We start from the raw sequence: 288,358 nt of genomic DNA on the forward strand, positions 1-288,358 counted from the left end.
TTAAGTTGTGTGTAATAATGTGAAATGACACAGGGAAAAAGTACTGAACACATGAAGAAATGGAGGCACAAAAAGGCATGGAAAGCCAAGACAACTGCTGAAAACTTACAGTAATTAAAAAGCAATCCAGCCCCCTGTCAGTGGAAATTAATAACAGCTGGTTCAGTCCCAAATGATGGCCTACAAAAAGGTCTCATTGCCAAGGTGTCACACAAGACACATCTCATGATGGTTAAGAGCAAAGAGCTGTCTCAAGACCTTCGCAACCTAATTGTTGCAAAACATAATGATGACATTGGTTATAGGCGCCATTCTAAGCTTCTGAATGGTCCAGTGAGCACTTTTGGGGCCATAATACGGAAGTGGAAAGACAATAATTTCACCATAAACTTGTCTCGACCAGTGCTCCTCGCAAGATTTCTGATAGAGGAGTGAAAAGAATAATCAGAAGAGTTGTCCAAAAGAGAGCAGATGCGTTATTGAGAGTGCACTAACCAGCTGTATCACCGTTTAGTATAGAAACTTCTCAGCATCTGACAGGAAAGCCCTGCAGTAGGTAGTGAAGATGGCACAGCATATCACTGATGCCAACCTTCCCGCCATCAAACACCTTTATGTCAGCCAGACACCCTGCAGCATATTCTGATCGGACAAATGCAATGGTTCTCAACCATGTTTATTCCATGAACCCCCTCCTTCTCCAAATCAACACCCTAAGATGCTTGACATTTCCTTTTATGCTGTACTTTTTAGGAAAGTATTTGTTTTACAACCTTTTTTATATATATATATATAAAAACATTTCTTTGCTAGTGTTATTTCTCTTTGATAGCATGCTATTACTTTTTTTTTTAAATGAAATTTAATTTAAAATCAATTTAAAGCTTCAGAATTCTTTTTTTGAAAACATACTATGCAAATTAAAGCTGTATTTTATAGCTTTAAACTTTTTAAAAAACTGACTTTGCTCAAATATATCAATATTTAAAGGCTGACTTTTGTACAGTGGACGCTAGTTGCTGGAAAATCAGAGTTAGTCTGCAGATTTCACAGAAAATACTTAGGATGGGAAGTTGGGAACTATAAGTCCATCCAGTCGGAGGATTTAAATAGTTTTTTTTTTTTTGACAATTTTAGATAGATATAGTCAGATGTGTCCTAACAAAAAGTGCACCTTAACTCCTTGCAGAATATGCATTAAGTTAATTGAATTGGATGATCGATATGAGTCCCTCTATTGTCCTCAGTGTGAAAGATGGCTTTCAAAATCATACAGCCACTGTTGAAAAGGGTTCAAATATACAGAAGATGCTAGAAAAGCAAAGAATGTGAGGAACCTTTTTCAGGACAAACAAGGGACTCATGAACAACCATCAAAACTGTCATTAATTATCCAGGTAATAGTACACAGAATTAAAGGGATAGTTCACTTTGAAATAAAATTTTGGTATGTTTTAGCTTACCTCAAGGGCATCCAAGATGTAGGTGTCTTTGTTTCCGCAGTAGTTTCAATTTTGATATTTTTAGGTCAAACCGTTCTTGTCTGTCAGTCATATAATGCAGGTCAATAGTCACTGTCTCAAAACACAAGCACAGAGTCCAAATGAAAACAATTCCCCATCGTCCAAATTAAACAATTCCCCATCATAAGTACACATTGATGGCCTAAGACACGAAACGAGCGGTTTATGTGAGAAAACGAACAGTATTTATATCGTTTTTACCTCTAATAACAAAGCCACGTCCAAATGATCTGAAGGCGCGGGCGCTTCCTATTGTGTGACGTATGCGCAGACTGTTGCATAGAAGTATACAATAGAAGCCGCCTTGGCTACGCCAGTTCAAGGAACGAGGCGAAATCTAGTGTGTATATATCTATGCAACTGTCTGCGCACACGTCACACAATAGGAAGCGCCCGCGCCTTCAGATCACTTGGACGTGCCTTTGTTATTAGAGGTAAAAACGATATAAATACTGTTCGTTTTCTCACATAAACCGCTCGTTTCGTGTCCTAGGCATAGGTCCTAGGCCATCAATGTTTACTTATGATGGGGAATTGTTTAATTTGGACGATGGGGAATTGTTTTAATTTGGACTCTGTGCTTGTGTTTTGAGACAGTGACTATCGACCTGCATTATATGACTGACAGACAAGAACGGTTTGACCTAAAAATATCCAAATTGAAACTACTGCGGAAACAAAGACACCTACATCTTGGATGCCCTTGAGGTAAGCTAAAACATATCAAAATTTTATTTCAAAGTGAACTATCCCTTTAAGATTCAAGATTCAATAAATTCAGTTAATATTTTGTCTTGTGGATTTCATTTAAATATCTGTTATGTAAAAGTGCTTATTCAGGACAGTATGCAATTTTTTATGATCCCTCTATTAAAAATATACATATATTATTAGCATCTTGCATATTCTGCAAGGGGTATGTAAACTTATGAGCAGAACTGTAGAAAAGAGCAATGTAAACAATCTAGATCAATCTCTGCTTACAGCTAGGAAAGACATTTAGCAGGGTGAATAAATTATGATGAATTTTCCCTGTTAAATTCTTTCGAAAGTCTGCTTACCTCTCTTTCTGTCGGTGCCTGAAAAAAGAAGTAAAAAACAGAAACATCACGAAGGAAGGAGGCTACTCCGAGGTGAAAAATAAATGTGCCCTTATAACTATAGGCACGCCTCCAGTTTTTTATCTTGCTTTACTCTCTGTTTCCTGAAGGGGGCACTGTGTGACCTGTATGTACTTCACATCCTTCAATCTTTCAGTGACTAACAATTAGTTCACATCATTAATAAGACAAATCTCACAGTGTATCGTTATTTCCTTTCACAAACTGGAATATGGTATTAAAAATATCCTGGGGACATGTTTTGGCTGGTCAGCAGTTGTAATTTGTCAGGATGTCATTTTCCAGAGTGATCAGTCTTGAATAAAGCAAATGTGTCAGCATGTGTAACTCAGCAAATGCTAATGGTTTGCTTTCTCAAGATACATAATGCTGCATTCCAGAAAACTTGGAATTTCTCCACCTTCTAATTGAAAATAACTACTGTAATCATGCTTAAGGTTGGACCATCAGTTAGCTTGTGCAGATTGATCAACCCCAATTTTCATGAGACACAGCATTTGGCATTATTTCCAATTAGGCGGTAACTAACATGACCTTCAGTAGTTATTTTAGTTAACACTTTATCTCGATAATCCACTTTAGACGTTGCAAAGTTACTTATTTTTTTCTCCCTCGGTAGAAATTGCATTTTTTAAAATCATGTTTTTATCCCTCGGTAGAAACTGTACTAACAATGGCTTTCCTGGTCCACCCAATCGGCTATCCAGTCCGGGTCCCCCATAGCCTGGGGCTTGGGACAAAAGGTCCACTTATCCCCCATTTTCAGCGGCCCTGGCACTTTATAACACAATATAATAAAATGATAAATAATTTTTTTTTCCTGCCATCATGACAGAGCCTACGTCATGCATTTTCTAAATGACAGGACTTGCTACCTATTTTTCAACCCATGTTTATTAAACATTATGGTGGCAATACATCCTTAAAGGTATTTCCTGCTGACAAACCCCTCTTAAAATGTTTTGCTGATTTCCCAGTCTGGTATGTTAGCTGGGTTTTGGTCTCTCTCTGTTGGTCAGGGCTGCTGGGAGACCATCTTAAACCAGCTATAAGACCAGCAAACCAGTTTAAGCTGGTTCAAGCTGTTTCAGCAGGGAAGACTTGTGTTGTTGTGTAGTCATTTCGTCAGAAAAGCTTTTATAACTTATTAAGACACATTCTGACACGCAAACGTTTATTATTCAATAAACATGCGCTGATATAGATGCTACAGATGATGTGAAACGATATATTTTAACTATTTTTTCCTGACTAAATCCGTCACAGTTTTGATGTCGGCGCTCGCTCGCGCGCTCCTGTCTGTCACTGCCGCTGCAGCATTAATAATCCTCCTCTACACACTCCATCACACACACACACCGACATAAACTGACCAGAGCTCCAAATAATATTACAGACTGCGTGTCCAAAGGGCACAGCTGCAGGCACAGCAAAACATTTGCAGGAATGATACTGGACAACTGCCAGACACCAAAATCTTGGTGCATAGCCTGCACATGGAGAAAAACCGACGCTAATAGGTGGTCTGCCCCGAGGAGCCTTCAGCAAACAGCCAGATGGACGAGGACACACCGCGCTGTTTACACTGAAACGCGTTAAACGCAGAACAACAGACGAACGGAATTGTTTCCCCGCATCTGTGTCTTAATCCGACGCATCTGAAGTGAGGCAGAGAGAGAGATGACGCTGTGGTTCATGATGCATCGGAGCACCGTCATACCTACTTTTCTTTAATGAAGCGATTTAGTCTTTATTTACTGTACATTCGCTGTGTCCTGCAGTAAATCTGAAGCCTTTACGAGTAGGATGAAAGCGTCGGTATTTGTCGTGGTCATGTCCTCGGTTTTATTTAATCCCAGTTTTGCCTTCAGCTCGCATTTCGACCCAGGTGAGTGAAAACACATTCTGACACGCAAACGTTTATTATTCAGTAAATGCGCTGATATACTGTAGATGCTACCGATGATGTGAAACAATATAGACTTTTTTTATTTGTCTTGAGGAATTTGCCACATACATGTTTGACCATGCTTACCATGGTAAAACATACATAATATAGGCCTATATCTATCTATCTATCTATATCTATATATATATATATATATATATATATATATATATATATATATATATATATATATATATATATATATATATACTCATTATTTATTTATTTATTGTGTTTATATGAATGCGCTTCATATTTTTGTTCTTGCTCCAATGAATACTTTTTATCTGTTTTCTAATTAATAATATAATTGTGATGCAGATTAAATGTATTACAACATTTGTTATTGTGAATAATGCATTTATCAAAAGACAACCTGCACGTGCACATGCATGCATTCTGCACTACAGGGAGAGAGTGTGTTTTGCACATTTGCAGTCGGACAGAGCTGACTTGGCATTCGTCAGCCAGAACTGTTGTGTTCCTCTTCTTGTGTGTCCTGTGTTCCCAAGGCAGTTCCGTTGCATAACGTCTGTGCTTGACATATCTGAGCACGGCTGTTTACTTCCTCGAGAAGTCAGCAGCCTGTGGTGTCTCAGACACTGTGAGGGTTTGTGGTTGAAGGCCGACCTGTGACACTGAGATTCACGTGCACCCCCCCCCCCTTTTTTTGTGATGTCTGCTTCAACATAATGAGGAATCAAGCAGCTTAAAGCTCGCTCTGCATGCATGCCCGGTGAGAGAGACCCAGCCGAGCAGAACGCAGTGGGGCAACTTGGCTGAATGTCTGCAGTCGGATCACACCGTTCATTGAATGCGACGTATACAGCATGTGATGCACCTGCGGGTGTGCTGAGACCATAGAAAAAGCAGAGCCGTGTGAATTAGGGTGACATAGGTGAGGAGAGAGATAAACGAAGCCAAAAGTGTCCCTGGCCCAAGTGACGTGCAGCATACTAATGAATCTGGGGTGCAGAGGGAGTCAGCTTGCTTCTATATCGCTCTCGGTTTTCACTGTCTGCGATATGCATTTTGCATGCAGATCAGAGTTTGAATGGCTCTCTGATTGGGATGCTGTAACAAACTATTATGCAACATTGTAATTAGATTGGGCGATATGAGGGCCACGGACGGACACTCCCAATCACGGCCGAGGAATTAAAAAGTCTGAAAAGATGCCTTGACCGGCGCACAGTCCTGTGCTTGATTCAATTGCACTTTTTGCATTCCTGTTTTCCGAGGGAACTTCCACTAACCGTGACAGAATTACCTGAATCTCTCTTGAGTGTTTAATGAAAGTAAATCAGAACTAAGTGAGGATATGAGTTTCCATATATGATGTTTTATTAAAGGGATGGTTCGGAGTAAAATCAACCTAGGGTCCTTTGCACCATGCAAAGGGATCCAAACACCCCCCCGGAAGTCTTTTTTCCCTTGGTTGAACATTATTAAAGGAGAACTCCGGTCAATTTTAACATTGAGCTCATTTTTTTGTACATTTGGAGTGCTGTCAATACAGAGAACAACGACAAAAATCGGTGTTGCCTACACCGAGTTATTCTATTTTTAAAATTTGCACCCTGTTGACTTCAATGGGGCAAGTACTAAACCTGCTTTTAGGCTCTTAACATCCTTGATGTGTCATTACAAGTGCACAGAAAATGCGAGTGATTCCTTCTGAGTGAACACGAGTGAATCTGACTGCAGTAGATGTGAAAGATATGTATAAAAATGATGTTATTTAAGCCGAGTTCACGCGCGTGATCATAGGTAACTAAACCTATGCGCGTGAACTCGGCAATCGACTACTTTGGACTTCAACCGAAAACAGGATGTAAACACAGGTATTTGCGCTGGCTTAAATAACATAATTTTTATACATATCTTTCACATCTACTGCAGTCAGATCCACTCGTGATCACTCAGAAGGAATCACTCACATTTTCTGTGCACTTGTAATGACACATCAAGGATGTTAAGAGCCTAAAAGCAGGTTTAGTACTTGCCCCATTGAAGTCAACAGGGTGCAAATTTTAAAAATAGAATAACTCGGTGTAGGCAACACCGATTTTTGTCGTTGTTCTCTGTATTGACAGCACTCCAAATGTACAAAAAAATTAGCTCAATGTTAAAATTGACCGGAGTTCTCCTTTAAAGTTAGAGCTTATTTAGAGAAATCAGCCGGATGGCTTAGTGCAGGCGCTAATGGATCCTATGATGTATCTTGTAAACTACCCCACTAATAATGCCCAGAATGGTACCAAACTTATATGGTAGTACAAATAGATTCTGTACTCATAAAACGAGGCATTGGAAAGTTTGTAAGTACATCAGGAGTTTATTTAAATAACACTTGCCTGACGGCTCATGTTACCGCTAATCCGGTCGTCGAGGTCACTTCAGTGATTTGGGAAAAGCCTGTAAAAGTCCTGGCAGAAAGCGATGCATAAGGATGTAGTGTAACGACGCCCAGTTCCAGGAATGCACTAATATTTTGTTGGTATACCAGTTTGCAACAATTATTAATTAACACTAAGTTGTTAACACTTAGGAAAAAATAATAATTCGTCGTTACACTACATCCTTATGCATCGCTTTCTGGGGGGTTTGGCTCGAGGTCATGGTGCAAAGGACCTAGGTTGATTTTACTCCGAACCATCCCTTTAACAAAGTTTGGGTGAAGCACTTTCAGATAATAAACCGATTATCATGGGAGGAGCTCATCCAGTCAAATTAATTAGCATCAGTAGGTATATACAGCAGATTTACCGCTCTTATATGAGTTTTCCAGCAACCCTCCACCACCCCATCTCCTCACTTACCTATCCTATCCCAACCTGGGATGGGGGGGATGGGGGGTTGTACTCTGGGTCGGGCCAAATTCCGAGCTGGGAGCCCTCCCCTCGGACAGCACGCCAAATACGCATATCCTTTACTCTATTTAAGTATTTGTAAGTGTGAACTCGTGAATTGATTTACAACAGGTTTGAGATGATAGCAGTGCTGGAAGGCCATTGGCCAAAGGCTGGAATACATCTCACGAATTTTGGCCAGATTTTGCTCCCCCGATTTACAGTCTGGATGAGACGACATCAGTTGCTGAAAGTCAGAGCCAGTCTGCAGATTTGAGTTGACAGATTTCACAGAACATCATATTCATGCTGGGCACGGACTATCACAAACGTCAGACTATGATTCCATCCTGTCGGAGCATTTAAAACATGTTCGATGTTTTGAGCCCATTTTAAAACACATTCCCCCGGTTCCACAGACAAGGCTTAAAGGGTTAGTTCCCCCAAAAATGAAAATTCAGTCAGTAATTACTCACCCTCATGTTGTTCCAACCCCGTAAGACTTTCGTTCATCTTCGGAACACAAATGAAGATATTTTTGATGAAATCTGAGAGCTGGCTCACCCCTTCATAGGCTGCTAGGTAATCGATATCTGCCAGCCCAGAAAAGTTAGTAAAGACATTGTTAAAATAGTCCAAGTGACTACAGTGGCTCTACCTTAAGTTTATCAAGCAACTTTTTGTGCGCAAAAACAAACAAAAATAACGATGTTATTCAACTATTAATTTTCTTCTGTGTGGGCCTCTGAGTGAGTTCACGTAGTGTAACAGCGCAGCGCTTCTGGGTTGTACGTCAGAACGTAGGCTCACTACGTAGGCATCACAAACATCACACACATGACCAGCGTCGGCCAATAGTGAGTCTACGTTCTGACACACAATCCAGAAGCGCTGCGCTGTTAAACTATGTCAACAGCTTAGAAGAATGACATGGAAGAGAAGAGATGGTTGAATAAAGTAGTTATTTTATTTGTTTTCGCGCACAAAAAGTATTCTCGTCGCTTGATAAACTTATGGTTGAGCCACTGTGGTCATTTTGACTATTTTAACAATGTCTTTACTAACTTTCCTGGGCTGGCAGATATCAATTACCTAGCAGCCTATGAAGGAGTGAGCCAGCTCTCAGATTTCATCAAAAATATCTTAATTTGTGTTCCGAAGATGAACGAAAGTCTTACGGGGCTGGAACAACATGAGGGTGAGTAATCACTGACAGAATTTAACCCTTAAGCTAGTTTCAGACTAAAATTCATGTTTGAGCTGTTTTAACTGAAAGCATCTTGCACTGACAGTGACAGATCTTAAAATATGTCTCAAGATGCACCAGTAATGTTTCTTTCTAAGGCACGTTTATAAAAGCTACTTAAATGCCCTATTTGAACGAAGGCCTAATTCTGGCTTAATCTAAGCCCTATCTGTGAAACCAGGCCTTATTGTTTTCATTTGTTAGGCAACGAGGCATATGTTTCTGCGTGAGTTTGTTGTGCTCAGAATGACTTTATGCAATGGGATCCACAGTCGTGTTTGATGCCCTATTTTTCCGTGTTACCTTTTACAAAGTTGTCAACTGTATGATGCCTAGCATTTTAAAATCTGCTCATATTTTGAAAGTCGTGTAGTATATTCCAGCCTTAAGGCTGTAAAGATTCCCATTTGCTTTATGAGGGCATATTTAGGGTGACTTAAGGCTGGCTGGGTGATGTACATGCTTTAACAGGCTGGAGTCAGCAGCAATCTGTTACTCTGACTGGCCAAGTAATGGGATTGAGAATCAATGTTTCAGTGGCAGTGGATGGTGTGGCTTGCGATGCGATAGGAGACCAATCAGTCTCCCACTCTCAGGATCTTGGACATATGCAAGGACATGGCAAAGTCATCCGGATTATAATGGTACAGGGCAATTTGCTTCATCACATTACAGAAGTTTGAAAGTCAAGTGCTGTTTTTAAGGTTAGGACTGTATTAGTATAATGTATGGGGTTGGGAATCGGATAAGAACTGGTTCCATCTTTTAAAAAATATCATAACATGTCAGAGCCATAGCTGTGTTGGAAGGAGCTCTGCCATATGGTGCGGTTGCACTCTGGACGACCCGATATATAAATCAGTACACAATGAAAATCACCGCGTTTCCATTACCCTTCAAATTGCGCAAATTGAAATTGCGAATTGAAAATACGCCTATGGAAACACGTCAATTTCGCAAAAACTCCCATTTATCGCAAAAAGGTTTTTACGCTCGCATGAGGTGGTTTTTCTGGCAATTCGAAAAAGAAATATTTCGCAAAACTGCAATGGAAACAGTTTTTGCGCATTTACAGGTCACCTGACTTAGAAGGCGCGGTATGTTTGGACAGAATACGAGACGGAGTTCTTTATTGAATTCATAAAAGACAAAAGACTGACAAAAATACTGGATTCTAAACCTCAAAGAAATGCCACAATCAAGACCTCGGAGCAGAAATGAGTGAGAAAAACCCAGAAACACCTCATATGTGCCACTCACAGACACATTAGTGTCTTTCCTTGCCATTAATGCTTGGATAACACGCCAGTTTCCTCCATTAATAATAATAATGTCTAGTGCGGTACGTGGCTGTGATATATCGTCCGTTGCATGATTTTTGGAATGACTTATCGCGAGAGGAAAAAAATTACGTTTCAAGGCCCTTTCACACCGGATGCGTAACGAAAAAGCGAATAGTTCGTGTGCGAATAGTTCGCGTCAAAACTCATCACATGAGCCGCGTAAACACGGTCTCTATCTCTATCTTTGACGATTAGCTTTCTATCCCAAATGTAGTTTAGCCTGCTAGCCAATGATCAAAAAATAAAACCATCGCGCGAATTATTCGTGCGTAAAAATCGCGTCCAGTGTGAAAGGGCCTTTAGTCACATAACATTGCTTCATGGAAACGCCGTCATTTCGCAATAGTTTTTTATCGATATTTAGAAAAAATTGCAAAAGTTTTGCGCGAATTTTTAATGGAAACGCGGCTGATTGTGCTTTGCTGTACAGCTTTTTTACTTCGTTGCCTAGTGAAGTCCAATTTACAACAGTTGGAGCGATTTTTCTCCGAACCTTACGTCATTACCTTTCACCATTAACGTACTAAAGCTTGTGAGACTTAGACATACACAACCGTTCAAAAGTTTGGAGTCAGTAGGTTTTATTTGAAAGAAATTTAGATTTTTATTCAGGATGGATGCATTAAATTGACCAAAAGTGACAGTAAATACACGTATAACGTTACAAATATATCATTGGGTTCCATGAATGATATGAAGCAGCACTACTCTTTTTCAACATTGATAATAATATGAAATGTTTCTTGAGCATCAAATCATCATATCAGAATGATTTCTGAAGGATCATGTGACACTGAAGACTGAAGTAATGATGCTGAAAATTCAACTGACATCATAGTTACATTACATACATCAATTACATTTTAAAATATATTCAAATAGAAAACAGTTCTTTTAAATAGGCTCTATGCACGAACGCTGCTGACATATTTCCGGTAGGATCTCAGCCGGCGTCTTTACTTCCGCATAGCGCGTTCTATAGGACAATTCACTTTAATAAAATTCATTTTCTCAGAAACGGAGACAACGATTTTAGAAACTGATTCGCTAGTCGGATTTCGCGTGATATGAGAGAATACTCACCCTCAAAGTTGTCGATGTAGCTCGAAATGTTTAATTTAAAGAACTTCTCTTTCTTACTCATATTTGTGACAGTTAACTGCCTCACAATATTGTTTACATCATTCACGTTAACCGCTGGAAGTTCTTGTAAACAGAGAGTGTAATTTGCCATTATCTCCACCTAATGCAAAAACGGCTTCTGACGCAGCACCGGAATGACCGGATGTAACTGGGCGGGCTGAGACAAAACGCGGAAGCGATCGTGCATAGAGCCTATTGTAATAAGTTTTCTCAATATTGCTGTTTTTACTGTATTTTTGATCAAATAAATTTAGCCTTGGTGAGCATAAGCGACGTTCAAAAAAGTCTTACTGAGCCCAAACTTTTGAATGGTAGTGTAAAATCAGTTTAATTACAGGTTATTCATTCTAGAATTAGTTGAAGATAGTCACAACTGAGTTTGTTAAAATAAATAGTGTTTATCCAACAAAAAACAACGAAATCACTTTAACATAGAACCAGAATTGTTATTTGGAATCTGAACCAGAATCTTTACACTCCTCTCACAATTCCATCCCTATGTTTAGGGTTTATGGAAGGAACCACATCAAAGCATTCAAAGTTGGTCTGTTAGGGCAAGACTTCTTGCTTTTGTCAGAATTTGTAGCCGTGCTGCATTCTGATGGTTATTTACCATGCTGGGTTCTCAAAGCCAGGCTCTATTCATGCATCCTATAAAGCCACATGCACCGCAGATGTGGTCGGCCTGGAACTGTCTGTGAACCGGGCTTTACTGCTCCACGTTCACAACAACAGAATCCTCAGACACTGTTAGAAGGACGATTGCTCAGTACTTCAAAGCCTGCCTGTGGTTGTGACTGTTTACTCCAGTTGACTGTAAGTTTAAGAGGATTTTGTTTTATCCCAGACTCTCTCCGATTCAAATTGCTCAGGTTTTTCTGTTTTAGATGAAAAACACATAAAGACCTGAATGGCTATAAGTGGTTGTGCTGGGAAAATGTAACTCGTGAAGTACAAGATGAAGGTCGTTAGACAGAAATATGTAGTATGTGATAAATAGCAGTAAGATTCAAAATAAATGATTCCGGCATGTAATGCAGTTCATTGGTCTAACTGTAGGCAGTTTGTGGTTAATATAGTGTAAATATGCTGACTTATATGCAAACAATGACTTGAACCGTGGCTCATTCAATGAGAATTATTTTTTTTTTAAGATGAATGCTGGAAATAAATGCTGCTGATTTCTTCTATATATTTCGTTCTCTTTTGTCTGATGAAATTTAGGTTTGAGTGTTCTCTGCTGTAACATGCCACTTTTGTACAGATCGATACTGTGTTGATAGACCTATTAATGGCGTGAGTTTACATCTTCTGTTGTTCTGATAAAAAAAAATACATGCGCAGGTCTTCACTAACATGGCGGCAGAAGGTGTTTGGATTGTGCACCTGAGCACAGAATCAGCACCATGGACAGGGTCACGTCTACATGCAAGATTTAGAATCCCAAAGCTAGATTTTCGGCCTTTTTCAGAACCATAAATAAAATCAATAGATTTACAACCAGTACCTGAAGTAAGTAAGCTATTTCCTTCCACAATTTAACAAATATCCCACAATTTACTAACCCTCAAGTTATATATGACTTTCTTCTTTCAGCCAAACACAATCAGAGTTATATTAAAAATATCCTGGATCTTCCAAGCTTTATAATGGGAGTGAATGGTACCTAGGATTTTAAAGCCCAAAAAAGCGCATCCATCCATCACCAGCTAGGATATTTTTGAATATAACTCTGATTGTGTTTGCCTGAAAAAAGAAAGTCATATACACCTAGGATGGCTTGAGAGTGAGTAAATTAATAATTTTCATTTAGAAATGAAGATTCTGTCATCATTCGCTCACCCTCAATATCGTTCCAAACCTGAATGACTCGTTCCTCTTCTAAACTCAAATGATGACATTATTAATGTTCTCTTATGTTTTTTTGTTCATCCATTGAAAATCTCAGTAATCTACATTTTCAGGTGATCCATATGAGTCGAGCAGTTTAATCCAAGTCAAAATAGCTTTATTTGATGCTATTAAGTTTTAATTTACTATTAATGATCAAATAAAAATAATTTCAATAAAATAAAAATAATTATTTTGTTTTCCATTAATAATTTTGATGTTACAGTTTTATTGGATATTTAATTGAACATGCTAATTTACTTTATATCACATTTGTCATCTAATACTCTATTAAATTAATCTTTAAAATCACCTTTAAATGTAATATTTAGCATATCTAAATAAATATACATCAACATGTTGTGATACTTAAATCCACCAAAAGCAATTAAAATGGTTGATTTTAGTTTTACTTGTAATCTGTGGTAACCCTTTTTACTATATAACAGCATACTATAGAATATTAATATCAGATATTAATCAGTTATCAGACAGAGTTATACTATCAGTGCATATGTCTCGTTTCTTAAGACTAGACATGCATGATATATTTCATATAATTACTTTAACCTTGTCTGTCTGTATAAGGCTTTTGTACATATTGCTGCGTCTCGTTTACGAAACACATATAGTCGGATTCACTCGACTGCCTCTGACAGATGAGTTCATGCAGAATTTAATACAGCACCTCGTCCTGACCTCGTCTGGTTGAGTGCTGCGTGCAATGTGAGGCGGTCTGGAAAAAGACTGCAGTGTGTTGATGTCTTTGAGAGAATGTGGGAAGATTCAGAACAAGATCAAATGAAACACCTACAGAACGATCAGGTACACTGTAGGTGTGCAATCTAATAACAGTCGAGGGTAGTAAAGGAACATTTGTTGAAGTACTTTGGAAGAAACTGAATCAGTACACACTACAAAACACTCGTCAACCTTTCGAGTTTCTCCACAACAAACGTCATCATCATAATTCTTTTAGTATGCACACTTTTTACTCACCATGAAACCAAAAAGGACAATTCTTGTGCCCTCATAATGTTTAATCAGAATAACTTCCCCTCCCTCTTTCAGCGACATCTCTTCTCTTTTCTCATGATGTGTTTACTGGCATGAAGGCGGGATCAACCTGTCACTCACATGAGATCGACCAATAGCAAACCACAACCATCCAATCAATTCCCCATGGACAAAATCAAGTCCCGGCCTACATTTGTTCTTGTTCGAGAAGCCGTTTCACTCAGATATACGCCACAATAGGGAAGAAAAGACTATCACAACTTCTGTTTTATGCCGACTTTAAGACCCATTGCAGGTATAGACTAAACTATAGATACATTTCTTACTAGTTTAACCAGTTATCATGTACGTACGATGAGCAACAGCCAATGATACTGCAAAGGAGCACAAGTGGGAAGTGGGAGACAAAAAAAATCTGAGAGTTAATAATGAGTAAAATGAGTAAAATGCACATCAACATGCATGGCAACCGTGTTGTTATTGTTAACTAAAATTAAAACTATTAAAAATAATTTTGGCAATTGAAATTAAGCTAAAATAAAATAAAATATAAATATTAAATGAATTTTTTTTAAGTAGAAGTACTAAAATGACTCAAACTAAAACGGAAATAAATGTAAGCTTATTAGAAATATGAGAAAATAATAAAAATGACTAATGCACATAACAAACTTACTTAAACTTAACTTTAAATGAAAACTGAAGATATAAAAATGAAAGCTAATTCAAAATATGAATAGATACTAAATAATATTCAAATTTTAGAGTCTTTAAATGTGCTTCAGTTGTGCACTGAGCATATGAGCATGTTGTTGTGCAAGAGAAAAGAACAGTCATTAGTCAAAATTAGGAAATACACAGGAAAGCGTGTGAACAGGCAGATGCATGAGCGAGATCTTGAGGCCATGCAAGAGGAAGAGACATTATGTTCTTGTTCAATGTTAGATATCATATCTGTGGCAAGGATTTCCCTTGTTTTTTTGTATTTTCGGCTTCTAGAAGAAAATTATTAGTGTGTATTTTGTCATTTGTGATGGCATATGTCTTAAGCATATTTCACAAAGTGTGTGTGTGTGTGTGCTTTTGTATTAGTTGTATAAGGGGTGGGGTGGTGTTGTCTTTGGATGTTGTTTTCTTATCTGTGTCACACATTGTTCCTGGGAAGGAATGGTTGCAAAAAAAACAAACAAAAAAAACATTGCCTGCCTCCTTCCTGAATATTGAGTACACACACACACACACACACACACACACACACACACACACACACACACACACACACACACACACACACACACACACACACACACACACACACACACACACACACACACACACACACACACACACACACACACACACACACACAAACAAACACTAAACAGCACTGCAGAGGTACCCTGCACTAAAAATAAATGACTTTGAGTAATTAATTATGAATTATCTAAGGATGAATACAACCCAACAAACCTGGGGATCTGGTCAAAGGGTCTGTTCCTAAACCTAGGGCCTCATTTATAAAATGTTGCGTAGAAACCGTCCTACATCCTTTTTCAATTGTGCAAACACGAAGGTACGCATAAAAAAAGTGCGAATACGCTTCTCTTCCAGATGTGAAATTTATAAATCGCAAATGATCTTGAAATTGTGTGCAGCTGAATGGTTTCCTACTTGTAAACTCCACCTAATTAATGCCATTAGCATATAAAAGAACACCAGTCCACGTCCTAATGCTTTACCTGAAAATGGCGAATGGCAAGAATTGCTTAGATTTCCAAATACCTGCAGTTCTCCGACTCTCTGCCACAAATACGTTGGCATGGATATACGCACACACCTCTAAGATCAAACCTGTGTCACGTTTTATAAATGAGGCCCCTAGTGAGCTGGAACAAAAGAATCATAGATGTGCTTCTGACGGAAAGTCAGTTTCAAGCGGTAAGCAAAATAACCATTCTGTCTACCTATTATCAAATTCTAAGGCAGCATGGCAAGTATCATTCATGGAGAAGGCAAAAGTTGATGAAAATCATATTATTAATTAAAATGTTAATTATATATTATTAATTAAATTAAAGCTGCAGTCCGTAACTTTTTTGGGTTACAAATTGTCCAAAATACATTTTTGAGCAAGTACATAACAGTGTTCAAAACTATCTGCTTGCCTTAGCTCGATTCAAAACGGTAAGCTTGTAATAATGTTTTTAATTCCAGTGGTACTGGTGGATTTCCGCGGGAAATTCGAGCATGTCTTTGCGTCATTACTTCTCATCTGCACACATAAAAGAAGGTGTCCCGGCTAGTAGGCTATGTTGCGTGTGAGGATGTTGGAGGTGGAGATTTATAGCCTTTTCTCACAGCACTTGATATAATTAAACTTATCAATTTGATGGCGGCTCCAGAAAGGTTCAAACGACAATCACCAATGACAACTGGAGATTCACCCGTTGTAAAATGCTAAAGACTTCGGAGTGGCTACAGAAAAAAAGAGACTCCAACCGGGCCAATGCGAAAACAAGGATAATATCGGAAGGGCATTAAATGTAGTCACGCAATGCTGATGTTGTTAACATTAACAATTTGAGAACAAAGAATAATTTGCACGGATTGATGTGAAATGATAAGCGATTGTTAGATTTAATCATTTGTACTGCAATGCTTTTTTTCCCTTAGTTGGTCGGAACAAAAGTGGATGTTACTTGTTCAGACGACATTTTCCGGTGAAAATTCTAATGTTGGTCATACTTCCAAAAAGTAGAATCTGTGATTGCGAATGACAGTATCCACACTGGCGCGGTGACGGACAGCCGCACATTCTCCTCAAAACATTGGATTCATCCGCGCTGTGCCGTGCCGAGGCACAACCCACGTAAAGTTGATAATTCCGCGAATAACTGCAATTGCAGATTTCGAACAGAGATGGCGACAAAGAGGAAAAAGTATGGACTGCGGCTTTAATTAAAATAATATTTTTGTTCTATGCAGTTTATGCTAATTAGTGTATTGCCGAACACTGTACTGTATATATGCCAAAACAGTGCACTTGTATTACTTTGAATGAGAGAAAGTGCAACACGCAATATGTTGGAGTAAGTACCACCTTATAAGTAAAAGAAGCTCGGGTTCCCATTAAAACAATCAGTGTCTAAAGATACAAGTCTCCGGACTGCATAAGCACATCCAGCCTGAAATATAACCATTTTCAAGGCTAATTAAATGTAAAAAAAAACAAGATTTATGAGATGGTTCATGTCAGAGTTTGCTGCTGGTTTGAAATAATATGTTATTTACATGTGAATTTGCCAGGCAGCTTTTGAGATTTCGATATTTTAGTAGAAAGAAGCTGGTCTTGCATTTCTGAAATAGCTGAAGGCGATTCAAATATGGCCGCCAAGTGATTTGACTTTCCTTGAAAAGGGACTTTGGTATCGCGCTGTTCGCTTAGCAAAAATGCTAATACCAAACTGTATTGAAGTAATGTGAACAGCGCTTTTCAGAATACACGTTGTTTTAAAGCAGCTTTACAGAAAATCTTGATGTTAATGTTTATAATATCTTAATGTCTTTATGTTTTTAGCAGATGGGTGATAATATAGTTCACATTATGCATGCTGTTTGTATGATGTCACAGGTTCCATTTCCAATTATGATGTCACAGGTTCCAAGACAGCAGCCGATGTAGACGCTAAATAGCAAGGAAGCCTACTAGATTTTGGAACAGATTTGGAATTAATTGTGTCTTTGCCTTTTATATATAATTTCAGTGAATGTTTGCCTCATTTCCATCTAGTAGATGTAAGCAGCTCCAGAAATAAATCTTCTGAGACGGGACATTAATTATTGCTCGCACCCCATCACCCATCAAGCCTTGCTGATTACTGTGGTTAGGAAAACCATTGGTTGCCTCTGTGCCGAACTAGTGGTTCGGCGTTTTACACGCCATGAATGAAGCCGCTTGCTGTTTACCCTCCAACCTCATTCAACCTTCACAAAGAAACATTCCTTCAACGTATCACCATGTGGTTCAATGTCTTCGTTCTCTCAGCCGCTTCAACACCTAATAGCAATTTGGCAATATGGTTCTCTCTCTCTCTCTCTCTCGCTGGGTTTTGTCATCTCACTCACTCAGTGGTTGACAGAAGGCAGCTGTCAGCATCAATTCTTCTCGGGGGCAGTGAACAGACCACAGCACTTTCCCACTGATTCAGCATTGACTGTTTAATGAAAAGAATGTTTTTGTTTGTGTGTATTTCTGAATAGGCGATGATAAGGCCCTCCTGCAATCTGTATACTTTTTCATATGTTCTGTGCAAATATGGTAAAACGTGTTTAATGGATACTACACTGAATGCATAACTGAATGCATTACCGACACTGCATAATACAAATAGCACTGCTCAAGGAGACGTATTTTACAATTGATTCTAATAGAGATTAGCACACACAAATATATATTCAAATTAAGTTTATGGATAGTTTTTTTCAGATTGAAATATAATAAAATATATTCTTAATCAAACTCTTGCTTTGTCTACCATCCTGCACGTTTTTTCTTTTTTTTAAAGATATACGACTTTAATATTAAAATTCTGGCAGTTACCAAATAGCCGATAACTATTCTATTGGTAAGGCTAAAACTGATAAATGGACAATATTTAAATTCTTGTAATTAATAAAAAATAACACAAAAAGTTAAATCATTCTACTAAATAAACATTCTGCTTCTGACAGCGTCCTGTCTGTCCACAGATTTTAAATGGTGATAAACTAAAAAAAGAAATTAATTATAATAATCATATTCTAAAGATAACATTTGAGTGTTATTAAATTATTAGTGTTTTTAAAGATGTCTAACTTGAATGAGTTTTAGATGATGTCAAAGGGGAAAAATGGGGGAAATAAGCATGAACAATTGAATATCCATCGACCGCTAAATGTCCAATATCTGACCGAAAACATCTCTAATATCAGCCTATAACTAATATGTTACATATTATGCAAGAAAACATGCTATAGCATGTTGCCAAAAGGAAGGACAGTATATTAGGAGGCACAATAGGTCAATGATACAAAAATGGCAAAACACCATTCAAAAGGTACTATAATATACCATTTAGATAATAATATGTACTTTTAAGGTGCTTAAATGTACACTTTAGTGGTATGTAAGGTACAAAGGTGTTCCTTTTTAAGGGTACTGCCCCGGTTACAGCTTTTCCCCTTCTTATATTGTATGCTAACTACCTGGTTGAGCAGCTTTTTGTATTGTGAGCATGGTTATGATGCCTATGTAGACAGATCACTAAGTTTTATAACAGAGGCAGTCTTTTCCTTATTGATGTTCCTTGAAGTCCAAGAAGGCCAAACTGGGGCAAATGTGAATCACTGCCCCCATCCCACCCCATATTAGACCCAATATTCTTCCCTAAATGTCACTTGTCGTGCTTTCCTGTTGTCTCAGAGTCTGATGCACTCTGCTCTATATCAGTGTGTAAAGGTCAATACTGTCGTGGAGCTGAACGAGTACCTCCATTAACGTTCCAGTGCTCATTGTTCATCCTCTGATTCCTACTGATTCGGGCTTATCCACTGAAGCAAATGGAGCTGGGTCTTGTTTTTTTAAAGAGAGGGGAAAAATGTGTTGTCCGTCCAAATGACCCCAAGCAACACTGCCTGCCCTGCTGAAAAGTCCAGCATAGACCTGCATGAATTCCATGTTGTTCCAGGCTGGTTTATGCTCGGATAGAGCTGGTGTACAAGTATAATCTTGCTGTTCTCTAGCAAATCTGCGCTGGTCCACTAGCAACCAGCATCCCATATAGTTCCCAGCATGCAAAACATCCCTTATGCTGGTGACCAGCAATGCTGGATTTTTCAGCAGGGAGTTGAATAATGTTCCCTTTCTAGAACAGTGCTGTTATTATCAACTAAAACTGTTGAAAAAGGTTTTTAATAATTAATATAGAGCTGAAATAAAATAAAATATATAAATATTAGATGAAAATATTTTAATATTTTAACTTAAAAAAAAAAAGATTTTAAGAAAAAATTGTAATGTTGCCCTGGCAGTTATATAAATAAAAAAGTTAAAGAAGTGCTAAAATGGCTAAAACTGAAATAAAAATAAATGTAATCTAAATCTAATAAACATTTACAAAAGCAAATTACCAATTACTAAAACCTAAAGAAAACAGAAAATGTACATAAATACTATAACAGTATATAAACAATACTAAAATAAAACTTATTTTAGTATCTTTTAGTATCTTCTATTTTCCATTTTTATGTTTTACAAATTTTGTTGCGTGTTTTTGTCATTTTTAATAGTTTTTTTTAAAAATATGTCTATATAGTTTTTAATAATTTTATTTAAGTTTGAATTATTTATAGTTTATATATAGTTTTTAATAATATTTTGAATCCGTTTTTATTTTTATATTTTCCATTTTACTAATTTAGTTTTTACCAATTTTATTTAAGTTTGAATTATTTAGGTAAACAAAATTAAAACAAAAAAAAATGTTGCTTTAACTTAACCCCGGAAAGCATCCCTCCCTTACAGGAGGTTTTATTGCAGTAGTGTCAAGATTGGCACATCACCAACCCTGCAAATCTGTCGACACCCGGTCACAGAGGTGAAAGGCATTGTGGGTCTGTGTGCTCGCGTGCTTTTAAAGTGTTCAAACACGAGGGAAAGAACAGCTCAGCTGGAAAGCTGTGCTGAGGCATGAGAAGGAAGAGTGCGTATACATGAGAAAAACGGCTAGAGAGAGAGAGATGGAGGCTAAAAATAGGGACACAGGTGGCCCCCCTCCCCTCTGTTCTTCCTTCCTATTAGGCATCAGCGAGATTGGGGTCCGGCGTTGTTAAAATACGCTCTCTCTCGCAGACAGTGTCCACTCCTTGTAGAGGACGAGGCGATGACTTATTGATGCCACAACAATGTTGTGCCACACTACTTCATAAAGCCCAGCTCTCGTCCTGAAGGGCTCCTGGCTGATGAGTTTTGGAATTAATGTCCATGTCTGAAGGTCTGTGGGGAGTCATATGTCTTTTGGACAACACCTGCTTCTGAATTTCAAGGACTACCGGGGGTGTTTTTGGTAGGTTTTATTAAACATTCATCTGCAGAGAGTGAGAGTGTATTAAAGCAATACAAAAGAGTTGTTTGAATAGTTGCGACAATGATGATGAAATAAAGTTCTTTAAACTGTTGTACTTAAATGAATTAAGTCCTAGTAGGACATTTTATAAAGTAAAACATTATGTGTCATAATAAGAAAAATCACAATGCTTTCGTATGCTGTGCTGAATACTGCACTTTTCAGTCCTGACCTTGAGGGCTCTCCTCCATCAGCTTTCTTATTCACACCGCACACATTCACATTTACCCATTACATTCTCTATACCACTGCTTCACCAGCTAACCTCCTGTGTCATAATGTTTTGGAAAATGGACCCCAGTCTACTCTCCCTTCCTGTTTTGGATGTGCTGTTTCGTTCTCTGTGAGCTAAAATAACTTGCTGCTTCATTCCTGGTTTAAATAAGCCAACTTGACTTGCTCATATCCTTCTTTTGCATCACATTTGACTCAACTTCCATGCCTAACACCCTACAACTTTTAATTATTTTGTCTTTCTAAGATAAAATAGTGCTTTTTAATGAGGTCTGGCGCATGCCTATAGGCGAGCCATGTAACCGCCTAGGGCGGCAGCATAGTCAGGGTCCAAGAAAGAGAGAGAATTCTCTACACATTAACAATATCAACACATAATCACCCCATTAGTTATTCTAAATCTAAATGAAGTTTTCCTTCATACATAGTAGTGCCACTCCTGCCCCGTCCCCACTCCACTCCACCCCACCCCACCCAACTCTTAGAGCAGCATACATGCAATCTGTTATCCGGACATGAATATAAAAGATGACGATTTTTTTCTGCTGGTGATTACTAATTTTTAAAGCTTTATACGCTCTTCTGAAAAGAAGGCTTATGTATGTGTGTGTGAGAGAAAATGGGGGAGAAGTTATGTAGCTCACCTTATTGTGATTTTCAGTGAAGCGTTGTATCGATGCTTGAGTCGTTCTATCAAAATCACATTACCAGTGACATCCGAAGCTTCGTTTCACACACACCCACTTACTCTTCGTACTCTGATTCAAAGGTTTAAAAATGTGCGACACAGGGCGCGCCCTTGTGGGTTGTTAAGGAGTACTGCGTTGCATTGAACTGTTTATTGTATTGCAAGAGTTATGAGAATGAATTGTATTGTGAGAGTTTAGGAGTTTATTGTATTGCAAGAGTTTAGGAGAGTTTATTGTATTGCGAGAGTTTAGGAGTTTATTGTATTGTGAGAGTTTAGGAGTTTATTGTATTGTGAGAGTTTAGGAGTTGTATTGGTGCGAGTTGCTACAATCATGTAAAAGTGTGTGTGTGTGTGTGTCTTGGTGTGCATGCACCTACATTTATTCAATTCCTTTATTCATGAGTTTTATTTGCTTACAAACAGAAAAAGTGTCCACATCCAGAAAACAAAATGTTATCTTTATTGTTTTGCGTTACTTGGAGTATGAAATGGAACAGATTGTTTTCATGTATTTAATATATTGCTTCATTCATTCATTCATTCATTCATTCATTCATTCAATTTTGCTTCTAAGATTAATGCGTTGGTCGGTTGTGAAACATTTTGCTACACATCGCTTTCCCCTACTTTCATCAGCAGAGGTCCTCGTCGAGCTCTGATTTGAAAAGCTTAGAGTAATGAACCTTTTTCTGATACAATTGTGTTGAGAACTTCACTGATTCAGAAAGCTTCACTTCGCAATCACTACTGCTTGCACACGTCACTTCACCGCTACTAGAACTACCACCAATTTGCTGATTTCCGTGTGTCTCTAATTGAAAGTGAACTAGACACTTGTGCTTTCCGCATACCGTGTTGTTACTGCTGCCGGCCCAATTTATCAGCGACCTGCCATGAATTTTCCCAAATCTTCCGATTTTTTTAGTGCAATTTTATGAATAAACGAATCCCCTAATCTTTCACATGCATCTCAAAGATCGTGTTCAATTGTGAGTGTGAAGTAAGCGCGCAGTAGAACGGCAGTTGAGCTTGTGCCGGCCCCGATTGTAATAGTAACGTCTTGGTTACTGTTGTAGAGGGAATGAATGGAGGTAATGAGACATGGTGTCGAATGACTGACACTAGGGGTCATACTTGGGAGCACCTCTGATTCTTTGAGAAAAGGGCAATGAGAATGGGAAAGCATGCCACTCCCCCGGACATACGGGTATAAAAGGGGGCCGGCGTGCATCACTCATTCAGGTTTGTACTGAGGAACCGAGACATTGTCCCAACCATTTCAGCGGGCAGTTCAGCGTTGTGGTAGGAGTGACACCATGTCTCGTTCCCTCCATCAGGAAATCGTAGGTTACAACAGGAACCGAGACGTTCCCTATCTGTCAGTCACTCAGACTGGTGCTGATTTACTGAAACTACTGAAGGTCCTCAAGGGAAAACACCACAGCAGCTAAACCGTGTTACGAGGTTTTGGTGGTGCAGATGTCGGCAAGCCCCAGCGTGCCGGATAACAAGCGCACTACTGAATGCCCCACATAAGCCATGTAGTCCCTCGTACCACGCAGGGACAGAGAGGGTAGTACTTACTTACTATGGGAAAAGGACGCTTCAGCCGGTCTTTTGACCTCTTCTTCCTTTTAAAAAAGCAAACAAACTCACAGCTTTCCAGAATTAGCGCTAACGGAGACCACATCGTGCCTTAAGGGTGGTTAATATGTGGAGAATACTTCACATGAACTTACCAACCAGGATGTAACACACGTGGAAAGAGATCCCTGCGGTAGATCCTACCTGAAGTAGGAGGAAGTACTACACAACATTTACTGTTAGGGACACCATATTGTGGACAATACATCAAATAGGATTACCTTTAGGGAATCACTACATATGGAGCAACTAGCCCAAGTATACAGGCTGACCTGAAAGGGCATGCACCAGGAGTACTGGGCCTGGCGTCAGAATTCGACTCCCGCAGGGTGGTGAGGGAAAATTCACATCCAGGGTTTGCCGGTCCAGGGAACTCACATGGACAAAAAAGTGCACGTTATCACCTCTGGGAGGGGAAAGGCGCTGTGTGTAAGTGCTACACCCGGCCCATTGTCTTACCTGTTCGTACACAATAGCACACGAGACAAAACTGGCTCAACCTGGAGATTATAAAATCTCGCTATGGTATTGGGTGTCGCCCAACCTGCTGCTCTATAGATGACTGTTAGAGAGGCAACGTTTGCTAGAGCCCAGGGGCACTCCTAAGGGGCATGGCACACCTTGGGGTTGGTATGCCAAGGCAATGGCATCCACAATCCAATGAGTCATCCTCTGTTTGGAGACCCTTCTACTATCTGCCAAAACAAACAAAGAGCTGCTCAGAGCTTCTGAAGCTCTGCATGTGGTCCAAGTAAACACACAGGGTGAGTACTGGACACATCAACGAAAAGGCTGGGTCTGCTTCATCCCGAGGTTCTCACCACTTGGTTCCTAAAAGGGGTAGAGGGAACTTTGGATCTTACATATGTGGCCTTGGGGTAATCCAAAACTAACTTAGAGATATCAGAATATGTTATTACATCCATACTGAGATATTTGGATGTGGCTACCTATTATATTTTATAGTAATTGGTATATAATGTACCTTAAACCTTTCTAGAGTAACCCTCCATCTGGGATGACAGATTAGGTGTAACGCAGCCACACTGCACCACTGTGAGTGTCCTGTGCAGTTGGAGGACGTTCACACAGCACAGGTTAACAGCAGCAACAGCACCTGAGGCTCTCTGCAGTCACTCTGTTATTAGCAGCACATCTTAGCATTGCCTGTCATCAGAACACAGCAGTGGCTACCACAGACTCCACATGTGTTAGTGTACTACATGTGGAAGCCCTGCTTCCTGCTTATCTACTGTTCGCTTTTATATTTTATCTCCTAATTGTAACTTCAGCAAATCAGCACAGTGCTAAATCGACGTAGCTTGGCATCAACGTTAAAACTAGAAGCTTTGTGACTGGACCATGTACTGTAAACCATGAACTCACTATAGAGGCAGCGACGTGTAAGCTCTGACATTGGGTTTGTTAGGACAGCTGAAGATATAGGGCCTCTTCTCTCTATATCAATCAGTTATTTCCCTCGTTTTCTCCTACTGTCCCTTTTCAATTGCAGAGAGTGCTGAAACTGCAACTTTGTGTATCCATCTCAAGTGTCCCATCTCAGACCTGATTGTGTTTAAACAGCTTTGTAATAAAGAGAATCTGGGTGCTCATAAAATTAGGCCACATACACACTACAGCTAAATACTGTTGCACTCTTAGTTAATGCTTACAAGTGCATTTTCCAACTTGAATTCACTCCCAAGGATTTACTTTGAAACAATTTTTAATCAGAAATTGCTAGCAAATTTCACAGACAATGACAATAAACATTAAATTCAATTCTGAAGTAATAATGTAAAACATACTTCAATAAACTTTGTTTTATTTACAATTTTGAATAAAAAAACATCTTTACAGTGTATTTACTAGGGCTGTCAGTTGATTAATTTTTCTGAGCGCATACATTTTTTATGTGCGTTTTTAGAATCTATGCCCATTTTGGCATTTCCATCCTTTTTTTTTCTCCATCCAACCCTACCAATGCTGTAATGACAGTTAGTTGAGATGTAGTTGCAAAGTTACTTATAGTCAGTAAAATGTCTAAATTGGACCATCGAAATAAAGTGTCAGCAGAAAATAAGCAGACAGTCTACTAATACTGTAATGAGAGTTAGTTGAAATGTAGGTGCAAAGTTACTTAATTAGTAGAATGTCTAAAATGGACGATCAAAATAAAGTTTTGGGTTCAGTGGCAAGACCTACTAAAGAGGATAAATTGGTATGAAAATAGAGTTTGGAGGAAACCCTATCGAGTGAAATCCTCCATGAGTAGAGTGAGTCACAGTGAACAGGATGTCTCGTGTCCCCAGTGACTGCTCTATCTACTCACTCAGTCTGAGAGATTTCTGTTACAAGTCTGTTAAAGTCTGTTACACCAAAACTTTGCTTCAGTAAGTTCATAAAGACATCAGAAAGTAATCCATATGAATCAAGCAGTTTAACCCAAGTCTTTTGAAGAGACTTGATTGCTTTATATAATACACAGATTTCATTTGTGCTTTTATTTACATATAAACATTGATCAATGCACATGTAGCACATTAAATATGGCAAATGGAAGCATAATTGACCCTTCGCAGGGAGCTTGATTGACAGGTGATCTGACCAATCATACTTCGCCATCTGCCATTTTGTCCGACAAAGCAGTCAGGAGAGTTAGTAGATTAACATGGGAGGATTTGAACTTGAAAAATGGAGTTATGAAAAACAACATTCTTTCTTATGTTTGTTCATGTTTATTTGAGGCTATAAATTAACTAGAAGGAAGAGATGATCGGTTCAGCTTTAACTGATGCTCTACTACAGCGATCTGTCACGACACATTAAAGAGCCACAAAACGGTATTTATTGTTTAAATTTCTTTTAAAAAATGACCAAATTTGAAAGGTGAGACTTTGGTTAATATGTTTAATATCAAACGTAACCGAAAAGTAACCTGGTCTGTCCTGTCTGTCAGCGTGTTGTCAGTCTCCTCTCTGCTCCGCGATGTATTTTTCACTGCGTGAGAACATGGTGTGGCGTGAAAACGGCGTAGCTTGTCGGACATAGCGACAGTAACTAAGGGGGGCGGGTCTTTGTGAACGGTCAATTGACATGCAAAAGCCAATGTGGCTTGTTCTCGCATGTCACCCAAGCATGGTTGAGCTTTCATTTAGCATTTTTGATGTGCGTTGATCAGTGTTTATGTGAATAAAAGCCTAAACTTTAACTTTTTGAAGCGTCAAAGTTATGCGTCAAACTAATGGACTTCCAGTGGAGGGACAGAAATCTCTTAGGTTTCATTAAAAATATGTTCACTTGTGTTTAGAGCTAACTCTTTAACATACTGCCTTTCGATCCAAATAAACCTATAAGTTAAATCAGGTAGAAAAACTCTTTTTAACATTTTGAACTTTCTTTAGTGTGTAATGCTGCCAAGAGCTGTCGTTCCAACCACATAACTTTGCGATGCTGTCAACTATGCAGATGACGACGGAATTGGCGACCATAGTTTGCTATCGATGCTTTCGGGAAACCCACCCCAGAACGTTACTGACAGACTGGGAAGAGAGGTGCTGCAACAATGTAAAATATGTGAAAAATAATTCGTTTTTTTTTTTTTACATTCAAGCATGAAATCCTATTCTAGTAGCGCCCAAAAACAAAGTCAAGACTTTGCAAAAGGGCATAATATGTCCTCTTTAAATGTCAGCACCTAATTAACATTCATTAAGACAGCTTTTTTGGTGACAACTGCATCTATGCATGCAGACACTTTGCATACTGCAGAAGAACTATGATAGTATGCAATTCCGAACACCTGTTCTGTGTGCTCTTATTTCAGAAAAGCAGGAGAAAGCTGTTTCACTGTTAAATTCAGTAGCTCGCGTCCTGCTCTCATCATCATCTCAGCTCTGATCTCCTGTGTACACTTACACCCCAGGGAGTGTGTTTAGGAGACTGTGTGAGAATGCTTGGGTGTGAGGGGGAAACCTGATGAAAGAAGCAGAGGAAAATAGAAGGAGCAGCTGTTAATGCATCAGCAGAAATGCGTCATCATTATGAAAGGTGGGGGCTGAGGAGAGATTTGACAAAAAGCGAAGTGCAATACATGACGGGTCAGGCAACCAGCCTGTTACCATGGAGACGCAGGAGTGGGCGGTAGAAATGCTTTTGCACGTTGCTGACCGTGTCTCTGCATGTGGTGTTGTGTATACACACATGCTCCGGTCACTGGTCACTGCCTCCTGTTCCAAAACCCACTGAGATATAGACAGCTTTATTAGGAAGCCATAGTTGTTACACCCTTTTTGTTCAAAGACAGCTGCCTATGTAGGTATTATACGGCAGGGCAGCTCTTATGTTTTGGTGCAGAGCCCATCAGAGTTTTGTTTTCTTATATTTGTGTGTCTTTATACCATCCTATGTCTATTCCTGTTTCAAGACATTGACCTTTCAACCCACATGAGCAGTGACAGACGTCATATGTGGAACATGGTGTCCACAGCGACATGTGTCAGCATATCAGCAAAACAAGCCACTTCCTCCATTTCAGGACACATTGCCATTGTGGTGAAGAGTTTTGCAGATCTGAATGTTCATGCACTTTTCAACTGAGAGATAGAGAGACAGCACATGCTTAACATGTGTCTTTATGTGTGTCTTTGTCCCTTGCTGACAGCAGGATTACAGTGAAAGTCAGATTAAATCTCAGTGGTCCAAAATGTGACTCCAGCCCCTGCAGTGTCCTTATAATGACAGAGTGTGAAAAGGCCTAAATGCTGTTGGCCTGAGTCCCATCGCTTCTGCTTCATTAGCATACAGCCAATCAAACTGGACAGCTGGGAGGCATGTTTAAATGGCAACAAATTTACCTCAAGCGGACATTTCATATATCAATATCTGGCGGCATTTTACAAGTCTCTTCTTTTCAGAAAATCTGGTAGGACTAGTGTGTACAGTGTAATTATTATGCATAAGCCAATTTGATTTTAGTCGTTTCTATGTCTCTGGATTTTTAAATGCATGAATTGATCTGCATCTTTACAATAAAGATTTCATTTAATTTAGATCTTTTTGTCACATTAAGCTATTGCTACAGAAGTGAGTCCTAAAGTCCAGAAACGAGTTTGCATTTCTGGTTCCATTGTCCTGAAGTCAGTATTTTCTGTGGGTTAAATGCCTGAAATAAGGTCTGCAGTTTATGTAACTGGTCATACTTGACCCACTCTGAGTGCGATTCGAACCGTGTCAGTCGCTAGAGCGCCTCTTGTGGCCAGGAGAGTCAGATTTTCTCGCACAGCTCTTACTGGCCTATGTCCGTTACGTTCACTCCCATCCGGGTCATGGCACCAAATGTAACCGGTCCTACTCAAACCGCTCTGAGTCAGGTTTACACGCACAGCTCTTACTGGCCTACATTTGTTACATTAACACAAGGTTATTTGTCATGTTTTATTCTGGAGTGCCCCACTCGTAATTTTTTTTTTCTGTTGTGATCTCATGCGTCTTGAAAAGGCGATTGCTTACAAGTGGCTAAATGGGACTATTGGGGAAATTAAACCAAAAAGACATCAGACCAAAAAGGTAACCTATTCTACTCACTAGTCTGCTTTCAGAGCCTCATTGTGTTTATACTCAAACTTTTAAAAAGTATTCTAACTCAAAATTTGCAAACTGTTCTACATTTTAAAGATTAATCAATTTGTTTGAAGCTTAATGGTGGTTACGCTGAAGTCGTGCGAGCATGGTGTAGTTCGTTTATAGTCTACTTATAGCTTTTTACTTCTGGATATTGTATTTGGGCAATCAAAAGTTGTTAATTTGTTAAAATTAACGTATTGAATAAAACGTGTAAGTATCATAAGCTAGGCTATTGTTTGTCACAGACCAGATTTTCTGCAATAATCCAAAAGCTAATTGAATTAAGCCGATTGGCCTTTTGTTAATGGAACCAGGATGAAGCTAACTTACAGGTTGGCCTAAAAAATACATTACCACTGCACTCAGACTTGAAATATTGGGCACAAGTTGCATTGACTAAGTTTTATGGTGCTTTTTTTTTTCAATTTTGGAGCTTGGCAGTGTGAATTGCCATCTGTTTTGGTGTAGGATGAATGAACAGCACAGGCAGTCTGCAATATATATATCTTTTCTCAATTTACGTTTATAGCCAATCAAACTGCAGAGCTTATTTGCATACCCTCAGCTTTTTATTTGACAGCCATTTCGCTGTCTCTCACTTCATTAAATGATAAAACTGTGCTACTTGCTTTTAATTATGAATAACAAGTGTCATCTCATATCTAGGTTTTTTAAACCTTATACTGCATCATCATGCAGATTGTGTCTCAGTGATTCACCGCAACAAAAAAAGCAGATTTGGCTTCCATTAGCGCTGGTTTCATCATGTTCCTTCATGGACAGGTGATCTGTTCAAATGTGATACACACCAAATCAAATTTCTGACAGCAGCTGCATGCTGCTTCACATGCTGTTATGAAACATTTAGATAACCCGTGTTATTGACTTATCAGCTGTTAATAGCCCCCCAATAGTCTCTCCCGTCATAAAGACAGTGAAAATACAATTTTGTCTGTAATGGTTGTCTGGGTTTTTTTTTTCTGGTGTTTTAATGTATTTTAGTTATTTGGCAAATTTTCTGATTTTGACTAAAGGTTACAAAGATAAACACGTTGGTAACACTTTACAATTATTAATTTGTTAACGTTAGTTAACTACAAATGAGCTAGAAAAGTAAACAAACTCAGAACAATACTTCTTTAGCATTTATTAATCTTAGTTAATGTTAATCTCATCATTTACTAATACATTTTTAAGATAAAAAAGTTGTATCTGATTACATTAGTTAATGCACGTTATGAACATTTGTATTAAATTAACATTAAGAAATGTTAATAAATGCAGTGAAAACATATTGTTCATTGTTAGTTAATGTTGGTTAATGCATTATCTAATGTTAACAAATGGGCCTTAATGTAAAGTTTTACCATCATTTTTTTCTTCTGTGGATTAATTTGCACGGGTTAATTGTTAACCACAAGGCTAGAAATGTGCATATAGGGCCAATTTTGATTTCATGCGAACTGTAAAGATAAAGTCAGTAACTATATTTTACAGTGTCCTTGTTACATGTAAATTGTAGTTACTGTAGTATTAACTATAAATGATTCATAATTACATGCAACTAACCCTAAACCAAACCCTAATCTTAACATTAAACAATACATGTAGTTAATTATTATTACTCAGTACTTAAATGTATAATTCAACTGTAACATGGACACCTTGTAACCAAAGTTTTAAACCATAAATGGGAAGAAATGGATCTGATTATTGACAGATGGGAGGACTGCTTGGGAAAATACATCTTTGGTTTGGATCCACTTATGCACTAGAGGCACATAAATAATACATTTCACCTTTAAACATTGTCAGTGAGCCTTCATGCACTGAAGTCTGTGGTTTGGAGTTTGACACCGAGTGTGTGTTTGTGCACCCCAGGTGGCTCCCCGCTGAGTGAGCTGTCATGGCCATCCTCTCTGGCGGTGGTGGCTGTCTCCTTCTCTGGCCTCTTCACGTTTGTCTTCCTCATGCTCGCCTGCCTCTGCTGCAAGAAAGGGGACATCAGCTTCAAGGTGAGATCTCAGTTCTCATTAGTCATTTCATCCATCATAACAGCCCCCCAAATTAAAGGAAGATGAGAAATTAATGTCTTCTCCGGCACCTCATCCTAATGTTTTATAGGCACGTCATTCAGTCTTTTTTTACAGCAACCTATTATCATTTTTGTTTGATGTCACCTTGTTTCTTCCCAGAATTACATCATGTCATTCTGCCTGTTAGGGCTGATTTGTCTTTCTAGTCATGTACTGTACCTACAAAGCCTCACAAAGAAAATGTCAATCTTGCGGCGCTTTCCAGTGCAAAACCAAAAATTCTTTTTTTATTTCATTTAGAAGATTATAGATATATACACTAGATGTCGCCTTGTCTACGGCAGTTCATTGGAACGAATGTCTTTAATGCGAAATCTAGTGTATATACATCTATGCACCAGTCTGCGCACACGTCACACACCAGGATGCGCGCGCGCCCTCAGATCACTTGGACGTGGCTGTGTTACAAGAGGTAAAAACGATATAAATACTGTTCGTTTTCTCACACAAACCGCTCGTTTCGTGTCTTAGGCCATCAATGTGTACTTACGATGGGGAATTGTTTAATTTGGACGATGGGGAATTGTTTTAATTTGGACTCTGTGCATGCTCTTTGAGACAGTGACCGTATACCTGCATTATATGACTGTCAGACAAGAACGGTTTGACCTAAAAATATAAAAATTGAAACTACTGCGGAAAAAAAGACACCTACATCTTGGATGCCCTTGAGGTAAGCTAAAACATACCAAAATTTTATTTCAAAGTGAACTATCCCTTTAAAGCCTCCACTTAATTCTGACCATCATAGTTTTAGCTACTTCTGTATTGTGCATCCTGAATTGTGCATTTCTGAAATAAACTATGAATCAAAAGCATCATGGTACAAATAGTGTGTTTGGTAGATGTTTGGTAGAGTATATCCAGTATAAAGATACCAATCTAAAAAGTTGTGATATGCTGTCATACATTATGCATTACAATATATCTGAGTATTGTGATATTGGCTTAGCTTTTTCAAGTGGAGTCACCCATATGCATTGCATTCATTTCAGGTGGGATGCTGCGTTATAAGACAGCTGCCCGTTTAAGCAGCGGGGCAGCTCACTAAGTTTAGGAACAGAACCATAGCATTTCTTTGTGAAGTATGGCACATCGAACCCAGCATGGCTCTGATACATGGGGTGATTTTGAACCTAACAGAAATAGGTTTTGCTCAAGAACAAAAATTTGAGGGAGCATGGATGTTTGACAGAGATATGAACAGACAGACTGAGGGATAAGTTGTTATTAGATTTGGTTTTGGTACACACAGTTGAGGATTAATGTATCAGAATAAACAGGCTGTTTATGTCCTCATGAAAGCAAGAGTGGGAGAATGGCACATCATAAGACCCATCGCAGCACACAGCTACAGTCTGTTAATATGCTGCCCATAAAGCCCGGCGTCTGTACTGTCTGGTTTTAATAGGATCGTCTGCTTTTAGTGACTCTGTGAGTGGGTGGATGGTTTGTCCATGTCTGTCCCACACTGGGCTGTCTGTGGCAGACTGTGAACGTGGTTCAAGTCCAGGGATCACAATGGCACAGATAATTACCATGGCATTTGGTTGTCAGTGCAAATCGCAGGGATGCCACCCTGTGGAGAGTCTGTCCATGTTCGTATGGGTGTTCAAACAGAAAACAAGCTGACCTCTATAGAAAGCAACAGAAAACATGGACCAAGGTGGGATTAATTCTAGCAAATCAGAGATGTACATTGTTGTGTGTGAATTTCTAGCTTTACCACCTCTTTCTAGCTCATTAAACCAGCACTTAAGCCTCTAATTGTGTTATTAGTACATTGTAAATTTCTAAATAAAATTGTTATTGTGATATTAGTGCAATTGTCATATCACGCAGACTGCGATTTAATGAAATAAGTATGTGTGCTCCAGAGTGGCACTGCTCATCTAGATGTGCAATAAACAAACAAATTGAAAACAAAGGACTGGGAGACACAGAACATGATGAATCCTGAGGCCCATGGAGAGGAGGCATGACTGGAGACTGAGGCAGATTGGGGAGCAAGGGCAGAGCAAGTGGCCAGGGCGGAGCAGATGGAGATGAAGACCACCAAGGCTGAGCTAAAACAGAGAGCACAGAGAGGTTAAAAAACGGCCCTTCGTGGCCATTACAGGAAGCTTGGAGGGCTTCCATTCATAGATGGCCTCCATGACCATGTCAATGCAGACAGAGAGTTCAGGAACGACCTCCGTGGTCGTGTCAGGACAGACATAAGCTTCAATGATGATCTCCGTGGCCGTGTCAGGGCAAACAGAGGGTTCAAAGGTGGGTTCCTTGGCCATAACAGGGCAGGCACAGGGTTCAGGAGCAGTTGGCGCCACCTCGAGAGGATCAGTAGTGGTTGACGGTGCCTTGGGAGAAGCTGGAGAAGTGTGTGTAACCCAAATACACAAGATGGCAGCTGCCATGACAGGAACCGCAGCCGATAGTGGGAGGACCTCCGGGACCACCGGACCAGGGACAACCGGACTCTGGACCACTGGACATAGAAGTACTGGGACCACCCACTCTGGACCACTGGACTTGAATGCGCTGAGACCACCGGACTTGGATGCACTGAGACCCTCAGACTTGGAAGTGCTGAAAGCACCAGACTTGGAAGCACTGGATGGGGAGTAAGGCACAGAGTCCCCCACCCCTCACCCGCCAAAAAAGTGTTTAGGGGAAGGGTCCTCCTCTACCTCCACCACAGTGAAGGGGGATCCACTTAACTGGAGGGTGTAACCCAGGAATTCAACCAGCGACCCTTGAGGATCATCACAGAGAAGTATAGATTGGAAATGATTATTGAGTCTGTAGTAATAAAAGTCAGTGCATAAGTCTGTGAAATCCGTAAAATGTGCAATGGCCAAAAAGTCTCTGGTGTGGTCCTCAAGGGAATGGTTGCCTTGATGGCGCCAATTAAACGGATTGCTGGATCCATTTGTAGGTTAATCGTTACGTTACGAGGGAGGATGAAGATGACAGGAGAGGCGAGAATCCAAATGAAAATGTGGGATTCAAATGAAAACAAAGGACTGGGAGACACAGGACACGAAGAATCCAGAGAATAAGGGAGATCCAACACAACCAACAATACCAAAACAGGCCAAAACAATGACTGACAAAGAACAAGAGAAACACAAGGGCTATATCTATGTGAAACAATGGGAAACAATGGGGAACACAAAACAGGAACAAGGAACAAATCAAGGTGAAAACTACAACTAACATGAGACAGGAAGTGAAACAAAATTCCAAAGACAAAAAAAAAAGATCATGACACCTAATTGTGACGTATATTCGGCTTCACGAACAAGAAAAAAAAAATAAAGGACTTGATTTTGTCCATGGAGAATTGATTGGATGGTTGTGGTTTGCTATCTTACAGTGTGTGAGTGACAGGTTGTCCCGCCCTTGTGCCAGTAAACACGTCATCAAGAGGGAGGGCAAGTTATTTTGCATGTAAAAAATAAATAAAAAGATGTGCACAGATAAATGATTTATAATAAATACTGCAGTATTCCATACAAAATAAGACTTGTCAATTTTCATGGTGACATCAATATTAATATTGTATTCTTTTTCCAGGTTTTTCAATTATTTTTCATTTGGCACTCCTCAAAAACAATCAAAAAACACCCCACTCATTCTAGGATGATTCATTATTTCATCATCCTGATTCATTATGCTCACCTCGTGAACATTCCTGTATTTCTTCATATTGCAATATCTATCGGTTAGATTATTTTCTTTATCTATCAGCGCCATCAAGTATTCTCAGCCCTTTCAGTCGACAATGCACAGCTGTGGGAAGAAATAACATCAAAGACCAAGATCTGAGGTCAAGCTTCTTTAAAGTTTATTGTTCAGGTGTCAGCTTATATTTATTTGCAGACAATGGTAAAGGTGGTTTACCTCTTATCTTATTATCTCCTTTTCTCATCATGACATACTTGACGTTTGTCGACCCCACACCTAAAAAAACGCTACTTGCCCCAGCGGTAAAATACTGGTCGCAAAACTATTGCAGTTTTTTCCAATATTGTGCAGACCTAATGTGATATATAGTAAAACTTCAAATAACTGTATAGCAAAAAACGTATAAATACTTAATACAAATATAATACAAATATAAATGCATCATTAATTTTGACAATATGACAATGACAATAGGCCTAATTTTAGTCCCCTGTTGTTTACCATATTTTAAATTCAATAACTGAATTGACATTTAAAAGGCATCTCAATTCTGAATGGTGCACAACCACTGTACCCTGGTAGAACCGTAGTATGTTTCTGTAAGGGAACGCATGCCGAATAAATCTCTCAAATAATGCCCAGTAACATTGCCAAGGAGTGGGTGGCATTTGCAGTACATGTGGGACCAGACCACATCTTTTCATCCTGATTTCACATGTGTCTCTGTAACAGGCAGCCATGTTGGTATTAAATGTGACTAAAGCCTCTTTAGGGATTGTGTGTGTGTTTATATTGTGAACGAGAAGCGCGCACTGCTGATGGAGTGAGACAGCTGCTCTTCCTGAATGGACAACAGCCCTCGCTCCCCGGAGCTACAACTATTGCTGGAGTCTAATTGAAATGAGTTGGCTGCTTCACACTGGCGTACTTTTCATCAAGATGTTTGAGGTTCTGTTGGGAAGAAAATGATTGTGTGGCTGCAGTCCACGAGGGTCTGACATCCTGTGCCAATAGCAAACTGGCACTGAAAAACATGCTGCATGCTTTCTCGTGGACACTTGCCGTCTACTGTCCACGTATGTCAATAGACATTTGTCATAGTACATTTGACTGTTTAGCTTTGACAGTTAGTCTCTGCTGGTAGATGCCATAACCACGCCATTATGCGGGTAAACAGTATGTTTTATGTCACTATGCAGAAAAACAAAAAAGCTTACAGGAAAAAACATACATTGACTACAACATAATCAGCTATTAATATTTTGTTGGTTCTCTCTTTTTTTTGCATGTTCATAATTTCTTTGCATGACAGCCTGACCAAAACTGACTCCAATCACAACTACGCAATATGCTTACAAAATCTCACAAACGTTTTATAATATTTGAATAAAGGGTGAATATGTAAATTTCCCTAGGCCGGAAACATCACTTTTGGACACTGCTGTACAGTATACATACAGAAGTCAGAGTGAATGAACAGAGTCAGAATCGTTATTTGAAATAGAAATCTTTTGTAACATTATAAGTGTCTTGAAATCTTAAAAGGATGTGGTAGAGAGGAGCAGGCCAACATTTTCCAGCCTCGTCTTATTCTCTTCATCCATCATGCACATGAAACGCATGGAAGCAGTTGCTCACTCCAAATTAAAGTTTTTATCGACTGCCGGTGAATAAAGATAAACTGCTCCCTCCTCTTCAAATATGTCCTGTTAGCACTTTAGTAATGCACACTTAATGAATGAATAACAGATTGAAGTATGAAATATTTAGATGGACTGTGTGAATTAAGAAAATTACTTTGCACCCTCAAGTGGTTTGAAATGATATTGCATCAATTTGCCTCACAGCCATTCACTGTCGATGATAAACACCCTGTAAAGATTTCAGTAAAGATTTGCTATTGAGAGCTTGTTTTACATTGGAAGTGGCAAAAGAAGATTACATTTTATAATACAAATAGAAACTACACACAGCTAGTTTTTAACCTCTCTGTCTGAGTACCAGAATTAAATAAACTAGCTGTCTCATACAATACTGTATGTACACAATCAAAGCCACTTTTAATGCAGGAAAAATGCGATCTTCCCATCGCATGCCTGAAAAATAGAGAAATTGCTGTTTTTCCTTCCTCAGCAAATCTGATTTTAGTCAGAGAACAATTGTAACATTACAAACTGAAAGATTGCACTTCTTAAAATAGGAGAGGCACTACGGCATAAGATAAGAGTGTGCTGTCCATTGTAATCAGACATACAATGAATATGAGGATATGCAAGCACGGAGAAATATTCCTTTAAGTTAGGGACAAAAGTCACAATTGAAGAACTGTCTCCCTTTCGGTTCATGAGTATAGGAATTTAAATTGAAATGGAATTTCAATTGAATTGACAGAAAAAGAATTTCATGAATTACAATTAATAGAAGTTCATTACAGTCACGCAGCAGATGCTCACAACTGCTCCTTTCTGTCGACAGCAAAACTTATGGAAAGAGGCTTACTGAATATAATATAAAGACACTTAAGGGACACTTTGGTCTTAATATTGGAACTGCCACAAATTTCATCATACATCATACAATACAATGTTTTTTTTTTTTTTTTTGTAATTTAAACAAAAAAGACTAAAAAAAGCTACAGTAAAAATACAAAGTTCTGTCTTGAAACTCTAGATAGAGCAGGCTCATAGATCCTCAACTCAATCTGCTTGCAATCACATCATTTTCTATAGGGCACAGCTGATTGGTTCCTGCTGTATCAGTAGCCAATGAGCTCGCTGCTTAACCTTTAAATACATGGTCAGTATTTTCTGTAGCAGTGCAGCATGCTTTCAGAAACCCTCCACCTTCCCCAGCTCCACCTGTATAGATCTGCTATGGGTAATTCCTGCACGCTATTGTACAGCAACAGCATGTCTTACTTGCTCACAGCAGTGTGTCGTGTATGTATTGGCAGGAGCAAGTTCCTGTACTTGTTCTGCAGCAGCAGAAATAACCAACAGCAAGAGCAATAACAGCAAATAAAAAACAAATGGTTTAAAATTTTATTATATGTAATTTTACTGTAAAATACTACATCTACTACATTCTACATATTATGATACAAAATAGTAAGAGGACATTCCCAGAAACTTTAATTTAGTGCTTTAATGTGAAATATTTACATACAGCTGACAAAAAAAATACTGTATTAAATATAATGAAATATTTCAAATTAAATAAAAATTCCTGCAGACAGCATTTCGAATACTGAAATATTACTTACTTTAAATTCAAATTATACCATGGTCTGTCTGAATACTCGATTCTGATTGGCTGAAAGTTCTAAGCAGTTCTGTATTAATGCGCGGTTTTCGTTGAAACACACACACATACGTCACTATACATATAATTTTACATCCTGTTTACTACCCAAATCTAAATCTTGAATTCACATTGGTTATAGCACAGATTCAATACTAAAATTCAATTCCCCGACACAGATGCTCAACAATAGTCAGACTGTGTGAGAATGAGCCAATATGTGTAGCTGTGGGAGCTGAATACCCTTAGGTTATTGGGTTCAAGCAAATGATTGCTCAATTTTCGAAATGTGGCAACCAGAAGTTCACAACACAAGAAATAACACATGAGAGACTTCCATCATCTGCCATCATACTGTGACAAAAGAGACCATTAAAATTCCATATTAATTTCCCAGTATGCGTAAAGTAATAGTGCTGAAGTAATACCGTCACTCTAAATTTCCTGCTTGTGTCTGAATTGTGTCATTGATTCTCTGTGCTTTTGTTCCCTGCAGGAGTTTGAAAATACAGAGGGGGAGGAGGGCCAAGCTAACCTTTCCACTTTAGCCTCCCCCAGCTCTCAGAATGACCCCGAGGTTTATATCCTGCCTCTCACGGAGGTCTCACTACCTGTGTCCAAACAGCCCGGCAAGTCATGTAAGAATTGTATCGTTTTGTTCATTATTTACTTACCCAACAGAAACTTTCTCCAACATGTGTTTTTTCATGGAACCAGTGCTGGTCATGTGATTCAACATGTGGCCAACCATGAGAAGGCTGCCCAAGTTGACATGTTTTAATGGAAAACATGATTTAAAGTAGACTTACTGACTAAAGGCAATATACTAAGTCTGTTTTAGTTCGAAAAAGTTCAAAGAAGTTTGAAATCGCTAAGCAGTGATATAATGTTAGCAAACATCCCAACGCCACCTTGCTGAGAGCTGCATTAGTTGAATATGTAAATATGTGCTGCGCTCTTTCCTCTTAATAACAAAATAAACACAACAAAAATGACGGCGGTGAGAAAACTTCAGCAAAGCATCTGATCATAGAGACGTGGATATGTTTGCATGTGCCCTGCAATTCGGCACTCCAGTCAAATTTTTATACCCCTTTATACAATATACTGCTTTAAAGCAAGCAGCTTTGCTGCGTTAAACATTAAACAAGTAATAAAAACTCAGTGAGTGTTTTAGCGCAATTTTCTGACGTCATGGGATCACAACACTAAGAGATAGTAAATCTTTTCCTGTTTTTTTTTTGTGCGTTCCCGAGATTAGACCTTCCTTAACATAATGCCGAAAACCCTAAGTCTCTAGGTGGTCTGGTTGAGGAGGAGATAGAAGTGCAAGATTGGTGCGCACAGACAGAACAGAAATCATGAGTTAACAATCGCAATTTGTCCGGTGGAAAATTGCGCTAAAAAACAGCGCATTGACGCTTTCAATTAGAATTTCAACTTTAATTTGTAGTAAAAAAAAAAAAAAAAAAAAAGCAGCTCTCCAGTGTGTTCATGCTTTTACTCGTGTATGACTGCGACGGACTGAACATAAGAAATGAACCATAGACGACTTTCACGTCAAAGAAGGCGGAGCCTCAGAGCCACACCCACCTATTACGTAATCGCCAAGGACCAATGGTAGTTTAAAGGTGTGTACCAGCCGGAGTGAAGTTTTCTGGAAAGCTGTTTTAATCTCTTTAAACGAACTTTGTTTTGGCCTGATTTTGTCCGAAATGGTTCATTCTTCGATTTCGTTTGAAGTATATCAGGGCCTTAATGGACACTGTGTGTTAACAGAAGTGTTTATAGCTCATCATTGTCAACAATGTGCATTCACTCATTGCAGGCTTGGTTGCGTTTCTCATTAACAAACAATACTGGAAGTGAAGTGCCACACTACGCTGATATTTGTCCCTCACATTCCTAATAGCCTTGTGACAGGAAGAGTAAAGAACAGGACCTCTCTCTGTGCCCATTGTGAACGGATGGTTCCGGAAAAAGAGCAATGGCCTTGTTTATGTTCTCACAGTGCAGAGAGGGGTGGAGAGCGAACCGTCTCTGGAAGCAGAACACACATCTGTCAGTTGCATAATGCGCCGTGAGATTGGCCCAGAGGACTCCTGGCATGATGGATGCATGTGAACTGGACTACAGAAAGGAAAAGAAGTTATTAATGCATGGAGCACTTGAGAGTACAGATGGAAATGAAGCTGTTTTTACCAACAATATTTCAACAGATATGAAACAGATGTGTCCTAAACCCAGATTGAATAAAACCTTTTTCTCTCTTTAGAAGAGATAAATTGATTCATATTTGGGGCTTTTAAAAAATAAAAAAAAATAAAATGAATACTTTTATTCATTTAGGGCGCATTCAATTAATCAAAATTGACAGTAAAGACATTTATAATGTTACGAAAGATTTCAATATTAAATAAATGATTTTCTTTAGAACTTTCAAAGAATAAAAAAAAGTATCACTCAAAAATATTAAGCAGCACAACTGTTGTCAACATTGATAATAATCAGAAATGTTTATTGAGCGCACATTAGAATGATTTCTGAAGGATCATGTGACACTGAAGTTTGGAGTAATGATGCTGAAAATTCAGCTTTGATCACAGGAATAAATTACATTTTAATTTTAAAATGTAAAACTTCTTAAAATTTAATTTTTGGTAAAAAAAAAAAAAAAAGCAGCCTTGGTGAAGGCATTCAACAACATTTTTTTTTGGCATATTCGTCTTTTTTGTAGTCTTAACACCCAAAAATCTAAAAAAACAAAATGTGATTGAAAAACAACCCAGACAGTAATATAGTGTCAGATCAGATCCGGCCGTGTGGAATCCACATGTACCAGATGCAGGCCGGATCTGGGCCGACACTATGTTGCTGTCTGGGAAACCTGATTCAAACCACATACATTTTTTGCAGTCTCAATCTGAACACCTACTGTAGATGAGTAGTTTTTCATAATTTGGGACATAACGTCTATGCAACATAATTGAAAGTGCCCAATATTGTCTGTGTCATTTTTACTAACTCTATAGTCATATGCCATGTGACATTTACTAAGTAGAGAATAAGTCAACAAGTCCATCCTATCTTTCCAAACCAATGATGCACTGCTACTGATGTAGATACACCAGACGCTGATACATGTACACTGTTGAACAAACTGATCTGATTTAATTACTTGCAAAATAACAGCACTGACTGATGATTGATTGGTTGAACAGCCAATCCTAAACATCAGATTTGAAAAACAAGCCTTAGTGGGATATTTACCATCTGAAATGCCACCTAAAACCTTAGCAATTGCATAGTAACACCCTGGCCACCGCTCACAATGGCTTGGCATAATGGCAGTGAGTTTTGCACAGGCAAACAACAATCACATTTTCTTAAGGAATGATAGAAATCTACTGAGTTTATTACATATCATTTTGCATCAAGTCAAACCCAATAGCTCAATGGCTGACTGTCGTGGGTGAATCCGTGCGAGTCAGGTTTTCTCCCTATGACTCAGACACTGTCTGCGTAGAGCTTCAGAGGAGGGTGGGGGAGACAGCGGGATGCTGGAATGAAAGCAGGGATTGGACAAAAGAGTTTTAGGAGTCAGCCAATAGCCTCTGGACTGTTCGTCGCCCGTGGTTACGGCCATGTGATTGGTCCAGGTGTTGCAGAGCGAGAGGGTAGCACTGAGTCCCTCGTGATATTGAGAAGGGCTCGGTCATGGTTGGACCGCTCCCTTTCCATCCTCCCACTCTTCCTCCTCTTCATCCTCAATCATTTTGTATGAATGCAAAGAGCCGGAAATGAACACATGACTGAATGCAATGAAGTAAAACCCCCACAATTGAATGTCCTTGGTGTTTTTTCACTCCTAAACTACATTTCCAGGTTTTCACTGACTGTGACATAAGCTTCAATCTGAAAGAGGTTGAGCATGGAGAATCAGAGAAAAGGGGTCTCACGGTTATGTCCATAAACAGCAAATTTATCCGAAGTAGCATATAGAACATTTGAGGCAGGGTTTCTCAACTCTGGCCCTGTTGTTTAGGTTTGGAGCTAAACTCTGCAGGACAGTGGACCCTTGAGGGACGGTTGAGAAACCCTGGTTTAAGGGAAACATTTATATCACTTATTTCTCCTGGGAACTGAACCCAACATTCTCTACCAATTGTTGAGCGAGTATGGAACAAACATAGTAACTGTATATGTCACAATATAGTTAAAGTCGGCATGAAATGGAAATTTTGACTTTTCTTTCCCATACAAGTTCAGCTTCTCAAACATTAAAACGTGAGACTTAATTTTGTTAATTGGGAATTGATTGGATCACTCGATTGTTGACATTTGCTAATAGTTGCAATTTTCACGTTAATCATTCAGAATGAACTGAAACATTCCACGAAAATATAAGTATCGTCAAATCAGATTTCATTGCGACTTTAAATTTTCTGGAATTTCAACAAAATTGTTTGTGGTAATGACTATTTTGGGGGAATTTTGTAAATTATAAACTGTTTATTAAAGCTACATCATTTGATTAGATCATTTTCTCTTTTTATTTGGAACTTAGAGAAAATATATTTATTAATAAATTACTGACAAAAACAGCTTGACTTTATATACAATATCACTTTAGTTAAAGGTAGAATAGTCAATGTTTTTCATGTTTTAAACACTTTTCACATCCCGATATAAATCAATATAAGAAGTGGTCTAAATATTAAAACATGTACATATATCTTCTGTGGAAGTCTCAGGACCAAATTTTTTTCCGTCCAATCATTGCAATCGGCCCGAAAGCATTGATAGGATGTCCTACCTGCCTGTCAACATACTGTATGTATTTGCATACCTCCTACGCCATCAGTGCAAAAATGAGGCTATGAAGAGTTGAACACAGACCGTCACCAAGCGTCGCAAACCAAAACGAGATTATGCTGCGTTCACGCCATGCCGTAATTACCGTAATAAAGAGATTGCAACCCGTGACGTTCTAGTCGGAGCACGTCCTCGGAATTGTGTTTTAATGGAAAAACTATGGGTGGGTGGGATCTCATGCTTTCAAAACTAGCTTGTTATTGCTAGCCTCTCCCAAATTGCGTACCCTACCTTTAAAAACTAAACAGCAAAATTAATATCGTACACAAATTCAAAGGTGTTAAAATAGCTTATAGACCACCCATGTTGATGCGGAAAGTCGAGACATTGCTCAATGCCCATGAACAACTAAAACCTGCTTACCGTTGTGCCAAACAACACTCCTTAATAAGTTCATCCTCATCATATTAGACATGTCCTATCTGTATTTTCACATCACTCCATATTTCTTTGTCTCTCTTTCAAAAGATGTAAATAATGTACGCCATCCTTTGCAATACATATCCTAAACGGTGTAGTAAAATCTGTAATGGCTGACACATTTCTAACTTTGCATGGTATATACTGTCATTCAGCTCTATTTATCTACCATGCTGGTTCTATACCAGAATCAACACTGTTATAAATAAATCGACAAATTTGATGTAGGAATATTTTCTCTTCCATATTGAAAGTTCACGCAAAAATCATCTCAGCACCTTTGAAATCCCCTCATTCAGTTAAGTTTGCAATTTTACTCGTTCTGAAATCTTTTGTTGACATATTAAGTAGAATTTCTCTTCCAGCCCATGTGCAATCATAGGCCAGCCTGGGTCTTCTTGTGCAATTGTGCGGCGTTTTAATGCATTTTTAACATGGCCCAGGGCTGCTGTGGGAATGCCAGGAGTGGGACTGGAATGCACAACTCACAGATTCCACAGAAATCATATAAAAGGCCAGTTCAAGTCTGCTGAAGAAAAGAGAGATAGTTGTGTGTCAGGAATGGGAGGTGGAGGGGGGTCATTTCTGTGACAATCCTGGCTCTGAGCAGCAGAGAATGGGCCTTGTGTCTGGACTGGTACTGGGGTACCAGGCGCTGCTGCTCTGCGGACAAAAGCCACAATGTAACTGTGGCGGGGAGTGTGAGGGGCTGGAATGAGAAGCTTCTGGAACGTTGCAGAGGAGGAGAACAGTTTAGTGCATTAATACAGGGATGGGTCTGTGAGACGCACACTGTGAGACCTGCTTGTAGCACAGGAGGAGGTGTGTGGGGGGGCTCGTGTTAATGACAGAGGTCTTTCTGCTGCTCACAGTGCTTTATTTGTTTACAATTGCCCCTATAGTCTTGCTGAGATAGACAGAGGGAAGGAGGGAAGGGAAGGGCAGAGGAGCGAGGGTCATTATGTGCTCATGGCATTGCTTGCGTGAGCAGATGCATTTGGCATGTGCGGAGCTACGCGGCAGACATACGTCCAGCTCCTGGTGGGGCTGAGGGACACTTGGCACTTTAAACACTGATCTCAGCTAGAGTCGCTAGTTTTACCACAGCTTCAAGTTGAGTTGGCTCCAGCTGAGAGTTCCAGCCGGGTGCATTATGGGAATGATGCGGAACGCCATATCTCAGAGCGAGAAGACGAGCGCTGTCTCTGGGAACGAAGAAAGACAGCGCTGCTTTCTCAGCTGTCCGAGGGCTTGGAGGGTTAAACCCCTGGAGCTTGGACGGAGGCATGGAGAACCAGAGAAGAACGGCAACTCCATTTCACAGCATCGTCAAACCTTCATCCTACGGTTTCCTGCCAGACAAAGAGAGCTGCTCTTCGTCGCTGTATCTAATCTGCCGAATTATCATGGTTCAAGGTATTTGGAACCAGAGTGTCTGAAGTTTTGCGTCGACTTTCAAAGAATTTGATCCATTTTGCATCTAGATGTGTTAATTAGAAGAGGTAGTTTAAGCAGATAACCATGGTTCTTGTGGTTGTGCCTCCCTGGATATTGGTCACTGTTTGGCCATTGTTTGGGAACATTCAAACCGCTCATTGTGTCTATTTTTTATGTCTCTACCATCTCTGAATGCATGTTTTCTCTCTGTTTCCCTCAGTTCAGCTCCTGAAATCTACAGACCTCGGACGCCACAGCCTCCTCTACATAAAAGAAATGGGACATGGCTGGTTTGGCAAGGTAAGACCTTTTGTAACCCAAGCCATACCATCAGGTGGCCTTCAGAAATCAGCAGCATGGAGTTGATATTAACCATAGTACAGTGCAATGTGGTCCTGATCTCATTATGAGCTACCGTTAAACGAACAGTTTGAGATAAATAGCGCACAAGTGTAGACTCTGTGTAAATCTGTGCTGCCAGTTTCACAGGTGGCAGGTGTGAGCCATTTTCTCAGTGTTAATGTGTGGTTTGGGCTGGCTTTCAGGTTTTGTTGGGGGAGGTGAATGCTGGACTTAGCACCACACAGGTGGTGGTTAAGGAGCTGAAGGCCAGTGCCAGTGTACAGGAGCAGATGCAGTTCCTGGAAGAGGTCCAACCTTACCGGTACTTACCGTTCCTCTCATCTGTCTTACCTCATCTTATTTTACTTACCCCCTCATCCTATGTTAGCGCATGCTATATGCTAAAATATATGCTATGTCTATGCCATTTTTGTCATTACATCTCTCTTGGAGGCACAAAATGCAACAACATTAACGATAGCTCTTATTTGAAACGTATAATTAAACAGTTTCTTGTATGAGCAGTGTTTTGATGTTGGAATGTGTGGATCTTACAGGGTGCTTCAGCATCCAGCCCTCCTGCAGTGTCTATCCCAGTGTTCAGAAGTCACACCCTACCTGCTGGTTATGGAGCACTGTCCCCGGGTAAGCCACAGAATACCAGGCACTTCCCTCACTGTACTCAGAACACACTCCCGAGTTGGTCTGCCTACCCTTCAGAATATATACCAGCAGTCAGCAGCCTTGTGAGATGACGTGGCATATTATATCAATTATAATATGATTTATTGAAGTAGCATCCCCTTTATTTACTAAGTATTGTTTTGAAAACAAGAAACTGCAAAAAAGCAACTGCACTGGTTTTGTGAGTGTGAGTTGACCCTTTGGTAAGCCAAACCTTCAAAATGTTACAGACCAATCTTAGCTTAGCAACTCTTGCCATATAATCAGACTTTTGTTCTTTTTTCTCATAAAAGTCTATGGAGAGTCTGTGTGTTTGGATTTAAATCTCACATTTTGGATTTTTAAATTTTTAAATTCATACCGGTAATAATGCAAGAGAAATAAAGTAAAACTTTGCTGTCTGGTCACTTATAATAGTAAAACAAGGAACCCAGGGAGGGTGCATGCATTATTTTATGTACCATTTACCAAATCTTTATGTAAATCTTGATACGTTAATGCTGTGTATTAAACCCTCATTCCCAAATGAACGTGCTGCATCTGTAATCTTTATAGCTTTCCTAAAATGTAATTTATGTATTGATCCATACTATGTAGTTATACTATAGGTAATAGTAAATAAAGAGTTTACTGTACCATAACATTCAGTTCCGATCACCATCAAATGAGGCTTTTTTCTTTTTACTTGGCTATGCTGGGTGTTTGTCTTGTTACCAATTTCACAGTCTTAGTTTTAATATTTTTTACGCCATCATTCAACAATTTAAGAAAAACAGCATTGATTTGTTTCATTCCAACACAGAAAATAATAATAATCTTTCTGTTTTTACCACTTAATGAGCATTTTACTGAAAAACATGCAGTGATTTTTCTGTAAAGCTGGCCTGAGCATCCAAGGGGGACGGAGCTTAGTATAGGGATTATTAAACAGCTTAATGCTCCCTCTCCTGGTCATATTCAAAATTGTGCATTTGCAGTGTTACAAACTGACACAGTAATGGTGCCAGAATTACAGTTAAAGGTAGTAAGATAACACACTGTAGCTGTATGATATGTATGATAACACACATTAGCATCCATGTGTTGTTCATACGAATGATGTTTACTTTATACAGGGTGATGTTAAAGGATACCTACGAAGCTGTCGGGCCACAGACTCAGTGACCCCTGACCCTTTGATCCTTCAGCGGATGGCATGCGAGATTGCTTCTGGTCTTCTGTACCTTCACAAACACAATTACATTCACAGGTCAGGATCCACTAGCCTTTGGCCTTTTCCCCGCATATTAATTATTTGAGTTATTTTTCACCACGCCGCTCACTGGACGTCCAGCTCTGGTGTCTCCTGGCAACAATATCCTGGTGCTGCCTGAGTACATGTCACAGACTCCAGCATCAGTGATTTTGTTGCTGGGGGAAAACCCCTTACTCAACAAACACCATCAATTATTTGTAAGTTACCCATGAAGAAAATGTGAGATGACACTGCAGACTTCCTTTGTTACTCTGTCATGAAAGTTTGCTAATGACAAGAACTATAAATGATGCAAACATTGCTCCACTCTGTCCTTTTTGCAGTGACCTGGCCCTTAGAAACTGCCTGTTGACCTCCGAGATGGCAGTGAAAATTGGAGACTATGGCCTCAGCCACAGTAAGTACAAGGTGAGTCTGTGAAGGCTATAAGGATTGCAGTCATGCTGATCCTATTATTTTGACATTGTCTCAGCATTTCCTCATATTCAATATCAATGCATCCTTTCCCCCTGTTAGGATGACTATTATGTAACAGCAGATCAAATATGGGTTCCTCTACGCTGGATTGCCCCAGAACTTATTGATGAGGTCCACGGCAATCTCTTAGTCGTGGACCAAACCAAGGATAGCAATGTCTGGTGAGAAATGATTCAGAGAAGAACACTATTACAGAGGTTCTCAATCTTGAGGTCACAGGAGATTACATGACATGTTCACTGAAATGTAACCTGGATGCAAAGGTGAACTCAGCATAACAATCAGGATGCCGCAAATGGCGAATGCAGAACTAGCTCTTATTTGGATACTTATTTTGTGGTAATATTTCGCTTACATAAGCATGTTTTTAATGATAATACTGGACTGTATTACAAACAAGCTCAGCCCCTCTCAAACAGGTAAAATTCCTCACATAATTTGCAGCCTGTGACATCCTGAAGCACATTTCTTAATTCTGTGCGGGTTCTCTAGAAGTTTGGAATAAAAAAGGTGTAGTTGACCAATAAAGGTAGAAAACCTCTGCCCTGTGACGTGTGTAAAATTTAAGATCTAGAATTTAAGAAATATTATTTACTTTAAACTAATTTTCTTACTGTCTAACGGACTCTGACTAACAGAAAGCTGTTTGTTTTTTGACCCTGCAGGTCACTAGGTGTGACAATATGGGAGTTGTTTGAACTGGGGAACCAGCCTTACAGGCACTATTCTGATAGGCAGGTTTTAACATATGCTGTAAAGGAACAACAGCTCAAACTGCCAAAGCCCCTGCTGAAAGTGCCTCTGTGTGAACGCTGGTGAGTCGTCTCAAGTCACAAGTCCTTGATATGAACCGCCCATCCCCTTGCATCTGCCAACCATGACTCCCCATCGCCGCATTCAAACCAATAAATGTTCCCCTCCAGAGACACACCCATAAAATCACTTTTCTTTTAAATACATCTAAAGCAATGAATATTTTCCAACCACTAGCGCTTCCGCCAGTCGTTGCCATTTTCTCTGGCAAGACCAACAAATCAATAATGCTCAAATCCACTGTGGTGAATCATACATTTATCCAGTCCTGGAAGCACAGTCATTCATTTTACCCTCACACACTCCAATCATTGTCCATTTAATCAATAGCAGTCATGCATACAACTATACCACTCCATCCCCTATGGGATATTAAACAATGAATGACCATACTTTAAGACTGTAAGGCTACTATTACACTAAACTGTCCATATTTCAAATCATCACTTAATGGTTTTCTGGCTATTGTCCATACTGTACTAGCATCCATTTTTAAGTATCCATAAAACAAGATAATAGATAATCAAAACTGTGTTACTCATAAATCATTAGATGCCAAGAAAAGAAGCAAAATGTTGATGTCTGTGTTTTTAAGGTTTTTGAACTTAAATATAAAATTAAATATAGTTTTTGCAGGCAATTTGGTCTAACCAATCTATTCTAATCCTTTACAATCAATCAATTATTTTTCTGATAGATATTAGTTCAGGGTCTAAAATATTTGCTTTTCTGTCACGTGTGTGAGCAGGTATGAGGTAATGCAGTTCTGTTGGCTGCAGCCTGAGCAGAGACCTGTCGTGGAGGAAATCCATCTACTGCTAAGTTATCTGTGTGCTAAGGGTGCCACTGAGGCTGAGGAGGACTTTGAGCAGCGCTGGAACTCCCTCAGGCCAAGTCTGGGCTCCAACAGTTCTCACAGGACACCTGTACCTGAAGTAGCTTCTTCTACTTCCTCTTCATTCCCTCTACTTGAACACTTCTCTATGGCAGACAGCTTCCAGTCTGAGAATGGGGACGACATATTGACAGTAACTGAGACCAGCCATGGGCTCAACTTTGAATATAAATGGGAGCAGGCACAAGCTGAGCAGCCGTACTGCTCCTCTTCAGCTAGTGGACCATTGGGAAAAAATAATCCCCATTACCAGGATGTTTATTACCCTCATAGCAACACCACAGGTCGCTGTAAGGGCGAGAGCCTCCCTCTCGGGGTCTCTCCATCCTACTATGAGTCAGACCATCCAGGGGTGGTTCCAGTGCTGAGTGCACACAGCCCCTCAGTAAGTAGTGAGTACTATATCCGCATTGAGGAACCAGTTGAGTGCAACATCAACTTAGAAGACACCAATCTTGATATCAGCCCAAGAGTTGAAGACAGCAACAGCAGCTTGTCTTCAACGGACAGGAGGAGCCCCATTGGGTCTCTACCAAACACCTACTGGTCAGCAGCTAAAGAACCAATCAGCAATGATTATGATTCAGATAGTAGCCTAAACATGGAGCCACTCCAAAGAAGAGTTCCAAACTCGGTAGAGACTGACCAGTCAGAAACCCATTTTTCTTCTAATGACAGGCACAATTTACAGTGTGAACAGTCACCTCAAGCAGGGCCAGATGTTCATTTGATAAAAGAGTATGGTTCAGACTCTAATCAGCAAAGAGGGTCGGGAAGTCTCTGCCATAGACTTGAGGCAGTACAGGAAAGCCCACTTGGCATTTCAGTCTCTGTTAGTAGTCCCAGCTTGGCATATTGTGATCCATACCTTGAATCTAACCAGAGAACCGCAGAAAGAAGTACGGCCAATGAGGCCTATTATGACATGATGGGCCCCGTTCAAAAGAATGTTCCCAGACCCCACTACATGAGTATTGATATTGATGCTGGTGATGGCCTTCTTTTGGGCATGGGCAGTGCCAGTCCAGAAGATGATGATGATGATCTGTTTTCTCAGAACATGTTGACTAACTGGAACTCCAACCACTCAGCAAACAACAACAGTTTAAGCGATCGTACGCGAGCTGTGGGCTTTCGAGATGCATATCTCGATTTACGTCATCCAACACCCTCTTCTCATGTCGGGAATTTTAAATCAAGAGAATTGGAAACAAGCAACAGTTGTACATATAATTACATCGATTCTCTCAAAGTCCACTCATATATGGAAGCCACAGATAGTACACCCACCACTAGCAACCCTCACAATGACTCAGAGGGTGGTGAGTACCTACATGTATGCCCTGAAGGTACTCAGGATGTTGAATCATCTTCCAAATGTCATTCTGTCACAGAAAGTCAGCATATTCATACACGGCAGAAGAACATTGCTCATAAACATATTAAAAACAACACATCAGAATTACTTTTAGGAGATTACAGCAGAATGAATCCATCAACTCTTCCAACGGATATTGTAGCGACTAAAGACAACATATTAAGGATATCACCTGCACAAAAAATTCAACTTGGGACAGATGGTTCTGCTGGAGTGTGTGTAAAAATGGTGTCATGCCCCAAGGATCTGTCTAAGGGTGTCTCAGAGTGTAACCTTTTGACAGACAGCAGGATGGTGCCCAACAACTCCAGTATCAGTCTGGTGGAAATTAATGACTGCAGTTATGACTGCACTGACATCCCTTCTGGAGTTCTTACAGATTATCCCTTGGACTATGCAGAGGTGGGCAATATTGAATTGACTCATAGACCGTTACAGAGGGAGACTGGCTCCAGACACTGTGAGGACACGATAAATCTTGCCTCTAGCAGCAGTCCATGTGAGGCCTTCAGTCCTGATAGTTATCACACACCCATTCAGCCGAAATCCCTCGACAGTGGCTATGACACAGAGAACAATGAATCCCCAGAGTTTATCTTGAAAGACCTTGAAGGGAATCCAGCACTTAGCACCAGTGTAGAATCAGATGAGTGTGACATGGTGCTCCAGATGGACCTAGATGATGATGTCGATGTAATGCTCCTGCATCCACCCAGCAGTCATCTACCACTGATCAGCCTTGGTGAGAGGAATCAGTACAGAGACTCTGCTTATTTTTCTGACTATGACATGGAGAATGACAAGAGCCCCAGTGTAGGGGGAAGCAACTTTTTCAATCGTCAAGATGAGGATGATGTCTTTAGACTCGAAGCAGAAAAGACAGTTGGGAAAGAAGGACATTGCATGGAGAGTGAGAGGGGAAATAACATCTCTGTGCTAAAGAACAACAATTCAGCCCTTCATGCTAAACAATTGTGTCTTAAGACAAATCCAAATCTGTGTTCATCACCTACATTGGTTCCAATGATTTCCATGCTTTCTCCCTTTCCTCCAGAGATGGGGGGATGCTTGACCAAGGAGTCAACTCCAGATGATGGTATTGGGCTGGAATCTGATCATTCTGGAGAGGAACCAAACTCTGACTGCTATTCTTCCACAGTGTCGGAAGGTTCCTCCTCGACACAGGAGGCCTCGGGTGTGGAGGAGCCGTCTAACGGAGATTTTTCCTCAGCAGAGTCACTAGGTGCAGACTGTATCATAGTAGATTTCAGTGGGGAGATAATCCAAGCAGAAGACCAAGAGGACTGTAACAAAGTGGACAATCCAGAACTTCCAAGGGAAGGACACAATGAGGAAAAGGAAGATGAGGATTCAGTGGAAGAAGGTGGCATAGGTCAAGCTTTTTCAAGATCAAAGCGTGATGATTCCTTGCAGAACATTCTTCCAGCCTTGCCAGAAGACCTTGATGTCTCAGCTCCACTGGGAAATGGAGAGGAGGCAGATGAGGAGGATTCTGAGGATAGTGATGAGTCTGATGAAGAACTTCGTAGCTACAACATACAGGAGCAGAGTGATGAGAGTGATGAGGAGTTCCCCGTGGTGCCTGTCATTGTGAGCGACCGTAGCAGTGCACGGCATCTACGCAGCCTCCTCAAAATGCCTTCCATACTTACACAGTCCTTCTGCGATGAACTGGAGAGCAAGAAAAAAGCGGTGTCATTCTTTGATGACGTCACTGTGTTTCTGTTTGACCAGGTTCGTAGAATTATTTCTTGTAGTTTTGAGGTAGAGCATTAAGTAGCATGTTACTTTCTTTTCTGTTCAGAAAAATAGACTGATTTGTGCAATGCTAATCTGACTCAAAGTTTGTGTCTTGCTGTGTATTGATGCAGGAGAGCCCCACTGGTGAGCTTGGAGACTACAGTTTTCCTGTGGAGGTGGAACCTAATGGCCAAGCTTCAGAGGTAGACCAACCACAACCCCATGATAGGGTCACTGCCCCAGAGGATTCACTAGGAAGGAATTTCCCAGAAGAAAGTGGGTGTTCAATAACAATTCTTCTACATTGATTAGATTTTTGCATTACCTCTCATTCAGTAAAATTTCACAAGCCTCTCACCCTAAAAAGGTGGTGAATGTGAGTGGCAAGATGATTTTCCATTGATGCCAAGCCCTTCAACATCAGAACCTGGCTCTGAAGAAATCACTACTCCACCCAACTCTCCCGTCAAGTCTCCAGATGAAAAACCAGTACCACAGTTTTCCCGATTTAGCGTCTCTCGTTTCTCCATTACGCAGGTGTCTGACTCTGACACAGACTCCATGGGAGGTCAGTTTAGCTCTGCACTTCTTCACATAAACACATTCTTGAAATCATTAAGGAATTTAAGGGCTGTGCTAGATACATTTGAGTTTTAAATTTTTGCTTTATTCATGGTTGACACTGGAAGTTAACTAGCTCTCTCCTTTCGTCACACAGGTAACAGTGAGAATGGAGCCCAGGAGTAAAGGGGTCATTAACACTCTTAATTGAAGAGGTGGTTAGAACCTGAATGGTTTGATTTGGTCTGATCAGACTGTGGGTTCTCATGTATCGCTATCTTTTTGTTGTTTTAAACGTGCTGGATGAAAGGGTCCTGTCAACCTGATATGCTGTTTGGACACAGTGCCTCATATTGTAGTGGATTAGCCAGCCCCTTCCAAGTGTTTCTAGGCAGACGATGGTTGAGTGACAGTCTGTTGAGGATAACAGTTATAAGAACAGGAAAAGAGATCTGTATAACAGAACATATTTATTATCTATGTATTAAAACATGATGTATGAAGATTATAACTTATTTGCACAATTCAGTATCAGTATCATGCTGAAAGCATAACTTCTTTTTTTTACACATAACTTGTAGGAAACAATACAGATATAAGGCTGCTCTCATTTGCTTGTCATGCCCCATATTGTCAATAAGTGATTTAGAGTATGAAATATCTGTCATAGTGCTTTACATGTTTCAGGTTGACCCAATGAGCCACATTAAAATAGGGTGCAGGATGAGACCACCGAAAAACGATATAAACTGAGCCCCCTACAACAAGCTGCTCAAAAGTGATATTTTCTATATATGACCACTTTAGCTCAGGGGTGTTAAGGGTAAGGAACAAAAGTATTAACTGTATTAACCATCATGCTTAAAAGTCTTCATACTGTCTGCTGTTTTGCTTTCATACAAAAACTACCTGCACTTTAATTATTTGAACCAAGACATCTTTTATACATCTCTTTCATTATAATCAAGTACATCTAAATCAAGATCTTATTAAAGTGCAGTTCAATTATTAAAAGGCTAGTTCTTCTCTGGTTAGATCTTTAGTTCCCTAGACTTCAATATCCAAAATATTTTACAGACTACAGTAATACATTACAGTACTGCTCTAAAAATGACAGTATTGCTGGTGAGCAGGTGATAAACCAGCGATTTTCTTCAACTAGAGGTAGCTTGCATATAGGACAGCTTGCATATGGGTCATTCCTGTTATCCAGCCATTTGAAAACTATTTTAAAAATATGTTTGCTTTTATAATGGGTTCAGACTTTCAGAAATATCAGGCACTCAAACCCTTTAAAACAAATCTCATGTGCTACGTTCTGAGTTCAGTCTGATTTAAATCTTTCAAAAAGATACGTTGAAATCTTTGGCATATCACAGTCGATCACAAGACCCATCATTTGCATCAAACTTTTCATAATGCCTCATGACTGCAATCTTTGAAAGCTTAAATGAGTGCACGATTTCACAGTTATGGTAATAATTATCAGACGATGTAAATTTCAGTCTGTTCTTCACATAAAACTATTGTATGACTTCCGAGGAATTAAATAGGCTACATTTATGGGGCTTTTACCATTTTTTAAGCTGTAGCTCAGACATTCAATTGTGAGAAAAATTAAATAAAAAATGTAATGAGTGAATGACAATTTTTTTTTTAAGTTTTCAATTTTAAAGGGTTAGTTCACCCAAAAACATCACTAAAAAAAAAAAAATTCTGTCATTAATTACTCACCCTCATATCGTTCCAAACACGTAAGACCCTCGTTCATCATCAGAACACAGATATTTTTGATGAAATCCAAGAGCTTTCTGTCCCTCCATAGACTGCAATGTAATTGCCACTTTCAAGGCCCAGAAAGGTAGTAAAGACATTGTTAAAATAGTCCATGTGACAACAGTGGTTCAACCTTAATGTTATGACCCTGCTTTTTGTGTGCTATGAAAACAAAAATAACGACTTCATTCAACAATTTCTTCTCATCTGTGTCAATCTCTGATATTGTCTTACGGGTTGGGAACGACATGAGTTAAAGGGTTAGTTCACCCAAAAATGAAAATTATGTCATTAATGACTCACCCTCATGTCGTTCCAAGCCTGTAAGACCTTCGTTCATCTTCGGAACACAGTTTGAGATATTTTAGATTTAGTCCGAGAGCTTTCTGTTCCTCCATTGAAAGTCAATGGACGGCATACTGTTCACGTCCAGAAAGGCAATACAGACATCATCAAAGTAGTCCATGTGACATCAGTGGCTCGATCTTAAGTTTATCAAGCGTTGAGAATACTTTTTGTGCGCAAAAAGTAAACAAAAATAACGACTTTATTCCACTATTCATTTCCTTCTCTCTGGGTCTCGAGCTATTTCACGTAGTGTAACTGCGTAGCGCGTCTGTGTTGTACGTCACACATAGGCTCACTATTGGCCGACGCTGGTCATGTGTGATGCATGTGACGTACAACACAGACGCGCTACGCAAAAACACTACGTGAACTCACTCGAGGCCCAGAGAGAAGGGAATGAATAGTGGAATAAAGTCGTTATTTTTGTTTACTTTTTGCGCACAAAAAGTATTCTCGTCGCTTGATAAACTTAAGATCGAGCCACTGATGTCACATGGACTACTTTGATGATGTCTGTATTGCCTTTCTGGACATGGACAGTATGCCGTCCATTGACTTTCAATGGAGGAACAGAAAGCTCTCGGACTAAATCTAAAATATCTCAAACTGTGTTCCGAAAATGAACGAAGGTCTTACGGGCTTGGAACGACATGAGGGTGAGTCATTAATGACATAATTTTCATTTTTGGGTGAACTAACCCTTTAACTAACCGTTTAACTAGTTTTGAGTTTAATCTTTCACCCAGTATGGCAAGAATGAAAATGCACGGCTTAAGAGGAATGACCCTGATGACGATTCGTTTATTGGTGCTTGTCAGGATGAGAACTTTATGAAGTCTGTCACAGCAATCAGTCTTGGGCATGAATAACATTTGCTTCGAATTCAAGAGCTACAGGAACTGATTTCAGGATTGAGCGAAAAACCAATGGGTTATCGAAGTCACAGCTGTGATACTTAAAGACACTTTACCAAGTCAAAGGAAAAGTGACCATCTCGTCTGCGAACAAAATCTGTTACAAACAATAATGGCAGCTCCTGCAGATCTGATCCTCCGTCTGTGATGAAGCCTCATCTCAGAAGTGTTCTTTTTGTTAAGTCCAATAACAGATAGATGTTCAAAAATATACTACAAAACAATTCAGATGGTCCAGACGGCATGTGGACCTCATGTGTTTCTACAAGTTCTCTCAATATAATTGTCCCTATATGATCTGAGGTGTTACACCGAGAAAAGTTATGATATCTGTTTAAATGTAACGTACAGCTGTACCTGTCATGCTCTGCCTTGATTCACTGGAGCCCATACACATTTGTGCCAATGCTGTAAGTCACAATCACTGCAATGTACCCTCGCTTTCTCGCTGTTTGCCTTTTAAGAGTTTTATACTGTGCTGAACCTTGCGGCAGTAGGTACTTTTTGTCATCCAGAGCATCAGTGCTTCATTTGGGTGTTTATGGTTGCCAAAGAGAGGTTAAATGAAAGTGAACTGAGTGTTGAATGTAGCGTTGAGGGGAGAAGTCTGTTGTTACTGCCTCATAGCTGTCAAACCGTATGTCCTCACGACTCATGCCTACTGTACTATTCTAAAAATAAACCAAACTATAGTTTCTCCTTGTGCCTGTGAGTTATTAAAGATTCTTCATACATATGCATGAGCTCGATTCAAATACAGTGGGCTCAAAAGGTCCGAATATATAAATTGTTCATGTATCCCTCTTTTGCTTTAACGCCAGCATCGCTTGAACTCCACAAGTGATGGTCATGTTTTCCAGCATGATTTGAGATGATCCAAAGAGCAGCTTGAGCTTCGGTCAAAGAAAAGAAATTGTAGATCTCCGTCATTATTATCTGAAAGTGTGGTAGAGATGAGTTTACATTTGCTTTTTTATTTCAGAAAAGACAAGAATGTGCACATACATTAGCAGTTCTCCATAAATAGGAATAAACAGAAAAGCCAAAACAAAAACAAAACATTATAAAATGGGTTTTTAAAGCTGATCAGACAAAATCTCTCCGCCGAAGAATCACATAACGTTCCCACCTTCCTCAAACAATCCAGAGGAGACGCCCTATTATAAAACATGCAATTCATATCAGTATCTAATCTACCTGATTTCATATTTTTCCTGTAACAAATCAAATGTTGTATATACACAATGGCTTTTGTGACTGGTCTAGTTCTTTTTAGTCCCTCATCAGAAACGAACCAAAAGCTATATTTACAGAACCTGCAATTGAATATTTTCACTATTATGCAGCGAGTCTATTTTTTGATATTTAATAAGCAGTATTGCTCAGAATGTGAAAAAGCAAAAGCAACAGGTGAACACAAATGAACCCCCTTAAATCTATAACAGTCATTGAAATTTCTAAGAAACAAAAAAAGAAAAAGCAAATAATAGTACAAAACTCAAATGGAACAACAAAATATCACATAAAAGCAAATCCCTTTTACTTACACCAGTGGAGTTACAGATATTCAGAACCGCATTAAGCACAAAACAGCAGGAAAAGGCACAGTTCCTGTGTCGGGGCTGCTTGCGTTGAGAAATTGCACTATATATTGCATCTAATACACTGTACAGATCTCTGCGTAGACAGAGAATTCACAGAGGCATCACTAAAACATTAGCAAAGCATGGTGGTCTGTTTAATATTAATATCAAGAAGAGGCTTCATCAGCTTTCTGAAATGAGTGTTAGAGGCATGTGCCACAAAAACGTTTAGAACTGACAGAAAAAGAAAGGCTTCCCTATAGAACTGCATTTATAGAAATAATATCTACCAACTGCTCACTTTTTTTTTTCTTACATTTTCACATTCATTCAAGTAAAAGATCTCATATTTAAACAGTCAGGCATAAAAGAAAAAAAAAAAAGAAGCACATTCAGTTTGTTAACATGAAGAGAACCCTTTAGAAAAGCTTTTGAAATACGTGAATTGGTGGTTACAAATACCGATAATTATGTACTGTAGCTACAGAGTTAAGATCATTACTCTAATCCTTTCAGGACGCAACAAGCTCTCTCTCTCCTCCGTGCCCTGTGGGTAAATGAATGAGCTCTGCCTCCACATGCTGTTGCAATGACACAGACTGAACAGAAGAGGGCGGTATGGCGCACAGGCCACTGCACGGCCCCTCTAGTAGTAGAGAGGAGCGGATCGGTCGTCCATGATGCTTGGCCTGAAGTAGAGCTCCAGGGAACGGTCACTAGATAGAGAGGGGGTGGAGAACAAACACGGTCAGTACGCCCGCAACACGGCCCGTGCTAGTGACCCACTGAACTCTACGACACCAAAACATCTTAAAGTCTACAGCACTTTGATTTGGGAAACAGAAGAAAAAGGACTGCTGAAAAGCATACGGTGATTCATTTGACATATACTTATGAACAGGCATCTGAAGGGTGTTTGGAGCAGGCATGCAAATGGAACAAGACATAGTTACTTCTGATAGAGGCATGCAAGAGTTAGATTCAGGGTTACCTCCAGCGCCAACACCATTTCCTGGCAACCTATGACCTCTCTGGCTGGTACGAACTACAGCTCACACACACACACAAAATAAAAAAGCCAAGGACCAACCAGAGAGGCAGGTGGCGGCATGAGACGAAACAGTTGTGAAGCCCTACTGCCTGTTTAAGCCGAACAGCGAATGGGAGTCGAAAAACAAACCAAAAAACAAACGAATAAAAAGAAAGATTGGCATGATTGGTTTGGCTTAGCAGCGATGGAGGCAGGTGACTTACGGAGGTCCTGCAACACTCAGAACCGGGACAATTCAGGACCAAAACTGGAAGGTAAAGAGAGTCCAGGGGTTTGTACCTGAGATCTCAGCTCAGACCGAGGCTATGCATGGCTACATTTCCACCGCATTCACATGACTGTTAGTGTTGCGTACGATGGCCGTACTGTAGGTTACTGAGCGTTTAGACTGGTCATGGATGACGTCACAATCTTATGTTCGAAGATGAGTGCGTAACGCACCTCTAGAAATGACATGGGTTCAAAATATAGTGCAAAATGAAAGCAGTTTGCATAGGAGGTCCGATTAGTAAAGAGATGTGTATGGAAAAAACAAAGAACTCTTGAAGAGCACATTTAAATATATCAAATCCCTTCGGTTCTTGAAACTAAAAGGCATGCTTAGAAAACTGACACATACATCTCAAATAGGTCAGATTTTAGAAGAAAAAAAGGCGAGCAGGCAAGCACAGCCACAGAAGTACACGGACAGGTCACATATTCATACGGACACAACATCATGATGCACAAACACACAAACATTACGCTAGATTAGAAAACTGTGTGCTCTTCAGGTTCGTGAAATGTTGGATCACAGTCGGTCTCAAAGGACGGCAACGTAACCTCATCTGGATTTTATTTGTGGACGACCTTGTCTTGTCGGTATGTGGGTGCAAAGCCAAGAAATTGAATACTAAATTCAGGGTGCAAGATTAGCTTAGATTAATGGATTAGATTGTCACTTTTTTTATATTTATGTATTTTTTTTCCCAAATAATATATGAATATATAACACCATAAAATAGAAATAAATATCACAATAAAGGTCTTTTCTGCTTTTTTGTTCAATGCAGAAAATTGTAAATTCAGGACGACAAATTCAAAATCATCAAAAGCTCATTCGAACAAATGTTTTATTAATATATAGATATTTATTTATTCTTTTCGTAAAAAGTCACCATACATTCAAGGTCAATGTTCACTATTTTCCTCCTCAGCATGCATATTGTGATTGTTACACTGATTTCTTGTGCATTTTTCCTAGTTTGTATATTTTCCAAGAAAAAAAGAAAGAAAGAAAAGAAACAAAAGAACATCAACACAGCGAGGACTACACCACAGCTCCAGAGGATCTGTCAGTCAGCATCCTAAAACTGCACGGAAACATACTACAACGGGAATGTTTTAAAGACATGGGCTGTTGGCACTTCAATATGGGCTCAGAATAGGCTCAAATTAATATATATTCATCAAAATGTGATGCATAAATGCGTAACCCAATTGATATTCATAAAATAAAAGTTCACAAAGGCCCTTTCACATGACTTCAGCAATGTACTGAAATCTAACTCTCATTTGATTGGCTGAAGCGGAGGTAAAAATAAACCATTGCGATGACCATTTTACCAAAAACAGTTCATTTTGGTCATTTTGGCAAACCTTTCAAAAAAAAAAAAAAAAGTCTGAAAAACATCCCTCCACTAATCCATCAATTCGTAAGGATCTAATTGAATATTTAAGAATTGTATTTTGTGAATTGGGTCACACATTTGTGAATCATACTGTCAAAATATTCATTATACTACTATTCTGATCCCATACTTTAAGGTGTCTGAGGCAGGATAATGGGGTATTTTTTGGGGGGTAAAGGCTTCTGCTCAGAGCACTTTTCTTTCATGCATGTAGGGTGAGCGGACGCGTGCCGGTCCGGGCTATCGGCACAGTCCCACCCGAGTATTTTGAAGCTCATGCGACCTTCACTCTAGTTTCGTAGGTCCACTCTCATTTGGCACTTGTTTAATGAGGGAAAAATTTCGATTTTCCTTCCAATCATTCCAATTTCGTAGGTAAATCGGAGGAAAATCTAAGCTGCTGTTTGTTGCGGCACAAAGCGACACAGTCTCTGGACCAGAGGAGCACCAGGTAATACATGAGGGATTCACAAAACGCAAATGCTCTTCAAAAACACACACAGAGAGAGTACACTCTGCACAACTAAACCACAAAGAAGAAGAAGGAAAAAAAACAAAAACATTCCTCATTATGCATGAGGCTCCCATCACATCTGCTTAGAAAAAACACTCAGCAAGAGCTTCGCAATGAGGAGAGCTGCTCCAAAAGACTAAATTGGCTTTTGGCACTTTTTACATGAGGATGTCATTTTAGAAAACAACCACATAGCAAAACTTGTGCACATGCATGAAAGACGGGAAGTGGTAAGCAGTCTCTTTGGAGTCCACAGCGATGTCATAGCGGCGTCACTACAGGCGAATCAGAGTCCGTAAAGCAGCGAGACGAGCAGTTGGACTGCGTTCCGGTCGTTCTTCTCAGAGTTCCCCCCCGACCCACCACACGCGACCACCACTATCGCCCCGGCAAGACGCAGGGAGGAAGAGAGGACAGAAAGGAGGGATGAGACTGGCCCCTTCCATTGGAGGAGGAGTGTGTGGAGGCAGAGCTTAAGAGGGGGAGGGGCTAAGGGAAGTAGGGGCGTGGCCCCTGTGCTATCCGGATCTGTGTCTGATAGTCTGTCTGTGTTCACACTGTCGAAATCAATTTGCCATCGGAACTGTGGAACAAAGAGAGAAGGAAGCTTGCCAGGTCGGACACATTCAGAGAGAAATGAAGAAAAGACAAGACAGCCACAAATGGGTGGGAGTGAAGGCTGTAGGGGGCTTATTCCTCAACCTTAACATGTCTAACATCAAACTAAACAGCCAACTTCAGTTATGAAATGTGCCATGGGACATTTGACAAAGAGATTAAACTGGTAAAAGGTCAGGTCAAGTTTCATCTCAAAGAAATCTTTCTGTTGCCAGCTTAAACAACAATCTTTTGACTCGGTAGTCAAATCTTGTTTACAGTAATGCACTTACATGTTACATTAATGAGGCAGGGCATTGCGCTGGAAAACCTTTTCAAAGGAAGGCTAAAAAACTTAGTTATTCACTCTTATATTAGGCTATTGTAACTCCCTTTATTTTGGTCTTCACTTTCTCGACTTCAGATGGTCCTGGACTGTTGACTTCGGGCAAACAAATATGACCATAGTACACCAATCCTAGTCTCTCTTTATTGGCTCCCTGTTTATTTTAGGATCCAGTTTAAGATAGAGTTGTTTGTTTTTTAATGACCAGGCCCAATCGTACATGTTACAACAACAGCAACAAAAAAACTAGTAAACCTAGTGACTTCTGCTACCTGAAAGGGCTGTTATATAGACAAATATGCCAACAGGAGTAATATTGATAATGTTTAGCCAGAAGCTTATCCACTTGAAACTAGAGTTGTCAAAAAGTACAGACTTCAGTACCAAGTTCGAACTGAAATTTAAAAAATGTGACGATACCAGCATTTCCCTCTAGCATTTTGAGTGCTGTTGAACGGATTTCTTAAACACCTCTGATTGGCCATTGTGTTGATGCGCTCAACATACATGTCTCTGATTGGCCATTGTGTTGAAGCGCTCAACATGTATGTCTCTGATTGGCTACAATGAACAACAATTACATATTTGAAGCTCTTCACAAGCACTTTCATAGATACACATGGAAGCGTTTGAAAGCAGGCGTCTTATATCCCTGATTTAGCATCCACTGATAGACGCCGCTTTCAAACGCTATCGTGTGTATCTGTGCAAGTGTTTGATGAAGAGTCAAGTCAAGTCACCCTCATTTATATAGCGCTTTTAACAACATGAATTGTTCCAAAGCAGCTTTACAGTAATAATAGGAAATTACAGTAACAGAGATTGTTTTGGCTTTACAGCAGCTCTAGAATAAAATGAATGTCCAGCTAAAGTTAGTTTTGATTGATTGATTCACTTCTGTAGCGAAGATCATTAGTTATTAACTTAGGGGCCGCTTACACGACACCGTTCAAACAGAAAACCCAAACAGAAAACCCATTTTTTTTTTCACAAATCAACCCAAGAGTGTCAAAGACAACATGTTTTTGAAGCGTTGATCATTGTAGACAATCAAGAGGCATATGTTGAGCGCGTCAACACAATGGCCACAATGGTTTAAGAATCCGTTCAACAGCGCTCAAAATGCTAGAGGGAAATGCTGGTGTCATCACATTTTTAAATCTCAGAACCAATTTGGCATCGAATTCTGTACTTTTGACAACTCTACTTGACGTGAATACAAGCTTCACATTTCTACTTTTAAACCCTTCTGAATGAACTTGTTTCAATTGTAAGTGCATTATTGTACAGTTTTGACTTGCTTTTATAAACTGCGGGATGATATGAAACTATTATCTGCAGTCAATAGAGTCAATAGAAGTCTGTTTTTAATTGTCAACTCAACTAGAGGCTCCTAGAAACCATGACTTCAAGGCACACATACTGTGAGCAGCTCTGATCCTGACCTTAATGGATCACACACACAATGAGTTTACAATGAGGTCAACAACGATGCATTTCACAATCCAACAGCTCGTTCACTCCACTCACGAAAACAGACACACAACCTTCTCTTGTCAAACCATTTACAATTCTCAGATAATACAGGGTTGGTCTCCCAACAAATATCAGCACTACATTGCACATTTAGCATAAGCAAGCAAGAGCTAAGAAAGGGATAATTTACAGATATTAACTACTATTTACTAACAAAGGTATAATTAGCAGTACAGTTTTGGCATTTTTGGGATCAATTCACAAGACTCTTTATTAAGTGTTGTCATTTCTGTCCATTAAGAGCCGATCTTACCTTGGGGCAAACTGACTGTCATAATCCTCTAGCGCTGGCTGGAATTCGTAAAAACAACATTTCAGTGCGGCTTAGCTTATTTCCAGCTTAGAAGGAAAATATCCAAGCGTGCATCAACACAGTGTATTAAAGGGACAGTTACACATAAAAATACTAATCCTGTCATCACTTACTCGCTCTCATTTCACTCCAAAAGGAAGGATACACACATTTTTCAGAATGTTTCAATTGTATTTCCTACAGTGAAAGCAGAATGTGTCCAGGGATTGTCAAGCTTAAAAATAGACAAAGAGCACCATAAAAGTAAGAGCATACAATAATTTTGCGTATTGTTATTCACTGAACACCTTCTGCTTTGCTTTTGGTCTCAAATGTAATTTAACAAACCCAAACCAAGCTTATTGGAGAAACGTACCAGTTGCGACATTTCTACAAAATGATATGTTGCTTCTTGCATGTTTCACGCAACTTTCAAAGTGAAATGTCCAGTGTGTGGCACAACAAGTGTGTTTGAGTGGCTCTAAAAGGTTAATCGCATTTGAAAATAACACGCCACCTACACTAAACCTAACCGATAATGTTAACAAAGGAAAATGTGAGATAAAAATAGTGTTCTTTGGTCATGAAACGTGTTTTACAGGACTCGCGTTTCGCATCCAAAATGCAATGCTGAGCTACAGAGCAAGTTTACTACATCCGAAAAGCCAAACATATGAGGCTGGTTATGTGACGCAAACATCAAAATGTGGTTTAGTTTACAATTCATGCACTAGGGTAAAAGCGTTTTGAGGTCATATCATTGTGCCGTGCAAGGAACGGCCCCAAAATAAGTGTTATTAAGTGATAATCTGCCCCTGTAATCAAAATTTGTGTGATAAGAAATAAAAGTTGTTGGTGTTTTACAACAACTAGCGTTTATTTCAGCTGTGAACTGCAGTGAATTGTATGTACAGGTACGTTTTTGGAAAAAATCTAGATAGGCTCACTGGCAAAACGTGCCTCTATGTTGAAAATTTCAGTGTCAAACTTGTCGAACCAGATGTGACGTGCCAAATCTGAACATGCAGAAAAGTGAATGAGATTTGACAGATTTGTACTAAAGTGCTAGCCTGGCTAACGTCAGACCTCTTTCTCATTGAGATGTGGTCTGGGAACCATATGTTAATTTTCTTGTATTTGAGGCGTGGTTTACGAATGCCCAGAGCCGTTTAATGGGTGCTACGAATGTCTATCAAATGCGCCTGTACTTAGCTCATAGCCAATCGTTTCAATTATACCAGATGACGTATGTAGAGCGACAGAAATTCGACGAGGTAGAATACGAAATAAACTTGCGTTCTAAACTACTTAGAACACTATCTAAGGCCGCATCGAAAGGTAACTTCGCGTCTGATGCCATGTTGGATCCATAGATATAAACAAACTGCTTCGGTGTGTCGCATAGACGTCGTCATCGTCTTGCTGCTCCCTCCCCGTTCTGTGATTGGTTCCCTTTTTGAGGGGAAAGTTTGGTCCATGGTGTCCAGGCTGCCTAGCAGCGTGAATAAAATCGCGCTGCGCTCAAGGCGGCGTGGGGAAACCCAGGCTACTAAAGTGCACAAATCATATGATTTACTTCCATCGCATTTTTTGCCCCTAATCAAAATGCTTTCGGTGTACAGAAAAGTAAAGCTCTTCAAAACAGCTTTTGTGTTCCGCAGAAGAGAGAAAGTCTTGTGTTTGAAACGACATGAGCATGAGCAAATGATGACAGGAATTTAATTTTGTGATGAACTATCTTTTTAATATGCAAATCATGCACGTTAAGAGAGACCCACACCATTAGTAAGCTTTACAGAACAGATTAAAGAAGAGCTGACATAAAGATTACACTTTGAGCAGAGTTTAAAGAGAATTACAGAGAAATTTCCAAGAAAGGAGACTTCAGTGAGAGATTCCTGTCTAATACGTATGTGTGTGAGTGTGTACCTGTGCGAAGCCTGCCATGCTGTAGGGACGTGGTCGAGTCTGTGTTAGGCTCTGTGCCAACAGTCGGGCAGTCAGACCATAGTCAGGCATGGGCAAAGACATGTCCTCTCGCTCCAGCAGGTTTCCTGTGCTGCTGCTCTTCCCATGGTGAAGACTACAGGATGAAGGTCAGTCAATCAATCATCTTTACACCTGCCATTAACATGTGTTTGTGTTTCGTATCCAGAGAGTTTTTTTACTGGATTGCATTTACACCTTTATTCAAATGCATCTCCAGTAGCTTATCATCGCAAAATGCAAATCGCCAGTTGCACACACTAATACTCAAAAGTTGGGGATTTGTAAAAAAATAATAATAATAAAAAAATAAAAATAAAATAATAATAATAATAATAATAATATATATATATATATATATATATATATATTTTTTTTTTTATTAGTTAAAAATAAAATATTATATTATAATATATAATATATAAAATATCATTAAACTGATTCAGTTGTTTATAATATAAAAAATATATACTTCAAACAAATGCTGTTAAAGAAATTCAAAACAATTCTAAAAAATATGAAGCAAAAATAATTATGTAATGTTTTCTTAAGCAGCAATGATTTCTGATGGATAATGTGACACTGAAGACTGGAGTAATGATGCTGAAAATTCAGCTTTGTTTTCACAGGAAGAAAATAAATTTTATAATATACACAAATAGAAAACAGTACTTTTAAATTGTAATATTTCACAATATTACAGTTTCTTTTACTGATTTAAGATACAAAATAAATGCAGCAAAAGACTTCTTTCAGAAACATAAAAAATGTAATTACCGACAACAAACTTTTGAGGTGCGAGTTTTTGTAAATCATTTAGATATTTTAGTTATTTAAAGGGTTAGTTCACCCAAAAATGAAAATTCTGTCAGTAATTACTCACCCTCATGTTGTTCCAACCATGTAAGTCTTTCGTTCATCTTCGGAACACAAATTAAGATATTTTTGATGAAATCTGACAGAATTCTGACTCTTCCATAGGCTTCCAGTGTGACCGAAACTCACCGGCCCAGAATAGTTATTAAAAACATCGTTAAAATAGTCCAAGTGACTCCAGTGGCTCAATCTTAAGTATATCAAGCGACGAGAATACTTTTTGTGCGCAAAAACAAACAAAAATACCGACTTTATTCCACTATTCAATTCCTTCTCTCTGGGCCTCGTAGTGTTTTTGCGTAGCGCGTCTGTGTTACACGTCACAATTGGCCGAAGAAGGTCATGTGTGTGATGCGTGATGACGTGCAAAAAAGATTTTTTCAGAAATTTAAAGTGTTTCCTTTCTTTATAAACTCCTCAGTAAAGGATGATAATAGTGATTAGAAGTGAAGAAACTGGAAGAAAAGGTTTTAAAGCGATTTAAATGAGCCAAACAGGATTCCAACCACATTCCAGTGAAATCATTAATAATCAGATATTGTTGATTAAATCAGGCGATTTAATCAAAGCGCAAGAGAACAATATCTGTGTTTCAAATCGCCAGAGAAGAAAAAGAAAAGCCCAAACCTGCATCCCACTGCTCAGTCAGTTAGTGACATACAGTATGAGATTATTTGCTGTGTAACCTCGTATTCCTTACGTAACTGATAACTTCCAAATGCGTTTTCAGTGAACAGATTATGACGTGATATCTGTGCTGCATTTACACCTGGCTTTTAAAGGGATAGTTCACTTTGAAATAAAATGTTGGTATGTTTTAGCTTACCTCAAGGGCATCCAAGATGTAGGTGTCTTTTTTTCCACAGTAGTTTCAATTTTGATATTTTTAGGTCAAACCGTTCTTGTCTGTCAGTCATTTAATGCAGGTCTATGGTCACTGTCTCAAAGAGCATGTACAGAGTCCAAATTAGAACAATTCCCCATCGTCCAAATTAAACAATTCCCCATCATAAGTACACAGTGATGGACTAAGACACGAAACGAGCGGTTTGTGTGAGAAAACGAACAGTATTTATATCGTTGTTACCTCTTGAACACAACCACGTCCAAGTGATCTGAGGGCGCGGGCGGGTATAGACCTATGGTATAGATATATACACTAGATGTCGCCTTGGCTACGGTTTCGTTCCAATGAACTGCAGTAGCCAAGGTGACATCTAGTGTATATATCTATACCCGCCCGCGAACTATCCCTTTAATGTGGTCAAGTGCTATCTGATCATGATCCGATCACCGAAAACGTACAGTATGTTAATGCCAAATGTAAAGAGAGAAACTTACTTGACTTTTAACTTCTCGCCGTCACTCTCAGGCAGCACTCGAGTGTAGGAAAAAGGGAACCAGCCACGCCTGAGAGAAAAGAGCTTTTCTTTAGAAACTTTACGTCCATGACAGTGGATCAAACAAAACGTAAAGAAAAAGCATTAGTGGGATATCTTTAACATCTCAACTTACTTAGAAAAATAATCTCCAAAACAAAAACAAAAGAGATTAAACAGAGATTTATTCATCTCAGATTATTCTCCTGAGAAAAAGACTCTAGTAATCAAATGTATCACGATCTATTGGCATTTTATCTCTTAAGTCATTATTTACTGCAAAATATGGAGTGAGAGAATGTAGAGAAACATATCTAATGCCACTTTGCAGTCGCCTTCTGGGCACTTTGAGATATTGTTGAGATCTCTTTTGGGGCCAGAAACCCTAGCGACGGTCCCAACGTCATCTGCAGAGCTTCATGGGATGTGAGCTTCATTTAAGACTTTTCATGTTTCTATTCAGCTCTGTTGCTAATATAATGTTGCTAATTGAGCGCTTACATCTTGTTTTTCTCATTCTCCCCATAGTGCCAGCCGTCCCGAGCCTCTGGCACCAGCAGGGTGATGATGTCGCCTTCAGTGAAGCTGAGCAGGGTGCTGTTGTCACCAGCGGCGTGGGAGAAAATGGCCTGTACGCGAGCGCGTCCGTTCTTCTCCAGTCCAGCCGCCATAGAACTTGACCTAGGCAGAGTTCGTGTCTCTCCTACAGAGCGAACCAACTATTAATAATAATTCCTTCCATAACTTCTTTTATGGAGCTTTTCTCAAAATCAAAAGGACTTTATTTGCCCAAAAGGTTGTGTGGAAGGGCTGGTTTCTCTTACCCACAGTGGTCTTGTTTTTAGCGGGCTGAGGCCTGCGGACAGGCAGAGTGTTGGAGTAGACGTCGCTGACCTGTCTCTGGGGCTGGCTCTGCGGTTGAGACTGATTCGGTGGGGAGGGCGGTCTTCCCTGAGAGACCCCTCCCTCGTTCCAGTAGTCGTCTCCATGGACGCCCGTCGTCCCGTTCACCAGAGACATGCCATCAGGACCCATTAGCCGCTGCAAGCATCAAGATCACCAAGTAAGCGATGCCAGACACTAATGGTCGACCGAAATATCGCCTATGCCGATTTCATTATTGGCTTAGGCCAATAAGACTTTTGGTAACACTTTATTTCGATAGTCCACTTTAGACATTCTACTAACTATAAGTAACTTTGCAACTACATGTCAACTAACTGTCATTAGAGTATTAGTAGACTGTCTGCTTAAAGCTCCAATATGTAGGAATTTTGTAATAAAATTTCCAAAAATAACTTGCACAGGGTGATATATTTCCTCCAGTTGTGTACTTACAATATCTCACAAGTCTCCAAAGATTTTTTATTTCAGAGAAATTCCGATTTTAAATAACTGGCCGTCCCGGAAAAGAAATGTCGCGCCTCAGTGACGCAATCCTTTTTCCGGTGTGGACCATGTGATAGGATATTCCACCACACCGGATTTTTTTTTTTTTTTTTACAACAACTTTATTGAGGTTTTTTTCTTATCACAATAAACAATAAAGACGTCTGACAAAGAATAAAAAAAAGAATAAAATAAAAAATATGACCCACCACACTGGAATATCGCATGGTCAAATGCGGAAGTGGTGGTTAAAGCGTTATAGCCATAGACTGTATGGTTATAGCTGTTATGGATCACGATTACTCTTTGGCGAGTATTGAAGTGCCAACAAAAATATGGAAAGCGTCCATATTCTGATACACGCAGACTGTGACAAACGAAGGAATAAAACCTGGATAAATATCGGCAGGCGTTTTCGAGATGGAGAGAGCTGCGCGTCAATCTTGGACTTGACAGAGACTCTCTCGCGAGTGTATTGAGACAGGTAAGACATGCAACTGTCAATAATAGCACTTATAAACAAAGTTATCTTGCTCTTTGTACTTTGGTAAGGCTTTTTATCACGTGTGGTGACCGAGATTATGGCAGTACAATTAAATACAATCGGATATGATGTTAAAAAAATATATTTAGTCATTACTTGCAAATGTTCGTTCAAATTTACTTTTAGATATTGGTTTGAACACGTTAAACAACACGGCATTAACCATAAAAACGTAAAACTGCACAACATTAACCAAACAAATCATTTGACAAATAGCTGTATGTTGTAACGGGATAATATAGCATAACATTTCACGTTCCTTGCAGTTCATTAATTATGATGACATAAAATAATACGATCAGACATACAGGTAATACAAAAACGAATAAATTACCTCATCCGTGATCATGATTCATTAATTCCATGTAGATATATCGCTAGATGGTGAAAACGCATTAAAAACGACATCTCCCATCATCACCTCCTTCATAGCGTCATCAAGCTTCGCCTTTGTTATTGTTGGAAACTGCGCCCTCTTGTGGTCAAATACCAAAGTCACATACTGGAGCTTTAATATCTGCTGACACTTTATTTTGATTCTATTGATTCACATTCTACTGACTATTAGCAAAGCAACTACAAGTCAACTTATTCTACTAACCCGAACCCTAACACCTAACAGTCTACTACAGTCTACTAATATGCAAATGAGAGTTAGTTGACATGTAGTTGCAAAGTTACTTATAGTTAGTAGAATGTCTGAAGAGGACTATCGAAATAAAGTGGAACCAGTCTTTTACTTTTATTTTGACAGCGCTGTGAATGCCAGCGTCAGAGCGTCTTATTATTAGTTTACTGTCTCTGTTTAACAGTCCAATACATTATTACAGAGGTCTTCAACCCTGCTCGAGTTTAACAACCATGGGTTGCAGGTTAGAATTGAACTTTATAGGACACTGGGGTTGTGTCCGAAATTGCCCCCCATACCCTTAAATAGTGTACTATTTGAGAGGACAGCCATTTGTAGTGGTGTCTGAAACCATAGTGGATATTATCGAGTGCACTCATTCAATCCCACAATGCACCGCAAATAACGAGTGAACAACCGGTGTACGCTCAATGGATAGAGAATACTTATAATGCACTGTGAGAGTAGCGCGCCGAATGAATTCCCTTGTCTGACCAGAAGATGGCGCCTGCAGCTGAATCATCCATCCATTCATTTCCAATATGTCTACAGCATATCATACAGGTATAAATTAAATATAAATTTTAATTAAACTTTATACATGCTAGTTTCCAATCTTTTCATCTTACTACTGGAGCTGCCAGTTTGCTAAATTTCAAATCATTATTAAACGGCAAGCACAAACTATGCAAAAGCGGCAGCCCTTCCAGTGAATTCACTCACTCGTTTTCATTCACTCCTTTTAAATGGACTACATTAGTGGAGTAATGTAGGGAATAGTTAATTAGGGTATGAGGGGGCGATTTCAAACACAGTCTGGGTCTCCAGGAGCAGGGTTGAAGATCTCTGCATTATTACATTACATTATAAGACAGAACTGTTAAACAAAGATAGTAAATAGTATAGGAACAAGTATACCGTGTGCAATTGTAGACTGCATAAAATCATGTGTAGTCAGTTAAATAGTGTGATATCGGCATCGACCATCAAAAAAATAGCAATATCGGTCGGCCACTTCCAGATACACACACAAAAAGCTGGGTTTTAAACCAGCAGACAAGGCCACAGACTTCTAAACAAGCTCTGATATACGAGCATCACTCAAGCAGCAGCACAAATAGAGCGTTAGTGCATTATGGGGTGTAGAGGCACAATTAACATTGTGTGAGCGTTCTGCTCTAGCGAGGGGCCACTCGACTAAAGCACAGCCTGCAGACATGAGTTTTAAAGAGGTCGAATCATCCTACGCTCAGCTAATGCTGCAGTATGCAAATTAACATTTACTTTTCACATCAGGATACGCGAGGCTTGAAATGCTATTTTGTGTATTTTGACCAACAATCAATCCTTTATGTTGTGAAACAGATGGCAAATATTCTTTACTAACCCCCTGTTGGCCCATGAAGGCAGCTAGTTCGGGGGGCACGGGCAGCGGTTGAGCTCCAGGAATGGGATCTGAGATGAGCAGGTTGCCCTTGGAGGAGTGCAGAGGGCTGGAGATGAGGGTGCTTGATCCAGAGCTCATCTGCTGGGCGAGCAACATGGCCCTGTCGGGCAGCTTGTTGGGGTCTGCACAAGCCTGTTGCCACACCGGGATCTTCTGGGTTAACAAGTCCTTACCCTACAAACAAGCACCACGGGAAAGATAGGGATTGTTTAGAATGGCACTGGCAAAGTTGGTGTAATAAAATGAAGTCTGAATGAGTGAGTGAGTGAGTGAGTGAGTGTGTGTGTGAGAGAGAGAGAGAGAGAGAGAGAGAGAGAGAGAGAGAGAGAGAGAGAGAGATGCCAGATGTCCTCTGTTGGCTTTACACCACTACACTTGCTGCTCATGTAAAAAAAAGAAGAAAGAAAAAAGAATTGCCATGGTAACGGTAACTGTAGTTTCTGCCAAAACACCAGAGTTACTACAGTTATTGTTACTACTTCAGATTCGTGACTAGATTTTTACACTTTCAGAGGAAAATGCAAGTGGCTGCCTAGACATTTCAATTATGGTCGTGGAGGTGTTCTGAGTGGTTCTCAGGTTGTTGCTAGGGTATTCTAAATGGTTTATTGTGTGTTGCTAAGGTGGTCAGAATGGTCTTTGGTGTATTGCTAGGGTGCTCTAAGTGGTTGATAAAGTGTTTTGGGTGTTGGGTGCTCTGATTGTTTTTTAGTGTGTTGCTAATGTGCTCTGCATTTTTTTTATGTGTTCTGAGTGTTCTTTAGTGTGTTGCTAGGGTGTTCGGAGTTATTTCTATTGTGTTGCTAGGTTTCTAGGGTGTTATAAGTGGTTTATATTGTTTTGCAAATGTGTTCTGAGTGTTCTTTGATGTATTTCGATGATGTTCTGGGTGGTTTTTAAGGTGTTCTAAAGAGTTATTTGGGTTGCTGGGGTGTTCAGAGTTATAGTTTTGAGTGTGTTGCCAGTGTTCTGAGTGTTTTTAATGTGTTGCGGATGATTCCTAGGGTTTTCTGTGTTGTTTTTATTATGCTGCTATGATGGTCTGGGTGGTCTTTAGGGTTCTCTTAGAGGTTGTTTGTGTGTTGTTAGGTTATTCTGAGGGATTTCTATGGTGTTTTGACTGGTTTTTGTATGCTGCTAACGCGTTCTGGGCCATTTTAGGGTGTTCCGAGTGGTTTTTTGAGAGTTGTTAGGTTGTTCTGATTTATTTTTGGTGTTTCGCTAGGATGTTCTGGGTCATTTTACAATGTTCTGAGTGGTTGTTTAAGTGTTGTTAGGTTGTTCTGATTGATTTCTAGGGTGTTCTGACTGGTTTTTGGTGTTTTGCTAGGATGTTCTGGCTTATTTTAGGCTGTTCCGAGTGGTTGTTTGAGTGTTATTAGGTTGTTCTGATTTATTTCTAGGGTGTTCTGACTGGTTTTTGGTGTTTTGCTAGGATATTCTGGGCCATTTTACAGTGTTTAAAGTGGTTGTTTGAGTGTTGTTAGGTTGTTCTGATTGATTTCTAGGGTGTTCTGACTGGTTTTTGGTGTTTTGCTAGGAAGTTCTGGCTTATTTTAGGCTGTTCCGAGTGGTTGTTTGAGTGTTATTAGGTTGTTCTGATTTATTTCTTGGGTGTTCTGACTGGTATTTGGTGTTTTGCTAGGATATTCTGGGGCATTTTACAGTGTTTAAAGTGGTTGTTTGAGTGTTATTAGGTTGTTCTGATTTATTTTTAGGGTGTTCTGACTGGTTTTTGGTGTTTTGCTAGAATATTCTTGGCTATTTTACAGCGTTTAAAGTGGTTGTTTGAGTGTTATTAGGTTGTTCTGATTTATTTCTAGGGTGTTCTGACTGGTTTTTGGTGTTTTGCTAGGATATTCTTGGCTATTTTACAGCGTTTAAAGTGGTTGTTTGAGTGTTGTTAGGTTGTTCTGATTTATTTTTAGGGTGTTCTGACTGGTTTTTGGTGTTTTGCTAGAATATTCTTGGCTATTTTACAGCGTTTAAAGTGGTTGTTTGAGTGTTGTTAGGTTGTTCTGATTGATTTCTAGGGTGTTCTGACTGGTTTTTGGTGTTTTGCTAGGATGTTCTGGCTTATTTTAGGCTGTTCCGAGTGGTTGTTTGAGTGTTGTTAGGTTGTTCTGATTTATTTTTAGGGTGTTCTGACTGGTATTTGGTGTTTTGCTAAGATATTCTGGGTCATTTTAGGGTGTTCCGAGTGGTCGTTTGAGAGTTGTTAGGCTGTTCTGATTTATTTTTAGTGTTGTTAGGTTGTTCAGACTGATTGTTGGTGTGTTTCTAGGATGTTCTGGGTCATTTCAGAGTGCTCAGAGTGGTTGTTTGTGTGTAATGTTGATCTGAGTGATTGCTAGGGTGTTCTGACTGGCAGTTTAGTGTGTTGCTGGGATGTCCTCAGTGTTTGCTAAGGTGTTTTTAGTGTTTTAGTCTATTGCTAGGATGTTCAGGGTGGGTGCTAGGGTGTTCTGAGTTATGTGGCAAAGTTCAACTTAGGGTTAAGAGGTTTGAAAAAGCCCTAACCCTAAGGGCATCGACCGTTTTTGACCCTGAGCTTTTTGCACAATCCTTTTAACATATAATTCACCTCACGTCATTGTCCTAGCAGTTGCCTGTTGTTGATTCTGAGCAACTGCTAATGGGTCTCTCACATCTCGGACCACTTACAGTACAGCTCACTGCAGTGTGGGTGAGGGGCCTTCGTCTCCGTCCTACCGCCCACTCCTGGTGACTCACGCACACAACACACTCACGGCTCCCGACTCTACCACACTCGCTCTCTCTCTTTCTCTCTCTTCAGCGCGCCCTTTCTGAACTCTTCCCACACACGCCTCCGTACTGATTAGCTACTGGACAGGATGTTCTTGAAAACTAAAGGCTTTTCTCCGCCCCTCCCTACAGCTTCAACAACGTTCCCAGAAGACAGCACCACACGTCTAGTCCATGATCAGGGTTTATGGTTTAGTCAGAGCAAGTTATACAATAGTATATTACACAAAATAGCCACGTGCAAGCATCTCTTCAGCACACACAAGTATACAGATGTAAAAAGGAGCATTTAAGTAGATTGCATATGAGGTGGGACCACCTGCAGATCTAAATAACTGCTCTACATGCAGTCTGGAGTTACAATGATGACGTTTTGCCGTGGGGAAGTGGCTCCGTTATTACAGATAACTGATATGTCCAGAAATGGCGTGCAATACTTCACAGGCATCTTTGGAACACAGACAATTGCAGGGGAGAATAAATCTCATCTTTGCAATAAGCCCAAACAAACTGTGCCCAATGGAGACGGTAGTGAGGGGTGATCTTTGGGGATTGCCATGGCAACTGCTGCTGTCTTCAGCCATATTACAGGAGAGACTGTGAAAGTGCATCGGTGGTGATGCTGTCTATCTTGTACAGCAAAGGAAAAATCATCTGGGTCTCACCTTGCCGTGGTAGGCACTGCTGTTCTTGGCCACGGCGCACTGACGGTCCACCAGGAAACAGTATCTCCTACGTTCCTCTGAAAGTGCTGTTTTGTAGCCCTCTGCAATGAAGGATTCCAGCTCACTCTGTTTACTGCTGATGGTCTCAACAAACTGCGGAAGATAAAAAAAAAACAATTCGTTTCTATGGTGAACATACAAAAAGCTTGCATTTACATTCTTAAAGGTTCTTGAATGTCCTTTTGACCTTCCTAAAGAACCATTATTTGCTGTGTTATGTTCTTAAGATGGCTTAATGGTTCTTTGGAGTCTCTTCTGCTCACCAAGGCTGCATTTATTAGATCCAAAATCCAGCAAAAACAGTAATATTGTGAAATATTTGTACAATTTAAAATAACTGTTTTCTACATTAATATATTTTAAATGTAATTTATTCCTGTTATGACATCGCTGAAAATTAGTTAAAAAGGTGAGTAAATGATGAACTATCCCTTTAAAAATGTTCTCGCTTGGCATCAGGCTGTGAAACTCGTTTTTGGTACGGATTAAAAACTCGAGAATGAAGATAATTTCGCAAATAATTGGTAACAGGAGAGTGCAGGTTCTCCATTATGCCTTACAAAAACTATTGCGACAGTTCCGTGGTACTGAATGATTATCATATTCATGTATAATGGCACTACAAATTTGGTGCTTTTTAGTGCTGTTTTGTCAGTGACTGTGCTCTAGATTAAAACGAGCAGAAGTGCTGTGAATATATGAATACTAAAATGATCTCGTCTATACCCGCTCTCTGCTGATTGGTCCATAATCACCTTGCCATCTCCCTCTCTCACATCCCCAGTGGGAACTCTCAGCTCCCGGAAATGTCAGAACCATTACAGAACTCATTATCTCAACACATCCAGGTGTTTTAGTGCCCTATTCCAATTTACCCACAACAGGACGAGGGGGACTCCCCATCACTCACTGGTATCATCATGTACTCAGTTATAGTGGCCTGAATGAAACAAGTGATGAGAAAAGCATAATAATGAGAAAAGTACTTCAGACACCATCAAGAATCAATGACGGGAACTACTTCCAATGAAAAAAACGGACTTATAGAGAGAGTGAACGCTGATGAACAAGTCAGACTCAGAAATCTAATGGAGCAGAAAATCTCCTACGGTCACACAGCGAAAGCTCGACTGCGTTCAGATGAAGATTGGGATGTAAAATTAATGGGTTGTAAAACCAGCAGCAGGAAAGAGTTTTATAGAGAGATTTGATGGTCTTCCATCTACTCTGTATCCAGTGGACTGAATTGTCTGAAAGAAGAGCTTGTTGAAGAGAGTATTTACTAGATTGAGTATCTGCAAGATAAAACAACCTTTGTTCACGACACTGCCACAAAATGCAAGGAGTGAGTACATGCAGTGTGAAGCTATTACCACAGGTTGGCGCTAGTTTTACACTGATGGCTACTAGCTTACATGTGTTGAGGAACAACAGAAGATTGCATTAAAGACAAAATAAGTGTAAGTTTTGTGGCTTTTAGTCATTGTGTGTCATCTATATGCTAATGTAATCCGAAAAGTAACTCTTAACAGATATATGCAGGGTTTTTCCTGCCTCAAAACAAGGCGGAGGTGGTACCATCCTGATGATGTGCACACATGCACTTCAACTGGCCACAGCAAACATTCTGAAAAATAGGAGGCTGAAATGTTTTGCCTCTGGTTGTGCAGTGTAGATGAAAACAAAGGCTTTAATGCAATGTTTAACGACCTTATGTTATGTTTATGTTCAACTACACTGCAAAAGGGACCCCTTTAGCTGTTAAACAGCTGCATTATGGGTTTTCTAATAATTAGATGGTTTAAGAAAATGACAATTATCAAGATAAATTGGAATATTCTACTAAAAGCTAACCTGTTGAACATCAAAGTAATTAAATACAACATAACAGCTAAAAAGGGCCATTTTGCAATGCAGTTGAACATAAACATAACATAAGGTCATGAAACATTGTTTTAAAGCCATTTTGTCATCTACACAGTGCAATTTCAGCCTCCTATTTTTCATTTTATAAAACTTTTTAACCACAAATGCTCATCTTGCACTAGCTCTGCGATGCGCCACACATTACATAATCACATTGAAAGGTCACGTGTGTTACGGTTCAAAAATGTAGGGTAGGGCGAAAAACTCCAAACAACATTGTTGTTTTACCTTTTATTTTTTTGTAAATGGCAATTGACTTAGTCTTTGCGCGTTCACTTTGTAATCCTCTAGGTCGGTACTTCCGCCTACGTCACTTGTAACCTTTCAACATGATTACGTAATGCGTGGTTAAAAAAAGTACATATACATTTCATATATATATATATATATATATATATATATATATATATATATTTTTTTTTTTTTTATAGAAAATGACAGATCGTTTGGCTATATAAGACCCTTATTCCTCGGCTGGGATCGTGTAAAGCCCTTTGAAACTGCAATTACACCTGTTAAAGTCCACTATATGGAGAAAAATTATTTTCGACTGAAGAAAGACATGAACATCTTGGATGACGTGGGGGTGAGTAAATTATCGGGATATTTTAATTCTGAAGTGAACTAATCCTTTAATTCTCTATGCAGGAAAAACCCTGGATGAATGTATTTAAATAGTACTGTCTTTCTTTTCCAGAAAAATGGGACTACAAGTATTTAAATGGTTAGTTCACCCAAAAATGAACATTCGGTCATAATTTACTCACCCTCATGTCATTCCAAAACCGTAAGACTTTTGTTAATCTTCAAAACACAAATTAACAATTTAAAAAAGAAAGTGATTTGAAAGTCTACGCTATTACTGTACCACTTTGACGCTCCAAAAAGTTCATAAAGAGATACTAAATCCATATGAATTGAGCAGTTTGGTCCACATTTTCTTAAGAGACTCTATTGCTCTATATGATGAACAGATTGCCATTTATTCACATAAAAATATTCATCAACTCACACATTAGTTATGGTAAACGGAAGCTCAAGCATGCTTGCTTGATGTGTGTGAACCAATGAGACTCATTCTCATGAGTTACACAGCAACCAATGAGGTCTGTTCTTACGCATCAAGCAAGTATGGTTGATCTGTTTATGTTCGCTGATCAATATTTATATGTGAATGTGCCTACCGTGTGTTGAAGTTTTTCATGTGTGGTTTCACAGCGACGGAGATATGAGCTGTGTGTCACCTGAAGGTTTTAGATCCACTGTTCTCCACCAGAGCTGTTCCCTTCAGTTTTGTGTTTTATGCGTGACTCAAATGCTCCGCTCTCCACTCAGATGTAAAAGCTGCTGTCAGTTAATGAAGATTTGACGGATGAACTCGTGGCTCGATTGGACTCTTGTCATATCAAAAGTAATAACACTTTTCTATTTTATGGACGTCGCCTTCTTTGATATTCCTTTGGTCACTGTCGCTATGGTTACTGGTAATAGAATTCGGGCTTGACTCCCATTGCACGTTCATAAAGACTGTGTTCAAATTTCAAGACGCTATTGCAAGTTGCTGTTTGAATAGGATATTTCAAGAGTCACACCTGTAACTAAGTAAATGCTGTTGTCAATCAACTGACAGTGTGAATGTAGACTTAATGAAGGAGGGCCAATGAAAGATTTGGCTGACCTAAAACTTCAAAAAATAGCTTGAGATAAACCCCAGCAGGAGATTACCCCTGTTGAAGACCCATAGTCTTTAGCCTTGAAAAACAGAACTCTGCATTACTGATGAATGGAATAAAACTTGTTCAAAACCCCTTTATACTTGCATAATGTTACATATTTTCAAGCAAAATGATATTTGCTGACAAAAAATAATTCATTAAAAAGGATAAAGGATACATTTTTTAACTTTAAAGGAAGATTCCTGCCTTGTAGAATAATACATCAAACAGACATGTGGACTTGTTTTACAGCCTTCAGAATAACATACAGATACAACTCTACTATGAGTCATAGAGTACTGCAGTGTGAAAGAGATACGGTGAGGTACGACAGCACAGGAGGTGAAATGAGGAAAAGCACAACGGAAATATAGAACATGGGGAATGAGTGTTTGATGAAAAGATGCATTAGAGGTCATGACAGCAGGCGGCCGCGTGGACAGGCGTGACGCGGGTGACAGGCGTGCTGATGGCGTGATGGATGGAGAAGGCAGGACCCTTCGTTTCATATATGGAAGCTGTCAGACCTACTCAATCAGCCGCTATGAAAGATGTTACACAGGTCATGTGACTTTAGCACAAACGCTCTAGTTAATGGTGGAGAAAGTGGAGAGAATTGCTGCACGGTATACTGGTGACACAGTAAGATTTCAGTACCCGTGCCTTGATTATTTATTATCATACTGAATACTCAAATAATATTAATCCAAAAGTATGATACACTACCAATCAAAAGTTTTGGGTCGGTAAAACTTTTACTTAAAGTTGAACATTTCTCAGCGTCCAGGCTGCAGTTCCAACAACATGTTACTTTAATTTGGAGAACAAGAAAAACTCACTAAAAACAGCCATGTTTTACTCTGGGACATGCTGAACCAGTCCAGCTCAACTTTTATTTTGACACAAGGTACATTTCACTAACAAGTGAAACTGAAGACATGTACCGCAGGGAAATTCCAGACACAGTTATTGTTCTGCTCGTGTTAGTGTCAACAATATCACAGATTCCTCTGCACAAAGCAACAGCTATTCCAATGAACTTCTCATCTAAAATGAATACCTTTACAAAACCACACTAAATTAAACTTGAGGTTCTATGGGGTGTGGACTGATGGGGCAGTGAACCCGAGGTCAGTCCTAGAGCTCCTCCTGTCCGATTTTAGGGAAAAATCAGGTCCATCGGAGACGTCCAATGGAATTCTTAGGCGTGCCGAATAAACACCACAGACACAATGTAAGAGTAAAACTAGATGCAAAATAAGATACACCAGTGTTTTGCCAGATGAGAAGTTTATTCTATGAATCATCTTTTAACTACTTTAATTACTTTTACTCTAATTAATTTTATAACTGTATCATTTATCTCTTTTAATTCCTTTTATAACGGTTTTAATTTCCTTTGCTTTTATTTTGTGCTTATTTTCTATGCAAAGCACTTTGAATTACCATAGTGTGGTATTTTAATTCCTTTCTATGTAAAACATTTTGAATAACTATTTTTATTAATATTTTGTGATTATTTGTATTCCTTTCTATGTAAAGCACTTTAAATTGCCATAGTGTATGAAATGTGTTATATAAATAAACTTGCCTTGCCTAAAGCAGTACTTTCATGTTAAAAGATTAATTATTCAGTGTCATGATGTGTATCAAATTATCATGGTATTTTTACAGAATGTTTTTGAAAGGGCATAGTTTCCTCTCACCATAGTTACAGTTATTGTTTTTGAAAACTTGGTATTTTATCCAAGATCCTGCAGTATCTAATTGAACAGGAAAAGAATGAAACCTCCAAAAGTGTTTGCCAAGATGACATTTCCAAAAAAAAAATCCAGTACTGCTTGCACAACGTGGCATAAAATATACTGACATTATGACATTATCTTATACACCAACTAACTTCAGGGATGTGAGAGTTTTTTATTATTTATTGTCAATAATATACTTCAAATCAGCAAATGCATCATAAATTTAGCTTCTTTTGTTCAAATCACAAAAACAAAACAAAAAAACAAAACAAAAAAACAGTATTTTCCAAACTGGTCCAGCTTATATGCATGTTATCTTGAGTAACAAACAGGTAATGCATATCAAAAAGACAATTAGATTTTAACTCAAATCATACTGTTTCATATTTGATATGCAAAATTCCAAGGCCTTTAAATGATCAGCTTTGTTGAAAAACTGATAGATAGTTTCTGAACTCAGGCAAATGGAGGGTCGAGGCGCAGCTGATGGCGAAACCAGAGGGACGACTGAGCAAGGTGGAGCCATAGGGACAGAGGGTTTGGAGTCCTCCTCGGCCCGTTCGCGATTGTGTTCCGGGGGGATTCACCCTCGTTGTGGCACCGTTTGCGCCGCCCTAAGGATGGCCCTGATTTGGACATTGTCACGAACATGTCTTGTTCTGTTCTGCTTAGTTTTGTTTTCATTGTCACCATAACTCAGAATGTTGTCCGATCAACGGGTCCTGGTTCAGAGGTAGTCGAGGACGCATTGTGATCGGATCTTAAAGTCCAACTGAAATCAAAATTGACCCTATTTACTTTGTTAGCGCATATTACTAGTCTTGTGGTGAAAAATTAATCCATGTAAGTTAATACACAGAAAAAAATTGTTTGCCGTCGTAATCTTTAAACAAAGTCTGAAAAGTTACTTCCGGTCTGGAATGGCGTTCCTTCTCTGATGATGTAGGTTTGACGGCTTGGGTTGGGAAACGCTTAACCACTCCCCTCAAACCGTTAGTGTGTTATGAGCAGAGATGGAGGAGCGCTAGAGTAAAACCCTGCCCTCTGTTCAATATTCCTTTTCACTGGGAAATACGTCACAACACTGGAGAAAAGTCGTTTGCAACTTCCTGTTCACGCGGACTTTAATGCAATGTAAACGCAATCCAGCCGTCTCTGCATTCACAGGTCGACGTCTCACAAAGCCCCTTCCACTGTCATTATTCCCCCTCCTCTCTCTCGAACTGTCAGGGCGGTGTAGATCGCAAATATAATGGAGAGTTTGCTTTCGCACCCGAAAGTTGCAGAACCATTCATTCTCTGTAAAGACTAGCATTTTTCCCACCACAGCTGGAACCGATCTCGGATCCATGTTTCTTAATACTATTTGCATCCTCCTCATTTTGCGAGATTTGTAAAGTCTACTGTGACTGAAAATGGTTTTTAAAAGAAAACACACCACTTCAGGTCGACTTTGCACCAAATCCATCCATTGCACAGGAAAAAGAGATCCGATTGGTTACCCTGATACAGGAGCCACTTGATATTGACCAGTGTGTCCTGAGTGACTGATGGTGATCGCATGTTAATGCCAAGTGGAAACGCAGCCAAGAATGACAGTGGTGAGAAAACGGCAGTTAAGAAAGCATCTGATCATAGCGACGTGGTCGTGTTTGAAAAAGCTCTGCAATTCCACACTCAAGTCATGTCACGTTTATTTATATAGCGTTTTCTACAATACACTGCTTAAAAGTAAGCAGTATTTTCAGTAATAAACACACACAAATAAAGTGTCAGTCTTTCTCTATTAGAATTACAACTTCAATTTCAATTATAAAGTTGCTCTTCAGTGTGTTCATGTATTTACTCTCGGATGTCTGACCTCGACGAACTGAACAGAAGAAATGAACCGGAGAATTTACCCATGTTCAAGAAGGCGGAGCCTCAGAGCCACACCCACCTATTACATCATCACCACAGACCAATGGTAGTTCGAAGGTATTTACCAGCCCGTTTTAAACTCCTGAAACAAACTTTGTTTTGCTCAGATTTTTTTTTAAATGACGTCACACCAGTTTGATCTTCGAATTTCCTCGATGTATATCGAAGCCTTAAAAACAGTAGAAGCTGGGGCCCAGTAGGGGGCCACAGTGAACTACCTGGTGGGCCCTAACAGTGTGTGTCTTAAAATTATTTAAATGTAGAAATTTAAAACTCTAAAAACAGATGTATAACATTAAACTGAGAAGTAGTACCAGAGATACATATCAATATTAGGGGGCCGTTGTCTTGGGCCTTTGGAGCCAAAATCATTATGCAGCAATTTCATGTAGCGTTTTCATTTTTTTTTTGTCAATTTTGTGAGAGGTGACACACGTAATTAAACTGACCCGTGCTGTTTGCTGCAAATATTCAGCTAAATATTTCCTCATTATAGGATTGAGTCATTTTCATAAATTACCCAGCATTTGCAGCTTTAGAAAAGTGTTTTTTGGACCCTGGCTGTGTGCTGGATGGGAGGTTGGAATCCCTCTACTGTATGTCTAAATCAACACTCACGTGCTGTACACTAGCCTACAAAGCCCTCTAACTTAAACGCTTCCTGCTGGGTGTCCCGCTGCGTCAGCCTGATATAGCCGCAGCTCCACTCGTTCCTCTGACATCAGCAGTCCTTCATCCAGTGGCACAGCAGCTTCCTCTCCAGCCTAGCAAAGCAACAATCCCTGGCTCTCTCAAGATGACTCTCACAGAGTCATGTGGGCTAACCACACGTGCAAGTGTTCTTCTGTAGATACGCTAATTACTTTCCCTGAACTCGCCGAGGAGCCCACACCATTCAGAAGCATGACATGTCTGTTAACGTGATATTACAGCGGGCGCCGAAGACCTCCGCCGAATCTCACATCCCTCCCGCTGTAACTCAGACCACTCTACCGAACTGAATAATTAGCTAATTAGCATCTTCAGAGGGACTTCAGCGACTAATTATTTCAGCAGCAACAGGACGAGGAAAAAAAGAAAAGAAAAAAGAAGAGAGGACGGAGGTACAACAGAGTTGAGAGCGAGAAAACCCGAGTGCATAAACAGTTGTTTGAACACGCTCAGACAGAGCAGTCAATTCATGACGGTTCATGGAGCTTTTCCAATGAATCACAATCCGTGAACCTCCAAACCGCCATCACTCTCTAAGCGATAGCGCCGTGATTTACTGTAATACAGATGAAGTATCTGCATTTATGTGTGTGCGCACTCAGACTTTGCTTTATACGCCCCTGGGGCTCTCGACTAAATCAGTTGACTTTTCCTGCTCTCGCTCAAGGCCACATTTACATGAAAAGAAAGAGTCTGAGGTAGAAAATGAGAGTTGCTCTTTTCTTTGGACTGAAGCAGGTTTTCAGAATCGATCTTTTAGAAGCTCAGAAAGATAAAATAACTCATAATATATCATCTAAATGCGTAATTATACAGCTTTTGATCTGATTAGCAGTGTTCATTGTCGTTGTTAAAGGAACACGCCGACTTTTTGGGACTTTAGCTTATTCACCGTATCCCCCAGAGTTAGATAAGTCCATACATACCCTTCTCATCTCCGTGCGTGCCGTTGTGGTGAACAAATGAGTCCTATTGAAGAGATGAGTCCGAGCTTAGGACCCCATTAGTATGCCAGTAGTATGCCTGATCTTAATCTGTTCTTGCGATAACTTGTAGCTAACGTGAGCTGTCTAAACTGTTAGTAATATACACAAATAAACATTTTATGGTTCTTTTAATTTAAAAAAAAGTGTACTTGTAACATATTGCGCTGATTATTACGATAAAAAATAACTTGCTGTGAATACGGTAAGGCAGTATCAGGGCAGTATAAACTGCTAGCACGATCATCGGATAACGTTAGCTGTATGCTATGCTACTATCTAAGCTAACTAAAAAAACACACTAACAACGAGAAATGTTTAATTTCACAATCTATAGCTTCGGTTAAATACTAGTATATGAAACGTATAAGTTAAAATACATTAATGACTCGTTATAACGTAATACAAATGTCTTCTATAATAAAGTGATTTTGTATGATTTGTAGCCAGGCACTAAAGCGATTACCCATAAAACGTGCTTTGAACCAATCGGATTGCTTGGGTCCTAAGCTCGGACTCATCTCTTCAGTAGGACTCATTTGTTCACCACACCGTAACTCTGTCTGACGCACCCACCGCTAGCCTAGCTTAGCACAAAGACTGGAGGTAAACGGCTCCAGCTAGCATACTGTTCCCAATAAGTGACAAAATAACGCCAACATTTTCCTATTTACATGTTGAGATATGTATAGTCACAGCGTGTACAAATAACAAGGTCACATGAGACGCAGCCATCTTCTAACCGTATACATACTGGGAACTATATTCTCAGAAGGCGAAGCACTGCTACTTGGGCGGAGGGATTTACTCCAACTCTGAGTGAACTCTGCTCCTCACCATGGGGCTTCTCAGGTGCTGCGAGCAAATCACTCGTTATTCATTATTGGGAACAGTATGCTAGCTGGAGCCGTTTACCTCCAGTGTTTGTGCTAAGCTAGGCTAGCGGTGGGTGCGTCAGACAGAGTTACGGCACGCATGGAGATGAGAAGGGTATGTATGGACTTATCTAACTCTGGAGGATTCGGTGAATAAGCTAAAGTCCCAAAAAGTCGGTGTGTTCCTTTAAATTCAGAGACACACACGTGACCAAACATTATATATTTAATGTGGCATGTGACTGTGTTGCTTGTCAACTGTGAGGCCCGAAACTCTGCGCAAACTGGTAATATTAATACATCAAACGACTAACTGAACATCTTTGACAGTTGTCATTTTATTAAAGCAATAAGCTGTAGTGTGTAACAGTGATTTTACCAAGGGTGAAAGGTGGTCTTAAACATGGCAATAATAACTTTATTATGCCACAGATCTGATTGGATGAGACTGATTGGATTTACTTTGTTTTAAAGTAAAGTAAATAAAGTAAAATAGCTGTGACATTAGTAGAATTCTACACTTCTGTTTTAAAGTATGAGGTCGGTAAGGTTTTTTAATGCTCACCATTTATTTGATAAAAAATACAGTAAAAAAAAACAGTAATATAGTGAAATATTATTACAATTTAAAATAACTTTTCTATTTGACTATTTTAAAATGTTATTTATTACTGTGATGGTAAAGCTGAATTTTCAGCATTACTTCTGTCTTCAGTGTCACATGCAGGGTTGCCAGGTCTGTGCAACAAAAGGAGCCCGATGGCCAATGAAAAATAGCAGAAAACTGACAAACACACGGCAACAATTTAAAAGTAGCGCAATTTCACAGGAAAACCACGGACTTGGCAACACTGGTCACATGATCCTTCAGAAATCATTCTAATATGCTCATTTGATGCTCAAGAAACATTTCTTAGTATCAATGTTAAACAGTTGTGCTCCCTGATATTTTGTGGAAACATTTTTTCTAGATTCTGTGATGAATACATTATAAATGAAAAAAAAAAGCATTTATTTGAAAAGGTAATCTTTTGTTTTTAAGTCTTTACTGTCAATTTCGCTCAATTAAATGCATTCTTGCTGAATAAGTAGCCTATTAATTTCTTGCAAAAAACATTTTTGAATGGTATGGTGTACATTATTGTGCTTGGCAAGTATACGAATATTGTTGCCACCATTACAGCAATACCTCTTGTTTATTGTAGCTTTAACATTAGCTTACAAAATCACGAAACTGAAAATGTTTGCGTCTCTCTGAGGCGAGTGAAGCTCCACCCGGCCTGAGCTCAATATCTGCAGAGCTTCTGGCAGCAGACAGACACATTTACTGTATAAACTCCCAGCAGCACTGCATCTCAGACAGCAGTCACTGACAGATACAGTACCTGCTCACACACGCTCACAGCCAGAGGCCAGTTCATCTGACCGCACACACACAAGCAATATTCACTTCTGCTAATACAACCTTCACCTATTATGAAGACTTTTGTATACTATTTTTTTAAAAAGACCACCCATAACAAAGGTGATAAAAAAAAATAAAATACTAATACTAATAATAATAATAATGATTATTCAATATTTATGTAAAGCATTTTGACTCACCATTGTGTATGGATTGTGCTATACAAATAATTTTTCCTTCCCATATTTTGCAATAAATTAAATTAAATGGAACACTGAAATAGAAAACAAACTGAAAATTAAAACTTTAGTTGTCATATAAAAATAACAATAAAATGTATATTATATTGTATATTATTATTATTGTTGTTGTTGTTATCATCATATAATAATATAATAATAATAATAATAATAATAATAATACATTATTAATAATAATAATAAAAATAATAATAATAACAATAATATAATACAAATAATAATAAATATGATCTAATAATCATAAATATTATCTAATAAAGAAAACAATCTTATAATAATAATAATAATAATAATAATAATGATAGGGTAATAATAATAATAATTATAATTATCATATATTATTATTAACATAATAATAATAATAATAATCTAAATACAATAATAATAAAATAATAATTTGTTTTATAATAATCTAAACAATAATCATAATACTAGCTAATAATTATTGATGTTATCTTATAATCTAGACAATGATAATCTAAATATACTACTACTACTGATAATAATAATAATATAATTATTATTTTTATCATATAATAACAATAACAATATAATTAGTATCAATAATTATCTCACACACACACACACACACACACACACACACACACACACACACACACACACACACACACACACACACACACACAATTAATCTAAACACAATAATAATAATAATAATAATAATAATACTTATTATAATTATTAATTAACAATAATAATAATTACTGTTATTGTTATCAGATAATAATAATCCAAACAATCTTAATACAAATAAAAACTTCAAAGCTAAAACCAGAGGTGCACAGCTCCATGTTGAGGAAGTGTGAGCTGATCAGGGATATTTCATGACTCAGTAGTGGGGTCAGGAGGGCGGCTCTTCCACACCCGGCAGAGCACGTAAGCTTTCCCAGAGCACATGCACTTGGCTTATTGATCTGTGCTGGGTCTCCACCGCCCCGCTGTCGTAGTGTAAGACTCCTCTCAGCAGGCTAGCATTCACACCGAAATTAATCCGGTAGGTTGGGGCCTGGTCCACTCGCATGCTTTACACAGGCAAGAAAGTTAGTAAAAAACAGCCATGATGTGTGTGTGCGTGTGTGTTCGGCACAACCTCTTAGCTGATACGCCGCAGCGCTGTTTGTATACACACCTACGGCTTTCGCCCACCCATTGTGTTCTCACTGCCTCAAGAGGCTCACAGCACTTCTTACATTCAGACGCTGGTGAAAATCATCTCAGCATTAGCATGATGTAGGTGGCCTTGCTGAACCAGAGCCTATCCATACACCTCCGTCCCTTTCAAAGGCCTGGGACGGAGCCCACAGCGACACGCTAGCTCTGTTCGCGACCCGCAGCGGTGTGGGGGCTCACCTGCAACTCCTTCTCGCCGTACTTGGAGGGGTTTTTGCTGCCCTGGCTCTTCCTCCGCAGTTTCTTCAGCTCACCCTGGCATTTCTCCAGACTCTCTCCTTTGCTTTTGTGCTCCATCTGGTACTTCTTAAGAGCCGCCTTCAGGAGAAAAAACACAAGGAACACCGTCGGTAAATGCAGAAATCATCAGACTGTAGCTAGTCAATTAAGAAAGACATGGGAGTCAAAAGCCATGTTCCAAAACAGTCGCTATCTGCCGTCTACATTAGCAGCTGCTCTCCTCAAGGCAAATCTTTAAACTCTAAATCTGTAAACGGCCTACATAAGCAGGACCTTTCTTAGTGGTCACTTGTGTGCAGAAGTGTTTCCCAACCTGGGGGTCGGTAAAGATTTACGAGGGGTCGCCAACCTCAATCTTGATTGAGGGTTAGGAATGAAACGGTAACCAGCTTGACGATAAACCACGATGTAATTTTCATTAAAACCATATTTGATTGCCAGCATTTGAAAAACTCACAGTAAATACTGATACAGCATTCAGCGTAGGTTTCGTTTTGTTTGGAAAAAACGGCGGAAATAAGCGAGAGGATTTTTGCTGTTCCATAAGCGCCACCTACTGACAGAGTGTCGATTTACATTTTTGCAAATTTTAACAGGTTAATGGAAAATAAGCTAATGTGCATTCTTAAAAAAACAACAACAAATATAACAATGACAATAATAAATTATTTTTATTACTATTATCATTATTCATTATTATAATTATTATTATTGCTGTTGTTATTGTATAAACATTAGATCACAATTAATTCTGATATCATAATAACTGTCCGATTCAGTTGTGAGTTAACAAGTCTGTAGACTGAACCACTAAAAAATATTTTGTGATATTTTGATAAAATAATTATAATAATACTTATTATTATTATTATTATTATATATAAGTTAAGATGTTAGGTAATAATGATGATAATAATAATAATAATCTAATATCTTAACTTTGATATAATAATAATAATAATAATAATAATAATAATAATAATAATAATAATAATAAGTCACAACGCTGTGTTGTAAACACACATGAACACGTAGATGAAGGGAAACAGGCATTCTTAATAAATCCACAGGTATATCCACAAACAGAGAACAGCAATCCAACACAACTAAACCATTGACAAGACCTCACAGCAATTCACAGCAATGGACAGAAACAGAGGAACTTAAGTACACTGGCGAACAAGGATAATTAATGACACACACCTGAACTGAATGATAAATCAAATTAAAAGTCCCCCTGTGGTGAAAATCAAGTTTTTAAATGTTGTTTATATGTCTATGTGGTGTTTTTAATATGCGTTTAGACAAACCATGTGCAAATTCATAAGCATATGCTGAGCATTTTCTCCTTAAAACTGCAGTGAAAAAAAGACAGTCTCTAAAACACGTTTTGAAATCGCCCGTTCTCTGCGTCACAAACATGTTGTAACCAATCACGTCAATTTGGGTGGGCTTTAGCATATCATTGATCATCATCATCTGAGATGGCGAATGGGAACATGGTTTGTGTAACATTAGCAACACTGTTTGATAAAGTCAACCAAAAGGCTAATTACCGTTAGTACATGGCTTGGTTGAATTCTAAGGTACTGTAGAATGCGGTCTGTTATTTCTTGATAACAGACCGCTGCTAAGGATAACACACCGTTGCCATGAAAAACAGAGCGTTGCTATGGACGCAGGATTCTAACCGTAGAGACGGAACGGACTATTTTCTTTAGAGGAAGCAATACAATCGTTTTAAATCAATAAACTCCTATTTAAATCAATATTTTGTGTCAAATTATTGATTTATTTGGTAGGTAGCCATGTAATAAGCGGGATAATGTAGAGCGAGGCGGTTGTTATAGCGAATACAACCCCGACGCGAAGCGGTAACAACCGCCTCGCTCCACATTATCCCTTACTTATTACACGGCTCTGTGGAATACTTGATTCTGATTGGTCAATCGTGCCATCCAGCAGTATGTTATTCCTTGATAACAGATAACACAGGCTCATCCGGGTTACTGAAGTCAGCAGCGTTATACGCTTTGTAGGACGGGTTTCTTCATGGAAGTTTTGCATTTGGTGAGCTGATAAAAGATTAAAACTCAGTCAAATCAATATTTTGTGTACTTATTTAATTTATGTGATCCAGTATCGTGTAGAATATGGCCTAAATTTCAGTGAAGGCAGCAACAGTTCTGCCAGCAACTGCTGGGAACAGCCTTCAAGTCAGGATCCCATGATGCCTTGAAAAGCCAGACAACTCACTAGTGTCTGGAACAGAGCTGAAGGTCTGGGGTTTCAGGGCAGTGCATTCTGATGTCTGCAGAAGGAAGAAGTGAAGGCCTTCACTCCCAACCGCACAACAGGGCTCACGGCCAAATTCTGGAGGCTGATACACTTGGATGGGAACATTTCTAGATATACGAATCTTCGCACATCCTACACAAGTTATGTCGAGAGAATGATCTCTAGACTACACATCTATAAATAGTTTGGCAGCTCAACCAGATTCTTGCACAGCAGGAATGTATCTACAAAGACAACGTTACATGCGAGTGATCGCTCTATCTTCAGCGAGAGAAAGGAAGATTCTGCTTTGCCAGCCATGATCCCCTTTTCTCACCACATGAATGATTCACAAAGCACAACAGGAATAAATATAAATCAAGTCTAATGTGTTATGGATCATGATTTCTCATGGAATACAAGAGATGGAGCTTGTGGCTGGTTAACTTCAATTAAAGGGTTAGTTCACCCCAAAAATGAAAATTATCATGTAATTTACTCACCCTCAAGCCATCATAGATTTATGAGACTTTCTTCTTTCAGCCAAACACAGTTGGTATTAAAAATATCCTGGCTCTTCCTAGCTTTATGATGGGAGTGAATAGTACCTTGTTTTTTGAAGCCCAAAGAAGCGCATCCATCCATCATAAAAGTAATCCATAGGGAGTTTAATAAAGGCCTTCTAAAGCGAAGCAATGGGTTTTTGTAAGAAAAATATCCATATTTATAACTTTAGAAACTATAATCACTGGCTTCCGGTAACGGTTGTATGCAAGTCTAGTTCCGGCGGAAGAGTGACCTTTGACCTGACGCATGACGTAGGATATAGGAGTAACGTAATCTTAGGTGAGTCGACGCCTCTCGCGGTTCAAACTAATAGGGCTGGGCAACAAACTCAAGCTCTTCCGACATTTCTCTGTAAAAATTCTCGTTTTAGACTTCTAAATCGTACTGGTGTTTTGTTTTGCTCTTTGCTTCTGCGTTTGTCAATGTGTCATACGTCGGGTCAGAGGTCACTCTTCCGCCGGAACTAGACTCGCGTACGGAAGCCAGTGATTCTAGTTTATAAAGTTACAATTATGGATATTTTTCTGTCAAAAACGCATTGCTTGGCTTCAGAAGGCCTTTATGAACCCCCTGGGGCCGTATGGATTACTTTTATGATGGATGGATGCGCTTTGTTGGGCTTCAAAATCTCGGTTACTATTCACTCCCATTATAAAGTTTGGAAGAGCCATGATATTTTCAAATATAACTCAGATTGTGTTTGGCTGAAAGAAGAAACACCTAGGAAGGATTGAGGGTGAGTAAATTATGGGATACTTTTTTTATTTTTGGGTGAACTAAGCATTTAATTACGGAAGCCCTGAAACGCAACATATAAAAATAAATAAATCCGAAATGAAAATAAAGTCGAAATGTTTCGAGAATAAAGTCGAAAAGTTTCGAGAATAAAGTCGAAAAGTTTCGAGAATAAAGTCGAAAAGTTTCGAGAATAAAGTCGAAATGTTTCGAGAATAAAGTCGAATGTTTCGAGAATAAAGTCGAAATGTTTCGAGAATACATTCTTCTGTAGAAGTTGCGTGTGTGTGCATTCATAACAGCGCGCGTCCACTGGTGCATAGGCCGTGTTTCCAATTCAGAATTTTGTGTGTGTGTGTGTGTCTGTGTAAAGAAATGCACTTGTGAAGACGAACTGCCTCGGACATGGATCTACACAAAATAGTAGCTTTTTACTTTTATTTGGGCTTTCAACAAAAAGAAAATTCGACAGGTGCCAATCTACCAACATGCATTATCATGCCGTTGCCTATAGACGAGCACAGACTCCGCCGGAGTAGGTTCACAATCTGGTCGAAACTTTATGTGGCAGTGTTTTTGACGTGTTTTCGTGCTCGTCTATAATAGGGCAACACTATCTGGGTCGAGAACACTTAACAGTAACCGCACTGATTCCCTCTTCACCGTTCTGGATACATTTTAAGTGCATCATTCTGTATCCAATCATTTGGCCGGATCCCGTGATTTCCTCAAATATAATAACCACTGGTGGTGGTTGAGGAGAGATTCCCTGAAATGATTGTAAAGCGCTTTTAAGTGTAGGCCTACAGTAAACGTATGAAAGCACTATATAAATGCCTCATTCATGCATTCATTCATTAAGCTGGATATCTTGATCCAGTCTGAAAAGTGTTTTCGCCTGTAGGCTAAAGTCTATTTCTGCACAATATATTTTATAATGTCCTATAGCCTAATGCCATGTTGGTAGACCTGTAGATTTTCCTTTTGTTGAAAGGCAAGATAAAAGTAAAGCTATTATTTTGTGTAGATCCAGTTTACACACACACACACACACACACACACACACACACACACACACACACACACACACACACACACACACACACACGCACGCACGCACACGCATGAATGCCTGTGCGGCAATGTGAAATAACGGCAAGCACACACGCAACTTCTACAGGAGACTGTATTCTGGTAATGTTTCGACTTTAATCTCGAAATGTTTCGACTTTAATCTCGAAATGTTTCGACTTTAATCTCGAAATGTTTCGACTTTAATCTCGAAATGTTTCGACTTTAATCTCGAAATGTTTCGACTTTAATCTCGAAATGTTTCGACTTTAATCTCGAAATGTTTCGACTTTAATCTCGAAATGTTTCGACTTTAATCTCGAAATGTTTCGACTTTAATCTCGAAATGTTTCGACTTTAATCTCGAAATGTTTCGACTTTAATCTCGAAATGTTTCGACTTTAATCTCGAAATGTTTCGACTTTAATCTCGAAATGTTTCGACTTTAATCTCGAAATGTTTCGACTTTAATCTCGAAATGTTTCGACTTTAATCTCGAAATGTTTCGACTTTAATCTCGAAATGTTTCGACTTTAATCTCGAAATGTTTCGACTTTAATCTCGAAATGTTTCGACTTTAATCTCGAAATGTTTCGACTTTAATCTCGAAATGTTTCGACTTTAATCTCGAAATGTTTTTTTGTTGCGGTTCAGGGCTTCCGTATTTAATAGCATTCATCTTTGATTTGTTGTGGGCAGAACAGAACATGCATTTGGAACCTTTGAAACATATTTATACGTTATGTCACAATAAATCTTTATAAAACTGTGTTCTTACAGCAGCACCACAAAATGAATATCATAATAATCTTACAGACCTAAATAGACTCCGAAGCAGAAACTCAACATGTTTGCACAGAATGTGCGGACTGAGGAAAAAGAAAAAAAATTGTTTGGTTTCCATGGGAAACGACTGCAGACCGCTCTCTCCAGAACTAAGACAAGACAGCAAGGCATTAATTTTATCTGAATACAAAGTGAAGACAAGTCACGCCCAATCCCAGTCGCCCAACCCCCCCAATGAACTGCTCTACACAGCTCCTCTCCAACCCACTCACGGCCTAAAGATATCTCTCTCAGCACTGCTCCAAACATACTTTAATCTCCCGCAAATTGTGTACTTTCATTTGTTGAAAATAGTGGAAACAGGAATGACGGGAAAACAGGGCCGTTGCTAAAAAAGAAAGCAAGACCAATGTCTGAAGATGTAGATCTTCAAGATCTTTGGGTATGTTTGGAATGGCATACCACATACTAAGAAAGTAGCCTAGTTAACAGTATATGTATATATATATATATATATATATATATATATATATATATATATATATATATATATATATATATATATATATATATATATATATATATATATATATATATATATATATATATATATATATATACTTTGTAGTCAACACATTTTCTACACATTCATCAGAATTTTAAATACCAGTATTAGTAAATATCAGTATTTTCTTTGCAATAAGTGTAATTAGTAGTTAGATGGTATTTATATTTATAAATAGTGGCAGATACTATTTGCACCTCACTGTTGTTGTACATTAAAAGGTATGCAATAATAACAGTGTAAATGATTATGTTTATTAAAATTATCAAATTGATGCTGGCTTATTGGGACAATAAAGCCGTCCCTACACCTACCCCTAACTCTAACCGATAAACACTTGATTATTAAACACACGTTAGACAATTTATTTCCACTTTTCGAATATATTCTTCATTTTTATTGAAAGTAAATGCATTTCTGATCTGATATGTGATGGGAAAAGGAAGTAGAGTGAGTTCAGCAAAAGGCGGATTCGAACTTGGGTCAATTTGCATCAAAACTTTTGCCATGCATCTTACCCCTGCACTATTGCTACTGTTGGCAATCCAGCGTCCACTGTAATTTTGTCTGGCCCACCAGACGTCAGTGGGCGGAGTTAGTGTAAATAGCCTCTGTCAACAAGGCGGACTGTTTGCACATAGTGTAAATAGACACTCCGTAAATATAAACTGTTTGCAAATTACCTTCTACATTTGCCAAAATGTGGAGTATATCATCAAAACAGCAAAAACAGTGTCATCCAGATTTTTTACATATTTTTGGCTCAATGTTTCATTAGACTGCCAAGAGGCAAGGCAAAATATGACTCAAAAATGCTAAATTACCCTATTTAACTACCATTCAAAAGTTTGGCATCAGTAAGATAAAAAAAAAAAAAAAAAATTAATACTTAAGTATTAATTACAGTTTTTTTTTGTTTACATGCATGATAAGCATAAGAGACTTCTATTAAAAACATTAAAAAAAATCTCACCAACCCGAACTGAGGAAAACGTTGAATTGTAGTACTGTATATGTCTGAAATGGTAACTGGATGCCATGTGTGGCATTAAAAATCCAACATACTGAAGCATCCCACTAGGTTTACACCTTTAAAGTCAACCTAAAACGCCATTTTCAATCCATTTTACTTCCATAATCTAATGCATTTCCAACTGAAACAAACAACAACCTTAGATTGGTTTAATTAATCAGAAACTAAATGTATTGTGAAAAGTGTGTGTGTGCAGAGTGTGTGTGTTGATTGTGCCAATCAGTGCCCAACAGAGGAATGTGTATTACTAAAGTAGATGAGAAGCACTTCTGTTCAGAGTGTTAGTGAGCTCAATGTGCGTCTTGTCAGCCTGTAAGGAGTGGGATGAGGTGCGGACTCACAGTCAGGTATCTCGCGTCCAACTCCACCTTCTTCTCCAGCTCCGACAGCAGCTCGTTGTGGAAGCATTTCAACTGTAAAAAAAGAGCAGAAAAATTGAGTGAAGTTCGTTAAATTGACTTTTTATTAATTATGTCATTTATTATTTATTAATATAAAAGTATAGAATTTATTATATAATTGTATTATTTGTGCAGATTATACTATGATATGTGGGTTCAGATACACCATCGACCGCATTTTTAGAATAATGTTGATGAGCACAGAAACGAATTATTCATCAATTTTGTTTTTAAAAGAAAAAGAAAAAAACTTTAAAGTTACACTTTATTTTAAGGTGTCCTTGTTACAGGGCAATTATACATTTCAGCACCAAGTAATATTACTATACATGTAGTTCACACAATACCATTTTCAGCTAAAAACAGAAAACGTTTTGTGTTTTGGCCGTTCGTTTACACGACAACGGTGTTTTGGGGGCCTGAAAACGCGAACGTTTTTAAAAAGGGTTTCAAAGTGAAAGTTTATGAAAACGATATCGTTATCGTCTCAGTGTAAACTACAAAAACATGAATCTGTGAAAACGGTGAAATCATGCGAATGTGTATTACGTGTTCACTCTATAGGTGCCTAGTGTTTCTTTACAAAGTGACATCGCCAACTACTGGCCTGGAAAAATTATACAGCTTTTTTATTGGTTTTCAAGGATCTGTGTGAACAGGATTGTTTTACAACATTGTCATCTGTACGTGAAAAATGCGAAAGGAAAACCTTTTCCATTTTTAGTACATCACTGCCGTGTAAACATACCCTTTATGCATCATTTACTGTTATTAATACAGTAATTACATGTAACACAAGTCACCTTAAAACAAAGTGTTACAGTAAAAACTGCAACTGAAGTAAAGGTAGAAACATTGAGTTTTGATTAAGCGGTTACATTAACATGCAAACTTGTAAATCCTCCTTTTGATGCAATTCCTATGGGTGGAGTCTGCTTTACAGCTCAAGTTAGCTGTTTAAACTTGTATTGAACCTGCAAACATGTCAAAAACTGTTGGAATGTAATCTATGCTAAATAATCCTTTAATAAAGAGGAGAAATGGACTGTGTGTGAGAAGGGTACACACCATTTCCTCTAACTGCACTTGAATCTGCCGGTGGACCTCTGCCATCTGGAAAAGCACGTCCCCTGCAGAGAAGAGGGACAGACGTCCGTTAAGAGAGAGGACAACAGGAAACGGACTCATAATCATGTGATTCAAGTGAGAAAAAAAAATGTAGTAAGGTTAAAGAGACTGATCGAGTTAGGGTGGAGTAGGCAAGAAAGAAAGATAGAGTTATAGAGGGAGAGAAGCCAGATAAGTCCCAACGTGCATTATAACCATGCCATCGCACTGAACACACACCACAGACGGGCAAACATGGGGACAATGACACGGTCAAAAGACATTAAACACTGAGACAGAGACATGAACAACGGGATGAAAGGGTGGAGAACAAACAAAGACACTCGGATGAGCAAAAATACAAAGCATTTCAAAACAGGGTTTGAACATTTCAATATATACTGTAGGAAAGGAATATTTCACCGCAAAATAAAAATTCTGTCATTATTTACTCACCATATGCTGTTATTTTTTCTGTGGAAAGCTATCATATGACTTCAGAAGACTATAGCGCTTTTAATGGTGGTTTTTGGGGGAAATTTGACAGGCATGGTCACTTTGAACTACTGTTTTATGGAAAAGATTCTTTTGTGTGAGTGTATGTGTGTGTGTTCCGCAGAGAAAAATAACAGCATATAGGTTTGGTTGGGAATGACATGAATGTCAGTAAATACTGACAGGATTTACATTTGAGTGAAGTGTCCCTTTAAACAAAACCAAAGAACTCAGTTTAATTTGTCTTTTAAAAAAAAAATTTTTTTTTTTTAAAGTGCTTCTCCTTCAGGATGACTGTCAGAATATTGTGAAACTTATTGCAGAAGAGTAAAGAAAACAGGAAGAAAAAAAAAAAGAAACAAAGAGAGGCCATGCAGCTGGTGGAAGTTGTTTTAATATACCTACATGCTGCTGCTTCTGAATATGCAATGCATTGTGAAGAAAGGAACAGACAGTGAGCAGAGCACAGAGAAGACCTTTGAAAAAAACACACAGCAATGGAAGACAACAGCGAGCCGGCCTGACCTCCGCCCATCTCGGCACGCCAGCCTAAAGTTAGGTGGTACAGAACGTCTCTAAGCATGGTGCAAAGCGGATTTAGTGTTTGCGCATGCTTGAACACTTTGGACTGAGTGTAACAACACGCATCGGATCTCCGGTCGCTTGTTTACAACACATACACATGATTGAAGAGCTCTCGCTGAAGAGTACAAGCATTGGGCTCAGAAAAGCAGCCTGTTGTTTGCTCCTGGAGAGATTAATGATGACCAGTTTGTCCTAAAATTAAAGTAGGTCATCATTCATTCATCTTCATCATGTCCCAAACCTGTTTTCCTTCCATGGAAAACAAAAGGAGATGTTTAGCCGAATGTTTATGCTGCTCTTTTCCATACAACAAAAGCAGAAAGTGGTCAGGGCTGTCAAGCTCTAAAAAGCGGGAACGTACTACTGGTTGAACAATATGGATTTTTTTGATGGCTGATACCACTATCTTTGAGAGCTGGGAGGCTGATGGTCGATGTGAAGCCGACGTGTTGCACTGCGTGAGGCAAATGGTGGTCACACCAGATAATGACTGGTTTTCGGACCCCCCGCAATACAGTAAAACTGCACATTTTAGAGTGGCCTTTTATTGTGGCCAGCCTAAGGCACACCTGTGCAATAATCCTGCTAACTAATCAGCATCTTGATATGACACATCTGTGAGGTGGATGGATTATCTCAGCAAAGGAGAAGTGCTCACTTACACAGATTTAGACAGATTTGTGAACAATATTTGAGAGAAACATCAAACTATTTAAAGTTAGAAAATAAGACGTTTCGATTAAATTTAGGTAGCACTTTATTTGACAGTCCTGTTCCCCATGTACATACTTGCTATAGTAACTACAATAACTGAGTAATAACTACATGCTAACCCTGAACCTACTCCTAAACCTATCCTTTACCCATGTAGTTATCTTATATCACCCAGTACTTTCTACTGTAAGTTCACAGTAAGTAGGGGAGCGCGGGGCACAACCTAACGCGGGGTTAGTTGTAACACGCTTGTTTTAAATACTTCCGCACATGCTTGGATGACGGAACTTTGTTTATTTACTAGTTGCCATATCAACACTATATAGAAAAAAAAAAACGCCAAAATTATTTTATTTTTTTGGAAGATATCCATAGACATTTATTTAACCATAGCAAAAGTAAATTTCTTACTTAAGTTAATTTTTCATCTCTATTTTTTGTGTTTAGTTAAAATAAGACAAATCTGATATTATTTTAATCTCCAAGATGTTATTTAACAGTTGAGATAGTTCTTTAATGCTTCGCTAACTAGCAGAAGACACTAGCCGGGTTTAAATCCCAGTTGTGCAGGCGGGGCATGTTGTCACACTGCGTTACAATGTGCCCCTGTTAGAAATATGCTATTATATACTATACTTTTATTAATTTTATTAAGAAAACGTGAGAAAAAGGTGAATAAAGACTGAGAGTCAATGTCCAGAAATTACTAATTATTTATTTGTTTTGAACTATGTTGTATAGCTGTGTTTTCATGTGTTCGTAGTCAAAACTCAAAAATGAGTTTATATTTAATTATTAAAAATTGCCATTATTTTATATGAAAAAGTTTTTTAATTGTATTTTATTTAGAAAATATTTTAGTTTGTTTTGTATATTTTTTTTATTAGATCAGATAACATTTTAAGCTGCCATATGTCATGTTACAATGTACCCCACACATGTTACAATGTACCCCACCTATGGGGCATGTTGTCACATTTCACTTCCATTCTTTCGGGGTATATCAAGAAAAAAGTATATACTGTATTAATAAAACAAAAACACATAATTGTACTAGACATGTGGGAAATTAATGTGGGAAAAAATAAATACTCTGAACCATAAGTAGATTTACACAAACTGAGAAAGTCAAAAAGCGTTAGGTTGTGCCCCGCTCTCCCCTACATGTAAGTGCACCTAGTGTAAAATAAAGTGCAACTGAAATGTATGTATTTTACTCAACATTTACTAAATTAAAAATAATTTGGAAATTAATCAATATGAAAAAAATAAACATGCAAAACAAATAAAGAAACTGTTAAAAACCAGACTAAATGGGAAGTAAACACTGTAACCAATAGTAACCTCAGTAAGTCTGTGCGCACTGGGAATCATATTTTCCTAAATAAAAGACCAGTAATGCTAAATTTACATACAATACACAGTGAATATGAAATGAATATGGCACATTAAAAGTGGCCAACTGGATATAGTGCAGCACAGGTTGAAATCAAGGATATAAAGTTGCTATTAGACAGAACTGTTGCTATTAGACAAAGACATTAAACGAATGAAGACAGAGAATGGAGGCTCCCGAATGGGCGCTGTCAAAATAAAAGTCCTGGTACTGTCATAATAAAAGTCTAACACTTATCGGGGTAAACAGAAACACTTTTTATCCAATGCTAAAAAAAAAAAAAAAAAAAAACTAAATATCAACCTTTGACAACTAGTAATTAAGGCACATCCTAATTTTGCCGAGTTAGACGCGTTACTGGATCAACATATTTTGTTGATAATGGAACAACATTCCTGTCCGAAAATTTTAGTCCTATCCCTACCCTTAAACCTAACCCTACACCTAACTTCCTACATTCAGAGGGAAATTATAGGTGAATGTAGAAGCACCTAACCCTGGCTGTAAGCCTAAACTTTTAAACTTGACATGTTAAACTTCCAGGAACATGTTTGGTAAAACTATTACTTGGTAAACTACTACTTAAGTAACACAAAATTGTTCTTTCCTTCATTTATTAATTTTCATTCCATTTCTCGAATGTAAGAAAATGCTAAATAAATCACACACTTCCATTCTCATCATAAGAAGCTTATTGGAAACATTACTTTAACAGTGATGATAAATCAGAGAACAATCAAATCACAAGAGTGAAACCAGTAACTATGTGGGCGGTTGATGTGTGATGCTTTTTATCTGTCCTGGGCATAAATGCTGTTAATAAAATGGTGGGTAACATTTTACAATATTCCTTCATTAACATTAGGCATCTACTTACAATGATCAGTTTTACAGCATTATTAATGTAGGTGAATGTACTAATGTGAATTTATAAAACTTAATATTAAAAATGAACTAGTATAAAAAATTAATAAATGTTGTGAAATTATTGTTTCTCTTAGTTCATGTGAATTATATTTCACGTTAAAGGCACAGTATGTAAGTTTCACCGCTAGAGGTCGCTTATTCAAAACAATGACAAAGATGAGACAGTGATGGAGTGTGGAATCATGGGAGCTGCCGTGTTCACCTCTACGACAGTTTTCTTTATGGGTTTAACTGAACCCACAGCAAACAATAATTGTGCTCCATCACAATTTAATATTATTTTGGTTTATAATAGTTGTTTAAACTGTTGGCATGCATTTTTTTATACATGAATTTATATATAAACCTTCCCAAACATGGGACGTGGTGATGTTTATTTTATTTTATTTATTTATTTAGTTATTTTTTACTTTTTGATCCCAAGACTCAACTAATCTCTGCAATTCACCATCTGTGATCATTGGAGAGTCACTGAAACTGTCCTCCTCACCGTACATTAAGACAATATAGACACACGTCTTCGTCCTGGCAAATTTGTAACATCTTTAGTTGATTGGAACTTCTTAATTATTGCCTTGATGGTGGAAATGGGGATTTTCAATTATTTAGCTATTTTCTTACAGCCACTTTCTATTTTGTGAAGCTCAACAATTTTTTGCTGCACATTAGAACTATATTCTTTGGTTTTACTCATTGTGATGGATGATTAAGGACATTTGGCCTTTATGTTTTCTCATATTTAAACTCCTGTGAAACAAGAAGTCATAACTAGACAACTTCATGTCCCTAGTCACCCTGGTGTGCTAAAAATTTCAATATTAATGGGAATATACTTCAGAGAGATTTTACTCATTAAAAATTCTAGGGGTGCCATTAATTTTATTGGCCATTATTTTGGCCATATTATTTTATTGAAAGATCAAAAGGATAAACAATGCAGAATTATTTTAACAGCCATATTTGATCGTATTTACAAGGGGTGATTCTGACCACAACTGTATTTACCTTTTATCTTAAAAATATATTTAATTAAAGAAAATGTTATTACTTAATATTATATCAAGGCTAGTCATTATGTTTGTTTATGTATGTATGTATGTAAGTATGTATGTATGCATGCGTGCATGTGTGTATATGTATGTATATATATATATTATGTGTGGGTGTGGGTGTATATATATGCTTTATCAACCCTTACATTTTTCATGAGATTATGTCAAATCAATTCATGACATGTAAAACAACAACAACTTTAATTCACCAAAATCCATATCCAAGTGAGTGGACAGTATGTATGAACTGCATTTTAAAAATATTTTTGAATAAATTAATAGATACTATGAAAAAAATAAAAATCAGTCCAACACTGACTGAGACTCCAAAATGTTGCTATGGTTACCAGCACATCAAGCATGCCATGTTCGGGAGTGACTCATGTATTTCATACTCACTTAACAATGATTTAGAGGATTAAATCCTGCATTTAAATGTGACTCCCAAAACAAACTCAACAGTGTGCATGTGGCCACAAAGACACACCCGAACCTTCCTTCCCGATACGTTACAGGAAAAGCTTCTTCCTCAATCCACTTTTAGATAATTTATTCAAACAGATGAAAAATCTGATTTGTTTTGGCTCGAGTCAAACTCAACTTGATTCGAGGCAGTTACCGAATTAATACAAGTAAAAAATATTGAAATTGATACCAGACCAAGATGTGCAGTGACATTTTACAGCAAAAACACACACTAACAGCCTTTCAGAAAACTTGACTCGGCTTTGATGTGTCTGAGAGGAGCTCTTTGCATGCAGGTACTCTAAGCTCTTTTAAAAACGGACGTGTGACATCCGCATTCCTTCTGCTTTATGCATGACTGACACACGGCAACAAGCGGTCACGGTCACTGCAGAGAGCTCGACATGGAAAACCTCCACACACACATACACACACACACACACACACACACACACACACACACACACACACACACACACACACACACACACACACACACACACACACACACACACACACACACACACACACACACACACGTTTCTCCCTCACAACCCACAACCAGCGGAGAACAATAGACACCCGTCAGTTATTCAGCAGGTTCTCTTGGGGGAAATCTGGTGGTTGCATTACATGACATTGATTTTGCAGAAAAAAACAGCCATCAAATTAAAAAATAAATAAATACATCATAAAATAAAACAGTGAAGCAGGTTTGCGAAAACATTTTAATATAAAATAAAGTCATATTAATAAAATTATTAATAATAACATTTATTATGATTACCGTATTAATATCAATATATTTCTACTACTACTACTACTACTAATAATAATAATAAATAATAAATACACATACAATATTTATGATGCTGATTATTATGATGGTGATCATGATTTTTATTATAATTATCATTAGTATCAATATTAAGAGAAATAAAAATAATATATATTAGAAAATGGTAATAAAATATGACAAGAACTCAGAGTTATCATATCAGTTGATATTTCACTGGTTCTGGCAATCCTTCTGTTAGACTGTCTCACAAATGAGTTAGGTTGAATGGCTGTTAAATGTAAGTACACAATAAGATAATACCAGTTTAGGTCAACCAATTACCAGCAATGCTTAATTTTGTTCAGTCTGTGGTGTAAAAATGTCGGATTAGCAATTAAAGCAAAAACACTTAAGCAAAACATGGTCAGGTCAAAGTGTCTGAATAATTTTTGCTCCCAAATTTTTATACATTTTGCTGGTAGTCCACTGTATAAAGGATTTTTGGGTATAATATGTTACAGTTTACTTTATTTTGCTATCCTCACTTACATTAATGACCTATAGATATAAAAAAAATTATATCTGGTATATATACAGTATATATATATATATATATATATATATATATATATATATATATATATATATATATATATATATATATATATATATATATATATAATGTGTGCACTGTATATACACATTACTATCAATAATAAAAATACTTAATAATTTAGGTGATTTTAAAACTATATATTATTATTATTATTATTATTATTATTATAATTATTATTATCATTACCATCATCATTAAGAATTCAAATTCTATGATAATAATACTAATAATTATTATTTTATTAATAGTAATATTTATTATTATTACAATTACTGATTTTGCCATTTTTTATGATTTTGCCAAAAGTAGTGAAATAAAACAGTAAAATGTATTTTTTTATTTATTTTATTTTTTATAATAATAGTTTTTATTAGGACAGCTTATAAAATAAGACATTTAAAACTCTCCTTCTCTGTCGCAACTAGCAGAGAACAACAGATACTTGTCAGTCAGTAGAGCAGGTTGTCTTGGGAAAGTCTGCACCTGTAGTCTTGCATGTCTCTACTCGGAGAGAAAAATGTGTGTGTGTGAGAAAAAACACAACATTTGGATTGAGTCCATCTAGCCAAATAAGTCGCCGCAAACTTCCTGTCCCCGCCTCACCTCACCGGCTCTATGCAAACATTCATGTGAGAACATCTGAAGCGCAGGAGTGTCATCATCATTTATGAAACTAACGCAGGTAGCGGAGAGACGCGGCAGCCGCAGACAAACCCGACAGGCCGGACCAGTTTGGGAACAGGAGAACAAGTGAATCACTGACAATGGTCAAGTGTGGATCGCTGCAGGGTGTCATGGAAACAGTCGAAACGTTGAGGCTTCCAGCCAAACCCAGATTCTGAAGAACAAAATGGAGGACTTTGTTTATCAGCTTAACATAGAGATGCGTAGCCTCCTTTGTCTTTTTGTATAGAAAGCAGATTACATCACTCCCCATGGTGCAGCTTCTGACAAAACACATGTATCCCATGGTGCACTGATGCATCTAGTACATCAAGTAGTACTTAGTTGTGTCATACAGTATTGTGCATGCATGCAGTGACTTTAATCACTGGAAGCTGTCAGGTGGCTGTATTGTTGTTGGTGAAGTGGGCGCTCGTACTCAAATGTTATTGGTGCGCTGCGTTACAATGGAAAATATGATCACAAATGAGATGCATTGTCAATTAAAATAAGACTTTGTATTATTTTGACAAGTTTTCTTGCTGTTAAAAGTGTACATTATGCAAGTGTTTGTATATCATTTGCAGCAGTGCATTATACATCATGTACAAGATGAACGATTATCAACGTACGAATTAAACTCACAGAATGGCGACAATTCATGCTTTTCCACACGTTTTCCCAATTCATAGACAAAGACAAATCACATAGAACAGAAAAAAATAGCTGCTGGTATTCTGCAATACGATATATTGCGGAAATGAACATGCTTGATAGTTATCGTGGACACCTCAAAATACAGTAAATAATTCTAGATACTTTATATTATAAATTATTGTTCTTTTCCATCAACTGGTTGGGAAAAAGCAGGAATACAGTATGTAGTATACAGTATTTAAATGTTTTCAAACAACCAATCAGATTTTTGTATTAGCTACTATTGTGTGTATCAAACAACATCAAATATTTAAAGATGACATTTTCAAACATTTGTTTACACCAATACATTTTTCCATTTGAATCTGAACTAAAACATGCCATCCCAGAAAAGATATCTAAATATTGGTTGAAAATGTTCTGATTCTTGATAATTGTTCTTTATAGTTTTTGCACTTTCATTTGTTGGAATCATTTGTTTGCTTCATACAATTTTACTGTGTATTGTTTTATTGTATTTAAATTATCAAGGTTATCTTTGTTATTTGAAAAAAAAAGTTATTAAGCTCATTAATAAGAGGACAGCACTGAAGTTTAATTGTCTTAGCTTGTGCTTGTAATGTAATTCAATACCATGATAAAGTTTCAGTAATTATCGTGATATGAAAATGTTATACTGTCATGGTAACATTAAGTCCTCCAGTTTTCCTTCACTTCACCAAGGTACCTGACAGAAAACAGATCATGTGTAATTAAATGTATTCATTTCTATTGGTAGTTGCCACATGGTATTGCTGCTGATTTGTTTAAGTGCCCCTATTGTGGGTTTTTTTTTTTCGGATATTACCTGTCTATTATAGCTGTTTGTGCATGTAAAATGTGATCACTTCCTGCTCGAACCTACATACATTTAAAAAAATATTTCATAATGGTATGGTCTTTATTGGCTGCTCATGAACAACGTTGACTTGGTCCTTCAAACAGAGTAGTTGTAGCTGAGGCCTGTAGGGGTTTGGTTTGTGTCGTTTACATGTCGAGAAGACGCTGTGTTTTTTTTTTGCTGCGAAAGCAAATCCACTTTCCTTCACTTCAAAAGGACGAGGACTCATGCTGGAATTAATACGGTAAAACCAACAGCATCATTACTGTTCATATTACCGTACAGTATACAGGCGTTGAGGAAGCTTTGGTGCTGAAATTCAGATATGGTAATGACGTTTCATTTCCGACACGCGTTGTAAGCTGTAGACCAATCACAACAAACTGGTCTATCTGACCAATCAGAGCAGAGCAGACCAATCACGACAGACTGAGCAACAGACCAATCAGAGCAGAGTAGACCAATCATGACAAACTGGGCAACAGACCAATCAGAGCAGAGTAGACCAATCACGACAGACTGAGCCATCTGACCAATCAGAGCAGAGTAGACCAATCACGACAGACTGAGCAACAGACCAATCAGAGCAGAGTAGACCAATCATGAGAAACTGGGCAACAGACCAATCAGAGCAGAGTAGACCAATCACGACAGACTGAGCCATCTGACCAATCAGAGCAGAGCAGACCAATCACGACAGACTGAGCAACAGACCAATCAGAGCAGAGTAGACCAATCACGACAGACTGGGTCATCTGACCAATCAGAGCAGAGTAGACCAATCACGACAGACTGGGTCATCTGACCAATCAGAGCAGACCAGACCAATCACAACAGACTGGGTCATCTGACCAATCAGAGCAGAGTAGACCAATCACAACAAACTGGGTCATCTGACCATTCAGAGCAGAGTAGACCAATCACAACAAACTGGGTCATCTGACCAATCAAAGCAGAGTAGGCTCTTGGAAAGGAGGGGTTTAGAGAGACTGAATCCTTCATCGAACCGTTTAGACACTGTGAGAAAAGGGTTGATGCTATAATGTATGAGACATTAAAGTGTTTTTCAATTTTGGATGCATGTAAACCTATTGTAGGAGACCTCAAAAAACAAAATTAGAAACATTTAAAATAGCATAGGGGCACTTTAAACATTTCTCAACCATTTTTTCACTAAACAATTGCCAATTCTTTGTTTCTGCAAACCGCAGCATGTGTGAATGTCCGGCATCTTGCATCTGCAGTAATGATGCATAATCATTGCTGAGCCCACATTGCTGCAATTTGCACACTAAACTGACAAGTATGAACAAAATATAGAGAAAAAGCATTGTAAATCATCTTATCAGCACAATCTTTTTGCGATGCAGAGTTTTATGAAGCTGAACACAAACACCACATTATTTTCTGCACACAGCTGCAGTTCTTTCATGCAGCATGAGCCTGTTGTTGCGGTTACACTGCTGCTAAGCTCACAATCAGGGGTGTCCAAATCCTGCTCCTGAAGGCCCACCATCCTGCAGAGTTCAGCTCCAGTCCTAATTAAACACACCTGAACCAGCTCCAGGTCTCCAGGATCCCGGGAAACTTCCAGGCTGGTGTGTTGGAGACAAACTCTGCAGGAAGGCGGACCTGCAGGAGCAGGATTGAAGATGTGTGAAACAGACCATCAACAACTGTAGTGAGCATGGGGAAGTCTGATTCATTTGAACTTAACTGTTTGTTTGGGTGATTCATTTTGATTAACTAATTAAAAAAATGATTCACAGAATCAGAGTCATCATTACTATTGCCAAAATATATATTTAGCAACAAAATGGCATTTTCCCTGCAGTTATACAAGTCAGAGAGCTATTCATTTGCTTTGTATAAATGTATATAAATTTGAAGCAGTGATTTTATTTGATCTGTACTAGATAAATAATTAATTTATAAAAATGTTTTTTTTTTGTTTGAAAAAATCATGTGATCTGATAGATTTATCATTATTTGCTTGTCTAGTTTCAAATGTACTTAGCTAGTAGACCTCTGATTGGCCACTGTGTTGACACGCTCAACATGTATGTCTCTTATTGGCTACTGTGTTGACACGCTCAACATATATGTCTCTGATTGGCCACTGTGTTGATGCGCTCAACATATGTCTCTGATTGGCCACTGTGTTGACACGCTCAACATATGTGTCTCTGATTGGCCATTGTGTTGACGCGCTCAACATATATGTCTCTGATTGGACATTGTGTTGTGCTCAACATATGTCTCTTATTGGCCACTGTGTTGATGCGCTCAACATATGTCTCTGATTGGCCACTGTGTTGACGCGCTCAACATATATGTCTCTGATTGGCTATTGTGTTGATGTGCTCAACATATGTCTCTGATTGGCCATTGTGTTGACACGCTCAACATATGTCTCTGATTGGCCATTGTGTTGAAGCGCTCAACATATATGTCTCTGATTGGCCATTGTGTTGATGCGCTCAACATATATGTCTCTGATTGGCCATTGTGTTGAAGCGCTCAACATATATGTCTCTGATTGGCCATTGTGTTGATGCGCTCAACATATATGTCTCTGATTGGCCATTGTGTTGATGTGCTCAACATATATGTCTCTGATTGGCCATTGTGTTTAAGCGCTCAACAACAAATATGTTTGTGATTGGCTACAATGATCACCAATGACATCTTTGACGCTCTTCACAGAGCGCTTACAGAGATACACATGGGAGCGTTTAAAATATCCCTAATATTGGATCCGCTGATAGACGCCGCTTTCAGATGCTACCGTGTGTATCTGTGCAAGTGCTCGATGAAGAGTGTCAAAGACAACATTTTTTTGAAGTGTTGATCATTGTTGCTCACAGACATATATGTTAAACGCATCAACACAACGGCCAATCAGAGGTGTTGAAGAATCCGTTCAACAGCGCTCAAAATGCTAGAGGAAAATGCTGGTATCGACAATTTTTTTTAAATTTCAATACCGAAGTCGGTACTTTTGACAACTCTAGTTAGTAGTAAAACAACTTATAGCGTAACAATGAAATGCTACAGCACTAAAGCAACGGCCTTTAAAATGCGCTTTGTGGCAATGTGTTCCTGTCAAGACACATCTGAGGTCATCTGAATCAATGTGCTCTACACCGAACATGTCACAACAAGGCAGGAAAAGGTTTCTTGAAAGAACAGATTGATTTGGAGAATGAGTGTATAGCTAGATAAAGTCACTGGATTTCTTTGCCGTAGTTCAGGAATATTTCCAGCAGGTGTATATTCTTCTGCCTAATGGAACCTCATATTAGCCCTATCATAGTCGTTCCACCTCCCATCAGCTGAGGAGCACAGCCTGTGCCGAGAGGATCCCTCACACTTGCCCTTCACTGCCAAATCTGCCAAAAACTGCAGTTTGGGAGTGTAAGCAGCGCCCCTGTCAGCTCTAATGGCTACATTCACATACTGTGTTGTCTGTCAGGATTACAGACTCTCTCATCTCCACCACGTTCTTTTCCCTCTTTTTCCTCATCCTCAAATTCTGTAGCTTCTTATGGTGAACAAAACTGAAAACACACAGATGCTCACTCATACAAACCCCTGAAAAACCACAGGAATTGTATGTGCAGTTATTTCTTTATTTTTGTTAATGTTGGGAACATTTTGTATGTAATGGTACTTTAACTATGGTACTGAATGATTATTGTATTTATATACCATGGCACTCCACAGTAAAAAAAAGATTTGGTCCCACTTTATATTAAGTGTCTTTAAATACTATGTAATAACATTCAAATTATTAGTAAATTAATAGCAATAAGTACATTGTACCTAATAAAGATTTTCTGTTAATGCAACTACTGTACATAGTTAAAGACATAATATAAAGTGGGACCAAAGATGTCTTAATGTAAAGTAAACTGATCTTCCATAAATCCCAATGTATTTATTCTTATATAATTCTATATTTGCTGGAAATACCAAAAAAAACATACAGAAGATTTAGAAATGCTGTAGTATTTGTTTCTAAAGTTTTTTTTCTACCTTCAGATTTGGGCTTTTACTCTCGTCTATACAGTAAATTAATGCTGGCTAGTTTGCTGGCTTCAGCTAAACTGTCTTGGAGAATTCAGTGATTTGTGTCTTTGAACAGAGCTGAAACTGTCCTGAGGTGAAGAAGCCATGACAGTGGAGGGATTTTATTGGGTCAATAGGGCAGGATCTCTGGCCTGACATGGCCTGTCTCCAGCTATTTATATGATTAAACTGCTCTTTTCTTTGAGCAGTATAGTTTTGCTAAGGGTTATGCAAGCGCACACACACACACCCCTCCTTGAACAAGAAAAAATGTAGGGCGGGACTTGATTTTGTCCATGGGGAATTGATTAGACGGTTGTGGTTTGCTATTGGTGGATCTCATGTGAGTGACCTAATGTGAGTGACAGGTTGATCCCGCCCTCACGCCAGTAAACACGTCATCAGAGAAGAGAAGACGCTGCAAAAGGAAGGATAAGTTATTTTGACTTTTACACAAAAATACCAAGGTATTACAATGTTTTGGGACATGGAGCCATTCTAATCAAATAGAAAAGTTATTTTAGATTGTAATAATATTTGACAAGATGAGGTTTTACTGCATTTTCTATCAAATAAATTCATTATTTTGTGTATATAATTAAGCCTCTTGAGTTTCAGCCACTACTGATGTGTATCCTTGAACTCTTATTTCTAAAAGCAGGAAAAAAAAAAAAATGTTTTTCATGACATGACCTCTAAGAGAAGTGAGGGGTCTGAAGACAAAAAGATCATGATAGTTAAAAAAAGCAGCAAGCAAGATAAAGAAAGGATATATTATAATAACAGCAATTGAGAGGAAGCCATCTCTGTAATAAAGCACTACAGGATGAAAAGCAGAAAGCCTCTAATTTCATGGGGCTGCAGAAGCTTATTAACTATTCCAGCTCTGAACTCTATAAAAGCCATGCCAGACGCAACATACATACACAAGGCTTTCATGGATCAAGACACTCGGCACATATATGCCAAGACAGCAAATCAAGGGCAAGGTGAGGGAGTGTGTGGGCCCTCGTTCTCCCAGCATGCAGTGCAGCTCTCAGAAATAGAGCAGGAGAAAGTAGGGCTCCTGGGACCGAGGCACAGGGCTAATAAAAGAGCTCCGCTGCTCTCATTCTGACAGGCCCAGGTGAACGAGCGAGAGAGAGAGAGAGAGAGAGAGAGAGAGAGAGAGAGAGAGAGAGAGAGAGAGAGAGAGAGAGGTTGACATAAGTTATCATAGGACTCTGTCTATATTCCATTAAAAGGAGTGACTGCACAAAACACTTACCCTCCTAAACAAATAACACAACTACTAGGCTTACTATTATTTACTAGCGCCATTAGCCTGTTTTCTGCCTGATGCATGACATATGAACATCAAAAAGATGAATTACAAATAATAATAAGTGCTTAATCGCTTTTTCAATGCTTTGACCCACTGGCATTACAGTGAATGGGAGAAATTTGTAATGAAAAATATGGCGGCTCTAATAAAATAAGTCCCGCCTTCTTAATACACAGTCCGTAAAAAGACTCCAAACAAATCTGACCAATCGGAGCAGAGAAGACCAATGACAACAGACTGGGTCATCAGACCAATCAGAGCAGAGAAGACCAATGACAACAGACTGGGTCATCAGACCAATCAGAGCAGAGAAGACCAATGACAACAGACTGGGTCATCTGACCAATCAGAGCAGAGTAGACCAATCACAACAGACTGGGTCATCTGACCAATCAGAGCAGAGTAGACCAATCACAACAGACTGGGTCATCTGACCAATCAGAGCAGAGTAGACCAATCACAACAGACTGGGTCATCTGACCAATCAGAGCAGAGAAGACCAATGACAACAGGCTGGGTCATCTGACCAATCAGAGCAGAGTAGACCAATGACAACAGACTGGGTCATCTGACCAATCAGAGCAGAGTAGACCGGGACTGAACAAACACAAATGGTACACTTTGACTGCCTTTGGCCCATCGGACACCTAGCCAATCAGAACTTTAACTGCCGGAATTATTATTCAAGAGTTGTATGATAACATTCATGTCAAATCTATATGAATCTGAACATAAATCCCTCTGTAAAACCCTTTATGATATAAGATATAAAGAAAACGTTGGTGAATGTAAGTCTTACTGAAGTAGAGATTTATGGCTCAGTGGAGGAGAAAAAAACTCACTGTGAGATAAAGGCCTTTAAAGATATGCATTGTAATTTAAATCTACAGACGCAAATAGATAAAGCGTAATAAAATAAACACTTAACTGTGTATTTTTGGATGTTTTTCTTCCCACTAGTCTAAAAGTAGTAGTTCTGGAGGCAAAATAGCCCATCTCAAAATTGACCAGTGCATGAAAAACAGCAATTTGCCTGTTATGTATTGCCTTAAATATGTTGTAGAAATGTGAGTCTAGCAAACAGTTTTAGTTCAATATTCCCTCATTCAATTAGATAGGAGCTGTACTTGCATTACTCAAAACAATTCTCAAACTGAGGTAAATCACAGGCCACCTTTGCGGATCTCTGAGGATCAAAATGTGTCACTGGGTTCTTTCTGCATCAACATCTCTGAACTAATTCACTGGCCACTCAACCTAAACCACTGAGGGAAGTGCTGCAGACCAGACAGGAAATTAAAACGGCATATCACCACATCATTTGCCGCTCAGAGGGGCGTAAATGCTGATGAGTCCTAATTATGTAACAGTTTTTCCCCCATTATAGACATGGCCGCAGAAACAATCTGAAAAATGAATCTCAGCAGCCTCTTTTCACAATTACAACGATCACAGTCCCTTTAAAGCAAGTCAGTTCACTAGACCAGCCATCTTGGCACCGTGATGCCCATGGGAGCTATTTTCTATCAAAGTAATATCGCACTTCAAATCATCAATAAAAACTGATGAAATGGTATAATGCATTTAGCTTCTTTAACTGAAATTATGTCTAAAAGCTTTGGCAGCAATAAGACGAGACAGTGCCAAATATGAATGAGGCTTTTTTAATGCAAGGTGGGACTTTCATTCTGTCTCTGATAGTACATTGTTTTAAAAGTCTAGTTGCCATAGAAACACTCATATGAAAAACCATTTAACTTTACACAAATGTCAGTCATTCTGCTTAAAAGTTATGCTTTTAAAAAGTTTGAACAGCATTGTTAAAGACGACTTCTCTTAGTCATGTCTCCTCTCCTCAGGAAGTTTCTTTCTGTCAGGCATAAATATTAATTCCGGAAATTAATGTTCTGGGGCCGGTTGCATAAACATTATGTTAAGACAGTGTATTAAGTTCTAGTATGACCCAGTAGCAGTTACTCAGGGGCAGTCAGTCATTTTCGGTATCAAATTAGGCTAATCTACATTTTTATGTAACCGACTTAAAAAAAAAAGCTATGAACAGTCATAATTTGATGTCTATCTTGTAAGACTAGTCTTAGAGTTAAATGCAACCGGGCTCTGGATTGGCTAAAAGGCAGCCGTGGGTAGAGAAGTGCTACAGTACGTGAGGGGCTTTCGCATCAAAGAAACCCTCTCAAAGTTCCTAGAACTACCCGGAAGTACCCGGATTTTGCCGTGTTCGCACCGCAGGAATTAGGAATGATTTAAAGTTCTAGGAACTCTTTTTGGAGGAACTAATTTAGCTTCTACTTCAGAGTAGGGTCTAAACCAGCACTATAGGAACTACCAGTGACGTTAGTGTACGCTGATTGGCCGAACGCACGCGAAACGCCAGCACCCGCCATTTAAAAAAAAAGCTGTGTAAAAACAGATTATAGCCTATATATTTACTCCAGAAAAGAACTCTACAAATATAGAAAACAGTGATAAATGGGCCTTTTAACTTTTACGTTGAGGAGAAAATCCAACGCAACTTTGAGGGGACCAAGCGAAACATGATTATGTATTCCTGCTCCGCTAGCAACACTGGACATCAACCACACGGCATATGCGAATACCTTTTCATATACTGTCTATTTATGTATAACAGTTCTATCTAATAACGTATTAGACAGGACTGTTGTAAACTAATGTGTGCTCAGGCTCAGGCTAAATAAAGGTCCGCCACGGTGTCAAAATAAAAGTCACAACATCAAGTGCGGCTTATGTCACTCCAGATTTCCTACTGGCGGAGCGAATGCAACCAGGAAAATGTTCCTAAGAGAACCATTAGTTCTCGGGGAATCACACTGGTGGCTAGTTCCTAGAACTAAGTTCCTAGAACTACTCGCTGTGAAAGCCCCTTAAAAGTTAAAAGACTAAAGTGTACTGTTTGTGTTTGTTCAGTCCAATGCTGAAGCAACAGGTTGGTAAATGCTTCTTGTTGGTCTTAATGTGCCCCTATTATGCTATTTTAAAGGTTCCTAATTTTTGTTTTGGAGGTCTCCTGCAAAAGGTTTACATGCATCCAAAGGCCAAAAAACTCTTTCATTTGCTTATAATATACATTGCAACATCACCTCTTTTATCACAGTGTCTGAAAATTCGATAAAGGATTCGGTCTCTCTAAACCCCTCCTTTTTCCAAGAGCCTACTCTGCTCTGATTGGTCAAATGGCCCAGTCTGTTCTGATTGGTCTACCACTTACAACACGTATCAGAAACCAAATGTCCATTTGCATATCTGAAATTCAGCTCCGAATCTTCCTCAGCACTTGATACACAGTGATATGAACAGTAAGGATGGCATTGGTTTTACGATAAATCTTCAAGTCCTTGTCCTTTGGAAGTTCATGCAAAGTTGATTTGCTTTCGCAGCACAAAAAACAGCATATTCTAGACATGTTGACAACATGAACCAAACTCTTCCAGGCCTCAGCTACAGCAATGTTCAAGGGCGGGTGAAAGTAGACGTCATTAGCGGACCATAGGCTGACATTATGCAAATGTGTTACATTGTTGAGTATGTATGTAACAGGAAGTGAGACCGGAATTGCTGACGACTCATTTCAGGCAGTTCAGAATTAGTTATTTCAATAACTCTATTTGTCATGCACTTTGCAGACTGTTTACATTCACAAACAGCTATATAACACAACATGAAAGGCAATATCCGAAAAAGCATAATAGGGGAACTTCAAAGTCAACGTTTTACGTATGCGACCTCAAAGCCAGCTTGGGATGTATTTGGTCTCTGGCCTACTAATTTAAATAATCTTTTGTTTCTAAATCATACTAAAATAGAAGATATTGGGACCTATTTTAACGATCTGAAACGCAAGTGTCAAAGCGCAAAGCGCAAGTAACTTTGTGGGCGGGTCTTGGCGCTGTTACTATTTTCCCAGGAGGATAAATGACACTTGCGCCAGGCACAAATCTAAAAGGGGTTGGTCTGAAGTAGCTTCATTATTCATAGGTGTGGTTTGGGCGTAACGTGAAATAAACCAATCAGAGCGTCATCTCACATTCCCTTTAAGAGCAGACGCGCTTGTTCGAAAGCGGATTCCTATTATAACGGTGGATTTGCCAGGCGCACGCCAGGAGCGATCCACAGCCAAGGAGACCGACGCTCTCGTCAGGGACGTTGGGGATGGAGAAACCCACCCAAATTAACTTCGGTTAAAAAGGCGTATGATGATTTGGGTAAATGTGTAAGCTAGATGTATACTTTTATAATAAATTGTCCGTCCGTCCGTCCGTCCGTCCGTCCATCCAAATAATGTATGATTTGCAAAAATGAAAACTGCTGCTTCTGTGTAGATGAGAGAATCAAAGGGCACGTTGTGCACACGCTACATTGATTATGGCCAAGCATGCGCCCTTAAAATAGCATTATGAATAACATGCGCAACGCACCACTGACTTTAAACAATTTTTTCCTGGTTAGTGGCGCAATTGTTTTCTAAACCTGCAAAATAGCATGAAGGAACGTTTGCGCCGGAACACGCCTCCTCTTTGCACTGAACCGCCCTGGGAGCGCAAGTTCATTCCCTAGTTTAGCGACGTGCTTCTGCGGAGGGAAAAGCGCGCTTTGCGCGGCTGCAAAATAGGAATGATACATGCGTCGGTGTACAAAGTCAATTGCGCTGGGTGCAAGATAGGGCCCTTCATGTTAAATGATCTCACTATTCTTAAACGGATTTGACATAAAATGGATTTCTGTTGAATATAAAGTAGGATCCAGAGTTTGTCCTTAGGTGTACAGCTGGTTTTATGTAAACATCTGGAGATGTATAGCTGTGAAGCTTCCAGTATGAATGACCTCAAGCTATTGTGGCACACCATCAGGCTCTTGTCTAGACATTGTAAATAGGCATGAATGATAATTATTTAATTTATCACATTAAATGGAAGCCTAACATCAAAACAACATTAATATCTGAATAGAAGAGAGAGGCGAATTTCACCAAGCTTTGTTCTCATGGTAACTGTTTCACAAGCAACTTAACTAAAGCAGTGAAGGATGCTGCTTGATTTTAGACACATTTTTCCCTGTTTGCTAGACTTATTCAATAAACAACAGTACAGTCCACGGCGAAAATCAATAACAAAACCCAATTAAAGACACATTAAACTCATTTCTAGGAATGTTCTGGGTTCAATAAGCTTTGTCAACAACAGCGTGTCAGATCAAATTATTTTAACTCATCCCTTAGTTTTTACTGTAAGACAAATAGTAGAATAAGACTGTAAATAATGGAATTTTAATAGAAATTAACATTTAAATTTCCTCAACAAGGAAACCTTAAAGAAATCAAAAGTAGCATTGAAGGCATTTGTAATGATATTAAAAAAATCTGTTTCAAATAAGTGCCTTCATTCTGGCTGCTGAAAATTCAGCGTTGCCATCACAGAAACAAATTACATTTTGAAAAAATAGAAAACTAGAAATGTATCCGCTTAAAGTAGTTACACCTCAAAAAATATGATTTAAACAACTTCAACAGTTCAAATCACAAGTTCAAATAATAAGCGCTTTTTATTTGAATAATTCATGTAAACGTGTTAAAGGGGTCATGACTTACATTATTTTATAATGTTTCCTGGGGTGCACTTATAATGCAAGTATGATTTTTATAATCGAAAATGGTCCAAAGCTTTAATTTAGAAATAAAAGGCATTTTTTCCTACCCTCATTTTAGCCTCTGATTTGAATGCTCTGTTTGAAGGGGCGTGTCTGCTGTGACTTCAGTGTAAACGCCCACTGCTGTGATTGGCGGACATCTTTGGATATGAAATGGCTAGTATTACATGTGGAACTCTGCTGAAAACTTACCACATTTTTAATATTACAGTTCTCAAGGTTAACTAATCGTTATACGTGTTGATTACAGCATTATATTTGGATAGGCTGAGTGCATGAATGCAGTGATCTCATCATTGTAACTATTTCTGCACACTAACAAATGCTTTCATCATAACTAACAGTGCAAATACGGTGCAAATAAGAGATTTGTTGATTACAACGGGAGTTTTGTCGAGAGTCCAGAACTCAGTCACTAATAAACTCACGCTGTTTGATTGACAGCTCCAGCGATTGTAACGGGAGCGTTCTATGATCACTTTCTATATATCATTTTCACAGTAAAATAACAGATTATTTTTTATCCTACTAAGAGAGACAATGTGAAGTTGACTGTTTAGTCACTGGATTGATTTACTGACACATAAACAACAATAAAAGGTTTTGAGACAAATAACTGACTGTACATGAATCATTACATATCAGAACTCACTGGTGATTTTGGTTAGACGTGTACACATAATCAGTACTCATCAAACGATCTGTAACAAAGCAATGGCGACACAGTAAAAACTTTTTTACTCATATAATTGTGTTGCACCATTCCTGTCGGGTCCAATATAGAAGGCAAAGTATTGTTTTTTCATTTCAGGCTCTCTGCAAATCCAATGCAGCGACTGTGTTTTTCCACAACCTGGCACTGCACAACATTTTGTACTCTTCAAAGGCATGCTCACGTAGGTTATTTACCTATTACTTAGTCATGCATGAATACAGTGGGCGGAGCTACAGTGGTAACTTCTCCAGCAGAGGCATCTTTCACCTATATATAATGTCATACATGGGTACGAGATACCAAAACAGTGGTGAGAAAACACGACGTAACCTTGGTAAGCGTGCAGATTGTGAGCATGCCGTGTTGTGATGTGTCGTCTACGAGCAGCCCAACCACTGTCTGCTTGTGTAAGGCAGAGAGTAGAAAATAGTGATGTAATGAAGGCAGTAAAACACTGAGAAAGAGATGTGGTGGGAGGATATGAGTGGGAGGTGGTGACAGGGGCATCATTATCCTAAACAAACCAGTGAGCGTGGGAGTGTATGCGAGAGGGGGAGGAATAGTGTGTGTGTGTACACTCTCCCTCACGCCTCACTTTCAGATGAGAATGAGCGTTCTCCACTGCAAGCACTTTGTGCATCCAAGGACGCCATATACGAAGGCACGATATTTGTCCAGGCACAACTATGAGTGCGTGACTATGTTTATGCAAGTGTGTGTGTGTGTGTGTGTGTGTGTGTGTGTATATGTATATGTAGTGAGAGAATCTGTGGCGTTTAATGCGAGAAATGCAAGAAAAACAGCAAGGAATGAAGCGAGAGAGAGCGTGTGTAGGCGGAAACCATTTACAGTCTGTCTCAACGCGAACCCCCATGGCTCTCATGAAGGAAGACAGACACACAGCACTGCAAATTGCCCACAAGAATTTAGTGTTCCACCTCACGGCGCAGGACATCTCCTAACCAAAACAGAGATGGAGCGGTCTTCCATTTCAGCTGAGAGTAAAAAAAACCCTGTCATTATCTCCGCGGGTCGGCGGTCGCAGCGGTGCTGGAGTGTATCTGTGCTCGTAATGGCCAGTTTATCATTTCATAGAGAGTGGGGAGAAGTACCACGTGATGCTCTGTCTGACTGAGCTAAACTCTGTGGTACGTGTGTTTGAGTTGGGCCTGTTCTCACGAGTAGATGTGTTGACACGGGAGAGGATATAACCTTGAGCGATCCCTCTGGGAAAGGCATGGCAGGAAAGCTCAAATGAGGTTTGTGTGTGGACCCAAAAAAAAAAAGGATAATTCCCACTCTAAATGAGCAGGATGAGCTGCGTTTGAAGCCGAAGACAATGCTGATAAACACACATCTGTGACATTTGACCAATAGAGGAACTAAATGTCACAGATTGACCTCTTGGCTAAATATAAAGAATATAAACATCAAAGGTTTGCGGTAGGGATGTCAAAAGTACACAAAAAGAAATAATAGCAGTGTTCCTGCAGAATCGGTAGTAAGACTACTGTACCATCTCAGCTGGGTATCTGCCTAACACACATACCGCTGTCTAATGAGTCATTAATAAACAAACAATAAATATTAAACAACTCACTGCTTTTGGCTGGGTAACTTTGGTTAATAAACTACTATTCTCAAACAAATCAAACACATACACAAAGTTAAGCCTAAAGCAAAACAAAAGAAACAACTAATTTAAAGTTCACTTTAATGAAAGACCTGCATCTCAGTCAAACTCAGACACCAACAAAACCATATTATTAGTTTTATATCTAACAATCATACAGTGACAAACATGCCAATTAAGTATTTTTATATTTAATCTAATTAGGCTACTTGGAATTTTCTCAATTATTTTCTTGAATATTTAATACTGCCCTTACATGAATAATTACTTGACAACTTGAACAAAATTTACTTTAATATTTGAAGGCTACATTAAGGCCATTATTTTAATGACTTAACTTGATTATTTTTAAGATTTTATCAGTTAATTTAGAATTATAATTAAATTCCTTAATTTGATATTATACTTGTTTTCAATAGCTTATTCTTTTTTGCTGTGATATAATTAATAGGTACAGCGGATTGTGAAATTATGTTTAAGTTTTAGAGTTAAGTGGTGTAGACAGTATAATCATTTTATTTTTATTTTATATTTTTTATTTTACTAATTGTGATTTATAAATCATTAAAAACTAGTGTTGTGTTTATTGTATGAAATTCAGATATGGTAATGGCCATTTTATTTCTGACACATGCTGTAAGCAGTAGACAATTCATGACAGACTGAGCAACATATCTGACCAATCAGAGCAAAGTAGACCAATCACAACAGACTGAGCAACAGATCTGACCAATCAGAGCAGAGTAGAATCACAACAGACTGAGCAACAGATCTGACCAATCAGAGCAGAGTAGACCAATCACAACAGACTGAGCCATCTGACCAATCAGAGCAGAGTAAACCAATCACAACAGACTGAGCCATCTGATCTGACCAATCAGAGCAGAGTAGACCAATCACAACAGACTGAGCCATCTGACCAATCAGAGCAGAGTAGACCAATCACAACAGACTGAGCCATCTGACCAATCAGAGCAAAGTAGACCAATCACAACAGACTGGGTCATCTGACCATTCAGAACAGAGGTATTGATACTTTGCAGTCATGTGATATCTGGCGAGCAACAAACGCGGTTAGTGCATCCAATCGCACAACAACTATCTGGCATGTCGTGTACACCTCAAAACACCAACTGTTGTATATTAAAACTGGCAACGTCCTGGCAAGATCCTTGATTAGTTTACTGGTTTTCGTTGCTAGAGAATGACATTCTTGCCCGCCAGCCAGTACAACTGACGTCACGTGCAAAGTATCAATATAATTTTTTTTATAATCTTAAACAGTGTCTTATAATGTTTGAATGAGATACCATGTTAATTCATTATGACTTTATTATAATAGTTATAAAAATCTATTATAAAACGTATACTTTGTTTTTCAGGTTTCATTTTATTTTCAGGTTAAGTTTAACTAACTTTGTTTTGTGCTTTTTTATTTTTTCAGTTTTACAGTAATTTTAGTACTTATTAACTTATTTTATTTCAGTTGCCAAGGCAAAATTTCTAATTTTCAGTAAATTTTTTATCTAATGTTTAATTATATTTAATTTCAGCTGAAAACAACAACAACAACAACAAAATATTTAATAATTCAAGTTAACAATAACAACACTTAAGAACAGGTTCTAGACCATGACATCACATCCTGTTGCCCATATTTGTTGCCCAAAGTTGTTTTCGTGCTCGACGCCTAGTGTGTCCGTAGCTTAACATTGCTCCTGGATGTAGACCTTCCAGCAGAGTTCAGCTGCTACTCTAATCACACACCTGAAACGGCTAATCAAGGTCTTTGGATTCACTTGAAAATTATAGTCAGGTGTGTTAGCAGACTGAGAGCAGCTACATGCATAATGCAGGTGTTTTGGTTCTTGAGTAATGAATGCACACACACACAAGCACACACTCGTCACTTAATCAGAGCAGAATGACTCATTGTGACACTGCTGAGGAACAACGGCAAAGCCTCTTACAAACCACACCTGCCCATTATCTACAGTCCATCTAACGGCATTAGAGAATGATAATGCAAAACAGTCAACAACCTTTTTAGTTGTGTAACATACAGCTTAAAAGACTTCTCACAACAGACTGGGCCATCTGACCAATTAGAGCAAAGTAGACCAATCACAACAGACTGGGCCATCTGACCAATCAGAGCAAAGTAGACCAATCACAACAGACTGGGCCATCTGACCAATCAGAGCAAAGTAGACCAATCACAACAGACTTGGCCATCTGACCAATCAGAGCAAAGTAGACCAATCACAACAGACTGGGCCATCTGACCAATCAGAGCAGAGTAGACCAATCACAACAGACTGGGCCATCTGACCAATCAGAGCAGAGTAGACCAATCACAACAGACTGGGCCATCTGACCAATCAGAGCAAAGTAGACCAGTCACAACAGACTGGGCCATCTGACCAATCAGAGCAAAGTAGACCAATCACAACAGACTTGGCCATCTGACCAATCAGAGCAGAGTAGACCAATCACAACAGACTGGGCCATCTGACCAATCAGAGCAGAGTAGACCAATCTCAACAGACTGGGCCATCTGACCAATCAGAGCAAAGTAGACCAATCACAACAGACTGGGCCATCTGACCAATCAGAGCAGAGTACACCAATCACAACAGACTGGGCCATCTGACCAATCAGAGCAGAGTAGACCAATCACAACAGACTGGGCCATCTGACCAATCAGAGCAAAGTAGACCAATCACAACAGACTGGACCATCTGACCAATCAGAGCAGAGTAGACCAATCACAACAGACTGGGCCATCTGACCAATCAGAGCAAAGTAGACCAATCACAACAGACTGGACCATCTGACCAATCAGAGCAGAGTAGACCAATCTCAACAGACTGGACCATCTGACCAATCAGAGCAGAGTAGACCAATCTCAACAGACTGGACCATCTGACCAATCAGAGCAGAGTAGACCACTGTCATCAAGAAAAAAAAAGAGAAAAAAATATAATCATCATAATCATAATCTTTCAAAGTGTAATACTTTTTGACTGAGATACCATGTTAATGCATTGTTACATGAACAACAGTATTTAATTATAGTATCTTTGCAGTAACTATAGTTACCAGGTCAACTATTTTGTAAGGTTTATTATTACTCACTAGCATAATCAAATATACAATTTCAACTAAATGACAGAAAGTATAAATTCAAAATTGTGGGGAAAAATATTGTATTAACACAGCCCTAGTAATAAATATGGAATTTTGCTGAAAATATATGGTTACCAAAGTGCATTTTTGGACAGGAGTGTCTTTCGCCCATAACAGATGATTTGTTGTGTGTTTATGAAGAGTAATTCGAGAGGCCTTCATTGTGTTGTATGTCCAGCGGGTCTGTCACTGAGGCTGGGACTCTGTGTGATTCACTCTCAGTGAGAGCGAGAGAGTGGGATTCAAGTGCCAATGCCTTTTGCGAGTTCAAATGAGAGATGAACTGCACAGTTGATTGCATTATATATGAAGTGGGAGTTTACTCTGCCTCAGTCCAGGAAACTCCCTGTGGAAATAACGTAGATGCTGCTTTCATGTCCTGAGGAACATGACCCAATGCGATGGATATGAGCCAAAAAAATTCAAACTCTGCATTCACATCTCAAACAGCATTTGAAAAGGACAGTTTATGCAAATATTTTGTAATGCGGCATATAATCAAAGGGATAGTTCACCAAAAATTGTTTTTTAACTCTGTTCTCATTTGCTCTGTTGTTCCAAAACTGTATGACTTTTGTTCATCTTAGACACACAAATTAAGATATTTTCAATAAAGTCTGAGAGATTTATATCCCTTAAAAATGCTCAATTCATATGGATTTCTTTTAGGATCTATTTGAACTTACTGAAGCAAAGTTTTGGTGGAATAGACTTTCAAAAGGAGGGACAGGAATCTCTCAGGTCTTCATTTGTTTTTCAAAAATGAAAACAATGACATGAGGGTGAGTAAATGATGACAGAATTTTTTTATTTTTGTGTGAATATCACAAAATATCACAAAAGCTTGCTGTTAAATTCTGTGAATCACAGCCTAGCTGCTGCTATTCAGACCAACAGCATGAGTGTGTTACTGGTTATGTACAAGAAATTATTATTGAGTAACTTTACTGTACATTTCATACAATAATGGCAGTTTGTTTTTGCACCCCCACCAAAAGCAGTACCAAACAAAAGTCAAACTGGAATCACAAGCGCATCTCCGATCAGCACAGTAGTGGTGTTTTTTCCTGAATGAATCAATGGGTTTGAACTAAATCGATTGATTGCATGATTCAGTGACTCACTAATAAAGACAGCCACTTGTTTAGTTCATGAATGAATCAGTGTGTCTGAATGAATCGAATTATTCAATAAGCATGCTTTCCTACTATATAGGAGACAAAAACAGTATGTCAAAGAGTTTTATGTCCAGATCACAGTATTCATAAAACAGTACCCAGATGACTAACTACTTCCGGTATTCTGAAACGCACATATGATCGACACTTTACTATCCCATGATGCAGCGGGAGAGGATTTGAGAATGGCCGCGTAGTGACGCAACTGACAGTGGAAGGGTACATGACAATGAAAAAATGATGAATGTAGCATTTCAGGATTACATTCATATTATACAGAACATACTTTTTTTATCTGTATAATATAAATATGAATATTTGCAAATGATGTACTTATTCAGAAGTGGAGACTATGTGATTTCGGATACAGTGTGAATTAGAGAGTTTAAACAAATCAGTTGATTGAATGATTCAATGACTCACTCGTAAAGACAGTCATTTGTTTAGTTCATGAATGGATCAGTGTGTCTGAATGAATTGGTTGAGCGAATGATTCAATGACTCATAAATAAAAGACACTCACTTGTTAAGTTCCTGAATGAATCAGACTGTTTGATTGAATCATTCGAGCAAATTATTCAATGACTCATTCTTAAAGACACTTGCTTGGTTCCTAAATTAATTAGTGTGTTTGATTGAATCATTCGAGTCAATGATTCAATGACTCATTCATAAAGACAATGAAACTCACTCACAGAGATTCTGGAGAGTGCATTCGATGGACACTTTACTATCCCATGAGGCCACAGGCAAGCGACACAGCTGACACAGACATACACAGACAGGTCTGTAACTCTTGGACGGGTGCGGGCGGTCAGACAAAAGCCCGGCCGCTCCTGACATCCTTTGACAACAGTGTATCCGTGCTTGAACTTGAAGTGAACAAAACTTTCTGCAGTTGTGGCATTCACACTGCTCCCAGTTCCCTGCCCTGAGCAACCTGGCAAGATATGTTCGTTACATCCCGACCACGAGTGCACTTTCAGAGAGAACATTCAGCCTTTGTGCTTGGATTTTGGAGGAGAGATGTAAGCTACTGAAACCATTGCCAGTCAGCGACATTCTGTTCTTGCATGAATGTTTAAAAAAAGATTTCATTTTGTAGTATAGCTAGCGAGCCAACAGTTTTCATTTATTCGTATTTTTGGCTTTACATTTTGAGTGACAGATGTCATATTTAATACAGCCTATTTTTCTCTGTGACACTTTTTTGTGTGTATTCACTATATCATGATAAGACAAAAACAACATACAATTCTTGTATGTAGGCAACATTTTATATTATGCCCTCTCTCTCTTTAGGGGAAATTTAAATTTGATATTAGTGGGATTAAGCGGGATCGGTCGGGTCGCGAAGAAAATCATTGTAAGTAGATAGCGGGCAAGAGTGGAGCGGAATAGAACCAAGTGGGAACGGGATGAATAAAACAGTCCCGTGCAGACCTCTACCATCAACCATCAAAATAAAGTGTTAGCAGTAAAGCAGACAGTCTACTAATAATCGAATAAGAGTTAGTCGACATGTAGTTGCAAAGTTACTTATATTAAGTAGAATGTCTAAAGTGGGCCATCAGCGTTACAGAACAAACATTTTCACATTTGTTCCTCATCAATTGTACCTACTCAATCAGTAAGTAACTTCAAACACAGCATCTCGCTTAGCTCTTGAATTGATCAGTGATTTGAACGAATGGATTGATTGAATGAATCAATGACATGCAGAATTGTCTGGTTTAGCAATGTACTGTAACATGCAGAAAGACTCCCACCTGACCGTCTCTCTGAAAAACCCAAAGTATCCAAAATAAAAGTCAACTACAGCCTAAATTCACTCAGGGCTCCTGATACTGAGGTAGAACGTGGTTTAGTCCATGCTCAAAAGGACTAGAAGTTCAATAGACATTGGAGATGGTATCAAGAATACAAACAAGATTATGCTGCCATACCTCTAGCTGATCCCCATCAGCAACAAGCATCTTGAGGGTCACATATACACCCACTCTCACATCCCTGGCAGAACAAAGAACCGACCAACAATTCTGACAGCCTCCCTGTAGCAGAAAGTGAAATGCTATTTCAAGAAGTTATAGCCCTCGAACTAGATCCGCTTTTTAAACTGATCATAAATGATGCATCGGCAAGTTTCCCTGCAGCACGGCAGATGAATTCCCATCCAATGCTGTCAGCCCTTTGACTTCATTTTCCAAGCAAACTCAAGAAATTGAGCATGGGAAACAAGGAATAATTTACGCCAGTACATAAACCATGTCTGAAATGCGTCATATTTAAAAAGGTACGATATAAAAGCTTCTCGTAGGTACAAATTCTGACAGTTGGGCCTAATGAAAGCAACATCGGCACTTTGCTGAGCATGTGGTTCCATTAGTGCGTGTTTTGTGGTGTCATGTCGGATCAGGCCACACAGTTTGCCTGTTCCCTTGAGGCAAAACAAGACGCCGAGACTCACCCAGGTCTTTAGATCCTTGACTTTCACTGGCCAGCTCTCCCATTCTCACCAGAGCATCAAAATAGCCCTTCGCTGCAAATGTCACACCTGCAAAAGATGGAGGCAAAAAGAAAAATATGTCAAACATTCTCATCTCTCATTACAACAGTATATTCAGTGATCAAAGTGCCCATGACGAGGATGGGAACGGCTATCAGCTGTGCAAGTTGGTGTCAGTCCAGCTGGGTAATGAGTGGGAAAAAAAGCTATAGAAGTGGATGAGTCTGTCACACAACAGGAAACACAATCATTTGTACAGGAAACACATTTAGAATGAGTAAAGATAGCCCTCCTGTGACTATGGAAATTTACCCCTTTTTTTTACCGGACCAGCCCAGCTGTCTCCCCCCCCCACACACACACACACAGTTTCCCAATCCCATGCCTCATTACGGTTTTAAAATGTCAACTTCGGTGAAAAGAGAATAAACAGAATATCATTATTTCCACAACTCTCTCTGGATCCCCACATGTGCGGAAGAGAGAGCGAGAGGATATGGGCGTTTGATTGTGAGTGAGAGTGTGATTTTACAGCTTAGTCTAATAAGAAGTTTCATGGTGGTCTAGCCTAGGCTTGGCTTATGCTGGTTTGGTGTTGGTCTAACTGGTGGGACTACATACAGCTAGGCTATTCACTTGTAAAACCTGAATGTTACTGTGATCTTTTCAGAGATTTCATAAACACTTTTGCTTCAAGCAAGTATCAGTGAAATATAAGTACAATTTTAAATAACTATTTTCTATTGTAATACATTTTAAAATTTAATGTATTCCTGTGACGGCAAAACAGAATTTGCAGCAACATTACTCCAGTCTTCAGTGTCACATGATCCTTCAGAAATCATTGTAATATGATAAGTTGATGCTCAAGAAACATTTCTGAATATTAATGTTGAAAACAGTTAAGCTTCTTAAAACAGTGTGGAAGTTCAGGACTCATTGATGAAATGTTTGAAGAACAGTCGTTATTTGAAATAGAAATATTTTCTATCATGTCATTTTTGATTAATTTAATATATCTTTGCCAAATAAAAGTATAAATTTCTTTCTGTCAAAAAAACAAACAAACAAAAAACTACTGACAACAAATTGTGGGGCCGCTCACTATGTTTGTTGGACATTAAAACTAAATGGAATAAAATGGAATAACTGTACAGCACATAAAAATAGAAATGGGAAATCTGCTTAAAGGTGCACTATGTAAGAATTTTGCAGAAAAAAATATCCAAAAACCACTAGGCCAATGTTATATATTTTGTTTAGTTGATTAGTTACAATATCCCAAATGTTTCCAACTATTTGTAAATCGTGAGAAAATTTTGTTTTTAACCAAGGAACCGGGACGTGTGAGCAGGTGTGAGGGAGTTGCCAGTCAATGGCGTCATATCCGCGTTACCCTCGGTTTCCGCAGACGTGGACAATTGGGTTACGCCTAGCGGTACACTCACGCTGTTGTTGTTTTGTTCAAACATTTTAGACCATGGCAAGCAGACTTTGAGACAAAAAGAGGACTAAAACGAGGATCAATATCATTTCGAGCTCCACGTCCGCGACTAACTTCGACTTGACAGACACGCCAATGTTGCATGTACTTTATTAGACAGGTGAGCAAATGTACATAAAACTAATCAATGTTATATAGTTCAACAAGATGAAATGTTAGAATATGATGTGTATGTTATTCTAATGCTGATCTAACTTACTGCTAGTCTCATACAGCCAACAAACTAACACATAGAATAACATTCAACACACTCAAATGCAGTTTAGTGTGATACTGTAACTGTTAGACCAAGTGAAACAGCGCTGCGTTACCTCACAAGTTTAAATCGTCTAATAAACTGACCTGTGTGAGTGGTAATTCAGCACTTTTTGTGTAGTTCGGTAGAATTAATTGTCCTTATCCCTTTATATCCGCGGGACTCACGTGTGGCGCTGATATCTGTCTCTCATTAGCAATCGCGATCTGCTTCATACCACAGTCATGTTAAAAACATCAATGTATTCACTCATCCATAAACATTATTAGATCCATCAGCTTGACGACAAGATCCATAATTCCTTAATGCTTATGCGTCATCAACTTACGCTTTTGTTATTGTAAGGGGTTAGCAACCCCTAGCGGCGAAAAAAATTACATATTGTAGCTTTAATGTAGTAAATGAAAAAGGTGCTCACAATGTAGACAGCTATGGAAATCATAATGAAGCAATTCAGTTTTCGTAATGTGTCCGGTATAGAAAGTGTGTCATTCTCCATTGAGGAGTAGGAACTGAGTGAAAGAGCGTGAGATTTGGGACAGCCAAACAGCATATGCTGTTGTTTTCCGGAGGATTGGCGGGACTCATTATTGTGTAGAGCAGTGAAGAGGTAGAGGTTTGGCCCACTCATACAGGGCTCATCTCCTGCCTCATAGATGTTTCATGGAATCAGCAGCTCGGACTCGTTTCATGACTGTCACTCTTGGGCTATGACCACAGGACTGAGGAGTTACAAAGCCACTGCCACTAACTATAACTGCACAGCAAGATCTGGCAGCCAAGATGCAGCTCTTCCCCCCCAAAACGTCCAAGAGCAGTTCAGTAATAATGCCTCAACATCTCCCTCAGAGAGAGAGAGAGAGTAAAAAAAAAAAAAAAACACTGCTACCAGTCAGCTATTCTTTATGGAATTCATTCAGAAATCAATTGGGACCCACTGAATCCATTGAGAGCCTGTAGAAAATCACCCTGAGCTTCTGGCACGGGCAGAAAGGCCACAAAAATCGGTTGAGCAAACAGTTCATCAAGCTGACCAGCTGTGGCTCTGATTAAGTAAGGCAAAGCAGACTGTTGCACTAGGTTTGTGACTACAATATGTGGCTACTGTTCAGGACTTATTTACAGGGAAATTATGCAGAAATGTGCCTGACAGATGGGACCATCAACTCTGGGCACTCCCACTGTACCATTTCATTTTCTCCACTGTCTCTGTTCTTTTTTTCTTTCTTCTTATAGTCTTCTAGGTTGGATATTTTTTGCTGATATACAGGGTGATTCAACTGTCGAATGCAGAAAAAGTTAACATTACATAAAATGCTTAATGAAGTGAACTCTTAGGTCATTTAGAATGATCAACCTAAATGGGATGGTTCAGACAAAAATTCTGTCATTTACTCACCCTTATGTCATTCCAAACCCGTGTTCAATTCTTGCTTCTGAAGAACATTTTGAAGAATGTTGGTAACTAAATAGTTTCAGTTCCCATTGACTTCCATTGATTTTTTTTTTGTCAAATGGAGGTCAATGGGAATCATAAGTGTTTTGGTTACCAACATTCTTCAAAATATCTTTTAGTTTCACAGAAGAAAGAAAGTGAAACAAGTTTGGAACGATGTGAGGATGAGTTAATGATGACAGTTTTAATTTTTGGGTGAACTATCCCTTAAAATATTAAACAGAAACAACTTACTTGGTCAAGTTTGGTACTGCTGATTTTCACACTTCACACTGTCCAATTCTCACAATTAACTGACTATCAACTATGACTTTTGCCTCAAACTCCTAATTACTGCTTATTAGGTAAGTAAGGCAGTTGTTAAGTTTAGGTATTGGGTAGGATTTAGGGATGTATAATATGGTCATGTAGAATAAGCCATTAATATGTGCTTTAAAAGTACTAATAAACAGCCAATATCCTAGTAATAGTTATGTTAATAAGCAAATAGTTAATAGTGAGAATTGAACCCTGAACTAAAGTGTCACCAAAACTCCATATAGGAAATGGTCCATTTATGAAAAAAAAAACAAAAAAAAAAAACAAACCACCGCTGTATCATTTTCATTAAGTTTACTTCCATTAATGGTTCCTGAACGTCAATGTAGAACAGTATTTACTCAAATTTCATGCGCCTCTGTTGAATCAACAGAGCCACAGCCAATTATGTTCTAGGTTGTTTGCAGACCAAACTGAGAGAGATACTGAAACAATATATATAATAATAATTCATTCAAAGACAATAAATAGACAATTGCACAATCGTATTATTTCTTTGTCCTAAATAATTGCAAGCAACACAAACATACAGCACGACCAGTCTAGTCTAATTCACAACCAAATCAATTCTGAATGAATTCCATTAAAGCTGACAGAAAATAGCTGATGTTTTTCCAATTATTCCCCGTCTACGCTCAATACTCTCTTTCAGATGACTCTTATGGTTCATTGCTTCATAAAAATGGTATTTTAAATAAAAATAATATACTTGAATAAACAATTTCACAAAAATCTCGTCTCACAGCATGAAGTTCCCCTGGCCATCAGTCCACGGCGTTTCCTTAACCCTACGGCCACAGACACTGGGATACGCTCTAGCATCCTACATAGGACAAGTGGTTTGGAGGATGAAAGGATAGTTTGCTTTCTCAAAACTTGCTAATGGGTCATTAAGTGAAATTGGAATCCTTACAATTCCCATCCATACATGCAAGTCTCCCGCTTTGAAATTCTCCCTTTTACTGAGAAAGAACCTTGTCATAACACACTCCCCCACCGCACTCATTCTTCTTTCTGTGCCTGAGGCTCTAAAACAAATCAGCAAGAACAATACCAGTCAGAAATAATAAATGGGGGTAGAGAGCTTTGCTGACTTTGTGTCTGAGTGATTTCATTTCCTAAAACACGGGGTAGAGTGGTAAAGACATGGCTTGAGAGCAAAAGAGGATTACGATTTATTCTGGTCGGCTTAGTGTGGACTAGGACCTCCCACTAGAGCCCAGTTTCCCTCACTACGGGGTAGTCAATTATGGAATAAATCTATTTTTCAACTCGGTTTCTTCTCTTTATGTCCTTTCATCCATGTATTTACGGCAAAAACCCAGGCTCTTCTCTACCCAACTGCTGCATTATTTGCTCTAGAACTTCTTGCTACTAGTGGATAGATGTCTGAAGCATATGGACCCTTGTGTACCCCCTTTCTGAGGATAAGACTCTTTCACCCACCTCAGCCAATCTGTCTTTAATGCTCAAGAGTTTAAAGGGCAGTCTGTCTCACAGATTTTACATAAATCCCCCCAGTGGGTTGGGTGCTGGGATTTACTGGTAGCCCAGGTTTCCTTTGTGACTCTTTAAAGGCCAATTCACACTTCAGGATATAGTTATAGAGTGAGTTTAGTTGCTTCACCCAGTGAGCAATAACTATACTAATACCAGTACTGACACCAGTGTCTTCTTATTTATTCATGCTATACATTGCATATTATGATGATTGAAACTGCACTCCAAATAGTTGAGGCAACTTAAATTTAATTGTGTCATGCTAACCAGCAATGGTGCATGTTAGAATGCTGTCTGGCTTGTATGACACAGGAACTTAAATTTATTAAGTTGGCTCAGCAAAAAAAAACAAAATAAATTTGCTTCACTTGTTGCACCGACCTAAACTAATTGTATTAGAAAAAGTTTTCCTTAAGTTAATTTAATAATTTTTTTCAGCATTAAAAAAAAAGTCCCTTGTTTTCTTAAAAAAAAAAGAAAAAAAGAAGCAAAAATCAAGGTTACAGTGAGAGCACTTACAACGGGAGTGACATTTTTGGAGGATTTAAAAGCAGAAAAATTAAGCTAATAATTTTATAAAACCACTGACATTAATAATTTTGTAAAATGTGTGTATTATATGAGCTGTAAAACTCTTAAATCATTTTACAGTCATTTTAGGGTATATGATATTGCGTTGTCATGGCAACAAAGATGGAACTTTAAACAGAAAAGGTGATTTTAAGTGAATTTTTCACAACCATGTTATGTTACACTCACATTATTTACATTTTGTGGCTATACTTTAGAACAGGGAGAATTTTAAAGTTTATAGATTGGCCCCATTTCTTTCCACATGTCCTGATTTTGCCAAGTTAGACGCGTTCCTGAGGCAACATATTTTGATGATTCTGGAACAACATTCCTGTCCGAAAATTTTGTCCAAACCATATCCCAACCCTGAAACCTAACACGATCCATAACTTCTCCCTAAAATCAGAGGGAAATGATTGTGAATAACACTGATGAAGAAGCACCTAACCCTGGTTATAAGCCTAAACTTGACATCAACTGTAAATTTGCCCGTCAAATCTGATTGGTTGATTGAAATGTTGTTCCAGGATCAACCAAGATGTTGAACCATTGCACTTGGTGAAATAATGTTCTGCATTCACTTCCATTGTATTTGCCTCAATGTAACCCAGATTTCTACATTTATTAAGGAAAAGAAGGGAGATGCCAAATTTTCTTTTTCCAAAGCCGGTGCTGTCGATTGAGCTTCCGCTAAATCTGGGATTTTCCTTTACGGTGTATTCCTACACATCACTATAAATGTTTTACAGCCACTGTACACCCAAGGCTGCCGGAGCAAGATTACATTTGCCAATGTGAATGAAGACGTCAATGGGCAATTGTCTGGCTTTCATCAGTCACCTACTGCACAAAGCCTTCAAAGTCGTCTGATTGTTCCTCGGTCTAATGGCCAAATATCAAATCATCAGTGAGGCAGGACACATTATCTCCTCTCTGAAAGCCCTCATCAGCTGAGCGTTTGTGTTTGGCCCATCTGAGCTCAGGAGGTGTCTCGGGCTGTGTGAGAGTTGATAAGCCTGTGTGGCCATCTGAATGACAGGATGACAAACATTGTCATCATCTTCAAATGAAGTGGCATTAAAGGCGGATGGGAAGGCGTGGAGGGTTTGGACAGCTGACTGAAACGGGTGACGTTTGGAGATGTGATGTGGGCGTTACTTACTGGAGAGAGCCTTCTCGTAGTTCTTCCCCATGGCGATGAAATTCCGCAAACAGGGATTGTATTGTTCCATGATGCCCTGCAAGAGATGGAAAGCTGTGTTAAAGGGGTGTTAAACTTTAGTTAGTGTGTAATGTTAAACAACATCTGCAAAATTACAAGGCTCAAAGTTCAAAGCAATGGAAGATATTTGCTTTTAAAGAAATCACTTTTTAAGGACTACAACAAACGGCTGGTAGGGACAACACGACATTCCTCCCGGGTTAGTGACATCACAAAGCCTAAAATTTACGCAAGCAGTGTTGAGAAGAGGAAGAGTTGTTGCAGTAGAGCACATTTGTGAGTCTGCTCAAGCTGTCACATCCGTCTTTTCACATTTATTGCAATACAGTACTCAACACAAATGCAATATCATGTCACGCTGTAGGCATCTTACAACAGTTCCCACACAATTTATAGATTATCATGACAGAATATACTAATTGAAGATAGTTAACTCCACATCAGCAACATAAATTAATCAACTAACCATTCAGAAATGGCTTGTTGCAATCAACATGTTGTCACTTCTTCTTGAGTCTCTCCAACATTGTCCGACTCCAGTTTAAACATAAAAGGCAGAACAGTTTCTGACACTTTAGTGCTTGTCTGCGTAATTGGAGCTGCTAACACACACACACAAGCTCTTGAAGCTCCGCCCTCTGTGCAGGGAGCAGCAGCTCATTTGCATTTAAAGGAACACACACATGAAACACAGTCTTACCATAATGGCTATGTTTATGCAACTGGCCCCAGAATTGCAACACGCTAAGTGTTCACGTGTTATCACTAAGGATGCATCAACATTACAAAGCTGATAAACCGATGTCACCTTATAGCAAAAAAGCCAATATTAAACATTTGGTCAAAGCAGCACCAGGAAATTCCATTACACACAAATGAAGATCTCCTGCAAGGAGACAGCATTTTCGAAGCCTGTACCAAACTGTAATGGGCACGTAGCATCTATGATGAGAAAAACTAGGTATGTCTGAGCATTCTGTCCTTTTAAGGGTCACATGATCTCACATCTCGTTTAGATGTCTTTGGTCCATGTTTTTTTTATATTTTTTTGGCCGATTCAGCATGTTGAATCGGCGTTGGGCTGTCGCTGAGAGGGAGAACTCTGATTGGCTGTTTATCTTAGCGAAAGAGTCAGTGCACGAGAATAAAAGCGACAGTGACGAAAGCGAGCAGAGAAGCCAAGATGGAGCATTCAAATGCATGCATTTTTTCATAATAACATGAGCCAACTGGAACGAAGAAAGTGATCAGCGTGATTGATATTCAAAATGGTAAGCAAGCGCTTTGTTGAAGGTTTGTATATCTGCAGGCCTAGTTTCGTTTTCCCTTTTTGAATGACAAAAAATAGACTTGATACCTGCTGAAATAGACAGATATTTACTTACATGCAGGCGCAGTATGCACGTGCTAGTTGACAGTCGCCTTTAGTCCTTTTGGTGTGTTCAACCGTGTTTCTTGGCCGAGGCGCAGCAAAGTCAGCTTTTGTCGCCGCTAGTTCTTTGACGTCGACTTGGTGTGTCCCGGGCTTTAGCTTGTTTACTGAATGCTTGGCTCATTTGATTATGCTGTCAGCTACCTATACTGTAAGTGTGTAGCATTGTCTAGCTCCATTCAGCCCCCCTGCTGAAAAGACTTGATTAGACCTGAATTTCCATGCTGGTTTAGGCTGATTAGTACCTTCTAGTTTAGCTGACTGACCAAAAAACATCTAAACACAGCTTATGATGGTGCCTCATCTTTTCAGCAGGGGCTGTGCATCTGTCCACACACAAACATACCAAGGACGCTTCCATTTTCCCTTATGCAAAACTGTCCACAGCATCATCCCTCATTCACACCAGCCATCATTCCATGTTGTGTTAAACAGAGTGTGATTATTCTTGTGGGAGGGAAGCAGACACTCATTCGGGGGTGAGCAAAGAGCTTTGACATTTTGTTCAGGGCTTTGAGGCTATTAAAGAGGATGCGAGAAAGTAAAAGAGATGGAAAGGAAGCATATGCTAGGAGTTAATGAACATATTTTGCTTTGAAGTGCCAGTGTGCGAGTTAGGCTTGTTAAATTGCCAGGAAGTTTATACAGTGCGTTTTAAGGAAGAGCTGGGATGTCTAGTGTTTCTGAGAGGGCAGGGCACATATGCAGCCAGGGCAAATTGTCTCGAAGCTCCGGTCCTAGTGCAACCAAAATAAACACTTTACCGCCTCATCATGCTGTAATCCTTCAGTGAGGCTCACTCGAGTGGGCATCTGTCATAGCACCCTGAGCACCATCCACTTCCCCTTCAGGGCTTCCTCCAATTAGAGCAGCCACAGTCTGCCAGGGCCTTAGGGTTAACAAAGTCCTGAAGCTGACAGCACAACAACACCGAACCCTGCTTCGTTCTCTAAAATTCACTACGAATAACTATATCCAATACAGCAGCCTGTAACACCTCACAGGAACCTTATGACCATTCCTACTAAAAAACTGTCCAAATCTAGCCAGTATTTCACAGTTAACATCACTATTGGTCAGTGTTTGACCCTCAATCTCAATCCCTGTCCTGGCACATTATCACAACATACAACTATATATATGCCCTTAACATGCAGAGTACAAGTTTGCTTGTATCATTAGCATCTAGCTAATGTGACCATGACCATAAAATCCATTACTAATTAACATTTAAGGTTCATGAATTTAAAAATGGCTGTGGCAACTTTGACAATGCGTTCCTCACCATTTTCTTCAACTGAAAAAAAAAAGTCAGCAGAGCAGCCACAAACTCCGACTCATCTATAATGCAAGGGTTCGTGGGAAATATGAGCCCCAAAAGAGTCACTGGCTGCGTTCAAAAATCACATTCTCTCTGAGTACGTTTTTGAATACTTCGCAACTGTTCAGAAAGTGTGTAATAGTATGACTGTGTGTAGTATGAATGCAATCCGGCTGTACAACATTGGTCAGTGCTGTCATTGTCATGTGACATATAGCGTAGTTGTGTCGCTTCACTGCCATTCATAAATCCTCTCCCGCGGCCGTGGGATAGTAAAGTGTCCATTGGATGCAAACTTCAGAAATCTTGGCAGTAGTAGTCGGTCATCCGGTTACTTTTCGCCTACTGTTTTCGAATACTATGAATTTCACACAAAAATCTCTTTCAAGGAAAATTGCAACGCCTCCAGGCAGCTATGTCAGGCATGCAAGTTTCCTATCTATTTAAATGAGGAAATGGCAAAATTCAAAAACTGCTTGCCAAACTCACATTTAAAAACCAGCGACAAATCTCATAAAACTAATTTCTTACACTCAAATAGCAGTAAAACAATGTATATTTCAGGTTGGTCCAGCAATGTGCATGTGCAGTCCTAAGCACAAGTCTAACATAAGCATCTAACAGTAGCTGCAGTGATGCGATGGCTTTAACAACGGCTGATTGGCTCTTATTTAGAGGACGGGACTTATTCTGCCATATTGTGTGTACTACAAACTCTGACACAGGTTGCGCCCTAGGTGATCCAAGTTAAATTCTTGGCTCGTGGTCCTGTCTACCATCTTGATCCCATCCCCCCCTCTCTCCCACTTCACTTCCTGACTAATCTAACTACCTTCCTACTCTCCTAATTAAATGAAGGGGAAAGATCAAAGCAAATCTTTAAATACAACTTCCTGTTTACAAATTTAACACTCAATAAGGTAGACGACATTAAGTAGCTAAGCATTAGGTGATTTATTAGGAACCCACTGGCACCCAACCAAGTGGTCACAAAATAAGTAGTAGCTAATTGGCCAAATATAAAAAAGACCTCCAAATCCACTGGTCCAACCCAGTATCAAGCATCTTTAACAGTTTTAGGCAGGGTAGATGGTGTTCAATCAGTCAACACACATCACATAGAGAAGCCAAATACAGGCAGGAGCATGTCAACAGATGGAGAAATACCAGGTCAAAACGCACTCGGATGCCTGGAATGGAAGACATATTTGGACGGACTCTATAACAAGATGATTTAGGTCAGGTATTAATAGGCACCAAACTACTCAAAGACTAGTCTGACAAATGTTTCAGTCAATATTTCATTGAACCTTCAAAAATATCAATGTGTCCTACAATAAATGAAGTCTGGGAGCAAAATGAGCTCTGAATCTTCGATTGAGCGACAATAAGACCTGTTCCCCAGGCTTCAGTGGCTTGACGTCACAGGTCACCTTCCTGCTCCTGACACACTCTCTGGGCAGCTCTGAAAGTGGGTCTGCACCTGACGGAGAGTAGGCGGCAGTGCCTCAGCAAAATCAGTCACCTCAGGAGCTCCATTAGATCGAAAGAAAGAAAGAGTGAAGGAAAAATACATATTCATTAAAAAAAAAATTGCAAGAGTTTTTTTTTGGGGGCTTCTTGCGTCTTAATGCCAGTTAGCAAGCTTTGGCACAACAGCAAGACAAGGTATGAAATGTTCTGGAAGAAGATGATAAGTGGAGAGTACACTGTGACACTGAGGAGTACAGTTCTCTTCTCTAAAGGATGAAAGACCTCTCTCCATTTCAAGGGATTTTTTTTTTTATCTTTACCTACCCTCTGACTCTTTCCCGTACCTTCCCTATTCCCTTGGTGACTACTTTATAACGCCCTGCCAGCATTCCTCATTAAAAAGACATGTCTACATCCTCATAACATGTGAGGGCAAGAAAAATAAAAATAGAGAGATAAGGTACAATGAAGAGAGGTAGAGAAGAGAAGAGCCTGGCGCTAGATGTGGGTGGTTTACATAATGAATAGGTGAGACCCGGTCTGCGCTCATATGGCACTCCTGCAATCAAGAGCAAAATTGGGCGACGCTGACGTTGGAATGATAGAACAGTATTGAAGTAGGCTCTGTTCCAAAACTTAGCAAGCTGCCTACCTAGATGGCATTTTAAGACACCACGTACATGCTCCTGATATCAAGGCTTTCCCTAAACATAGGCAGAAATCTTCTACTGGATTCAAAGATACCTAGTTTTGGCCAAAATAGGAAGCACTGCATGTACATTTTGCAGAGAAGGCAATCCAAGAATGTACTGTAGCTTCATTTACATGCACCCAAATAATCAGTTTATAATCGAATTAATGGCTCAATTGGACAGAAAAAACAGAAAACATCTAAATCGATCTTAAAGAAACTTCAATTCATATGCATATGTTTATTGACATCTCACCTCTTATGAACTGGTCAGTGGAGGAGACAAATATTTGGACAAATATGCCAGCTTTTTTTATTAAATATATAATCAAGGCAAACATGACAATTATACTTGCAGTAACTCTGGTGACATTGCGGACAGTGACTTTCTCCGGTTCTCTCCTAGCGACTGCTCATGTAATGCAGATGTAAACGAATATGTGAATCAGAATGCAACATTTAGGTATCATGTAAACAGAACTTTCAGAATCTGAAATCAGATTGGATTCATTCTGATTGAGGAGAAATAGTGCATGTGTTGAGCTCAGTGAAAAATATCCAAGTTTAAAAATATACTTACAGCACAAGTCATTATAACTGAAAAGTTTAAATAAATAAATAAATAAATAAATAAATAAATAAATAAATAAATATATATATATATATATATCTGATTTAAATGGATCTGTTTTGCCCACTTTGTGTGTGTAATGTATGTTTATGTGTATTGGAGTACATGAGCTTAGCAACATGCTAACGTTAAATTCTATTCGAATCAGTAGTGTTCTCTTTATGTGATTTAAGTACCGCATTGTGCTTCAGCAACTTATAAGGTGCCTTTTCAGTTAAAATGCTGCCTATGAAGACATCTGTCTATGTAAGCAGTAGACAGCAAGACAGCTCACTAGGAATAAAGCTGTAGTCAGCACTCCAGTACCTACAAAAATGAGGCCGTTTAACTGTCACAAAAACACCACTCAGCACTGAAAAAATAAGGTTTTCTACAAATGCTAGTGTCACTTCAGCTAGGTGTAATTAGCTTTGGGTAATGCTAACACCTTGAACTTGTGAATCACAAGTGAGGTCAGAGGGACTGGGCGGGGCTTAGGTGGTTTCTTTTCTAAATGCTGTCAGTGTTGCTAATTTTATCATCCCAGTCCTCGTGTGCTACATCTGCCAGCCTAATTGCAAGAGCTAATTGGAATATGAGGCCAGCATACACTTTGTCTGAGATCTTGGTTATTCCTGACTCTCTGTAAGGGGGACGCGTGTGCAACACCTTCACTTTAGTGACAAGGCAGTAAAGTGACAGTAAAAACTGTGACAGAGAATACCACATAAATCTGGCCAGATAAAACAGCTAAAGTAGGCAATCGAAGTCAGATTTTGAGCTTTACTTTGTGTAGGCTATTACAATGTTCATGGGTTCAACGAAGCACGTAAACAAACTGAGATATTACACCACAATGCTAACAGTGCAACCACTTCTTTAAAAAATGAGGGCAGCACATTAAATAAATAATCATTATTACAGTATTTAGCTGCAACACAAGCTCATTGGAAACAAGTGCCTTTTCCTACATTTTTGCAAAACTCCAAAAATGTACCTATTCATACAATTCATCAAAGTTTTGAGCTCATCTGAAATAAACTCTAGAGATGGTAAAACACCAACCATTTCTATTCCTTTTTACACAAATCATGATTAGAAGGGCAGATTATTGACTAATAAAGACGGACAATATACAATTATCAGCATAATAAAGCGCTGCCAGATTTACGTTAATCTGTTTCAGGGAATATTAAACATACTTTTAGCACCACTTACTGGACATTTCACATCGAAAGTGTCACGAAATGTGAAAGAAGCAACGTAACATTTAGCAGGAATTACGCCACAGGCACATTTTTCCTGTGAACCTGGGTTGTTCAGTTTAAGTTTAGGTTGAGTCAAAATATCTACTGTAGCCTACTTGGCTGTTTGAGCTGCCTTTGAGCCTCATATTTCTGAGGTGTGTCATTTAAAGAATTGTGGCAGAAGGATGGTAGCCTATGTGTCAATTAAATTTTGATTGTACACATGTTGTGTACAATTGAAGAATAGCAATAAAGCTTTCCAGAAAATGTCACTGATTTATAAATAATCTTTCTTTGGCTGCGTATAATCAAAAACATTGATAAAACATCAATTACTGTGAAGTACCATCATTTTGTTGAATTATTGACAAAAAAGCTTCCTTTTATTGTCAATGAGTGGGAAAAATAAAAGATATAAAAGGTGCACCCAGTACATCCATTTATTTCCAAATAAAACCACATCATGTACTACTTCCAGGTTAAAACCTACAACCTTTTTGATTTCTGACTGAGGCAACCATTGTCAATGCCACCCAGCATTTATGGTGCACTGAGGAACCCAATGTTAACTTTAATAACTGACATTAACACTGACAAGCCAGAAATAAAGGAAATAAAGTGTTAGCAATAAAGGCAAAGGGAAAATGTTACTTAAACACACTCCAAGAGGCATTTAGGTGGAAACAAGTCTTGGAGGAGAGATAAGACATCATTGCAGATGTGAATTATTTTCTTCTTGGGGCCCTGATCACACTGTCTGGGTGTATTTTACGGTTATGACCAGCTGATCATACATTATCCCTTACATAAATCTAATTCTTTTGAAGCAAAACAAGCTATTGCTATCAAAAAGTTATTGAAAACAGATTGAAGATGAATTTGGGTTCACTAAAGGGTCTGATCACAAAGGAATAATTATTGCCTTTCATCTGTAATATTAGAAAATTGTACATAAAAAAAAAAAAACTCACTTCATTAAGGATATTTTTCCAACATAAAATATAGAGTCAGAAAGTTTCCCTTTGAATGCGTTTCTGCTTTTTTTTGAGGCTTAATAAATGATTGACACTACAAATGTTCAGAACCCAACAACAGCTGGCCTTGCGCTTGACAACATGCTGGCAGTGCTAATCTAATGCGGCAGAGGTCTGTGCATGGGCTCTCGGCAGACGGAGCACATGGTGTGTGCAATCAGAGAGGAATGTGCGGAGTACAGCGACTGTATCAGTAAAATGACTAGCGTACTGTTCCAATCCCCCCCATACCCCCCCCCCCCCCATCAGACCCCTGTCTTAATCACATCAAGGGGCTGAAAAAAGCAGGATCATCCTCACCCTCTCTCTCTCTATCTGTGTTTTGGCTGTATGCAGGCTTACAAATCTCAATATGCAATACAAATCTAGTCTCAGTTTCGATCCCTAATTCAGGCTCAACGACACGTACTCCTAAAAACAAGCATGCCAATGTGGGTGTTACTTCACATTGTGTTTACAACCAAGTTTTGACACTGCACATCAAGCGGTGACCAAACAAAAGATTAAAATTGTTTACAGTACAAAAATTACTTAAAACAAGCATTTGTTCATATTACCATGAACTGCACAGCCCCAATATGCTAGATGATTAAAACCTCCACAAAATCACTTGCAAATGCAGTCTTCTTACATATTTCCCATTGAAACCCAAGATCACTGGAAAACTGTGGCCACAATTCCGTTTCATGACACTTTCAAAGTGAAATGTCCAACGAGTGGCACTAAAAGTACTTTTAGTTTTATGAACACGTAAAGAGATGAACACGTATCTGGTAACGATTTATTACATTGGTTGTATCGGCACTGTTTGAAAATGAAATGTCTGGTGAGTGGCGTTAAAAGTTTAAACCCAATCCTAAACCAAACATGAGATGAACGCTTTTGCTGAAGCAACCATGCCATTTTAGCTTGCTTCTACAAGTCTTTTTTATCGTTACACGTGTTCTACGGGACTCGTACCAGAGTGAAGAAAAGCCAAATATTTGGAACTGGTTATGTGGTAAAACATCAGAATGTATTAGTTTACAATTCAAGCACTGTGGTAAAAGTGTTTTGTAATCATAACATAGTATTGTGCAAGAAGTTGAATACAGGTAGAGGCATGTTTTTCCAATAAGCCTATGCTGTCCAATTGATACAAGTAGTTTGGGAGGGGCATTTCGAAGACTTCTGCAGGTAGTGCGAGCGAGCGAGAGAGCGAGAGCGAGAGAGAGAGAGAGAGAGCATTTGACTGCAGCAAAAAATCTCTGAAAATGTAGTCAACAATATTTCTGATGTCATAAATATCTCCTAAAAAAATGTTCAGGTTGTAAGAAGACACTAGGATACAAATAGCCTTAAAGCTACACATATGGACTAAAACTCACAAAAGTAACCAAAAATGACAATTTTATAAATCCATAAACAACAGCAAGAAGTGTTCAATACTAGTTCCTTGTGCTAAAATACTGTCCCAGAACAGATCTGTGACCCATGTTTTGGTCACGACCCACCAACTGAGAACTTTGATCATGCAAAGACATTTATCTGTAAGTTACCATTTAAAAAGAGTCCATGGAGAGTTAAAAATTATACATCAGCCCTTTTAATGAGTAAAGAAGACACCAAACGAGAGTGCATGCAAAGCACTAATATCTCATCACTGGTTAAAGAACAACCACAGAAAATCCATGCAAACTCTTGCAAACTTGCTGTCTTGTGCTCAAACAAGGCCTGAACTTTATGGAAACCACTGTCATGCTAAAACCATTGAGTGGTTAAAGGGTCCTTAACGATCCACCCATTATGTGTAGGAATTCCCAGAATGCATGCACTTCACTGGCCTGACCGCACCACAGAGCTTCTGGAGTAAGCCTTGTTGTTCAGACGCACATGAAATGACAAGAAACCTTCATGCTGCATTACATTCAATGCACAACAAACGTCCTCGACTCTCTGAGCAAATGGAAATAAACACAGGAAAGTCTGGCTGTATCAAACCATGGCTGCCTTTTGCCATGGGTAAGAGCTGTGAGACACGATGCAAAGCATGTGATTATAAAAAAAACAAAACAAAAAAAAACCCTAGTTGGTCAGGTGTTTTCAATCTCATCTAAAATGAGCAGTAACTTGCAATAATGTAATCAGATTACTTTTTGATGTTACAAGTAAAGTAACGCCTTTACATACATTACATTATCAGATTACTTTTTTGATGTTACGAGTAAAGCAATGCATTACAAGTAACATGCATTACATTATCAGATTACTTTTTTGATGTTACGAGTAAAGTAACACATTACAAGTAACATGCATTACGTAATCAGATTACTTTTTTGATGTTACGTGTAAAGCAATGCAGTACAAGTAACATGCACTTCATTATCAGATTACTTTTTTGATGTTACGAGTAAAGCAATGCATTACAAGTAACATGCATTACATGATCAGATTACTTTTTTGATGTTACGAGTAAAGCAATGCATTACAAGTACAGTAACATGCATTACATTATCAGATTACTTTTTTGATGTTACGAGTAAAGTAACACATTACAAGTAACATGCATTACGTAATCAGATTACTTTTTTGATGTTACGTGTAAAGCAATGCACTACAAGTAACATGCATTTCATTATCAGATTACTTTTTTGATGTTACGAGTAAAGTAACATGCATTACGTAATCAGATTACTTTTTTGATGTAACGAGTAATGCATTACAAATTCAGATTACTTTTTGACGTAACTGCAAATTACATTCTAAAAACACAAATACATAGTATTTACAGCCCAAAAAATACTGCAGATGAAGTATTTAAGAACAACAGTCACAGTAACAGTATGAATTGTATCTGAAATATAGCTAGTGATGCATGATGTCCACTTTAATGGACAGATGATTAATCAGAATTTCCTCCCAATTTAAAATCAATACTTGGAAAATTAGAAAAATTATACGACGCCTAGATGTTACAACATCTCTGCAAGAGTCTCCTAGGATAGAAGGAATGGATGGATATTCCGGAACAACTTGGCATTTTTCAATGCCTGTCGGCCATCTTGGTTTGGGGAAAAAAAACTCCAATTAAAACGCTTTGCCACTTGGTGGCAGTTTATAGGATGATCAACTAGTGTCCACTGTAGTGGTTGGGTAGCAAACTAGTGTGAAATGTGTTTTCAAGGTAATTCATTGTCTAAACAAAGTCCTAAAAGTGTCCCTAAATGAAGAAACACCCAAAAGAAACACCAAAGTTTCAAAACTAGAAGATGTTTAAGATTGCAGAGCAACATAGCAAATTGCATTAACACTGAATGTGTGGTCACAGGTGTGTGTTTATCGCCACTGAACGGTTAGTTCCAGTCCCTTAATCTGATTGGTCCGGTAGCGCTCCAATAGTGATGATATTTAGTCCACTGAGACTTTTTGCTTAATTACAACAACTTTAAATCAGAATTAAGTCGGAACAAGATGAACAAATCCTTTATGACTAACACAGTCAATGTGACATTATGCAAGAAGAGAAAGCAAGCCTGTTGCAGCAGCTTGGGCGATCAATACAATTTAATAGGCTGAGACAACTGTGTATCTAGATTTAATTAGCCTAATTAAATGAAGCAGAGACACAGGCATCCGAGTTGGACAGATGCGTCTTTGCTTCAGAACGTAGGTGATGTTAGTAGACAGCGCTTTCAATGCATAACCCCCTGACCCTGTTACAACACTTCATATTCCCGCAGCTCACTGATGGTTTCCATGGAAACATCTGAGAGTGTCTCTTCCTCTACAGATTACACGCTGATTGATTTATTTTTGAGAACTTAATTAGGAGCTCAGGACTCAGTGTCCCCTGATCATTAAACTACTCCATTCAATACGGCACGTACCTACTGCAAAACAAAACTGGTAGGGTCTTCAAAATCATTCGAATTTTAGCGATTCCAATTCTGATTCTGCTTATCTATTCCGATTCTTATTGAGTCCCACTTTCGATTCCAATATGGTAAAAAAAAAATGAAGTCAAACATTTAGATATCTAACATATTTATTCTGTCTTTTTGCAAAACAATTTTTTGCTGTTGAATACCATGAACAAAAATCAGCGGCCTAAAGGACAACCAACTAATGAACTAGACTAATATACATTTTCAAACATTATTAAAGACAAGTATAGTCAGTAATACATTAAGAACAAATACGCAAATTAACAATTAGCACAAATAAATACAACTGAACAAATCTCAGAAATTGAAATCAAATGTAAAATATATTTTTTTAATACTTTTTATAAATAAAATATAGATTAGACATCGAGAGATATATATATATATATATATATATATATATATATATATATATATATATATATATATATATATATATATATATATATATATATATATATATATATATATAATATATAATATAGACATCCTTATTAAAATCCTTAACATTAATGACACAGATGGGAGCAGGGATATTAGGCTGCTGTCACTTTAAGACCTCATGCACTGATCCAATATACTGTTACACATCCATTATCTTTCTCAACTGTTTACGTTCACTTAAGACATACCGGACTGTGTTTACAAGGATATTTTGACATAAAACACCATGAATAAATTGATCAAAGGTGACAGAAAAGACATTTATAATGCTACAAACTATATCAAATATATGCTGTTCTTTTGAACCTTCCATTCAATGTTTTCAACACTGATAATAAGAAATGTTTCTTGAGCATCAAATCATCATATTAGAATGATTTCTGAAGGATAATGAGACACTGAAGACTGGAGTAATGATGCTGAAAATTCAGTTTTGACATGTGATTGAGGCATTTAACGTGACCATTTAACAAAAATAAAAAGTTGAAATCACAGTTAAAATAAGAAAAATCAACCCACAGGTTATGAAAGAGCCCACAGTTGAAGAAAGTCCAAAACATGTTAAAAAGTTAAAATGATATTTGGAAAGGTCAGAATGACTTAGTGTCGAATATCTATCAAAACTGAGAAGAGAGTGATATCTCAGGAGTGGCCTTTGAAAGAGCAGATGAATGTGGGAGCAAGAATCAGATGTGGGTGAGAGAAAGAGAGCTTCTTGATCCTTGTGGAAATGCTCTGTAATTGCCGTGTGGAGATGTGGGCCTGTAATTATTCAGGAGGAGGTGCGGGCGGCAGGTCACGGAGTCGGCCGAAAGGAACCTCCTCTGCTTTTGATTCCAGCACTAATTTACCAGCACTTGCTTAGATGCACGTAGGCATAAGGAATGGGATTACGCACAGAGTAAGGCTACGTTTAATTCTAACTCCTTTATTGCTGGGCCATTATAGAGCGAGTGGCCTTCAAATGACTCTTTTCCTAAAGGAACACGGTTTCATTATGTCTGAGTTACAGGGGTCAGTCCTGCTGTGACAAATGGGGCAAAACTGTATTACTGTATAACTGTATCTCTCTGAAGAGGTCAACTTTAACCTTGAGAAATATTATCCATGTTGAAAACAGTAGCTGCTTCATATTTTTGTGGAATCTTATCATCTAGAAAGAATCTTTAACGTTTTAAATGTCTTTACTGTCACTTTTGAGCAATTTAATGCATCCTCGCTGAATAAAAAGTATTAATTTCTTAAAAAAAAAAAAAAATTCACTGACCCCGAACTTTTGAATGGTAGTGCATTTTAAAATTGACATATTTTATTGTCCCTTGTCCCAGATCCTGTGTTTCAATCTTACAACATGAAAATCCACAAAAAATTCTTTATTTGTGAATTTTCAAAACTGATCTAAACAAAAAGTGGCGTGCACCGAAACCATTTCAATATTAATTAAATATAATTTTGTTTTACAAAGTCGTTCTCACTGCAACTATGGAAGCTTGTTTCCGCCCAGAATAAAAAAGGTAATTGCGATTTTTAGCGCAATTTTCCACTGGACAAATTGCGATTGTTAACTCATGATTTCTGTTCTGTGCGTCTGTGCGCACCAATCTTGCACTTCTATCTACTCCTCCACCAGACCACCTAGAGACTTCGGGTTTTCGGCATTATGTTAAGGAAGGTCTAATCTCGGGAACGCACAAAAAAAATCCAGGAAAAGATTTACTATCTCTTAGTGTTGTGATCCCATGAGGTGAGAAAATTGCGCTAAAACACTCTTTTTATTACTTGTTTTTTATCTCACAATTCTGACTTTTATCTAAGAATTGCGTGATATAAAGTCGTAATTGCGAGGAATAAACTCTCAATTCTAACTTTTTTCTCAGAATTGCATGTTTATATCTCGCAATTCTGACTTTAAAACACGCAATTGCTGGTATAAAGTCAGAATTGCGAGGAAAAAAAGTTTATATCTCGCAATTGTGAGTTTATTTCTCGCAATTCTGACTTTATAACACGCAATTGTGAGATAAAAAGTCGCAATTATCTTTTAAAATGTTTTATTCTGTGGCAGAAACGAGCAACCAACAATTTTGCCACTAGTGCAATTTTATCAAAGTTAGGCTATACGTATATACCTGGTTGCACTTGCCATTGAAACAAAAAGTGTCAAATGAAGAGAGAAACAGTGTGAAGAAAAACAAAAGGAAGGTAAATATGAATTGTGCTTATTCCAATCAAGCTGCAAGTTTATCATATTAAAATAAATTATCATTAGCAAGATTGAGCCAGAGATTTTATTCCAAAAAGTGATTTGAGAAATGGTGGAAATGACATTTAGTGAAAAAAAGAAGAAAGGAAAAGACAAAGTTTATTTGTGATGATGTATACGCCCTGTTCGACATGAATAGTAGACAAATTAAATAACCTATAGTTTGGTAAGTGCCTAATTTCTAAAAAAAAAACAATCCAAAGGGCCAAAATTTACAGTAGAAACACTAATTTCTTCAATTAATAATGGATATGCCAAACCAAGCTTCCATTCCACATGCATGAAGCTTTCGCCTTAGTTAACCTCATCAGGTTTAATGTGTTGATTCACTATGCAAAAAATCCCAAAGCGCGTTCATGCTAATGTTAAATAAGGTGTGTATTCCGTGAGCGCAGTGCAACATTACTTGTGAGCTCTGAGTATTAGAGATAGAGAGCTCTTTGAAGAGAGAGCTCAGACAATAAGATGTGGCAACGGCTCAGAGCCATCCACCCCCGGACCGAGAGGAGAGAGTGGGTGTGCGGAGTGAATCCATCTCTTATAAAACCCATTCCTTTTCAAATGACTGTCGGGAAACCTATGATAAATGCAATCTCCTGGGGCCCAGGGACTTCTGACACAGCGACAAAAAGCTACATCTTTGTCGAGATCAAAAAGGCGACCGGGGAAAGTTGTTTTACACTTGTCATTAAATACATTGCGAGTGATCAAAGGGTCGAGAGATCCATTAACTTGTCAGCGGAAAAACTGCCAACGCATCGATTGTTTATTTGTCAAAGGGCCGTGGGAATTTCATAGGATTGAGTACAAACTCCCAGTCCTTAAAAGCCTCGGAAGGAGCAAACAGCTGCCATAGTTTACACTACAAGAGTACATCTCTGTTTACTTACCAATTACAAGGAAAAAAAATCTCACTCGCTCGCTCGCTCTCTCTCTCTCTTGGATGTTTATATTCGGTTTATAAAAGGATACAAATAAAATGTTGTTCCAAACCCATTATCTGTTATTTTTCCATGAAACACAAAGATAACTTTGAAGAATCTTTAAGCAGCTCTTTTTTCATACAACAATTTATAGTGACCACATCTGTTAAGCACCAAAAAATGTTAATAATAAAAATTATATATATATATATATATATATTACTGTTTTTTTTTTTTTTTAACTGCAGGCTTGATGAGCATAAGAGACTTCTTTCAAAAACATAAAAAATAGTAATGTTTCCAAACTTTTGACTGGTACTGGTACTGGTACTGGTACTGGTACTGTATATATATATATATATATATATATATATACATATACATATACATACATATACATATACATATACATATACATATACATATACATATACATACACACACACACACACACACACACACACACACACACACACACACACACACACACACACACACACACACACACACACACACACACACACACACACACACACACACACACACACACACACACACACACACACACACACACACACACACACACACACACACACACACACACACACACACACACACACACACACACACACACACACACACACACACACACACACACACACACACACACACACACACACACACACACACACACACACACACACACACACACACACACACACACACACACACACACACACACACACACACACACACACACACACACACACACACACACACACACACACACACACACACACACACACACACACACACACACACACACACACACACACACACACACACACACACACACACACACACACACACACACACACACACACACACACACACACACACACACACACACACACACACACACACACACACACACACACACATACATACATACATACATACATACATACATACATACATACATACATACATACATACATACATACATATATATATATATATATATATATATATATATGTATATGTATATATATATATATATATATATATATATATATATATATATAAATATATATATAAATATATAAAATATTATATTATATTATATATATATATATATATATATATACAGTACCAGTCAAAAGTTTGGAAACATTACTATTTTTAATGTTTTTGAAAGAAGTCTCTTATGCTCATCAAGCATAAGAGACACATAAATTAAGAAAAAAGCCAAAATATTAAAATGTCAATTATTTGTCAAATGTCAACAAAGTAATCCACTATGTTGTCAAGGGGATCAAAATGACAATTTTCACCTGAGATTTGGAGCCAAATTACAGGGGGGTAAAATTGATTTCAGAAAGATGACAGCATAATTATTTTATTTTTACACAGAGACTGGTAGGTCTATTAGTAAAATATGTTTACTTTAGCAATCTTTGTTGTATTTATGTGCCAATGGTGACAGTTCAAAAATGGGAAAAAGCACTTATTGTGTTTTTTTGCCTGAAGTTTGTATGTCTGTAACTCAAGAAGTATTAAAGACAACCTTAATATCCTTTTAGATTTTGGCTGTTAAACCTTTCTTTTGGTATCTTTTTAAAGCCCCTATAGGGTTAAATCCTAGATTTGCATGCCTGTAACTCTAAAAGTATTAAAGATATCTTACTTTCCTTCTAGATTTTCTTTTGGGATCTTAATTGTTAAGGTCCTACAGGTATATGGGTTCAATCCCAGAGATATTGGGATATCAATGCAGTAACATTACAACACTGCGCATTTGAACACTAGCTTCAGAAGCTCTTAAAATGAACAAAATCCCTTCCAATTATCCCTGCACTGATTCAAATAAAAATTCTAATAAATACACTTTTGAGAGCAAGTTAATGTAGGCTACCTCAACTTGACCATTTCTGTGTGTCAGATGGGAATGTTCTATGCAATTGTTTTGACAGGGGGAAACAAGATATTATTTATTCTTAAGACATTCCCATTTAAATACAATAAGTATCAGCTGTGTGCAAAGTGAACCACATTTGGTTTTCGACCATTTCAAGTGGGTAACATTTAACAAATTGAACATGGAGCTGCATTGAGATCGAACTATATAGGGCCTTGAAAATGAAGATAAAAAAAAAAAAGTTTGTTAAGAACCAGAATCTAAAATGGTATTGAGAAATCTTTAATACTTTGAGTTACATGCAAGTGTTTTTCCCCATTTTTGAACTGTCACCATTGGCATATAATGCAACAAAGATTGCTAAAGTAAACAGGTATACCCAATAGACCAACCAATCTCTGTGTAAAAATTAAAGGTCCCGTATTATGCCCCTTTTCACAAGATGTAAAATGAGTCTCTGATGTCCCCAGAGTGTGTATGAGAAGTTTCGGCTCAAAATACCCAACAGATCATTTTTTACAGCATGTTTAAATTGCCATTTTTGGGGGCTCAGAAAAACGAGCTGTTTTAGTGTGTGCTCTTTGAATGCAAATGAGCTGCTGCTGGACGACCCAGGGGGTGGAGCTTCATGAGCTCTCGCTCAGTCTCTCAGGACAATTTCATCTCACGGAATGATGATAATATCAGAAACTCTCAGTAACGGTGTTCATTTCGAGTCGGACAATAATGCCTACAGAGTCAGAGTGCTGTATAGAGAAGAAACAGGTATAGTTTAGTAGTTTAATTACGGTTATTATAACGTATTTGTCATCTGCTTGTATGTATGCATTATTTATTAATAGCCTACAAGTCTGCTGTCTGAATGATGATCAAACATATGCTACTGATGAGTTTAATAAAGTTTATTGTACATCGTGAAGCATCAGTTTTACTTCAGAAAATCACGTAAGAGCTGAGTAAACACAGTAAGTTATAAGAAGTGCGCAAGTACATACACAAATTTTAGGGAAGTTGAGGAAGCATTCCTGTGGGCGGAGGTTAGTCAAAAAAACGGTTCTAGTGACGTCATTAAAGCAGGAAGTAGAGGGATGTAGTCAGTGGTGTAGTGCAGGGTATACGCAGGTATACGGCGTATACCCACTTCTTGTTCAGTCGGCATTGCGTATACCCACTTCTAAATCCCCTCTGATGTGCGTGTGAAAACACCCAGTCAGGGTCGTACCCACCATTGAGGTCCCCGAGGTCCGGACCTCAGTAATTGTTTTTAGTTTAGCCTATATAATGAAAGTTGTGAAAAAATTGCCTAATATTAACTCTATTTTGGTGCTGCAATGATTTGCCCATCGCGACGTTAACCGACCTTCTCATCTGAGCTGCTTCAGCACTCAAACACCCGCTCGTCAATGTCAAAATTTATGCGGGATTTATGTTCACTCACAGAAGCGCGAGCCGAGCGCGAATCCCAACGCGACGCTTCACGCTTGAGTTAACGATAATACAAGTAGCTAAACTGAACAGCTGTTTTTCGATCGAAGTTTTAAATGACCGACAGAAATAAACAGTTTGATTAAAGACAGTGGAAACTATAAGCTCAATTTAACAACACAAGCACCATATTAAATATATTGCCATTATTATTATAAATACAATGTATAAATGTATTTGTATAACGTTACCTCGAATGTATTTGAATATTTCCCCAGTATAAGCACTTAGACTTTTCACTGTTTGTATCACTCCGCTTGTCTGTGTTTGCGCAACTTGCATCATTAAGCCAGAATGTGGCACAAGTGACTGTCTTTATGAATGAGCAATTGAACCATTGATTAAATGAACATATTAGTCCAAAAACATTGATTAATTTAGGAAAGAAAAAGTAGCTGAAACTGATCTTTGATACTCATATAAATTGCTCATATGCCTCTGGTCTGGACACAGAAGGATTGCATTGGCGTTTGTTTGAAATGTAACATCTATGCAAAATAATCCTTGAACCATTTCTTATTTAAGGCCATTCCCGTTTCGAATATGTGATTGTGTACTGTCAACAATAAGCATAAACATTCTGCATTTCCATTTTGTAGTGTGGATCATTCATTGCGACATTTAAACTGATTCTCATGTTTAAAAATATCTGATAAAATACTTCATGCTACTGCCCACTGACATGCTTTTAAAGCTACTGTTGTCCATTTATTTTGGCCTTCAAAACACCTTAAAATGCACATGTCGAGATCAGGAAAATCTATATTTTCTCAAGGGGGCATGCCCCCGAACCCCCCTAGCAAAATAATTTTTGGGACCTCGGTTTTTATAAAACCCTGCATATGGCCCTGCGCCCATAAAGACAGTGATGCAGTGATCCCTTGAATGGTCGTCCAATTTTCATATGTGGATGGACTAAGGAATAGTTACTCAAAATACATAATTATTTAGTATTAATAAATAATTAAAAGCCAGTATTAATTACAAAAACTGCACCTCTTCTGTGGCTAATATTAATTTTATAATGATCCTTTTTCTGTGAAGTCAAGCAGCAAAAGTTAAGTGATAATGTGTATACTATACTGGCCCATTTTGGGGTGAACTTATATGCAAGACTATCTTACATCACTGTTTATAACACAGAGCGTTCATCCTTTCCTTTCCTGGGGCGCTTAAAAAAAATTGAGGCATAAATTAAGAGTATACCCACTTCTCCAGGCACCACTACATAACTGGATGTAGTCCAAACGGGCCGTTTGATGTAGGCGACTTCTGTTAAATAAAATATCTCGCTTGGCATTGAACTTTGAGCTTTATAATTTTACAGATATTATTTATGCTCTAACAGCAACATTACACACTAACTTAAGTTTGAAACATGGGATCACGAAGAACGGGACCTTTAAAATAAAATGTTGCCATCTTTCTGAAATCATTTTACCCCCCTGTAATTTGGCACCAAATCTCAGGTGAAAATTGTCATTTTGACCCCCTCGACAAAATTGTGGATGTAAACTCGCAATTGTGTGAGAAAAAAAAAGTTAGACCATATTCTCTATTGTTTCACAGAAGAAATGAAAACAGCATTGGTACAGTTTTGGAGAGTAAATAATGAGAAAATTGTGAAAATCATTGAAACAGCCCATCATTTTCTAAATGTATCCACCTTTTTCCTACACCCCATGATGCTTTGCTCGATTATAGGAGTAACTTCCGTTAAACTAAACAATCAGCGAAAGGTTCGCTCTATGAACGCAATAAGCATTTTGGATGCAACGAGATGACATTATTCTACTCACCCTTCAACCATCGAACATTAAAAGGAAACTTAAGTGTAAAAGCACTAACAAATCACTACAACAGACAATGAATACCCCAAAAGACTGATTATTTTCACAGCAATAATACAGACATTTTAAATATCACTGTAGTAATATATGTTTGTATTATGTAAAACGTTGCCTTAATTAAAAATGTTCAATAATTGGAACATTTAGTAGTAATATTGAGTAAATAATATTTCAGTGATTTCCGTCATTTTGACAGACAATAAATAACTTTGGAAACATTCCAGTAAACCCTGCTAATAGAGATTAGAAGTGAAAAGGGAGACAATTACATTTTAAAGCATTCGTGCAAAAAAATGTAAATAAATAAAAACACCTGGAAAGAGACGTGAGGTTTGAAAACAAGAGATTCTTAGTGCATTCCAGTGAATTATTCATGTGAAATATCGTAAATTAAATCGGGAGAACAGACCACAAAATGCGCAGTATATGTTGTCTTTTTTTTCTTTTTTTTTTACAGCGGAATACAACGAGGAAAAAAATGAAAATAACCAGGAGGAAAAGAATGCAGTGAATGAAAAGAGCTCTTGCCACAGGCATTCTTCTTATATCATGTCACATTAAAATACCAAGAGTTACGTTACTGTCCTGACGTCTGCAAATAGAACATGAGGGACATTTCACAGCTCATTTAGTCAAACTGACAGATAAGGATTATTTGTAGCACAACCTTATGATTTGCAATGATTTGTTTCAGTCTTTTTTAAGTGGAACTTCCCCAAACCGGAAATGCCTCCAATAATAGTAAGCTTGGTAGGAAGAATATGGATAGGCGAAAGGCGAAAGTGGACGTTTTGAAAAATGTTAACGCTGCTCTTTCCCTTATAATGAAAGCATGGAGTGACAGGATTCAAAAAATAAATAAATAATACAAGCTAACAAAATCTTTCCAAATTCAAACCTGGCACATCCCAATCAATTAGCGCTGCACGATTAATCGCAATTTCCATGTAATCGCACTTTGGCTTAGCCTAGAAATCTAGACGCACCCTAGTGGCAGCAAAATTTATTTTGCAGCCAGTGTGGTCTAGCAACTCTCCGTTGACTTTCGAGCTGGAAAAACCAAACTCAGGTCAGGCCAATCACATCGTGTATAGAGTAGGCGGGGCAGGCTTAACATAATGACAACAGAGTTGCGGCGGTTCCTTGCTACTTGCTGGCGAACAGCGGTCTTTCGAATCGGCTTTGGCCCACTTAAGTCATTTTTAAAAAAAGGAAGATGTGTTCGGAGTTTTGCCGACTGGATACGGCAAAAGTTTAATATACCAACTAGCCTTCTTCGTTGCTCTGATTGGTTGTAGCACTATCCTATTGCGTGCAGAGGGATTTTGAGAGACAGCCGTTTATCCCGCCCCTCGGATTGAGCCGTGCCAATGGTGAGTTGCCAGACCTAACATCTTGATGTAGGTCTGGCTTGCCAGGCTAACTTTGGCTGTGATTGTTTTTTATGCGCAGCTTGTCGATGTACAGCTCTGAAAACGCTGCTCCATCTGAAAGCACTGTGAGTTTGAGTCACATATAACGTGCATTTGAAAAAGCAACATGCGTCAAACATCTTTCCAAACATGAGAAGCATTTATGAACCTCTTGTCCAACAACAGACAACATTTAATAACATGCTTTTACTCCAAACTCACTTCATAACGACAGTTGAGCATCCTTTTGTGAGATGATGTGGCTTCTTACACAGAATAAGGCAGTCATGTGTTTATTAGTCATGTTTAATCAATCAAAGCATTTCAATCTTCTGTTTATTCAGCTACAGCGATAGAGATTTCCTGGAATGATGTGCATTATCGTACTGAGCGTTTTGATGGAGCAGCATTTACTACCGATCAGCCGCACTGCACTGATAAACTGCGCATAAAATACTCATAGCCTTTGCCAAATTGCATGCGGTTTCATTGCGATTAATTGTGCAGCCCTACAATCAATCACAAAACACACAAGAACCAATAGAACTAACGTTTCACATCATATAATGATCTTGGTGCAAAAAGAGCTGCACGATTCTGGATAAATCACGATTTTTTGGCTCTAAACAAATCACGATTAAAATCTGATCAAACAACTAAACAAAATAACACGTAATTTACTAGAGGTTCTGACAAATGATAATAGCTGCAGTCTACTTAATGTTTAATGAATCTGAATTAATTATTTAAAAAATAGGGTTGAATGATTCAATGACTCACTCATAAATACTAGATTGTTTCATTACTGGATGAATCTTTTTACGAGTCTCTTGAATGAATGATTCAGTGACAAATACATTTGTTAACAGTCACTTGTCGCCACCTACTGGTGTGACGACATAATCGATACAATCGATATTTGAAGCGCCATGTTACTTTCAAAAGGAGATTTTTTCAATTTTGGTCGCTACCGTAGACATCAGCGTTTATCTTATCCCAGTTTTTTGATCATTTGAATTACTTTAAGACAGAAATAATGATAAACTGAAGCGGTTTCATACTTATACATGACAACTGCTCTCTCTGGATCGGATTGCAGATTTGAATGTTCCGATGTGATTTTGTCAAAGGTTTAATAGGAATGAGATCACTTGTGTTTCGAGATCGTGATCTTTTAACGATTAATCGTTGCCGCTCTACAGTTTAAGTGCCAGGTTTGAATACACAATTTTATACACAAGTTGTCAACCATTTAATGTAGCCTAAATAATGTACTGTACCTTAAAAATGGTTGTATAGATTACTTTTGATACATTTCTGGTGCTTTTTTGTCTTTTTGTGTTGTAAAGAGGGAAGAAATTCAAAAGGGATTTTAAATGACATAATGATGACAGAATTTTCATTTTAGGCGAACTGTCCCTTTAAGAACTAGGCGAAATGAAAACTATAACAGCTCCTCTATTAGCACATTAGCCCCACAACAAGAGCTTTTTATGGATTATTGATGAATATAACCAAATACATGCTCTCAATGTCTGTTTCTATCTGCAGTCTGTGTCTCTCACTGAATGACATGACGGAAACATTTTGTAGCACGTTGTTGCTAAGAAACTACCTTTCCAGATTTGCTACATGAAAAATACATCCTCTCAATCTCTCAAAAAACATAATTATATAAAGTTTGCTCCTGGTGATCTCTGATGAAATGAGTCCCCGAACAAATGAAATTGTACGCCTGTTGGGTATGATAATGCTTTCATCAAACAGATTTATGGGAAAGTAATATGCATATTGTAACTGAAACCTTTGCTTGTTTTTTTTTTGTTCTCCAATATCAGGCATGGCACGTAGGATAAAAAAAAAAATAGGTTTAAAATTTAGTTTAGTTTCCCCTGCAATTGAGTGAACATGGTAACCTCTAAGTTGACTATTGGGGAGAGGAGTTAGAGACACTCCCATCACATTGTTTCACCTGTAAACTTGATGAGACATGCCCTTTCCCATCACATGTCTCTGATCAACAGAGCTGGAGGGGTTTCCAATAAAACACTACACCAATTCAAAGTAAGGTATCATACTTTAGCCTGCACAAATCTGTGCACAAAAATCTCTCGATTTCAACAATTAATTTATTACACAATACTGCATAACACAATTTATAATAAAAATCAAGTATATATAGACAGATAGAGATCAAGTCAAGTCATCTTCATTTATACAGCGCTTTTAACAATGCGATAGAAGAGAAGGTGTGTGGCTAAAGTTAGCAAAATAGCAGTTAGCAAAACAATTCCTGCAGCTTCAATGCCACAGACATACTATATTCAACAGGCACTTTAATCCAAGAGGATTTTTAGTAAGTCCCAGGAATCAAAACCATAACTTTGAGCTACATATTTAAAGGTAACTCCCGTGCCAAGTCCTTTTGTACTGAGGTTTGTTACCACCACAGAGACGCAAGAACACACGCAAGTACAATATCACCGCATGCTAACAATGCTTTAAAATTTGCATTAGCACACAGTAGGAGTCTGGCCTCAAACTGCACATAAGTGGCTTGACCTCACCTCACCCACACACAGGTGAGTGGACAGCAGTTATGTCACCCTCCAGCTGGCAAAGGTCTTGTCAGCCCTGCCGCTGGTACTCGCCTGGAGGCTGATGGGATTAGAGAGATCTGACCGAGTGTGGCACTGTCTGGATGACTGAGCCCTGGTGCTGAGAGTCTGACGCCAGGAGGATGAGTGATTGAGGGCCGGCTGTGACTCACAGGTGAGGCCTGTTTTTAAATCCATGGCAACTCCAGCAGGATCACAGCGATTGCTCACAGGTAGGGAGTGTTCTGTGTGCACAGTTGAGTAACAACAGAACACACACACACACACACACACACACACACACACACACGCACCCTGGTACACCCATGTGTTGAGTCACAAAAGAAATTTAAGGGAAAAGTCTGATTTATAAGATATAAACTCACAATTGTGCGAAAATCAGTCAGATGCGGGGGAAAAAACCTGGCAATTACCTTTTACCTTTTTTTTTTTAATTCCATGGCGGAAACAAAAAAACTGAATTAAGAGATGTAATCAATTCTAAGAAAAAAAAAACCTGAATTGTGAGATGTAAACTCAGAATTACGAGGAAAAAAGTCAGAATTGCGAGGTTTAAACTCAGAATTCCAAGATTTAAACTCAGAATTCCAAGGTTTAAACTCAGAATTCCAAGGAAAAAGTCAGAATTGCGAGGTTTAAACTCAGAATTCCAAGGTTTAAACTCAGAATTCCAAGGTTTAAACTCAGAATTCCAAGGAAAAAGTCAGAATTGCGAGGTTTAAACTCAGAATTCCAAGGAAAAAGTCAGAATTGTGGTTTAAACTCAGAATTCTGAGAAAAAAAGTCAGAATGGCAAGATTTAAAAAAAGTCAAAATTGTCAAAATTGTGAGTTTATAACTTCCAATTTAGAGATACTGACAAATTTGAGGATAAAAAAGTCGGAATTATAAGATATAAACTCGTAATTGTGAAAAATAAAAATCTAAATGACTTTTTTTTTTACTTTTTTTTTTTTTTTTTTTTATATACCCAGGCAGAATCAAGCTTCCGTCTTTCCTGTGATTTCAGCAGATGTTAACATCCCACCACTTCCACTGATGTTTACCCCTCTTATCTGTCCCACCCTCTCTCTCTACTCACTCACACACATACATACACACTCATCAATAATACACTCCTTTTGAACTCAATCCATGTTCTTTAGCTGGCCGATTTAACAAGCTATCTGAATAGGGGGTGGATTTGGATGAACGATCCAGCTGAGCACCACCACTGAAAGACGCCAACACAGAACTGGCTGGCACACAGCGATTCCCAGTTAAACCACAGACTACGCAAACGCAGATCACCATAGTGGTCTAATGCAAAGCCCTCCCGTGAGGTGTAACCCACTTTAGGTTTATGAAATGTAAATCTATACAGACTGACATAGTAAACCAGAATTGAAATATCTGTCAGACAGATGAAAATATTATGTGAATCGTGCTGTAAGCTAGTCTTCATAGTTAGGTTTCCATTGCTTTAAGAGTAACACCCCAGATACATCCGCTTGGCCTTGATCAACCAGAATAGTTTCTTTGTCCTCATTTTAGGTGTTGGACTTCAGGTGGCCTATTTAACAGGCTTAAGTATCTGATGAGAGCTGTAATCCTACTGGTGTGGCAAGTATTAACTTTTTTTTAAAGTTACAAACCTAAAACTGCCAAACAAACCTTTTGGGAATCTATGGAAACATTGACGAGACACACATTGACTGAACCTGTTGCAACACACACCAGCACGTCCCCCTCCCTGAAACACATATGCTGGAATGCCTGACAGAACACATGCCAATAAACATAACCAATACAGGTTTTCTGGGGGAAAATGAAAATGCGTGAGAGGAGACCGAAAGACTGATTAATCTACATTACATTATCAACTATGACCACTTAGCAAACACAGCTTAAATGTAACTGCATAAATTATAAAAAAAATTATCATTAAACTAAATGTAAATATTATGTTTTTTTTATGGTAATTGTTTTTAATGTGTTATTTGCATATCAGTTACCAGACATTTAAAACAAAATTATAGGCCTATGTATATTGTATTAGTCGTAAAAAGTTATTGTCGTTTAGATAGATCGATAGATAGATAGATATGTAGGTGTGTTAGAGAGAGAGAGATAGATAGATAGATAGATAGATAGATAGATAGATAGATAGATAGATAGATAGATAGATAGATAGATAGATAGGTGGGTGTGTAGGTGTGTTAGAGAGAGAGAGAGAGAGAGAGAGAGAGAGAGAGAGAGAGAGAGAGAGAGAGAGAGAGAGAGAGAGAGGTGGCAGATAAGTAAAGAACAATGCAAAATGACTTCTGTTCTCACGGTGAGCTTCATTTAAATGACACTAGCAACACGAACAAGAAACTTGATCTCTCATCAAGTTCATTAATGATGGCAAATCTAACCATAAACCCACTCAAGACAACAATCTTATGCACTACAACGAACAACGACGATAACTCATATTTAAAGCATCCACTTTCGTTACACATGTATTCGCCTATTAGATCATCACCACCTGTGATCGATAAGTTGTTCCAACAGTTGGATCATTGCACTTTACCTTATAGACATTTTCCGTAATGCGGTGAACCTCGTCGGTGCGAGACATGGTGAAATCTTCAGTTAAAACCATAAACGGTGTTTTGCTGAACGTGATGTGTTATCCGAACAGTGTGTCTGTGTGATGAGGGTCAGCTGCGGATCTCTGCTCCGATCCACGGGAGTCTGATCTCAGCTCAACACTACCGTGCGGAGGCAACAGAGAGAGGGAGGGGCTTACAGAAGTAGCCACGCCCCCATACTAGAAAACGCGCACTGGGGGAGTGGCTACGCTCACCTGCGCCTTCCCTGGCCCGGATGTGATTCCTCTCTAGAGCTCCCTGGACATTGATCTTTATTGTTTAACATGATTTCATTGTTTTATGTGTCAGGTTTGGCTATGAACACTTCGAATATGAGAAACTGCAGAAAACTGTGTAAAGTTTAGTAGGCTACTTCATCTGATTGTTTTTCCAAGTTTTCAATGGAAAACTTTACCAGTGAATATCCATGACTCTTCCACTTGTTTGTGATCACTGGAAAGTAGTTTTCAATAGATTGGCATAATATATATATATATATATATATATATATATATATACACACACACACACACACACACACACACACACACACACTTTCAACACACATTATCAGTGGCATGGAATTCAATTTTAAAGCTGATATACATAAAATAACACGCACAGGTTCATATAATACTTCCATACATGAAGAGAAGGTTTACATTACAAACACAAACTAAGCCATCGGAAGAGGATTGTCAGTTTGAATCTGTCAGCAGAGATTTATTTCCTCTCAATTAGTGATATTAAGAGCCCCCTGGTGGTCATGTGATGCTAACACACCTCCAAGTGGCACAACCACGAAATCAATCTAGTTTACATTGTAGAATACACAGATTTTATCCCACGCTCTTAAAGGGTTTGCATACATGAAAATGCTTTAAAAAAATCACATTATTTAAACCAAATCTGTAAATGTGCTTTTATGGAAAAATATTGAAATTTGCTGCTGAAAAGTTCTCATAGTTCAGGATTAAATCAAATGTGAACATACTAAAACATATTAAAACTAACAGCCGTTTTAATAAAAGAACATATAGAAACTCACTGTAAACTATGTCATTTACCCAAAGCAACTTGATTTGTGCTTCTGTTCTTGTCAACAACTGTTCTACAGGGAGTCCACGTCTTTGACCAATGATTAGAATCGCTTGTGAATAAATTTTAATTCTCATGATTCACCATAAACTGGCCTTTTCATGACATTCATGACTTTTTCCAAGTCTGGAAATCCCCAAAAAAGTAAAATCCCCCTGACATTCCCTGAAGTTTCCCATATGGGTAATGTTTCTGCCTATTGCGTGCCTATTAAATAATCCCACGAAAGCCTTCTCTTCTCTCAGTTATATCCCCCTAGTTCTTCTTCTCATTAAGACCAAGGCGAAGAGCCAGGTTGTAAGATCAAACATTACGCTGCCAGCATCTCTCGCTCCGGCTTGATTCGTCCCTCTTTTCTCTCTGCAAAGACACAGAGCACAAAGAGAGTGACAGAAAGCCAAATAAAAAAGCCATGTCATTCTTTCACACACTGCTGTGTTTGACAGTACTAAAACAACACCTGTCTTTCCCGTGGGCACCGCTGGCAATGGATCTGACGGTAATTCTGGGAGGGTTATGTCTTCTCCCTGGCCGGGAGAGAGAGAGAGAGAGAGAGAGAGAGGCGTTGGATCAGGACCAGCGAGCGATGATGAAGACGGACGACAGGTAAAGATGCCCATACCTGAGTGATGGCCTCCAGCTCGGCTAACACAGCATCCTCATCCTCCAGCGTCAAACAACCCGCCAGCAGTTCGTCAATTTGCTGTTAGGAAAGAAGTTTCGAGAAGCAGTTAGACATTCGAAGCAATAAAAACCAGGGAAGAGCAGTGTGCCCAATGTCCGAGGCTATAACAGCAGGAAGGGTGATAACGAGAAGCGAATTCAATATTTTATTCTGAATATAATCGTTTTGTAATCAATACGCGCACAGTGGAGCAAAAAAAAAAAAAAAAAAATCATATTTTAAACTCTTTTAAAACCATCTGTTCCGGTCTACTGTCATACGAGCGTTCATGAGATGGACGTTGTGTCACGTGATGTTGTAAAGTTGGCGTGAGAAGTGGCGATTCTTTGAACTTTCATATATTGCTTCTCATGCAAACTGAACTTGTGATCTAAGACAGTAGGTCGGAAGTGTAATATAGAGTTAAAAGAGTTTAAAATATTACTATTTCTCTTAGACAACACCTATCTTTTTGCTTCAGAAGACGCTGCGGTTGTGTGGATTACGTCACCATCGCGGCAAGACACGCTTAAAAATAGCTAAATTAGCTTTTTTTGTAATAAATAAATTGGTGATTTGGTGGTTTTTAGTGGTTGTACATTACGACTCGAGAGTTTGGGGCCGGTAAAGGTTTTTGAAGGTTTTAGGTTTTTGAAAGAAGTCTCACAAAAGACTGCATTAATTTGAAACAGTAATATTGTGTGCGGTCTTTCTTTAATATAAATGTCACTTGGTTTATTTGATTGTGTAATGTAATGCAATGCAATGAGTGTCACAGATTTTGAAGTGTTTAAAGTCTATTTAGCGTTGCTCTGAATGTGACGGTTATAACCTTCTGATACTCAATGGCCTCCTGCGTCTCCTCCAGTATTCTCTCCACCTCCTCAATTGACATGACCTGAGAAGATAAAAGATCAATCCGTGGCAAAAAAATGACTTCAGTCAAATGCTCATAATAGACCAGTAAATGACTTCTGAAATATTCATAACATTATTGACCGTTCGCTAACCTCCACCCCCATTTGGTAACGGTTGCTCACTGAGACAAGCATTGAAAAACACCCCACAGAATATTGCAGTTTTCAGTAAAATGTGCTCATAAAGCAGTGAAAATTCTTATTTAAGCTGGAATTGTGTGAACAGAATTGTTTTTGATGTACCTACAACACATGATGTGTGTGTAACCTTGCTCTCACCTCTACTGCAATTTGAATCAATCAATACATAAAGCCTCGCTCAAAAGTTTGGGGTCAGTTTTTTGCATAATGCCAGCCTACGTTCTTCATTGACTGCCTGCGAACAATGTCTGCTTTGCCCCTCAAACACTGTAGTTGTAGCTGAGGCCTGGAAGAGTTTGGTTCGTGTTGTCAACGTGTCGAGAAGACGCTGATTTCGGCGCTGCAAATCCATTTTGATGCACTTCTAATGGATGAGGACTCAAACTGATACGGTAAAACCAACGCCATTGTTGAAAGAAACAAACAAAAGAGATACAAAAAGAACAAATAACAAATGAAAGAGTTTTTTTGACATTGGGATACATATAAACCTATTGCAGGAGACCTCCAAAACAAACATTAGGAACCTTTAAAATAGCATAATGGGATTCTTACCAAATCTTACCAACCCCAAACTTTTCAACGTTATTATAATATATTATTAGACAATATTAATTTACTTTGTAGCAAATATACTGTTGGTGTTCTTACTCATGTTCTACATTTGGGAATCAAACACACAAATCCTCCAAAGACTTGTATTAGAAAACAGCAAAAGCTTGTCTGATAATACAATGGGCGGCAACAAATGCTAAGTTAGTCACGCTTTAAATGTGGGATTTAGCGAAAAAGGCCTTTTTTTGTTTCCTGTTGTTGATTTCGAGGGACTCTGGAGATTCATGTTACTATAGTCCAGGACAAAACAAAGACAGGTAAGCTCTGCTGTAATCTAAGAGTGTTAGGTTTAAGCCTTTAATCCCAGAACAATGAGCAACAGTTGCCAAAACATGCTGTTACGAACTACACAACACCAAACCAGACCAATGAACCCCCTTAGCTCCTAATAACAGCATTTAACATGACTGATAAATGATTACTAAGCAGCTGCGGGTGCGTTTACTTGTTATAATACAGCAAATATGACAACAATTCTTAATGGAATTTATTATAAATGCTTTATCATTTTTTAAAATCAGAATAACTTCTCCTCCCTCTTGCAGCGACATCTCTTCTCTTCTCTGATGATGTGTTTACTGACATGAGGGCGGGGCAACCTGTCACTCACATGAGATCCACCTATAGCAAACCACAACCATCCAATCAATTCTCGATGGACAGAATCAAACCCCGCCCTACATTTTTTCTTGTTCAATAAGCCGTTTCACTCGGATTTACGCCACAATAGAGAAAAAAAGACTATCGCAACTTCCATTTCATGCTGACTTTTAACTAGTTTCAGTCTATATAGAGACTTACCTCATGAATTTGCTTAAGACAGTCATTCCCAGCTTTTAAACCCTCGATGACCTTTACTTCAATCTGAGCAAATTCAATATCTTGAACCTGAATGAGGCATATTCAGAATGTAATTCATTATCTTATATCTCTTAAAGGGATATTTCACCGCTGGAAAGATGAATGTGTATTTAAATTGGGTCATTTATGTAGTAGAAATGTGAAATTAGTTTAGAAGTTGGTGCCTTCTAGACTGAGAAAAGCCAGAAAATGTATTTTTGGCTCATGTGGATGAAAGACAACAACTCCCAGAATGCACTTGCTTCGCTGCCCTACGAGGCCACTCCCAAGCCACGCCTACCGGTTACAGAGGGCAGTATCAGAAGAAGTGATACAACTAGGCGACTAGTCGACTCGAAACTGAAAAGACGGCCTTTTATCGTGAGATCATGCTTGAAAACATGCACAACGAGCTCCTACTACTGGCTGAAGTCTCTCGCCTCTGGACAAAAAAGCCTCCGATGACGCAAAATGGCGACTTTTGCGTAATCTGAGTTTTTTTTGCAGACACACAATACAGAAATCTCTCGTCTCAGGGGGACATGACGGAGGGAAGCACGGTCATTCGAAAATACTACCGGGTTTCTACTGATACAAAGCTTCATGCTAATCAGTGAAGTATCCCTTTAATTACTTGATTAAAGATTTAATTTAAATTAAATCAAAGGATTTAATACTTAAATATGAATAATTTCATGTAATCCCACCATGCGCTCCAGGTTGGCTATCTGGATCTCAGTCTTGTCCAGCAGGCGATCTTGGTAGCGCTTCTTTTTGAGCAGCAGAAGAGCTCGCCTGTGAAATGCATGAGTCACAAGTGTTAGTGAATCTGTTCAACCAAAACCACTCTGGCCATGTGGCAGCACGTCAGCACGATAAAGGCACCGCGCAATGCATGATGGGTGACTTTGGGTGATCGGATATCATGAACGGTTACATAATCTGAAATGTCTTACTCTTTTTTGCCATCCTTCAGGAGCAGTTTGGCCAGATGTCTCTCTTTCTCCAGCCGTAACGTGATTTTCTTCTGATATTGTTTCAGTTTATCTCTCTGCTGTTTCAGCTGCTGTGATCCGGTGACAGGACGTGATGTAGAAACATGACAGTTCACTTACAGAAGCACTTCTTATTCATGAAGGTGCCAGTTTCTCGACTTAGATGAATAAACAGACATGGATCTGCGTGCAGCAGTGAGCACTCAAACACTGTTCCTGTGTGTTCTGCAGACTCCACTCAAACAGACACTGTCCAAACACAATATTCTAAGACTCGCATATATTTCTAGTATTGCTTCTGTAATTTTGACAATGCTGCCTGTTTTCTAACTTGTCTTATTTATTAGAAACTGTGATTATTTGATATTGAATAAACAATAGTTATCGAGGAGGGAAAATAAATGTTGAATTTATGCATTTTTAGCACTTTAAATATTATATAAAACATTTAATACATAAAAAATAACATTAATAATTGAATTACTTTATTTTATTAATTTAAAAACGTAAGTCAGCCCCATTAATTAGCTAATATTGTAAGTTTATATTTACATTTTAGTGTGGAATAGAATAGCCTATAAATTCTACAGTAAATCTAAATGATATATTATTCTATTAAACGTTATTCTGTTTTCTATGCATTATTCTATAGTTCTGTTCTATTTTGCTTAATACAATTCTGTTGCATTTTATTCTAAAACATCGTGTTCTATAATCGATTCAATTCCATTTCATTCTATTCTATTCAATAAAAGATGTTCTACTATATTCTATAATAAACTGTTCTGTCCTATAATATATTGTACACTGTTCTATTCTATAACAAACTCTATTCACGAACATTGTTATGTTCTATAACATACTGCTGTTTTACTCTATTCCATAATCGATGCAGATCTGTTCTGCTCTATTCTGTTCTACACCTGTTCTGTTGTATTCTATAGCATACAGCTCTGTTCACCTGTATTCTACACTTTTTGCATACATTATGTTCTATAATTGATACTATTCCATTTTATTCTATTCATAAAAGATGTTCTACTCTATTTTATAACAAACTCTATTCTCGAATATTGTTATGTTCTAAAACAGACCGTGTTCTGTTTTACTCTATTCTACAATCGATGCAGATCTGTTCTGCTCTATTCTATCTGTTCTACACCTGTATTCTATTATATACAGCTCTGTTCACCTGTATTCTACACTTTTTGCATACATTATGTTCTATAATTGATACTATTCCATTTCATTCTATTCATAAAAGATGTTCTACTCTATTTTATAACAAACTCTATTCTCGAATATTGTATGTTCTAAAACAGACCGTGTTCTGTTTTACTCTATTCTACAATCGGTGCAGATCTGTTCTGCTCTATTCTATCTGTTCTACACCTGTATTCTATTTTATACTGCTCTGTTCACCTGTATTCTACACTTGTTGCATTTCATTCTAATGCATTATGTTCTATAATTGATACTATTCCATTTCATTCTATTAAATAAAATGTGTTCTACTCTATTCTATAAAAAACTTTATTCTCGAATATTGTTTATGTTCTATAACACAACGTGTTCTGTTTTACTCTATTCTACAATCGATGCAGATCTGTTCTGCTCTATTCTATCTGTTCTACACCTGTATTCTATTATATACAGCTCTGTTCACCTGCATTCTACACTTGTTGCATTTTATTCTAATACATTATGTTCTATAATTGATACTATTCCATTTCATTCTATTAAATAAAATGTGTTCTTCTCTATTCTACAACAAACTCTTTTCTCAAACGTTGTTCTATAACAGACAATGTTCTATTTTACTCTATTCTACTATTGATGCAGATCTGTTCTGCTCTATTTTATCTGTTCTACACCTGTATTATATTATATACAGCTCTGTTAACCTGTATTCTACACTTGTTGCATTTCATTCTAATACATTATGTTCTATAATTGATACTATTCCATTTCATTCTATTAAATAAAATGTGTTCTTCTCTATTCTATAACAAACTCTATTCTTAAACATTGTTATGTTCTATAACAGACCGTGTTCTATTTTACTCTATTCTACTATAGATGCTGATCCGTTCTGCTCTATTCTATCTGTTCTACACCTGTATTCTATTATATACAGCTCTGTTCACCTGTATTCTACACTTGTTGCATTTTATTCTAATACATTATGTTCTATAATTGATACTATTCCATTTAATTATATTAAATAAAATGTGTTCTCTATTCTATAACAAACTCTATTCTCAAACATTATGTTCTATAACAGACCGTGTTCTATTTTGCTCTATTCTACAATCAGTGCAGATCTGTTCTGCACCTGTATTCTATTATATACTGCTCTGTTAACCTGTATTCAACACTTGTTGCATTTTATTCTAATACATAATGTTCTACAATTGATACTATTCCATTTCATTCTATTCAATAAAAGTTGTTGTTCTACTCTATTCTTTAATAGAAATGTTTGGTTGTAGTACTTTATTTTATAATAAACTGTTCTGTTCTATATACTAGACTCTTTTTTATTCAATAATCAACGCAGATTGTGCTCTATTCTACAGACTCTGTTCTGTTGTGTTCTATATAACAAACTGTAATACACTCGTTTCTATTCTATTCGCCATACACACATCTATTCTGTGTTCTGTAAAGTAGGACAGCTGATCTAATCCTTTCTTTCTCAGTTCGTGAACTCATTTCAGACGCACTACAGTATAGTATGTTTACACGTGTATGCAACGACACAAACCCAACACAAGTGCGCGTGTGTGTGAGAGTGTGATGATGCTGATCGACTTATTGATTGATCTTACCAATATCGCCCTGTCCTGCTCTGTCACTCGACTGGGGCGTCCCTGTCTGCCGAAAACATTTCCCATCGCGAATAAACCACCACATCCCAGCCTCTCTTCTAATATTACATCTCATCTGAAGTGCTAGCTGCTCTTTACTTCAAAACACATGGGAAAGATGTGTTCCGGTGTGTCAAGCGTTTTTTATTCAGCTGTTTCAAATGGCTCTTTAAGCGCGTGTGTTGTGGTTATGGAGGCCCTCAGCTGCGCCATCTAGCGCCTATGATGGGACAATATGGCGCCCCCTTTCTTTCGCTTTGTACAGGTGTATGAAGGACATTCATTTATTTATTCATTCATTTTATATATTAGGGTAACATGGGGTAAGCTGCCACCTAGGGCAAAATTATAATGTTTTCTCCTGACCATAGTTGGCACAAAATCTCATCTCAGCACTTTTGATGAATGGCCACGCTATTTTTAATTTTATCATTTCATCTGAAGATCAACATTTGTGAGATTTAGTCAGAAGAAACGGTTTTGAGGTTAATTTATCTAATTTTGTGCCTCTGGAAAATAGTGATCTATGACATTGCATTATGTTAAATATCAAAGTTTTTTTCTTCTTCTTTTTTTGTGTGCATGTCTGTTTGTTAATGAGGGATTTGTGGACACATCAATGTTTTATGACATATCTTCAATTAAAATATGGGCAATTCAATTCAATTCAATCTATCTATATTATTTATTTTTCAGCTCTACAAAAAAATATTTGGTTGACAGAACAATATTTCCTTCATACCAAACCATATTTTCACACAGCAAGCACTGAACATGAAGCATGAATTAAGAATAATAAAACATGACTTTTAATTTAAAAAAAAATATTTATTGAATTAAATGACACAAAAATGCATTACATAAACAATTAAAAACAGCACTTTAGAAATGTAGACAAATAAAGACAATATAGTGGTAGAATTCAACATTTATCATCTAATCTAATTGTATTCTTTTTCATTCATTGGGATCATAAACAGCTGTCTGTATGAACAGCAGTATGTTGAACATTTAAACAAAATAAAAATAAAATAAAAACTTTAATAAAGACATTTCTTTAGAAATGGCCATATCTACAGTACATCCGTAGAAACACTAAAATGCTTAACCTAGAAAAATAGGCTTCGTCAGCTTTGTCTGATATGAGTACAGAAGCATACGAACAACATCAAGAAGCTTGAACCAAACAAACAATAGTCTGTCAGCGATTTACATATCCAAATTGTTCATCCCCATATCTACTGTTGCAGAAAATGACTCATATTTATCTTTGTTGTGTGCTGTGAGCCTCGTGAATTTTGTCTGGAATGAATAGCAGACCCATTTGACTACTAGAATACAGACATTCACGAGGCGAAATCACATGATCACAACACAGAAGTATATTTAACGAGAGGCACCAAACAAACACCTTGTTCCATGCAAAATATATTCAAGACTATTTCGTCTGTCAGATCGCAGAAAGCCATCCAATTGATCATTTCTCTCAGGCTACATCATTAACCAGTGCTGAGAAATATTCATTTAAGGCTCATTATGGAGCTCAAGGCCTTTGTGTGGTAAAATGCAATCGCTTTTTTCCTTTCTTTTTAAGTGAAGTGATTAATTTGAGCTATTAATCGCTATTTGCACAACCTAAGCTGAAGTATTATTATTCAAAGACATTTGAAGGGATAGTTCACCCAAACATCTCACCAAACCTGTGGATTTACTCACAAAAGAAGATATTTTAAAGAATGTCAGGAACCAGACATTTGACGGCGCACACTGACTTCCATAGTTTTTTTTTTTTCATACTATGGGTCTCATAAACTGTCTGGTTACCAACATTCTTCAAAATATCTTCTTTTGTGCTCAACAGAAGACAGAAACTAATACAGGTTTGGAACAACTTGAGGGTGAGTAAGTATGACTAAATTTTCATTTTTGGGTGAACTATCCCTTTAAGATCTTTTTCTGATCCAGTCCATTATTGTCACAGAAAACCATTTATCAATGATCTGACGAGCCCCTGAGGAGAATAAGCGAATATTTACACGTGATCAGAGCTCACCCATAAACCTCTGAGGTATCATTTGCCTTTCTACATGAGAAGAGTACTTTAAAGGTCTGGATGGCATTCAGTTCTCTTTGAGAACTCCCTTTAATGCGCATTAAATATTTGTGCTTTACCATCCACGTGCCCTTTGAGATTATTCGAAGACGTCGAGTGATTTTAATCTTCATCTCACGCCGCCAGAGACTCCTTTGGGAAGAGGACCCCAGAAAACCTACACCTGAAAGTCTGTCCCGAAGTGTCTGATTTGGGCATCAGTCATGGACAGGTAAGTGGTCCTCATGCTGGGTGAATACTGCAGTTGATAAAGAAAGAGGAAGATAAACACTGTATTCGATTGACTTTGGATAATGGCATGTGTGAAAGCCACAGGCAAAAGACCCTCAAGCCTTGTTCACGCACACATACAGTGATCTGGAGTGAGAAACTTTGAGGCAAAATGAGCTAAAGCAAACTTGTGTGATGCGGAGTGGGCGTGTCCAGTGGCTTAATGCAAATGAACAGTGCAGTGACCAATAAAAGTGAAGACTAGCTGTGTTTGAAATCGCCCCCTATACCCTCATTCACTATTCCCTACATTACACCACTAATATAATTCACTTGAAGGAGTGAATGAAAACAAGAGAGTTGAAACTAAAGTCATGAAAACTAATGTTTAAACCTTAATTAAACAATTTAATAGTCAATAAAAAAGGAATTTATACCTGTATGATATTACACTGGAGCAGCAGTTTGTAAAATAAAAGGAAGATTCAGCTGCAGGCGCCATCTTCTAGCGAGACGCGGGAATTCATTCAGCGTGCGACCCTCACAGTGCATTATGGGTATTCTCTATCCGTTGAGGGTACATCAGTTGTACACTCATTATTGCGGTGCATTGTGGGATTGAATGAGCGCATTTGATAACGTCCACTATGGTTTCGGACACCACTGAAAATGGCTGTCCCCTCTACTAGTGCACTATTTAAGGGTATGGGGGGGGGCGAATTCGGACGCAGCCTTTGACTGATCTGTTTCCCGCCCGATAGTGTAGATGATGGTGCATTCAAGTCATGTTGGAAAGATTGTATTTAGAAGTTAAGTGCACACTCTACAATTATAAACGATTTATTTTATAATTGTAGAGTGAAATCACTGATACAACCTTTAACACAAAAGTAATTCCTGGAAATCTCCAGAAATAAAATCACTGTATGTGTGAACGAGCCTTCAGGTGACGTATTAGTGCAGGAAGAGAGCTGAGCGGGAAAACATACTGATGAATATCTGGGCAAAAAAAGCAAAAGACAACAACCTGCTCAGTGCTCTTAAGTTTTATAGGGACGTACATAATGCTAATGGATTGGGTGAAGATATCGTCTGATGAAGGAAATGAGGACAAAGGCATGTTGAAAGAAGGCAGAAGCACGGTAGGGAGGAGGGCAGTGGGCTCACTTACTGTTTCTAAATGTCTGGGGATATAACTTCAAATGTGATAAAAGACAGGAAAAGAACTCAATTAGCTGTAAAATATCTCTGTGTGAATACAGCGTCTTGACAGTTAAAAATGAAGCAGGGAATCGGTTCATTAGACAGAAGACTGTCCTGTGATGAGTTTTACGCCTTCTGCGATGCATCAACCAACACGACTCAGAAGACAATCCTCTCAATTACACCCGTGTTCACTTATGATTCATCTTAGACCTCACAATCTGCACGAGCCTGATAGAAATAATGGCTTCGGATTAAATCAAAGCAGGGCTGTTTTTAATTTTTAATTGAACTAATAGTAATTTCTTATGATTCCCCTTTCTATCTGCATGGATCCTCCACTAAAAAAGGAAACATTAGGGGGCAGTAATGCTCCATATCTGCCTTAAAGCTTCAGTTCTCATGGTCTAGTGCACCACAATCACACAAAGCTACATGAGTACCAGAACATTACCATTTCATTCATGCTAAAATATCTGCTATAATTAAGAATTATTGTGAATATACACTACCGTTCAAAGGTTTTAATGTTTCTGATAGAAGTATCTTATGCTCATTCAGACTGAATTTATTTGATCAAAAAAACTGTAATATTGTAAAATATGTTTACAATCTTAAATGCCAGTACTCCAGTCTTCAGTGTCACATGATCCTTCAGAAATCATTCTAATATGATAATTTGGTCATGGGGTCTTGTGGGGCCATCTGAAGCTGTCTAAATATGGATTTTGGACTGTCAAAAATTTGATCCCATGTCACTTGCATTAGATCCTAGAATGTCTTCCTCAAAAACATTCATTTCTCTTCGGCTGAAGAAAGAAAGTCATATACATCTAGGATGGCCTGGGGGTGAGTAAATAATCAGGAAATGTTTGTATTTTGACAGGAATAAACTATTACTTTAATGGACCCTTGCTTGATTAATGAATAACTGACTTAAAAAAAAAGAAAAAAAAAAAAGACCCAAAATATATTTCCATGATCTGCGGGAAAAAGTGGAATTGTGGAAAACACGGAATAGCGCAATTGGAATAGTGCTTAACATCAATCACAACCTAAAGATATGATACACATCATGATGCATCACAATATTAAAAACTTTGCTTTATTTTTGTCCTTTAGGGACAGATAGACAGGGAATATATGGAGAAATTACTATTAGTTGTTAATGCTAAATTATTAATGAAAATGAATTAAAAACAGCCCTGCTTTGATTTAATTTGAAGCCAGAATTTCTATCAGGCTCGTGCAGATTGTGAGGTCCCTACCTCATAGAGTTAAGAATTACCAGTTAATAATAGTATTTTCTGCAAGAAAAATCCTTTAAAAAAATCAATAGTTGGTGAAATTCCTCGAACATACAAGGACTGAGTAAAATTTAGTCAGTAAGATTAAAAAAATCAAAATACCGATGGTGGTGGTGAACCGCTCCCAATCAATGGGACGTTTTCATAGCGAGGATTTCGTTCGAACAGCATGGACTGGTTCCTGCAGGAGAAGAGGAAAGATAAGTGGGTCAAGTATGAGAGAAAACAACAGCTCTCTCTCTCTTTCTCACACACACACACACTCACATGTACTCTGGTGTGCTGGATGTGGCCTGCAGCGGAGGTTGAAGGCTGGTCTGGCTGCCCATGCTGCTGCTGTAACTGCAGAAACTGTGAACTTGAGCTCGGCCGGGGTTATACGCACTGATGCGCCTCGAAGGGTTAAAGGGGTCCTCCTCGTCCATATCATCATAATCCCTGTCCCTGAGGAACAAGCAAAGCACCTGTCAGCGACATCTATTGATGCCATGCACCGCAGTGACACAACAGGAACGGTACCTGATGGCGATGAGGGTCCAGGCTCGTGGGACGGCACACAGCAGGGCACAGAAGGCACAGGCTGCCAGCAGAGAGAACAGGCACAGGTACAGGAGCCCTTCCACACCGTCATAGCAGACGCCCAGAAGAGCCTCCAGATAGTCCTGCACAACCACAACGCTGTTAGATCAACAAGAGCCTAATCATAAGGTATTGTAAAATATTATTACAATTTAAAATGTTTTCTATGTGAATATATAGTAAAGTGTCATTTATTCCTGTGATGGTAAAGCTGAATTTTCAGCATCATTACTCCAGTCTTCAGTGTCACATGATCCTTCAGAAATTATTCTGATATGACGATTTGATGCTCAAGAATCATTTCTCATTATTATCAATGTTATTTACATTTTTATTTCAGGATTCTTTGATGAATAGAAAGTTCAAAAGAACAGCATATATCTGAAATCAAAAGCTTTTTTAATATTAAACACTATCGTTCAAAAGTTTGGGGTAAGTAAGAATTTTTATTAAATTTTTTGGAGGAAAGAAATAAAATAAATTAATACTTTTATTCACCAAGAGTGAATTAAATTGATCAAAAGTGACAGTAAAAACATTTATATTGTTACAAAAGTTTCTATTTCAAATAAATGCAGTTCTTTTGAACTTTCTATTCATCAAAGAAAAGAATTGTACTCGACTGTTTTCAACATTGATAATAATAATGAATGTTTCTTGAGCATCAAATCATCATATTAGAATGATTTCTGAAGGATCATGTGACACTGAAGACTGGAGTAATGATGCTGAAAATTCAGCTTTGATCACAGGAATAAATTACATTTTAAAATATATTTAAAAATGTAATACTTAACAATAAATGCTGCCTTGGTGAGCAGAAGAGATTTCTTGTAAAAACATAAAAAATCTTACCGATCCAAAACTTTTGAGTGGTAGTGTAGATATCACCAGCTTCCCAGTTGAGTAATTACGTAAAAAATTGCAAATAATGTTTGTATTACAAGTTTTCTTAAATGTTATGTTTAAATATGCAAATGAGGCATTATCTAATTAAATATGCACTAACTTGGATGCATTTCCACAACAGAAATCTGAACAATGGATACAGCCAGGTCTCATTTTGTTGATAAATTAGAATTAAAGGTTTTTACAGAGAGCATTTTGGATATCTCTTTTTATTACTCCATAAATAAATGTCAACAGCAAAAAGAAAAAAGGAATAAAATCAGGCAAATTATATGTCAACACTGCGCACACACACCTTCAGAATATAGATAGGAATAAACAGTACATTTTGGTGTATGTAAGTGATACTAAAGTGCAGATTTCTGGTTTTGAGAAAACAGCCTTTAAATATGTGTACTGTAATTGAAATCTACAGATGTAGAAATGGTGTAATAAAATAAATACTTAAAAGTATTTTGGATGTTTTTCTTTCCACTAGTCTGAAACAACTAAACAACAAAATGTTTTGAAAAGCCTCAAAATTAACTAGTGCATAAAAAAAAAAAAAAATGCCTGTAGTGTCTTGCCTTAAGTAGTTTGACTTTAATTAGGGGTTCAAGCATGAAATGCTGAAACCCTATTGTAATTGTAAGGATTCGTAAAACGCATCGCGCAGGACAAACCGTAAGGCCTAGAGACTTGAAACCTGGCCAGATGGTAGGCCTCAATTTGGGGACAACCTATCAGAGTATGACCCCGATTGGCCCATAGGTGGCGCTACAGCAACCAAAAGTTCAAAATCGCTCATAACTCTTAGACCGTTTGTCCCAGGATCAAGTGTCTTATATCGTTGGAATCCTTGGCTCAAGGCGGACAAAATGGCTATCTCCGATTTGGATGTAGGCAGGGAAAATTTTCTGCTATGTTGAATTTTGTCCAAAACCTACTTTTGCGAACTAGTCCCTGGTTTTTCGCCCGATCGGAACCAAACCAGTCTAGGACAATTCTCTGGACTCTCTAGATCAATAATTATCAAAAAAAAGTTGAACTTTGGTATTTGCGTGGCTGTAACAGGGTCATTTAGAAAAGGGGCGTGGCAAAATACGCTCAAAAGCCTATAAATCCCAAAGGAAAACTCAGAACTTCACCAAAATTGATGAGCATATGTGTCAGAACATGGTGAGGAAGCATGCAGAGTTTCATGGAGATCGGACCATAGGTGGCGCTATAACTGGCAAAAAGCCTTCATTCTTATTAGGGGTTCAAGCATGAAATGCTGAAACCCTATTGTAATTGTAAGGATTCGTAAAACGCATCGCGCAGGACAAACCGTAAGGCCTAGAGACTTGAAACCTGGCCAGATGGTAGGCCTCAATTTGGGGACAACCTATCAGAGTATGACCCCGATTGGCCCATAGGTGGCGCTACAGCAACCAAAAGTTCAAAATCGCTCATAACTCTTAGACCGTTTGTCCCAGGATTAAGTGTCTTATATCGTTGGAATCCTTGGCTCAAGGCGGACAAAATGGCTATCTCCGATTTGCTCGCCCTTCAGGCGCCAATTTTGAGTAAATTGCATTTTTTTGAAAAACCTAATTTTGCGAACTTCTCCTAGGTTTTTTGCCCGATCGGAACCAAACCACTGCAAGAATATTCTCTGGAGTCTGACAATCAGTAATCATCCAAAAAATTCAAAATTTCAATTAATGGTCGATAAGGGGACCAAAATATTTGATGGCACCAGGGCCACTTTTACTAAAACGGTTATAAATTGTGAACAGAAAGAGATTTTTTTGCTAAACTTGGGATACATCTTCCTGAGCTCAATCTGAGATCACTTGAAAAAAATCGCAACAATTGTCCACTTGGTGGCACTATAAAATGGTTATAACTTGTGAACGGAAAGAGATATTTTCGCAAAACTTGGGACACATGTTCATGAGCTCATTCTGAGGTCACGTGAAAAAAATCATGACAATTGGTCACTTGGTGGCACTATAAAATGGTTATAACTTGTGAGCGGAAAGAGATATTTTCGCTAAACTTGGGACACGTTCATAAGCTCAATCTGAGTTGACATGAAAAAAATCGTGACAATTGACCACTTGGTGGCGCTATAACAGTGAAAAAAATCATAACAATTGCTATAAGCGCACCCAACTGTTAGTCTACTGAAAATTGGCACGCAGTGTCTTTGTCCAGGGTGCCATGATAGTCTATGAGAACATTGGTGTATCTAAAAAAACTCAGTATACGTCATTGGCACAATGCCTTGAAGGAGCCTTAGAAGTCCAACAATACCAAACATGACAGGTTTCGCCCATAGACTGTAAAAAATATGGACAAAGCGTCTGTGACGTCACCCATAGACTTTCTGCAGAACGGTTTTGAAGCCTTTTATGGGGGGTATGGGCGGCGCCATCTTGGAAAATCTTGGGAAATCCTAACCCCGCCCACCTTCTGACGCAGCGCGCGTCACTCAGCTCGCTCTGCTACTCCGGTTATCTCTGTGTATATTTTAGGCAACGAAATATGTTATAAAACACCATACTAACTATTTTTGTTTTCATTTAAAGAAATGTTAATATTATAGCCACACAAATGTGGTTCAGGCAACGCGTATTGATTATATTCACTGCACATAGTTTGCATATTTATAAAAAAAACAAAATATAAAACACAAACCTGCCTCTTTTCGTTTTAAATATAATATAAAAATATTAAACATTTTAATATGGTCCAGGCAATATGTGCATTTGTACTAAACAACAGATTTTGCAGTAAACAACATATAGATCATCTTCGTTGTGTTAAAATTTAAAATGACAAAACTCAACCCAGTCTCTTTTTGTTAAATTTCAGTTGTATCAATATTAGCCATTATAAAAGTATAAGTAAAAGGTATAAGAAGCTATACAAATAAAGCAAACAATTCAGTCAAACACACAAAGTCAGCGCTCGATCTAGTCTAACAATACAACAGTAAAGTTAAATAGTTTATAAAGTTATGAAACTTCCCCTCAGCAAAAACGATTGGCCAGGGAACAAATTATAGTTTCACAAAACCAAAAATCGCCCGTTGGATATAGACAAGACGAATTATATCTCATGTTTAACCACTACAGAGACCCCAGGGTCAGCGGCGAACGACTAGCCGAGGAAAAGCTGTTCCAGGCAGGGTACATGCGCCGAGCGCCCGGTCATCATCGCTGGATCTCACAACTGGATAAAATTTTCATAAATCTTTAAATAAACCACAGTGTGGCGAGCACGACGAGGTCGAGGGCCGTGGGAGGACGGCGCGAGGCCGGTGGCGCGATTGATAATGAGCGACACGTGCGCGACGCACCGGTCTCGCATCTCTCACGGAGGAGCGGAAGCATAAAGGAGGAGCGACGACAGTGAAGAGCGAGAGAGGACAGGCCTGTGTTTTAGTTGATGTTTTTGTGTCTGTTTGTGTTGCCAGCAGTCGTCCGTGAGGGACTGCTGGCTTTTACTTTCATTTTTGTATTTGATTATTTATTTATTAAAATCTTTAAATGTTCGCCGGTTCCCGCCTCCTTCTTCCCGTAACATCTGAACCCCGTTACATTGGTGCCGAAACCCGGGAAGAGGGAGGGACACGCTGTCGGAGAGCCCTCGCTGCTGGGAGGAATCGCGGTGCTGAGGAGGTCGGGCAGCACGAGGGAGCGTCGGCCGCCGATTGCTGCCCGAGGCGATGGTGCTGGATCGAAAGAAGATCAGGTGGGACGGAGAGCTCGCTGCCGTGCTCCTGGGTCGAGGAGGGGTGGCTGCCGTCCGAGAGGGAGCGGAGGAGTCGCTCCCGTTCGCCAAGGGCCGGAGCCTGTTGCCGTCGGCCATGATGGGGGCGGAGCAGGGAACGGGAGGCTCGCTGCCGGCTGCCCTCGACCGGAGGAGCCATCGCCGTCCGCCAGGAGGCGGAGGAGCGTCGAGCCGTCCCCCAACGGATGTCCAGTACCATCGCATGGCACCGCGAGTGACTCTCAGCTGGTTGAGGACCGAGCGGCAGTGTGTCCGGGAACCGGATCAAGAATTTTTTTTTTTTTTTTCTCTCTCCCCTCTCTCGTCTCTGTCGCTCCTCGTGCTTCCGTCTCCTTTTCCCTCACCTCGTCTATCCATACCTCCAGCCCAGGTACCGCAGCCGCCGTGATCGGTCCCCCCGGGGAGGGGGGAGGGGGAGTAAGCGCAGTCTCGTGGGTGCCCCCCGGCCTGCGAGGGGCGATGGGGGTATGTGGCGAGCACGACGAGGTCGAGGGCCGTGGGAGGACGGCGCGAGGCCGGTGGCGCGATTGATAATGAGCGACACGTGCGCGACGCACCGGTCTCGCATCTCTCACGGAGGAGCGGAAGCATAAAGGAGGAGCGACGACAGTGAAGAGCGAGAGAGGACAGGCCTGTGTTTTAGTTGATGTTTTTGTGTCTGTTTGTGTTGCCAGCAGTCGTCCGTGAGGGACTGCTGGCTTTTACTTTCATTTTTGTATTTGATTATTTATTTATTAAAATCTTTAAATGTTCGCCGGTTCCCGCCTCCTTCTTCCCGTAACATCTGAACCCCGTTACACACAGATTTGAGCTTTAAATAACTACATTCTCGCCTGAAAAACTCTTAAAACTACATTTCATGATACAGAAACCGTAGTATTATATTTCAACTGTGTTTGGGGATATTTAATTTAATTAATCAATCAACGATACTATTGATCAGCATTACCAAACGTAGACGTTCCACTAGAAACAAACATTGATGTATTGTTCTAATTTATTACTGTGAAGCTGCTTTGATACAACCTGTGTTGTGAAAAGCGCTATATAAATAAACTTGACTTGACTTGACTTGACTTGTTAAAAAATGGCGCTTCTTATGTTGTCATTCTCCTTGGCGCAGCCATTATTATTATTATTCTGCCGTAAAACGCATCGTGCAGCCCAAACCGTAAGTGCTGGAGACTTGAAACTTTGCCAGATGGTAGTACAAAATCGAGGAAAGGTTGACAAAGTATGACCCCGATTGGCCAATAGGTGGCGCTATAGCAAGCAAAAGTATGAAATCGCTAATAACTCCTAGACGGTTTGTCATAGAATCAAGTGTCTTATATCACTGTAATCCTTGGCTCAAGACGGTCAAAACGTATATCTCCGATTTCATTTCCGCCAAGAAAAATCTTCCGCCATTTTGAATTTTGTCAAAAACCTACTTTTGCGAACTAGTCCTAGGTTTTTCGTCCGATCGGAACCAAACCAGTGCAGAAATGTTCTCTGGAGTCTGAATATCAATAATTATCGAAAAAAAGTTTAAATTTGATTCACGTTTGCTAAGGGGCGCCAAAATGTAAGTTGTGGGAGGAGCCTATTTGACTAAAACGGCTATAACTCGAGAAGTAAACTAGGTATCTTCACCAAACTCGGTACACATGTGTAATAGTTCAATTTGAGGTCACAGTAAAAAAATCGCAACGATTGAACTCTAGGTGGCGCTATAACTTGAAAAAAACATGAAAAGGGCTATAACCACCTGACCATTTGTCCGATTGACTTGAAAATTGGTATGCTGTGTCTTGGTCCAAGGTGCCATGTATGCCTATGAGGACATGGACGTATCTCAAAAAACATGGCCGCCATCGGCCAATGAAGTTTGAGCACCTATTAGACAAGGTTAACGGAGGCTGATCGGAACGAAACTGGATGGGCATGTTCGACTCATGGCCCAAGAGGTCTGTAAGAATTTTGAAAGAAATCGGCCACTAGTTGGCGCTAACGAGTTTTTCCGTCTCTGTGATCACGTGGTGTTGCATACATCCAAAAAATATGCATATCAGTTGATAGATCTCCTCATACTGAACAACTTTGCCTCAAGAACCATTGCTGTCAATCAAACCGTTCATTTAATATTCGCAAACATGTTAAAAACCTACTTTTGCAAACTAGTCCTAGGATTTTTGCCCGATCGGAACCAAACCAGTCTAGGACAATTCTCTGGACTCTCTAGATCAATAATTATCAAAAAAAAGTTGAACTTTTGCATTTGGATGGCTATAATAGGGTCATTTAGAAAATGGGCGTGGCAAAATACACTAAAAAGCCTATAAATCCTAAATGAAAACTCAAAACTTCACAAAAATTGGTGAGCATATGTAACATAACATCATTAACAAGCATGCCAGATTTTATGGACATCGGTCCAAAGGTGGCGCTATAACTGTTAAAAAGCTTTAAAACCATATATTTCCTATGGTAAATTGCCTGTATTGACTGTAAATGGTTTTTTCCATCTATTATGTCAGTGGTTAGATGCTTGCTAAATAAAACTTGATAACTTTTATGCTTAAAAACCCTTAAAGGCCTTAATAGCTTGAACCCCGATAAATGCTGCTTGCAGCTTTAATTATTATTATTTTTAAGGGGAAAAAATACTAAATTGCTTTATTGCTTATTAATATCTGAAAATATTTTGTCTGTAAAATCAAAGTCAAGTGGTGCAACCAACAAGCAAGAAACAGAGACCCATATGCCATAAATTTCTTAAAATATCAGATAATTTTACCTTTTTATGAAAAGGCAAGGTTAGTTGAGGTTAAAAAAGTGTAATGTGGTGCGACTCCCCAAAAACATGATGTATGATTTATTAATTTATGTTAAGTTTTCAAAAATAATGATTAACATGTCTACACTTGCATGCATTCAAACTATAATATGCTTTTAAAACTCACATCTAACTGAAATTCAATAAATTATTTTTCAAACCACATGAAAACAACATGAATACAAAGACAACATTGACATGTTTTGTCATTGTGGCCATTTTTGGTTAAAATAATGTGAAAACTGGTGATAGGTACACTGTAAAAAAAAGTATATGATCAATAAGTTACTGTATGACAACATATGTTTTTACATTGCTTTAACTCATGAAAATAAGTTAAACAACTTTCAACTTTCTTTTTTTAAAGTTAAATAAGATTCAACTAATTTTTTAAAGAGTCAGTTTAATGTAATTTAATTTGAAATTACTTAAACTTCCAAGTTGATTGTACTTAAAAATTTAAGGCAGTTACTTTTTTTTTTTTTTTTTTTTTTTTTTTTTTTTTTTTTTACTGTGTAAAAGTCTGGCTATTCCAGATCCAGACTAACAAACTTATTTTTCGTACAAGGATGACTCACTTTATGAAGACTACGGCAGTCCAGCGAGGCGGTGAGCTGGTGCAAATTGAACTCTGAGGAGTTCAAGAGACGCTGAATTCCTAGAAGATCTTTCTGAAATGATTCATACAGGAGAAATGAATCATGTTTGGAGAAAAAGGAGGTACAGAATGTGATGCAGAACTCTTTATTTCATCTATCTTTGACAGCACTCTCACCTCTGCAGTCGGAAACACAGGGAGAGAAAACTGCAGCAAACCTTGCACCTGTATCTGCATGGTGGTCAGAGACCTCTGGAAGACGGTCAGAGACTGCAGCACAGAAACAACAGCAAAACATGTGAGCTAAAGGATTACTATTTACTACACAGACATGCCATAGGTTATGCTAATGCTAATGCTAATGCAACGACTAGTAAAAGGCCATAAATCCCTGCTGAGAATATGTATTTACATCTGGATTAACACTCATTCAGGGCTTAAATATGGTTAATGGTTACATCTGTCTTATATTCGCTTCATGATTTCCCCTCAGAACGTTTACTGTAATAGATGATCATCCAAAACAGGAGCTTAACCAGCACAGAATAAATGTCTAAATCAGTGGAAAAGCTTTCGCAGGATTCCCACAGGCGACGCGAGAAAGCCAGACAAATCTAATTATCCCAAAACTACAGACAAAAGAGACCCTCTTTGATCAAAGTTTATTTTCATATCGCCTATTCATAATTGAATTAGCCACGCAGATTTTTTTTTACAGAGACGTTATAATGGCTTTAACATGGGTATTCACTTCAATTAGAGGTCAAATGAATCTGTAAGCTCCATTAATTGCTCGTGTCAGGAGTTCAGGGAGGAATTGAATCGTTTACCTGCTGGAACGGATTGGGAAGACTCTGGCTGCAGTACAGGTAATAGTGCACTATATCTGCAGGGGACACACAAGCAAAGTCAACATTCAGGGGCCCGTGTCACAAAACCTTCTTAAGAAAGAAGTTAGGAGATTCATTAAAATAAAGTGTAAGAAGTTCATAAGGATGAAAGTGCAATTCTTGAAAGGTTCTTTAAAAATAATACATTTAATAATATACGGTTCTTGCAGATGAACTTTTGTGAACTGGCACAAGAGTTCAGCACTCTGTATTTTTACTGCACTGTGTATTTGAAATATTTTTAAGAGCCCGTCTAAAGATTGCATGGTATATGTAGGATTCATTTGCACTCCGTCTTTATTCATATTTCTTGCGCTCTATCTCATAAGTGCTGAATGTACCTGAAAATTGTTGTAATTCTAAAATTAACAACGAGATCCCTATCTGACTCGTGACTGATCATTGTTTACATTATCGAATATGGCGTCACTTAAGAGTACAGGTGCACATCTTTATTAATAGTATCATTAGGCCTGTCGCGATAGTCAATAAATCAATTAATCGCACAATAAAAAAAATGAGCTGCGATAATTCCATTTGCATGCTTGTTTGTTTTGTTTGGAGTGAACTCTCTTGTCAGTTGCATGTGCTGCGTTCCAGTCCAAAATTGCCATGCCCTTCACTCGCTAACTTCCCTCCGTCTCGTTCACTCGGATGTACGTCATTGCTTACGTTGCATGAGTGCCCACTACTGGCGGAAACTGCAATGGGCTGAACTGGAACGTCCTAAGCCCTTGATCACTTGGAATCAGCTATGGAGTTGATTTATTATTTACATTTTTTGTCCTTTAAGAATTTGTTTAATGCAGTATCCAAATGTTTATGTGTGTTTGGGTTGTTTTAAATAAAATAAAAAATATAATTATTATATATCATAGAGTTGTCTGTTGTGGTGGTGATTAGACGAGATATGTGGTGACGTCACAGTCGTACTGCATTGTGGGACATACACTCACCTAAAGGATTATTAGGAACACCTGTTCAATTTCTCATTAATGCAATTATCTAATTAACCATTCACATGGCAGTTGCTTCAATGCATTTAGGGGTGTGGTCCTGGTCAAGACAATCTCATGAACTCCAAACTGAATGTCAGAATGGGAAAGAAAGGTGATTTAAGCAATTTTGAGCGTGGCATGGTTGTTGGTGCCAGACGGGCCGGTCTGAGTATTTCACAATCTGCTCAGTTACTGGGATTTTCACGCACAACCATTTCTAGGGTTTACAAAGAATGGTGTGAAAAGGGAAAAACATCCAGTATGCGGCAGTCCTGTGGGCGAAAATGCCTTGTTGATGCTAGAGGTCAGAGGAGAATGGGCCGACTGATTCAAGCTGATAGAAGAGCAACTTTGACTGAAATAACCACTCGTTACAACCGAGGTATGCAGCAAAGCATTTGTGAAGCCACAACACGCACAACCTTGAGGCGGATGGGCTACAACAGCAGAAGACCCCACCGGGTACCACTCATCTCCACTACAAATAGGAAAAAGAGGCTACAATTTGCACGAGCTCACCAAAATTGGACAGTTGAAGACTGGAAAAATGTTGCCTGGTCTGATGAGTCTCGATTTCTGTTGAGACATTCAGATGGTAGAGTCAGAATTTGGCGTAAACAGAATGAGAACATGGATCCATCATGCCTTGTTACCACTGTGCAGGCTGGTGGTGGTGGTGTAATGGTGTGGGGGATGTTTTCTTGGCACACTTTAGGCCCCTTAGTGCCAATTGGGCATCGTTTAAATGCCACGGCCTACCTGAGCATTGTTTCTGACCATGTCCATCCCTTTATATGACCACATGTACCCATCCTCTGATGGCTACTTCCAGCAGGATAATACACCATGTCACAAAGCTCAAATCATTTCAAATTGGTTTCTTGAACATGACAATGAGTTCACTGTACTAAAATGGCCCCCACACTCAACCCAATAGAGCATCTTTGGGATGTGGTGGAACGGGAGCTTCGTGCCCTGGATGTGCATCCCACAAATCTCCATTAAATGCAAGATGCTATCCTATCAATATGGGCCAACATTTCTAAAGAATGCTTTCAGCACCTTGTTGAATCAATGCCACGTAGAATTAAAGCAGTTCTGAAGGTGAAAGGGGGTCAAACAAAGTATTAGTATGGTGTTCCTAATAATCCTTTAGGTGAGTGTATAGGTACCTGAAGTGTACATTTGAAGTAGACTCGCTCCCTCGGTCAAGATCGAGGGAACGAGGGTCTGTCCATATAAACTTCCCTCGTCCACTTCACGAAGTGGAACGCACTTCAAAATGGCGGCAGGGATTCCCCCGAGGGGAAGTGCTTAGGGAAGTTCGCAAGTGCGTGTCTAAAAGTGGACTGGAACGCAGCACTGGTCTTTGTGTGGGGAGGCGGCGCGCGGCACTTGTCAGTCACATGGTCTTTGTATGGGAAAGCGCCGGCGGGACTGCTTGCGGCGACTGCCGGGAGAGAGAGAAGACGCTGGTTGTGAGTTGGAGGAAAAAAAAAAGAAAAAGATGGAATTGGTTTCAAAGCCAAACGCGACAGCGAGCCCGATCTCATGAAAATGCGTATCTATACCACGAATGTTATTTCTCGTGCCATTTATACACCAAAAAATAGTTTCTGCGTGCATATGATGATACGCACTTTATAGCGTGTAATACGCACGCACCCTAATCCTAACCAAGTATTTTCAGTGCGTAGCATATACACGCAATAAAGCGCGTCTCCGTCTTCCCGACAGTACACAATCACTCGGGCGTTAAGTAGACAAAGTAACAGGAGGACAGTACAAAATGGTGTGAAATGGCCTGTTGAGGCTTTTATTAGTTGTTTACAAAGGTCCTAACTGGCAGTTTTGCCTGTTATGGAATGTATCACTATTTATGTCTGAGCCTAATGTTTAATATTTTTTGAAGTGCAATTTTGTTTACATCCATTTATTGTTTTTGGTATTTATTCAAGTGATTTTTTTTTTGTTAACAGACACAGAGTCCATTGCTTTTATTGTTTTTGGTTGTTTTTGTTAATTTTTTTTTAATATTTAAAATGTTTTCCGTTTTCAATGTTTAATATTCTTTAGAAATAAAAGTTTATAGATCTTTGAAAAGGTGTACCTGCATTATTATGCCATTATCATTATATTAGATGAAAATGGTCTCAGAACGACAATAGGCTATTATCGTTTATCGCAATAATTTCTTGGACAATTTATCGTCCAGAAAAATTTGTTATCGTGACAGGCCTAAGTATTATGTATTATACTGTATGTAGCCATTGTTGGGTGTAATTCATTTCCGGCATTTATTTACTTTTCCCTTGAAATGGTTAAGTAAGGGATTACAGTCAATTCTGATGTAATTGCATTAAACACTGTATAGAACAATTCTACATAAAACAATATTTAACATCAAAATACTTTGGTCAGCTCAAGAATAATTTGTGCAATTTTATATCATTATGTCAATCCTTGTATTGCTCAACCAGTTGAGGTTGATATGGGATTTAGACAGTAATTAGTAATAAGTAATGCAATACTTTTCAGAGAGAGTAAATAGTACCGTAATCTAACTTCACTGTTGAAGATATAATTAGTAGATAGTAATTACTTTTTTTGAGTAACTTACCCAACACTGTATGTAGATAGGGTTATGATGTTAAGCTTAATATGTGAAACAACGTGATAAATTAATTACACATCTTACCTTTATGGAAGCTTGTTTCCGCCACAGAATAAAACATTTTAAAAGATAATTGCGAGTTTTTATCTCACAATTGCGAGTTTACATCTCGATATAAAGTCGCAATTGCGTGTTATATAGTCACAATTGCGAGAAATAAACTCGCAATTCTGACTTTTTTCCTCAGAATTGCGAGTTTATATCTCACAATTCTGACTTAATAACATAATTGCGTGTTATAAGTCAGAATTGCAAGATAAAAAATTGCAGTTGTGAGAAAAAAGTCACAATTAATTTTTTTTTCTGTGGCGGAAACAAGCTTTCATAGTTTTTAGAAAGTTGGAAGCTTATCCTAATTTTTACGATTATTTACAAGGACTTTTAAGAACATTTTATTTGGGAATTCAAACTCTAATTAAGCGTTGTCTTCAGAACAACTTTAAGAAAAACAAAAGTACATTCTCAAGTATTGTTTTTGGGAGTACAAAATATTCTGAGCTTCATTCTTGAGAAAAATAGGGAAAAAATGGCAGTTATAAAACATTTCTTTTCGAGAATGTGCTGAGATTCCGGACCAAAATTACTGTGCTATTAACTAAAATCGATCATGTTATGACTTCAATCATGAGAACATTACATAATATGACCATCCAAATACAAGAACTATTCAGTATTAAGCCACCAGTCATGTAAATTACATGTACTGTAGATGTAAATTACTAGTTCTAGTTTAGTGTCTGATGGACTGTTCCACTGGTGCATGTGCAGTAATGGTTTTTGCTTCATTGTACACGCATGAAAAACATTGTTTAAACCCTTTCAAATAAAGATCTGTAAAGCTTTACAAAATAATATTTAAAATACAGTATCCTGAAAATGGGACATTTCTTTTTTTTTTTGTTGGAGCGTTTATAATAAATAAAATGGCATTAAAGTGGATGAATATGCCTTTAATTGTCTGTGCTAAAAAGATCTGGTTCATGGAAAGGACACAGGCGTATGAAGTAATGAAATATTACTTACCTGCACTTAAGGAGTCTTTGGTTTGATTGACAATGAACTTATCAGGAGAGACACAAAAGTCACTGGTGCCCTAGAACAGAACAAATATGCATGGAAAATTCTGCTTTTGAGAGGCCACAAATAATTTTGTGGATGTTATTGCAGCATTCATACAGTACATATTGGGTTGTGATATTTGCAAAAGTAGACACTGGAAAAACATAAGGAGAGCAGCAGCTTTTGTTTCTGCTCTGACATACAAGACTATGGGTGGGAGAAAATGCGCAACAAAAGTTTAAATCCCGTCTGGTTAGCGCGCTTTCCATAATGTTTCCGCATTAGGTCAGTAGGCAGAGAGTAGGCGATCTTTTGAGCGGTTTACACTGCAAAAGCAATCCGGTAAAATGTGTTTTCAACTACGTCTGGAAGTGGTCGAAAGTGACAAGCTCAAAACATTTTAGACCCCGTTTTCACCTGTATTTAGCGTCGTCCACCAGTGATCCGACCGACCGAAATGCAACACCAGGTGTTAAACAGGGCTTATGACCTTCGCTGAATGTCAGGACCATATGAGCTGTTCACACAGGGGAAAATTCTATTGTGAAGATCTGTGGATGGCCAAGCTTAAATTAGTGGGTGTCAGCGACTAGAACGAACAGAACTAACCTTTACCTGAAACTTTCTTAAGGGAAAATGTCATAAATATTGCTTCATATTAAATTGTTGTGAGCTTTTAATTCTCCCCTCTGACAAAGCTCTGAAATCTCATTCATGCATTCAGATCTGGACGGCACATACTGGATGGCAAAACCAACCAGATTTTAATTTTAGCATTATGCTTAGCGCGGGCATTGGGGATTGAGCAACAATATTATCAATCATTTCCTCTGTAAAGTTAGGGTTGGGGTAACGACTAGGGGTGTTTGTTGGACCAGAACGTTGTCGTTCCAGGACCAATATAAAATACATCCAATTTAGCAAATCCAAATTCATTGCGTATTTTACATTTTACATGTATTTGAGACTACATGCAGTAATGTGGGAACTAAATCAATAAGAAATCAATAAATCAATTACAAAACAAAAATAACGAATCAACTAAACCAATCATGAGATATATAGACATGATAAGTAGATAATTTAACAATCAAAAATAAGAATTTAATAAAAACATTGATAATTTGAAAACCATTTAATTTGCAATTCTTAAAGTCCCCCTGTGGTGAAAATCAAGCTTTTAATGTTGTTTATTTGTCCATGTGGTGTTTTTAATATGCTTTAAGACAAACCATGTGCAAATTCATGAGTCAACACTATTGCTGATGTCACAAACTACCTTGTAACGAACCAATCAGGTCAACGTTTGATCGTCACGACTGGATCTCTGAGCTGGTGTGAGTGAGTGAGTGGAGGCGGGGTTCATTTGCATACTCATTGAACCATGTATACTAAATGAGGCAAGGGTGTAGAGTTACACTCAAGCCATTTTAAGGCATGAAGAATTTTTTTTTCAAGGAATTTTTATTGATTAAAGATGAGTTTTAAGGGATACAATCATTAGAGAACAGGGGGAACTTTAAGATAAATATCACTGAACATTTTTAATAAAGTGATTTATAATCATATATTTTGTCTACTGCTTCCTATCTATCCCTATCATTGATTTGTTTTTTATCAATTGATTACATTTTTACTGTTAAATGTCCTTATTAATGCTTAATTTATTTATTTCTCAAAATCAATCAATCAGGGTGGTACACATGGGGCTCCAACAGGAAATTCTCTCTGAATAAAAAAAAAAAATAGAGTTGAATGCAGGCGTGCAAGTCACACATCCCTGCAATGCTTGTTTCCACTCTCAGGAATCGATGTAGTCAAGCACTGCTTGAGTAATCCACTTTACCGCGGGGCCTGACCTTTGCTCTGACCCCTCATTGAGCAGTCTTAGGTCCTGCTCCACACAGACATCCTGATTGAAGTGTCAGCTGTGACTCTAATCACAGTCATGCTCACGGTAGTGCTCAGGTTTGCCTCATGTGTAGCCCCTCAAAGACCGAAGCTAAAATAAGAAATTGAGCCAATTCATTCATATCCTACCCCATATATATATATATATATATATATATATATATATATATATATAAAATAGGGGTGTAGCGTTTCTCTGTAAAAAAAAAAAAAACTTCAAAGAAAAAATTCAAACCATGCAGTTCTCCATCCACGGCTCGGCACGCATTTGCACCGCGGTTCATCTTAAATCTGACGACGCATCGATAATGTAAAACAGACAGACAAAGTTCTGCTAAATTTAAATATTTAAGAGCCAGAAGACGCGAATGAGAACTCGAGCGCACTGTGAGAAGATTGTGCGCACACTCATCTGAAGCACGCAAACCCGCATCTTAAAGAGCGCGAAAATACTGAGTCCTCTTTCAATTCTTGCGCTTCAACGGAGAAATTCACACAAACATTGTCAACATGCCCGTCTTGGTAAGTATCCTTGCAGACATAGTCGGCTTAGTCTTAAGTGAATGAAAGAGTCGAGGCATGTGTATCAGTTTCAGTGTGTACTGGATCCGTGCATTATCTCTTAAAGGGACAGCAGCCTAATATTCCTGCTGTCTGTGTTTTAAATGGTAATCAAACAACAAAAGACAAAACCTGAAAAACACTGTTTATTTTATTTGTATCTTTGCTCTATTGCATTTATTTGTGCTGCTGCTTGTAGTTAGATATATTATTTGTTCTTATTTTCTTTATTTATATTTCCTCCCAGAACATAGCACATACCAAATCATACCGAAACCGTGACCCTAAAACCAAGTAATTTGAACTGTTGCACCTTTAATATAGATATTTTTTTCTTTCCCAAATGTCAATTTGCACCCAGATTTGCACCCAGCACAGTTATACTTTTTTTTTCTGACATATATACCATTGCAATTATAGTTAGAAGAATGGCAAAATAAATAGACCTATCAACTTTTAAAGAGAAACTTCCGATTTATTTTGTGGATGACACAGGCTGTGAATCAAATCAAACTGCACAATATATTAAATTCATCTCTAGGTAGAATATAGGTCATATTAACCAGATGGACAGGTTGAGTGACGTTTCTACATCCTCAAAGCCATGAACCAAACTAATCAAGATATGAACCAGAATACATTAAAAAGGGTAAAAATGTTTATATGTTTATGCATTCAGTGTACGTTTCTCATATTCAGCAAACTAATATAAAAAAGCAGTAGGGGGTGACAAGTGTGAATGTCTTTATGAGTAAGTTATCCTGTTAGTACATAAAAAAAAAGGATTCAGGAGTGAAACAACTGCCTTTATGAGTGAGTCACTAAATCTTTCATACCGAGTTGTTCAAAGACACTGATTCAGAATTCAGAATTGAAATGTCATTCTGCTGTACCTTCATTTGAAACTCTTTATGTTGGCAAAGTAACTGGCAATGCTGAAATATAAGTTACTGAAATATTAACGTAGTGTTGATATAATAAGCAATATCATTCGCAATCACTCTATTGGTCAGCAATGCTTGATTGCTCATTTGTTTTTGCTTACATGACTATAATTTATTGAACTCACATAGATGATACATTTATCATATTACAAGGTGTTTTACAGAGGTTAACGATTCTTGACAATGCAAATAGCTTCTGGCAGCATTTGTAAGTAAAAAACAACATTTACTTTGTTTTCTTCATGTGAAGGTAGTAGTAGAATCATGGTTGAGGATTTGAACTACTAATGAAAAGTGACATGTTTGATGTCAGGTCACAGAAAAGTGTAAAGTACTCGAGATCCCCCTTCATTACATTTGTGACATCATGAACAAGGCACTTAGCCCCATATGCATAATGTACTCCACACCCAAATTACTGTATTACAAGACAAGACTAAATATAAAGCATCATTATAATGCAGCCTGAGAGATAAAGAGATAAAGACAGAGGCGAGACATGAGACATGAGTAAATTGGCATGTTTAGTGGCACAGAGAGTAAAACTGTTTACCTCCGTTAAGCCAGCGGACTGTCTAATTTAAATGACCAGGGCTTTGTAATCAGCTTTTCAAACTGGCATGCACCACGAGACACACAAATGCAGTCACTGAACCCTGATAATCTCCTAAGAGTTTCACATACCTCATGCTCCCCTCATTTAAAGTGAGCAGTCATTTGAAAACACAGTAACTTACCACAGCTGTGGCCGTGCCCACTCCTAATGACACCCAACTCATGATCAGGGTCAGTACACCACACACCATAATACTGAAATGGACAAAAAGAGAGAAAGTGAAGGAATAACAGTTTGATGTGAGGTCAAAAATAAAACTATAAACTACTGTTTCGTAAGTTTGGGCTCAGTAGGATTTGTGAAGGTTTTTGAAAGATTCTCACCAAAGAAATTATTTTTATTATCTTCACCAAGGCTGCATTTATTTGACCAAAAACAGTAAAAACAGTATTATTGTGATTATTATGACAATTTAAAATAACTGTTTTCTATTTGAATACATTTTAAAGTGTAAATTTTCAGCATCATTGATCCAGTCTTCAGTGTCACGTGATCTTTCAGAAATCATTCTAATATACTGATTTATGTTAAAAACAGGTTTGCTGCTTAATATTTTGGCAAAGAAAGTTGAAAAGTTTAAATTGATTTATTTGAAACAGAAAACTTTTGCAACATTCAAAAATGTCTTTACTGTCACTTTATCAATTTTATGAATCCTTGTGCTGACTAAAAGCATTAATAAATTAATTGAAAAAGTTATTCTAGATAATGTAGATTTTGCTAATCTAGCCCATAATAAGATCGCCAAAAGTCTGTGATAGAGCATTCTATTTAATATAATATATGATGCATATCTGATAAACATTTTTAAAGAGGAAAACATCAAGTGTTAGATCAGTGTTTCCTGTAGAGTTCTACCATGATACTAATCCTACTTAAAGGTATAGCGGATGATTTATTACTTCCGGGTGGATCACCTATACTATTGGTCCTCCTAATTGTCAATCATTCTGGTGAATCAATCAAACTTTTCAAAAAGTGGAGAGGGCGGGTCTTATCTAAAATTCGGAAAGATCCTCCGCTATACCTTTAACTATTGTACTAAATGTATTAAAACACCATTTATTACACAAATGTTTTGTGAATGTGTAAATAAATATCAACTAAACTTCCAATTAGTAAGTAAATCTGTTGATACTTCAAGTAGCTGCTCTCAGGTCACCGTGATTTTGCCAAGACTTTTCTGACTGGTTCCTGGATCAACATATTTTGTTGATCCTGGAACAACATTCCTGTCAAAAAAATGTAGTCCTAACCCTACCCATAACTTCTCCCTAAAATCAGAGGGAAATGATGGCGAATAACACTGATGTTGAAGCACCCAACCCTGGTTGTAAGCCTAAACTTGACATAAACCGTAAGCTTGACCCTCAAATCTGATTGGTTGATTGAAATGTTGTTCCAGACCATAATGTTGATAATTAAGAATATTGCAAAAGGTCTGCCGAATGTGTGTCTAACAGGAAACGTTTTAGTGATCAACTGCAGATGAGCGTAAACTCTACGGTGTGCTATCATGATAAGATTCTAGAGTCACTGAAGCATTCAGAAATCAACCTACAAAAGACTTCGTAAGTAACTTAATAAGTAAGTAGTAAGAAGCAAATGAATGAAGATGTAAACCAGTGGGAAAGTGATCAAACACGTGAGCATGTGAGTGATCACGTGAGTAAACAGGAAGTCAAAAGCAGACAGTGATGAATGGGGTGAACGGCTCCCTAGTGGCCATGGAAAATGGAGCCGACGTTTCCTCGAACAGCCTTTCTCGTCTGAAGATGGTCTTAAAAGCACCAATAAAGCGGATTGGAAGCACGTAGTAATTAGTTAAGGGCGAGCGCACGCTCACGTGGGCAGAGAGATCAATAAGCATTAGTGGGGTAAGTGGGGATGGATCTAAAGGAGCTTCCAATAAGAAAAAACGGAGAGAGAGAGAGAGAGAGAGAGAGAGAGAGAGAGAGAGAGAGAGAGAGAGAGAGAGAGAGAGAGAGAGAGAGAGAGAGAGAGAGAGAGAGAGAGAGAGAGAGAGAGAGAGAGGAAATGCAGGGCTCGCTGGCGACTGGCTAACCAACGCACTCGATGCACTCAGAGTCTTTCCACAGAGGTCTGTTTATGTCAGAGGCAAAATGATTTTACTGTGCATCCGTTAGGGATTTAAGCTAGCAGAGATAAACAACTCTGAAACAAACAATTCAAAACGAGAAAGGTTTATATACATGCTGAAATCTAAGTAATATGACATTTGACCCGTTGTGTACATACGCATACAAGTATGTATTGCATGCCAAACCAATGTTGACATCAAATGGCTTTATGTTTACAAAAAAAGGTCATGGTTCATTCGCCAAAGCCATGTGTCTAAACCATACATATTTAGAGCACACTTACACTGCGAACAGCCATCGAGACTGCTTTGCCAATCCCAGACATGCTAAGAGACAGATGACCAAGTCCAAAATCAGAAGCAGCAGGTACGTTAACCATCTGAAAGAAAGCAAACAATGATGAGGGTGGAAAGAAATGTTCAAATACAGATGTTTTCTATTTTTAATTAGGCCCTTTCAATTTAATTTTGTACATTAATTGGAATAAAAAAAATAAAAAACTGTGATGAAAAGATAATGCACTTAATTATGCCCCTCTTATTCAAAATGGATTGCTGTGGACTGTAGGCCATTTTTTGTAATGTTTATTCAAAGTCTGCCATAATAACAATGTCTTAGAATTATCTTCAGTGCTTTTCTAAGAAAACATACCTTATATGTGATTTATTTTACATATAATTTGATTCATTAAACTGTGTATCATCTCATTCGAATGCATGTTTTAAAAATCTATTGACAGCTTTAATTTTAATATTCATCTTGTGTGATGTAAGTGTGTGGGAGAGTGCTGTCAGCAGGTCTCTAAGTATGACTTTAAAAGTGGGTGTTTATGGCACTCACATTATTCTTCCGTTGTATGTTTCCCATCTATACGATTAATAATTGAACAGACCAAATAGACATATGAATTTCATGAGCTCCAGCCTAGTATGTGAGAATAGACAATCTGCCAAACAGCTCACGCTGAGAAGGTGTTCCTTCCGGTGAACACACATCCTGTTTGAGCTCATAATTTCTTTTTTTATGTCGTATGAACTCATAACATTTCAATAAAAGATTTACAAAATGGCCTAATAAGTAGGGCACAGTTTTCTTACTAACGTCAGAGCCAACTAAAAAAATTAAACCACATGTAATATGCTGTATTTTCTGTACTGCATTGATTCAAGGTCTACATGGTTTGGTGTGCTATTGGAATGCATGGCAACCACAATCCGATCAGTAATCCTACACCATGAGGACTTAAAAATGCTCACATATCTTGAGACAGAAAGAGAGGGAGGGAACGACCGAAATATATGGAGACAGAGGTGTATGATGAATCAAGGAAGGGAGTCCAGAGGTCGGGCGATTAGATTTGCACATGAGTAATGGAGGAAGAGAGGTTTGAGCACTGCTGCTCAATAGCACAGTCCTTTAGCTCTTTGAAACACTAGCTACTTGTCAATACATGCACTGCAAGTTCATAACGCGCAGGTCTACAAATGGAAATGTAATCTTCTAGGAGGACATACAAATCAATTCAACAAGACTAACAGCTCCAAAAGCAACCTAGTACACATGAGATACAGTAGTAGTGCCAGTGAAGATGAACAAGTAGGCCAAAACTCAAAACAGGTTGATTTTGGTAGGGTGAGGGAGGAAAAGGGCAGAATGTTTGAGGAGTTTTGGGTCACATGTTTGAGAAGTAGGGCCATCATTTTTGAGGTTTAATGGACAAAGTTTTAGAAAAGGGGTCATTTGTTTGAGGAGTAGGTCAGAAGTATGCAAAATATGGTCACATGTTTGAGGAGTATGGTCAGACGTTTGAAAAAAAGAGTCACGTGTTTGAGGAGAAGAGCTCAAGTTTAAAAAATAGGGTCAAGTGTTTGAGAAGGCCAGAAGTCTGAAAAATAGGGTCACATATTTGATGACTAGGGCCAGAAGTTTGAAAAATAGGGTCACATGTTTGAGGAGCAGGGCGAAAAGTAAAAAAAAAAATAGGGTCACACGCTTGAGAAGGCTAAAAGTTTAAAAAATAGGGTCACATGTTTTGGGAGTAGAGCCAGAAGACCGGAAAAAAAGGGTCACATGTTTGAGGTGCAGGGAGAAATGTTTGAAATATAGGTTCGGATGTTTGAGGAGCAGGGCCAGAAGTCTGAAAAATAGGGTCACATTTTGAGAAGGCCAAAAGTTTGAAAAAAGGGCACATGTTTGAGGAGCAGGACCAGAAGTCTGAAATGTTTGAGGAGCAGGACCAGAAGTCTGAAATGTTTGAGGAGCAGGGTAAAAAGTTTGACCAGTCGGAAGTTTGAGGATTAGGGCCAGAAATCTGGAAAATAGGGTCACATGTTTGAAAAGGCCAGAAGTTTGAAAAATAGGGTCACATGTTTGAGGAGCAGAGCAAAAAGTTTTAAAAATTGGGTCACATGTTTAAGAAGTAGGGTCAGAAGTTTGAAAAATAGGGTCGGACATTTGAGGAGCAGGGCCAGAAGTTTGAAAAATAGGGTTATATGTTTGAGGAGCAGGACCAGAAGTCTAAAAAAAAGGGTCCCGTGTTTGAGGAGCAGGGCAAAATGTTTGAAATATAGGGTCTCATATTTGTGGAGTAATTCTTTTGAAAAAAAAAAAGGTACGTCTGAAAATTAGGGTCACTTGTTAGAGGCGTAGAGCTATGAGTATTAAAGGGGTCATATAATGGTACATGGACATGCACTTTTACAAGTTGATTGTACTGAAATGTGTGTTGGCAGTGCCTGTACACAACCTTCATAAAATTACAAAAATCCATCCAGTGTTTTTTTTTTTAAATCTTCTTTTATGTTTCCCCCCAACTCAAATCAAGCTGTTTGATTTTGTGACATCACAAAATCGACGCCCCTCCCACGATTGTTGATTGACAGTAGCGTTTCAACACAGCCCCGCCCTCGCTCGTGAGCGAGCTGTCAATAGCCTGTGCGGACCGGCGCGTCATTGTTGATACGCTGGAACACTGTCTATGAGCAGAATGGCGTCTAAGCGATTGTGGTGTTCTGTTCTTGGGTGTAATAACGAATACAGCAGTCATTTTGATGTTCCTAAATCCGAACCGTTGAAGACGCAGTGGCTGAGTTTGTTTTCGAATGGAATATTCCCCACGATCAACGTCAATGCTTTCATGTTTGAGCGAATCATTTCACACACCAGACTGCTTTATAAACGAGGGTCAGTATAAAGCCGGTTTTGCTAAGAAGCTGCTCCTGAAAAAAGGATCGGTACCAACTATTCGTGTTCCTGCTGAACCTCCAGAAGTACTGAAGTGAGTGTAACGTTTTATTAACCTTTATATTAATATTTATATTCATATTTGCAAATCGCTTGCACGCTTCACGATGAATGCGGCTGTTTACACTCAGGGTACATTACAGCATGTTTTCTATGTACGACGTTCTCAATATAATTCATAATCCCACGTTTATAATGAACAACGCACTATGGTTATTGTGTTATTGTGTTACAAACGGTGTACGCACAGAACAGAGGGGCGGGGTGAGCAAAGCTCATTATCATTTAAAGACACATGCACTTAAACGGCGTGCTGAAAACAGAGCTGTTTTTGACCAGGTAAAATTAGTGTTTTCTTACAATACTAATGATAATTTTTTATTAAAGTATATTACAAACTTTTAATTTAGACCCTAAAGAATAGCTTATACAAAAATTGCATTATATGACCCCTTTAAAGAGATTTCAAAAATGAAAATTACCCCATGATTTACACATCCTCAAGTCATCCTAGGTGTATATGACTTTCTTCTTTCAGACGAATACAATCGGAGATATATTAAAAATGTCCTGGCTCTTCCAAGCTTTATAATGGCAGTGAATGGAGGAGGAGATTTTGAAGCCCAAAGAAGTGCATCCATCCATCATAAACGTACACACATTACTTACTCAACATACTCAACATTTTGAGCAAAAAAGCAAAATTGTGTTTTTGCCAGAGCTTACAACCAGATCGGATTCAGAAAGATGATCAAAACATAGATGGAGTGGATCGAGTCCATCAACACCTCCACAGCTCGCACAGTCCTATACCACGTCCTGGGTTGACATTTCATTCTGAAACGTTATAGTTTTGTAACAGTATAGTTTAATGTTGATGGTCGTGTTATTTTACATTTGCATCTGCTTACAAATGCTATCGCTTGTTTCTGCTTTTTCTTCGCAGCATGTGTTTTTATCAGGAGATTCAGTACTCTTTGAGAAGATGTGTAATAGCGCCCCCTACCATATAACAGTGAAAACACAGAAGGCCGGAAAAAACATTCTCTCATAAGTGAAAAAATATTCCGTCAATTGCAAGGAAAGAGTTAAAAAACAAGAAGAAAATAATCAGAATATTGTACCTGGTGGGGAGTGCCCAATATTAACATGACACCTTAGCCATATTGTTATACAGTGCTACAGAGGCCCTTCACAATGCAGAGGGCAACTGCCTATAGTTAGTAATGGCCCTATAGTATGCAGTTTTTAATAAACAACTGTTATACCAAATTCTGCTGGGGTGAAATTTAGTGCAGACCCATATTGTGATATATATCGTATCGTATCATGACTTTGTTGCCGATATACAGCCCTATTTGAGAAGGCTAGTAGTTTGAAAAATTGGGTCACATGTTTGACCAGCAAGGGCATCTGGAACATTCAGACACATTTCTGACCCACATCTACACCAGCAGTCTCAAGAGCAAATAGAGCCAACCTGTCTTTGACCTCTGATGAAACATAGGACATGATGTTGTAAAACATTAAAAGCACTGTGGCGAGGGGGGCGTGGTTTTGCGAAGTCTGTAGCAGGAGAGAAAGGAGGGGGCCGATCGGTGAGTAAGTAGGTCAAGTGCAAAATAATGAACACCTGTGTCTGATTGCAGTGATTGGTGTGGAGAGACCGGATATAAGCCAGCATGCGGGAGGAGATGAGAGAGAGAGTTGGACTGGAACCTCACCTGTACGCTGTGTTTTGTGGAAGCTGTGATTGTTATTTGTCCCGTTTTGTTATTGCTGTGCGTGGCACGGTGAATGCGCTACGTGCGCCCTTTTTGTTTATTTGTTTCTTTTGTTAAATAAAAGTGAGTGTTTCAGTCACGCCGACCCCTGTCTTCTTCCTTCCTTCCCGGGTTTCGGCACCAGTGTAACGGGGTTCAATATTATATTGCAAGGAAGGAAGAAGACAGGGGTCGGCGTGACTGAAACACTCACTTTTATTTAACAAAAGAAACAAATAAACAAAAAGGGCGCACGTAGCGCATTCACCGTGCCACGCACAGCAATAACAAAACGGGACAAATAACAATCACAGCTTCCACAAAACACAGCGTACAGGTGAGGTTCCAGTCCAACTCTCTCTCTCATCTCCTCCCGCATGCTGGCTTATATCCGGTCTCTCCACACCAATCACTGCAATCAGACACAGGTGTTCATCATTTTGCACTTGACCTACTTACTCACCGATCGGCCCCCTCCTTTCTCTCCTGCTACAGACTTCGCAAAACCACGCCCCCCTCGCCACAAGCACGAAGTGAAGTAAATAGCCAGCCTTACCCCACCAGCTCAAAGCAGCTCACCTATAGTACTCTATGAATGCAGTTTGGTCTGCGATGGCTGCCAAATCCACTTGCACCTTCCTTGTGTCTGGCATGGCTGTCAGCTGCTGGATAATGTTGTCGGCCATCTGCTGCATGAAGCGCAAGGTTTGGGTGTAGTCTCCCCGTGGAGAAAATATCTCATCCAACCGATCCAGATGCTCCTTCAGCCCAACCTGCATACTACCCAATGAGTTTCCCACCTGAGAGCAGAGACAAAGAAAATTGCTGATCACTATTAGCAGGCTAATGGTGCCACGCTGGCGCAGAGATGAATGGCCGTTTCCAATGAATTCTCTATGGGAGTGGGAGGCATGCACGGGTGATCATGGGATTGCCAAAGAAGCAAAGTGGTGAGAGTGACAAAAAGCTGAGATTTGTTTTGTTTGTTTAATTATTATAGATATTTGAAAGAATGTTGGGGTCCACACATACTTGACAAAACTGAATTTTGCAAATGTAACATCCCCCAAGTAAGTGGGATATCTCATTGTCAGGTATTGAGATAGTTTCTCCCAAGCCAGTGGATATAAGCTAAACATTTTTGAAAGATGCGTTTTGGACAAAGTGAGGGGTCTTATCCTCCTATTTTGAGGATCGAGAATCAAGAATAAGGCTAGACGGGACAGAAAGAAGCTAGTTTAGAAGAAGCAAAATGCAGTCATCAATCACAATTAGATTCAGCTAGCTCTAAAAATGGAAATATTTATGGAAATTTTATGACTCGGCCTGGCCACATTAGCAAAATGTAGCGTGCAAAAAGGTCCATTGTCTATAATATAGGGATGTATAATGCACAGGAACTCACTTCTCTTAGCCAACACATTAAATTTGTGACTTGAACAAATTTGTTCTACCACTTTGCTGCTCACCAAAGTGCCATAAAAATGTCAGACATCTTATTTTAACCAGAATAAGCTACACTAGACTGTCTAAATGGTTTTAAAGTTTGTTATTAGACATAAAATCATTAATAATGGATCAGTACATCAGTGTTTGCATGCTAGAAAACAATAAATTTGCTTGAGTCTGTCCATTTGTCCTCTTCTTTCCCTATTTTTAAAGGCCACCATGTGGCATTTCTGATAAATCTTAGTCTTGGCAATAATTGCTCATTCTTCTTTTGTTTCAGTGAAATGCATTATGTAGCTCTTTTGAATAATAGCTCTATAACTCATAATTTCAAGATGGTGGAAGCGTAATTAAGATTTGTAAAGATTAAGATTCATAAGAGCAACATTCATGCATTAGAGTCAGTGCCCCTGTGGAAGTTGTGGACAATGCATGAAATGAAGTTAGAAGCATGCAAAACGGCAATCGCTACACTCATTTACTCACGGTTGCAACAGCTATTTTCTGGCACGCAACCACTGGCAGAAGCCATTTAAAAAGCTTGGCAGGTCTGAAAACTCCCTCCTCACTTTTCAGCATTCATGAATTCAGTTGTGCAATCATGCTTGGCCTTCAGACTGGTCCTCTTTACATTTCAATTTTAAAAGAGACGTTTACTAAAGCTGAAATTGGATTTATGCCATTTTAGTGAAGCCAAGTGCTGTTTGTTGTTCTCGCATTCTGAATGTTGTTTTAGTTACAGCAAATAGTGAAAAGTCTGTTTTCAGCTCATTTAGATATGACCGCCCAACCGTGAAGCAATGCATTATAAGTGAGTGAGCCAAAGATACACTAGAAGACGGCAGGAAGAGTATCAGAGGAAAAGAGGATGTCACCACAGGTAATGAACATCAGGGCTGTGAGAGGAGAACTGTTCTGCCAGCCAAATGCTCCCTTTACCAGGCTCAACCTGCCATATGTTGAATTACACAGCCCTCACATCTGAGACATGCTGCAGGAAACACTGTCAGTGGGTTGATTTAAACAGCATTGCTGTGAATTACAAAGAACCGCCCTATGCACAGTGCATTCTCGGAATAGATAACACAGTGACGTTTTTAAATGGGAAAACAAAGAACTTGTAAACCTGTCACTTAATCTACACCGATTCCAACAAAGACTGAGATTAGTCGAAAAAATTCGCTTTTTGGCTCAAAAAAAGTGTAGTCTTCCTTACAGCTCATTCTTTTTTTTTTTTTTTTTTTAAGTGATTGCCATTAAAACACAAAGAAAAGATTTAAGGGAAAAACTTTTAATTGAAAAATGTGCATTAAAATCACATTGATGCTTACACAAGCTATGTTTCCATCCAACTATTTTTATGCACATTTTGGGATATTGGATAAACAAAAAACTCTGGATGGAAACGAAAAGATGCACATAAATTCTAAAAATGTGCATTAAAAACGTATTAGCTCAACTGAGGCAGATAAATGTTTTATCCGATAAGAAGACGTGCGCATATCTACTACGATGGAAACACATTAACCGAATAAATCCTTCGATGCGCAACAAGAAAACTCACGTGATTTTGCCTCAACAGTGGATGTGATTGGATAACTGGACTAGCCGGCAGGCCAATCGCATCGCAGCATCTCAAATGTTGGTTTCTTAAATGCCTGAGATAAGTCTGTCATCAGAATTATTTGGTATGATGACATCCCAGAAGCGTCTCACATGATTGCGTCCACAAACACCTGGCATCTGAACGTGAGATAACATGACCGCTTCGTCTACACGCTCTGAGATGCAAGCCATTTGTGATGTAGGAAAAAAGAGCCACATTTTCTTCCCCAATTGCAGCAACTTTCATTTTTATTACAGATATTTTGCACCAATTTCCCAGAAAGTGACTATTTTTTCTCTTAATCACATGGGATGGAAATGCTTTAAATCGCAACCGTTTTATGCGATATTCCAATTTCTAATTTTAAGGTAGTTTCTCTGTTCTCAACATAGCCTGTAACTTCTTTTTGTTGTTTATCCTCGTCAGAAAACTTTGAGGTACCTGTGTTCAAATAATTTTAAAAAAATAAAATAAAATAAAATAAAATAAAATAAAATAAAATAAAATAAAATAAAATAAAATAAAATAAAATAAAATAAAATAAAATAAAATAAAATTAAATAAAATTAAATAAAATTAAATAAAATTAAATTAAATTAAATTAAATTAAATTAAATTTAAATTAAATGGTGGTCTGTGATAGTCGTTCACTAGTGAGTGTCCTCAATCACAGTGGGTGATCAGCATTGACAAACAATTCCAGCACATCCGTGGACGTGGATATACACATAGATTTTTAATCCCCTTTAAAGCAGATGAACAGATAATCCCAGTCTTCTCTCAGTGCTTACTGATTTCTCTTGCGGATGAATATACACACCAGATGGATGTGTTTGCATTTGGAGAGGTTTCTAGAATCAACTACTCAAACTTCTCAAAACACTGGAAGTTAAATTGGGGACAGACACTTTATGACTACAGCTCTGTGGCAGAAGTGACGCCTGCAGCAGTGCTGCGCTTCTGCAAGTGTGTGTGTGTGTCACTCATCACATGATATTCCAGCACCAGCGAAAAGCCCCTGAGGCTCCAGCTCTTAGTTTTTAAGAATGCAGCATATAACAGGCAAAATTCAGATTTAAATTTAATCACAAACGTTCCTCAGGCTATTCCAATGAAATGAGACATGATGAGTGACGGGAGAAGGAAGTGAAACTCTTACCAGACTGCCAATTCCACCAAGTGTGTGATTGGCATTATAAATTGAGTAAGTCAACTGGTAAACTCCATCGTTGGTTTCGCTGTTTCCATAGAAACCCACACCCACCGCTGAACTGTGAGAAAAACAAATCAAGGCAAAACAACAGTTTGTGTTAGAAATACAGTTTCATATCAATACAATTCTCTCATGTTGCTTCAAAAGGTTTGCTGAAGATTTGAGACATTTCAAGGTAAAGTTTTTTTACCACTACAAAGATGAGGAATCAAATTGTCCATCTTATGAGATAAAATATTTTAGCGCAGCTTCTTCAAAGAATCCTGCTCAGTTCAAAAAGATCATTTTATTTGGACTAAACTAACTAACCGAACACAATTTACACCAGATAGATGAAACAAGACAGATTGTTCCTAAACACCAGAAGAACTAATGATAAGAGTAAAACATGGTAAAGTCTCACAGATTGATTTAGTAAAAGTAGTTAGATTATTTTTATATTTTCATGACCATCAAGCACATTTATTCTTATTTTCTGCTTTCAATTATTCTCAGTGGTGGTTCAATAATTTCCCTCAATATCATATTAAAAAAATAAATAAAACTGCATTATGATTTTTTTTAATAGAAGTACAACCAACACAACCATAATGTATGAATAAATAAATATATATATATATATAGTATTACAGATATGGAAATGAGACGTTTAACATTACTGTTATTAAATTTTCTTAAGGGCAAAGACGCGCTACTGTACAAATGTGTGGGGTTGATACTTTTTTTTCCGTTTTCTTTTTTTATATGCTCTCCAAAGGCTGCATTTATTTGATGAAAAAATACAGTAACAAGAAAAATATTGTGAAATATTATTTACTATTTTTCTACTGTAATATATTTAAAAATGTAATTTATTCCTGTGATGCAAAGCTGTATTTTCAGCATCATTACTCCAGTCTTCAGTGTCACATGATCCTTCAGAAATCATTCTAATATGATGATTTGATGATCAAGAAATGTTTCTGATTATTATAAGTGTTGAAAACAGTTGTGCTGCTCAATATTTTTGCAGAAAACATGATAACATAAATTTCAGGATTATTTGAGGAATAGAAAGTTTAAAAACGAACAGCATTTATGTGAAATAGACATTATAACATTATAAATGTATTTACTGTCACTTCTGATCACATTCTTGCTGAATAAAAATACTAATTTCTTTCAACAAAAAAGGCTTTTGAGACAGGTTTTGAGAGATTCACCCAGGGTAGGTCTTATCACTTGTTAAATTATATTGACAGACCCTTGTTTCACAGAGTTGACAATTCCCAGGCCCAAGTTGCCCAAACACATCTGACACCAGCTGCCACCGCAATAAACAGCTCACCAGTACCAGTTTGACTTAAAAATTCATCATTTTGACTCAATTGGTCTCGAGGTGGCTTCTAATGTGAAATCTGAGTAAATATTTCAACGCAGCCTCCAGAATTGTGCTCTACCTAATTAGACTGCTCTGCTCAGAAACCAGTTTGCTCTCTTCTCCAGACAGCATCAGATCCGCTTCATTAAGCAACCTCATCAGAAGCAGACCGTCAAGCTCTAGGACCCCATCCATCAATCTATTGGTCTGTCCATGTATCCATCCATGAATCTATCTGTCTTGGTCTGTCCGCCCATCCATCCATCCATCCATTCATAAGCTCATACCCCCATCTATCTCTCAATCCCTCCATCCGTTTGTCAATCCATCCATTCATCCATCCATGCATGCATCCGTCTGTTTATCTATCTATCCATCCATACATCCATTCGTCTATCCATGTATCCATCCATGCATCTATCTGCCTTGTCTGTATGTCCGTCCATTCACCCATACATCCATCTATCAATCCATTTACCCATCCATCATTTTTCTTCAGTATCCCTCAGTATCCTGTCACGAAACAAAGGCAAGTTGTCACATTAATAATAAAGTCACATATACATCTATCTATTCATCTATCTGTCCAGTCCATCCATCCATCCATCCATTTATCAGCTCTAGCAACACTCTAGGAAACAGCCAAGATGCATGAAAAAACATACACAAGGGATATATCCTTGAAACCCCTTTTTCCAACTTTTCTTTTCTAGTTAATTAAGTTTTAAAAAACTAATATTGAAGATGGAGATTAGAAAACCTAAATATAGGCTAAATTAGAAAATGTTCAGTAGATTATTTATCTGTCTTCATTTTTATAATTTTTTTTAATAGGTTTATAAGTGCTCCTCAGAAAATAATTACTTTTATTTTATTACCAATAACTAGCCCCAGAATGAATCTGCGGACCTTTTTATGAAAAAATGGAATTTGTATGCAAGCACCAATGGTATTCATGGCATGATTTCATAATCCTTCTGTTTTTTACCTCTAGTATTTTTCCCTTGTCCATGCCATTATTGCCATTACTGACTGACTCAAACTTAAAAATGAGACAAAACAAACTGGGTCGACAAAGGACATTGTCACCCACAAATCCAGTTTCAGCTGAAAAGCATGAATTTGAATGCTGTGCAATGTGCATAATTAAAATAAAGGCTCTACTGCATAAACAAGTGATGTACAAAATGCAACAGCAAATGAAATAATGTGTCTGTCCAACAGTTAAAACATACATAATACATGATACCAGAACATGGTAAATGACATATTTATAGCATTTTTAATTTTTTTTCCTCAAAGCATCTCATGGGCCTGACTGGACTCTTTTGTCTTTGACACCTCTGTTCTCACTAACACACTGTACACCTTGTTCATCCTCAAACACACACATGAACACCCACATAAAAACACCTTCAATGCAAATTAAGAAACTAAGAAACCCACTGTAAATATAAGACATCCACAGTGGAGACTGAGCAGATGGCATACACTGTCCTGCTAAAGTAACTCCTCAACAGGGTGTGCGTGTGTGTGTGTGTGTGTGTGTGTGTGTGTGTGTGTGTGTGTGTGTGTGTGTGTGTGTGTGTGTGTGTGTGCAGGTGGTCTGAGTGAGAATCCTGTCTCTGATTTCCCCTAAGCATGATGGATTCCTGGCTCTTTCCTTATATCATTACTACAACTCCCTCAGGCCAGCAGCATTTCTGCTCCCATTAGCAATTGAGTGCGCTAGCCTGGCTTTCACCCTCAAGCTGCTGAAATCACTGCTCATCTGGATGCATCTCACCTACAAACTGCATTTCTCCATTAATTGAAGTGCCAAAAGCAAATAAGGTGCAAATTTGAAAAAAATGATTGGACACAGTGAACATTTAAACAAGTGAAAGTGCAAAGATTTAAATAGTTCTTAAAGAAGTGGATTATACAAACACTGCCTGTGGTGTTTTTAAAATGTTCATAGGGATAGTTTACCCTAAAATGAAAATTAAAGGGCTCCTTTAATGCCCTTTTCACAAGATTTAAATTAAGTCTCTGATGTCCCCAGAGTGTGCATGTGAAGTTTTAGCTCAAAATATCCCCCAGATAGTTTTTATAGCATGTTAAAATTGTCACTTTTTGCGGATGAGCAAAAACTCGCAGTTTTTGAGTACGCCCCTTTTAAATGCAAATGAGCTGCTCCTCCCGGCACAGAGGGCGGAGCTTCGAGAGCTTGTGGGTGTTAGCAGCTCCGATTACCTCACACAATCACTGAAAATTTCAAAAACCTTTATGTTTAGCCTTTTATGTTCAAATCGGAGTCGGAAAAAGATGGAGAGACTCAAGAAGAAGTGACAACATGTAGAATGCAACAGGACATTTCTGAATGGTTAGTTGATGAATTTATATAGCTGAGGTGGAGTTAACTATCTTCTAGTCATTGATTAGCATATTCTGTCATGATAATCTATAAATCACGTTCCCGGGGGCGGGGTTTATGTAAATTTTAAGATTATTGATGTCACTAACCCATGAAGAAGCTCATTTTAGTCCCTACCATCTGTTTGTTGTAGTCCTTAAAAAGCGATTTCTGTAAAAGAAAATATCGCCCTTTGCTTTGAACTTTGAGCGTCGTAACTTTGCAGATGTTCTTAATGCTCAAACAGCAACATTACACACTAACTAAAGTTAAAAAAGTGAAATCATAATCAACCACCCCTTTAAGTTATCATGTACTCACCCTGATGTTGTTCTAATGCCCTTCTATCTTTTTCAGAACACAAAAGGAGAATTATAAAAAAAAAATCCCGCTCACGCTCGTACACATGATGGCAGTAAGTAGCGACCAGCATCAAGAAAATCATTTTAAAAAAGATGCAAATGTATCACAGAATGATCTAATGTCATATATTATAAGTGTAGGGGTATAAGATAGGGTATGGTGAAAAACAAACTGAAATTTTATGTAATATCTAACGAAAATCCTGACCTTGGCCGTTGGTCTTCTGTGCACAGCTACGCGTTCGTGAGACTCTATTAGCATCGCAGTTCACTCCGACTCGCCCAGAAAAAGCAAACAAGTTGTGAGAAATCAAGAATAATAAAAACACTACATGAAATACAAGGCCTAGAAATCCCAAAAAAGTGTCGGTTTTCTTTCTTCACCAAGTTGAATATCTCTGGTATCAGATGACATTCAGAATGACTCAGACGCGATAACTTCACAGCGTGTACAAATAACAAGGTCACATGAGACACAGCCAGCTTCTAACCGTGTACAACTATATTCTCAGAAGGCGAAGCACTGCTACTTCTGCGGAGTGATTTACTCCAACTCTGAGCGAACTCTCTGCTCTTCACCACGGGGCTTCTCAGGTGCTGCGAGCAAATCCCTCCGCCCAAGTAGCAGTGCTTCGCCTTCTGAGAATATAGTTCCCAGATTGAATACGGTTAGAAGATGGCTGCGTCTCATGTGACCTTGTTATTTGTACACGCTGTGACTATACATATCACAACATGTAAATAGGAAAATGTTGGAGTTATTTTGTCACTTATTGGGAACAGTATGCTAGCTGGAGCCGTTTACCTCCAGTCTTTGTGCTAAGCTAGGCTAGTGGTGGGTGCGTCAGACAGAGTTACGGCACGCATGGAGATGAGAAGGGTATGTATGGACGTATCTAACTCTGGGGGATACGGTGAATAAGCTAAAGTCCCAAAAAGTCGGCGTGTTCCTTTAATGTTAGTATGGAAAGATCTGCATAGATATCCTTCAAATCTTCTCCTTTTGTATCCAATAGATACAAATAAATAACAGTGAGGTCTGATATCACAGCTAGAGACTGGTGATCCTCCTCTAAGCTGTCCATTGCTTCAGTAAACACTTACATGCTCCCGCTGAGCACTGATAGAGCGTTGAAAGGATAAAGTGCCATTTAAACGCCTAATATGTCCAAACGTGCAAATGAGAGACACACTATCTCTATAAACTGCAGGGTCAAGTGCTGTTCAGAAGCTGGATCAGAATTAGAGGGTTCAGTTTCCTGAATCTTCACCCATCAGCCATCTCTGCAGGGCTTTAATGGGGTCGGAGCTGTCATTAGACCACAGGGCACAGCTAACTGAAAAGAACGTTTGTTTATGATTAGCAAAAATTGAGATAAACTGGACTATGGGGTGAAAGGGGCTAATGTTTTTCTGTAAATGTGAAGGAAAAGTGGCTAAAGGAGACAACTGGCTTCTGATATACAGTACATGAGAATGGTATTTACCTACACTGTAAAAACTAAAGGAGCCTCAAATATCCTGTTGGATACTCAAGGAACTTCAAAATGTAATTTTGGTGCCTCAAAGCTCTTTCTCCTATAGTAGGGTTACTGGGGGAGCATTGACAATATTTGAGGTTCTTGCTGGAACTTATGGGATCCTTTAAGCACTTTGTATTTACTTCAGAGGTTCTGGAGTCACCTTTTCATTACCATGAGACCTCGAAGTGCTTTGGGGGAAAATAGAGGAACTTGAATGCGATAAAAGGGTTATTGGAAGATCTTTTAACATTTAAGTGGTTCCTGGAAGATCTCTTATGTTAAAGCCAGCATCTGGAGGAACCCAATGGTTCAGAGAGGCCAGAATAAGATTATTATGATCCTATTATTATTACTATTATTATTGTTACAGGCTATACTTAAGTTTGATTCAGTATACATACCCAGATGAAAAAGACGTACTATTAAATGTATTAAAAATGTACTTGAGTGTGTTTTTAGTAGACCTACAATACAAATATACTTTTAATGCATTTTTAATAGGCTACATTTAACAGTAGCCTATACGTCTTTTTCACTTGGGTAGCATTTATTTAGTAGGCCTATAGGCCTACTTTATTAAATAATTTAAACCTTAAACAACAACACAAAATAATAATAATATTAATAATATGAAGAAGAAGAACCAGGAGGAGAGAGTTTTATTCTGTTTTATTTTATTCGAAACTGCTGCTATTCCTCTGCTGTCGTCACTTCAGTGATGCTCGCGCTGCTCGCGCGCAACAAAGATCGACGTCATCGGGTTTGAACTTTGAAAGTAACGGCTCTCCTCATCAAAGCTTCCGCCGTTTGTTCGGCTCTCCATTACAAGGTTTGTAAACTCGCCAAATATATATAAATACAGAGTATACTCACTATATATTCAAACACACATATATAAACTAAATCTATTATACACTACGTTTTTACAGTGTTTACCCCTCGTTTATGGCACACTATCTGGTATGAAGGTTTTAGCCGCGATGTTAAATACGTTGATCTAACGAACAAATGGAAATTATTGACTTATTGTCTTAGATTGATTTAGTCATTCAGTTCAACATATTCCTTACATCTGTGTCGTCAAATTGCTGATATAGCCTAACTAATTTAGCTGAATAACAAAAGCAGGTTAATATAGTTTGGTCTGTTTTTGTTTAGCCTTACTTTAACTTACTAGCAGCTAAGTTACATGTGCCCTCATTCTCTCAAATACCATTTTAAAGCCATTTATGGTCAATAAATATTTTGCTTTGTTCTTTTGTTTCCCCAGAACAACCATTCCATTTCTAAAATAATCTGAACATTTCAGTGGCAACACTGAATTACAGTAAGTTACCTGCACCACATGCAAGTACTTTATTACTATGAACTTTCTCTGTGTGAAATTGTATTGTTTGACTGTGTACTTGTGTTTTTTAATCAGTTATTCTCTGAAAATCTTCCCTCATGCTCTCAAATCTCATTAATGTTACTCAGAAAAATAATATCACATGTTTGGTTCACAAATAATGCTATATTTTTAGGATCTTTTCTGGGACATTTTTGGAGCTTAACCATTTTTACATAAATTGTTTCATTGAATTGAACCAGACAAGTGTACATAAGAATGGTTTCATGAATGATTTACACTATTTTCTGCTTGTGTTTCATGCAGTGTCAGCGATCGGTGACTGGGGTTGCATTATGCCTGAGATCTGCTTTTGGGTTCCACAGACAGAAAGTCAAACAGGTTTGGAACATCACAATGCTTAGGAAATTATTTAAATTTCACAACTATCAGTTTAATAACATTACTAACAGTACATTTTGTACTTTGCAGAGATCTCGGTAAGCTGAATACAAGTTTGATCAAGAATAAAAATCCTCCAGTAGACCTGAAAATCATTGAAGTGCCTGGACCATCCACCAGAAAAGAGGAAAAACAAACGGAAAACGAATCTGCTGTACCTTTTCACTTTTCTAACTCTTTAAGTACCTCACACCAACTTGGTCCCATAGTGACATTTTTGACCACAAACGAAATTACTGATCGTGTGAATTCTTATTGAAATGACTGAATTCACCAGTGAACATTCACAGAACAACAGATAATTTTACTGCACCTTAACTCTGTTTCCGGGTCGAAGCCTCTACTTCCTCTATCTTGTTTCATGAGAATACTCAACAACCATTTATGAACACTGTTGATTCAAGTCACACATTTAAGCTTTTCAAAAGCCACAGTGTACATTACAGTCTCACGGCATCCCGGACTTCAACATTTTATGAATCAAAACAGCTGAATAACTAACCATCTGAGATTTCGGTATAGAGATAAAGGTTAGGATCATAATTTTCAGGAATATTACGGCATAATGAGTGTATATTAGCACTGTTTGTTTGTTTGTTTGTTTGTTTTTGGCATCTGATAGAGCTTTTGGACTTGGAAACAGTGATGTCAGACTTACCATCGGCCTGAAACACAAATGTTTTAAAGTTAAGTGAAGATGGACATTTTTAATTAGTCAAAATGTATTTTTTTTTTTTTTTTTTACATTGTTTTATTTTGTGGAACATGTGTTTCCATGCATTTTGTTGAGATGTCATTTCTTGTTTATCTATTGTATGGTTGATTATTCATGTTGCTTATGTATTATTCTATTTTTTGTGTATTCATTGATATTAATTGTTAGCTTTTTTTCCCATGTGCATGGAAGTGTATGTATAAAAATGAATATCAAATATGTAATAAACAATTCTTATTTTGTATTTGGTTCAATTTGTTTATTATAATAGAAGTTAAAGGTAACCATAGTAACAACATGAAATTAAATATAAAAAAAAAATGAAATTTGGTTCCTGGAGGCACCCAAAGTGGTTCCACACAGTGCCTAATATAAGAGTTCCTCAGGAAACCTGTGTGGTTCCTCAGAGAACTGCCCCTTTTTAAAGGGTGCCTAGAGGATCTACAGACGGTTCCGCCGGTGTGGCGAAGTGAAGAACCCCAAAAGGTTCCTCCAGGCACCTTTTATTTTTACAGTGTACATCCAAGTGTTTTAGAAGGAATGGAGCCACTGAAAATAAAAACTATCCCTGTTCTGATTAAAAATGGTAATATAATGGAATTAAAGAGCGCCTTAGAGCTGATGGGTTAATCCAATAAGGACGACCACGGGCCACCTGACACAAACATGAATGAGATAAACAGCCACATTATTGAGTTAAGGTCTTAGTATAACAGTGTCTTAGCTTAAGAACGTGTTCTGCTGCAGTCCATCCCCACTACAGCGCACATGCACCTTCACGCAGGGTCGCAACCACCACATACTTTTAGAAATGTAATGTATGTGTCCAAAATTCACATAAGTGGTCAACTGGTATGGATTTACTTAAGGAATATCTCATCCAAAAATGAAATTCACCTCCTGAAGACATTTACAAGAAGTTTGGTCTGAAGAACAAACTCAAATTCAAGTTATTCAGGTCATCAGAAAATGAACATAGAAGTAACACAAGCACATGTGATGTTTATCTGTGATAGAGAGGAAACAGTAAGAGGAAGGTGATGTCATATAGTAAGTGGAGGAAATGAGAAAACTGAGCTTGCAACTTGATGCTTTCACTAAACCCTCAGACTATAATTATATACAATAAGAAAGATAATACTGAATAATCACACTGAACATGTTTTTGAGTTTAAAAACACAACACACGTTTTTAAAATGTTTAAAAAGTTACGAACTCTTTTAAATTTGTTTTTAGAACACTGTCGCTGTGTCCGAATATATATATATATATATATATATATATATATATATATATATATATATATATATATATATATATATATATATATATATATATATATATATATAAGAGAACTTTAGTGTGACCTTCTATCTATCAGGCATGGGCTAAAGCCACAAAACTCCAATTTAGATTTTATATAGGTCTTTAAAAGAGCCAATTATTAATAATAAAGTGTGTTAGAAAGCATGTACAATAGTAAAAGGTTAAGTCAGACTTTATGCTAACAGATCACGCAGTAGCAGTTAACATGACAATGGCCCTGTGTCTGGAATGTGGAATGCTAACTCAATCACGACCCAAACTTTCATGACTGTCACAAGATGAACACTCTGCCATTTCAATTTAGCACTTAAAGGCACAATATGTATTTTTTTGCTTTAAAAATATAAAAAATCACTATATCTATGTTATATATTTTTTAAAGTTGTGTATTTACATTATCCCGACAGTTCCAATTAACTTCTAAATCCAGAGAAATTAATATTTTAATTCGAAGACACGGACCATGTCTTTATTTCCGTTTTGTCGCAGTCAATGGCGTCATATCCGCGTTGTCCCTGGTTTCCGCCTATGGTTTCCGCTCGTACTGCCATAGCAACCAGAGCTATGAGCAGAGCCCTCTGATTAACCAAAGCGACAGACGCAGACAACTGTGGAGTTCGCAATGTCTATTTGCACGCTGTTGTTGTTTCGTTCAAACATTATGGACCATGGCAAGCAGACTTTGGATAAAAAAGGATAACTAAAATGAGAATCAATATCAGCGCGGTGTTTTCGAGATGCCGAGAGCAGACAGTTTATAAACGAGAGCTCCACGTCCGAGACTTCGACCGCTTCTACATGTACTTTATTAAACAGGTGAGCACATTTACATAAAACTAACCAATGTTATATAGTTCAACAATGATAAAATGTTATAATATGATCTGTATGTTATTCTCATGTTGATGTAGCTTACTGCTAGTCTCATACAGATGAACAACAAACTAACACATAAATTTCAACACATTGAAATGCAGTTTAGTGTGCTAAATGTAATGTTAGACCAAGTGAAACAGCGCTGCGTTACCTCACAAGTTTAATTTGTCTAATAAACTGACCTGTGGGTAGTAATTCTGCACTCGCGTGTAACGTTAGTTCGGTTGGATGAAATGTCCATATTCCTTTTATATCCGCGGGAGCTCGCGTCGCGTTTGGAGCTGATAGCTGTCTCTTAGCAATCCTGAACTGCTTCATATCACAGTCATGATAAAAGCATCGATGTATTCAGTCATCCATAAACATTATTAGATCGGCCGGCTTGACGTTGACGACAAGAACCATAATTCTTAGCATGTGTTGCGTCATCAAACTACGCCTTTGTTATTGTAAGACGTTAGCGACCCATAGTGGACAAAAAAATTCCATACTGTACATTTAAGCAAAAGCATTTGTTCTCTTTTATTGACACAATGTGAACGCAAACAGTGTTAGCAGTGTGCTAACTCTCCAATGCTCTAGAGGTTTGAGCCTCTGGGAAGATTGATTTATAGGTTCTCTTGAGGGTAGGAACTAAGCTTTAGGATATCACTCATGCACATATCCTACCAGAGACGAATCTCACTTTCTGTATCCTGAACCTGTTCCATATCTCACTGTTAACATGATCTCTAACAGTCTTTGTGCATAAGAGATCCTGACGTGTTTTAATTCTAATGACAAGCACTGGACATCATGAATCATGTCACACGTGTGTTCTGGTTAGCAGAGAATGATTTTGTCGACATATCCGGCTCAAAGAGAACAGAGGTGTAGGAGGATTAATTCGCACAAAATTAGAATTGAGTTTCCATCTTAATTCCTACCATTCGGAGCTGAATGCAGTGGTTCGTGCTCTGATTTGCACCGCCGTTTGGGAGAACAAGGAACTGTGCACGAGGTCACAGCACACAAGCTTAAATACTAAAAATATCTCTTCCACAGCTAACATCTCACCCATGAACCTGTCGCATAACAAATCCAATCCAAATGCACCATTATCCATGGTAAAATACTGCTGATGTCCTAAATGAAACGCCACAGGTTAAACCTTAAACGCATACCTCGGGTCTTTATCGACCCGGGACGTCATTCACAACCCTCCCCCTCATTCATTTTTTTTTAAAGTTAGACATTAACCTTCTTAGTACTCCTCAACCAATTCATTGTAAACAATATAACAAAAAAAAAAAATTCAATTATAAAAGAATGTCTGTTTTCTAATAAATAAATAATAATAATATATATATATTTTTTTTAAAGTGTATAGGGTCGCTAGCGACTCAAGCTATGTAATTGTGTAAGTAATTTTTTTCTGTGAAACAATAGTTGAACCTCAATAAATGCAATTACAACCAACTAGGCTTCCCAACATCACGTTTAGGTCTAGTGGTATGAGTGTGTGTGAAGTGAGCAGTGTTCTCAGCTGGAGTTGTTGGTGTGCATTAGCCTGACGTCGTCATACTCAGATTCTAGTCAGAATATGAGTCTGATACTGCTCAGTGTTTCCCCTATAAATTTTTCCAGCAGCGGTGCTGTTACGTGCCGGAGGTTGTTACCAAGCCGCTCGCGGGGGGTCCGGGGGCATGCACCCCCCCTGGAAGAGTTTTTTTTTTAATAACCCCTTAAACCATGACTTCTGGCAAGTTTTGTGGATAGAAATGTACATTTTGAGACATACATTTTGAGGCTCAAATGTAAGAAAGGGGCACTATGTCAAAAAAAAAAAAATTATATTTATATATATATATATGTATATATATATTACGGCTGGGAATCGATTAAAAAAATAACTAATTAATCGCACAATTTGCTGTGATTAATCGCAATTAATTGCATTTCCTCCAAACTTGTAGCCTAATCATCAATATTTAAATGTAGAATCACTAATTAAATCAAACACACAAAAAAGGGGGAAAAAAGAAAAATGTCCACACAAATTGGACAGAAAATAGCCCTATATTAAAATATAAAACATCAATATATTATTCTTCATTAAGTTCTATGCAACATACTCAGATTTAACAGATTTATTTTTTGACTAATTATCAAAATAAAGTATAGTCATACAAAGCTATTATTACCAGAGTATGTGATCAGAGCAGGTCATTTTACCATGCATGGCTATACCATCTCAGCAAGCAGAAGTCTTCTACTGAGAAATTTCATGTTATTTGAGCAGGACTTTGCTTTTCCAGTGCATGATCGGTACATGATTGGAGCGTTTGGGCCGTTAACCACAGAGCAGAACCATAGGAGCAGAACGCGCATCGCAAACATGGAGTGGAACATTGAGCAGAGAGCGCAGTGCGCCGACACACACTCACACACACACGGAACCGAGAGCGCGGCGCAAACACGGAGCGGAAAAGACTCGCACGTGAAGTTACCAAAACAAGCTGCGCGAGAATGAAACCTTATTGCCGCCGAATACGGAGGGGCGGGACGGCATATTTTCCATAGACAGTAAAAAAATGGACACAGCGACCCCATAGACTTCAACGGAGAAAAGTTCGTACCGCTTTCTCCTTTGCACAAGCGCTTGCTCGCTCTCCCGTGGCGTCTGTCGTTGCTATACCAACCATGAACTGAGGCGCGCCTGAAAACATTTTGATCTGTCCATGCTGAAAACGCGCGCGCCGCGTCGCTTCTATTATGAGCGCACTTGCCGCGCGCCCACATTTGAAATATTTGCATGTGAACGGCGCCTTTTATGGCAACGTGTGTAAGTGAATGTCGTGATATTATTGATCATGTGAAGATTTTGCAGCGGCGCTGAAAATCCAGCGGCGGCGCTGCGCCGCTGCTTAATACATTGTAGGGGAAACACTGCTGCTCCATTAGGCTGTGATTATGGGCGTGTTTCAACCAAACCAGGAAAGAAAATGCCTCTGCACTCAATTGGATGGACCTACAACCAATCAGTGCAACGGAGTAAGTGATGCATGTTCTTCATTCATCTTTCCGTTCGACAAATGCCTTGATCGCGGTTCTCTGTTCCTCTTTTAAAATCAATGCGCTGTTGAAATCTTCTATAACAGACGCGATGGTGGAATCTACAAATCTCAATTCTCCAGCGGCAGCCATCTTTGTTGTAAACGAATTCAACCCAAGCACTCTTTGGTGACATGGATGATTACGTTACTGTTGATCATCTGTCCATCCTCGTATAAATGCCCTGACAATTTGATTGGTCCGAACAGCTCTGGTTTGAGCATAGTTGCTCCACAACGGATCAAGTTCAGACCGGTGACCTCAAATGTTGTGGGCGGGGCTAAGTTTGGCTGGCATCCAAGCTAGGTGTGCATGGAAATGCAGTAAGATGGGAAGCATTCCATGTCTTTCAATCACTAAGAACCCATGTACTCAGTCCAAGTCTTTTGGCAACCGTGAGAGGATCGGTAAACTTTTAGTGTCCCTTTAGGAACATGCAAGGGGTTTCGTACCCTCACTGGTGACTTGGATGTGACCCCCAGGATGTGACTTGACAGTTTTGTCATTGAGCTGACACACATGGCATGACCGGACTTCTCCTGTGCCAGTCTTTCAGTGCACTGTTGCTGAGTCAACTGAGTTTGGATGTGCTTTAAACTTCATAAAGCTGGATGATAGTCACACCAGTGTGCCAAAAACTTCGCCGTCTGCCACTTTCTGTTCCTAGAGTTGTGTCAGAGGAATTAAATCGCTTGCAAGCAGCCAGGGTGATAGAACACATCAATGTCTCTGCATGGGTGTCTCCGATTGTTGTTATGCAGAAAAATCAGGTGAAATTAGGATGTGCGCTGACCTCAGAGAGCCAAATAAAGCAGAGATTGTGTACTCTTTTCTACTTTCTGCTCTAAAATTCTCTACTCTTTTAACTCTTTTTTTCTAGAATCGACCTGACTAATGCTTAATACCAAGTGCAGCTGCATGAGGACATTTCCTCCTTCATGAGGATTTCCTCCTTCACCCAAGGGACTGGAAGAAAAACAACTTAGCATTGAGCCCTGATATATTAAAGCCACAGCTAAATAAGTAATTGATTACAAATAGTTTACAGTGTGTAAAGATTGTTTTAAGTTCACTTAAATAAAAGTTAAATGTTTTAAAGCCTAATAAATGTTAAAATGTATAGCTTTCAATTATACTGTAATGCTGAATGGATATGTTACATATGTTCCTCACAGACATACATTTATATATTTATATATATATATATATATACACTCACCTAAAGGATTATTAGGAACACCATACTAATACTGTGTTTGACCCCCTTTCGCCTTCAGAACTGCCTTAATTCTACGTGGCATTGATTCAACAAGGTGCTGAAAGCATTCTTTAGAAATATTGGCCCATATTGATAGGATAGCATCTTGCAGTTGATGGAGATTTGTGGGATGCACATCCAGGGCACGAAGCTCCCGTTCCACCACATCCCAAAGATGCTCTATTGGGTTGAGATCTGGTGACTGTGGGGGCCATTTTAGTACAGTGAACTCATTGTCATGTTCAAGAAACCAATTTGAAAGGATTCAAGCTTTATGACATGGTGCATTATCCTGCTGGAAGTAGCCATCAGAGGATGGGTACATGGTGGTCATAAAGGGATGGAATGGTCAGAAACAATGCTCAGGTAGGCCGTGGCATTTAAACGATGCCCAATTGGCACTAAGGGGCCTAAAGTGTGCCAAGAAAACATCCCCCACACCATTACACCACCACCACCAGCCTGCAGAGTGGTAACAAGGCATGATGGATCCATGTTCTCATTCTGTTTACGCCAAATTCTGACTCTACCATCTGAATGTCTCAACAGAAATCGAGACTCATCAGACCAGGCAACATTTTTCCAGTCTTCAACTGTCCAATTTTGGTGAGCTCGTGCAAATTGTAGCCTCTTTTTCCTATTTGTAGTGGAGATGAGTGGTACCTGGTGGGGTCTTCTGCTGTTGTAGCCCATCCGCCTCAAACTCGGTTGTAACGAGTGGTTATTTCAGTCAAAGTTGCTCTTCTATCAGCTTGAATCAGTCGGCCCATTCTCCTCTGACCTCTAGCATCAACAAGGCATTTTCGCCCACAGGACTGCCGCATACTGGGTGTTTTTCCCTTTTCACACCATTCTTTTTAAACCCTAGATAGATCGCTGCGAGATCTAGTGAAAAACATTCACATTTCTCTGTTATTCACGGATCAAACAGCGCTGACGTGGAAACCAGGAAGAAACATTGTCACATGAATGAACTATCCAGTGTCCACAGATCTGCAATATTCACCATGGATTTACTGTAGTAACACTAACTGCAACTTTGGAAGTTTGGCAGGAATAGTAGGCTATAATGCTTTCAAGTAACATTATGTCGGATTTATTTCGACATTATGAATAACATTGCTGCCCTCAAATGTTAATCTGAACTAAAATAAACATTTGTTTATTAGCACAAAATATTACATTTAATTTTTTCCAAGGAGCTGTTTTGTTTTATATGCTCCTTAGAAGAGTCAATTATAGCTCCATCATTGCTCAAAGAAAAAAATGTCATACTTTATGATGTTAGTTCTAATAAAAAAAGAATAAAAAAAAAAAAAATCAAGGAAATTTCTTTGGCATTTCTTTCTTTTTGCTGTATCGAAAACGTACCGAACCGTGACACAAGTGTATCGTATTGAACCGAACCGTGAATTTTGTGAACCGTTACACCCCTACACTGTTTATTTTCTGGCCTTGAGTTGGACAATAAAGTTGAAATGTAATTTCAAATGGTTTTCAAGCAGAGAGAAGAGAAACATTGCTCATTCAAAGCACTGAAAGCAGTGATTTATGTTTTCTTTTTCAGGTTTGAAAATGCCATATCCAATACCCTGTACCATTCAATTTTATTTTATTTAATGACATTTATGTCAAAGATACAGTAGAGTGATAATACACACATAGCAGCCAATAAAATCTGTTGTTCGATATCTGACTGCTTGTATTGCCTCATGACTGATGAAAAATTTGCCTTGTTGTGTGCAGTAGAATTTTGAAGCATCGCAATGCATCGTAGAATCGAATTGTATCGAATCGTTACCTGGTGAATCGTAATCGAATCGAATTGTGAGGGCAGTGCCAATGCACACCCCTAGAGCAGATTGTGAAATACTCAGACCGGCCCGTCTGGCACCAACAACCATGCCACGCTCAAAATTGCTTAAATCACCTTTCTTTCCCATTCTGACATTCAGTTTGGAGTTCAGGAGATTGTCTTGACCAGGACCACACCCCTAAATGCATTGAAGCAACTGCCATGTGATTGGTTGATTAGATAATTGCATTAATGGGAAATTGAACAGGTGTTCCTAATAATCCTTTAGGTGAGTGGGTATATATATATATATATATATATATATATATATATATATATATATTAGGGGTGGAGCCGAACCCGAATACGGTATTCGGAAAGGCACAAATAACGTGTTTTTTACGAATACTTATTTCGAACAAATACTTTTTAAAATATTTGTATTCGGGAACAAGAAAAACTTTATATCAAAAAGCTGCGTTTCCTCATGAGACCGCAGTGCAGAGTGAGTGAGTGAGTGAGTGAGTAAAAGAGGTGACTGACACCTCTTCATAGTTCATAAGCGCTGAGACATAGCGACTGGCGGTGCTGCTGATGTGGTGGCTGTAAATCCACTTGTTGATAAGAAAGGAGGAAAGAGCCACATATGGAAATATTTTGGATTAGGCTAATATCACGTTGTCATAAGGGGCCGTTCACATAGCGCGGTTTTTGCGCGTGCAGATTTCAAATGTAGGCGCGCTCGTTTTTCCAGGCGCGCCTATGGTTGCATAGCAACGACAGACGCAGGTTTAAAAAGCCCTTTTAAAATTAAATATGAATGCAGTTTTGGATCAAATAAAAGTACAGTCAAGTCAAATAAAACACGTTTTATCTCCTGTATAGTTTGGTAACAAAGATACCATTCATTAACATTACTTAATGCTTTATTAAACATCAACACATTGAGCGAACAATATATTTTTACAACATTAATTAATGTTTGTGAATGTTATTTATTACAAACATTCGATTGGTCATGTTTGTTCACTTCATTCATTGTGCATTAAATAATGTTAACAGAAATAATGTTAACTTTTGATTTTAAAAATGTATTTTTAAATTAACCCAAGGAGAATAATTGCGACAGTATAATTGTTTATTGTTAGGTCACTTTATCTTATGTTATCTAACAAATGGAATCTTATTGTAAAGTGTTTTTAATACTACAGTTTCCATCTTTTGTAATCTAAATTAAGCTTTGGTACCAAAATAGGTACAGAGAACCGTGGATTTTCACTGGTAGCCTATACCGAATACTGAAATTTTGGTATCGTGACAACACTAGTAGCTCTGTTAGCTCGGTAATTTAGACAATAGGCTGTTGACAGAGTAACGTTAACGTAGGTAATGGCTGTTATGTTTTTTTTCTTTTCAATGACGTTCCTTGTTACATGTTCATTGCTTGATTTATGGAAAAACATCAACCAATATTGCATATCCATAATTATTATAATGGATATAATTAAAGAATACTTACACTATAACGTAAATTAGAAGTGTAACGCAAAAAAAAATAGATTTTTACGGCTATTTTGAATTTTACTCGAATACAAATACAAATACAAATACAAATACTTTTCCCCCCTCAACAAATACAAATACAGATACAAATACCGGCTGCTTTGCACACCCCTAATATATATATATATATATATATATATATATATATATATATATATATATATATATATATATATGAAGAGTTCAGATGAAAAAGCCTCTAGGTGCCATCTGAAATTTTCTTCTAGAATGATCATTTTTATCAAGCAGCCATTACTCTAGTATTTTTTTTTTAGGACTATTAGATAAATAAAGTTCCAAAGAGCAGCATTTATTTGAAATATAAATATTTTAACATTAAAAACATCTTTACTGTCACTTTTAATCAACTTAATGTATCCTTGCTGAACATTAATGTCTTTAAAAAAAAAAAAAGATCTCAATGACCCCAACATTTTTCTTGTCAAAAATTATTTTAGAAAAAATGTCCATAGACAGAAAATAAATAAATAAATAAATAAAAATAAAATAGCTACGTAATCGACTCTAAAGTGTTGATGAATAAAATTATAATTAATTCAGAACTACACATGCACATGTCCTGACAGGTGCAAAACAAAGTGAATTCACTCACCATATGACCAGACCGGTGATAACAGCACTCCATGTGACACAGCAGGTGTCAGGCCTCTTGACTTCCTCATCCTCTTCCCTTCGACAGCAGCACAGGCAGGTCAGATACGCAGACAGAACCAGCAGACTCAAGCCCAGACCCAGCGCAGACACACAGGCCAGCAAGACGAGAGCCTGCCGGACAGAGTCAAGAAAACACGGGCCAGATGGTCAAATCAAACAGAGATTAGTGATGCTGCTGCAGTGTACTTTCTTAATCAGCATTTTAGTATTGCTTTCCGGTAAAAGATCATCAGAAAAAAATGCTTGAATAAAAGAAAATATATATATTTTCAGAGAATTTCCAATAGGCATTAAACGTTTGTACCAGAACACAAGACAAATAAGTGTTTTGCAGTGTAAAAATAATGCAAATGTTCTAAGCTACACTTGAACGTGGCACATTATACGTTATTTGCGATGGTATGAGGAAAGAACTGAATAGAGATGTTTTCTGAACAGTCTATATGTAGAAAATTGAAAAACAAAGGTGTTTGCATCTCTAAGAGATTATGTATCTTGACGTTGCGCATGGAACGGTTCAAGGCTGTGGGCGGATAAATCATATAATGGTTGTTATGAGGGCGTGCTTGAGCCCCCACGCGCATCGCCATGGCAACCCACATGGACTGAGGCTAAACAGAAACCTTCAGTCTTTGAGTCCAACATCATGTGATGAAAGTAAAGCACGTCAGCTCTGGAGTCTTGTGATCCATCCAAGGAGACCAGAAGGACAGCCGGATATTAGATATACAGTGTATATATATATATATATATTACATTCGATTAGATATTATTAGGTTAAGAAAACATTGCAAAGGGCTACTGCTCATTTAAATGCAAAACAAATACTTGACAAGCTTTTTAAATGTTAAAGTTGCGTCAGAGGATGGAAAAGTGTGGTTACCACAGAGTGCAAACCTCAATTTCACATTATTAAATCACAACATGCTCTTGGGAAATTCCAAGCAAAATTACTAAAATCACTAAAGGCTGGTGTGACATTATTTTCAATGGTACAGTTAAACCGCCATATAAGAACTTGGGAATTATGGTCAAAACCAAAGTGTAGAGTTAGAATAGCTCTGTTACAATAATAAAAGGTGAAAAGTAAGTTACTAATGCCGAATTTTAGTATTGATCACTGTTAATGAAAATCATATCTATCTCATGAATATCAGTTATTTGCGAGCTATTCAACTGCATGAAATGCATGAATGTGAACATGTCCTTATTTGCATGTTACTCTCTGTATGGGATAGGCTATTTTAGGCCAAATCTATAATATTAAAATAATGCCTATGTATTGTACCTGTTTTTATATTGCACGTATGATTAGTTTGTCATTATTTTCTCTTGTTTGAACAACTGAATTATCATTAACTTTAAATTGATATTTTAGTGTACTGAATTTTGATTGTTTTATAGTGTATTTTTTGTAAATAAACTTAATTGCTATAAATAAATAGCTATATGCAGATCAATTTACACTCAAGTCCTTAACCAACACATCTTACTGTAAGATGAAATATATAAAAACAAGTTTTTACATAAAAAATCAAGTAGTTTTGTACTTTGACCCCTAAACAGACACCTCGGGTGACCCGTGACGTCAATCTCTATCTCCGTCAGATCCGGGTCACTAAAGACCCGAATATGTAAAAATGATTGGCGAAACATTCATGCATTTAAGGGTTAACTCAAAAAGTAAAACAAAGTAATATTTTATTAGGGTATCTGCACTTTTATACAAATACCTGATTTTTGTCGTACACTGTCTGCAACCAAAAGTCAGAGATCTCACCACGATCTCAAACACTACACATCCACATTACTTTGTACTCCTTAATAACGGAAATTTCAGTAAAATCTAAGACATGTTGATATAGTTAAATGCAAACATGAGACCTCTATTATGTCTCCAAAGCTATAAAATAATAACTAATGCAACATCACAGTCCCCTGGACATACGTTTTCACAATTTTTAAACAACTTAATTACCAATAAACTCTGTAACCTGCAACTGACTTGCTAACCTCCTACCTACCAGAGTATGTTTGCGAACTCAACACCGGTGACAGTCATTATTACCAATAATAAAACCGTTTGATCTCTACATTTGTCCCATGCATTGTTTTCAGAGGAAGTTTATCAGAAGACCACCACTTAAAACCAAACTTCCTGCCAGTGCTAAAAAAAAACAGACATACTAAGGCAAGCCGGACGTCTATTCAGAAGGCCAAGCAATAAAGGAAATAAACATTTCATTTACATATACTTGCTTCAAAAAAATATTGTATATTGTATAATAGTAATGGCATCTAATTGCCATATTCAGCTACCATAAAAACTATGATGATACTACCAATGTACATGTCCAGAAAACCACTGGATTTATTTACCATGGTACTTTTTTAGTAAAAGAACATACTAAAATGTCATTGCTTTGATAAACGTTAAACTATGTAATAAAAAACTAAAACCACATTAAATAAGATTGTAATTTTTTGTGATGTGAATTTCAAATCGCAATGTTATCAAGATTGATAACACGCGTTTACTAAAGAAAGTATTGAAAATATGTTCAGAAGAACAATTCCTCAGATTGATTTCGATTTAACCGAGAGAAAGATGTGAAAAGCATTCTTTATTTTAGAACGAGGGATGAGATAAACTTGTGTTGCTGCTTCACTGATTTTCTCGTATAACCCAGAAAATGTGACCTTGAACAAGGAACGTAATATCCTTTATGACAAAAACCCCAGCAGAAGTATCGACTGAATCGATGAGGGAAATGTTCCTCTGGAGACTGCATTCTACTAAAGTACAAATCACAGTGTAGGGGAAACAGAGACTATTTAACGGAGATCTGACACACCACCAGACACATCTGTTTACACCAGATATTGCACATTTATAGAATTTAGTGAGAGACATTTATAATTATCACACATTTTTGGTCCCAGGATGCTGAAGGTACAAACTATATTCCATTACTGGAATGAGGAATTCTTGTCTTAGCAGTAATGGATTTGGATTATGTAAACAAAGAGATGCATATAAAGCTACAAGTCACAGATGTCAGAAGCTGTTTGAGTTCTACACAACTGCTGAGCTGAGAGAAACCAGTGATCCACAACAGAATTACATTTCACACTCATCATCCTGCATGTTTCACCACTACACCTGCAAGAACAGGCCACTGCCACAGCTGCTTACTCACAGGGGAGACCGGGGCTAGTTGTCACACGATACTTCAGTGAATATTTCTATGGGTACGTTTTTTTTTCTGTAGGAACACGTCTTAAAGGCTTGGCTAAATAGGAAAACATGGGACATGTGACACCGATTTCAGAAGATTAGAATTCCTGTAAAAAGCTATTTACAACATAATATTTTGGGGTTCATTTAAATAGTATATCTCATTTATTATAAATGATTTATTCGTGCATTTTTTTATTATTATTCATGTGTCCTCATATTGTTTAATCAGAATAACTTCCCCTCCCTCTTTCAGTGACATTTCTTCTCTTCTCTGATGATGTGTTTACTGGCGTGAGGGCGGGATCAGCCTGTCACTCACATGAGATCGACCAATAGCAAAACACAACCATTCAATCAATTCCCCAGGGACAAAATCAAGTTCGGCCCTACATTTTTTCTTGTTTGAGAAGCCGTTTCACTCGGATATAGGAGGGAAGACAAGACTAAACTTCCATCTCATGTTGACTCAAAAATGTAGCATATAAAAGCGATTTAATTGATTTTCAGATAAATGCAAATACATTATTAAAACTGATGAAACAACAAAGACTGAAGTTAAAATATATATATATATATATATATATATATATATATATATATATATATATATATATATATATATATATATTATATTATATATATATTTTTTTTTTGTGTGTGTGTGCCAAATTTGTTTTAGAGACTGGCATACAGTCAAGAGTCAACTTTAAAATTAAGTCCCGCTATGTTTTCAGGACAAAGGAGTTTTTCATTCATATCAGGTTGGAGTAAGTTGTCACACGTTTGAAAGTATTATAGTGTAGTAAATGAATGCATTATGTAGTAAATGTATGTATTAAAGGAGACATATCATGCTTTTAAATTGTTCCTTTTTACATATACATCATACATTTGTGGTCTATATAAAGCGGAACTGCAATGCTTGGGTCTGAATTCCTCATTATTATAGCTCCACGGGCCCCTTTTTTATCCCTTTTCTGAGGTGCTTCTGACAGCAACTCGTTTTGGTGCGGTCTCTTTAAATACAATTGAGACACTTCATACCCCGCCCCCCTCTCCAGGATGCAGAGGTTCAACTCCACCCCGTTCGGCCATTTTTGTAGTCTGATATCAGAGATAGGATTATCTAGCGGCACAGAAACTTTTTATTCACACGTTATTAACAAAATGTCAACAACGGAAAACTTGTCCAGCCAGCCTTACATGTTCGAGCCAGAGTCGGAGCCGGAGCGAGATGAAAATGAAGACGACGAGCCTGCAGAACAACGTCTTCATATTGGATGTATTGCAATGGTGTGTTACTGTATTTACACATGAAACTTTGGTCTTCCGACATTTTACCACCGTGTCGATTTATTTTGATTAATATGTGCAAGGGAGAGAGAGCTAGACAGCATCTGGTTTGGAGACGGTGTCTTGTTTACACTTTCGTCTGGCTCCGAAGAGAGAGTGCGAGCGCGCGCGAGACCGAGTCTCTCTCTCTGCTCGTTCTTTCAGTTAAACATGCGCCACAAGCGCGGCAGTTCATCTACAATAGACGGTGTAATGAAGCGTGTGGGTTACTACATCCAACAACCGAACATTTTAACTTACCCTCTCGTAACTTCTGCATCCTTTAGCTTGGACTACAAAATTGCAGCGAGAAATAATAATGGCGGATCGCTCGAAGTGTTGGGCTGGGAGTCAATGTCCTTATTTGGCAGTTCCGCTGCAAATACTGTGACGTGATAGTTCACAAAACGTCATAGATAACAGAAAAATCGGAACAGGTTGAAAAATATGACCAAAACAGAATATAAAGATATCAACGAAGCACCTGAAGAGAATAATTTCATATTTTCTGTACTTCTAAACACTCCAAATATACAACAAAATGCATTTAAGGGCTAAAAAAGTGCATTTAGCATGATATGTCCCCTTTAATAAATGTATTAATTATAATATTTTTTGGCCAAATGGTTTGGTATTTTACACGTTATTTTATTTTTTAAATAGAATACAGTATTTTGTTATAGTTATGTAGTTATAATTAGGCTAGTTGTAACTATTACACACACACACACACACACACACACACACACACACACACACACATATATATATATATAGTTGTAACTATTACACACACACACACATACACATACATACATACATACATACATATATGTATGTATATATACAGTTATAACTATTATAATTAAAATAGTTATTCTATAGTTGACTCTTGTATGCATGTGTGTACCAAACTGGTAACGTTTACTTAGATTTCCCCCCTCCATAAACTACAAATACATTCAACTCCTCTCACCTGCTGATAGCTGGCGTCCTCCGGTTTAAAAGTATTATCAACCGCCTGGAAATTAAAATTAAGATGCGGGAAATTGTGCAGCCAGTAGGTCCACCATGGAGCAATGTAGTCCTGTCGCGATGAGGCCATCCCGGGCGAGAAACTCAAGAACACCGCTGATCTCTGGAGCGCTCCGGTAATCCTCACTGTTCACTCACTCTATTAAAACACCAAACACAACGAAGATGCGCCACCCGAAGACGAGACGCAATGACAACACAGGGAAACACCGCACAAAAGTATTTCCCCTAGCTCTTTTCTCTTAAAAGGATGCATAACACACAAGTTGAGTGTGTGACTGCGTGCAGAGTGATCAGCTGTGACCCCTTCAGAGCTCCCTGTCCCTGACACTGACTGACTCCACGCGTCTCTCCTGCGACTGCGCACCGCACGCGCTCAGGGAGCGAGCGTCGACGGCACTGATCGCTCCGGACAAATTGCAAACTCATGTATAAACAACACCAGCAAAATGTTCAAGCAAAATGTATGGAAGCCCATGTCAGCCACATAAGGGAACAAAACCCTGCTTTGGTAAATCATAAGTAGCCTATATGACAAAAAGTCAAAATTGACATAAAATGTCTTAATGATGACAAGTCAAGGCCTGTTTCACAGACAGGGTTTAGATTGAGCCAGGATTAGATTTTAGTTCAGTTAGGATTTAAGAAGCTTTTATAAACGTGCCTTAAAAAAACATTAGCCTACTGGTGCATCTTGAGACCATGCTCGAGACACAACAAAGACATAAGAAATTTGTCACTTAACTTGCTTTCAGTTAAAACATCTCAACCATGCATTTTAGTCTGAAACTAGGTTTAAACATTGACTTTGAAAACTCAGAAAACTTGGGCTGTGGAGAAACTTTTAAAATTATGACATACTGTCAGGCCTATGAGATAAAAGGTCAAAATTATGATATAGAAAGTTATAGGCTACTTTGAAATAAAAAGTCATCATTTCGATTTTTAATCTCATAATTTCACAGTTTTATCTCAGACTTACTATGTCATAATTATGACTTTTATGTAATAATTTAGACTTATGTCAATTATTACTTAGTAGCTATGTCAAAATTATGCAGTCACACACTTTTTAAATGTGTTTTACCTGTATTTTGAATTACGCATTGCACTGTGTTGTGTTTTAGTGTTAAAGGAAATTTCCGTATAATGCCGTCCTGGAAGAAAATGACCAGTACATTTCCCGTTTTTATTTTATTTTTTACATACTCACTGATCTACTATTTAAAATGTTAAATAGTACTATATTTTAAATCTACTATTTCATACTCATTTAAAACTTTAGTGCCTCATTAAAAAAAAAAAAAAAAGCGCCTGACATTTTTTTTTTTTCAAAGTGAAAACAATTCACAGTCAAGAGAGTGCGTGCCATTAACTCTTTCACTCTTGTTCAATATTGACCTCTGGTGGACAGAAAGGGCATTTCACAAAATAATTGTCCTATTGGTTTCTAAACCTTTCTAAACCAATGACACTTTCATGTCCACAAATTCTGTTTAGCCTACGACCCGCTATTCATGTTTTAAAATCACGTTTAAATGTGGAGTACTACACTACCCACAATGCTGTAACAAAATCCACCAATCGCAGTTTGTTTTCCACCAAAACAAGTTGCTGTTACTATGGAAACAGGAATCATTTGAAACCTTTTTTTACTTACAAATAATGACTGTTACTGTCTAGTCATCTTAGTCCAGGGGTAGCAAAAAGCAGAGAGAACACAGAGAGTAAACTTCTCTACTCCAGCACTAGAAACAACATTTCACCTGAAACTAATTGAAGCCAGTTTTATTGACAAAGGAGCAAATAATGGACACACAAAATACTTCCAGAGGGAGAAAGGCCAAAATAATAAACAAAAGACTCCTATAATATTGATTATGTAAGCTATGTAAGCCTCCGCTTTGCGTCGGGGTCCCGATCAGCCTGTCGTGGTTGTATTCGCTATAACAACCGCCTCGCTCTACATTATCTCGCTTATTACATGGCTACCCATCAAATAAATCAATAATTTGACACAAAAAAAATATTGATTTAAAAAGGAGTTTATTGATTTAAAAACGACGGTATTGCTTCCGCTAAAGAAAATAGTCCGTTCCGTCTCTACGGTTAGAATCCTGCGTCCATAGCAACGCTCTGTTTTTCATGGCAACGGTGTGTTATACTTCGCACCGGTCTGTTATCAAGAAATATCAGACCGCATTCTACATTGGAATTCAATCAAGCCATGTAATACAATTCTATAAGCGCTGTGCAATCAATTACAGTGCTTTCTGGGATTGTACACATTTGTCCAGGAAAGCTAAAATGAATGGAAAATATGTAGGCCAACATTAAGAAATGTGTTCGGTACTAATTAATAAATTATTTAAAAATTAAATACAAATAAATGTTGCTTTGAGCATAATTTTTTATAAAATTAACCTAATAATATTATTTTGCAATAACACTCCATGTGTTATAAAATAGATGTGGGTGTTAAATAATTTGTTGAGCCATGTGATCACATACCGAGAGGTGGCAGTAGCACATTACAAGTCAAAGAGAAGAAAAAGATACCAGAGTGAAAGACCATGATTTCCAAAACCCCAGTGTGCTGAGAAATTAACATTTTACCTCTTTTTAATTAAAGCACACGTCTATAAAATTACAATCTGTTGTCATATGTCATGCCATGAATCACTGCGGTAAGATGTGGAATCTCAAGTGTGCTGGTCCTGCATGAGTTCACTGACATGGACATTGCAAAGAATGAAGGGAAAGTGTTGAGCTATCAGCTGTATATTGCATATTTGTCATTTTTGGCACGTCATGTTTCAAGGTCAACCGTGCAAACCGCCATGCAGTTATTTTTGATTAGAGGTCTGATTGATTTTAATATCAATTACGGGTCTGACTGCGACGGCCTTCCATCATAACAATTAAACGACAAAGTATTAGGCACAGGCTGTGCTAACTTCAAATTATTCTACCGATCAGCTTCTGTAACTAAACGTAATAATGCTTATGCTACACAAAAAAGAGATGTCAACACATTTTTTGGGATACAAACGAGCCTTCAAATCTAATTCGTCTCCTTTTTTTCTCTCTCCATTGCTCTGTGAATTGACGTCATGAAATTATGATGTCCCAAGACACCACAGGATGAATTTGCATAATAAACATTTTCATAAAGGTTGTAGCTGACATCATCACAATGACTTGGAGAGGAATTTCCTCCCCATCACCTTACTTTATTACACATTAATCCTCCAATTCCTGAGGCAGCTGTGATGGTTCGCGTTTGATGTTCAAAACAACGTATAGTGATATTAAGGAGTCTTTCCTCTTTGGTTATTGCTTTTTGGGATTTGGAATCCTAAATCCCTCTGTGGTGCAGCGGATGACTAAGGCCTATACATATGAATGAAGATTTACACATCAGGCTCAAAGAGTTTGCGTTCAATCAGACGCCGCTGCTCACTAGCTCTGAGGGTTGAGCTGTGAACAGGAATATCCCAGCTTCAGAGCACGGAGATTGTGCTTTCCCTCAGACTTTTGTTTTATGATCTACTTTCATCCATTGAGACATTCGTCTGTCTGAAAGCCCTTGACTAACTCAGCTGTGCTGCGTGAGCAATGGGAAACTAGCCTATGTCTTTAATCATGGCCATTTTTGAGTAGTTCTGCTAAAATGTTTAATTGGGGGTGAGCGAAGTGTGCTATTCCTGGACTCAGACCACTTAGAACTCCTTAGCAACCGCATTACCTTTTTTTTTTTTTACCATGCCAATAATGCTACTTAAATCTGAATATGTCAATCGCTGATTGATTTGCGATGCTGAGTTTTTAAAAGAGCTGGGAGGAGAGACATGACTCGACTCAAAGTCCCTTTCAAGGAAAGTCCGTTCACTCGGCGGCCAAATTTGCAACCACTCCGGGCAGCTATTTCAGGCATCCAAGACCAAGTCTGAAATCGTATACTCTCTTGATTAGGTACTCATTTTGAATAAGTAATTACTTTGCAACAGCTATAAAAGTATACCCTGGAAATCCAGAGTTCTCGCGAGAGCACAATTTGAATTTGCTCAGCGAGTTACTCTGGGTTTGAGTAATGATGCTCATTAACTATGCCCTTGTAGCCGAGCTGCACCAATCACATCGGTGTATCTGATATAGGTGGGCCAGAGGCGAGCTAAACAGATGACGACAGCGCAATCACGACAGCGATTGGTCGTAGTGTTATCCAATTGCGTGCAGTGAGTTCAAATGCATGCTTGGTACCGCCCCTCGAGCTGGGCGATTTTCATTACTCAATGCCAGACCGAATCTTACAGATTTGGGTCTGGATTTCCAGGCTAATAAAAGTATGTAATCAAGAACATAAAGAGGTCAAAAAGTGACGGGACCAAACAAGAAACAAGATGAGAGTGAATATCATTAAAGCGTTTCATTGATGGTGGATGCACTTATGCACTTGAAAACATATTCCGAACTTGTTTGCTTCTGTCTGGACAGGTGTATATAGAGGACATGTTTTTAGGGGTCATGAAACACATGTTAACAGATTTCATAGGAGAGAATGTTCGCATCTGTTTATTTAAATTTTAGGAGGAAAATTACACGGGCAGCAGTAAGTTCTTCAACTACGGAGAAGGGCACCATGCTGCTTCTTTCTTCTTTTGTTTAATGGTGATTTACATTCTTAGTTCATATCGCCACCTGCTGGGCAGTTTTGCAATCTTCTTTTAATCTTATCCTTTAAATCTTTAACTAAGTCCCATTCAAATAAATGCCCTGTCCCAATTCAAAGTATGCATCCTTCGAAGGCCGATTGCGTCACTGCTGCGTGACGAAGGCTCCTTCAAATGCGACCTCAAAATGCGCCATTTGTTTCCCGCTAAATGAAAGATACAACAGATGGATCCTTCATGGCTTTGCCTATCCACAAATTCATTGTGCCAATATATATATATATTTTTTTTTTTTTTTTTTTTGAGAAATTGCCGAATTACACTTTTAAGCGTAAGTATTGGGTTCTACTTACTCATATTATCGAATGTATCTAATGATAAAAATGTAATAAAAAAAATGTAAAAAGATCAAATAAAATCATGTTTTTTTTATCTGCAAATTTAGCCGGTTATGTTCCATAACCTAGGGTGACCATATGTCCTGTTTAACCAGGACATGTCTAGCCAGGATTTCGAGATCGCCCAAAATGCCCGGGATTCGGCTTTTGCTTTCTACAGTCACCATTCATTATATTTATATTATTACATTATTTGACACTGACACGTACATGCTAGCTTTGCATATCATGCATTCTGCTTCTCACGGATCCCGACCGAGACGAAAACACAGGAATTTTCTTAACAATGCTAAAACGCACATCAACCGATCACTTGTTTAGCGTTCATGTAAACACTACATTCAGATTCACCAATCGGAATTAATTCAGTCCTATTAAATCAAAAGGTGTGCATGTAAATGCAAAATGAATGGCGACGAGAAAGCAAAAGCCGAATTCCGCATATTTTGGGCGATCTCGAAATCCTGTCCTGGAAAAAGAGGACGTATGGTCACCCTACCATAACCTGCTGACTGCAATACAACCCCTCTCCCGGTATAGTATCCATTTAATACATTTTTTTTCTGTGGTATTTAGTCCTAATATTGTTTGGGAGCATTTGCATTTGTAATGGGCAAACTGTGCTATAACATTTGATGTCTGGGCAGCATTTCTTTGACCTTCTGCTGTTTTAAGTGTGTTCTTGCATTGGAAACTCTGTCTCTCTTCCTCAATTGATTTTTACCTATAATGTGTGGCACTAAACTATTGATCTTTTGTTTTGTTCCCTTTGACCATTACAAGGATAATCCATTTGCTTAGTGGAACAAGGTGACAGAGTAGTCTAGTTTGTGCACTGCAGGAGGGAATAAAGAAATCCTGGGGTTCTTTTGTCTGGCAACCTTGAGAAAGAAAGCACAATGCAAAAGCATTGTTAACCTGCACTGAGGTGAAATTCAACATATACTGTATATGTACGCCAGGCTCACTCAGTGCAAGCTTTCAGCAGCCTGGGAATCCAACAATAACAGCAGTGATTCCTTTGAATGGGCTGTTGAACTGACTAATGTCTTAAAGTGAGTAAATGAGAATATTGTTTGACAGCTTGGATTTTTTTTCTTTCTGTGATGCATGTATATAATCGTTTGAAACAAGATTACAGCAGCAGCATGAACGGAATTGGTCCAAACATGCACTTGTGGAACATACTGTATCATAGCAATCTGCAGTTTACAATGATAATTGTCGCAGCGCTGTATCGATCTATTGGAGTGATGTAGAGAGAGCCAAACAAAGCAGGTTTGGAAGAACTCTCCAAAGACATCTTTGCACAATAACTGTTTGCTTTTATGTACCACTTGTATTTCTGAGGACACAGAGACGATCTGAACAGAGAGTGGAGATAAAGCACAAGCTTGGGCTTATTGCCTGGTTTGAGAGGAGATTCTTATACTGATCTCAGCGCGAGCAGCACACCTACCAAAGACAACAAGGAACAGAACAAAGAAGACTGCGGCTTAAAGACTGATTATGGTTTCTGTTACCAGCTCAAGATAAAAGCTTATTCCGCAACTATAGGGCCCACAACCAACAAAAAGTAATTTCATCACTTCACAGTTGTAGTATACAGTCAGCATCACTGTGTTAGTGAGTGTTGCAAAATTCAAAAGAACTATATACTTCTCGTCCTTCATGTGGAACTTACAGAAAGTCATTAACTGAAAAGGAGCCTACTCTTGTCAAGATTCCCTGTGTCTGTTTCATGGACTCTTATTTTGATATTGTCTTCCTGTGGTTGAGTTCCTGTTTCCTGTGTTTCCATTGTTATCTTGTTTGTTAACTAATCTCCTACACCTGTCCTTCATTTAGCCCCTTGTCATCTTGTGTATAAACCCTTTTCTTCTGTTATCTTGTGTTAATGTTTCATGCTTGTGCTTCTTGCTATTGTTCCTTGTGTTTATTAAATGTGATTTCATCATTCATCTGTGTCAAGTCTTTTGAATTATCAAGTCAAGCCAGTACATGACAACGCTGCTACTGTTTTATATTTAAAATGATTTTTAGAACTATATATTTATCAATCTTGGTGTGAACAGGCCTTTTGTGTGAACCATGGAAGATAATGATATATTCTAAATATAAAAGAAGTCCACACCACAACTATAACTATAACGACACAGAGGAATGATATCATTGGAATCACTTTCTTAACGAATATTTTCCAGCTGATGAATGGTAAAAACGTTGACAGCCTGTTTTAAAGAGCTTGATCATTTAAAGCTGCAGACAACAAAACTGACAAAAATGAATAATGACAAAGCAACAATATCCTTTGAATCACTTCCAAAATGGCTTTTACAGCTGTTTAACGATAAAAAACTGTCCAATCAGAATCCACCTAACTTTAAAAAGCTTTATCGATTGCTGGTCTGGATTATTCTAGTTATCGTTCTTGATGTGAACATGGAATTTGCTCACTTACAATTCAAATAATTTCAACATGACTTTGTTGACAAAACATAAATAATTACCTAATTTATTCTGACTAATTATGCCCATATATTTCCATATATCTGCACTCTTAAAGGCCCACTGAAGTGCCATGGAACGTGCAGCTTTGTATGATAATTTCCACTGAAACATGAAGCTAAGGCGGGACATATTGAATGGCTCCTCCCCCTTTTCAAATAGCCAATAGTGTTTAGTTTACCTCACAGACTGCAAGTCGTACTTGACAACACCACGGAAGCGAATCCCAGTGCGAGTGCTGATGATACGTTAGATTCTAGATAGCATTCGATTGGATAGAAGATGTGATGAGAAGCTGAAGTCCACCGCAATGTCATAAAAATCCATGGATGTTAAAGGGGACATTAATCATCATGAAAATCTGACTTTTTCTCTGTTTAAGTGCATAATCGGGTCCCTGGTGCATCTACCAACACAGAAAACATGAAAAGTGACAACCCAGTAACTTTCTTTTGGTAAGCCTTTCACTGCAAGCATGTTAAAAAATAAGCCGATCAGGTTTCGCTCTCCTTCTGACGTAGGAAGGGGATTTATTATAATATTACCGCCCCTTAATCTGCACGTTTCCACCCACGGCACCACCATTAGTGTAAGCTGATCAGCCGTATACGCACACTACACAAGTTGCGTAGGGCCCCGCAAATTACTCAAGGCCCCGCCTCCCTTTCGTGTCAAAGCGTGTCAATCAAAGTTTACAACATCGATGAGAAAATTAAGCTGAACTATACTTCTGGTCAAAGAGAGAGAAAAAAAACACACACAATGAGAGTGAATTTCGGGAAGAGCAATCAGACTTGTGTTCTCTCCTCTCCAAGTTTGATGTCAGCAAAGAACAGTAAAGTTAAGTTAATGTTGCTTGCTAATGCCGGCCACTTCCAAGGCTGTGTTCTGTGACTTTGTGCCTGACAAAAAAAGTGAGAGTGAAATACAACTATTTATTACGTTTGATAAACGACAAAGGGCAACGGTGTTTGTTTATAAACTGCAGCTCGGAAAAGAATAACGGGGTGGTATAATGCCCTTTTCACAAGATGTAAAATATACAGTATCTTTGATGTCCCCAGAGTGTGTATGTGAAGTTTTAGCTCAAAATACCCCACATATATTTTTATATAACATGTTAAAATTTTCACTTTTTGAGGGTGAGCAAAAACACACCGTTTTGTGTGTGTTCCTTTAAATGCAAATGAGCTGCTGCTCCCCGCACAGGGAGCTACAACAGCTTGTGTCCTTTTACCTCACATAGTCATGCACTGAAAATTTCAAAAACTTTTTAGCCTTTTATGTTCAAACCGGGGTCAGATGATGTCAACGGAGTCAATGATGGAAAGACTCAAGAAGTGACCACATGTAGAAGCAACAGGACATTTCTGAATGGTTGATGAATTTATGTAGCTGATGTGTATCTTCTAGTCATTGATTAACATATTCTGTCATGATAATCTATAAATCCTGTTCAGGGGCGGGGTTTATGTAAATTCTATAGTTTGTAATGTCACTAACCCGGGAGGAAGCTCATGTAGTCCCTTGTTGTAGTCCTTAAAAAGCAATTTCTTTAAAAGCAAATATCTCCCTTTGCTTTGAACTTTCAGCGTTGTAACTTTGCAGATGTTCTTAATGCTCAAACAGCAACATTACACACTAACTAAAGTTAGAAAAGTGAAATCATAATCAACCACCCCTTCACGAAATGAAACACGCACTTTCCAGCAAAACATCTGTGGGGACCAGTACAATATGGGCGGGATGGCACTCCTCATTATCGGCGCACATACTTTTAAAACAAGACAATGATTATCTAGTCTCCAAGTCAGTTTAGTTACAACTCTGCAATAAAGCAAGATGGAAAGCAATGTATTGACATTGACTATTGATTTATAGGCTATATTGCATTTAAAATGTTGATTGGCTGGACATAGGCTACTGGTCAATATGGATGCACATCCCTCAGTAAATAATAACCATCAAGTATCAAGTATTGCTTTTGTCATTTAAAACAGTGACATGCTATGACAAGCCATTTTAGCTTTTATTCATTCACAGGATGCATTTTTGAAATGTACAATTTAAAATGTGAATTCTTGATATTAAGAATGTACTTTTTCTAGTAAGAATGTCTATTTCTGATATCAGGGATTACATTTTAATTAGTACTAGTAAAAGGAGGGAGGATTGTAGTGGGAGCACTGGGGAGTCAGGTGTGACTGTGTGGCAATGGCAGATGGTTTACATGGCTCATGGGTCAGGTAAGACGGCCCCTTAACAGAATTTTGCTTAGGGCCCCAGGGAGGTTAGGATCGGCTCTGGTGTAACCAGTTCTAATGCAACGGCAAAAGTTCGAGCAAAGCATGCAAACTGTTCTGTCGTCGCAGCACAGACTAGCACACAACACTATTTGACCAAAAAATGTCACAACTGTCTTATAAAAACCTGCAACTGTGCAACAAGTTGGCAACTGTGTCAACTTGTGTGAAAGTTAAACATGACGGTGCATGCAAGTCGATGATGAATCAATGTAACTCCACAACAACTATATACATGTATCCACTAACCATTCAGAAACGTCCAGGTTCAGTCTAAAAGTTGCAACCTCTTACTGAGTCTCTCTGTAAGGCTGCACTCTGCAACTTCCTATTTCTGAGATTTTAGATGAGTGAGATTCGAGTGTTTTGTTATTGCCGGAGTATCAGAAGCTTTTTTGAGTGCATATTTGACATTTTATGGCATTTTAGACAGGCATGATTAGACATCATAATTATCATCGTTAAAGAAAAACCTTATCACACACACAATATATGGGGTATTTGCAGATACATTAGATTGTTATTTATTTTTGTAAATATTATATCATTTAATAGTATGATATAAATAATTAATATTAAATGAATTCCTGTATCACTTAATGTTTTTGGATATACCCCATATATTTTATATGGTATGTTTTTTAAACTGCGTAATACACACGAAATAAAAACATTTATTAAAAACTAATATTAATAACAATTACACAAATCCCTTTGAATTGCATTTAATTTGAATAGTACTCAACACTAATAGAACTCAAAATATTAGTTATAATCCGTATCATATTTGAGTTACCTTTAGTTTAAATTCATTTTGAATTCAGAAATGGAATAGGAATATAAAAGGCAACCTAACACTGTCGGTCACATTTGAGAATGCACGTTATACTCAATACTGGTCATTTATTAAAAAACGTACAGTATATAAAATTTCTATCTCGGAGTGAGAAGTAAGAACACAGTTCTGAAGACGTGAACCGAAAGACCTTGATAATTTATTATTTCAAACACTGAATGTTATACGAGATTTCAGTCCGTACCTCAGAGACCAAAGCCTCGACTGCAGTTCTATTATGCCTAACTCTGCCTTTTTGAGTATTATACCTGACCTGTTGATTATTATATTTCCAGTGCTAGCTAGACTCTGCAGAATCATAGATTGATCCGCTATCTAGGTCCATGAGACCTGTAAAGTGCCAGCAAACAACCGGTGCATTTCAATGTTCTCGCAGACTCTGTAAGAGAGCTGTTATGTTATAGATTCTGGTCTGAAACACTTTACATCAAATTGAGGAAGGTGAAGCAGTCTCGCTGTCTCAGTGGTTACACATTGTGTTTTATACAGATGACTCCCATTAGAGGTAATGACATGACCATTCACGAAGGACAGGGATTCAGAGTCTGCTTCTTGTGAGCGATAAGGACACATTAAAAAGCGTTTGAAATAGAAATGACAAATGATAGAAGAAATTGAATAGGCTGGTTAGGCGCATGAAGAAAGGGAACAAAAGAAGTAAACATTTTTTTTTCCCAATGCATTTTGTATTTTAATTCCTGCAGCAATGGCCATTCTTAAATCTGCTGATATTATTCAACGGCTTTTAATCGCTGAATTTTAAGTAGTTTATCCACATTTAAAATGCAATGAATTGCATAATTAAAATAGCTAAGAATGTAAATCAGTGGGCTGGAAAGGCGGTAGGTAATTAAACAGTTTTCCTAGTGGAATAAAGTCCAATTGTCTCAAAAAAAAAAAAAAAAAAAAAAAAAAAAGTGAAGAAAAATATGTTGAACAGTAAGAAAACATGTTTTGGTGTGTTTCTTGATGCATAATTTGAGTCAGTAAAATAGCTTGCATATGCAAGTACGGTTCTCTGGTAAAATCATCATCTCATCATTACTGTAATAATTTTAAAGATGCAACCAATTGTTTCCTCATTAAAAAGTCCCTACGGAAATGAATAGGAAACGTTTGAGTGCACGTAATTTTAAACATGAGATGAAGACTAATAGCTAATAAAAGCTGTTTTGTTCCACGTGGACCGGGACCCTCAAGGTGGGCTTTCATGCTGAGATCACATGACCAGCCCAAAACTATTTGTTTGTTCTCTGCAACCCATTGATCCATTCTCATAGCGAACGCCACACTACAGCATTATTCACAATCAATTTCTCGAGTGCCGTAATGTTTGCTGTTTGATGGAGTGTCTGCGGGCTTCATGTAGTTTCCTCCGAAAACATGGGCTGCTTTGTGGTCTGAAGTTGCAATTAAGATTTAGCAGATGGAGGCCTCACAATTAGTTGGGAGTGGTAATCAATTTCTGCCATTTACTAAGGACTGGGATGCTGCCATGGAGAGAAAAAGCCTGTGTTTGGAGCAAGAACCGTAACATGATCTTAATTCTCCTCCACTTCAGTATTCAGAGCTGTGCATGTCAACCATTTCCGAGTGCTCTTGCACTGCACGAAATGCATTACCACATAAAAGAGATGCAGTCTGAGGCGGCATTTTTTTTTTTTTTTTTACCAAAACCATGTATATCGGAATAGCCATTTAAATGCTTATTATCAAACCATAACAACATCTGCTTTTGTGTTGATTGCTGTGCATTCAGCATATTGATTTCCAATTACACCATTTACAGGATGAGTATATGTCGAGTAAAGGACCGTGACGTTGTCTGAGGCACATATGGCGTGTGAATTGTGCATGAGTGCATCTGTGTGTGTCCACTGCTGATGAGCAGATGTTTATGCTGATGAGAAGAGCTTTGGGAATGTGGCTAGCCCTGCTCAAGATGAGATGAGATTGGCATGGCTTTCTCAGCCTTCCACTCAGGGCTCCTATGGGCCACTTGATGCCGCAGACAAGAGCATGTCAGCATTGAATGCTACGGCTGTGTGAATGAGGGACTTGCAAGATGAATGGCCGCCCACAGAGGAGTTGATTTTCACCTTGAACATCTCATCACTCTTCCTGACTAATCCTCCGCGCTGCTTCTCTCAGGAAGAGCCAGGTGGCGCTTATTCAATGACACATGAGAACAGGAGTCGACCGCGCATACATCACCCGCCGTCAGATTAACAGGCTTCTGCGTGCTCCTTTCTCCCACTGAAGTGTCACACTAGACCTAAGGGTGCATCATTGTATCTGCAAAACAGTTTTTATGCAGTTACTGACCAATCCAACTCTGGCAAATATTGCCATCCTCCATAGCGTCAGGAAAAAAAGTAACAACTGTACCTTTCTTTTTGCCTTTGACTGAGAAAAGAGGCAAGTCAGATTCAAACCTCTGGCCCACACACACAGTAATTGCCATTACACGTCGGAGCAAAAACTTGTATATGCAAGTATAGTTATCTAGTAATCATCATTATTGCAATTATTTTATCATTCAGGAGTCATTAGTCATAGTCTTGCCATTACATGTCGGAGCATATGAATATTGCAACTCTTTGGAGAAGTGTGTTTGGATACACTTTAAAAATGGTAATATTTTTGATGGAAATGATGGAAGGAAATGGAATATAACACTGTTAACTGTAATTTACCTAACTATATACAGTGAAAAAGAAAAAAAAATTGATGAGTAATCGTGTCATTTTAATGGTTAAAATATATAATAATTTCAGCAAGAAAATGCATGTACTTTTAAAGTAAAATATTATTGTCATCTTATAATCTATGGTGAAAAACATTAAAAGGGCATCCTCGTCCAGTGTGATTACCACAGTAAATTCGCAGTGAATTTCTGGCAACTAGCCTGCACTTCTTAACTTACCTCTTTCCACGCCAGCGTTTGGATGAATATCTGAACATCAAAAGAAAGAGCAGAGCCACTGCTTTTAAACATAAATCGTTTTATTCTAGCTTTATGCATTCTTTTATCAACACTTGATTGTGGGTAAGTTTCATTTAAAAAAAAAAAAGCAACATTTTGAACAAACATGTGAGAAATCATCTTTTCTGTCAAAGACTACGTCTGGATTGGATTCAGAACGATGATCAAAACATTGATCAAGGAAGTCGAGTCCATCAACACCTCCAAAGCTTCAGAGTCATTTCCTCTTCCTGGATCAACATTTAATTTGGAAATGTTAGGCAGATTTGTTAAATATGCTGTTTAACATTAATGGCCGCGTTATTTTACATCTTTCGCTTGTTTCTGCTTCTTCTTCGCCTGTGTTTTAATCCAGACATTCTGTGCTATTTTAGAATATGCGGGATAGTGCCCCCCACCATAGTACAGTGAAAACACAGATTACCTAAATATTCAATCACTGGAGGGGAAATAGTTAACAGAATATTTTTATAGCATAGCAAATGCATATTTACACAGAAACTAACCTAAAATATGGGTAGATGTTGTTGACCCAGTAAGGATGAATGTGTTTAATTTCAAATCCTAAAATGAATCCGAGTGTCAGGATCTGACATGAGCTGGACAAAGACACTTAGATGTGCCCCAAGACTCAATGTGCAGAAATAGTGTGCAAACTATTAGGCCACGCCTCCAATCTCTCTCATATTCTTTCTGGGAAAAAAAATTACTATTTTCTCCTCGCATGCTTCAAAATCTGTTCAGTTTACTCTTTCCTTCGTCTTTTTTGAATCTGCATTCAACAAGGAGAGATAAAGGTAAGATGGGAATGAACATCGTCAAAGCATCCATGGTGACTGTACGGCACCTGAAAAACCATAATTGGTATTCCAGATCGGTTGAAAATGGTTTTCTGCAGTCCGTCTCTAGTGGTCTCTCGGTTTTGTTTAATTTTTTTCGCCCTTTTCCCATTCTTCATTCCATCAGTTTGAGAGCAGGGGAGGCGCGGAGGAAGTGTGCTTAAAAGGAAATCCTCTCTGCTTTGTGGCAGAAGTCACAGACTCAGGATGGCTGACGGAATGACAGGACAAAGCAGATATCCAGAGCGTGTCTCTTACCATGGCAATTGCTGCAACTTCGCGGCACTCCGTGTCATCGCATTTGCGAGTGCAGTGTGGTGTGACAGTAGAGAGATGAGTGTCTGAGGTGTTACCTTTTTTTTCAATCATATAGTAGATAGGGTGAATACAAAGCTCTGCAGAGTCTGAAATCCAGACAGAGTGAAACTGCTGAATTTGAGCTTGGGAGAGCAGAAGGTAATGTTTTCCCTCAAAAACTCGGTGGGTTTCTTATCTCAGCCACGAAAATTGATAGAACCCAGGCCGACCCCCACCGCTACCAGTACAGGCGGCAGTGATTTCTTCTAAAGTTGTCTAAACTCAGCAAGACTTTATTACAATGAGCAGCAGGCGTACGTTTGGTCTTGAAGGCCAGCGTGTGTACTGCAACGTGGCTGATGCACTTTTTGGCAGGGCACTTTGGGTCTGAGCAAGTGTGGAGTGCTGATAACAGGCAAAGTAGCTGCCAATCGGAGATTGCACGATTAATCCAGATGAAAAGAGAACTGTGGATGGCAGTGGACGATGTAGAGCAGGGCTTCAATCGTTTCAATCGTATATTAGAATGTAGCACAAAATGCTACATTCTAATATATAAATAATATAAAAATAAAATAATATGTGAATTATAAAACTTTGACACAGAGATGAACAGGCAAATGCTCCACTGATTTGCACAGGCTAGCTTAGCTTGTTAGCTTCTGTCTTTTTCCCCAATTTTCCTATGCGATCATGTTTATAATGTTGTATATTACTGCACAGCAATTTTTTCTTTTGTCAAATCAACTTAGATCATTTATGTGGTTCACATAACATAATATTTAGAGTTTCTGCTGATGAAACCAATCTCCTTCATTGTTTTAACTCACATTTTTAATTTCAATGAACTCAACATTGTAAAGCCTCGCTGTGGTGAAAATCAAGCTTTTAATGTTGTTTATATGTCTATGTGGTGTTATTATTATGCTTTAAGACAAACCATGTACAAATTCACAAGCCAACACCATTGCTGAGTATTTTCTCTTTAAAACTCAAAAAGGCGGTTTGAAATCACTGATGTTTCTGACATCACAAACTAAATTGTAACCAATCACGATCTCTGAGCTGGTGTGAGTAAGTAGAGGCGGGGCTAGTTTGCATTTTCATAAAACCACATACTAAATGAGGCAAGGGTGTAGAGTTACATTCAAGCAATTTGAAGGCTTCAAAAGGCTATATATATATATATATATATATATACACTTTTTTTTTTTTTTTTTTTTTTTTTTTTTTATTTACAGTGGGCCTATTAGGCAGTTCTTGGTAATGCTGTTACATTTCAATGTTTTATTTTAAAGTCATTTTTGTTTACCTTTGTATGATTTTGGTTGTTTTACCGCCTTAAATGTAACAAAAAACAACCTGAAACAAAATCAGTTGTCAACCACAAGCATTAATATACATCATTTAAATATGATGGCTCGTCTGATGGCTGGGAATCACATGAACGCGTGGTTAGCATGCTTCAAAACATGTCATCTCGTGTAAAGGTCATACGACTACCTCCACTGAAATTTTAATTCACATCCCCGTCCACCCACTACCTGTTTTTCCCATCTTTACGCCTGTCCGTAAAGCGCATAGTTTACTTGTACCGAATGAGCTCCGCAGCCTAACGAGATCTGACTTCTGTTGACATTCAAGTTTTGAGTTTATGCAAATCCAGCTGGCAGGGACAGACAGCGCAGGAGGTGTGCCATCCCTCAGAGCATCTGCAACCTTGTGTTTCCACAATATGTTTTTTTACAATTACAATTATCAGTTCCCTGTTACAGTTACAGCTCCCAGATCCAATTAGAGCTTCAAAACAGAAATGAGAATTGGCTAAGTGACTAGTTTGAATGTTGTCCCCAGCTAGTTAGTGCTGGTGTAGTCTCATCTTCAGATGGCACACATTTACTAACCACCTAATGCATAGTGCACACAAAAAACTCTTTCAGGACCCAGACCTGATGACTTCAAATGTACTGGAGAAATCCGTTTTGGGTGTCTGAAAACGCAAAGTTTTGAAAACGGGTTTCAAAGTGCAAGTTTTTAAAAACGGTCTCCGTATAAACAACAAAAACGCGAATCTCTGAAGACGATGACGTTATGCACATGCGTATTACGTGTTCAGTCTATAGTGTTTCATCGCCATCTAATGGCCTGGCATCAGAATACAGTGTTTTCAGTCATTTTCGTGGATCTGTGTGAATGGGGATCGTTTTGACAATGGTGTCGCCTATTCGCGGAAAACTCAAAGGAAAAACGTCTCCGTTTTAAGCATATTATTGTCGTATAAACGTACCCTCAATCTCCATTACTGAAATATATGACAGGCTTAACTTCAGCCTAGTAATCCTGGACACACTGATTAGCTAGTAAAGGTGTGTTTAATTACGGTTGGAGCTAAACTCTCCAGGATACTGGACCTCCAGGAGCAGGATTGGACACCCCTGGCATAGGTGTTTGCAAAAGGTAAACTAGAGAGACGCTTTGGCAAGTTTTTCACTTAGACAGGTAGGGCATGCAAACAAACATATTCAGGGTTGAGTTGGAATAAAGCCCAAGCTCCAAGAGCATTCATTATCGGACAAAGCGGATGCCGCTTTAATGAGATTACTCCCGCAGACTACGCTCCAGAGACAAAGCAATCTCTGCATCGGTTGTCTTGTTTACAGCTAATGGTAACATTTCACAGGCCCTTCAGACGGACAGCTCCAGTGCATTATTGCAGTAATCGATCAGGGCCTCGACACACACATGAAAGGCCCATTCATCGCCCCTGGACCACCCGATTTCACTCACACTTCACAACAGCCCACCTCTCGGCGTTTAAAGAACCGCAAAAACAAGCCTGTCCATGCTGTGTGAACACGGCACATATCTTTTTCTTCTCACCTTAGGCGTGAGGGTTTGACAGCTGTCTGTCGGTTCGATGTTCGGGGCAGCCCCTGTCAGTATCTCTGAGGCTGCCCCGTCAGGTCTGCCAGGGGTCATTGTGGTCAGATGAAAGTGTGCCATGGAAAGGTTAGGCCCGGAGCAACACTCTCATTTTGATTAATGGACCTCTCTGTACCCCTGAGTGAGCAATTATCAGAGGATCGGCGCACTCGTTCATCACTGTAACAGAACAGCGGCACGGCCCGTGCTGCGCAACCGTACCCGAACTGCAGAACTGCCTCCTAACAACACCACCCCACTGGTTCGGGCCAAGAGAAGAGCGGAAGAGGGGAGTTCAGTGGAGTGGAAAGCAGAGTAGATAAGGTTTCCCCCGAGGAATAACTCGGCAGGCTCTTGGATTTGCTCTCTGGCTGCGGCGTGAGCTTATAACCAAGCCTGGTGCTTTCATCTATCCTGGAGAACGTAGCGGTCCGCACCTCATTTCAGAATGCCCAAACACTATCGTCTACATGATGCAAGAGCCCATTAGCGCAATGTTCTTCCCAACACACCAGGTTTAGGTTATGCTGCGACCTACTTCAAAATAATCATCATCTTCACAGGGCGAGAACATGTGTCGGTGCTACAAAATGAGTCTGTTAGCGGCAATACGCAGTGGTTGTCCTCAAGACTGTTTTGCACTGATACTGTCACATTGAGAAAAAGCTCATTATGTTAATCTGCAGATCTATTGAGGACATCTGGCAGATGACATGCATCTTTTACTCACACTGCCAAACATATTGACAATAAATGCATTATTACATTAGAAGCCAGCAATCAAATACACACTGACACTTGATCAATATGTAATTTGCAGATGTATTATTCCCCTGGCCGAGTAACACATCATCGATGAGCCTGTTTGAATAGGTTCACTTAGACAGCCCTCAGTAATTCGCTCAGACTTATCCATTGCCACATAGCAAATGCTCCGATCTGATTGGCTGCCTTTCTTCTGGGAGTAAAAGTACACAGGGTTTTTTTTTTGTTGTTGTTTTTTGTCCGCCTGGAAACCATGTCAGGTTTACAAATTATTGGGTTGATACTATCAGATAAGCAATGGATCTGCCAAAATTTGACAGGTTTTAATTGAATTCTGTTTCTAGCAACTGACAGCAGGTTAACTCACAAGCTCACCTGTATTTTCTGCATTGTTATGAGTTTTTGTACATATTACTTTTGGACCCGCAGAAAGTCTAATCACAGAGTCTATACATTTTCCTCTGTTTTTCCAGCATATATTGTAGGGTGAGGAAAACCGTGGAAAAATACATTTTATGATTGACCACCCTTGCCCTTGAAGTATCAGGAAATAAACAAATGTAGCAGTCATTAATAATGGCCAGTATTTACCATAGCCATTTTAAAAACATATTTAATTTACCTGAGATCATCATAGTGAAGTTTCAACATCTAGATGATCTCAGCTTATACATGAGAACAAGACAAATGAGACAAATCTCTATAAAGAATATTAATCACAGAAAAACATCACAAACAATAGAATGCTTTTAAATGGTATAATTAATAATGGTATAAATTTGGTATAAGTTAGAAAAATATATAAATCTCACTTAATTATTTGTGAGAGCCTGTTTTCCCTTATGAAAAATAAGTTTATTCAAGTGTTTATTCTATTAGTATACTTCTTTTAAACAAAAAATAAGAAAGTATAGCCTACTTTCATTCTACATTTTATATACTTCTCAAAAATATACTTTATGTACTTCTCAGAAATATACTTAAAATTACACTTAAGTGTACTTGACTTATACTGAGACAAAAATCCAAGTATATTTGGCCAGTACTTGTACTCAATCTTTTGATCAAGATATACTTAAAAGTATAATTACAGTTTTTTTTATTCGCTTTGGTACTATTTTCACAAGTAAGGTGTACATTTTCAAAACTCTTAGTACAAAAATCCAAACTGATCACACTAGTAACACAGCTAGTCATTCTTTCAAAACCTGATGTAATGCTTTCAGTCAGTTGCACATGTTTTCAGTCCACATAATCATAGTTTCAAACACAAGATTATTGTAATATGTAATGAGAACATTTGGTTTAATCACAGAAACACAACAGTATGATCTTCTTTCAATTTAGTACTTTTAACAATCAGCTCATTCAACAGCAAACAATGCAAGATACATATTTCAAATCACCGTTTTTGCTGAATTAATTACAGTAATACAGGCTATGCCACATTAGAAAATACACATGCATAACCTAACTTATGTAATTTTATCCATGTTTGTAATAGTATCTATCCAGTGTGTTATCAAAAGGTGGGCTGAAGCACAGCCATGATGTTCTGTGCTAGAACAGAGTTTGCTGGCAATGAATACAGTAAATGATTTTGACTATTTGACTGAATATACTGTAGTGGACCTTTACAGATGAAGGTTGAGTTACAGTAATCTAACTACAATGTCTCTACCATGTTTACAGTATCACATTGCGTACATACTGTAATGTAAAATGCTGTATTTGATGCCATCTGTCTCCCTTCTACTGATGCTTCTCTGATCAATCAAATGTTTTACAGTCATTGAATGTCTCCTCTCCCTTATACTCTATTCTGCTTTACAGTATTTGCACAAATGGCAAATTTCTCTGTATCTTTCTCTCTCTCTCTCACACACACACACACACACACACACACACACATGCGTGTTCACACACTTTGAACATGATGGAGGTTATTATCTATAAATCACTTATGTAAAAATAATTCATTACATTTGGTTTTCCATATCAGAAATTGCAAACAAGTTCTATAGAAACTGTATATAGAATCAATATCTATTGAAATCTATAGGTGTACCAAATGATTCATTGATTAACCATTAAGATCAGTTGGATTAAATACAGTTTTTTTTATTCGCTTTGGTACTATTTTCACAAGTAAGGTGTACATTTTCAAAACTCTTAGTACAAAAATCCAAACTGATCACACTAGTAACACAGCTAGTCATTCTTTCAAAATCTGATGTAATGCTTTCAGTCAGTTGCACATGTTTTCAGTCCACATAATCATTGTTTCAAACACAAGATTATTGTAATATGTAATGAGAACATTTGGTTTAATCACAGAAACACAACAGTATGATCTTCTTTCAATTTAGTACTTTTAACAATCAGCTCATTCAACAGCAAACAATGCAAGATACATATTTCAAATCACCGTTTTTGCTGAATTAATTACAGTAATACAGGCTATGCCACATTAGAAAATACACATGCATAACCTAACTTATGTAATTTTATCCATGTTTGTAATAGTATCTATCCAGTGTGTTATCAAAAGGTGTGCTGAAGCACAGCCATGATGTTCTGTGCTAGAACAGAGTTTGCTGGCAATGAATACAGTAAATGATTTTGACTATTTGACTGAATATACTGTAGTGGACCTTTACAGATGAAGGTTGAGTTACAGTAATCTAACTACAATGTCTCTACCATGTTTACAGTATCACATGGCGTACATACTGTAATGTAAAATGCTGTATTTGATGCCGTCTGTCTCCCTTCTACTGATGCATCTCTGATCAATCTGATGTTTTACAGTCATTGACTGTCTCCTCTCCCTTATACTCTATTCTGCTTTACAGTATTTGCACAAATGGCAAATTTCTCTGTATCTTTCTCTCTCTCTCACACACACACACACACACACACACACACACACACACACACACACACACACACACACACACACACACACACACACACACACACACACACACACACACACACACACACACACACACATGCGTGTTCACACACTTTGAACATGATGGAGGTTATTATCTATAAATCACTTATGTAAAAATAATTCATTACATTTGGTTTTCCATATCAGAAATTGCAAACAAGTTCTATAGAAACTGTATATAGAATCAATATCTATTGAAATCTATAGGTGTACCAAAAGATTCATTGATTAAACATTACTGTAAGATCAGTTGGATTAAATAATAGACAAATGTATTAAACTGAACAAGAAGAGATGCAAATCAAAAGTTTGGTAGTAAGAGCATTATGAAAGGCAGTTACTGTGAATGAAACATGTATGTAGATGAAACACTTATTTTGTGTTGTGGAAAGGATACTTTGTGATTTTGTGTATTGTACTAACACAATTGAAAACATAATGAAATGTTTGAAAAAAGTGCACTTTTGATGATCTGTTGTGATATTAGCACTAAGAGTTTGGAAAATGTACACCTAACTTGTGAAAATAGTGCCAAAGCGAATAAAAAAAACTGTAATAGACAAATGTATTAAACTGAACAAGAAGAGATGCAAATCAAAAGTTTGGTAGTAAGAGCTTTATGAAAGGCAGTTACTGAATGAAACATGTATGTAGATGAAACACTTATTTTGTGTTGTGGAAAGGATACTTTGTGATTTTGTGTATTGTACTAACACAATTGAAAACATAATGAAATGTTTGAAAAAAGTGCACTTTTGATGATCTGTTGTGATATTAGCACTAAGAGTTTGGAAAATGTACACCTAACTTGTGAAAATAGTACCAAAGCGAATAAAAAAAACTGTAAGTATTCAAAGTATACTTGGCTTGTAGTTGTGTTAACTATTTGATCGAGTAGTCTATTTAATATAAATTTACATATATTTTCATACAGTCTTCTGAAACTTACATCGTTTGAAAATATTGATTAGAATATTGATATAAAACAGATGTGTTTCTAATTCTGTCGTCATCTGTTTAGCTCGCCTCTGGCCTGCCTATATCAGATAAGCCGATGTGATTGGTGCAGCTCGGATACAAGGGCATATTTAATGATCATCATTACTCAACCCCAGAGTAACTCGCTGAGCAAATTCAATTTGTGCTCTCGCGAGAACTCTTGATTTCCAAGGTACTTTTCCCATAGACAGTAAGACTTTTCCCCACCATTGACTGCATTTTCCAGCTATCCATGTTTTCACTGTTATACGGTAGGGGGCGCTATATGACACATCTTCTAGTACAGAATCTCCGGATCAAAACACAGGAGAAGAAGAAGAAGCTGAAACAAGTGATAGAAAATGTAAAATAACGTGATTGTCAAACATTAAACAGTGTGTAAATCAAATCTGCTTAATATTACCAAATGAAATGAAGCGCAACCCATGAAGAGAAAACGACTGTGAAGCTTTGGGGGTGTTGGACTCGATCTACTCCATCTGTGTTTTGATCATCGCCTTGATCAGACTACATTTTCTCAACTTTTTTGTTTAAAATGTTGCCTTTCTTTATGAAACTTACTGACATTCAAGTGTTGATTAAAAAAGAATGCTTGAAGCTAATAAAATATTTTTTAAATTGAAGTACAGGTATTTTTCAAGTATAAAAAATAATATCTACATTTGAACATAGTAGTATACTGCAAGTGCAAAAATAATATATAAATAGTAAACTATAAGTATAATGTTATGTTCACTTAAAGAAAACTAACAATTATACTTGCAGTATAAACTACTAAACTAGTAGTTTACTGAGAGTACACTTCAGTGTGTACTTTCATAAACTAAAAAATGTACTACTTGTATTAAAATAGTAAACTACTAGTATACTTATAAGTTCACTTGTAGTACAGATGCATTACAAATGAGAAACCTAGTTGTGTACTTAGTTTACTACTCTTACACTTACAGTACACTTAAACGTATACTTTTATATACTAAAAGTGGGCCAATTTAGTCCCAAGCAGCACTGAAATAGTACACTTACAAGTTCACTACAAGTAGACATTGATATAGTATACTTACTACATAAAGTATACTTAAAAATATACTTGAACATTACTTAAGTATACTTCATAAAATGAACTTGAGGTATACTTCTTTTTCGTAAGGGTTCATTACTGTCCCTCTTTGCCTAACATGTTAGAAAAAGTGAGACAGTAGTTTCAGGTAAATTTTGATGGATTATGATCATTAATCATCATACTAATAAAAGCTAACGTGGCATTGCATGTCATGTGACCATTAGAGCCTGAATTTTTCTTGAAAGTCTAATTAGCTGAGCTGTAGCACAGACATGAGATGCATATAGTAGCCTATATGTGTTACCATGATTTACATGGTTTCATGCTGGACCAAGCAAGTCATTTGACCAATCTTGCGTACCCTGTTTCTCATTTTCCACAATCCCTGTATTGAGGAAAGCATTGACACTGTAATATTTTCAGCCAGAAAAAAAAAAAAAAAAAAAATCAAATGAAAAAGGCTTGATAAATGTAATGACTTAGATGATTAATTAGAAGAGGATGAAAATTAATTACTCGCTACCTTCTTGTGGGACCACTCTCAGAAATATAGTTTTATTAGTAAACCTCCTCAGCCTGTTAGAACGGAGCGTGCCGTCATCATTTCTAATCCCGAGACCCGATGATTTACCTCCTATTTACCTCTAACTATTAGTCAATTACCAGACTGTCTTCTGGACCAGACCTCTGAGTTAATGGGTTTGGATGAAGGCCAGGGTGAGATTTTTTTCAACACAGTCTAATGGGCTGTCTTGTGATGCATTTTTAATGCACCACACTGAGTGCAAACCTCCTTTGCCAGCTATTCAGGTATTTTTCTCGCATTGATTTTGCCTTCTCTTTTCCCCACTGTGCAAATTTTGTCGCATTGAATATGCATTCAGGTGCTTCTTTAAAGACCAACTCATTTTGAGGTTTTAATGCAGTGTGGGATCGTACCGAATGGTCTGTTCAATCTAACCCCTCTGGTTCTATTCGAACCGGTGTTTCCGGCATAGGAGGCAGGCACACTAACAAGGACGCAGTCTCTAGTGTGCCTCTTGATGCTAGGGGAGTGAGGTTTACTTGCACAGCTCTAATTAGATGGTCTCCGTTACACTCACCCCCCTAAACCTCACTCCCATCCGGGTCACGGCACCAATATATCCCCTTCGGTTCTACTCACCCCGCTATGAGCGGGGTTTCGAACCTGCACTTCCGGCATGGGTGGCGGATGCACTAACAAGACCGCAGTCTAAAGACCGCAGCATAAGGCTGTACGATTTTGGGGAAAAAATATAATAGCGATTTTTCTGGTTAAAATTACGATTTGTGACCCTGGACCACAAAACCAGTCACATGGGTAATTTTTTTTAAATTAAGGGTTTATACGTCATCTGAAGGCTGAATAAATAAGCTTTCCATTGATATGGTTTGTTAGGATAGGACAATATTTGGCAGAGATACAACTGAAACTGAAAATCTGGAATCTGAGGGTGCAATAAAATCGAAACATTGTGAAAATCGCCTTTTTTTCACAAAAGGAAATTTCAAACACTTGACTGACGATATAAAGTTAGTAAAAAGATGTTATCAAACGTTTGTTCAACAACAGGTTTATGCTTCGCATTACAAGTTTGGGAAGATGTTTGGTGCATGTTGCCTTTTCAAATTCACGTTATAAGTGACTCAAACTCCCAGTACTTTCAGAGATGGAGCAGCATTTACTACTGATCACAGAGACGCTCTTCACTAACATGCGGTGCATATATTTATTTAATTAAAAATAAAACAAATCGCAGCCTGTGCGATTTCATAATCGCACTAAGTCAAGAGCAGCCCTCAAAATCACAGAGGTGTCAGAGTTGATAACTTAATTTGCATGACCAGATGTTTCATTTCCGACATCGATTTGTATTTATTTGCATTTTCAATCTCAACCCTTTGATGAACAGTTGTGCAGCCCACCAATAACATTACACACAACAGTATGAACGTCCACTATAACCAATAATACAGGCACTCGGAGAACTCCAGCAATGACTGTGTTCATGCATGTGTATCGCAATTGCATTTAAATAACATTAATCATTTAGTTTTAGCTTCAATACTAATGGCAGTTTTTCACAGACACAGTTAATGCAAGGTCGTTTTGACGTGAATGTAATACACTTACAAAGCGTGGTATAAAAAGCTCCCATAATGGCTTTCCTGACATCTTATTGCTTTTTAAGAGTGGAGTGAAACAGTCGAGTAAAGATCTGTATTTTTAATCTACATATTGCTTTCATGTCCTCTCTTTCATCTCCGTCTCATTCCCTTTTCTCCCTTTCTCCACCTCTTCGCTCACTGGTTGTCTCCATCCGTTGCTCACATCTTTATTTCATTCCAATTTTCACCCAGCACGATGGAAATGGAGTGGGAGGGCTGGGGAGCTGGATAAGATGGAAGTGGTTGAGAGGAGAAAAAACTAAAACCCAATTTCAACAATAGCCCAAACCCCTGCCTCAGTGTCTACAGGAGGACGCACCAGCACACAATCAGCAAGTCCTGGAATTTTGTCTTCCACTGTAGGGACTTTTTTTTCTCTCACAGACGTCCTTGAAAACAAGGCAGACAAACAATGACTGGGGTGACTAAACAGTTGTGGCCCTTTTGCAAGCAGTATTTCAGTGAAAAGAAATATTCATTTACCACATGAAACATACCAATAATTTCATTTGGTGAAAAGCAAAAACCTTGTGAGGCACTTGTAGCTACAATGGAAGTGAACGTGGCCCGTTTTCAGAGGGTTTAATGCAGAAATGTGAAGATTAAAACGGCATAATATTGAATAATTATTATAACAACAATTTAAACTTTCATAAAAAAAATCACTTGCATTTATTTTTCTGTGAAATGTTGTGTATTATTTGAACTGTAAATGGCAAAAGAGATGTAAATTAACATATATATTACAAAAATATTGAATTAATATAATTATTTTAATTTTGCCTCACTAAAATGTTAACTCTATAGACTGGCCAAATTCATTTCCATTATAAGTGTTTCACTGTGACCCAGATTTATGTTTTTTAAAGGAGGGACCAGTCAAAAATGAATATAAATTGAGTTTAACCACTGAACCTTGAATATTCCTTTAAATTTAGTGAATTTCCCTCTCTGGGTTCCTTCTAGTGAGTCACTACTCGATTAGCTGTGTGCGTCCAACCCGTGGAGCCTGTCTGATGTGTATAGAAGGGATGGATTAAAACTGTTCTGTCCGTCCTGGTCAGATGGCATTACCTATCAGTGAATCAGACCCATCATCCCCTCAAATGACAGCAAATGACTGCGACGCTGTCAGGTATGAGCTCTAATCACACACGGCTCTCCGAGGCGAATGTAATCACACCCCGGCCACACTGCAACTCGGCAACTGGCTTAAAAACTGCCCTCTGACATCCACAGAAGACCTCTTCACAGAATATATTATATGGGAAAACCATTACGGTAATATCATGGTGTTCTTTGCAGTACTATGTGTATGATTATGTTAAAGTACGATGGTGGCCCCAAAAAGTACTTGAGCCACACTTAAAATGTCCTTTGACTAGATATTAGTGGACAAATCTGCAGACGAACAATGAACTTATCTCAGAAATAACTTTTCTTACCCATGTTTTGCGGCAATGTATCTACTGTTTGACTATTTAAAACCAAACTTTTTTTCTTTTCTTTTTTTTATGTAAAAAGGTTTCAAAAAACCTAATGCTTGTGTTTCTTTCTTTAAAGGAACACGCCGACTTTTTGGGACTTTAGCTTATTCACTGTATCCCCCAGAGTTAGATAAGTCCACGCCTACTCTTTTCATCTCCGTGCGTGCCGTAACTCTGTCTGACGCACCCACCGCTAGCCTAGCTTAGCACAAAGACTGGAGGTAAACGGCTCCAGCTAGCATACTGTTCCCAAAAAGTGACAAAATAACTCCAACATATTCCTATTTACATGTTGTGATTTGTATAGTCACAGCGTGTACAAATAACAAGGTCACATGAGACGCAGCCATCTTCTAACCATATACACACTGGGAACTATATTCTCAGAAGGCGAAGCACTGCTACTTGGGCGGAGGGATTTGCTCGCAGCACCTGAGAAGCCCTGTGGTGAGCATAGTATAAGTGGACAGAGCCATATCATTGGAACTCAATTGAGACAAGTGAAGCCCATTTTTAGCGAATTTGTAGGACTTCCGTTCCTGACGCGCAGACTCAAACCGACTCAAACAGAGCTTGACGACGTAGATGTGACGTGAGCAACCCGTCTGTCTTCTAGTAGCTGTGCCAAGAGAAATCTGAATCATTCCCTTCCAAATCTTGCAGAGACGGAGAGCGTGAGTAGGAGCTGTCCATGAGCTTGGAGCAGGAGAAACTTTTGTTAGGTATTCTGATTAATTATTTTGTAATTTTGCCTCCATGTCTCCCCGATTGCCTGCGAGCTTCTCCTCCCGTCCATACAGTAATCTCTCTACTGTGCGACAGAGAGTCGCGTGGTTATGACGCAATCGTTAGCCTATTTTTACAAAAACTGCTTCTACGGGGCCATAACATAAGCTACAAGGTAATGGAGCATTTTATACATTGTCGTGTTTCTTTAGAAATAAATAATGGACAAATGGAGTCTTCAAACGCCTCAGATGTAAAGCTATTCGCTGTCAAAGTGACGCCAAAATGAATGGGATTCAATGGGATGCTAACAGCAGGTGAAGTTCTGCTACAAGATGGTGGCACACGGCCAGCTTCAACTTCCGGTCGACTTCCTTCCCGCTTGGTGGTGAGGAGCAGAGAGTTCGCTCAGAGTTAGAGAAGTAGCAGTGCTTTGCCTTCTACAAACGAAATACACCAAGGTCCCACGACTTCAACGTCATCATCACTAATCTTCCGAGAACTCTTTCAGTTTTTATCTAAAAATATTTTTCCAGAACGTTTGAGTTTTTAAGCGAGGCTGTAAAAGCGGACTGAGTTTACCTGTTCGGCGTGATAACGTCTAATGTCCTCCACAGCCTCCATAGTCCCATTTAGCCACTTGTTAGCAACCGCCTTTTTCAAGACATGTACAGTAGCAGCTTCAAAAATTCACGAGTGGGGCAATACTGATATATTTTATGTCAAAACGTGAAAGTGTCTTGAGCTTGTGTTCACCACAGACATTATTTCAGCAACTTAACCAAAACCCATTCAAAAAACCCTTTGACTTTGGGACGATGGAACCTGAAGTGCTAAAAAAAGAACTCGTTTCCGCATTTTGGCCTACAAAGTGATGTCATACCTGCACCACTCTATAGTGAATGCACTATTCTGTTCACCGAACTTATTAAGAACATTTTTTTTAAACATGCAATGGCTTCAAAATGTATGTTTGAGGTGTGACTGTGTGTAACTTCTGTTGTAGAACAAAACATAAGTTTCCTAAAGTCATATACTCATATTAACCACAGACCTTATTTTTGTCATAACTGCTATGCTAAAACCCCAAAGGAAATTCCCGAGGGAACCCGTGGCTTAAAAATGCTAATTTTCTCCCAGGTTTATAAACTGAATGGCTCTATATAGCCCAATTATTTATTTTCCCTTCAAAATGTAGTTCATTCAGTCTTAAAGAGATATTTCACTCGGAAATTTAAATTCTGCCATTTACTCGTCAACCCTCGTGAGGTTCCATAAACAAACACACAAAATAAGATATTTCGAGAAATGCCTTTTCCCCCTTCTTTTTTGTCCATACAATGAAAATCAGTGATAACCAAAACTGCTTGGTTACATTCTTCAACATATCATCTTTTTTTGTGTTGCAGTCTGGAAAGAGTAAATGATGACAGCATTTTCATTTTGGTGTGAACTGTCCTTTAATACATTCAGTTCTTCTTGAGGAAAGGAACAAACAAAGTAGCAACATTCTAGAAATCACACATAAAGCAAGAACATTCGATAAATTAATTAACTGTGTAAAAACAAGACTGCGATCAAATAATAGCTTTCAATTTAAGTGAAAATTAAGAGATAAAAAAAAAAATACCTAGACTTTATAGAGAAACGTTTTGCTAAATAAAGACAGGCATTTAATGAATGTAACTGAGAAGCAGTTCTACAATTAGAGGCCAAGCACCGAAGGCCCCGATTCGATTGCACCATATGACGTCATTTTCCGTCATGAAAATTTGTCCGCCCTTTTGAATTCTCCGAAATACCTACTTTTTCAAACTCCTCCTAGGCCGTTTCTCCGATTTTCACGGAAATTTAATCAGATCATCTTCAGACCATGCCAACAAAAAGTTATGGAATTCATGACGATTCGTCAAACCGCTCTAGAATACCGTGCAAACTAATTTTACGTAGTGCTTGCAAAAACAGACGTAAGGCTGTATCTCTGCAACGCTTTAACGTATTTAGACAAAATTTGGTATATGTCATCACAAGCACGACCTGAGGCTACATGCTGCATTTTAGCGCAGTGCCACCTACTGGTCTGGAGATATGAAAAATGGCTATTTTTGCTTAACTTTAGAACGGTTTGTCCAACAATCATAAAAGTGGTCTCGTTAGATTCAGGATGTCAGGCCGACTCTTTGTAATTTAGAATTTTTCCATATTGACTATTTTAGGTGTCAGCCATTTTGAATTTTGTACAAAATGCTGTATTTTATGAATGCATGATCTTATCGTTACTAAACTCGGTATGGGTCATCAGTACGACCCTTGGTATTGGTCACAACCCTGGGTGTGGTTGACTGATTTTCACAGGCGTCATCTCATTAGGTTCCTGAATCGTTCCCGAGTCCAACAATACCAAACATGCTAGGTTTAGCCTTACGGTTTGTGTAGCGTTGTGATTTAGCGCTTAAAACATTTGCCAATATCTTCGAAACCGTTAGACCAATCGAGACGAAACCACTGTCAGAAGTTTGGAAACAAAGGTCGCTGGCTAAACGGCAATGCCCAAATGTCAAAATATTAATAGTAAGTGGCATAAAAATGCAAACAAAGTCAGGTGTGGGTCATTTTTTGTGTTTATACATATAAATGTCTATAACTTTAAATTAATCTTTAAATGTTTTTAATTGCTCCTTGCTGCAGTTGGTCTGACACTCCCAGCCATGTTGGCATGTCTTATCGTCTTCTTTGTGCTTGGCCCCGATAATGGCTGCTTGCAGCTATATTTAAATTCTATAATTATTTTATTCTCAGCTAAGATCAGTGGCTTTCTTTCTTTCTTTCTTTCTTTCTTTCTTTCTTTCTTTCTTTCTTTCTTTCTTTCTTTCTTTCTTTCTTTCTTTCTTTCTTTCTTTCTTTCTTTCTTTCTTTCTTTCTTTCTTTCTTTCGCTTCCAATTTCATTATATATACTGTAAATGCCCCTGGTGTATTTTACCCCAATATTAGTCATTAAAGCAACAAAAATGTATTTATACTTTATTAACTTCAGAAGCGTGTTATGCATATGGTGAATAATTGGAGAATGATGATTATAATAAATAATAATGTCAAATGTTAACAGGTCTAATCGTGGTCCTGATCCAAATCGATGGCATTTATACAAGTGTGGTGTAAACACTTTTAGGGGTCACAGTTTTAAAGTACTGCCACATTTATTTCTTTTTTTTTGCGGGCATGTACTGTGCCACAAGGCCAGTTGTTTGACCTGACCAGCTCTTCATGAATGTTCCAATGTCTTGAAAAATATTATTCCAGCCTAGTCACACCGCATTCATATGCACTGATCTACCGAGACTCCATTTTGAAATCAATATCCACCACCGGCTGTGGAACTGAGTAATAATATATTAGCAATGGAAATTCATATATCTTGTGTGTGCACTTTTTCCACTTTCCAGAGAGCTGAAAGTGTTGCCCAATACTGCCTGATTGGGAATAGATGCAATGATTGACAGGTCATAAGTAGAACGGCAGAAGAATCGCCCTACATTCACTTCTGCCGGACAAAGAGAATCAAACATCACATACTGAGAGTGAAGGTAAAGATTTCATTACAGAGTTAGACAATAACGAATCCAAAACAATAAAAAATTCATTCATCGTCAATTTTGCTTCTCTTAGACAATCTCAAGCGAATAAGAGCCAGAAGCACTTCACCAAGAGCTCTATGCTTTGTTACACCAATGCCAGAATTGCATATGATCAAAACGTGTTAACAATTTGTGCTCTTTGCTTGTAGGTCAAAAATGACCTTTTCTTTTTTTTTTTTATGAAATTAATGTACTATATTTTAATTTGATAATGTTTTTTTTATTTAATATTTTGTATTTTTAGGGGATTTTATGGTACTAAATTATATTTACATTGTATTTAAAATCCATTTATTCACTTTCTGAGCATAGACCTGATAATTAAATTTCCAACTTAAACTGTCGTAAAATCTTGAACGCTGTAGAACATTGATCTCTTTTCAAAGCCGACACTTGGCAGATTATTTAAAAAAGTTTTAAAACATTTTTTATGTTCATTGTTATTAAAAAATGCACAAAAATACTATTTTCAATTTTTATATGAAATATATATTTTCAAAAACACATTTTACTCTAAAACTGCATATCAAAACCATAAATCTAAACAAGTTGTGTTCCAAATTTGAGGGAACCAAACGTTCAGTACCAAACGTTTTCATTAGATGAAATTCGTCTCCCATTCATTTCCAATGTGGTCATTTTTGACCGCGAAGGAGCACAAGTGTGACTATTTTTTTCAGGACCATTTAACCTTAATGATGTACATGATTTTGTGTGTGTGTGTGTGTGTGTGTGTGTTTACATAGCAAGTGCCAAAACCTTTACTAAGTGTTGAACCATTCCGAGCAAGTAAAAAATTCGAAGAGCACCAGAGGGTTAACATGGTTATCATTTGTGTTTCACATACTAGGCACTTTATAGTATGTACTGCACGCTATTTCGCTCCAACTAATAGCCATTGTCCTGTTACAGATGTGCATTGCTTTGTTCAGCATATATAAAACCATCTGTTCTTTTTGTCCTTCGTCTTTTTGTTAATATCTCTCTCGTTTATTTCATTCTGAGTGGTTTGTATCTGTGCATTTGTTCCCTAGTTCGTTGTATATCTGCTTGTGTGTTTTGATTAGGCCTACGGTGTTGAATTACCTTCATTTGCTCGGATGGATTCTGATTCCAGTATATGTGATTTGGACTAAAACACTGTACTCGGATCCTTCAGATTGATTACATCTTGTGTTGTTTCCCGTGCATTGAAAAAATGGGCCAGTGAGCGAGAGCAGCCAGAAAAAAACATGAATAATTATGAGCCCCAGAGAAATGCTTGACCTTTGATTCATGACACACCAAATATTCAGGGTATAATTAGGAGATAAAAAATTTCAGAGCGGCAACCATGTCATTTTAATCCCAAATGCCCATCATAAATGATTCTCTCTTAATGATTAAAAAAAAAAATCTATGCTGCAAATGACACAAATACCATTTAAAATTACACAAAATAAAGACTCCATATTCATCCTCATTTGCTTATGTCAGATACATTAATCTCTTTATTATTTTACATATTTAAGTTAGATGAATATTCATTTCTCCTGAAGGTACAACATTCCAACTGTTGTAATTTACTTAAGGGTATTTGTTTACATACCGGCTATAAGACAGATGGAGAAGACCCTCATTTACTCACTCTCAGTCCACAGATGTAATATTTAGTGGAATTTTACAGACTTAAAGGAACATTTCCACCACAGTTGAAAATAATCTAGCATATTTTATTCTGACTGTGTACTCATCCAGTCTGTCTAGTGCACAGCCATTAAAACATAAATCAGTATTATAAATGATAGTACTTTCACATTTCATAAAGATTTCTTTTAGAAAAAGTGATAAATACAAAGTTTGGGTACCCTATGACACATCCGATTATATAAACATTTTTCAAATGATTGCAACTATTTTGGTTTCTGAATTAGAGAAAATATTAGTGTAATTGTTAAACATTTTGTCTTCTTGAAATACACACACGCACACACACACACACACATACATATATATATATATATATATATATATATATATATATATATATATAAATATATATATTTTTTTTTTCTGGTGTAGGCTAAGGGTACAGTCGGTCACGTTAGTAAAATTTTGCAAACAACAAAAATAAAGGGCCCTTGTCCATAGAGTGCAACAGTCGGGTCCTGGAAGTAAAAACTCTTTTTCACTTCCAACAAGGTTTTTAATCAATAGTATTTTTTTTTCCGTTGAAGCCGTCAGCCCGCATCAACTTAGTTTTAAAATAATTATGTTTTAGTGCTGGGCGGTATACCGGTTCATACCGAATACCAGTGTTTATTTTTGTTGTGAAATGAATTTTTAATATAAAATTGTATATTGCAATTGTATGCCGCTTGATCGGAACGAGGCGCGCCGCTGTTTGAGAGGGTCGCTTTTCACTGTTGCACTGGTGATGCACAGCTGTATATATTTTACAAAGCGTGACGGTGAAGATGGATAGGTTAAACTATAATTGATAGCTGTCAAATTATATTACAGTGTTTCCCATACATTGGTTCACAATATCAACACTGCCCGCCACAAATAGATTTTCCAAAAGGCTTTGACATCGTTGAATGAACATGAGCACTGCACGTTTCAAAGTCAAAACGCAGCGCAAGTGTTTTTACATGAACAGGGTTCCTTCCCACACCTTTAACTTCAAATTCAAAGACCGTTCAAGGACTTTCCAGGTCCAATACCCTCAAATTCAAGGACAAAATTGTTTTGTATTTATTTTTGGCCATATGAGATCTGATATTCTATTTGTCGTATTTCTGTTTTGCATAAAACTGAAGAATATTCGGTACATCCTATACTGTATCCTATCTGATATTAACTTTTGCATGGATTTTATTGAAAAGAGCTTAGGCTCAAGTAACCAGAAGTTTTAATATATTTGAATATGCTTTTAAAGGAGTAGTTCACTTTAAAATGAAAATTAGCCCATGATTTACTCACCCTCAAGCCATCCTAGGTGTATATGACTTTCTTTGATATGATTTTTTTTTTTTTTTTTACAATATTCACTCATGAGTCATGGCAGTAAAATAGGGCATTCTAAGTCAATCTACTGCAGTATTTCCTCTCTTAATCAGTAGAATATGTGGTTGACACCCAGTCATGCTTGAAAAATATCAGTCATATACCGTTATAATTTTGAAAAATACCGTGATATAAATTTTTGGTCATACTGCCCAGCACTATCAAGTTTTACGGCAGAATTTGCGGTAAAAAAAACTACATTACACATAATGCTGCACTGAAAATTACACCAATCAAGGAGTCGAAAGAAGCAAAATGTGTCAAAAGAGCTCTTTAGCTCCACCCACTCCCATGAAGCACTGCGAATGATGTAATCGAGTCGATCTCCCTTCTCTCTCTCTAAATATATACACACACACACACACACACACACATATATTATATATATATAGACAATATCTTTACGTGGGGTTTCAGTCAGGGCCTTCAGTAATGATCTCAAGGGCACTAATGCACTCTATTGTCAATAGTATATTGATGTATAAAGCACATTCATACCATGCAGCTTTCTGTTGATCAATGCAGAAAATTCCAATCGATCGCATTCTTATTGTGAAGACTTTATTTCGTCTGCAATAAATGTGACCGCAACTTAAGTGTCTAAAACATTCTACATTAGCAGCAACTCATGCAAACTTAATTAAATGCCACAATTGACATAAGAATGATTTTACAAATGATTTCCATTTGCTAGTGTTTCATGAACAAGGCCAATGAAGCACACGAGAGGCTCTACCAACACAGTTGATTCCTATTGAGTTTTAGATTAGAGTAACTTTATTGTACATTCTGTTTGTCACACAGCGGAAATACGTCTTTGACACTGGTGTCAAGCATACATAAATACATACAGAATTACACTATCCACATCATTCCTAAGATATTTCCAAACATCTGACTGAAATATACTTTGTGTTTATAAATTAGCTATACTTTGCAATTGACATTACTATTTAAAAAAATTATAATAATCACTACGTGTTCTGAGATTACCTTCTCTTTGAATGATACATGCTGCTCTGCTTACTATTTTTGGAATAGCATTGGGATTCGCTTTGGGGGAGAGCTTATAAATGTTGCAGATCAGGTTTTGGAACAGAGCAAATGCCTTTGTGTGTCTTTTAATTTAAGAAGGCCACCACTGAATGAGAGACCTGGAATAGATGGTCCACAAGAGACTGTGTTCTGAAAAAGACCGAAAAGACAAATTTCAGACAAAGCTATAATATAATCACAGTAGCAGAGCACAGAACTGTTATGTTTGCTATGCTAACAAGACTTTTGAAATGTGTTTTTTAGTCTGATATTATATAAATTTGTTTTGCAGTTCTAGGTAAACTGTTAATAATATAACATAATAATATAACAAACACACACGTTGCTACACTGGTAAAGTATATTCTACCCCCTAACCATCACAGTAAACTTTCTGCATTTTTACATTTTCAAAAAACATCACTTAGTATGATTTATAATGTGATTTCCTCATAGGGACCAAAAAAACGTCCTCACAAGGACAAGGATTTTTATTTGCCCTTTTTTACCGTACACTTGGGATCCACAGAACATACTATTTATTTATATTATAATAATATGCCTTATATTCAGACCAACCAATGGCTCATTCAGTTGATTTAATGTTTTAATAAAGTAAAGATAATATGATGAAGTCATTTGAAGTTTTATTTGATTGGGACAGAACCAAACGTGTTGCTGTTGGTGACTTTTTAAAATGAGTACTATTTGAACAAGTTTGTTCCATCCATACATCGCCTCTTCAGGCAAATACCTCCTATATACAATACCATTTCAAAACATCCATCCATCCCTCCCTACCTCCATCCATCCATTCCTCCCTCCATCCACCACAAATAACTCCTATATAGACTGCTATTCAAAAGTTTGTGGTCAGATTTTTTTTTAAATCATTTTAAAACATTTGTATGCTCACCAAGTCTGCATTTATTTGATCAAAAATACAGTAAAAAGAAAAATATATTTTATAAGTTTTTTTTATTAAAATTTAAAGTATTTAAATGTAATTATATCTGTGATGGTAAAGCTAAATTTTCATCATCATTACTCCAGTCTTCAGTGTCACATGATCCTTCAGAAATCATTCGAATATGATGATTCTGATTATTATCAGTGTTGAAAACATTGTGCTGCTTAATATTTTTGTGGAAACTTTAACAAACATAACGTTCTTTAACGAACAGAAAGTTCAAAAGAACAGCATTTATTTAAAACAGTTTTTTTCGTAACATTATAAACGTCGTTACTGTCACTTTTGACCAATTTAACGCATGCAAACTGAATAAAAGTATTCATTTCTTTCTTTAAAAAAAAATAAAAATAAAAATAATACTGACCCCAAACTTTTGAACAGTAGTGTAATAAACACATATAAATCCATTCTCCCGGGTATACTTACAAACAAACATTCGAATACACATGCCACACATGGCGACCACGCTGGCGATGTTGAGCGCTCGGCCGCACTCCGGACTCATCAGGCAGTTTTTGGTGCTTATGCAACACCTGCAGCAACAGCCCTGAGTCTTATCAGGCGAGCTCTGGTTAGTGTTGCTCGTGTGCTGCTGGGTAATAACTTCTTCATAGGACGGTGGTGGTCTCTTGTATTCCTCCTCCATGGCTAGTCTCTTGGATCGGGCTTGAGGGAGGATGAGAGAGTTACGCTGGGACTAAGAGATGCGGAAAATCAATCGATGCTAATTACGTTCTAGTATCTGAGAGCATGGTTTCTTTGTCATTAACTGATATGGAAATAAATCGATGCTCTATGGAGCAATAATAAAAGTTAGATACGAACGTGACGGATTTTTTTTTGTTTTAAATTCGGTGATTACCTACGGTGTCCGAGAGAGCTCAACGCGCTGCAACTGAAGAAAACACATGCAAATAGAGAAACACCCGCAAATTAAGAAAACATCTTCATTAATTTTGCAACACACGTGTGCTCCAAATACACACAACACAACCAAATACAGAAACGCGCAGCAAAAGTTCACAACCAAACACAGAAACAGAAAATGCAAATAGCACTGACCACAACGGAAAGTTTCCAGGGGACGTCAATAAGTGACGAACCCGGCTGGAACATGCTTATATAGCTCAATGTCTACTTTTATTTCATTTTATTTTATTTTATTTAAAACATTTTTTTTATCACAAAACATACAGAGATTGCATGTTTATGCCATACAACTTTGTATACTATACACAAAATGTATTAACAATATGTTCAATGTCATCAGAATACAAATGAGAAGAGTTAACAAAGAGCTGAAAAAAGACAAAATAAAAAAGGATAGAGGAAAAAGAACACGAGGGTAAGATATTAATCTATAGGCTACATCAGTTACATTGTACAATTTTTGTCATGTTGTGTTTAAATAAGTTTCATAAATGTTAGGTAATGCCAGTCCAAAGATGAGACGGCAAGTTTTAAAGTTGAGAGACGCACACACAGATATTTAACGCATATTTTAAAAACTATTTTTGTGTAAAATGTATATTTATTTGCAAGTTATGTTAACAGCAATAATAAGAAATGTCTGTCGTAAGAACAGCTATTCAGCTGATGGACACCGTGCTGCGTTGTCATGAAAACATCCCAGGTGAAAATAATGAGGAAATGACGTTGTCTTTCATTGCTCCCTTTATCAAGTGCGTTCCCAACGGTTACATAATGGCACACTAGTGGCTCGCTCCAAAGTCCCCACTTCAAGGGCTCTGCCCTTCAAAGGGAGTAGGGCATAGGGATGCTCACTTCCATTTGGAATTTTCCCCTTTTGAGCAATAAGCATGTCCCAGCCGGGTTCATCACTTATTGGGGTCCCCTGGAAACATTTCTGTTGTGGTCTGCTATTTGCGGCCCGTTTCTGTATTTGGTTGACATCAGGTCAAACCTGATGAAGATGTTTTCTTAATTTGCGGGTGTTTTCCTATTTGCATGTGTTTTCTTCAGGTGCAGCGCGTTGAGCTCTCTCGGCCACCGTGGATTACTTAAATGGGAACAATAAGTGACATAGTTGTGAAATGAATGTGTTAAGCTCAGCCCTGCTGCTCAAGGGCAAAATACCAGCACAATCATTCACAAAGCATCGAGTTCCTCCTAGTCATCTGTTTTTCTTTCACAGACTCAAAGCTTAGAGCTCCTTAAGATGTAGAACGGGGGAGGACACTTTTATTACACAAAACTTTTCACACAAAACAAAATCAGTTCCAATCAAATAATTTACCCTAGGACTAGGCTGCGAGCGACGAATATGTTTCAGATGACTCAAATTATCAGAGAACAACTGCCATTTCAATTCAATGTACCTTTTTCAAGCGCCTTCAGACGTTTAGAATCTTCTTTCTCCTTCAGTCCCACTTCTGGTTTTTTTTCTTCACGAAATTGAGAAGAAATTAAAATCCTCAATCACTGCACTGCCACAAAAAGAGAAAAGAGCATAGAAAAGACATTCTCTGCTTCTCAGACGATCTTGTTTACCCGCTTTGTTCCTGCTGTCCTCTTTTCGCCTTTTAAAAATCAAGCTAAAAAGTCCATTTTAAAAAGTTAATTCAAAATTACCTTAGTTGTCTTGCTTGTGATGTTGACGGGTCTGGTCTGATGTACACCTGGGTGGATTCCTAAATATAAATACTGCACCTCTGTGACGGCGTGTTCCACAGGGCGTGTAAATCAAGTTTTTCCTGCCTGTCCCCTGAGAGCCAGTCATTCTAGAGCGTACCTGTTGTTTTGCATGAGTGTTTTCACTCCTGAACAGTTTTACTTTTACTTAATAGCTTCTGTTATTTTCCCCTAGGATTCTTTGATGAACAGAAAGTTTAAATAATCTTTTGTTAGTTCTGGTCCTTGAATCTGATTGGCTGAGAGGCCTTCCAGTAGTGCTGCCGGTTTGAGAGTCAGTCGTTCCTGAGAATTTATTTATTTTTGCATGAGTGTACAATTGTTTTCACTTTTGAATAGATCTTCTAGATAGATTTCACAGATGACACTTTTTGATAATTCACAGAATCAGTTGTATTTTATTTATTTATTTGGGCTACAATATACAGTATTCATTGTGCAATACAAATAGTGCATTCCTGTATACACATTGCATCATGGGCTACAAATGCACTGTAGAAAAAAAAAACAAAAAACATTTCCTTCATAGTTTTTAGTCCCTTGCTGTACAAAAAATGGCATCATAAAGTAGGAAACAAGTCTTCATCCAACCCATCAGCTTCCATTACGCACATCATGTGATCTAAACCAGTTGGACTCCTTGAGAACCTACAGGTCAAGAAATAATAATGAAAAAAAAAACATGACAGTAACTTTTGATAACACACTCATTTTACTTGCACGCACACACACACACACACACACACACACGCTGGTCATGTGTGTGATGCGTGTGATGCTGGCCAATAGTGAGCCTACGTTCTGATGTACAACCAAGAAGCGTTGCGCTGTTACACTACGTGAACTCACTCAGCGCTGTTACACTACGTGAACTCACTCAGAGGCCCACATAGAAGAAAACTAATAGTTGAATAAAGTCGTTATTTTTTTTGTTTTTGCGCACAAAAAGTATTCTCGTCGCTTGATAAACTTATGGTTGAGCCACTGTGGTCACTTGGACTATTTTAACAATGTCTTTACTAACTTTTCTGGACCGGCAGATATATCTATTACCTAGCAGTCTACGAAGGAGTGAGCCAGCTCTCAGATTTCATCAAAAATATCTTGTGTTCTGAAGATGAATGAAAGTCTTACGGGGTTGGAACAACATGAGGGTGAGTAATTACTGACAGAATTTTCATTTTTGGGTGAACTAACCCTTTAAGATTAACTTGGTATCACTTTTTAAGGTTTCATTAATATTTACAAGAATACCCTTGTGACGAAAAGTGGGCCTACACATTGGAATATCTTTTTAAAAAAAGAGTAGGCCTACTTATTATGAAAATAATATACCTTAAAAAAATATACTTAAGTGCAAATTGAACGCAACACTTAATTGCATGTTAAATTATGTATTATAATTGACATTTTTTATTACTTTTATTATTTAATGTATTTTACTTGACTGTTTAGTGTGACTGTAACATGAATAATGTTAAAACCAAAAGTTGAATCTGTTATAGTTAATGACTGTAAACAAACAATGAACAAATCATTAACTATAGTGGTGTAACAATATATCGTGTCACAATATATCGCGATACAAAAATGCAACATGTATCGTGGATAGTTCACCCAAAATCAAAATTACTGTGTGAGAAAACAAATCTAGTTTTCAAAGTTTTTGTGTCAGTACAACATTAAACTACTATATATAATGGTGGATATAATGTATAATAATGCAATGGGGGAGTATTTGTGGGTCCTGATAATGCCAAAATGTCTTATGTTACCAGGTAAAATGTGGCCTACATTATTTTAAATATATCTAGTCCGTGACAGAGTGCAAGCATATTCATCTAAAATAATTATATTTTCAGCTTCAGAACCATGAATATTTTTATTCTGGTGTCACCATTGTCCTGTGCATTGGGTTACCAGCACCAAGTCCAAGCCTATTCATTTTCACACCCACAATGTAATACCAAATTTAGCATTTGAATCAACGGTTAATTTTTTGTTAACCTTTTCTTTGAGTATTGCATTGAGTTTAGTATCGTGATATGTATCGAATCGTGACATGAGGGTATAGTTACACCCCTAATTATCTAACATTAACAAAGATTATTAAAAATATTGCCCATTGTTAGTTCATGCAGCTAATTCATCAACAAATATTCCCAAATGAGACCTTATTGTAAAGTGTTACCAATAACTTTATGAGATTACATGGAAAAATCTCCCAGTGGAGCGCTGGCATTTGGAAACAAATCACGGCAACGTACAGGTTAAAACTGCACATTTGTTACTCCTACCTTCTCTTGGTTTCTGTGTAGATCTGGGCTGCTCGGTGACCAGAACGCCAGCGCAGGAGTCGGCCATCCTGGTGCACCAGAAACACAGAGTGTATCGGCAGTCGTCCGAGCAGATGAGACAGAAGCAGTCCAGACAGAACTGACAGCACAGGTTACAGCAGCGGTCCACACAGGGCTCGTCCACGTGACAGACACAAAGACAGTCGTCCCCACAGCTTTCCCTGCACTGAGGGCAAGGGCCAGGCATTACACAGCAGCTCAGTCCCATGTCTGCTTCAGTTAAACAATCTCTGCTGCTCATCCCAAATATGAACCCCAAAAATATGTCGTAATGAGTGCGTTTGTGACTGCGTCATTAGGAGACCGCGTGAAAACGCCAATTTTCCTGCTAATTTGAACTTTCCATGTGCTGAAGAAAGGGACGACAGGCTGTGTTTGTTAGCAGTGAGCTATATGCCTCAGGGTGGCCCGGACCGCCCCTCCTTCTTTGCTGAGTCAATTATTAGACAGGGTCCTGTGATTAGCAGCCCAACAGAGAACAGTGTTGGGTCTGTCTCCCCTCAGGACGACTGTGAATGGGCTTGCAAAAGAGTCTTCTGGGAATTCTGTGTTCAAGCAAAATGTGCGTGAATAAATTCACTAAATGTCCGGCTTTTAGCAAATGTAGCGTAATAACCCGCAGGAGACGTCACATTTGAACCAGTCTACATGGGCCCGCTTTATCTTATCACAAGCAAGGGTGAGATAATGACGACTAGGGGGACATTTATTCACCTTAAGCACAGAACAATGTCAGGGAAATGGAGTATGGGACGTTAGACACGTTTTCAAATCCCAGCTCCACTTTTTTTTTATTGTTGGTCTATTTAAACTAAGTTGACTCACTCAAAGTTGTGGTTTCAAGGTGAGGATAATTAAATTTTTAGTGCGTAATATAACAACAATAAAACCTCAAGTAGAGTATAAAGTTTTCTGTATCAGCCAAGGTTTTGAAAAACCAACTTTCTGTACAGTTCATTCGATTTCTAAGTTAATAAATCTGACATTGAATTAATACACATTCTTTACAGAGTGAAGGACATTTTTTTTTTTATTCTTTAGATTACCATCCAAATCGACTTATGTTGCATTCAATTTATACATTTATCAGTTCATGCTTTCCCATGGGAATCGAAGCCTTGATGTTGCTAAAATATTAGTGAGAACAGAGTCAATGCTTCTCATTAGATTCCACAATATAACTGTGCAATATCAAGACTAGATCCTTGTGAAAAAGTACACTTTAGCATACTTTTAAAAAGAGAACATATTATGTAAATAATAGACTTAAGGGCGAACTGAATGTAATGTTTTCAGACATGTGTTAATTGCTATTAAGTGAAAATGTATTATAGTTTAACTGATATTAAATGCAATTAGTCGAACTTAAGAGTACTTTTTTGACCGTGTGTTAAGTGTGTTAAGAAACAGTAATGAAAGTCTTTAAGTGCACATTAGTGGGCTTTTAATTAATATTAGATTATTTGCAAGTACAGTTTTTTATATATATATATATATATATACGTTTACACTACAATGCACATTAAATACAATTAAGCACACTTTTACACAAGGGGCAGTTCTTCTCACATCACCCCACACCAGTAGATTTTGGCTTTATTAAATCAAACACGTGAACATATTTTAACCAAATATAACTAAGATAGTGTTGTCAAAAGCACAGACTTCGGTACCAAGTCAGTACTGAAATTTAAAAAATGTGATGACACCAGGCCATCAAGCATTTTGAGCGCTGTTGAACAGATTCTTAAAGACCTCTGATTGGCCATTGTGTTGACGCACTCAACCTATATGTCTCTGATTGGCCATCGTATTGACACACTTAACATATATGTCTGTGATTGGCCATTGTATTGACGCGCTTAACATATATGTCTGTGATTGGCCATTGTATTGACGCACTTAACATATATGTCTGTGATTGGCCATTGTATTGACGCACTTAACATATATGTCTGTGATTGGCCATTGTATTGACGCACTCAACCTATATGTGTGTGATTGGCCATTGTATTGACGCGCTTAACATATATGTCTATGATTGGCCCTTGTATTGACGTGCTCAACATATATGTGTGTGATTGGCCATTGTATTGACGTGCTCAACATTTATGTCTGTGATTGGCCATTGTGTTGACGCACTATTATGTCTGTGATTGGCCATTGTGTTGACGTGCTCAACATATATGTCTGTGATTGGCCATTGTGTTGACGTGCTCAACATATATGTCTGTGATTGGCCATTGTGTTGACGCACTAAACATATATGTCTGTGATTGGCCATTGTATTGACGTGCTCAACATATATGTGTGTGATTGGCCATTGTATTGACGTGCTCAACATTTATGTCTGTGATTGGCCATTGTGTTGACGCACTAAACATATGTCTGTGATTGGCCATTGTGTTGACGTGCTCAACATATGTGTCTGTGATTGGCCATTCATTGTGTTGACGCACTAAACATATATGTCTCTGATTGGCCATTGTGTTGACGCGCTCAACATATATGTCTCTGATTGGCCATTCATTGTGTTGACGCACTAAACATATATGTATCTGATTGGCCATTGTGTTGATGCGCTCAACATATATGTCTGTGATTGGTTAGAATGATCAACGCTTCAAAGACTGGTTTGGAGAAAAAAATCATGCAGCGCTTACACAGATACACACAGGAGTGTTTTAAAACAGGCGTCTATGAGCATATCCGTCAATCAGTGGATATATTAGGAATCCGCTGTTAGGCACCTGCTTTCAAACGCTCCCGTGTGTATCTGTATCTCCAGCTCCAGCTTTCAGGTGATAAGTCCTTTATTGCACAAGAGTGTTGTATTGAGATTGTTGTGATGTGCTCACATTTTTGAGTGGTCACCATTGTTTAGCTTCTTTGAAATTTGTAACTGCAGTGATGCAGTGAATCAATAATGGCAAAATAAACAAAATAAGAGAGTTTGGAAATGTCACAACGCTCCTTTAAAGGGGTGGTTGATTATGATTTCACTTTTCTAACTTTAGTTAGTGTGTAATGTTGCTGTTTGAGCACAAACAACTTCTGCAAAGTTACAACGCTCAAAGTTCAAAGCAAAGGGAGATATTTTCTTTTTTTTTTTTAAAGAAATAGTTTTTAAAGACTACAGCAAATGGCAACACCACATTCCTCCCGGCTTAGTGACATCACCAACCCCAATATTTACATAAACCCCGCCCCCGGGAACGCGATTTATAGATTATCATGACAGAATATGCAGCCCGTTCTCATACCCAAGACGTCACTTTCAACCATGCTTCAATATCTGACGCTCAAAGCACCCTTTAGCGTCCATATGAGACGCATAACCCTACCACAGACCTAAACCTACCCAACCGAAGCGTCTCATATGGACGCTAAGGGTGCTTTGTGCGTCGGATATTGACGCTTTCCAAAGCGTCAGTTACATGACGCCTAAACCTACCCATAACCGAAGCGTCACATATGGACGCTAAAGGGTGCTTTGAGCGTCAGATATTGAAGCATGGTTGAAAGTGACAAAAAGTGACGTCTTGGGTATGAGAATGTGTTGGAATATGCTAATCAATGACTAGAAGATAACTACACATCAGTAATATAAATTCATCAGCTAACCATACAGAAATGTCCTGTTGCTTCTACATGTTGTCACTTCTTCTTGAGTCTCTCCATCATTGTCTGAATCCGGTTTGAACATAAAACGCTAAAAGTTTTTAAAATTTTCAGTGTGTGTCTGTGTGAGGTAATCGGAGCTGCTAACATACAAACACACACACACACAAACTTTTGAAGCTCCGCCCTCTGTGACGGTAGCAGCAGCTCATTTGCATTTAAAGGGACAGACACAAAAACAGTGCGTTTTTGCTCACCCTCAAAAAGTGCCAATTTTAACATGCTATATAAAAATAGCTGTGGGGTCTTTTGAGCTAAAACTTCACATAAACACTCTTATTTTACATCTTGTGAAAAGGGCATTATACCACCCATTTAAAAGCCCTAAACATATGTGGAAAATTAGGTATGATGATCATGATGGAAAGGAAGAGGTTCCCACACTGCCACACATCTTTGTCAGAAACACACATACACAAACAGTGTTTGCCCACAGTTCACAAATCAACACACAAGAACATGACAGGTGAATCACTATAAAGCCGAAGTGACCTTGACTTCTCCGGTAGCATATAGTCTGAGCAGTAAAAGCCAGTAGTGTGCTATTGTGGGCCCTCGGGCATCCATTAGTGAATGACATGACACATCTGTGAGATACGAGAGCATGCAGGAGATGATGGAGGCCATCTGACAGGTCTCAGCACAGCAGCCTCCCATTTGCAGTGAATTCACCTGTACAAATGCCTGTTCCTCACATTCACATGGGAATAAATCACGGCTCTGTCTCATTACCTTATTCATGCTGTAGGGAACTAGACCCAACGGTGATTCTAGTTTACCAGCATCTACTCTGGCAGCGGCCAAGGGGCGGATCTCTGATTTCATGACTACATACATCAGTGCATGTTAAAACAAGCACAAAATGTCAACGCTATTGGTTCCAAATATACCGTGCAAATATAACAGAGCATTCATTTCTATTTCAGTCAGGGTCTTATAAGCTAGAAGCATAACTTTGGATGTACACAATACTGCATGTTGAAGTCAGGCAAGCTCTGCAGGGCTCGCAAAATCGCCTGCCCGACGTCCCGGGGCTATTGTGTTTTCCAGTCGGGCTACCAAAATTCATAACCGGCCTGCCCGACGGGCTATCTAAAATAGTGTTCGCGTCAGTCTTGTTATAATCAGATTCAGCGCGTTCTTCATCTTCAATCCGTAGCGGCTCAGAGCAGAGCGCACGTCAGAAAGGTGTGTGTGTGTGTGTGTGTGTGTTTATCTGAGTCTCATTGGTCTGTCAATGTCAGAATATTTTAGATGACCAATCAAATCGAAGTAGGCGGGCTTTATGTTCACAAGAAGCTGCAGAGCGCGAATTTGAGCAGAGCAACTAACTGACGCTTCAGTTTACGGTCAAGTGCGAGATAAGATGCAAGTAGCTAAACTAAACATTTCATATTTGACAGCTTTTTTAGGTCATAAATATGAAACGATAGACAAAAATAATCAGACAAACGAATATACTTTTGTCGAATTTCGCCATTTTAAACTGAAAATAGGCCTATGTAACGTGACTAATAATTAGTTTACTGTCATTGTGAGGGGACATTAGAGCATTAACAAAGCCGTTTTCATGTTAGGCACAAGATTAATAATGAATGTGTGTGTACATGTTGAGAATTAATATACAATTTGTATCCTTCAGTAAATTAAAAAAGTTCAGCTTTAGGAGGGGAAGAGACAGGGCAAGATGAGGAGACTGAGAGAAAAAGAAAGAGTGATGGATAAGAGGAGAGAGCAGGTATTGACACATAATCTACTGCCCACTGACATTGTTTTAAAGCTATTTCTTATCCTTTTTTTGGCATTCAAACGTCTTGAAATGGACATATCAGAGAAATAAAAAATGTTAACCCCCTAATAACCTTAAATGTAGGACCTAGGCCTATATGGTTATAAAGCCCTGTGTTAGGAATAAGATCAATAATGAATGTGTACATACTGTGAATAAATTTAATAAACTTAGTTAGGCTACCTAGCTTTCCTAGTAGCTTTCAGTAAATTAATGCGTCTCAGAAAATGATTTATAAATCAACCTATCAGTTGACCCTATGTTTACTTCACTGACAGACAAAAATGAAAAGCCTATATCAGTCAAAGCTCAGCTTTAGGAGGGGAAGAGACAGAGCAAGAGAAAAACAAAGAGAATAGGAGTGTGATGCTGATGAGGAGCGAAAAATAATCAGCTGCCCACTTACATGGTTTTAAAGCTATTGTTATCCAATTTTTTTGGCCCTCAAAACATCTTAAAATGCACATATGTAGATCAGAGAAATCAAAATTTTCTCAGGGGTGCCCCCGAACCCCCCTAACTAGTCTACCTCACATTCGGGACCTCAGTGATGATAAAACCCTGCCATCTGCAGGTTAATGAAACTTAATAGTGAGCATTAGACCCTAAACTAAAGTGTTACTTTTTTTTTTATTATCATACCCTCATTGGGGGCTGAGCCACAGACACAGACTGATTCATTTTACATACTGGTCACACACCTTTCAGTTCAGTTAGAACCAGATGCATATTTATTGATATTTTGTGTTTTGACTACATTAATAAAATTGTCTTTTTATCTGGGCTAGTAAAATTCATTTCGGGCTACCAAAATCTGGAGAGTGGCTGCCCGAAGGGCTACCAGCGATTTTGAAATTTTGCGAGCCCTGCTCTGTTTAAAACCTTTGTTTTCTCTCATGGATTAACTGCTTCTGCCATTGGTATCTGCCAAATGTTTTGGATGTCTGCTTAATTAACACATCTAAATGGTTCAGTGATCAGATCACAAAATGTTATAGACCCTGTAAACACCTAGTGCCGTCCGCTTGTTATTGAATCAGCCAATATCAATATTATTCATGATTAATTACGCTTACATTCACTACCATTTCATATAGATGAGGTGATGTAGCAACCAATGGGATTGCAGAAAGGGATGGCCCTTGTAAAAAAAGCAGTATACTTTAGCACACTTTAGCAAAAGAGTACCTATTGTGGAAATAATATACTTTAAAAGAATGTAGTCAAGTGTGAACTAAATGTAATGTTTTCAGACACTTAATCACAATTACTATAGTTCTAATTGCAATGTGCTTTTTTGACCCACAGACTTAACTGAGGACTTTATAGAGAATTTCACAATTACTTCTATTGTCTTTGAAATATAATTAAAGTGTACTGCTGAATGCACTGACAAGCATTTATGGTAAGTAAATGGTCTTTTCTTTTCCTGGCCCCAGATCACATGTCTTAGCTGTCTCCGGGGCGGGGAATCTGAGTCCTCTTAGGGCAACGCTGAAGTGGAGTTTGCTCTCGCCACTCTTTCGTAGTACTACTTCTTTAGTGATATGATCATAATATCGAATATTCAGGATTCAGTTTAAGCATTTCCGAATCAGATGGAAGATGGCGTATATGGCTGTCAGGTTCAAATACGGTTGGATACTACTACAGCATAGGACATTTCAGCCATAATATTAGAATTTCATTTACTTGTAGATAGGAGCACTCATATGTATTGATGATATCTAAGTGGAAACCAGGAAAAAATGATCAGCTGAATTTGATATATCAACTAGGGTTTATTAAAATACATTACAGATATAATTTTTTAGACAGATAGGAGAAATAAAGTACCATGCAGAGATTCAAAAATAGAAGCAACGCTTCCATCAACACGGCTTTGATTGATTATAATGTGATTGATTTTGTTTTGATGCATCATGAAATACCACTCGTGCCCAGACATGGTATTACACTCTCCGCAGTCTCTAGGGTAACATGGTAAGCTAGACAATCAGGTCACTGATGACCATTGATCAAATGGAGTCCAAAGGTTTTATTATTGTGGTAATGTAGTGAAACAATCTGAATAAATTAAGGAGTAGGCCTGTGCGTCTCTGTGCAGCTATGCTAATGTTGTATTGTCTGGAGCTGAAATGTATTTAAGGATAATCAATCATGAGGTTCCAGGTGTGATTAAAGTTATGTAATGCACTCTTTCGCTCTGCCCTGCTCCACCTATGAGGAGTGAATGGATTTCTGCACTGATAATTACACTTCTCCAGCCATTCCCTTTCTCCGACATAAAAAGAGAGGAGACACAGAGTGTGAAGAGAGAGAGAGAGAGAGAGAGAGAGAGAGAGAGAGAGAGAGAGAGAGAGAGAGAGAGAGAGAGAGAGAGAGAGAGAGCGAAAAAGCAAGAGGGGGGTAACTAACAATTTATTTCAGCTCTCCATTGAGATTGAGATGAGATTAAAGATGTTGTTTCGGTGCTCACAATTACCGTAGCGTCTCAGGCTCCACATTAGCTGACTTCAAATGTAGATTGTCCACTTTCTTTGAAGGCTATAAAAAACATAGAATAAGTTTTGACATGTACGCTATATCTCAAAGTTAGGACACACTTAGGGCCCTATTTTAACAATCTGAAACGCAAGTGTCTTTGTGGGCGGGTCTCGGCGCAGTTGCTATTTTCCCGGCGGGATAAATGACTCTTGCGCCCGGAGCAAATCTAAAAGGGGTTGGTCTGAAGTAGATTCATTATTCATAGGTGTGGTTTGGGCGTAATGTGAAATAAACCAATCAGAGCGTCATCTCACATTCCCTTTAAGAGCAGATGCGCTTTTTCCATGGCGGATTGCTATTGTAACGGCGGATTTGCCTGGCACATGCCAGGAGCGGTTCACAGCCAAGGAGAGCAACTCTCTCGTCACGGCCGTAAAAGAGAGAGAAGTTACATTGAAATGGAGAAACCAACCCAAATTAACTTCGGTTAAACAGGCGTATGATAATTTGGGTAAATGTGTAAGCTAAATGTACGCTTTTATAATAAATTATCTATCTATCTATCTATCTATCTATCTATCTGTCTGTCTGTCTGTCTGTCTGTCTGTCTGTCTGTCTGTCTGTCTATCTATCTATCTATCTATCTATCTATCTATCTATCTATCGTAATAATGTATGATTTGCAAAAATGAAAACTGCTGCTTCTGTGTAGATGAGAGAATCAAAGGGCACGTTGTGCACACGCTACATTGATTATGGCCAAGCATGCGCCCTTAAAATAGCATTATGAATAACATGCGCAACGTGCCACTGACTTTAAACTATTTTTTCCTGGTTAGTGGTGGAATTGTTTTCTAAACCTGCAAAATAGCATGAAGGAACGTTTGCGCCGGAACACGCCTCCTTTTTTGCGCTGAACCGCCCTGGGGAGCGCAAGTGTATTTCCTAACTTACCGACGTGCGTCTGTGGAGGGAAAAGTCCGCTTTGCGCAGGTGCAAAATAGGAATGATACATGCGTCGGTGTACAAAGTCAATTGCGCTGGGTGCAAGATAGGGCCCTTAACCTTTTTATTTGAAGGCTTACGATTAGTTTGAAATTAATCTTGTCTGTAGACATACAAATTATGACTGTATCAATTTATCTGCAAAATACTTTTAAAACTTTTAAGAAAATAATTCTTATATTATTACAAAGTGCACTTAAAAGTGTTTTTAAATGTGTTAAGAAACAGTTATGAAAGTTTACTCTTTAAACACACCTAAGCGGCTTTTTATTTCATCATCTGCAAGTACAGATTTTTTTTAATACATATCCTGTTGTAATTTTGGTGCACTATAATTGAACATGAAAAACAATTAAGCACACTTCTTTTCCCCAAGGATAGGCATGTCCAAATGTGTGACTGGAAATGTACTTGTAATTCAAGGAAAATTCTTTAATAATCAGAAACCCTCATTTGATTTTTCAGAGGCTGCACAGAGAAATAGACCGGCTCCTTGCAAACTTGAGAAGCCGCTACTAGCACTGAAAGCACAGCATGGAGCAGCAGCAAGTTAGTGTGGTTATTGTTAAGAAAAGAACCTGACAGATTTAAACCAAGCTAATCTGAAAAAATATGTTCAAGAATTAAAGCTTGCTTTCTTTCTTTCTCTGCAATGCCAAAAAAACACCAGAGACAGTATAGCCAGAAAGACATTGAGGGCAAGTTATCTGACATCAGTGAATCTAACAGCTGGGGCATGTTCATATTTTTTATTTTTATTTTTTATTTGTTGGGACACTGAGACACAACTCATGAAACCGGGTCTGTCTGGACACCTGGTCACCCTATTCAAATCCCACACAGCTGCATCCATGTTCGCATGAACAATAACATCACAGCTGACTGGAATCAAGCACATGAATTTAAACAGTATTAAAGCGATTACGAAAGCAATAGATTTCAGTTGGTTTCTCTGGGTATAGTCTGCCATTCCACATTCAGGATGCATAGAATGTGCTAAGGTTATGCTTAAGAGTTTACTTAGTAAAAAAGTGTGTTAGATTTAGAGCTGCTGCCAGCAGTGGGATGACAACGAAAGGTGAAATATAGCAGAGAGCCCTGTGTAACCAGCCGCATAGCATTTCATTTGGATTGGCAACAAGCCGTCAAGACGCTCATATTTTATCCCACTGTTTCTACAGGTTGTGCTCCAGAACTCAATGTCTTTCCATCACATCTGTCAAATGAGCAAAAAGTGGGAGGTAATTGGTGGTTGCGGTTCGTAAGAGTGCGTGTTTATATTTTATGGCATGAGGGTCCTATTAAAAAACTGTGGCGTTTTAGAGTACTTTCAACTTCTAACTGCACACTAACCAAAAATGGATTTTAAAATAGTAGTAAAAAAATATGAGTACATTTTTAGAAAATGTTTAGGAAATACTAAGAAAAATCCACTATTTCGAAGAATATTTCAAATGGAAAAGTAATATCAGATCATATTATGAAGCTCTTCTTTTTTGTTCAAAATGCATAATTGTCTTTAGAAAAGCACTTTGCGAGTAATTCAGATTTGTGATTACTCATTTACAAGTGAAGTGTGGCAGAATGTGTAGGTTTTAAATTCCTTTAAAATCAAGGTCTTGAAAAGGCTACCACACTTAAAAAGAGCTAACTATTTTAAAGCTGGGACAAAATAATTACCCGTTGGTTAGAACATGTCTTAAAGTCTTTTGCAATTTAATTGTTCTTGTACATAAGTTTATGAGAAAGCCACACCTATGTACCAGTCTTACCAGAGCAACTGGTCTGTATAATTTCTCACTTCATTATTGATTACCCACATCACTTATGCTGTCCTTGATTCCTAGAGCAATTTGGATATCTCTCAAATAGATTGGGTGACACTCTTTGGGTGACACTGTATCATCAGTTGCACTATACTGCTTCTACAGTGGGTGATTGTTAATGTTAAGGCTTTTTTTACTGAATGAAGTTCTGCTTCAATATCTTTAAATTGTTCTTGATCTATCAGGGACTTGACACTGCATTACTAAATGAGCAAACTGCTTATGAATAGTGGTGTACCTCATGGTTATATCCTTGGCCCCAAACAGTTTTTACCTGTGACTGTTATACTGCTAAATCAAATGCAACTGACATCACTACAACTGCAGTATGCAAAACACTGACAGAACAACATACAGCAAAGAGGCAGTTGACCTAATATACTCACCCTTGAATGTCAACAAGACAAAGGGGTACATTGTGGAGTTCAGCAAACTAACATTATTATCTGTGTTAAAAAAATAAAAGCAGAAGACATTGTTTTCCTCTTCATATTCTCCATGGCATATTGCACAGATCATCTGACATAAAGGTCATTCTGTTGCAACCCTGTATCTTTTCAATGAGAGTAATTAGATTGCAGAAACTTGAAAGATGGGAATAACAGGGAATACAGCCTGCACAAAAAACATCTAGGCCTATATCTTAAAAATTCTGATCACAAATAGTTTTATATGTAGAGCGATATACAATATGTCAGTGTTTCTCCACTCTCTCACCACCACTTTTTGTCTGGTGTATCCCCACAGCCCCTTCAAAGAGGTTCTATTAACCCTTCATTGACCAAAAATTTACAGAAATGTGCATATTTTAATTGGATATGATTTAGCATAAAAAAAAAAAAAAACTGATATAGGGGAAGCTCACCATAGTAGAGACCTGCTGTATAAATTTACCTTTTTCCAAGTACCTCTTGGTTTACACGTTCTACTGATGCATCATCATCAGTTATTATGCATTTTATTGCAATTATAATTACATTTTACACTGATGGTAATGCACTAGTTAAATGTACTTAGTAATTAGTGGGCAACAATCTTAAAGGGATACAATTTTGTCCTTTTTCGAAGTCTTGATTTTGTTTTTGAGGTCTAGAATAGGTTTTCATGCCGAACTGTTTGAAAAAGACGTAATTTTTTTCTCGCATCTTACATTGTTGCTGCACCTCTCCACCCGTCAGAAACGCTCTGTTTAGTTCATGTCTCTATGAAGTCCCTTCTTCCGAAAAAGCACAATGTTCTCTGATTGGTCGGGTGGACCAGTGTGTTGTGATTGGTCAAGGCAACATGAAATACTTTGCAACCCATTGCGCTTCTGTAAGGTGACAAAAGTAAAAGTAAAAAAAGATTCAATGTAAAAAATGTTGGGTGGAACTTGATTTTATACAGGGAATGAAATTGAATGTAAAAAGTGGACATTATCAGAATGTCACCTGATGGTTTTAGAAGAAGCGTAAAACATTAAGAGGGATGTATGACATCAAACGTAAAGGAGAGTCACTCATATTGCCTAAATATTGGCTTGAATACTTAGAAAGGGAATGACTTCTGATCGTTTTTCTTTACTTTTTTTTTTTTTTTTTTTTCGTGGCAAATCGTTGTCAGCATAAATGCCACTTAACAGGGACAGACCCCCTGGAGTAACTTGAGGTTAAGTACCTTGCTCAGAGGCACATCAGTGTTTATCCAGACCCTAAATGCATTTTTAACCTGCAAACTTTTTGGTTACAATCTGAGATGTTAAGACAACAAGGGGCCCTATCTTACACCCGGTGCAATGCAGAGCCAAGCGCAACACAAGTGTTTTTTGCTAGTTTCAGTCCGACGCAGTTATCATTTTCACGTCCTGCGCCACACTGTTTTAGCAAATGCATTTGCGCCCATGGGCGTGCTGGTCTGAAAATGAGGTGTGTTCTCGCGCATTGTTGGCGCGTTGCTATTTTGGGGCAACAGAAATAGACTGATAGAATTATTTGTTTTTTTTTGTTATTTAATGAGCGCATTAGTAATATGCCCATATAGGCGGGTCCACATCGCGTGTGCACTCTGCTTATTAAAAACACAGGATGCACGGCAGCACACAAACATGCCAAATATTTAAAATAAAAGGATTACAACAAAGATTATTATTGTGTACATAAAGATATGGTGGAATCCGGCTTGTCCAGTAGATGGTCTGCTTGCTCACTTTTACCTCGCGCACGAGCAGTTCCGTTTGCGCTCTGGAGACGCATTTGGTCTTTCCACTATCAAATTTCGTCATGTAAATAGCGAATCTGCCATGGCGCAAGCGCAACTGGCATTTAAAGGAATGAGCCTCTGATTGGTTTAACGCACGTAAATTCCAAAACACACCCATTACTCATTATGAGAATAGGGACAACCCTTTTAGACCATGCGCCTGGCCTGCCGACCATTTTTTTCAGTCGTTAAACTTGCAAAAGTGGATTCGGACACGCCCTAAGTGAACTTGCGCAGTGTGCTTTAGATCGTTAAATCGTTAAACGATGCACTTAGATCGTCAAAATAGGGCCCAATACATCCTTAGATAAAGGATAGGAACAAGAAAGGAGACAAGATAAGTCGTCAACTGTCTGGAAGGCTTTATGCATCGGATCAATAGTCTAGATGAAACTGCAACATTTTCACCCTGTCAGAGAAGTGCATTCTGATCATTAACCTTTGTCAACATATTTTGTTCAACCAACTATTCATCATGAGCAGCTCGTATGTTTGATGCTTGAATCTCTGAACTTCCTTTATTTGTCATCCATTTTTGTACCTCCCGGTCTTCTTCACATGTGTGCAAATAAGGATCTCAAAAGTGGTCTAAAATTATGCCTCTCTCTCAGCTGCCTGGCTCTCCAAAGTCTCCAGCCCGAGCTCCAGTTACGTCGGCAATCAACAGACCCCCTGGCCTCATCCATCAAAGGGGAGAATGCGCCTTTAGTGGGGGATTTACAGCACTTGCACAGGAAGTGCAGAATCACTCTTGATTTATGCTCTAAAGACTGAGAGTTGCAAGGCGAGTGTTCTTTTTGCTGTCGGAAATATGAAATGGATCGGCCTAGTGGATGGAGGATATTAACCATACTTTGGGTGCCTATCTGTCCTAACAGACAGAAAGATGGATCATTTAGCATAAATATTCTACCTTATATTGATAAGATTATATTTATTTTTGTGTTACTGGCCAATAACCGATAACTCGCCAAAATAAAATAAAATAAAAACTAAAATCCATTTTTAAATGCCACAAGTGAGTTTAATTATAATGTACAGTATGTAAAATGGATCTCATTTTGAGATTTAATGAAGATTACATTTAAGAGTGTTATAAAATTATAAAAAAAATTATCTAAATGTAAAGTTAGGAGAATAGTACATGTACAATTTAAAATACCATATCGACAACATTGGCTGATATTGGCCATAAATTATATAGTACATTCTATAATGAATTTAAACTCACGTAGCTGTTTGACATGAAAATGCAGCCCAATTTTGCGATTTGTCTGTTCAGATCAATTGTCATGTTTACTGTAGGTCTTGTTTTGGTTTGGATTTTGATTAGTCATTTATACCTGTTCTGTTTTCCCCTTGATTACTCACTGTGTTTCCCTGAGTTTCCTTTGTTCAGGGTTTTTGCAATTAAATATAATTATTTTTGAATGTCATGACAACAACTTGTGAAAACAGAACTGAATTAAAATGCAAATTCATTCTCTGACAGTAGGTGGCGCTTATGGAAGCACTGTGCAACTCAGTGTTGCTGTTAACTAAAACTATTAAAAAAAATTGTTTATTAAAATAAAGCTGAAATACTTTTTTTTAGATAAATTCAGATGAAATGAGGTGAAATTTTAAAATAAATTTGATGAAAAACTTTAAAAATGTAAAGGAAAGTTAGAAATGTTGCCTTGGCAACTAACTAAAAATAAAATAAGTTGATGTTTAAGTTAGGGGTGTGCCTTATTCAGAAAGGCATGGATTATGGATTCAAAATGAGTGACGAATAACTCTCAAGCCGCTGCAGCTGCTTTAAGATCCAACATGCTCAAGGCATTTCACTGTTGCAGGAAAAAAAAAACAACAACTCCAGAACAGCAGCATTGGACGTCAAGCTGCTTGCATTTACACACCTCCTAAAAAAAAAAAAACCCTGTTTCTTTTTAAAGTTTGCTAATAATATGTGCACATATTATACATGTGCATATATAAAGACTCCACTCAGATGTGTATTTCTGCACCAGAGCTCTTTTGCATGCACAAAACAACCATTATATTTCTCAAACTGCATCAAATGGAAAAGCAGTCCCTGAATGAATGTTACCCTGGCAATTTAAAAAGAGTACTTGAAAAGTACTTTGGAAGCTGTCAAGAATGTGAGCCTTTGAAACTGTGCACTTTTTCAAATTATTCTTTTTTGTTAGTACATTATTTAATATAAATTTAAATCACTCTGCCTTGTGTCATATTATCCTGGCATTACATGTTCAGCATGTACACAATACACAGGCGGTGCAATAGAAATGACACAGACGAGAATGAAACAGTTATAGCTCCAAATTAGGTGAATCCATTAATATGTTCATCCTCAAGTGATAATGCTTTTATTTTGATGCCTGTAGAGGTATATACTTTAAATGTTATTGGGACTTGTGACTTTTTGGTATTGGAGTAGAGCTCTTTATCTTGTTAGACGAATATTTATGTCAGTATTGGTGTGAATAGACCTTACGGGTGTGATTTGTCATTTTTATATTCAGTGTAAAAGCCATAACTTGACTATACTTTGTCGTTTTGTTTTACAATGTAAATTACACAAAAATGCATTTTGAAGCAGTTATTGTAACGTTTGGCTGTAGTGAAGCGCACGACTCAGTGAATAACTCAGATAAGAGACTTTAATATGATAATCCACACAATACAAGGGCGAATAACAGGGAGAAACACATCAACTAGATCGGACAAAGAACTGAAAGAACACGGCTTATAAACGCAAGAGGTAATCAAGGGAGAAACAGAACAGGTGTGAACTAATTAACTAATGATCAGGAACACAGTCAAACTGAAACAGAGCAAACAAAACAAAAACAGAATGAAATCATAACAGTAACTCGGTGGATATGGATACCATGGTGGAGTCGACGGTGGGAGGAGCCAGGGTGGAGCTTTCGCTAAAGCTTTTCAATGCGGGACCCTGGGACTGACTGAAGGAGGCAGACTAATGGTGTGTTCACACCAAACGCAAATTTAATTATTTGCGTGAGTAGATTACATACAAAGTCAATGCAAAGACGCGAATAGACGCAAATTTAATGACGCGAATTGGGTGACGCGTTTGCCGAGAAAGCTCGATAATCGCCTCAATTGCGTCTTTTGCGCAAGTTGAAAAATTTCAACTCGAGCGGAAAATTCGCATGAAGACGGTGAAATTCACCGAGTTGAGTGTGCCTCTGGATAGTGCTGTGAACCCAGACACGTCGGTGTTTGGCTTTCCTCCGTATTTGGGACTTCCATAACAAGTACAGAGCAGCAATATAATTTATTTCAGACATGTCGGAAAAATTATGGCAGAAAGAAATTGTGTTGTTGTTGATGATGATGACACGCTCCTTTTCGCGGGATGTTTTTATTCGCGAGTGATGCGAAAAACAAGAAAAACATCCCGCGAGTAATCTAGAACGAGTAACGCGATGCGAATATACACTTCGCGTTTGGTGTGAACACACCATTAGCTGCGTGGAGTATCCAGTGTCACAGAAAGACCGACAGACCAGGGCGACATCCACAGCCCGAAAGCCCAAGGTGGAGTTGCTGGCTCACAGGACTGAGGCATAGACGGGGACTCGGCAGACTTGGGTGATGACGAAGTGAGGATGACGGGGAAGCCGGGGAAGCCGGAGGGAAGGGGAAGCCGGAGGGAAGGAGAAGCCAGTGGAGCCGAAGGGGTGAATGGTCAAAGTGCAGCCGGAGACCCGGAAGTCTGTGGTGGAGGCAGAACGATGACTATCTGAGGCTGATCCAAAGGTACGAGGGAGCCCGGAGTCCTAGGGCTGACGAACCACAGGGGAGTGGAGGGAACGCTGAGCCAGGGTGGAGCCGATGGGCTGACAGGCCGAGGTGGAGACATTTGCATTTAGTCATTTAGCAGACGCTTTTGTCCAAAGCGAATTACAAATTAGGACTAAATTAAGCGAGTCATCGTGAAGAGGCAAGAAACAATGCAAGAAGTGCTCAAAATACGAAGTTCACGCATTGTTCAGAGTAGCATAAGCCCAATAAGTGAGGATTAAAAGGAAATGGGTCTGGAGGGCCGAGGTGAAGCCGGGGACTCAGCTTCACGCCACACTTCACGCCACACCAGTGGTGCCAACCAGTGGAGGGGATGAGACCAGGCAGTCGGACGGGAACATTGGAGGAGGAAGATTTGCGGACGGGACCTGGAGCATCCAGATCACCGGGTGAGACCGGGGTAGAAGGCGAAGACTCGATGGTGGGGACTCGGGAGGGAACTGGTCCACAGATCTATAAGGCAGATGTCTGCTCCTGTCTCTGGGATGGACTGAGCAGCGCGTGTAGACACCCGGGACCGGGACGCAGGCCATGATGGAAAGGCCGCCGTTCCGGAGAATCCAGCTCAAATACCCCAACAAATTCCGGTTCTTGGGGAGGAAGAGGAGATGCAATTCTCAGAGAAAAGTCGTTAATATGATAATCCACACAACACAAGAGCGAATAACAGGGAGAAACACATCAACCAGATCGGACAGAAAACTGAAAGAACACAGGGCTTTTAAACGCAAGAGGTAATCAAGGGAGGAAACAGAACAGGTGTGAATCAGAAATCAGAAACGCTGCAAATCTGAAACCAAAACAGAATGAAATCGTAACAGTTGTGTTCATTTTTGAAAATGTATGTTTTTAATAAGTCACTAGACAGTTTGACATGTGAGTGCGTGCAATTGTAGAACAAAACATCAAAGTATCGTCAAGTTATGTTTACCACAGGCTTTATTTTACTCATAAATTGAAAAACCCTGTTACAATAGGAAAATCTCAAAGGAAACAGCGCCGAATTAGACTTCTGGGTTCTGACGTCATACCTGCACCACTCTATAGGCTTTAGGCCAGTAAAGTTTTGCAGGTGCTTGGTAATTTATGTTGGTCTAATCTGGTCTTTTCAGCAGGACAGATATATAAATAAACTTTAGCATGAAATATTGAAATTCTTGATGCAGTCCTGATGAGAAGTTTAGGGAGACTGCCAAAAGAAAAGTGGATATATATACTGAAACCAAGAACAGGCTGATAAAAATATTGAAACAGAAAACTAAAGAACCTCAGGCTAGCCTCTTTAAACACCTCCAGGGTGCTACAATTTCATATTTGTGCATGTAATTCATCTCTACATTGGAACTCTGTGGGATCTTTCAAGCAAATAGCCGCATGAGCAGGATTATATTGTTGAGGTCTGGTTTTCTGACTTAAAACTGAGTCATAACGCTGAAGTAATACTGTAAATGGCATGTGTGTGTGTGTAACTGTATAGTGCTGCGTAGGAACAATCACACTCAACCTGCTGAGTTAATGACTGCAGGTTTTTTTCTCAAGCTACTTCAGACCCGTTCATATCTCTGCATATTTTGCTCATTAAACACTAGTTAATTTCAGCTATGACATAATCAACTCTGAGAGGCACAAACACGCAATTGAAAAATCTCCTGGAGGAGTTGAAAAAAAAAGTGATTGCCATAAGAGCATTTCACTGGAAATGCAATACAAACAAAGGCTGCTGTTTACAAGAGAGACACTTGTCAAGAAATAAATACAGACAACATTTGTTCTTTTAGGTTGCAACTGTACTTCAAATAAACTCTCTTTATATTTCTGCCCTGACATATGAAGATATATCTATAGATTAACGGCATAATAATGCTATGGCTTATTAATGTTACACATTCAGTTTCACA

The 288,358-nt window shown here is 38.2% G+C and overlaps 4 protein-coding genes and 1 long non-coding RNA gene across 9 annotated transcripts; 1 reads left to right on the forward strand and 4 right to left on the reverse strand.

Moving 5' to 3' along the window:
* The first annotated feature begins 3,991 nt into the window (after positions 1-3,991).
* aatka (apoptosis-associated tyrosine kinase a) lies at positions 3,992-57,154 on the forward strand. Its single transcript, XM_081382727.1, has 15 exons — positions 3,992-4,532; positions 31,322-31,455; positions 39,020-39,161; positions 45,476-45,555; positions 45,801-45,919; positions 46,155-46,242; positions 47,397-47,530; positions 47,860-47,944; positions 48,053-48,174; positions 48,679-48,828; positions 49,575-52,854; positions 52,992-53,136; positions 53,228-53,428; positions 53,579-55,484; positions 56,207-57,154. Exons 1-14 carry the CDS (start codon positions 4,451-4,453, stop codon positions 53,605-53,607), a joined length of 4,791 nt encoding a protein of 1,596 aa, XP_081238853.1. The 5' UTR covers positions 3,992-4,450; the 3' UTR covers positions 53,608-55,484; positions 56,207-57,154.
* A 254-nt stretch (positions 57,155-57,408) lies between these two features.
* Positions 57,409-161,053, reverse strand: baiap2a (BAR/IMD domain containing adaptor protein 2a). Of its 3 annotated transcripts, XM_081382737.1 has the most exons (14): positions 160,858-161,053; positions 133,600-133,675; positions 126,792-126,878; positions 97,266-97,327; positions 96,138-96,209; positions 88,703-88,840; positions 75,729-75,881; positions 72,238-72,471; positions 69,114-69,330; positions 68,791-68,992; positions 68,252-68,320; positions 65,978-66,131; positions 64,010-64,047; positions 57,415-58,758 (listed from the first exon to the last, which is right to left on the reverse strand). In XM_081382737.1, exons 1-14 carry the CDS (start codon positions 160,927-160,929, stop codon positions 58,689-58,691), a joined length of 1,644 nt encoding a protein of 547 aa, XP_081238863.1. In that variant the 5' UTR covers positions 160,930-161,053; the 3' UTR covers positions 57,415-58,688. The 3 variants fall into 3 exon arrangements, with proteins under 3 accessions (XP_081238864.1, XP_081238863.1, XP_081238865.1); XM_081382738.1 differs by lacking the exon at positions 64,010-64,047 and having other exon boundaries at positions 57,409-58,758; XM_081382739.1 differs by lacking the exons at positions 64,010-64,047; positions 65,978-66,131 and having other exon boundaries at positions 160,858-161,045.
* Positions 161,054-162,249: 1,196 nt separating this feature from the next.
* chmp6a (charged multivesicular body protein 6a) lies at positions 162,250-169,085 on the reverse strand (the record flags this gene model as incomplete). Its single annotated transcript, XM_081367555.1, has 8 exons — positions 162,250-162,376; positions 162,477-162,543; positions 162,639-162,719; positions 163,513-163,578; positions 165,155-165,241; positions 165,901-165,988; positions 166,150-166,259; positions 169,020-169,085. The coding sequence occupies 8 exons, from the start codon at positions 169,083-169,085 to the stop codon at positions 162,327-162,329; spliced, it is 615 nt and encodes a 204-aa protein (XP_081223681.1). The 3' UTR covers positions 162,250-162,326.
* A 784-nt stretch (positions 169,086-169,869) lies between these two features.
* On the reverse strand, positions 169,870-228,332 carry ttyh2l (tweety homolog 2, like). Of its 2 annotated transcripts, XM_081388878.1 has the most exons (15): positions 227,867-228,332; positions 222,256-222,428; positions 203,533-203,644; positions 199,898-200,118; positions 194,596-194,691; positions 192,332-192,404; positions 188,143-188,212; positions 183,388-183,443; positions 182,735-182,827; positions 182,538-182,630; positions 174,411-174,553; positions 174,159-174,335; positions 173,994-174,072; positions 172,553-172,577; positions 171,236-171,409 (listed from the first exon to the last, which is right to left on the reverse strand). In XM_081388878.1, the coding sequence occupies exons 1-15, from the start codon at positions 227,993-227,995 to the stop codon at positions 171,369-171,371; spliced, it is 1,581 nt and encodes a 526-aa protein (XP_081245004.1). In that variant the 5' UTR covers positions 227,996-228,332; the 3' UTR covers positions 171,236-171,368. The 2 variants fall into 2 exon arrangements, with proteins under 2 accessions (XP_081245003.1, XP_081245004.1); XM_081388877.1 differs by lacking the exon at positions 172,553-172,577 and having other exon boundaries at positions 169,870-171,409.
* A 34,788-nt stretch (positions 228,333-263,120) lies between these two features.
* Positions 263,121-267,221, reverse strand: LOC308700693. 2 transcript variants are annotated; one of them, XR_014031336.1, is made up of 4 exons: positions 267,181-267,221; positions 266,928-266,993; positions 265,015-265,254; positions 263,121-263,765 (listed from the first exon to the last, which is right to left on the reverse strand). It is a non-coding gene; the product is annotated as an uncharacterized lncRNA (long non-coding RNA). The 2 variants fall into 2 exon arrangements; XR_014031337.1 differs by lacking the exon at positions 267,181-267,221 and having other exon boundaries at positions 266,928-267,037.
* Between the last annotated feature and the right edge of the window lie 21,137 nt (positions 267,222-288,358).

This window comes from Scardinius erythrophthalmus (assembly GCF_964197995.2).
Source record: "Scardinius erythrophthalmus genome assembly, chromosome: 1".
Classification (NCBI taxonomy): domain Eukaryota; kingdom Metazoa; phylum Chordata; class Actinopteri; order Cypriniformes; family Leuciscidae; genus Scardinius; species Scardinius erythrophthalmus.

Excerpts from the sequence above, each read along its gene's own strand:
- ttyh2l (XM_081388877.1), bottom strand. The coding sequence starts at position 227,995 with ATGGCCTCATCGCGACAGGACTACATTGCTCCATGGTGGACCTACTGG. Across the intron at positions 174,336-174,410 it reads TGGACCCTCATCGCCATCAG|GGACAGGGATTATGATGATA; the intron begins GTACCGTTCCTG and ends CTTGTTCCTCAG. Across the intron at positions 171,410-173,993 it reads GCGGTTCACCACCACCATCG|TATTCACCCAGCATGAGGAC; the intron begins GTATTTTGATTT and ends TATCAACTGCAG.
- baiap2a (XM_081382737.1), bottom strand. The coding sequence starts at position 160,929 with ATGGTTTTAACTGAAGATTTCACCATGTCTCGCACCGACGAGGTTCAC. Across the intron at positions 97,328-126,791 it reads TCAAGGATCTAAAGACCTGG|GGGACGTGCTTTTCCAGATG; the intron begins GTGAGTCTCGGC and ends TCTTCTCTGCAG. Across the intron at positions 75,882-88,702 it reads ACGGCGAGAAGGAGTTGCAG|TTTGTTGAGACCATCAGCAG; the intron begins GTGAGCCCCCAC and ends TATCTTCCGCAG.
- aatka (XM_081382727.1), top strand. The coding sequence starts at position 4,451 with ATGAAAGCGTCGGTATTTGTCGTGGTCATGTCCTCGGTTTTATTTAAT. Across the intron at positions 46,243-47,396 it reads TTATGGAGCACTGTCCCCGG|GGTGATGTTAAAGGATACCT; the intron begins GTAAGCCACAGA and ends TACTTTATACAG. Across the intron at positions 47,945-48,052 it reads TCAGCCACAGTAAGTACAAG|GATGACTATTATGTAACAGC; the intron begins GTGAGTCTGTGA and ends TCCCCCTGTTAG.